General features: G+C 39.9%; 5 protein-coding genes and 1 non-coding gene across 9 annotated transcripts; 3 read left to right on the top strand and 3 right to left on the bottom strand.

Annotated features, from left to right (window-relative positions):
• The first annotated feature begins 242 nt into the window (after positions 1-242).
• On the top strand, positions 243-68424 carry col7a1l (collagen type VII alpha 1-like). Its single transcript, XM_086268621.1, has 108 exons — positions 243-482; positions 3900-4080; positions 4652-4811; positions 6098-6191; positions 7268-7441; positions 7713-7876; positions 8633-8762; positions 8848-8964; positions 9099-9254; positions 9548-9664; positions 9761-9907; positions 10001-10120; positions 10342-10500; positions 11817-11930; positions 12084-12233; positions 12736-12873; positions 13211-13357; positions 13900-14019; positions 14590-14736; positions 15264-15554; positions 15650-15789; positions 16212-16335; positions 16763-16906; positions 17011-17198; positions 18539-18619; positions 18716-18733; positions 18834-18857; positions 19027-19092; positions 19569-19649; positions 20026-20052; positions 20156-20200; positions 20325-20399; positions 20525-20620; positions 20823-20849; positions 21036-21089; positions 21222-21293; positions 21389-21448; positions 21567-21602; positions 21721-21765; positions 21952-21987; positions 22121-22165; positions 23700-23771; positions 23850-23882; positions 25643-25714; positions 25836-25895; positions 26001-26036; positions 27187-27267; positions 27535-27570; positions 27734-27778; positions 28015-28086; positions 28523-28558; positions 28880-28906; positions 29073-29108; positions 29193-29255; positions 30937-30975; positions 31072-31125; positions 31592-31624; positions 31985-32050; positions 32233-32277; positions 32404-32439; positions 32524-32550; positions 32637-32708; positions 32861-32923; positions 33168-33185; positions 33276-33311; positions 33396-33434; positions 33529-33564; positions 33649-33783; positions 33895-33993; positions 35182-35361; positions 35684-35791; positions 38025-38069; positions 38446-38517; positions 38903-38959; positions 39054-39098; positions 39192-39278; positions 40216-40269; positions 40392-40427; positions 43428-43499; positions 43584-43637; positions 43731-43769; positions 43858-44388; positions 44511-44546; positions 45262-45288; positions 45374-45433; positions 47199-47324; positions 47565-47636; positions 47811-47846; positions 47995-48054; positions 48202-48246; positions 48349-48384; positions 49457-49492; positions 50679-50735; positions 50941-51012; positions 51134-51205; positions 51287-51322; positions 51412-51492; positions 51592-51645; positions 51749-51802; positions 51912-51974; positions 52115-52177; positions 52336-52452; positions 53592-53669; positions 60860-60913; positions 61011-61059; positions 62891-63067; positions 65682-65753; positions 67781-68424. Exons 1-108 carry the CDS (start codon positions 407-409, stop codon positions 67987-67989), a joined length of 9075 nt encoding a protein of 3024 aa, XP_086124747.1. The 5' UTR covers positions 243-406; the 3' UTR covers positions 67990-68424.
• Positions 42732-42803, bottom strand: trnac-gca (transfer RNA cysteine (anticodon GCA)). Its single transcript has one exon. It is a non-coding gene; the product is annotated as a tRNA-Cys (tRNA).
• A 2611-nt stretch (positions 68425-71035) lies between the features above and the next one.
• On the top strand, positions 71036-72328 carry ucn3l (urocortin 3, like). The gene is made up of 2 exons (XM_086269044.1): positions 71036-71262; positions 71589-72328. Exon 2 carries the CDS (start codon positions 71599-71601, stop codon positions 72082-72084), a length of 486 nt encoding a protein of 161 aa, XP_086125170.1. The 5' UTR covers positions 71036-71262; positions 71589-71598; the 3' UTR covers positions 72085-72328.
• A 2945-nt stretch (positions 72329-75273) lies between these two features.
• copg2 (COPI coat complex subunit gamma 2) lies at positions 75274-86310 on the top strand. The gene is made up of 24 exons (XM_086268846.1): positions 75274-75487; positions 76058-76110; positions 76235-76315; positions 76413-76484; positions 76573-76652; positions 80034-80109; positions 80227-80319; positions 80469-80555; positions 80698-80855; positions 80957-81090; positions 81203-81270; positions 81457-81645; positions 82597-82692; positions 82844-83087; positions 83260-83335; positions 83458-83561; positions 83664-83789; positions 83885-83953; positions 84079-84260; positions 84358-84487; positions 84569-84666; positions 85015-85153; positions 85265-85363; positions 85950-86310. Exons 1-24 carry the CDS (start codon positions 75274-75276, stop codon positions 86078-86080), a joined length of 2799 nt encoding a protein of 932 aa, XP_086124972.1. The 3' UTR covers positions 86081-86310.
• On the bottom strand, positions 86309-90825 carry mest (mesoderm specific transcript). 2 transcript variants are annotated; one of them, XM_086268847.1, is made up of 12 exons: positions 90558-90820; positions 90154-90341; positions 89997-90076; positions 89814-89891; positions 89584-89720; positions 89432-89490; positions 88376-88416; positions 88158-88228; positions 87953-88054; positions 87800-87876; positions 87398-87461; positions 86309-86921 (listed from the first exon to the last, which is right to left on the bottom strand). In XM_086268847.1, the coding sequence occupies exons 2-12, from the start codon at positions 90305-90307 to the stop codon at positions 86804-86806; spliced, it is 981 nt and encodes a 326-aa protein (XP_086124973.1). In that variant the 5' UTR covers positions 90308-90341; positions 90558-90820; the 3' UTR covers positions 86309-86803. The 2 variants fall into 2 exon arrangements, with proteins under 2 accessions (XP_086124973.1, XP_086124974.1); XM_086268848.1 differs by lacking the exon at positions 87398-87461 and having other exon boundaries at positions 90558-90825.
• A 2531-nt stretch (positions 90826-93356) lies between these two features.
• On the bottom strand, positions 93357-133228 carry atp2b1a (ATPase plasma membrane Ca2+ transporting 1a). Of its 3 annotated transcripts, none has more exons than XM_086270382.1 (22): positions 133084-133228; positions 121483-121966; positions 113524-113721; positions 113049-113306; positions 112473-112598; positions 111071-111232; positions 110625-110663; positions 108491-108646; positions 108041-108255; positions 107508-107750; positions 107175-107416; positions 106288-106525; positions 104928-105107; positions 104755-104842; positions 104500-104606; positions 104102-104293; positions 103423-103636; positions 103113-103324; positions 102890-102997; positions 101108-101296; positions 100378-100467; positions 93357-96586 (listed from the first exon to the last, which is right to left on the bottom strand). In XM_086270382.1, exons 2-22 carry the CDS (start codon positions 121673-121675, stop codon positions 96194-96196), a joined length of 3843 nt encoding a protein of 1280 aa, XP_086126508.1. In that variant the 5' UTR covers positions 121676-121966; positions 133084-133228; the 3' UTR covers positions 93357-96193. The 3 variants fall into 3 exon arrangements, with proteins under 3 accessions (XP_086126508.1, XP_086126509.1, XP_086126510.1); XM_086270384.1 differs by having other exon boundaries at positions 96402-96586; positions 100287-100467; XM_086270383.1 differs by lacking the exon at positions 100378-100467.
• Between the last annotated feature and the right edge of the window lie 78383 nt (positions 133229-211611).

Below are 211611 nucleotides of genomic sequence, written 5' to 3'. Positions count from 1 at the left end.
TGACATGAAAGTTTCTAACCTGGACCTATTTATTTGATTAGTATGCCAGTCAGTCATTGTTACATGTCTACAAGTCTCTTGAGTACAGCAGAACTACGCTGTTAAACTCTTCTTTGTGTATTACTGTAATTAAAAAAAAATACTCTTAGCAAACACCAAAAGCTTGGCTTCTGCAGAAGAGTTCCAACTCCCTCACAAATGAAAAAAAAAGAAAAGCTGATTATGTTTTTATCTTTGAGGGCCTGTAATTACTTTTTTCTTCTTGTTGTTCTTTTGCATATTTTTCAGATAGGAGAAAAGAAAAGGTGGGATTGATGACTGTGAAGTGCAATTTAGGAACTGCATTTGTGAAGAGAGGAACTGGGGAGGAGGAGAAGGTGACTGAAGGAGGAAGACGAGGAAGAGTATGGGTCACTCTTCTGTGTGCATCTTTCTACTGTCCCTTTATCTGACTCATCAAAGTGTTGCAGCGCACGCTGAAGGTGAGTCGTGATATTTATAAACCTGTACTGCATGCTTACAGAATTAATTTGTGTGAAATTTCCCTTCTCCTATAGCACATCAACTTTCCTCCTTACTTTTTCCACCCCCTCAGTTACTTGATGATTGATTTATTTAACTCAGTGACTCATGTTTGCAGTCATTTTTCTCCATTTAATTTTCTGTCTGTGAAAAAAGAGTTAGGTACGTATTATTCTGAGTCACAGCCACGTGTCCAATTGTTAGCTTGGTGCACAGATCTATAAATTAGACAGGTTGGATGATCAGGCCAAGGAAAGGGCAGGTGCTCAATGAATAGAGTCTGTGCGAGTGCTCCATCATTAAATCTCCACACCTGGATTGGTACATGGGGCAGACACTAGCCCAGCTACAGTTTCTCTCCAGACTCTGTCTAGTCAGGGAATTTAAACATCTGCTGCCCTCATGTACAGTACAGCACTCTGTCAGCTACGCTGTCAAACCCATCCCCCTAGATACAGTACTCCAGCCTCAGGTGCTATTGGATGTCACCAAAAGGTCAACGAGCCAATCAAAAGTTAGATTTCCTCCACTTGGATTGTGATTGGCAGAAGGTGATTGGTAAAGTTGTTGGGCAGAATTATGGAAGGTTATAAATAGCCCAAGAATACATTAAAAGCTGTGCTTCCTATGCAGGTCCTCCTACTGTTGATTAATTATAGTTTTAATTGTTAACCCAACATTGTTCTTAAGGTCCTGTGTTTCATAAAACACAGGAAATAGGTTTGTATAATTGTCATTAAATAATCTCATCTCATACAAGCAACAAATAAGCAATAATGTATGGAAGCTGCTTATTGTGAGAAACAATCAGATAACTTTAACCCAACTTTTCAGCATCATTAGTGCTTTGTAGCCTCTTTTAACTCAGTGATTTAGATCCCACAAACTTACTGAGAGAAGCAGTTTCAGCCACTTTTGCCAGCTGTCTTTTCTGCAGCAGTAAGCAGCTGTTCTCATTAAATAAGCTATGACAAACTCACTGTGCATACCTGCCCAACACCAAACAGCATGCACTAAAAAATTAGCAACTGGCTCATTGGGAAAATGTAATATAAAAAAATCCCATTTTAATCTCAGTAGTTGGTGGAGACCAAGACAAAAATACTGCCGTGCTGCCACAATGACTGATAGCCCTAGAAAGCAAAGGGCCCTTAGGCTTATAATAGGCTTTATTGAGCAACTACTTCCTGTTCTCACCTATGTTCTTAACGATTATTTTGTAGCACAATACATGTTATTGTTAATTGCATTTTTATTGATGTGTGCTCTCTGATGGGTTACATCTTATGATCTCATGTCTTAATCTTGTCAGAGGCAATTGGAGTAATGCATCAATATTTCTGAGGCTTTTTCTTTCTTGGCAGAATTTTCTGCAGCATATGCTCAAGCCACTGGGCTACATCTAATGTGGAAATCAGTGGTGGTCCAACACCAAGGTGTATGCAACCTTTGAGATATCAACATAGATAACCTTCAAGAAAACCATTCCTAATCTCTCAGCATGTTTTGTGTCCTTATCCTGGGCATGTCGATCTCACCTGCAAGCCTAGACAGACGAACTTCTGGATAATTGATCTTGTTTTCCTGGGATGGAAAACAAGATCAATTATCCAGAAGTTCTGTGTCTGTCTGACAGACACCAACCTCCAGCTGCTTCTTCGCTCAGTCTTCACAACATTTTATGTGCGTTTACTAAAATCCTTCAAGTGTGAAATGCATCCAGTAAATGGAAAAGCCACATGTTTATTATAGGGTAGGTAGTTGCTTTTATGAGGCACAACTCGGACCGGAAAGTATGAACATTGTTTTATCTCTTCAAAGTGCATCAATGAGTATAAGTCCTCGCTAATAGATCTGCTGTTGCTGAATATATGATACTACAGCTTCCAAAGATAATAGCGCTTGAGAGGCCTCCAAAATGCTATTCCCGGTGATATTTTGTTTCCTTGGTGTATGGCCAGAAATGTATAGGTGTGTGAGGAGGAACATAATGTTAGGCCGCTATGGGCTGAAGACATATGTCACCCCCAGTGAATCCTGGGATTGCAGCCAAAGGAAGAAGGGTGAGATAATAGAGGAGAGAAAGCTTGATAATGAAATAGAAGACAGCAGAGAATCGCTTATCACTTACAGAACAATCAGTTGCGCCTATCTCCTATTCACTAGCCTAATCAATGCTGTTGTCACTTTGGTTTATTGCATATGCAATACCAGAATATTGACTTACAAGGTGTTTGCAGACACAGCAGTTTGTGCATGTGAATATGTGTCGGTGCACTTGCGTATTCAGTGCACCAGTTCACTCAAAAAAGCATCTAAATCCCATCAAACCCAGCAGATTCTTATTTTAAATGCGTTTGTTTGCTTGGGCAAGGGTACTGACCCTGATTTTGGGTGTGTTTACCTTATTATTCTAAGCGTTTCTCATCGCTGTACTAAAGTTTTATTGCTGGAGTGCTCAGAATATTGACAGTCTCTTTGGCTCACTTGTGTCTCATTAAAAATTCATAAGGATTTGTGTGAGGCTCTGGCTGCATGACAGAAGCAAATGAAAGGAATCCCCTCAGCAAGGTGGAACAAGACTGCTATCTGGTGGTCAGTGTAGGAATTAAAGATGTCTGAAGCAGCAGGAGGCTAAATTAGTGTTTTTGAGGTTTCAGAGGGAAACCCTTAAAGATAAATGCAATGGAGAATTACATTTTGATAAAATGTGTTATTCAAGTCTTGAAACCAGCAAAAAAAGAAAAAAAAACCCAAATTCAGTAGCTGAAAATGATAGATTGTATTTTTAACTAAAGGATAAAATATTCAAATATGGCTTGGGCAATTTATAATACTAAAAGTTATTAAAGTAGCACTGATAGTGTTAGATAATAGATTAAAACATTTAGTTAATGAGCTCAAATGAGGGCAATATTAGTTAAGTAAATTTAAAAAAAGTGAGTTCTGTTTAAAACCTCACTTGGTTTTCTCAGTCGGTTTTCAGAGAACCGATATTACCCTGGTAACCAAACGATATGTGTCAGTAAACCACGGTGTAAAGTGCCATTTAAGTGGTTGATAACAGTTTCTACCAATCTGTAGGCAGCATAGCTTTCAGGAACTGTTGGGTATTTATGTAGAATTAGAATTTGGAGAACTCACAATCCACGAGCCATAAAAATACAAAAAAGGATATAGAGAGTATAGAGATATATAGAAGTTTCACCTTTTTTGAAGTTACTGACGAGGTAATGGAATAATAGCTACGTATTAGTATTAGTGCATTTCTTTTTAATTCTTGAATCTTCTTAAAATATATCTTATTGTGTCTTTCTATGCTTCATGTATATGCTACCATTTTACACATATTAATTAATCTTTTCTTCTTTCCTCAGCATGCAGGACAGTGGTTCAGGCCGACATAGTGTTTCTGGTGGATGAGTCCTGGAGCGTGGGTCATAAAGACTTTTCCAGAATCAAAGACTTCATCTCAGCCATCATCTCCTCCTTTCAGGACAATGTGGTCGGAGCTGATGGGGTCCGTTTTGGAGTCACTGTCTTTGGGGATGTTCCAAGGTAGAAGTCAGTCCTGAGCTTGGCACATCGCATGAACCTTTGTGGCAGCTTGGCATTAATTATATTCAGCTGTCTTTTCTACATGATCACTTTCTATGACCACTGACAGGAGACGTAAATAACACTGATCATCTCTACATTATGGCTCCAGTATCTAGTGGGATATACTAGGGAGCACATGAACCTTTTGTCCTTGAAAGTTGATGTGTTTGATTTGTTACAAGAAGGAGAAATGGGCAAGGATAAGGATTTGAGCAAGTTTGTCAAGAAACAGATGTTGGTGGCTAGACAACTGGGTTGTCTGCAGCTCTTCTGGGCTATTTTTAGTCTGTAGTGGTTGGTATCTATCAAAGGTGGTCTGGGGAAGGAACACCAGTGAACCAGCAACAGGATCATTGATGCACTAGGGGAGCAAAGGCTAGCCTGTGTTGTCTGATCCAACAGATGAGCTACTATAGCTGAAGGAGTTATTGCTGGTTCTGATGGAAAGGTGACAGAATACACAGTTCTGTGGTCTAATGTGGAAAAATGTTTCTATCTGATCCAGTTTTGTGCTTCTATGTCCATGCAGGATGCGGATTGCTTTGACAGACTACAATTCCCTTGAGGAGGTACTCAGAGCCATCAAAGACCTTCCCTATGAAGGTGGATCCAGGAGGACTGGCATGGCACTCCAGTTTCTGGTCGACTCTGTTTTCAGCCCCGTCATCAGGCGGGATTCTGTCCCGAAGGTACGCTGCTTTACACAGCGAGGTGGATTGTTATACACTGAAAAAGAGAAATTTAAATCTTGGTAATTTTTGACAACATGTTGTTTCACAGGCTTTGGGGAAATTATTGATTTGAGATTACTACCCATGCTGCAAAAACATGCATGTACTGTCTGTTTCGGCCCTGTGTGAAAGGAAATGACTAGTCAGGAATCTATATTTCCACTCCACAGGACATGTGGAAAAAACAAATAAACAGGTTTACCATTCTCACACTGCTGTGAATCTGATTAAACCATCGTGTTATATGCTGAGAATACAAATTGATAATATTTGAAAGGTGCAACAGGGAACAGGATTTATTTTGCTTTCTCTGGTGCTTTGGAGGAAAAATAAAAGATAAAGAAAATACATTTTCCACCACAGATTTTCATCGATTATCAGATGGAGATAAGGCGTGACTGCTAAACATCCAACAGATGGTCATCCACAGTGACTCAACTTGGTTTATGCCAATGACCTTAAAAAAACAAGTGTTAAATTGGGCTTGGTGCATTTCTTGGATCCTAACAAAAATGCCACATTCACCAACTTGTCTCAGAAGTTCCTTGTCAAATATCCAGATACACTTTCTTTCCCACAACTCTCCTTTTCTATCAGACACATTTCCCTGACAGTCTAATACTGTAGTGTAGTCACAGTATAACACAGCTGGTTAGCATTCTAATCATTTCTCTATCTCTGTGTGCATGTGTGAATCATCTTGCTACAGCACACTGGATATGGGAAGGTGGAGAATTGAGGATTAGGCTGATATATTGAATTGTACAGCATGCAAAGCAGCAACTACATTCTCCTGTGGATGCTCTCCACCTCCCTTCCTCACTGACTGAGGGGTGAACTTTGAGTGAACTGAGAGAATTTTCCTTAATGGGGAAATTATTAGACTCAGCTGCAAGCCAGCATCCTTGAATTCCACTTTGAGTTTGGGTCTGATTTATTTAATTATGTTTTCAATTATGTGCTAAACTGCATCAAAAGGCTTTGGAGGCTTTCATGAGAATGGTACTGTTTGCATGGATGCTCTTTTAACACAAACAAATGTTGTTTGGAGGCTTGATTTAAGCCTCCAGTGATGCCAACAATAGTTGAAAACAGAGGTTGAAAGAGAGCAGCTGAAAATGACCCGTATGTGTTTAAATATAATACATTTTACTAGCTTTATATTATGCATTCATTTATCAAGAATTAGCAGATCTTCACATTATTGTCTTTTCTTTACATATGCCATTTTCTGTCCTGTGCAGATTGCTGTTTTGATCACAAATGGACAGTCGGACGACCAGGTCAGTGCTGCAGTCAGAGCAGTAGCAGACAATGGAATTACTGTCTTTGCAGTAGGTGAGTGTGGAAGTTGCTATTGTGAATTCTTTCAACATCCCCACTGCAGCAGCCCTTCAGATTTTATCCAAGCTCTGCCCGCTTATCTGCAGTGTTTGCAGTTAGAAATTCATGTCCTGTGCATTTGAATTCATTGGATTCAGTGTGGGTATTTGTGTGTAGGAGTCTTATTTCTGAGTACCTGAGCGCGCTCATGCTTCTGTATGTATACACACCAAGTTTACTTGCACATACAGTACCTTGCCCTTTTCCCCCTACTCACAGGCATAAGCACACAAGCCCACAACTTACTCCTCACAGCCTGCAGCGATGCAATAATTACTGCTCATTAGCCAATGGTGTGCTAATCGCAGTCATTTTTCATTAGGCAATTCTGTGCCTTCCCAACCCACCCACCCCCACCACTGACACCGAAACCTGCTCCTCTCGTTCATCACCACCGCGTGGCAGCTCGACATGAATCTTGACCGCTAATGCAAAGCCAATATTACCTGTAGAGCTAGAGCAGCCTGGAAAGCATAAATTAAATTATGTCAGCGCCTCCCTGCTCTATGCAGCCTTAGACCTCGTAAGAAATCAACATGCACATTCATGTTGTTTATGTGCAAATTTCATACTGTAGACAACTTATTCAGAGTTGCAAAATGCAAAAATCTCCCAGTGGTTTTCTTTTGTGCATTAGGAAAACTTAAATACTTCACGCCTTGGCATTTAGGGCCCACTTGCACAAACTGAGATTCGTTCCAGAAATTGAACGACTGTGGTTATTTATATGTAAAATATATGTGTATATGGGTACATATTGGAGCTTTTCATATTGAATCTGTCAAAATGCAACACCTCCCCCTGGTGGAGATCAGAAAAAATACAAACAAAACCATTTAATATCCACACAGTGTGCATTAATCGAGTAAACTTCCACATAATCAAAAATTTGTTAATAATACCTTTAAAAAAATCTTGTCATATGTTCACATTTTTTTTGTTTATCATCTTGAATTGGTTATGAAACATTTTTATGCACCTTGGCATAAAAGACTTTATTTCATTATCTTCTTATTTATACTGAAAACCAGGCCTCACGGGGGTTGATGAGGCAGAGCTTAGGAGGGTTGTGTCGGAGCCACATGCCGAGCATCTATTGCCGGTCACTGATTTCTCTACCATGGACACCATACTCCCCAAACTGTCCCGCAGAGTGTGCCTCACTGCCTCTGAACCCCCACGTCCTGTGAAAACTTCCCAGCCTAGTAAGTTCTTCGTAATATGCTGAAAAAGCTGCCTACTCACTGACAGCTGTCTGCATTTTCATATTGACGAATTGTATTGCACTCTCGCACTTGAAAGGTATAATAAAAATGAATAATAACGTTCTTTTATTTCACTGTACTCTGCAGCTTCTTTGCTAACATAATCTATCTTGTAGACATATTTTACATCAACTTGCATATTTTCTGCTCCATGTTCCGCTCCTCATCCCGTCTGTCTCATCACTCTTTCTACACTTACTTTTAATCATAGGCGAGGAACGTGTGGTGGGTCCCAGAGACCTTCAGGTTAGCGAACTGGCCCACAGTTCTCTTAGACTGACGTGGAGCCAGGCCACGGGTGATGTCACCGGATATCGCCTCCTGGTCACTCCACTGAGCTCGGAGGGACAACTCCTTCCTGTGCAGCAGAGGCAGGTGAGGAATTGTCCATAGATAAGGTCACTGTTGCATTATTGTTGAGCTAGAGCATGCAATATGTCATCATACTGACTTTCATAGACAGTAAAGCATTTAATTCATGAATTAGTTGGACATCTCAGTTTTTTTTTTACTGCTGATTAATCACCTCACTCTCCATGGAATTCCTCTTTAAAACACATCGATTACATGAACTTCTCATATTAAAAGTTAAAACAGCTGACAACAGCAGCTCACCCCTGTGATCAGTCTAAGTAGTGGACTCATTTCAGTGAGCTTTATCTCTCCTGCAGTCATTGTGTAGCACTCCAAACTCGGTGAAACATTTACAAAAGCAATCAACATGAGCAGTCGTCTCAATGATATCAGTGCTTCTTTGTTTCTGCCTAGATTCTGCATTATGTTATAAAACGCAACATAAAACCTAATTTAATTATCGTGGACAAAAGTCTAAACAAACTGTAAAGATGTCAGTGGTTTTTAGAGTTAGATATATAAATGAAATTGAAGCAATAAAGGCAAAACAGCAGGATATTTATGTAAGCGTACTTCCCAAAAATGTCTCTCTGTTCCATTGCAGAGCCTCCAGGTATGTTTATCTTCGGCTCTGACTTGAACATTCTTCCTCTTAATCAATCATCTTCTTCTAAACATCATTCTGTCTTCCACTTTATGTCTCAGGGAAACACAACATACACACTCAAACATACACACACTCAGATCCTTTTGTTCTGCTGTCTGTGTATGTAACAGATGGATCTGAAGGCAGATGTGAGCACAGCCATGGTGACAGAGCTGAGTCCCAAAACCGACTATTCCCTCACCGTCTATGCCATGTACCCAGGCCTCATAGGAGACTCTGCGACAATCAAAGTAAAGACAAGTGAGTGTCTGCTCATGCACCTAGTGTCTCTATTTTTAATTGTATGCTGTCATCTTTCCCTGAGCAACAGGTGTCTGTCTTTCAGCGCCTTTGCCCGAAGTTTCAAACTTCCGTGTTATTGAGGAGGGCCTGTTCTCCCTGCGCCTCGGCTGGACACCCCCCCAGGGGAAGCTAAACGGATTCAAGATCTTCATCCCGAGATGTATGCTGACATAAGTGCATGCTAGATGTTAACTTTGTTTCCAGAGGGGTTTGTTGAAAGAAAGCTGTAATGGGTTCTAATAAAGAGGTTTTTTTAAAAGTATTATTTCTTGTGCATTTATGATTGTTCTCCAGCCAACAGACCAGGATTCATTTATGAGCAGCTGCTTCCCAGAGACATTTCCTCTCATGTGATTGACAGTCTGGAGGAGGATAAGAAGTACACTGTCAGTATTTATGCTGTGTACCCTGAAGGACCAAGTAAACCGGTTTCAGTAGTGGGGAAGACATGTAAGTTTATTAGCTTGGCTCAAAACCCCATCATTATGTTCATTTACATAAACAGGAAAGCCAGAGAGCACGCTCCGGCACACTGGAAGCAGTTTATTAACTGCTTTAAATGTCTCTTCAAACAACACCTAAGAGCAAATATTAAAGTGCAGTACCACAATATTTCCACAGCAGGGTGGTATTGTTTTAGTAAAAAATATTAGCAAGCAGACTCTATTCTCTACTCTGTCATGTCACTGTGTATAATTTACCTAAATTTACCTTTGCATGTATGTGTGGGATGTGCTTAATAGTGAAGTTGGTGCCAGTTCATCAGTTTCTGGTCCAAAATGCCACCACAGACACCGTTCAAGCAAGGTGGGCATCAGTTAAAGGTGCTACAGGATACCGTTTGACATGGGCATCTACAGGTATCGTGGTTAAGTACCTTTCTTGCGAAACAGCTAAAATGCGAAATATTTAATTTAATACATCTCTTTGCTTAAATGTCACTTTATATCTTGTAGAAGGCCACATAGAAAACATAAACCTCGGGGACAATTTTAACTTCTACATGATACAGGGCCTCCACACAGGCTCTGAGTACACCATCACCATCAACCCCATCTTTGGAGACATTGAGGGGCCTATCACCACTGCGAAAATCAAGACATGTAATTAAAAATTTTCAAAATAAAATTGCACCAAAGCAGTAGATAAGATGCATAACAGTCCTCTTTGTCTTTCACTATCTCTCTTTCTGTCAGTGGAAAGTAGTTCAGTACAGACTCTGAAAGTATCTGCTGTGAGCACAAGTACTGCAGTCGTCTCATGGAACAGTGTCCCGGGGGCTACAGGATACAGACTGGCATGGAGACCCACCCCAGGTGATTTATTCAGTCACTATTGTCTGCCGCTGTTTACCCTTGTTTTTTGCAGATATTCTCAACTCGGTTATTTTCTCAATGGACACTTTAACCATAGCAACATGACAGTAGCTTGCGATGAAATACAGGGAAAGAAGGAGGATATTTGCCTCTGATACGAAGTGAAAGTTTGAAGTCACTGAGGAATAACAGACTAACTGTAATGTTAATATTATTTCTAGAGTTTGTTGGTCGGGATCGTCCCAGACAATTGGCTCTGAACACCAGCACTACACAGTACCAGCTGAAAAATGTAGCCCATGATACGGAGTATGTCCTGACGCTTTACGTGCTGTTTGGCGCTGCGGTTGGACCTGGCATCGCTGCCACCTTCAGAACTTGTAAGTAACCTTGTTCACCAGACATCATATTCAAATGTAGGAATAAGCCATTTTTTCATCTTTTTCAATAGACTTTTTTCCCCCAGAAAACTTTTGGGTGTAGCTTTAGTGTTTATTAGAAGGAAGTAAAGATGTAATAAATATTATTTTTAAAAATTGTGTTCCACACTTACCGGAGCAGCTTCCCAGGATGCTTACTGGCTGTTATCAATGAAATCTGACCTCTAGTTGTCTTGTTCCTCTGTGCGGCGTCATCTCAGTCATTCAGTAAGTATAATGGCGAGAGAAAGAGATCTGGTTTTGTTTGATTGGCATGTGGCCATGGTAACAGGAGTATATCTATGTTCTTATGGTGCTATGTTTCCTCAGTTCAATATTGCTTTACCATTCTATTGCAGACACACACATACAAAAACACTGGGTAACACTCTATAGAACTTTTTGACGCGTACCCACAATAGCCCATAAGTCATAAGTCACATTAGGTGCTTAGTTAGCTGGAAAATATGCATTTTTCCAGCTTCCCATTATGTGCCTTTTAGAGCTCAGGAACATAGGACCCTTGGGGCACAGGAATGACTCCATTTCAACCACAGTTCCTACTTCTGTCACTTCTCTTAAAGTCTAAAAGGGTTTTTTTCATGACTGAAACTAGAAAGCTAAATAGTTTTTCAAACTTCTCTGTATTACTGAAAGTACTCAGATATGCCAGCTTGCACAGTCTATAAGCAGTAGAGCTGTGGAGCTGTTCCCATTATTGGTTCTCTGTTTTGTCTGTTGTGGGTGCATGCACACAGGTGACGTAATAATGATATCACATCATTCCACTGATATCCAGGAGCACTTATATCAAGCTTTCACTATCAAGCTAACAATGCCTGGGACGAAAAATATTAAAAACTAAACATTAAACCTTATAAAGATGAATGCAAACAAACCTTGAAACCTTGATAAGAAATTTTGATATGTAAATGGTTCATGAGGAGAGAATTGAATTCAGTGGTGCAATGCACAACGAATTTTGGGGGCAACACTACATGCTAAACAGACTTTTTTGTTTGTATTAACCATGACCACACACATCGTCACTGACCTCTGTTACATGTGTAACCACACCCAACGAATTGGTGTCCTGACACTGAAGTGAGCAGTGCGTTTAGTGATCAGCAGACTTTCAGCAACTTCCAAAATGGGCTTTAAGAAAAAAAGTCACGATGAGGAAATCAAAAACGCCAAAGATTTGTGATTCATCTTTTTTACTTGAAACAGGGTATTTATAAGATCAGTCCTTGATGTTTTTTCTTTCATTTTTTCAGCTCCTTTGGGTTATGTCTCTAACTTCAAGGTGACATCCTACACAAGCACCACTATAGATGTGGCGTGGAGTCCCATCGTTGGAGCCACCGAGTACAAACTCTCATGGAAAACAGGTAATATATTTATACCTATTCCTTCCCATTACACCATTTTAAAGCATGCCAGCATGCCAGCCCGATTAAAGACCCTCTATTTACCATACATTATCTTTACAACAGATAGATGGATAATTTGTCTTTTGTTTTGTTTTCGTCTGATGCTTGCAGATAATAGCAAACCCCAAGTCCAGTACCTGGATCGTAGCATCCTCTTCCATCGTCTCAAAGACCTGAATCCACAGTCTACCTACACAGTCACCATCTGTGCAGTGTATGGCAACTCAGAGGGACCAGAAATCTCCTTATCTCAGCTCACAGGTACTAAACATATGTGAAGTCTCAGTGACTTTGAATTTATCATGAGCCATCTTTAGATCTAAAATGGCTCTGTGCAGCTGTGCCCCCATCGTAATTAAATGGGAAGGGTACGGCAAAGTTCCCCAATCTGTGCCACATAAACCCTCGTAAGTGTCGCCGTTTGACTGACATGTCATGTACTTTGGTCTTCCCGTTATAACCACAGTTCCTGCTGCTGTCACTTGTAGTATGTGTCACTGAGTCCAAGTCAGCAGGGCTGCTATCATTCTATCACTGTCACTGTCAGAGTGTTATTCCGAGCTTCAAGTGCTACGTTTATTACAGTGTAAAATAATAGGGAGGGGTAAGTAAAGTCACATCAGCAATTTTTTCAGATATTTTAATCACATATTTTATGATTTCTGGGTCCTTAATGCATTGTGATGTGAAAAAAAAATTGTCACAGCTTTATGGTATAAAACCTGGATTAACATCTCCTGTGGTCATGTTATGTTATGCTTAGCTGCAGTGTCAGAGTCAGATCCAATCCAGCCAGTGAGGGAGGTGAAGGTTGAGGACATTGGAGTAAATTCCTTCACACTATCTTGGAAAAAAGCATCAGGGGCTTCTGGATACAAAATCTCTTGGATCCCATTTCTTGGTAAGAAACCACATAAATAAACCACCCAAATGTGTATTCTAATGCCTCAGGCTATGAACAAGTAGACATAATATACAGTAGAATTACAACTGCATTTACATCTCTGGATCAGAGAAGCTGAGAAAATTTTTTTTCACTCGGGTCGATGAAAAATATTAAGCATGTCTTAAATTAAAATATTTGCAGTATTTTCCTATTACAGCATCTAGCAGCATAATGAGTTACCACTCCTCAGTTTAGACTCTTGTGACTCATTGTATAACAGTTTCATCCGTAAATGACTGCAAACACGGTTGTTTGACACTTTCATGCTGGATTTAATTATTCTGTGCACTAGGGGGTGATGAGAAGTCCCATGTGGTATCGGCTGATTTTGCCTCCCACACCATCCGCAACCTGCGAGAGAGCTCAGCTTACAAGATCCAGGTGTCCTCCATGGTGGGCAGCAGGGAAGGAAGCGCTGTCCTGGTCACAGCACGTACCTGTGAGTCCTGCCTGGCCCTGGTAGTAGGGAACAGTCTGAGTTTCAGGGAAATGTTCAGTAATATATGTTTCACCAGTTTCCTTAAACAGATTATGTGTAAATGCCACTACGGTGGCTTAAAATTTAGTAGATTTAAAAGTACCTCGTATTGAAAGTTCCAATGAGCAGCTACCAAAATGCAAGTTAAACACTTTGAGTCAACTCAAAATCTTTTATCAGAGGCTATGAAAAACTTCTCCAATTACTTTGAGCCTCATAAAATCACTACGTTTAAAATGGTTGTATTTCAGGAACAAGTCATTCAAAACTTTTGTCAAACCTCTTGAGTCAAAGCTGAAAGTTTGCACTTCAATCACATATTGATGGCCTAATTTAAAATCTAATGTGGTGGATGCAAAAAAAAACACTTTTATGTACATATATGCGCCTAATACTGGGAATGTTAAAGTTTATATTCATTAGGACGTATGATATAATAAATCCACCTAATGTCACTTGTTTCTTTATGTCATTATTCATCAGAGCTATTTTGTGTGTTTCAGTGGATCTTCCCAAAGTAGAAGGATTTGTTGCTTTGAATACAACAGATAACAGTACTGTTCTGAACTGGACACGCGTAGCTGGTGCCTCAGGATATCGCCTCTCCTGGAGGCACATCTCAGGTCAGTAAGCAACCACAACTTGATAAAGCACCTTCTTATAATTCATGCAACTTTCTTTTAGGCTCCAGAGATGAATTACATATTATGTAAATGATATTACACTGCATACAGAGACCTGCCATAAACATTCTTTTATTTAGCAGGTCTTGGTCTGAAAAGGCAATATTTGCCTGAATAAAACACAAGTATCCCAGCATGCCAGGAATAATTGTTTAGAGATTTCAAAGTGTTTTAACCATGATATGTCTTTTGTGAATAAAGTGGCAACATAAGCACCCTTTTGTTAATAAGGTGAAAAGTCTTATTAACAAAATTCCTAAAGTAATATTGTCATAATTGACAGAATCTCCGTACATGTAATTTGTCACCAGATGTTCAGATATATCATTTTTATTTGTAGATTTGACACATTATTTTACAGGTTATTAAAAAATACTGTTTGCTTTCCTTTTTATACACTCAAATCCATTTTAGTATAAAGATTTATTTTCCTATTTCTTATTTCTTGAAACCATACTGTCACAAGTGATCACTTTGCAACACCATGTTTTCTATGTATGTTTTTTTCAGTGTTTGACACAAAAACAGAAATCCTTGGCCCTGGATTCACCTACTATAAGATCAGTGATCTCTTGTATGGCAGAACATATCTTTTCACCATCAGACCTTTGTATGGAGAAGTGGAGGGGCCTATAAGCACCATGTATCAGAGAATATGTAAGACTCTCTCCAAGTTGTTTGACTGAATGACAGACATACACTTCAGATCCTTCTGTTTACTTTAATACATCCACTGATCAGGCTATAATACCTACAGTCACATCACACTATACTGTGTGTGTATTTTTATTTTTGTAAGCATTAAATTGACAAAGCTCAAATTAGCTTCCTGAAGAAAAGAAATGCTATCTTAGCTAAGTGTTAAGCTATTTAGCACTACATCTCTCATATGGCCATCTTATTCTAAACTTCATGAATGCTTTAAAATGTTGAACCTATTTGTCTGACTACCCATGCATCTTTCTTAGCTTTCTATTGTCAGCTGTTCTGTTTGTTGATATTCAGTGAACACCTACAGGAGCTTTTTCCTAAGACTGGTACAAGCTGAAAACCCAAACTGAAGAATGCTGCAGCAGTGTTTTATTGCTTCCTTTGCAATCCCATTTGTTGTTCCAGCAAAGACTCTGTTTGACTCCAGAGACTTCAAGCGTTTGATTTATTTGTTATGGTTCTGTGTATCACAGTGGGACCAGCTCGCCCAGCGTTAACAGTCCAGCCCGTGCCACCTACAGTGCCCCCCCATTCCCCACCTAACACTGGGGACTCCCAGACTGCCTCTATCATCAACACAACCACTGCTCAATCACCCATGAGGACCACCTGGCACCCTGATGTTGTGCTTCCAACTGAGTCCTTAACAACCAAGAAGCCCCACGTTCAGCCAAGTGTCACTGAGGGCAAGGCAGGAGCAGTCACGTCCTTTCGATTAACCACACTGAGTAGAGTGACAGAGAAAAAAACACCACCACAACCAGGTATTTTAGAGATTCTCTTATATTTTTTCCCTCATGCTAAATAATATGTAGCATATTTTTTAGTTAGAACTGTTTTCTGTCCTGTTTCTGTCCAGTGTGCGGTAAGACCAAAGCGGATATAGTGTTCTTGGTGGATGAGTCGTCGAGCATTGGCACTGACAACTTTAGGAAGATGAAAGACTTCATATTTCGAGTGGCTACATACTTCCCCGTAATTGGTTCACAGGGCACGCAGGTTAGTTGCTCAGTAAAAACTTTTCTTTGTACTGTGCTGAAGATAAAACTTTCAGGTGTTTAATTTTATCACTTTGGCTGTGAGTCTGTTTAGACAATTACAAATTGGACTCGATTGCAGTTTTTGAGTCATAATAGCTGCCCGCAAGGTGAGTCTCATGTGCAGGCTTAGACCATTAGCAGTAACATAATGTGCTCTTCTCCACCAAATGGGCTGAATCAGACTCAAACATTGGCAGAAAGGAGACACATGGCATAATGCCATTTTTTTGTCAGCCAAGGAGGCAAGCACAAGCAAATATATAGTTCTTATGATCTTTGTTTTGAAGAATGAAGTTTCATCACAGTCAGCTGTGATCTAAAAATCCTTTATATTGCTGTTATGATGATGTGCATTTTCTCACTCTCTCAATCTTCTTTCAGATAGCTGTGGTTCATTACAGCGATGAGCCTCGCATTGAATTCCGCCTTAATGACTTCAAAGACAGAAACTCTGTGCTCAGGGCTCTCAGAGCGCTGCGTTATGGAGGGGGCAACACCAAAACCGGTTGGTGATACTCACACAGATGTGCACCATGCTTTGTCTCATTTTGCCAGCTATCTTCAGTGGGCCAGGAGCCTCTTTTACTATTTCCTGTATTGAAAACCATAGCCTTTTTAACAGGTGTCACACTGTTCTGTTACCAAACACCTGCACACTGACTGCTGATGTAGTTAGTATCATATGAGATGATCTTTTATTGTGCATGGGCAAATTGAATTTTGTGTAAAAAAAAAGAAAGAAAGAAAAGTTGTTGAATCAGTGAGATGATACAAGAATTCATATGGTCCAGGACCACAAATAATAACATGGCTGAAGAATCTCATTACAGTGCTGGAAAACTAGCAAACATAATCCACCAGAATTTAACCAAAAGTCATATTACTTTCTCTTAAAACTTATTTTTTGTTGTTTTTGTTCTTTTGTTCCTCAGGAAAAGGCATCAGCTATGTTCTGCAAGAACTGTTCCAGGAGGCTCATGGGATGAGGCAGGATGTACCCCATGTTCTGGTTTTGTTTACAGATGGCAAGGCCCAAGACAATGTGGTGCCACCCTCCAGAATTGCCCGCGCCTTGGGTGAGTTATAATATAAACTGTTCAAAACACGTGAACGGATTTTTCACTCATTAAAAGTTTAAACTAAAATATTCAGTTATCATGTTACGATTGTGTCTCTGTAGGGGTCAGCGTCCTGGCAGTTGGAGTTTCGAATGCAGATCGTGAAGAACTGAATAAAATTGCAGCTCCCACCAGCTACAAAAACATCTTCTATTCACCAACTTTTGATGATTTTCCCTCCGTGGAGAGAGAATTTATCAGAAGCCTCTGTAGCGACGAACTCATCACAGAGTTCAAACTGCAAGATGAGGTGAGGTAAAAAAAATAAGGCAAAGGTATTGCTTGTCTGTCTGTAAGAAACTAAAACAAATAAATGACTGTAAATGTAGAAAATCTTTGTTCATAAGCGATACATACAAGTATGCGTTGTAGGAGATTTTGTTGTATTGGGACAGCTTTTATACTGTGCCTGTAAAGTGAACATACTTGCACGTGTAGGTGGATCTTCTAAAACACCTGTGGAGCCTATTATTTGTGTCTAATGACCATGTATTACACAGAGGTCCATCCAGTTAATTTTAAATTTGCACACAAAGGCTCTGCAGGTGAGAAAACGTCACCATTCTTTACTTGACGTCAGACCGGAGGACGTAACTGCAGACTCAGCCCATTTCTGATGATGTGTTTTGAGAGGCTGGTTTTTCATAAAAGACAATAGACCTGTCCACATAGATCCTCAGCAGTTGGCTCCACTGTCCCCCGTCTTCACACACCTTGATAATAAATAAAGCCTCTGTGAATGCTGCTGATTTGAGCTTCGCATTCAATAATGAAACTCAAAATTTCTTTTCTAAAAATGAGTAGGTGTGGTAGAAACGTCATAGATTTCCTGGTGCAATCAGTAGGAAAAAACGGAGCTCTGCAGTGTTCAAGCAGTTGATTTTTTTCCTTTTGTTGTTTGCTTGTTGTCGGGCCAGCACCTGCCCCTCTTTTGTTGTGGATGTACATGTATTTTTCTTGTTCATATCCTGAGGACATGAGCAATCTTGCGGTGTGGTAGCCAGAGAACAATCAACTGCACATTGTAAGGAAAAAATAAGCAGGTGATTTTTGATTTTAGAAGAAAGGAGGCAAAGACAGACACACCTGTTTTTTTTTGTTTGTTTTTTTTAGGTGCAGCAGATAAACAGCTTCAAATTTCTCTGAATCAATATCACAGATAGAACTTTCCAAGTCACTAAGTCACTTATAGCGACGAGCATAAAAAAGTGTCCTAACTGGGAAATTCAGCAACTGGTACTACATGTGGTGCCTCTGCTGCTTAACCAATTAACTTTGAAGTTTCTTTCTTCAGGCCACAAGACTACACGTGTGAAGCTCTGAGATCCCCCCCCCCCCCCCCCCCCCTTCACTGCAAACAGTAGCTTTACTTTTATGACTCAAATAGTGAATAATTCATTCAGAATTTTTGGTAGCACAAACAGACTACATCTCAAATTTGTTATACAACCTTGTGTTGCATAATAGGAATTCAAATTATTCTTGACGAGCAAATTCAAAGAAGCTTTGTAGTGAGCCTTCTCTGCTTCTGTAGTCTACTTAAAAGTCAGTTGAATAGTTTGTAATGCATTCATTTTTTTTCATTTTCAGGGTGCTCAGCTAGACACCCCCACTGATGACCCAGAGGAGATGCTTAAGCCCGAGGGTCCATGCCTAACTCAGTGCATGAAGGTTTGTTTGATTCTTTCTCCTGCAAAGTTATAATCGTGAGTTGTTAAACCTTGTTATTCTGCAGTGATTAATCATATGAATTTTCTGTTTTTTCAGGGCCAAAAAGGGGAAAAGGTGAGTTACTGTATTTGACTCAGGCAAAACTGATGCATTTTTTCCTGTAACATTTCATAAACTTATTTCTTTATTTTTTGATAATCTTTTATTCTTTCAGGGAGACAGTTTGGGTCTTGGTCTGGTATGTTTGTTCTTACTTTATGTCGCCTTTTAAATAATACGCTTAAACTTTATTCTCCCTTCTATTCAGTTTTTCACTGGCCCCGCTTCTGCCTTGTATATTCAGATACACTTTTTTACTTATCATCAACCAAACCTTTAAAAAATAACAATTATTAATGTTGTTGTAGAGATTCAGACAAAGCCCTGGAGAGTTTGATCCTTTCACATCTTCAAAAGGAGAAAAAGGAGAAAGGGTAAGCATCAGCACATACAGCATATGTTAATTGTATGTGCATGAATATATGTACATAAATAATAATAAGGTTGTTTGTGCACATTACACATAAATGCCTTAGTTATTATTTGTTGTCTTCAACATCTGCCCTTTATTACCTTATACTAGCACATGCAGTATGAGTGACAAAAAGCAAAATAGTTTTAGCAACAAGAGTTGCATGTAAACAAAACATGAATTAAGATGTTTGTAGAGCATTTCAGCTTCAAAAGTATGTGAAACCTCGTCTTTTAAACCATTTGCATTAAATTAGTTCCCGTGTACTGTCTTCTTTGAATTCAGTATATACAATTAGTGTTATGTTTAAATGCTGTATCGAAACCACTAACAGTGCAGTAGTATTTGTGTCCCTCTGCAATTTGTTATTTAATATATATATATGTTTTTATTAATATTTTTATTTTCAGGACTGACTCTAATGTCTTAATTTGACAGGGACTTCCTGGAACTGACGGTGTTCCTGGTTTGCCAGGTCGCCCAGGAAGAACTGGACCACCGGGTTCTGCTGGCCAACGGGTACCTAAAGTCATATGAAAATGATTTTACAGCAGTATAAGCAGTCCTGTGCAAAGAGTGTATGCACAGCTCTCTTGAGGTCCAAGCATTTCAGTCAGGTTGTGGTCTGAACTTCGACAGGACGTACGGAGATGGCCTCACATTTGATCTACTTATTGCAAGGAGCAAAGTTATCCCCCCTCCACCACCGTGCTTGACAGTTGGCATGAGGTGTTTGTGCTGATATGCTGTGTTTAATTTGTTGTGCAGTGCATCATAGGTCTGCATATAGTGCTACAAGAACGTTCCTTTTCTCACGCTTGTATATCCATATAGAACAGAATTTCACACTTATCTGATCTGAACCTGAAAATATGATTACTTTCTAAATTTCCAGGGCCCTACAGGTGTTCCAGGTGACATGGTGAGAACAAAATATCTGTAAAAAAAAAAATAGATTGATTAATTGTGTCATCTATATTCTTTGGAGACTGTAAAGGATTTTTGAAACAGTCTTTTCATGGTAGGGTCCACCTGGGCTCCCTGGTCCAAAGGGACAGAGAGGAGAGAGAGTAAGTGTAATCCATGCATTTAATTTTGCTTTCTATTCATGAGACAGATGTTTATGCACTTTTAAGATTTGTATGCTGCAACAACAATGAACAGAGTCTTTTTTTTTTTTTGCCTTCCTCTCAGGGAGAGCCGGGATACGTCATAGCTGGTACAGATCCAAATTTTGTGCCCGGACGAAAAGGAGAGCCAGGCTCCTCAGTGAGTTTTCGAGAAGGCAAAAAAAATAAAATAAAAAATTTCCCCAAAAAACAAACAAATAAACAAGTAGTTTTTGAAAGGTAATCTTTAAGGCATTTTAAGATACTTTTAACTGCATGTTACAGGGTCCCCCAGGACCTCCCAGTCTTCCAGGGGTCAATGGAGCTCCAGGTCTGCCTGGTCAGCCAGGATCACCGGGGCCACCAGGAATAGCTGTCAAGGTAACGTAAATTCAAGGGAAGCAAAGAAAAAAAAGGGCATTGTAATTACACCCCACCTTTTTTTAATTCATGATGTTTTATAATGCCTGTCACTGCACATCACATAATGTCAAGACAGCTTGGAGTATTTAGTATGAAGAGTCACAAAGATGTTTTGACAGCACAGTCCAACAAAGCTGCTTCTACTGTTTGCACTTCGCAGGGAGATCCCGGAGAGCCGGGTACAAAAGTAAGTATGAAGGCTGTCTTCTTGTCGTTTTATACATTTGCTCAAAAAAAACCCCCGAATCCCTACTTTTAATTTACTTTCATAAATGTTGTATATCAGCCTATTTTCAAACCGCTTGGTTATTTTGTTATATAATATGTCTTGTTGTGTTTGCATATCTTATAATATTTCATTTATTTTTGAAAGGGCTTACGTGGGAAGCAGGGCGTGAAAGGAGACAAAGGAGAGCCGGGAAAAGATGTAAGCACATAGCTGATAAAATGATAGTGTTCGGGCAGCTTAGTTAAGAAAAAAATAAAACAGAATTTGAGACGTTTCTGTGCCCGCTTTGTCTCTCACATCGCAAACTGACACATGTGCAAACTGCTGCAGGGCATTGCAGGTTTGCCTGGTCCCATTGGTGTTGATGGGGGACCAGGACTGCCAGGCCAGAAAGGAGAAAAGGTAATTTTGAATTACAGCTTTTGTGCTTATAAAGACCCTAAGTGCATAATTACTAAAAATACTTTATTGTTTGTAATATTTATTTTTTCTTGCAGGGTGAGGAGGGAGTTGGCATACAAGGTGTTCAAGGTCCTCATGGAGAGAAAGGAGAGAAGGTACCTTACAGCAGACATGAAGGACACAGAGTTTAGTCATCAGCTTGACTTTGGAGAATAGTCTGCACTGCATTAAAGACTGGATTATTTGTGTGTTTGTTTTACTTTTGTCATGCAGGGAGATATTGGATTAGCAGGACCAGTTGGCCCAAAGGTACCAAAATATACATTTTTAAACTCAGATTTTTGCTAATATTCTAAAGTAATCTAAACCCCCCTTATTGTTAAAACTTTATTGTGGGTTCACATGTTTCTTCACTTTGTCTTTTAAGGGTGAGCGTGGAGAGCAGGGCATCCAGGGAATCATTGGACCTCGGGTGTGCACTTTATCACCAACTGAATAGTCACATATGACTACCCTGCATGTTTTATACTTAAATGCATATAAATGAATTGCACTTCCTTCTAATAAAATGAAGCAGATTTATCACAGATAAAAGTGAAGACTGCATAACAATCATTGATGAATTAATTTAAAGCAAGTGATTTATTTATACCCGCAGGGGAAAAAAGGAATGAAAGGGGAGCCAGGAGACAAGGTGAGTTCATTCACATATAAATTCTTTCTGCTTTACAATTATCATGCATATGAATGTGAAGATTCATTTTAGATTAACAAGAATAAGGCTGCTTACAAAAAAAGTGTGCGTTAACATTTTCTTTCTTCTTTAGGGAGACCAAGGAGAGGTGGGACCAATAGGACCACAAGGACCCCCAGTGAGTGAGGATTGCATCTTATACAATGTGGCATCAGATTTATTAGTAATAATGATAATAATAATAATAAAAGTTTAATTATACAATGCTTTTCAAAACACAGTCACAGTTTAAAGATAAATAAATACAGTTCAACATACAGACACATAGTGACACATTCATTTCAACAGACACACTTTTATACACACAAAAAATATAAACTGTGGCCCATAATAATTGCGGAAAGCTAACTTATAGAAATGAGTTTTCGTCATTTTTTAAAAGCAAACCAATCATCCTGATAAGCTAAGAAAGGCTTTTCTGAAACCTCATTAGCGTGATTGGCTCTTGTTTTAAGGTAAGAGCATGGAACAATTAAGAGACCTCGATGAGATGATCTACGAAGTGATAAGTTGAGCAGACACATATATAGTTTATGTCAGAGATCTAAAAGTTTAAAGGTTTTAAGAGGTTTAAAAGAAAAGAGAAAATCTTTATTGTCAGACAAAGACTGAATTATCCTGCTACTACTTTTTGAGGAGTATGGATGAGACTTTCAAACCTAAGAACACTGCACCAACTTTCAAGCATGGTGGTAGCAGCATCATGCTCTGGGGTTGTTTTGTTGCCAGTGGTGCTGGTATATTGCACAAGTAATGGAATAATAAATAAGGACTGTCTCCAAACACAAACACTGTAATGTCCTTTCCAAAGTCCCGACCTCAACCCTTTTGAAAATTTGTAGACTATGCTTAGTCAGGAAATGCCAGAAAACCAACCAGTTTAAATGAATCCTACAAATTCTGCCAAGAGGACCCCAGCCAGAATTATCCTGGCGGGATTTGTGATCAGTTGTCGATGGCTACCTAAAGCATCCCGTCAAACTGCAACTTGCTGAGACACATTTAACCAAATATCAGTATATTAGAATATGCATATATTTGAACCTGTATGTACACCTTCGACTCTGTGGGGATTAGAGAAGATCGAAATAAATTGGAACAGATGTTAAAAGAATTTATCAAAAGCTATAAAGAAATCTAAAAAACAAGGGAGGGGCAAATGCAGTGTTTTTATTTTGCACCAGCTCTGAAAACTAAAAGACTAGCTTTAAACCTATTAATAACTTTTGCTAATGTCTCCAAGCAGACATTTAGATTGATGAATGAACAAATGAGGAAGTCATTTTGTTCTGGGTTTGGAAGATTACACTCTATCAGAGATGGTTATGATTGCATACATCCACGAGCCAAATTGTCAAACCTCAGTGGGTATGTTTTGCAAATGGGTCGTTTTTTTCTGCTTCAGTGATTTTTAATTTGAAGCAGCATAATCTTTTGGAAGAGATTGCTACCGGAAAAACTGTCATCATGAGGGCCATCTTCCTGTGTTTTGTAGTACGCTTTGTAGTCATTCAACAAGATTCGTTTTTATGATAAAAATAAGAAATTGGTTTTGATTTGTTGGGAACAAAAATAAACAGCTTTTATCAGAGAGGCTTGGAGTTAACGGTCACAACGGAAGTGGCACTGACAGTTCACCTTCACATTTCTAGGGGCCTGCAGGACCGATGGGATTAAAGGGAGATGAAGGTCCAAGAGGACCTGCTGGAGACCCGGCGAAGGGTGTAAGAAAACCATTTCATATATTTCAACCTAGTATATAGAGGTTTTGCTATTAAACTGTCTTTTCCCTGTCACAACAGGTAATTGGTCCAGCTGGGAAAAAGGGGGCCAGGGTAAGTTACCAGTATGTGAGCTTTTTCCAGAACTTTTGCTGATCTGTTTCTATTTTCACCACTGAATTTTCCAATCAGTGTATACTACATCAACATTCTTCCAAAACATTGTTTTCAGCTAAATTACAGACTTCAAATATGTCAAATAGCCTTAAATGTCCTTGAAGAAATGCTTAACCTGTTGGGTTCTGGGGAAGGAGGTGATGGATATTCCAGCTGTCATAGGACATCAAGGGTATGGTCTGGATAGTTCTCAAGTCAATCATCGGGCACTATATATTCTTAATTACATAAGGAAAAGTTAAGAAAGGTGCTTTTAAAGTCACAGCATCCATAATCTACACCTTTATCATATGAGATTCCCCCATAGTGTTACTAACCGGCCTTTCCAGGCGATTCCTTTTACAGTTTGACTGGCTGACATCTGAAAAGGGAAACTGGTGTCTTTCTCACCATCTACCATATGCTAACATCAGCCTACCTGATCAAAAGCTGTGGGATATAAAGCACACAAAAGAGAAAAAGCATGTCACCAGCAGTCGGTGCAGCTAGCTACCTGTATAATTCCATCTCAGCCTTCATTTTTGCCATCTTCTTATACATGTTTCACATTCAGGCAGGCACCTGACTGGTAATTGGATGAACCCTGTGTCTCATTGCACTTAAAGAAAACGTTACATGTTGGTGGAACTGCAGTCATCAAGGAGCAGACGCCAACATTTTGGGGGTTCATTCATTACCTACACTCAGCATCTTACTTTTAGTAAAATCAGACAGTTTTTGTCTGTTTGATTTGAAATACTCCTTCCTTCCTGAGACATTTTTGGACAGTCCAGGGGTTAGCTGGCTAGCAGGATTTTAACAATCCTTTATAGATTTAGAATTCTGAGTTTGAGCTAATAAATTCTGGACAGTGGTACAGGATCCCTTTTTGTAAGCCTAACCTCTATAAACTTTCATTTGTCCCTCTGTCAGTTTAACAGATACAGATCAGCAATAGGGAGGCTGTGATATAGATTAGCTTTCTTTTAATTAGATCTATGCTTACTAGTTACTAATGGTTGTGGTTTTTGATGTACCCATCATCTATTCCAGGGTTGCTTTTCTTTTATGGGAAACAATGAAGTAATCATACTAGTTGCTAACCACGTGTTTCAAACCTGTGAGATAATAACAGACAAGAACCTAATATAGAAGTCATGCTGTGGTAGTTGCAGTCAGCTGTGAAACCTGGATGATTTAATTTTGTTCTTTTTCAGCTGCGTACAAAGAGACGTTGCAAACTCTGTGTAAAGTGCAATTATAACAACTTTTTCTGTTGGTACGAGCTGCTCGTCTGCAGTTAAGGCATTTAAGATTAAAATAAGGAAATTACTATTAGTTCCAGGTAAAGGTTTTATCATTGAGTAAAAGGATTTAAACTACTGAAACTATGGGTGCTGTAACACCTTTTTTAATTTCTTCTCAACCAGACTAAGCTGTGTGCACGTATTTATCTTAAGTGAGTTAAAATAAATCAGCCAGAGGTGAGTAATTGAAAACATTGTTAATTAATTGGTGTATTTTTGCAGACTCAATCTCATGGACCCGCTTATCGAACACAATTAAAAATTTTCTCTCATTAGCTTTTTCAGGGAGACTGAATGCTCTGTTGGATGGCACATAATTAATGACAGTCCACAGGGTCCATTTAGAGTGGAGAGAGGTTTAGCCTTCTCTTATCAATTGATGTACATGTGCTCATGTATGTGTTCTCTCAGGGGGACATCGGTCCAGTTGGTTCTACAGGCCCTCAGGGAATAAAGGGAGAACAAGGAGACAAGGGAGAAAAGGTTGTTATGGAGAGATATTGTCCATCATGGTCATTTCAATTTTATTATTGCAGGATTAGAGCAAATAGAATAACTGAATATCATTTTATGGTACGGTTATGGTTTGTTTTGATATGTGCAGGGTAGTCCTGGTTTTGGGATTCCAGGACAGCAGGGGCAAAAGGGAGAAAATGGAGAAAGGGTGAGTCATTTGATTCTTTAACGCTGATGCCATCCTGGAATCATAAAGCAGGAAATTGCTGTGTGTTGTTGTTGTTAGATGTTTTATTAGTTTCATTGTTTACAGGGAAATGTTGGTTTATCAGGAAAACCAGGACAAAAGGTGAGTCATCACTGGTTACATTAAGTTCTTCTCATGAATTATTTTTTCTGTAAACAATGGGTCAAAATACTACATGCAAGGTGAAAACAAGCAGTAGTATTCAAGAACACATAGACTATAAACACATACATTAATTTTGTATTTTTGGATTGACACCTTTGCTTAATTTTAGTTTTTCTTCTATACTTTTTCACTAATTTCCAGTAATAGGAGGCAGATGTGAAAAAAAAATCCACACAATCATTCTATGCAGTCTGCTGCATTTGGGAAATTTGCACAGTACGTTGCTACAAGTGAAAACAGAGGTTTTGTTGGTGGGCTATTCAGTGTCATGTAGGGGTCTACCTGAAATTATGTATGATTTGTTGCGTTTGTCCACGATCTTTTTTTTGTGAGCACTTCGCAACACCTGGCTTTTCCACACAAGTGTTTGGCAAATCTTGCCAGATAAATCCATGCCTAGGCAAAACTTCATAGGAGCTAAGGGTAGACATAAACATAGACAAGGCATAGACATGTTAAAAATATTTTTTTATGGCCAAAAATTCTTTTTGGTTTTAGAAGTTTACTAAATGTTAATTTCAGTTAAAGTTTAAAACACTTAATTGAACCACTTGAATAACATTTGAATTACGCCATATTACTAAACAGGGCAAAACAGCGTGTGAGCACAATCCCCAAATAGTACTCATAGGGTGACTTTACAGGTGATTTACAAACATTGTGCTCCTTTTCTAAACACAGTCAGTTAATTTCATTATCAAGTACAAAAAATGGGCTAAATATAGTCTCAATATCGGTGCAATTCTCAGCAAATTGTGTGTTGCAAATCAATTTGTGTACTGATTTAAATATGCTTCTACTTATAATTTACGACTTGAGAAAGGAAGTCCCAGAAATGGAGCAGGATCACTTCCTAAAGTCAGCCCACCTCTTAGATGCAATCTTGCCACTGCACTCTTTGTAAATACAGACAATACCGTTTTTTGTTTGTTTTTTTTACATCAAAACCCAAATTGAGCTGGCCGTTAATATGTTGTACAATTCTACAACAGATTTGTATTAAACAATTAAAAACCCCAATTATTTATTTTTAAAGCATACTTTTTTTTTGCTGACATTGTAAATCAGAGGTCATGTCTTTGCTCAGGGGAAAGATGGCTCTAAAGGTGAAAAAGGGAGCATTGGATTACCTGGCAATCCTGGAGAACCGGGATTAAGAGGTAAAGATGTAAGTAAATCCTGAGTGGCCGTTACAGCAACTATGAGTTTTGTTTGTATGGTAGGTACAGTGGAGTTCAGATTTAGTTTGATAAACAGGTCTATTCAGAAACAATGGTGTCAGAAAAATGCTAACAGTGTGAAAAATTTAACCAATGGACCAGAAAAAATGTAATTATTTTATCTCTTCCCTTTTGTTCACACGTATATTGTGAATGTTAGCACATTTGGCTAAATATTTCCTACTGCTTAGATTTATTGTTTAATTTGTGTGTAGGGTGCACCTGGAGCTATAGTAGAACCGGGAATGAAGGTAAAGTCTATTTGTTTGTTACGTGACTGTTTTGTTGACCAGCGCTTGGACTTTTAAACATGTTGCTTTTGAAGATTGTTATTTTTAAAATGATTTAACATCCCTATAATCATACCCAGCGTCACATATTACCTCCACGGAGTCATTTAATTTGTTTTCGCAGGGTGAACAAGGACCAGCTGGAGAGCCTGGTGAAAGAGGAATCAGGGTATTTGTTCAACAGTTGTAAAGTTCAAATAAGAAAAAAGGAAAAACAATACTTCCCACAAAATTTAGAAAGTAACTTCAAAATGTATTTTGACAAAATCTGAAAATGCGACAAACCAGTATGTAGTATACCGAATGTGTAGTTACAATGCTGGCCAGGCTTTAAATCTGACACTTTTATTTGTGAAACATGAGTCAAGGGCTAAATTCTTCCATTTCTTTCTACTTGTTGATCAGGGTCCATTGGGATTACCAGGAAAACCAGGTGACACTGGAGAAAAAGGTGACCCTGGCAAGCCTGGCCCACCTGTAAGTTCTTTGCCATGATAATTAAACTTCAGTCAGCACAACTGTGGTCAAAAGAAGATTGTTGTTTGAAGCTGTCTTACATTACTCATTAAGTGAGAAACAGCATTAAAAGGAAGAGCTGCGGTAAAGGTGGGTTGCAAAGGGGCTTGGGGGTATGCAGCAGCTGTGCCCCTGCTGAAGCAGCTGAAACACTTCACTGTGTAGAAGGTGGCGAACTGAACCAGCTGATCTGGGCTTGACTTTGTGGCCTTCCTGAGTTAATGCTATGCTTTATTAAATGTACACTTTTAAGAAGATCCACTAATAGGATCCTCATCTTTCTGCTTAGTATGTGTGTACAGATCAGTAGCTTTATACTGTACTATAACTAACTGTAATAATTCAACTGAAATTGCAAAACTTTAACATTACCTGAGATTTCTTTTCTGTTTTGAAGGGTGCCGATGGCAGGAAAGGTGACAAAGGAGAGGCGGTAAGTTTGTATCCACCATCTCTCCCTCCCTCTCTCTCATCAGTGAACATGTTTGGTTTTTTTTCTCCTGGCTGCCTGCCTTCTGATTATTCTTCTGTGTCAGTCACTGTTTCATATCTTCTCAATCTGCTATCCTCCTGTGTCATTCCCTTTTGATAAGTTAAGTAATTAACTTTGTTTTTTGTGTGTTTACCATCCTTCATTGCACCAAACTATTTTTCCTTTGTCTTGCAAATATTGGATTTGTTTAGAACTATGACGTTGTAGATTTTAACTGTGTTTTGTCTGTCTTCTTTTCATTGTGCTGTCATCGTCATAAAGGGAAAGCCTGGACCTCCGGGAACACAAGTAAACAAATCTCTATAATTACTTGATCAGTTCAACCATGTTTGACAGAGGCGCTTGTTAAAGCACAGCTTGTAAAAAGCCTCATTCCTCCATGAGACCTTATGTCTGTTTCCAATCAACTGAAACTGTGTTTGTTAACAATTTAACTGTCATTTTATTCAATCAGACTGGTTCAGACAACATACTGACCAGAGTAATTAAGGTAATTTGAAGAATAGCACATTACAACTTTAAATTCATTCAGTTAAGGAAGAATTAAAGGTTTTTGCCCTTTCCTTCTTATCAGGGCGATCCTGGAGAGCCAGGTCAGCCAGGTTTGCGAGGAGAAATGGGCCCGCCTGGGCCACAAGTGAGTATTTTCACCATATGAAGTAACCAACAGGATGTGATACGCAGTGCAGTGAGAAAGTCTTTTCGACTTCCTGTTTTCTTAATGTTTGCATATTTGTCACATTAACATGTTACAAATCATCAAACCAATTTTAATATAAGATAACCTGAGTAAAAACAAGTCTGTTTTTAAAAGACGATTTTTTTTTTTATCAAGGGGAAAAAAAGCTATCCGAACATATATGAAAAAGTTAACTGCCCCCACATTTTTTGAACATTGAGTTCAGTTTCACTAGCCACACCCAGGAGCTCAAAAATCACGCCATGACAACAAACGAAGAGAAACAGGATATCTGATATCTATCGGTCGGGAAAGCCATTTCTAAGTGTTTGGTACTCAAGTGAACCACGACAAGAACCATTATCCACAAATGGAGAAAACTTGTAACAGTGGTGAACCTTCACATGAGAGGCTGGAAACTCAAAATGAAGCGAAGAGCCCATCAACAACTCATCCAGGAGATCACAACTGAACTCAGAACAACATCTAAAGAGCTGCAGCCTTTGCTTTTCTCAGTTAAAGTTCACGATTCAGTGCCAAAAAGAGGACAAAGTCTCGTCTCACATTTGCCAAAAATGTGAGATATTACATTTTTGTAAAATGTAAATATAAATGTAAATATTACCCGATGAGACTAAAGCAGAACCTTTTGGAAGGTTTGAGTACTTTTACATCTGTTGTAAAATCTCACATTAAAGCAACACAGCCGTTCATTAAAAACAACCAACCGACAAACACACCAACAACAAAAATGATGGTGGTAGTGATGGTTAACAGATGTTTTGCTACTTAAGGACCTGGACGCCTTGCTGTAACTGATGGAGCCGTGAATTCTGAGACCAGAAAACCCTAAAGGAGAATGTCCAACCATCAGTTCACACCCTGAAGCTCAAACACGAGGTTTTGCAGTGGCCAAGTCAAAATCTGGGAATAATCAGAACATTTTGGCATTATCCTTGAAATGCATTGTGCCTTTCCTGCTTGAAAATCCTAAAATCTAACTGAATTAAAACAACTGTGGAAAGAAGAGTGGACCAAACTTTCCTTCACAGCGATGTGAAACACTCATTGCCAGTTACGTCAAACTCTTGATCACAGTTCTTGCTTCTAATGTTGGCATAACCAACATTTCTTCATTGGTTTTAGAGGAAACAACTTTTTGACAAGGGGCCAGGTTAGTTTGGATAACTTTTTGGATCTGTTTTTAATCATCGTTTAATAACTGCATTATGTATTTACTCAGGTTATTTTTGTCTAATATTAACATTTGTTTGATGATCTGAAACATGAAAGTGTGGCAGATATGCAAAAAAGAAGAAACCAGGAAGAGGGCAGTATACAGCACTATATCATTCATGCTAATGACCGTTAATTCTGTTTTTTTTGTACTTATTATTATTTTTTAGAAGTACTAAGCAGCCATTAATTTATGGACAGCCAAAAATCAAGCCCATTAACTTTTACCTTTCAGGACACAAAACTGATCATTAATCTAACTTGGTTAATCTGTTTAAAGGGGCATCCACACAGGAAGTGATCCTAAATTCATTTACGCTATTCTTATCTATTTCTTTTTTTTAAAATCAAAAGTAATATATTTTTCTTGAATGTCTTGAAACATCGTAATGTGTCTGTCCAGGGTCCAGAGGGGAAACCTGGATTACCAGGACAGTCTCTGGTATGCATGTGCATAATTCTAAATTGCACTTACTGTGGTTCTGTTTCTTTTTGTTTAATTACAAAGGTGTGTTTAATGTAACTGTTTGCCTTGCAGGGTGATTCTGGAAGAGATGGATTAGATGGCTTACCAGGAAAACCAGGAATGAAGGTTATAAAAATGTTTTATTGAAATTGCACATTCAAATATTTTGAAAATTTCCATGTAAATGGCATCGCGTGCACTATATTGACAAAAAGTATTAGGCCACAGATCTTCATCTCTGAAATGAGATCTTTTCATTCCCACTGCCACCAAGCCATGCCATATGCCTTTACAAAACTCGGTGTTTTCCTGTAGCAGGGTCTCATTATTGCTGCAGGGCAGTTTTGGAAATTTCTTTAAATAGTATCATTGCAAACATCACATAGACCATGTAAAGTTACAGAGCAGGGGTCATGGAGTGCCAAGGCGCATAGTGCCTAAAGGTCACCAATACTTAATAAAAACTGCGCGCCAGGAGCTTCATGGCATGAGTTTCCATGGCTAGGTGTAATGTGTAAGTGGCCCAGTATATTTGTACATATAGGGTATGCATGTAAGAGTTTGCTCACAAGGTGTCTTATGGTAACCGTAGGGTGACCAGGGACAGAAAGGAGAGCCTGGTCCGGTGAGTGGATGAATTTTTATGGAACTTAAATTCTTGTCATTACCGTATATGGTTTACTGCCCTATTAATATTAGCATAAAACAAGTTATCACTGAGTTACAGTGTATTATCTCACTTAACAAAAAAGAATAATGAAAAGAAAAGCTAAGATGCAGTCATGATTTTCAGTCTTTATGTTCCGTATATCAACTTTATGTGTGCTTATAGACACCTAAGCTTTTAGCATGTCAGCAGCTATTTTGCATTGCTGTGGAGTGTTTTACTGCCTCAGTGATAATTTGTCCAGTTTGTAATAACATTTGTCATTTTAATTTGCTGATATTTGCAAAAGGAGACTTTTTTTTCTATGCTTGTAAACAGAAAGGAGAAAAAGGAGATCAAGGCCAGGTTGGGATTGCTGGGATGCCTGGCTTACCGGGGACTCCTGTGAGTTTCACTCCGGCAAAACCATTATCATCCATTTTTTATACACTTTTAATGGTGACAGTCTTTAGTCATTCAAGGCAATATAACAAAATATATTCTTGCGTCAGGTGTGTAATTAGTGGGAGCCACATGTTTATCCACGATAATGATCAATCTCCTTTTTCATTTCCTCTTCTCTACAGGGGAGACCTGGCATTGATGGGAAGAGGGGCCTGCCAGGAAAAGATGTGAGAAACATTTGACAATTATACCACTTTGCTATTAGATATCACCTGGATTACTGTTTTATCCAATTTGCACATTTGTTTGCCGTTTTCTAGCTCTTTTTAGATGAAATTACTTTTTTTTCACAGGGAGAAAGAGGACTCAAAGGAGATGACGGCAAGAAGGTTCTTAGATTTGCTGCAGCAATCAAAACATTTATGAAGCTTTTATTCTCCATTTACTTGTGTTAACTTCACTCTTCATTCCAGGGGGACAAGGGAGATGCGGGTGCTGATGTAAGTATATTCACATTTATGAAGGAAAACACAACTTAGTGATGAAGTTGAGGCTGTAACTGGATGATGCTGTTTGTTTCCTGCAGGGTAAAGATGGTAGTAAGGGTGAACCAGGGCTTCCAGGTTTGCCTGGGAGGCAGGTGCTTGTCACTCCTGAGGTAAACATGATGCAAAATGACTTCATTTTTGGTGACTTGTTTATGACTACACCTGTAATCACCATTGGTTTGACTAATTCCTCATTTATGCTGGATGTTGATTCAGAAAAACATCACACAGTTTGACTTAATATCCATTTATCCCTTCTCAGGGTGCTACCATTGATGAAATCCGACAAGCATTCCCAATGCCAATGGGTCCTCCAGGACCTACTGTGAGTTTGATGCTTGTGCACATGTTTCTGCATATGTATAGCTTTCTTAAAAAATGGCACATCATCTCTGCTGTTGCATGGCATAATTCACTTGTCGCCTGCATGAAATCTAAGTCATCATGCAGTGATGACTACAGTGCTTATTTTTATTGTGGGCTACAATGAGAACAGATATGGTGAGCTTGATGTCATGCATTGTAGATGCATGTTCAAATGTCCTGCTCCTCTGTTTCTGTGTGTTTAGGGTTCTCCAGGATTGAAGGTAAGGTGGTAATGGTGCTTATATTGAGGCTGAGTTCTTAAAAAAAACCCTGAAATATAGCCTTGGTTGCTGATTTGTCTTGTTTTGCAGGGTGATAAAGGAGAAAAAGGCCTGAAAGGAGAAAAGGTAATGCTCATTTGACTTATACATCAGAAACATGGGAATGGAAATTACATTATGCTGACTGCATTTATTTTCATGTTTCTGCAGGGTGACGCTGGAGCTCCAGGAAAATCTCTTGAGATGAAGGTTGAATAAAGGATATAATAATTTCTTCTGTGGCATACATGTTCTCATTTTACATTATTAAGTATCTGAACAACGTATTTTCACTCGACTTTAGGACATTGAGACAATGTTTGAAGCCTACGGTATAAAGGTGAGCTCTTTGCACCACATTGTATAAATATGCAATAGTGTAATAAAATAAGAGTTCAGCTGTCTAAATAAAAGCTTTTTTCAGCTTCCTTTGCTGAAGGCTTTGATTGACAGGTTGCTGCAGGATGGCATAGAGGAGCTGCTTCATGTGCTCAGCAACTCCAAGAAAACAAAAGAAAACACAGAAAGGCACAACTCCAACGTCATCACTGACTACAAAGTACGTAGACTATTTTTAGACTGTATACTGTATGTTTACATTTCTTGTTTCCAATACCTCAAACTTTTCAAAACGACTACTACTGCTATTCATTTTATATTTTCTCGATAGAGTTCGGAGAAATTTGACATCACCAGCAGACCTTTGTCAAAAGCGGACACTTTTGAGGACACTGATGTAGACGGCCAGCCTCCTGAATCTTTCTTTGTTGTACGTAACCTCAGCCTAATCTAAAGAGAATGCTTGGGAACAATAATGAATCTATTAACCTACCACATATTTTAGTGGGTACACCTGTTCGACTTCTCATTAACGCAAATATCTAATCAGCCAATCGTATGGCAACGAAACACTGCATGTTCAAGATGATCTACTGAATTCAACATGAGCTTGATTTTGAATGTGTTATGGCTGTTGATGCCAGACGGGCTGGTCTGAGTATTTCAGAAACTGATAATCTGCTGGGAATTTCCTACACAACCATCGACTTACAGAGAAGGGTAAAAAAAAAGGGAAAATATCTAGCGAGCAGCACTTCTGTGAATGAAAAATGGCTTGTCGATGCCAGAGATCCAAGGAGAATGGTCACGCTTTGAGTTGATAGGAAGGCAACAGTAACCCAAATAACCACTTGTTTCAACCAAAGTATGCAGACTAGCATCTCTGAATGCACATCGAAACAGGTACCACTCCTGTCAGCTAAGTATAGGAAACTGTAGGCTACAATTCTCATGGACTCACCACAATTGGAGAAGTGGAGGTTTGAAAAACACTGCCTGAGTCTTTCCTGTGATGTTTCTACTTTGACATTCGGATGATAGGGTCAAAATTTGATGTAAACTGCGTAAAAGCATGGATCCATCCTGTAATCCTGTAATGGTGTGGGGAATATCTTGTAGGCACACTTTAAGGCCCTTAGTACCAACTCAGCATTGTTTAAATGCACAGCCCAACTCAACATTGCTGCTGACCCTTTATGACCATAATGTACCCATCTTCTGATGGCTGATTCAAGAAAGATAACACATCATGCAACAAAGCTCAAATCATCTCACTGTAGCCTACAAATTTGCAGTAATTATGTGTTGTTATCATGTCAGTGTGGTCCAAAATCTCTGAGAACTGTTTGCAGCAGCTTGGCGAGTCCATGCTTCATCGAACAATGTACAGCTCATGTTCTGAATATTTATTGTTCTACTAACAGTCCTTGATATTTATTGTTTAAGGTTCTGTGTAATCTTGAGTTTTTCAGCCGTCTCATACCTTTGTGCATTTTATTTGAGCTTGTGTGGCTTTAAATGTTTTCACCATGATCCTGGAGAAATGAAACTGTGTTTGATATAGTTTATCACCAGTTGTCACTAATATGTATTTTTTTTTTTACTTCTCTCACTGAAGGACCCTTTAAATGAAACTGCAGAGGATCCAACTTTATGGACCGTCAACACGCTGAATGGAGAACTGGAGCATGACACGATTGAGACCAATTTAAAGGAGACAGTAGACAGTACTGGAACTTCCTTTAAAGTTAATCTGACTGTAGTCAATTCTACTTCCAATTATACAATGACCAATGAGGTAAGGCTGTCACATTTCATATTTAGGCACTTTTAGATGGAAGAAAGACAGAGTGTAAACTTTCAGTGCCATTTTTCTTTTTTATATTTTCTATTATTCCCTTTATTTAAAGAAATAAAATGCAAATAAACTTCATAATAATTCCTAAAAAAGTCATAAAAGTAATTAATATATATCTAACATTCACATAATATTTCATAAAATGCTTTGTAAACTCTAATGATGTACATGTCATACTTTAAAAATCTAAACAATCCTACATTACAAAATATTGGTGTTATTTATATTCGGATTGCATTTAAAGTTAAAATTTGTCTGTAAGATGTTTTCAGGGTTACCTCAATCTGTAATGGAGACTGTTCTCCTCACTCAGGAGGACTCACTGAAGAAGAATTCAGGACAAAAGAAGAAGAACAGGGAACGTGGGAAAGTAAAGCTACCATAACTGTCATATTGAGGGTTGGGTTTTAGATAGAGGATGGAAAATGGGATACTTCTCCATCAGTTTACAATGAATGCATATTACCAAAGGACCATACAGGTGTTTGATGTTTTAGCTTATCTCTTCTACTTAGCATACACATCAGCTTTTACTAAATGGATGCTTCTGTTTTGATGTTTATGCTAATTTTAAGTGATTTGGACTCTCAGTTGTGATATTACTGCACAGTAATGTAGATTTGGGAAAGTGCACTTGTAGCACCAGTGAAACAGGGAATCTAAATATGGAAAATTCTTTAACGTTTACATTTTATTGAGAATGATGTGAGTTTTATTCTTTAATTTTAAGGGCTGCTCTAAGTTATGGTAACAAAGTTAAAGGCATGAAAGAAGTTAATATGAGTCACGTCTAGGGTGCCACAAAAATACCTGAAAGCTGATATTTGTGTCTCTGTTATCAACTGATAATGTGTTCTTTAAATATGCATTGATTATAGTTTGAAGAATCCCTTAAAATATATTTGTCACTAGTGGTTAGTATACACTGCCCAGCCAAAATAAAGTTGCAAAGTCTAATATTTTGTTGGATCCACGTTTATCTTTGATGACAGCATTGCCAAGATATTGTTTCGATAAGCTTATGCAGCATTATGTGTTGTCGTTCAGCGTTGCATTAATTTTTCTCTAAGATCTTGGATTCAGTCTTCCCCAGCACATCCCAGAAATTCTCAGTGGGGTTAAGTTCTTGACTCTGTGGTGGTCAGTTCATGTGTAAAATAATGTCTCATGTGCCCTGAGCCGCTCTTTAACAATCTGAGCCCGATGATTCCTGACACTGATATCTTAGAGCAGCGGTTCCCAATCGTTTTTGTACCATCGACCAGTTTAACGCTGGACAATTTTTCAGTCACTGTATATTATACCAAGCGAATGTGGAGGGTGTGAATCTCGCGATGAACCTCTTAATTTAAGTATGATTCTTAATCTCTTTCTTTCTTTTGTTTGGCATTCTGAGATCCCTCTGGTGACTCATCTTTGGCTCTTTCTTCCTGTTCAAAGAAGTTCTCCAGTGACATTTGTTTTTGGGTCACTGGGTTTTCAGACTTTGTGATGCATGGAAAAAGATTTAAGTGCAAGAGTAAGGTTTGGGTGAAAGTGTCATTTTTTGGAAAAATAAAATACCCGAAACTCTATCTATCCATCCATCCATCCATCCATCCATTCATTCTCTGCCGCTTATAACTTTCAGGGTCACGAAGGGGGGGAGGAAGCCAGAGTACTGGAGAGAACAAATTTATTCTTTCTTTGGAGCCCAGTGCAAAATAGTCCTCGGCCTGGTGATCTGGACCTCAGTTTTGGAATATCCCTGGGATAAGTTCATTCTTTCGGCACATAATGGTGGTCAACCATGATCTGACCAAGTGAAGCAACCCAAGGTCAAAAGGAAATGTTCTTACTTTGACTATGATTTGATTTCACCAATCGATCTCCAATTCTCTCACTGATCGCATTACGTCCTCGAAGATGATGGCACACCACTATCCTTTTAATAATGTGTTAGTTAAGTTATTTTTAAAAGTTTCACCTGTCTCCTTAGTTGTTTTCTTTCTCGACGCAGGTCTTTTCCCCGACTGTGGGAAATCATCACGTCTTCTGCTTTGACAAGCTACTCACTGCATCAGTTAGGGTTAAATAAACTCTTGCCATTCATCATATGAGCCTTAGTTTAATCCATGTTTTGCGGGGGATGCAGTGTATATGTGTCTATATATATTTAAATCACATGCGTAGTGTATCATATTTTAAAATGCCAGATCTAGCAAATATGATTCAAATTAAAACTCATATTTGCAAATTACTATTTCATTAAATTTTATAAAAATTGTCACAAGGTTAAAAAAAACACAAATTTTGAGTTTTCTAGTAATTATCTCATGGTTCAGTCTTTAAAGGGATATACACATAAATCGGATGGGCTGAAATATGTAAAACATCAGGTATGGTCCTATAAATACCATAAACAGCTCTAAACTGTTTGGTAAAACTAGATTTCATGTTTTTTAATCATCCTAATTTAACGGGATTTTTATTCATTTTTGATAAACATTAATTACTCATTTCCCTAAACTTATCAGCTGCAGTTTAGAACTTGATCATCAACAACTTCTGAAATATGGGAAACCTTCATCTTTTCTCTCTCTGATTGTGAACTTCTCAACCAGGGCAAAGGAAATAAAGGACGACATAGGAGGCAGAGACAACGCTTGGTAAATGTCCTTGAACAACAGATCAGAATAAACCCAGAAACGTTACTTCACTTCAGCCCCAACTAAATTAAAATGTCTAACCTTGCAAAATACAAACATAACTTTATAAAAAAAAGATTTAATGAAACATAATCCTAAATTAAAAGATTGTGAATATAAACACACTGAATGAACCACGTTTTGCACCCACAATATGCCTCATTTAACTAAAAGCATGCATTGATCCTGATGTCCATCTGCTTCTCACTGTAATATTAACAGATTACATTTGCTTGCTCGTTGATGTGTTCCAGTTATTCCAGTTATTCACACGTGATAAATAATGCTGTGCCACAATTCCTTCCTGTTATAATTGCTATTTCCTTTTTATCCTAAGACAAGTGAAGAGGCCAGGCAAGACGAAGAAGACGAGTTTTATAACGGCGAGGATTACAGTTATGAATACGAGGTAGGCAGCTGCAATAATAAATCAGTAATTGATGCACCGTTGGAAGCTTAATTTTAATGTGATGCTGATGATGTGGGGTTGTTCCTCATTTAGAGAATTGTGAGCGCCTTCTTGTTAACAGCCCTGCCAAACTCATCATCCAGTCACCTGCATTTTTTTTTTTCTTTTTTTCTTCGTAGCAGTATCTCTGGAGACTGAATTATATCTGCGCCCACACAAATGCTGCAGAGATCTGATTAATGACACACCCACTACCTAATCTTAATTATTACGAATAAATTAGTTTGTCATTACAGCCCACTTCATCCGCTCTCCACATCATCTACCGTGGGCTTGAGTGTTTAAAAGTTATGACGAGATTTTTTATTTTATTTTTTCAAAATAGGAAGAACTCACCACAATTGACCCCTTAATCCCTCGGGACTTCGGGGAAAACAGACAGGTAAATATTCTCTCATCTGTTTCAGCTGGACTGGGTACAAATGTTATGATTCATTTTTAATGTGACATGTGTTCAATTTCTTTAACATGCGCAGCTTGAAGTCCAAACAGATGAATTTCCCCATCCAGTGGATGATAAGGTGATCATTTGTAGCCCAATAGCTAACTAAAAGTAATAAACATTTCTGTTTTACCTGAACAATAATACATTTGTGTTGCTTTTGATTTGTAAGGAACAATTGCCCACACCCAGTCCTGCCCAGGTCGAGACCTTAAGTCAACCTATAACAGTCTTCTCAGACAGAGAAACGGATGCACAGGTGAAACAAATGTTGTGCTATCTTTGGTATTTATCTTTTGATCATTTTTATTCATTCAAGCACAAAACAAGTCAGGGACCTCTGCCAGGTTCCACTAAGAGTGAAATTACAGAGGGAAGTGTTTTAATTGTATGGACACGCAGTTCTTTATTATAAAGCAGAAAGAGAAGAAATCACCCACTGAGTGCCAACATAAAGTCAGTGCACAGCTACCTGCTGTGCTTCACCTTGCACATTCTTCACCATTTCTCCAGCTTTGCACCTACTATATGGGAGAAAGAAGGATCAGCAGACTAGGTGTTTTTCTCCACCTAGTTGGTGTCGCTACCCTCAACCATCCTGCCCCACCTCTCCCTCCTACAACTGATCCAACATACCAAACCCTCCCACCACACTGTCATTATCCACATATGTCGTATGATAATGAAAAAAGCCTAAAGTCCAGATAACTGGTGCTCACATGACATAAGAATGCCCTGGACAAACAATAAACCCAGGTAGTTCAGTCAGTATAGGCAAAAGAGCCTGAGCCGCATGTTGCATGGACATTTTAGGGATGACTGAGGCTCTTCTGGTAAAAGGGTTTGTGTTCAGCTCCTCTGCAGTTTGCATATTAAAGTGTTGTTATATTCTGAGTGTACTCTGGATGTGTGATAGTGTGAAAAAAGTCCCAATTTTTAGCATTGAGTTTAACAGTAGCTATCCAATCTTCTTTCAATAAACAGAAACTGACATCACAGAGCAACTTTCAGTACTTTTACCTATAATAAAACAAAACATTGAAACCTGCTAGCTTCATATTTTAATGGCAGATACTGTAGGTGCAAGCTTTCAGAGTAATGACAAAAAAACTCACTTTTTTAAAAAACGTTGTAAAATTTACCAATATGCTGGGGGGTTTGCATTCAGACTTGTGTACTTATTTGTCCCCTCCTAGGTTATCTTGCCAACCACAGAGTCACCCTCTCGACCCTCTGATGATATAGAGAAGGTATTCCTGGGCAGCTCGGTTCTCATGAGAAATATAGGGCATTGTTTACTTTTTCTTTCTTTGTATTTTGCTTGACTTTCCAAGTGACATTTTAACTTTAAAATTCTGATGTGTCTTTTCAGTCTACACCTCCTTCGGCAACAGAAGAACCAGATCAGGTGGAGTTTTCATTTTAAGTTCTACAGGCTTCCGTCTTAAAGATCTTTGCATGCCTTGGACTGAAAAACTTTATTTGCACTTATGCACAAGGGTCCTGAAATTGATCTGCAAGTGCTTGAATAAAACAGCGAATGGGCTTAACTGCAGTTGTCAATAAATAAACCATAAGCAGCACTTTCATCATTTTCAAGACCCCTTTCTTTCTTCTGCTTTTGATGAAAATTTCACCAGTGCAAAATAATGCAAGTGTTTGTTTAAGGCTGATGTGAATACATGACCAAACATGACCAAAGCATGAGCGGCATACTTTTAGCATGATTTCTCTAAAGCTTGTCTGAATGCAAATGAGCAGAAAATATAGTCCAGCTGTTCATGAATGATTTACTGAGAAAAGAAATCCAGAGAGTTACTTTTAATACTTTCTCTCTCTCGTTTTTTTAAACAGGAAATCTCTTAATTCCCGAGAGACTGAGACTATAGAGTCTTAATCATTCATAAGAAAGCACTACACGGAGAGTGCGAATAAACTGTGAACCGTTTTCTCTGGTGATGAACCCTGAACAACGTCGTTTCATGAGGGGGGACTTCTTTCCGCACAGAGACAATGTCACTCACCAAAAAATACCGTATACATTACCAGAGTGTTTTTCTCTTGTTGTGGCTCATAGAAAATTAGGCACCTGAAAACTGTCCTCGTATGTAGGTTGTGTTTTTTTAAGCTTGGTCAGTGTAAAAACCAGTGTAGCTTTACTTACCTGCCAGAAACTCCTAATTTATTTATGACAAGTATTTTTCAGTAAATAAAATAGAAGTAAGCTTTCTTCAACATGACAACAATTTGCATACATACTTCAGGAAATACAGACATTTTATTTATTAAAACATGGAAATACTAAGGGTTTCTTACTTTACCATACCCTGTGAATACCATAGATAATATTTAGAATCTAGTTTTACTATAAACACATATGTAGCCAGATCAAACACTTGTTACGCTGGTGAAATTTATCTTTATAATTATATTGTCTGTGTTTAACCTCTCTGTGCATGTGTGCTTAAGTAAAAGTGACTTTCTAAACAACTCTGTGTCTTCCTCCTTTTTTCTCATCGTACAGTACTCCACAAAAGTCTTGAGCCACCCCTGATTTCTTTATATTTTGCTTCCAAGGAGCCAGACTTTCTTCTCATATTTAAAAGTCCTCTTGAGCAATAGTTCTCATGGCTTTCTGAAGTTTCTTGTGAAGGTTTTCTTTGGACATTGACTGCTTTTTCACTCATTTTTAGTGTAGTCTTGTACCTTAATATGCATTTTTGTTTGTTAAGCTACTTCACGCTGAACTGTTAATTATCCAAGCATAAAATAGCACCGAACTCAAGAGGTGAGCCAGCGTTGTATCTTGAATTTGACAAAATTTGAATATACATAAAATGATAATTCCCGAAGATGTTTTAGTTAAAAACCTGCATATCTTTGCAGTGCAGGGTGTTCTGAAAGAATCTGAGAAACCAGACAAGAAACACACACACGCACACACACACACACACACACACACACACACACAAACTATGCAGTAGATGTCTGTATCTGAAAGTCGTGTCCTTAAGAATCAGGAAAAATCCAGCAAAGACACCTGGTCGTTCAGTTGATCCATCTGTTGAACTTAGAACTTTTTATTGTCATTGTACAGTTGCTTGCACAATGAAATTATGTAACAAGACCACAAGGTGTCAAAGTAAAAGACAATATGCAGATATATAAGACAAACTACAGGAACACTATCCATCCATCTGCTTATCCTTTTTTCAGGGTCGCGGGAGCCTATCCCAGCTGTCTTAGGGCACCCTGGACAGGTCGCCACACTGTCACAGAGCTAACGTATAGAAACAGACAACCATTTGCCCTCACATTCACACCAATGGGAATTTAGAGTTTTCAATTAACCTAATCCCACGTCTTTGGACTGTGGGAGGAAGCCAGAGGATCGGGGGAGAACTTGCAAACTCTACACAGAAAGACTGCAGACCGATGGAGAAATTGAATTCAGGACCTTCTTGCTGTGAGGCCACGGTGCTAACCACTGTGCTGCCCTACTATGTACACTAGAGTGCAATAAATAATAAGTAAGGGTGGAAGGGCTATGGAAATTGCAGATCTGCCAAAATATTGCACAAGGGGAAAAAAAGACACATTAACATAATAAATACAGAAAAGCAGCAACAGAATGCTAGTATGATTAAAGAATTGGTTCCGTGGAAGTAAATAAGTAGTTCAGAATAACAAAGAAAGCAGTGAGTATATCTGAAGGGGGCACCCAGATTTGAACTGGGGACCTCTTGATCTGCAGTCAAATGCTCTACCACTGAGCTATACCCCCACCGATACCTGAAGCCTCATCAGAAAGAAGCCATTCTTAAGGGAGGATGGCAAAGAACTGGACTGAAAACCAGTGACAACAGGTCTGATTAAGAGATGAAACAAACTTTAGAATTTTTGGTAAGTAATCATCATTATCTGTGGAGGAGGTCAGGAAAGCAGTACAACAGTGAATATCTACAGCCATCTGTAAAACATGGTGGAGGCTCTGTCATGGTTTAGGGTTGCATTTCAGCCACTGGTGACCTTGTCCGATTTTGATCCACTATGCAATAACATCAGAAGGAAAGTTTCTGATTGGCAAACAGTCATGATTGTCCTTCCCAGAGCCCAGACCTGTTGAAGACAGTAAATATTCAAAGAAGAGCTTTGAATGCTCTTCCAGAAGCCTGGACAATTTCTGGCTGTGTTAAAAAATAAAGATGATAATAGCAAATGGACTTTCACCCTTTTAAGAATTGTACAAACTGAAAACACAATGTCAGATGCTGTGTTTTTGTGTATGCCTGCACATGTTTGTTTCCCATTTTCCTCAAACAATATAAAGAAATTAGAGGTGGCTCAGCACTTACAAAGTATATAAACATCAATCATCATAAATGATTTGCTAAATTTGCTTATGAAGGCTCTGTGGGAGATGGAAGTGCCTCAACCTGAAATCAGGGTGAAAAGAGGAACATTTTGGCCTGACTCCATGGTAAGCATCACCTGTTTTTGTAGAAGACTAATGAATGATTTTTTTTTTTTTTTTAAATCATGAAGTAAAATCTGTATGTTTCAGGCGTTCATGCCAGGTGCCCCAGGAGGACGAAATCGGTTTAAGAAGGCACAGCAAGTACTAATTTTCATCTGATAGTTCCATGTTTTAAAAAATTTAAATCAATTTGCATCTAAAAAAAGTGTTGCTTTGTACTCATTTAAATTACAGCACATCTCCTCTGGAGCTCAGGGTTACAAAATCTGGAGCGTAAGTCTGTTTTCAACAGTAGAGGTCAAGTGTTTATCCAAATCCAGATGGATAGATGACTTACAAATACGCTGATTTGTGTTTTTAGAAGGATGAAAAAGAAAATCCAGGCCTTCAGACACACAGCCGGAGTGAGAGACAAGAAGCACGAGAGAGATGGAGATACATCGATACAGAGACAGAGGTTCCTACAGAAACAATAGGTGGAGGAGAGGAAGAGACAAAAGCGGAAGTGGAAGATTGGGGAATGGAAAAAGAGAAAGAGTTAATGCCTGATTTAAAACCAGTCCCTGATCCAGTCTATGAGGAGGAGGAGAGAAGTGGAGACAATGACTGGGAGACAGAGGAAGGTGTAGATCAAGAGAAGGAAGAAGAGAAGGAGGACTTGGAGATGGAGAGAGAGAGGGATAGGCTGGAGATGGAGAGAGAAAGACAGGAACTGGAGAAAGAGAGGGAGGCCGAGCAGGAGAGGGAAAAAATGGAAAGCGAAAGAGAACTGGAGCGGCAGAGGGAGGAATGGGAGAGGATGAGGGAGGAGATAGAGAGGAGGAGAGAGGGAAATTACGATGAAGAAGCTGGACTGCCGTACCCATATCCCCCGGGGTATTATTTACTGAAGGTAAGGGCAAAAGAGTAAAATGTAAACATGTTACACTTTTCTTGAAATGTTCGATGACTGTTTTACAAATGAGCTGTTTATAGACATGATGATGATCACTGACTGTCTTTTTTGTGCAACAGGGACAGCCAGGTGAAAATGGAAAACCAGGACAAAAGGTGACAAGATTTTGAATGTTATGATAAAACTTTATTGAAAAGATTAAAAAGGGGATAAAGCCATCAAAATTTGCAACAGGTGGCTCAAGCCTTGCAAGAAAAAAAATAGTATTATTTAGCTGTTAAGAGTCATTGATCCATCACGTTTGCCGCAGTTGCTAGCTAGTTTATGCCTCTAAAATTTGTTAGCTGTGTGTGACTGATATTCTTCCATCCTAGTGATAAATATTGCCCAACATCAACCTTGAACCAACCCTTTGAAATAAAAGATATCTATGCTGAAATGACCGAGTCGCTGATACTTTCCCACTGATTTCAAGCATTATTTTTATTATCATCTTAAGATCACAAAGCAAGAATGACACATGTCCCCACATGAAATGTTCCACCAGTTCATAAAAATATCATGGATGCTCCCCCTCCTCCCAACACTGCATCTGTAAATGACATCAGAGCTCAGGGAGAGCTTCCCTCCCGTCTCGCCTGTCACTGAATCTGGTTGAGTCCAGGGCTTTGATGTCCCTCCTGCTCTATTTCTGTATGACTTTGAGACAGTAGATTAAAGCAGACATTAATAATTCCCCTTGTTAAACATGCTGACAAATCCTGTTTTTTTTTTTATTTCAAATTCCTCCGAGTTAGTTTATTTTGGCACATGAAAAGGATGTGTCACGGTGCACTCCGTTATTGTAACTCATTTCTATGCACTCTTCAGGGCGAAATTGGTGAAAAGGGACAGAAGGTAAATATATAAAGATTTAACTTTGCTTTTTAAATTTTAATGATGGTGACTGCGCAGATGTGTTCATCTGTTTTGTTATTTTTAGGGGGAGCCGGGCATCGGTCACAGAGGGCCAGAGGGTCAGGCTGGTCCTCCTGGACAGAAGGTAAAATTTCTATTTCTCTGCTCATCCCTTATGGGGACTTTAAAGACTGATTTTAATGTTATTAGACTGACTGTCAGAACTGTTTCAAGTGTGCTAACGTAATAAATAACATAAGTGTTTAATCAACTAGCCTTTTAACCTTTTAATATCATAAACTGCATTAGCTGATAGCTGTCATCCAGATATGGGGGGGGGGGGGGGGGGGGTTACTGATGGTTACTGGTCTGTACACCAGTTGAACTAAAAATCTTAATACATTTATTTGACCACCTGTCATAAAAACATAAAAATACTAATCTTTTAGAAATTTATTTAAAAAATGTTATTACATTATTAGATTATTATATCGTTATTTATTTTTTTAAACATAACTTAAAAAACTAATATTTTATATGGCCTCCATTAGTCTTGATAACAGCTTGCATTCTTGATGCCATTGTTTTTATGTACTTGTCCCTTTTTTCGTTGAGTTCCAAATAGTTTCCAGGTGTTAATACGGACTTTGAATGTCTTTGTCTTTGAATCCGCTAGATTATGTCTCGTCTTATGTGTCTAAGAGACCACATCTAGCATCATGAAGTACTTTAATGTGGACTCATTCCCTTTCAGTGAGCATTTTACCAGTTTAAACTGAAGTAAAGAATTTCAAAATGAATTGTTTTAATGAATGAAATGAAATGTTTTAATATCCAAATTTGAGCCGGCATGCTGGACATTCAAGCACTAAATGATTTTTCTGTTTAGAAATGGTAAATGGCCTGCATTTGTATAGCGCTTTACTCAGTCCTTAAGGACCCCAAAGCGCTTCACACTACATTCAGTCATTCACCCATTCACACACACATTCACACACTGGTGATGGCAAGCTACACTGTAACTACAGCTGCCCTGGGGCGCACTGACAGAGGCGAGGCTGCCAGACACTGGCGCCACCGGGCCCTCTGACCACCACCAGTAGGCAAACATGGGGTCAGTATCTTGCCCAAGGATATTTGGCATGCAGCCAGGAGGCAGCCTGGGATCGAACCACCGACCTTCTGATTAGTGCAACTAATGAACTGCAATTTGTCATCTTAATCAGAAAAATAATGATGTTCTTTACTATTTTTCATGTTTTTTTGTAAAACAGTACATTTGAAAATTGGACAACAACAATAATTATATTTTAGCATTCAAAATATCATTTTGATTAAAGAGTTTGTGAATAATGGTGGATTAAGCATTACAAAAACATAACAAGTGGATTTAGTAATTGCCAATAGTTTTAATTTAGGTTAGCATAGACCTTATAATGGTGGGCTGTGAAATACATTTAAGAGCTCTCTCTCCATATGTATATATATATATATATATATATATATATATATATATATATATATATATATATATATATATATATATATATATATATATATATATATATATATACACATACATATACACACACACACACACACATGTCCTAGTAAATTAATTAGCCCCCACAGACTTCCATAGCATTCACTTTGAATGACTTCAATTCACATCACACTTTTAATTTGGAGCATTTAATTGACTCAGTGACTCATTCAAAATTATGTTTGAGCTTTTAATTTGATAAAGGCAAGAAGGACCTTACTTCAAAGCAATTATTCAAAAGTAATAGAAAAGCTGAATAACAACATTACAAGAGACAAGTGACCTCTGATGATGTGCTCATCTTCAAACACTGAATTTTTTCTCTTTTTTTCCTGTATCCTTATTTTCTGCCATGGTGTTGCCTCAGGGTGAGCCCGGCGAGCCAGGTCCTCCAGGTGCTCAGGGCATTCAGGGAATCCCTGGCAATCCAAGCATCCAGGGCCCCACAGGTCTTAGGGGTCTTCCAGGGGACCCAGGAGAGGCAGGTAGAGAGGTATGTCACCATACATTATCTTACAATGACCCTTAAACTCTTTTGAATGCCAATACAATATAATAAATGAAATGATCTAACAAATGAAATAATCTTCGAGAGAAGATTCATTCTCACAAAGATTCGAGAGAATCTTCGTGAGAATGAATTAATAAGAAGAGGTATAGACAGAGAAGGTTATAAGTATTACCTCACTGCTTAAATAATAATGATGAGGTATGATGTTTGTGTTGATATTAGGGCAGCCGAGGTAAAAGAGGGAAGAATGGCTCCCCAGGATCTCCTGGACCTCGAGGACCGCCAGGACCTCATGTATAGAAAACTTAACATATCATTTCTGTCTTTTAGGTTGTTTATTTCTATGCCAACCTTCTACGCTAAAAATCACTGCTTGTTACAATTTTGTTTTTCATTTTATACTTTTGTTTCTCTCTGTTTTATTGCTGGCTGAAAATGAGTCCAATTTCTTTTCGTACCACCTGATAGGGTATTCCTGGCATACCCGGAGAAAAAGGAGAAAAGGTAAGTACTAATATTATGCACAGTTGTGTAAGCCAAACTTAAAGGATGGTGTTATTGTTATTTTAACATAAATCTATTTGCCTCATACTACAATTAAGCAGTTTTTGCCACTTCAGAAATGATCATTTTCCCTTCTTCATTTTACCAGGGTGACAGTATACCAGGTAAACCTGGTGAGAGAGGCGTAGTTGGCCTCCCAGGTAAAAGGGTAAGTTCCTTTTTACATATTTGACATTTGGTGACTATGTTGTTGGTGATGTTTAGACCAGACAGGAACTGTAGTTTTTAATCTTTTTATAATAACAAAAAATCAGCGTTGCCATGTTTGCTTATGCAGGAAAATGTTTCTTTTCAGGGTGACAAGGGCTCTCCAGGTGTTAAAGGAGCTCCTGGGCCCATAGTAAGCAACTTTTCAAAACCACACAATTGAGCATGAAGTTTTATATAAAACCCTTAGTGACATAGAAAAATACGCTATCTTTCACCCTTCTTATAAAAACAGGGTCTTAAAGGACTGAGTGGGAGCAAAGGTGAAAAGGTGAGCTGTTGCCATGACTGATGAATCAGTGACGTTTCTTGTTTTCATCTTTTTTAAATCAATTTTCTGAATTTTTTTTTATTAGACGTCTTAGATTACAGCTAATGAGACTTTAATATAGAAAATTACATATATTTTATATTTAAAGGACTATACCACCAAGTGCAAACTGAAAACTCTGTGTTGCACTTCATGCAAACGGCACTCAGGCTATGCTGTGTCCAGCTTACCAGGCTCTGAAATACAGTGAACTGAAATTGCTGTCGTGTTGCTTGAAGCGCCTCAAAACTATGTGACACAGTAGAGTCAAAAAATATTATTTAAGTTGATGTGCATCTTTGTTTCTTATCGGCACTAACACTGTTAACAATGTATAATTACAGCAAGAGACACACAGTGTGCATATTAGGACAATGTTTCCATTCATGCATCCATCACTGTTGACTGCAGGGAGGATAGATGGACTCAGTTTATCTGCGACATAAGCATGTTGTAATAGAACAAGATAGCGAGCATATATATTTGCATAAGTACTAGCTGCTTTTATCTGTGCAACCAAAGCAGTGAAATGAGTGACTGGATGTTTTTCTATTTACCCTGAGGATTTCTGTTAAACGAGTGCATGAAGCATGAAGCTGCTATAATTCTCAGGTGCCCGAACATCAATAAACAGCTGCTTGCGATTTATTTTTACTTGCACATGACTCACTGACATTAAGATGTGAATATTCTGCTCTATTACAGGCACATTTATGTTGCAATTGTAATTTCCCGTTTGTTTTTAAGTATCAGTGGGTACAGGCTGTGTTAAAAGTGGTGTCACTTGTTGGTCAGCCTGCATTCATATTTGTTTGTCTTCTCAGACAGTGTCGTAACTAAAGTTTTGCTGGATGATTTTATTATCTATGATGGTCATGTCAAAAACCAATAAAATCTCATCATGTTGTGCAGAACTAGCGTTCAACATATTTTATACTAGAACTACTACAATGTGCGTGCATTTTTCTTGTATTGAAATTGAAATCATCTTTTTTGAAAGTGGATTTAAAAATCAAGTTTTGTTTTCTTTTAGGGAGATCGTGGATCACCTGGAGTCAAAGGAGAAAGGGTATAATGAGTTTGTCTTGCTCTGTGGTTAAACACATTGAAAAAATGTGTGTCAAACAAGACATATGTAAGATTTACAGCTTTATACAAAGGTTAAAGTTCCAGTAATACTCATAATATAGATTTTTTCTTGTGCCTTTAAATCATAAATCATTTGTTTGCGGAATGCAAACAAATAATCAAAGAATAAAGTTGTTCTTTAAATTACAGCTGTTGTTGGAACTTAATCCTTATTCCTTGTGAGAGTAACCTCTTCTGACTTTACAGCTTTGTATTTACTGTATCTGTGGATATACTGTCATATTAAAATTAAAGTACACCCTCTTTCAGTTCAAAGGTTTTATGTATACATAGATAGGCTTTATGTGTGTGGCTCCATACTGTAGTCGTTTACACATTTGTTAAACAATGCAAAAGATCCTCAGTACAGGACCAGGAGGAAACACAAATCCCATGGGGGCTGCATCGGGATGCCCATTGGGTGTAAAAATGTGCCAAATCATAATACACAGAGCCATCTCCTGCAGCATTCCCTGTGAATAAAAGAGCAGACAAAGAAACTTAGAAACTTAAAAATAATTAGTTCCTCAGCAGCTCTTAATATTATGTAAATACAATTTCAGATGAACAGCAACACTTGAAATGTTACACTGTACCATTATTTATTTAACATATATTAACACATACTAAGCCAGACTGCAAAAGTAGTATGGGAAAAACCAACTATATTTGTTGAAGAACAGCTCTATTAATGTGCTGGCACAGCATTTGAGTCATGGTGAGGTCTGGACTTTTACTGAGCCATTGCAACACCTTGATTCTTTTCTTTTTCAGCACTTCTGTTGTAGATTTGCTGCTGTGCTTGGGATCATTGGCCTGGTGTATGACCCAGTTTTGGCCAACTGGGTAGCTGTTGGACAGATGGCCTCACAGTTGAATCTAGCCTATTTCTAGTCTATCTCTATTTGGTATACAACAGAGTTCATGGTTGACTCAATGACTGCAAGATACCTAGGTCCTGTAACTGTAAAACAATCCCAAATCCTTACCCCACCACCACCGTGCTTGACATGAATATGATGTTTTTGTGCTGAAGGCTGAAACTAAAAGAGGGTGTTCTTTATTTTTGAATGAGCTGTATTTACATTAGTTTCATACTGAGTGTACAACTGAATTCCTTTCTGCAGGGCAGTGTGCTTCAAATCCAAGGACCTCGTGGCTATAAGGGTTCCAAAGGACAGCCAGTGAGATCCCACTGACTTTTTTTCTATTACTCATTCCACTAAAATGAGTTTCAGTACAAAACATATTGAAACAACTCAAGCCATCTAACACATACACAATAAAAAGAGCTGAAAATATAAACTGTAAGCTTAAAAAAATGTGTGAAATTACACAAAAAAGCTTAATAAATTAGCATTGAAGAAGTGTGCGGGCATTTTGTTTCAGGGTGAGCGAGGTTCACCTGGTTTTGACGGGGATAAAGGAGAAAAAGGCGAGGACGGTCCTCCTGGGGTCAAGGTAATGAATTCAGATACAACGTTGTTTAGAGTTTGGAAAAGTTTGCAGGTTACAGAGTGTAGTACCAATCATGTCTTGCTTAAAAACATCTAAAATCTAACTAATTAAATGTTTTTAAAAGGGTGTAAAAGGTAATGCGGGTATAAAAGGTGCAATGGGAAGATTTGGAGCACGGGGCCCGGTAGGACAAAAAGTAAGTAAGTTAGGCATCAACATTAGTTCAAACATTCATTTCTGGCAGCTCTGTGTGTGAAATTGTCACGATTGTCTGCAGGGAGATCCAGGAGATCCTGGAGTCAATGGAGTGATGGTACTGACGTCTACGACATTTAAAGCCAATATTCAGTATTAATTTAAGATGTGATCAAGTGAGATAATAACAATTTAATTTGATTGAAGGGTCGCAATGGGGCTGATGGGCTGGATGGAGCCAAAGGGGATAAAGGAGACAATGGACTCCAAGGACAACAGGGTAATCAGGTACTCTAATGAGCAGTTTATAACTACTGACAGCACCTTTGATTTCTAAACATTCAAATACAGGTAATTTAGTTTGTCATTCTTTTATTTTTTCCATAGGGTGATCCAGGAGAACCTGGCTTACCAGGAGAAAAAGGGGAGAAAGGGGAGAAGGTGAAGAATTTCCATTTTCACATTGATTACTTTTTCCTAATTTGTCACCTGCTTGTGTATCTGTGTTTTAATGAATTAAGTGATGTGTTTCATGCTTTTACAGGGTTTCAGAGGTTTTCCTGGGCGCACTGGGAGCCTTGGCCTGAATGGAGAAAAGGTTATCCCTTAATTTGATTCTTATTAGATTAGTGAGCTGTGTTAGGTTATGTAGCGGTGCTATGTGAAAAACTTTCTATGCATACTCCATATATGTCCCTGCAAAACAGGGAGATATGGGGCTACCTGGCACCCCGGGCATACCTGGACTGAATGGGGTCACGGGACGCAAGGTAAGCGTTTAAGTGTGCCTTTATTTCCCCTACTAATTTCCCAAGCACGCACGCACACACACACACACACACACACACACACACACACACACACACACACACACAAATCAGTTACTGTTTCTCATTTTGTGAAATGTTAGGGGGACAAGGGAGAAGGGGGGATCAATGGTGTTGATGGTGATCCTGGAGTAAAAGGGGAAAAGGTTTGTCAATTCAAAGCCATATGACCTGTGATTTTTTTATCCTAGAGTTTATTTTCATATCTTATTAAAAGATTGTGATATCTGTTTATATTTATATAATGATGTAACTTTACAGTGGTTTAGTCACTGTGATCAAAATTTTCTTTTAATGAATTCAGGGTGCAGCAGGTTTCCCAGGTTTCCCAGGTTTCAAGGGGTCAGCAGGAAGTCCAGGAAGGGACGGTGATATGGGACCACCGGGACCGCCAGGGCCTCAAGGAGACAAAGGGCCTAAGGTACACTATACCCAACTCTTTAGGTACTTGTACTTGCTGATGAAACACAGGCTCATTATCAATAACACAGTCTAATTATCTCCAAGATACCTGCTGTTCCCCTGATCACGACTTCATTATCTCATGATAACAAGTTAAAAGCAGTCTAGCGCTGTCTTTACTTTTCCAAGCACCTATTCACAAGTTACGTGTGTCATCAGTACCGTCATACAGAATCGTCACTTTTGTCTTTTAGAAATGTGATATTCATGAGATGCCCTCTACAAGCTGTCATCACACAATATCGGGGCCAAAAGTTAGAACTTATCAACAGATATTAACTTTTTATTTCAAGACTGGCACGCATTAGTGGAGTAGTTGATCACTACTTTAATGGGGTATGTTTTTACTCAACACTGAACATGAAGGCTACAGTCTTTAACTAAATGATGCAGTCACAATATAGTCACGTAACAAAAACTTGTCTTGGCAGCACTAAAAATGGGGCTAAATTAGAGGCTCCAGACATAAAGGCACAAATACGCAATGAAGTATGCAGTTGAGGGAAACATATTTCTATAAGTATATGCCCTATCAGAGTCTTATAATGTATATGTTTTTTAATTTAGCAGGTTCACTAAATTGGTAGTCCATTTATAGAAAAGAACGGGCACCTGTGCTTCGTACATAGCTTATATCACTTACTCACAAATACATTTTTGAACTTTAAAGCCCAACAAGAGAAGACTAAATATGTGACAGAACACAATGAGCAGGAGCTGAATTGATTACAGTCATCACCGTGTCTTTGTAAGAGAGTGGCACCAGCAGTGGATACAGCAGAGACATGTCCTCAATTAAAACACACACACACACACACTGAGAGGTCTATTTCTGTCTGCAGCTTTCAAGTAATATCTTACTCAATTAGCTCCTTTCAGCTACAATTACTGGACTCTCAGTGTTGACAGAGAGTGGCTGGAAACCTCTAATGAGGATATTCCAAGGATGTGCCTAATTGGTCTGTCTTTCATATTGTTTAGAAGTGAGTGATGAGGTGTGCTGCTATGGACATATTTTCTTGTTGTTGATGATTTAGAGGTGTTGTATTTAAAAATATATATTTTCCCTGTGTGCACTTGCATTTTTTGGTCAAACAGGGGGACAGGGGTAAAAGAGGCAGATCAAAGAAGTGTCAGAGTGGAGCACCAGGGACACCAGGACACAGAGGAGAAAATGTGAGACACACAGCACTCGCATCTCTACACAGCTTTCTTCGAGCACACTTGTAATTCAGAAACATCCCTTCATCTATACTATTTCCTGTAACTTTCACAGAGCTAAAGTATATAATTTTGCTTTATATTCATAATAAACAACATAAATATTCATTTAAAAGTACCATCCACATCCACATTGCTGGTGGTACAGGGTCCGTGTGTTTCTCCTGCCAGAATCTGTGTTTAGTACTTTTGGCTAAACTTGGGAGGCAAAAATAAAACACAATGCTGAAGTACTAGTAAGGAAAACAGGTTGCTTAGAAGACGGGGACGAGGTCTGCGATGGTTGTTGTCCTCAAAGATATTTCGGTGCATAAAGATGGCAATTAAACAGCAATAAGACAGAGTCGGTCTGCTATCAGTTTGCAGTTGAATGCGTCAAGCATCTGTTTCTGATAATATGCCGATTAAGTGTGATAAATTGGGGAAAATGGCAAATCTGTTGCCATCTGTTGCAAATCTGTTGCTGTCTACATCCACAGAAATTCACATTAAACAGAAATTCACATTTACTTCTTCCATTCAGAGTCGAATAAAAACCTCAGATCTGAAACAGAAATTCCTCCACAAATAGTGACGTAGCTGTTGCAGTACGGTAATTTAACTGCAAAATTGTCACGGTCTGGCTGGCAGACCATGGGGATGTGGGGAAAAGGAGGACCCAGGCGCGGTACTCTGTGTATAAACAGTGCGTTTATTTACAGTGATGGAAAGTAACAATAAACCCCAGTGTATTCCCCAGACTCCCGTGTCGTGTCTCCCTCGTGCTCTCTGCTCCCGTGTCAGCACCCCCCGGTGCTCGCTGCTCTCCCAAGCCTTCCACGCTCCACCTGGGGGAAACAATAGCGGCAGCTGTCAGGACACTTAGGAATGGCAGGCATACACTTTAAGACAAAACCTAGACGGGGTGACTAACGTGGAGTCTCATGCAATGATCCCGCGTCGGTGGGAGCTCCAAGACTCTCCTAAGTAGCTCCCCCGACGAGCCCTGATCAGCGGCAGGTGTGTGGCTTCGGGTGTGGCCAGTCCCTCTGCAGGGCCACACCCCTCAGGCCTGCAGGTGGCCGAGCTCCATCCTCCAGGCACACCCGCAGACATACACACCCATACCTCGCCTAAACATATGAGTGGGATACAGACTAACACAGCACAGAGAAACACACATATGTACACGCACAGAGAAGGGGAAACGACACCAAAAATACATAATAATACACAGGTCCATGACTGCCCAGGGATCCTGGGTCGCCCAGTCCCAGGACCCTGACAAAAATGACATAGGCACTCAGCAAAATCGCTGAAAAGTTACGTTCACCGATGCAGACTGACTCTGATTACTGTCAATCTGATTATGTTTTTAAATTACATGATAGATACAGTCCCGATCAGAAGTTTAAGACCACTTGAAAAATGGCAAAAAAATATCATATTTTGCATGGTTGGATCTTAACAAGAAGAAATGGGAGTGAGACAAAATATTTTTTGGGCATACAGTTTATTGCAAGCAACGCTTAAATTGAAACAGGCTGTTTTACAGCTGATCAAAAGTTTAGGACCACATGCCTTTAAAAGGCCAAATCTGTGCAAAAATGTGGATTCATTGTCATTTTTTGTCAGGTAGTCACACAGTCATGACGTTCTGATGGCATTTCCTTTTTGAATGTGGTCGGGTTGTTGAACTGCATAAGCAGGGTCTCTCACAGCGCACCATCACTGCTGAGGTGGGACGCAGTAAGACAGTCATTTGGAATTTCTTAAATGATCCTGGGAGTTATGGAACAAAAAAGTAAAGTGGAAAACCTGAAAATAATTTCACCAGCAATGAGCTGGAGAATCTAACTGGCTGTCCGTCAAGACACTGGACAATCCTCGAACCAAATTAAGGCTGTTACTGGTGCTGACTGCAGCCCCATAACCATCAGACGGCATCTGAGACTGAAGGGCTTCTTGGCTGTCTTGAAAGGCCTCGTCTCCTTGAACGCAACAGAAATGATCCTTTGGACTTTGCAAGAGAGCACCAAACATGGGACACTGAAAGGGGGAAGAAAGTTTTATTCTCTAATGAGAAAGAATTTAACATTGATGATACAAGCAGATCCCACCTGAGATATTGTCTACGCGCCACAGTGGAGGGGGGCGCCATAATGGTCTGAGGTGCTTTTTCCTTCAGTGGAACAATGAGGTGTCAGGAGGTGCAGGGGCATCAAACACTATAGTTGCTGGCTATGTCCAGATGTTGCAGAGAGCATCCGTCATGACTGAGGGCCCTCGTCTGCGTGGTAATGACTGGGTTTTTCAACAGGACAACACTACAGTACACAATGCCTGCAGGACAAGGGACTTCTTCCAGGAGAATAACATCACTCTTTTGGACCATCCTGCATGTTTCCCTGATCTAAATCCAAATAAGAACCTTTGGGGATGGATGACAAGATGAATGAACACCAGCTCCATCGAGTAGATGCCCCTCATGCAGCCGTCTTCACTGCTTGCAGTTTCCACTCACCTCATGGAAACACTTGCATCAAGCATGCCACAACAAATTTTTGAAGTGATCAACAATAATGGTGGAACTACTCATTACTGAGTTCATGTTTTGAACTTTGATTTCTGTTTTGGGGGGGTGTTACAGGTTGTTTTTGGAGGTGTGGTCCTAAACTTTTGACCAGCTGTAAAACAGCCTATTTCAGTTTAAGCATTGTTTTCGATAAATTGCATGCTCAAAAAAATGTTTTGTCTCACTCCCGTTTCTTCTTGTTGCATGTTGAAGCTCTACTTGGAACCTTGTTAAGATCCAACCATGCAAAATGTGATATTTTTTTTGCCATTTTTTTAAGTGGTCTTAAACTTCTGATCAGGACTGTATTTGCAACCCTTCAACAATCTGTTTGAGAATGATTGAGTTAATAGAATAGAATTCAACTTTATTGTCATTGCACATGCACAGGTACAGGGCAACGAAATGCAGTTTGCATCCATCCAGAAGTGCTTTAGTGATATAGATATATTACAATATATATTAGCAATAATATAGATATGTGAGTATATTACAGAAATGGGTCTATTATGGTATGTTATAATGTACACGGTATGAAGTATGTTGTGAATATTCTATAACTATAAGTATGTACAGGCTGTAGTGAGTACAAGCTATGTACAGGATATGAACAGGATATAAATATGAAAAACTATACAGAATATGAAATAAATAACTTTACAGAATCTGGGATATACAGCTATACAGAAATGGGAACTATGTAAGTTGTAAACAGTTGTAGGATTAAAGATTATCGAATGTACAGAATGATTATTTACACAGAGCTATACAGTAGTGCAGTTAAGATAAGTGAGGGTGTAGATAGTTTCTACAGAGGCTATATAAAGTGCTAGTGGTTGTGAGTGGTGGTTCAGTCCATGTTATTATTGTGTTTGAGGGTACAGTTGTCCATTGTGGGTGTGTGTATGTTCAGTCCATGAGTTTAACGTGGGTCAGATGTCAGGAGGCAGAGTTCAGGAGTCTGACAGCTGTGGGGAAGAAGCTGTTCCGGTACCTGGTGGTCTTAGTCCGGAGGCTCCTGTGGCGCCTCCCAGAGGGCAGGAGGGTGAAGAGTCCATGTGATGGGTGACTGGGGTCTTTGATGATTTTCCCAGCCCTTTTCAGACACCGCTTCCTGTAGATGTCTTTTATGGCAGGAAGTGGTGCTCCGGCGATGCGCTGGGCAGTTTTCACGACCCTCTGCAACGCCTTCCGGTCCGAGGCAGAGCAGTTCCCGTACCAGACTGTTATACAGTTGGTCAGGATGCTCTCGATGGTGCAGCGATAGAAGTTCACCAGGATGTCTGAGGACAGGTGGTTCTTCCTCAGAGTCCTCAAGAAGAAGAGGCGCTGGTGAGCCTTCTTGACCAGCTTGGAGCAGTTGGTCGTCCAGGTGAGATCCTCGGAGATGTGGACTCCCAGGAACTTGAAGCTGCTCACACGCTCCACAGCCGTCCCCTTAATGTGGATGGGCGGATGTGGGTCAGCATTCCTCCTGTAGTCCACGATGAGCTCCTTGGTCTTCTCGGTGTTAAGCAGCAGGTTGTTTCTGTCGCACCACTCAGCCAGACGATCCACCTCCTCCCTGTAGGCGGCCTCATCGTTGTCACTGATGAGGCCAATCACCGTGGTGTCATCTGCAAACTTAATGATGGTGTTGGAACCATCAGCAGGTCTGCAGTCGTGGGTGAAGAGGGAGTAGAGGAAAGGGCTCATCACACAGCCTTGTGGTACACCGGTGTTCATTGTGATGGTAGATGAGCAGCGGTTATCCAGCCGGACATGTTGGGGGCGGTTGGTCAGGAAGTCCAGTAACCATTTGCAGATGAGGGAACTGATACCCAGGTCTGTCAGTTTCCTGATGAGTTGTGAGGGGTGGATTGTATTGAATGCTGAACTGAAGTCTATAAACAGCATTCTGGCGTAGGTGTTGTTGTTGTCCAGGTGTGAGAGGACAGAGTGCAGTGCGATGGAGACTGCATCCTCTGTGCTCCTGTTCCGGCGGTATGCGAATTGGTGGGGGTCCAGGGTGGGGGGGAGACAGGATTTGAAGTGTGCTAGGACCAGTCGCTCTAAGCACTTAGTGATGATGGGGGTGAGTGCTACTGGGCGGTAATCATTGAGGCAAGATGGGTTGGAGTTTTTGGGTATCGGGACGATGGAGGTGGATTTGAAGCAGGCCGGTACCACAGCGTGGGCCAAGGACAGATTGAATATGTCTGTGAGCACTCCTGCAAGCTCCCCAGAACACGCTCTGAGAACACGCCCGGGGATGCCATCAGGGCCTGCAGCCTTGTGGACATTGATCCTGCTCAGCACCGCTCCTACATCGGTGGGGGAGAGAGTCATAGGTTGGTGGTCTGGCGTCATGTCTGCTTTGGTTGTGGTTGTGGGGTTCCCTCGCTCAAAACGAGCATAAAAGTTGTTGAGCTCGTTGAGGAAGGAGACATCAGAGGATGCGGGGGAGGGTTTGGTGGTCCTGTAGTCTGTGATGGTCTGGAGTCCTTGCCACATGCGTCGGGGGTTGGAGTTGGAGAAGTGTTCCTCTACCTTCTTTTTGTAATGGTGTTTGGCTTTTTTGATGCCCTTCTTTAGATTAGCCCTGGCTGTACTGTAGGCGTGTGCATCTCCTGACCTAAAGGCAGTGTTGCGGGCCTTCAGGAGGAGACGAACATCCCGGTTCATCCAAGGCTTCTGGTTGGGGTACATGGTGATCCGTTTCTGGGTGGTGACACTGTCTGTGGTTTTGGAGATGTAATCCAGTACAGATGAGGCGTACTGGTCCAGGTCTGTGTGGGTGAACATATTCCAGTCTGTGTTTTTAAATCTGTCCTGGAGCACTGTGTCTGTCCCCTCTGGCCACACTTTAATTGTCCTCACAGCAGGTTTCACACGTTGGATGAGTGGTGAATACCGAGGTGTGAGGAACAGGGAGAGATGGTCCGATTGTCCAATGTGGGGGAGGGGTGTGGCTTTGTAGGCTCCAGCCAGGTTGGAATACACATGGTCTAAAGTCTTGTCTCCTCTGGTGTGGCAGGAGACATGTTGGTGGAATCTGGGGAGGACTGTCTTTAAGTTGGTGTGGTTGAAGTCGCCAGCAACAATAATGCAAGTCAGACTGGGATTGTTTGGAGACAGGTTACCTCCCTCAATGTGTGCAATCACCTTGAACATGGACAACCAGTTGGTTGCTGCAACTACTTGTAGTTGGTTACAGTTTGTCTTTCTATTTTTACTCTAGTGTGACAGAGTCATTAGAAATGTTTAATTTAAATGAAATTATTTAAAATGCATTACACACATTATTGGCTGCCTGAAGATATTTTTCTGGTCACCAAGAAAATATTATCTCTTCTTTAAGATATTTTCTTGTTTGGTCTCCAAAACAGATCCAGCCCACATTAGAGATTAAAAGATGCTCAAGGCTCTGTTTAGATGTGGTGGATTGAAGAGTTGTCTGTTTGCCACTGAGTAAACAGACAACTCTTCAATGTTGCACATTGTTTTTTGATACATTGATAATGTAAAAGTGTGGCTAATTATTTAGTTTTAGTTTAGTTCTGTTGCGCCTTTATTTTGCACAGCATTAAAAGTATTGCAGGTCTGTCTGCAAGAGACTTTTGATAGTCATACTCAGTAGCTAAATAAACACATCCCGTCCAACAGTGTTCTTTTAAAAGCTCTGTCCCAAAGGCACTAATATCTTGGCTATCTTACTAAACTTCGTTTTGAAGGTATTGTGTCTATGTAGTCCTTCGCAAATACCATGATACCATTACATAGAGCAATTAATGACACACCAAATCAGCTGAATAACATTAGCTGTGTTAGCAAACTGCAACATGCAGATTTCAGACTTCAAAAATCACCAGTAGTAACAGACCTTTTTGCCTAATCATACCTCTACTTTTTTTTTAAAATGGTCACAGTTAAAACACTCTTGTTCCAGTGTTTGAACTCTCATGTATTCTGTGCACAAGCTCAAATAAATGGTTTAGCATTGACAGTAAATGTCACTTTTTGTTTATATTTAAAGAACTAGAGCCCTGTGCAAACTGGTTTTTTTAACACATGCAAAACACACAGCAATAGAACAATCAAGAGATTTAAGTATTTTGATTTGATTTTAAAAATTGGCTTGTGACCTCATATTTAAGGGCACTATATTCTCTCTCACGTATGTTTTCAGTTCTCAGCCTTGTAGTCTCCAGATCTGTATTTTTGTATTTCATGTGTTCACCAAAATAAAACACATGATTGCTGCGATGTTCACTTCTGTAAGTGGACATTGTGTTAACACACACCTGAATGCTTTCAGTCTGGCACACCACTAAAAACCTTTTAATAGAGGTGGTCACACTTGCTGTGAAAACTTTCCTTTTCACACGACTTTTAGTCCTTGTTAGATCTAAAAGGTGTAATAAGCCAAAATAAGTGAAATTACCTGCATGGCTGCCTTCTCCTTAACTGAATATTGTGTACATGTTAACTTGAGAGAAGTGTGGGTCCAAATATGTTGTTGTGCCTCATCACTTTTCAGTGCAAATGTCAGTAAACTGTCTGAATCTGTCATCCAATATAAATATAACATGTTAATATCTTTTCCTTTTAGGGTAAAGTTGGTATTGAAGGAGCAAAAGGGGAGAAAGGAGAGCCTGGACTCTCAGTACGTCTTAGCACGCTTGCACACTCACACGTGACAAAAGGCTAAAAACTGACTTGTCATTTAAATTATTCACATTCTTGCATTTCTTCGTTTCAAGGCTGAAGAAGTGAAGGAGCTAGTCAACCAGGAGGTGGTAGAAAAGTGCGGTAAGAGTGTGCTTGTGCGCACGTGTTATTCGTTTGTACATTTTCAACCTCCTACAGTACGTGCACTTGTACTTCATCCATGAGTGAATAAACGTGTGCCTCTAGATAGGCCTGCATATTGCGAACGCGTGCTTGTTTGTTGTAGAGCTCCCGTGGCAGCAGCATGGCACCCGTGTGTGTTCAGCCATCTGTTATGTTCTCTCAGAGGAACACGCATCATGGTGCCAGCAACAGCAGAGCCATTCACAAACACAAGACAGCCATTAAGTAGAACGCCTCACCCAGATTCCACGGCACATTCACGATATTTGGAGGCTGATTGTCTGCAACACACCTTTTTCACTGAAGACATTTTGGCATGCCGTATGTGTTAATGGAAAGATAGAATGAAAGCTCTGTGACTCAAACCACAATTTGAGATGATCTTAAATTAAACTCAATTTATGTCACGGCTGATGGAAGGTATGGACTCAAGCGCGGAGCTCTGGGTTGAAGCAGACAGTGCGTTTATTTACAGTGCGTGAAAGATAGTCCTTAAACATCAATATATCCAACAATTGTCCTTTTTCTCAGTTCCCAGAAGTGGTGAAGGTGAGTTTTCCCGTGAGGTCTGTGTGCGCTCCTTCCGTGTGAGCTCCTCCTCCCGAAAACACCAGTGAATCCTTTACTCCACTCCTCCGTCCCGTACTTCTCCAATCTGAAAGTCGAGCAAACACAACAACGGATGAGAAGGCTTGCCTGGCCACGCGGGTGACAAGATCACGCGCACACTTAGCTACCGAGCTCCGAGTACAATCCAGCGTCGACTGCCGTCTGGACACATCGTTAAATACCTCCGTCTAGTGAGGAAAGATTAGCGGCAGCTGGAGCCGAAGATTACACTTCCGGGTCAGAGATTGGCCTTTCTCACTCTCTCGGAGACGCCGTTCCTCGGCAGCCAGACCCGCAGCGTAGGGAGGGAGAGAGAAAGAGAGGAGGGCATACACACACATCACAAACAAGCAGGTCGTCCGGGAAGACCGTCCGACCGTGACAATTTAACTGAATTTATTGTATAATATCTAGACTACATTTTGCATCCTTGACAAGGATTGGATTTTCCTGCTGCCTATTAGTAACGGTAACACAGGTTTGCCTCTCAGACATGCTAATTACCCACAAGTGGTTGATGCTTAAATATTATTTAATTTTTGTATGCGATAACAGAAAAGGAACAGTCTATTGATTTATGAAGTGTTCCGAGTATAATCTGTGAATAGATAGTGTGTTTTTTTTATGTGTTTGTTTTCTTGTTTCCTGCTGTTTGTCTTTATTAAACAATAGCACTCCCACATATTCATAGGAACACTTTACAGGGAAATAAAGTATAAACTAATAAATAAAGTGAGCTGAAGGGAATAAAAGAATGCAAGAAAATATTTTAAATACTTAGAATTCTAGTTAAATTATGGTATTATGGCTAATTTAATTACTTAAATTTGATGCATGACAAATATATACAGTACTGTGCAAAAACCTTGTGCCAGCCCTCATTTCTTTATACTTTGCTTCCAAGGAGCCAGACTTGCTTGTAATTGTTTCAGTCCTTGTGAGCGATAGTTCTCCAGGCTGTCCATTTGCTGCTTCATCACTCATTTTCAGTTCAGTCCTTGTACATGACCATTTTGAAAGAAATTCTTTTTCTAAGTCAGCTACTTCACAGTGAACTGTGAATTATCCAAACATAAGAAAGATAAAAGTATTTCTGCCCCAACAAGATGATTCCCAAAGAGGTGTTAGCCATTTCCCATTTTCCTAGCAAAAAAAAGTCATGCTGTTTTTATCACTGCAGGATTGGAATACAAGTTCATGGTAAAATCTGTTGACCCAGATGCAACAACTGCAGTGACTAAGAATGAAAATGACCAAAAAGACGTTGTGAAATCTATCACCCATGACCTGCATGAACAAAGTATGGAAGAAAACATGGCAGACAACATGGGAGAAGGGCACCCACAAAACCAGACTGGTAAGAAACACAAGTAGCTGTTTGCAGGGTCAGCGCCTCTGGCCAAACACACAGATGCCTTAGATAGCGTGTGACCAAGTGTCTAGCTAAATAGCTGCATATATCAACCTTATGTGTAGCAGCTGTGATGCAGGCAATTAAAATGTGCTGTGTCCTGACAAGGACAAAGAAAACAAGCCTGCCTACATGTCTCTGATACTGTATCCATTCTTTAGTTAAACATTAAGGTAAAAGCACCAATGAACATGCTGAACATGTCTGATTAAAGGTGATGTGATTAGGTAATATTTCTTTATGTGCCAGGTCTGTGCCTTTTTTTTTTTTTTACCTTTTAGGACATCTACAAGTGATGCAAATATCCCAGAACTGCAACATACTCAGTTCAGACACATCTAGAGATCTGTGTTGTGATGCCATACCAGCTTACTTTTTCCATTTTTTCTTGTCAGTCTCACCACTGTGAGTGCTCTCCCAAAAAAGGCTAAGCAATGGACAGAAAAGGAAACCAAAATGTAGTAATTATTAAATAGAGTGCTATTACAGGGAAGCCACAAAGTTAAACCAAAGGTCAGCTTGTACCAGCAATCTCACATGCCGTGATGCTTATTAGCTAATACAGCCACGGGCAGAAATTGCTTTCTGCATCCCAAATTATTGTAATTCTTGCTTCAGGTACATAAACCAGACAGCTGATCAAAGTACAAGGCTGTCATTGCCCTGTGTCAATGTCAACTGGTTTATTTATTCATTTAAATCATTAAATATAGTACTCATCTGTTCCCCAAATAATGATTGTACAAGTACAGCTCAGCATTCACACCTAAATAAATATGGTGTTTATGTTCACTTGTTTTGTTGCACGAAATCTGATGTTTTACAACAAATAATTAAGATGGACAATATTCCTCTAGCGGATACTTACATAAACTTATAAACCTCACGTGAATAGCTCTTCTTATCTGTCCTGAAATGCTAGATTGTGAGCACTCAATGGATAAAATTCTTCACAAGGAATGAAGCATCTTTTTGTAAAAAAAAACAAAACCCAAGAATGAAGGATTTTCTTCACATGTGGGCTAAATATTTTATTACTTTTGTAGTACAAACATTTAAAACTTTCGACTGCATACCTGTGGATGTATGCAGATGTCTAGGAGAGTGGGTAGTGGATTTTTTTGTGTTAAAACCAGATTGTTTTCATGAGAGGATGCCCAAGGAGTGAAAACGTGTAAGGACAGCAAGACAGTGGCGAGGTGTGCAGTTGGAGTGACAGATGGGTTCAAGGTAGGGATGGGATTACATCAGGGATCGGCTCTGAGCCACTTCTTGTTTGCAGCGGTGATGGAAAGCTTAACAGATGAGGTCAGGCAGGAGTCTCCGTGGACTATGATGTTCAATGACGACATTGTGATCTGTAATGAGAGTGGGGAGTAGGTGGAAGAGAGCCTGGAGAGGTGGAGGTATGCTCTTAAGAGAAGAGTGATGAACGTCACTTGAAGCGAGACAGAATACAAGTGTGTGAATGAGAGGAAGACAGATATAACAGTGAAGTGATAGTGAAGATTGGTGAGTTTAAAATAACTGGGGTCAGCCATCCAAACTCAGTAGAAGTGCACAAGAGAGGTGAAGAAGAAAGTGCAGACAAAGTGGAGTGGGTGGAGATGAGTGCCAGGGGTGATTTGTGGCAGCAAGACTGAAAGGGAAGGTTTACAAGACGGTAGTGAGACCTGCTGTAAGCTGGAGGTGACAGAGTTGAAGATGTTAAGATTTTTTAGGGAGGGACCAGGATGGACAAGATTAGAGACGGGTACATCAGAGCGACAGCTCAGGCTGAGCAGTTCGAAGACAAAGTTGGCAGGCTGAGATGGTTTTGGACATGCGCAGAGGAGGGATAGAGCACATACCAGACAAAAGATACTGAAGAAAGAGGAACAGAGGAAGTCCATAGACGAGGTTCATGGAGTGTAGTGAAGGAGAACATGCAGAAGATTGGTGTCACACAAAAAGTTGCTTGGGATAGGGTGAAATGGAGGCAGATGCTCCACTGGTATTTTTGTATTTTGGTATTATTGAGTTTACTTGTGATTTAAATTTCATTGTGTATTTATAATCAGGGGGTCAGCTTGTGCTTGATTTCTTTAAAAGCCTCCTTTTTATGAAATCCACGTGCAAAAATCATTTGTTGTGATGAAGAATTCCTTTATGTAAGCGTCTCTCTCAGAACTGAGTGTTTATTGTTCACTTTCTGAATATAGTAAAACCCTACATTAGTGATGTTGTTTGATAAATCCAGATGAAGGGAAAGCAATACAGCAGGCCTTGTAGAACAAAAAGCTGAAGTGCTTCAAAGTTCGTTCCAGCTCTATCAATAATTTTTTAATGATACTTTTGGATTTCCCCTTTTATCGTTTAGCTTTAATGATAGCAGGATATGAATTCCCTCAAAAGTTTGTACTTTATAGCTGGCACGAAAAACAGAAAGTTGATGATCGGAAGGCCCAGAACTGTTTCTCGCTAATTTGCTGGATGAGCTAAAATGTCACTGGCACTCGTAATGTCCAGTGAAGGTGGTTCTTTATTGTGTATCAGTAATTGCTTTTGTTTCTGGCTTCAGATACTCATGATGGAGGGACTGTGGAGTGGGGACAAAGGAAGAAGAGAAGGGTATATGGAAGAAACACAGCAAGTGAGTTACCAAGAAAACTGATGTTGTTTGTGTCTATTTCCCTCCTCTCTTGTTCCCTTTATTTGCTTTGTGTATCAAAACAAAATTATAAATTTGATGTCACTCAACACCCTTTTCATAGTAAAGACACTCGAGCTTTTTGAATGTTTTCACATAGACCTGGGAGAACCTGGGAGAAATATTAGCTTCCACAACAAGTTTTCAGTCATTTCAAAATACCCTTTTATCTGTTTTATTTCCCAGGGGTTGGATCGGTTACAGAAGGAAAATAAAGTTTAAGTTACAGCTAGGGTTGTCGCAACAGACACTGTATGATTAATATGGCTACAATTTGCACTAATAATCAGTTATAACAATAAATTTAAAAAGAAATAGTAATCATTATCAGTTACACTGTCCTTTATCGTCAGCACTAGTAGCTAAATAAACTGTATCCGGTCTTTAAGTGATGACGTGATGAATCCTGCTTCTGGGCCCAAACTACCCTGCGTTTAACAAGGCTGTTGTGTATTTAACATGTTTTAATGCTTTGTATCTTGTTCTATTTAACCTCAAAAAGCCCCTAAAAACAGTCAGTGATCACTATCGGCCTCTCTTGGTTTTTATTACCGCTATTCATTTTAAAGCTCAGTTTTTAAAACCTTACATGTAACTACAGCCCAGCCCATGCAGCAGTATATTAATGACTAACCTCGTATTGTGGATGGATGATCTCAGTTGCTCTCCCGAGTCCCGACTGAAGTTTGGTCCGTTTACAGCATCCTGCCATGCGATTGCGATTGCATTTGTCTCTGACCATCGAGAATCCTCATGTTAACTTTTGAGTGGAAAAGAGTTAGAGTTCCTCCTCAAGCTTCACTGTTTATATTATGCTAACATAGCTGTGTCGCTAGCAATCACGTAGCACATCATTATATACCAGCTAGCCAAACTTCAGTAACCCTAAAAACATCACTGCTGTTTAGTTTTCTGTCTCCATTTATGTTGGAAGTGATAGCAGAGCTGTGCATCTTAATTTGTTTCCAAAACCCTGCAGTCAGGACATGCTGTATTATGTTTAGATGGAAACTAGCGAGCTAACTCCCTGCTAACGTCTAACTCCGTTAAATGTCATAAATTCTGTTTTCATGGATGCCTGGATGTTAAACTCAATTGTTACACCTGGTAGAGCAGAACGCTGATCATTTTATTACAGATGAAAGAATTTAGACAGTTTTTCAGCTCTTAGTGAGGCTGCAGTGATCGTTTGACTTATGGACCTGCAGCAGAGTTTGGGCCCGGATATAAAAGATGGATGTTTTAGGCAATCTTGGAATCTGCAGTTGTTTACAAATGGCTCCAAGAGATTCTCCTTATTAGATCTTCATTGAGTTCCTTGGACTTTCCCATTGTTAGTATTGATCAGTTCAATCAGTAGTGTCAAACAAATCCTTTTTTAAGCAGGGAAAACTACCAGTTGTAGTCAATCGTGATGACAACAGAGAATTTAACTGGCCTTGGCTTTGTCAAGTTAAGACATTGTAGAACTTATCACTTATTTAAAGATTTAAGTGAGTATATGTATATATTTGATCCTGCGTGTATACTTTGATCCCTGCCTGGATCACAGAAAAATCCAAGCTAAATTCAAATGTGTGTGTGAACTTCTGACCATAACTGTAGTTAAAGTGAGTATACACTCAACAAAACATATTCTGTGCACTTTGTTGAGAATCTAACACTTGTGAAAATAGAGTCCAGGCCACGAGTGCCGGTGTCTTGCAGGTTTTAGATGTGTCTTTGATCCAACACAGCTGATTTAAATGGCTAAAGTATCTCCTCAACATGTCTTGAAGTTCACCAGAGGTTTGGAAATGAACTAGACACTTGATTCAGATCTGCTGACCCTGGGTGATATCTAAAACCTGCAGGACACCGGCCCTTGAGGCCTGGAGTTCCCCCACCCCTGAAGTAGAGTGACTCCACAGCATGTCAGTTTGAAGGGCAGCTTTACGCTTTTCCTCATCTACCTGTTCTTTCATTAACAGACCGCTGCCTGGAGCCGATGTCAGAAGGAGCCTGTTCAGACTATTCTCTGGTCTGGTACTTCCACGCCCGATCGGGGGAATGCAGACCGTTTGTTTACGGGGGCTGTGGTGGCAACCAAAACAGATTCTCCTCCAGACATGAGTGCGAGGAATGGTGTGAGGCGGAGAGTCGAGTTATGGGGGGACCAATCAGATCGCGCAGGGAATAATCCTTCAAACAGTTAATCCAGTGACTGAAAAAAAATCCTGCTTTGAAGAGATTTTTGGTTATACAATATGAATGTGCGGATACTATAGATGCTATAAAAAAAAATGTACACCTCCACAGCCGCAGAACCTTGGAGACTGAGCCAGCAACCCCCAAACAAGATGCTTAATTTTGTACATAACTGTGTAAAATGTTATTGTTTTTGCATTTTGCATTGCTCTTATTTATATATTTTAACAGATGTTTTTCAATTTGTTATATATGGATAATGGGATGCGATGTAGTCTAAATGTGAATGATTTTTTTCTTAATTTCACATAACATCTGCACATGTAAGTATGTTTTCTTGCAGCTGTGTTACTAAAATAGACTGACATTGACAAAGATTTTGAATGTAAACGTGCCAAAAATAAACATTACTAAAAAAAAAAATCTTAAATCCACCTCACGATTTGTCTTTTTCATGCCAGCCTCTTTCATTTTCCAGCTCGCTAGAGCGTATCTCTTTATATAACTGTCACCTTTCTTATGTTTTGTCAATCGCCCTACATCCTGTGTGGTGCAGAAATGAGAAGCTGATAGCTGACTGCCTGCTGACTCCTCCACCACTACATATGTTTCTTTGGCAGGGGGTGTTATGGGTCAGGCTGGGAGCCAGATGAGGGGCCAACAGGGGCCCAGTGTGGGAGCTCACGCAGGGGCTGTTTTAGAGGACTCTCCATCAGACCGACTCAGCAGTAGCTGGGGATTCCTGTGTGGGTGTTGATGAGGGGGCAGCACGCATTGAAGTTTTTTGGTTGTTGTTTTTTTCTCTTCTGGCAGTGTGACAGATGAAAATGCACGACACATTTTAGGCTCTCAAGTTGCCAGGTTGTTGCTCCTGAGTTCTTTCATATCTCTAATCTGTTTTTCAGGTTGGTTTGTAAAAATAGTGTTTTTCAAGTTGACAGAGGAGACAAGCCCCAAGAGGCTTCCTTCATATTAGTCACGATTCTGTACTCTGATGTACACCCACACGCAAAGATGCTTGATATGTCTACTTGATATTTTTAGACATAAAGAAATCTCATTATAAAATTAAAAATGTTTAATTTAAGCACAAGGCAAAAGAAATATTAAAACGTTCTTAAAGCATAAGCTTAATTTCATATTTAATAGTTTCAAGTTGCCATTTTTTTTCTTGTAGATTTTGCTAAACTCTTATGTAGACATTTACACTTTTTGAACCAATCCAGTTATAAAGGGACAAATAGAGATGAGGAAAAATAAACAACTTGCTTTGCGAAGACACATGCAGATGCAGGACAGCCTCACTACTTAAGGTTTTCTTAGGCCTTGTGAGCTCAGTGACAACTTAGCTGTTTTTTAATCTTTTCAACCTTTAACCTATAAGTATAAACAGTAGCAAGAAAGTGCTTTGTGGTCAATAGGCCTTCACTCCTAAGCAGAGCAACACAAACCAGCGTCAATGTAATAAATGTAGGATTTTTGTCCCCCTTGATGTTGAAGGGGGCATGTAATTCCATTTCAGAGATCACTTGCGGAGGAAGCTGGAGTGGGAGGAGGATATCTCATTGCCTCGTGTGTCACGGAACGCAATTACTCCAGCTGTGAAGACTTACATTCATATTAATGAAGGTGAGTGAAGTTGCTCATTAGACCCTGACCCAGCGCCCTTTGATGCCGTCTCCCCCTGTATGCTCTTTTTCATTCTGACATTGTAATGTACATCAACTCTGCTGCGTGTCATGTGTACACTCAACGGTAATTAAAACACAGTGCTCTCTAGAAAATCTCAGATATCTCTCGTCTCTTTTGAAGAAACATTTGTGAATCGCGCACAGAAGTTTTTATATGTGGTGTCACTCAACTTATTAAAACTTCAAATGGAACAAATGCTCATCTCTTTATTAATAGATGTGAAACTGATGTCGATGGAGACATCTGAAAGAGCAGGGAAACTTTTAAACTCTGCACCTTTATTCTTCATTCAGTTCTTCGTCTTGTTGAAATTAATATATAAAATGAGCTAAAGAGACAATATTGTATTTGAAGGACTTTAATTTGCTTTGATAAAGTGAAGAGTTATATTTATGACCTGTTCTAGAATCTACAGGTTTACATTTCGCTATAATGAACATACAATGATATATTCATTATAGAAAGATATTGTCTAAAACAGTGCATGTAATGTGAGCGCTTTCTACCTTTATATAATAAGGTTTAATACGCTTTAACTAATGACATTCATAGTTGAATATAACCAGATCAATCACCTTCTATGTCACTTTCTCTCTGGACCCGGGCTGCAGAGCATCTCAAAGAAAATCCAACTTTTCCAGTCCTCTTTCAGCTGACGGTGTGACAGCCCCACCTATGGTTTTTACGCTTGCAGGTTTAGATGTTTGGTTTTCTGTACCTGTGCTGGCTCCTCGTTCTTTCTATCGCCATCCTCTACCCAATTTGGTCTGATTGTTTTTTTTTATCCTCTCTGTTTTACCTTAACATCCTTTCATCACTGCAACCATTACTTTTTAATTACTTTAAATCATAAATGGATCCGCTCTTTGTGCAGCTTTAACAGCGGTAATTGGGAAACCTCTGAAGACACGCCTAATATTATAATGTGAGACAATTTCATTTAACTATTGATCCACAACCCAAACATATCCTGCCAAGTGCGCCTGAGATAAGCGTCAAATGCGCTCAGCTGAGAACAAACGTGTCAATGGGAGCTGTCCGTGGTGCTGATCAACCGCAAACCTGTCAGTTTCACGCAAATGCTACTGAATGACTTAAAGATGTTGGGACTCTTACAGGCTACCGTGGAGCAGCTGCACATGAAACACTTTTTTTAAAGTCTGATGCGAGGCAGAAAAAAAAGTTTCAATAGTCGTGACGCCTTCGGTCCACCAACAGGAGGCCACAACTTTCTTCTTTTTTTTTTCTTCATTCATCTACCTCATTGCTTCACAGCCAATGGGATGGCTCACTGCGAACCAAAATGTCAACGGGATGACGTTGTTGCTGGCGTAGGGCTGCGTTTTGATGGCTCTACTAAAAGAATACAGTGGGAATGGACGAGCAGGAGACGCTGCTGGTCAGACTGTGCGCACTGTTGACCTCCGCAAACAGTGTTGGTTCATCGGGATTTCTCATAATAACCTCACTTGAGGATTTCGCCTTCTTTGCGCTTTCTTTGAGGGGATAAGTGCTGCTTAACCTCTCCAACTATATTTAATACAAGTATTATTATAACTAAAGGATACGAGTGGTAAGTTGCACGAACATTATTGCTCACACGTTTGTGACCTTTATTAAATATTGTTTTTAGTTTTATGCGCTAAACTTCACATTAAAAACATCCCGGCTTTTTGTGATCCATCGGACTTTAAACTAAATCCTGTACTCTTAGAGTAGATTTTAACAAGATTTGTTAGGGTACTTGTTAATATTTACTATTAATATGCAGAATGGGCATATTAGTAAGGTTTATTTTTGCATCTCAGTGAAGATGAAATTCACTGACATGCGTTGCTGAAGATTAGATGCGAGAAAAACTTCATATTCTCTGGCTTTCTTCACCTGTTTTGGTCCCAGAGGACACAGCATGCTGTCGTCCCTAAAGACCCTGCTGCTGTTCTCGGTCCTGTGCACACCGACCTCCAGCCTGTGCCTCCGTCTCTACCAGACGCGCCCCGACCTCCTCTGCGACGACCAGCTGGCACTCGGGGTCCGGAATGACCAAACTGAGCCTGGTTACTCCACTGGGGACGGCTGGGGGTCCCTCATGCAGTCCGCGGAGTATCTCTCCTCCTCATCCTCCACGTCGTCGTCCTCTTTCTCCTCTGCTGAATCCAGTCGGGAAAAAAGGACTTCAAGTCCCGCAAACTACCGCTTCTTGAGCCGGACCAAGCTCAGGGGCCAGATGCTCCGCAACAGCAACAAAGGGGACCGGAGGAGCAGACTGACCCTGTCCCTGGACGTCCCGACCAACATCATGAACGTGCTCTTTGATGTGGCCAAGGCCAAAAACCTGCGAGCCAAGGCGGCGGAGAACGCGCGTCTGCTGGCGCAAATTGGACGGAGGAAATGAAACATGGACAACTTTCATTTAACAGACAGCCATGACCAGTGTTGGCCTCTCAAAGTCTAATAAATTAGCATCTCTTATCATCCAAGTAAACATCCATTTGTTTCTCCGGGGGAACGATGCCGTGTTTAATAATACACAGGCTTTAAATTCAGCTGTTCGCCTGTAAAAGGAAATAATCTCACGCCTTCTTTTCTCCAGATCAAATCACTGAGACCATTTCCAACAGCAAAGGCACGTTTACTATATATATATATATATATATATATATATATATATATATATATATATATATATATATATATATATATATATATATATATATATATATATATATGTATATATTCGTAGGAAAGGGAACTTGTGAAAAAGTAGATAACTACTGAAAAATGTTTTAAAACCAAGGTTAAATGTTACAGAAGATATGAGCGGATAAATTAGCTGTTGCTGCCTTCTTTTGAAAGTAATTGATTGATTTATTTTTAGTTCATTAAATATGTTTATTTATGCATTTATTGTACGTGCGAATAATCCACCTATATTAAATTACAAACTTTCTCAAGTACTTTGTTATAGCAGACAAACAAAATGACTAAAACACGTCCTCGGTTTTTCGGTTAAATTAATGTTTAATGTGATTGTTTTGCCCAGACTCAATAAATTCAAATAACTGGACGCGATGAGCAAAGCAGCTGGTTTTGCTTACAGCAATAAATAAATAAATATTAAAAAATGCAGCACTGTTGCATAATCTAATAATAATTTGATGTCCTGAGAAATGTTTTTTTTAATTCCAGGATATGTGGGGTTTTTTCTTTTTCATTCTTCATTTATTTATTTAAGAAGCTTTGTGTTTAAAAAAAAGTATGAATTCAGATTCAAGTTTTGAACTTTGAATGTGGCCGAAAAACAACACTGAGAAAAAAAAATACTGTACAAATCATCTGCAAGGTCATGAAATACAGTAAAATGCAATTGCATGGGAATGTATGTGTTCATCAGATGTCTCTTATTTTTATACTCAAAATAAAGGATTATTTTTCCTCAAATAAAGCAGGTGTAACGACATACATTTGCCTCTTTATATGCAATATCTATATCACTGAGATTCATTATATATTCTTAGAAAAGATCTTTTCACCACTTCATTGTTCACAAAGTTAAAGCCCGACTCACACACCTTCATGAAAACACTTTATCACCCAAATTTGTCTCATCATAGATATATTCATATTTCACTTCATATTGTCAGCAAGTAATACATTACAGTGCAAACATATGCTTAAGGGACAGACTTTCAAGGTATAAACTTTAATTAGTGTTGCTATTGCTTGGCTTTACCACAAGAGGGCACCCTACCTTTCTATTCTTTTATGTCTTCTATTTATAAATAGATAGGATTTTGAAGTTGGGAGATTGCAATAAGCAGTGATGGATAATAATAATGTGGCTGGGCAATACGTGTGTCAAAAAACAAACAAGAAATTGGCATATCTGGATTTTGAATTCACCTGCCCCAGAAAACCATTCTTTACAAAGAATAATGTCGCCCTCTTGTGGTCATTTATGAAAGCTACATTCTAGTTTGTGACGGTCGGTAGCCTAAAGAGAGAGAAAAAAAAAACAGGACACGTGTGTGAATGAGAAGGAGACAGGTGTGACAGTGAAGATGCAAAGCGTACAAGTAGTGATGCCACGGAGACCGCAGAGAAGAAGATGTAGTAAAGGTGAACAAATGAGAAGGAAAGGTACATGATCTGCCGTGGCGACCCCTATTGGTCTGTCAACACTACAGTTAAGGAGGGTCAGTGGTGCCTTCATTTCCCGAGCTCGCTGAAGAAGAACTGTATAGATTAGAAAGTGGTGGTGACCTTCTATCGCTATCACTATAGAAGCATCCTGGTGTACTGTGGAACAGTGTGGTATGCATGATGCTCTGCAGCAGTTATAACGGCTGTCCAGATGCTAATAAACAGCACAAAATATAACTGACCGTGCATAGAAAACGTAAGATACCACCCAAGAACCTGAAAAATCAGTAAAAAAAACAGTTCTCACCCTGGAAACTTGCTCTTTGACCTGTTGCCCTCTGGTAGACATACCTGTAAATTAAAACAAGGACAAACACATTAAAAAACACCTTTTTATCCAAGTGCAATTACCCTCCTAAATCAAATATGACTACTGTGATGTACCTCAGCACCTTCTTCTAAATTCTTGACTACTTCATACTAAAATTAGAATTTGGTTTACCACGTTAATGACTTTTTTGTTGTTGTTTTTTTTTATACTGTGACACTTGAGATACCCGCAGAAGTAGCACCTCATCGTCACATTCTGATTATGATATATGCTGTTTGTAGCTGCTTAGCTTGAGATTGATCTTCAAGGAGCTTGTGTTTGCTGTGTTTATTCAGTTCAGGCAACAAAGGTAAACTTTTCATGACATATTTTAGTTGTTCTGTGCTGTAGCTGGTTCAGCCCTGTTACCAATACTCTAGTAGCTAAAAATACTGTTAAATAAATTAGTCACCTTCATACTTAATATATATCAATTCAAGCAACTTTTGAAAACTACTTTGCCTGACGTTTCAATAGTCAATTTTTTTAAATAAATCTATTTATTTTTGTTGGGTTTTTTTGTAATATTAGTATTATATTTATTTTTCAAATCTTTGCCCAAATACACTATTTATATAATAATCAAACTATTATGAAGGCAGGAGATCAAACCCTTGTGAAAGTTCATGGTAGATGTAGTTGTGTAAATAGGGGACGGCAATTTTGAAATGAATTTCTTTTCTTTAGGTAATATAGCTATAGGGTTGCATTGGTTAGAGTAACTCACTCAATCTACTTAGAAAAGACTGTGGAAATACAAAATGTGAAAAAGGACTGAAAAAGGGCCTTTGGTCTACAAGTTGTGTCAGCTAAATAGGTTTTCCACAAATGTCATGGCACAAAGCCTGCAGTGAATAATTACTGTTTTTTAACGGTGATGTTTAATAAATTGGTTTATAATCACTTAAGAGACAAGAGACAAATGTGTTAACAAAATCAAAACAAAAATTGGATTTACTTGTTTATACCTTATTTTTATTATTATACATTAAATGCAATTTGGTTGGGACAAGGATTATTATGCATGGATTGTTGTTTTCGTGGGACTTTTTAATTCGAGTAACCGTCAGGATGTGTCAGAAGCGCCCCCTGCCGCTCCTTACGCGGAAATATTCTGACGTGTCTTCCGTCGACGTGGACGTTGCCACCGGACGTCAGTTTTCACTTCGGCTACGTGGAAGTAGCTTCTCATCTGTTGCGAGATTGAGAGCTGCTTTTGGCCTCATCTGTCAGCTTCGCGCTTTCAAAATGATTAAAAAATTTGATAAGAAAGACGAGGAGTCTGGTAAGACTGCAGAATTGTAATTTTAAACGGTTGTTACCGTTGAATAGTCTTGATTGGACTTTATGTTGTGGAAGCTAAAGCGGTGCTAGCCTGTTAGCTCACTAGCTAGGTAAACCTACGCTACCTGTCAGCTACCTTGAGCGATAAATGTGGTTTGCAAACAAACGTATGATTAAGATAATGGTTTAAAGAGAGTGTCAAAAACTGAGTTGACGTTGCATTTAAATCCACAGCTACTAAAACATCGGTTTTCTGTAGTTCAGCGTTAGCCGACCGTATTAGCATCGTCAGCTGGATGTTGTCATTTCTCTCCCAAGTCCAATTTATATGAGTGGAAGTTGTACCAGTTTCTGTTGACGTTAAGGAAGACTGTTTGGATATTTGCAGATATCCACAAGCTAACATACGCTAATAAGAAGATCAAATTAATATAAAGCAGGATTGATTCTATCTTATTGGTTTCTCATTGCCCATTTCTTCTCTACCCCTTCATATATGTGTTTGCTTTGAATAAGGTTCAGTAAAGTTTTAATGGATTATTTTTCTAACACAACTATTTCAACTCATTAGGAAGTGGCTCAAACCCTTTCCAGCACCTGGAGAAGAGTGCGGTCTTGCAGGAGGTAAAGCCTAAGATCAGTGCTGTTGAAAACGTGTTCCTCGCTCACAATAAACAAAGAAAAAAAAACGGACCAAAGAAAAGAATATTCAGTGTACTGAAATAAAAAGTGTGTTTTTTGTTTACAGGCTCGCATCTTCAATGAGACTCCCATTAATCCAAGAAGATGCCTCCACATTCTCACCAAGATTATCTATCTCCTCAACCAGGTAAAAAAAAAAAAAAAAGGTAGACAAACTATGCTGTCTGTATGGCTTTGAGTTCATGACACCATCTTCTCTCATTCTCATATCTTTGTTCACACAGGGGGAGCATTTTGGGACCACAGAGGCCACTGAGGCTTTCTTTGCAATGACCAGGCTCTTTCAGTCCAATGATGTAAGAGGTCCCCTATTCATTTGATCTCTAATTAACTGGCTAAGCATTTCTTTTTAATTAATTCAGGTTTATGCTATTTCTCTTCTAGCAAACTTTGAGGAGGATGTGCTATCTAACTATCAAAGAGATGGCCAACATCTCTGAGGATGTCATCATCGTCACTAGCAGGTTTGTTCATTAAATGGCTTTTATTAGGGGTGCAACGATATTCGTATCGATATTGAACCGTTCGATACAGTGCTTTCGGTTCGGTACGCATATGTATCGAACAATACAACATTTGTAATTTATTTTATCAACTTTCCTTCTGACGATGCTGTCTGTGTTGAGCGCTCAGTGAATCTGCGTTCGACTACTCCGCCTAGGCTGCACTGTCGAGCGCAGATCCACTGAGCGCTCAACACAGACAGCATAGTCAGGAGGAAGAGCGCAGGGCACCTCCCCCACCCTCATTCAGATGTGGTGTTTGGAATTATTTTGGTTTTCATGTGACGTATGACCCTGAAGGTAAGCGAGTCATGGACTAAAGTAAAACAGTATGTTGGATGTGCCATGCAATGCTTAATTACATTGGTGTGAACTAGTGTGTTAGCGCAGTTAGCTCGTTAACGTGTTGGCCGTCTAGCCCCACGCACGGGGCGATCGGCGGTAGCTCGTTAACGGAGATTTGCCGTGTTGTGGCGTTAAGGTCATTTCAACGAGATTAACCTGAAAGCACTAGTGGGAACACAACGAATATGACTGCACATTTACGCCGACATCATCCTAGTGCAAAGACAAAAACAACAAGCATGCTACTAACTTTAGCCGAGTCATTTAGACAGCTGTTAGCACATGATTCTCCTTATGCTGCTGAGAATATAGCCCAGAAGAAGCGGATAGTATAGCTTTTATTTTGGAAAGAGCCATTTCTCTGTAATAAACTCTCTTTTCCAAAGATGAGTGATTCCTCAATCAGATACAGGGCTCGCAATATCGCTAGCCCGACGTCCTGGGGCTAGCGATTTTTTCAGTCGGGCTACCAAAATCTATCTCTGCCCTGCCCGTCGGGCTATTGTAGGAAGAAAAAATATGTGTCAATGCTTTTGCATTCTTTCAGAAATGTAGCTGGGTAATTATGTCATTGGCATCGGTGAGCCACTGTCAATATGTGAAATATTGAAATCGCGTTTGAATTTGCGCTTGTTTTTTTGCTTTCACTTTGCAATCGTGCGAACTGTGTATAGAGAGCGACAGCACTGATCTGTGAGTGATGATAATTTGCGCACCAATTCCTCTGACATCGTCTTATTAATCGTTAGCTTACTATGCAAACATGACAAGTAGGGCTGCTCAATTAATCGAATTTTAATCACGATTACGATCTGGGCTTTCAACGATCATTAAAAATGACTGAGCCGATTATTAGCCCCTCCCTCATGCTTTACTCTCGCGCTGCTCCGTGTGGCAAATCAAGCGCACTGCTCTGCATTTCGAACACGCGTCACAACAATTAAGAGGACCCGAGGGAAGCTCGGAAAGCTAAGCAGAAGTTATTTGGAGAGGAGTGGACTGCCGTTGGTTGAAAAGAGAGGTAAAGAAAAAAAACTTCAGTGGTGTGGAAACATTATGGGTTCGCGGAGTCAGACGTGGATCAAGTAGACACAGTGTGTAAACTTTGCTATGGTGTCGTAGCTGCACCACAGAGCAACACTGCAAAGTTCACATTTTTCATTTATTTCTTATATTGCAAACATTTGCACTGTTATCAGTATTTGCACACTATTTTATATTATTTTTTAAAGTCATTATTCAATACATTGTTATTGTTAAACCTTTAAAGCCGGTCAGAGCAGCATCCTCGTTTTGTATAACTATTTTTAAATCCCTGTAGAACCTGAACCGCTAAGCTAGCACAATAATTTTTTTCCATATGAAACCAGAGGAGTTGTACTTACATCTTATGCCATCAGCTTGTCCTAGGTCACGGTTTCCTTCCACATATAGCTTTGCAAAAATTGCATAAAAAGCGCTTGCAGGAACAAAAACATAATATTCCAGAAACAGCTTTGCCGATCCGATCAGCTGTTCTTAACACTTCCCACATTGAAAAAGACGTCAACGCGAACTATCGCAAGTGACGTCATTTTCGCGGAAAATGTAGTTTTTTACTTGTAGGCCTTAGAACTCGAATTGCACTGCTGGAAATAGTTTATTTTGATGCACATGCACATTCTTTGCAAATTTGCATCATAGGATTGTTTTTTTGTTTTTCCTGCAGTATATAAAAATTGCTGTATCTCCAAAAAAAAAACTATGAAGACACTCAAAATAAATTTCCTGTTGTTGTAAACTATTTTTTGCAACTTTTTTGTATTTAAAGCTTTGAGGGATAAACCTCTTAAATTTCTCCAAGTAGAAATATATGTAAAAAAACAAAACAAAAACGATTTTCAATTTTTTTTGTAGTTTATTGCACTTTTTTGCAATTAATGTAGTTACTATGGACTTAATACATACACATTTTTAAAATATGGGCTATAACAGTTGTATTGATGTATAGCAACGTGAAATGCTCCCACAAATGGCACTACAGCATGTAAAAAAAAAAAAAAAAAAAAAAAAAGCTCTGGCGGACGAAATAAATATCGTCAAATAATCATGATCTCAATTTCAGTGAAAATAATCGTGATTATCATTTTTGCCATAATCGAGCAGCCCTAATGACAAGTGAAATCTCCTGCAGCAAGCTTAAACATGTGAGAGGTTGATCGCGCAGAGAATCGCTGAGCTTATGTGAGTGCGTGTGTAAAAGCAGCAGGATTTATATTTGACTATGATGACCTGGATGACTGAGAACCTTCACAGACAGATATATATTTTAGTTCTGCTGAGCCAAATAAGACAGGTCAGGGTGAAGAAGTGACAGCCAAAGAAAAGCTTACCACAAAACGGAAAAGTTATGACAAATCAGACTATAAGGCAAAAAGAAAGTGCAGCTTTATGGTTTCATGGACAAAAGAATTTCTGTGGCTGCAATATGACGAGCTAAATAACCAGGGCTGCACATAAGTGGTCCGCAGGTGCGCATTCGCTGTCAAAATAAGAAACACGCACAAGGGTTAGGGTTAAATTTAAAAACTGTACTTTTGAGTTAAAATATATATTTATAATTTTAATAAATGACAAATTAAGAAGGCATGAACATTTTTTTTGTATCGAAAAAATATCGAACCGTGACACCAAAGTATTGAACCGAACCGTGAATTTTGTGTATCGTTGCACCCCTAGCTTTTATGTATACATTTATGTACATACTGATGTCTTATTTCTCAAATAAAACAGAAGAGTAAAAATAAGCAAAAAGTATTTGCACACCAGTTTTATAGTTGTACTAGCAGTGCACCTCTTAACCATTATTACTAGCAAAATGGAATATTTGATGGTATAAAGTCTGATGAGAACAATATCTTAAAGTTGTTTGCAAAGAAAATTATGATTTTTGCAATAGTGTGCTTTTTCTTTTGGCATTCTAGTGTCTTTATTTATTTCTTGCCTGGTATTTTATAGCTTGACCAAAGACATGACTGGGAAGGAGGATGTATACAGAGGACCTGCCATTAGAGCTCTCTGCAGGATTACAGATGTGAGTGCTGCTTAATTTCTGTTCAGAAGAGGAAATTGCTTTTGTCTTTTCTTATTAATGTCATGTTTTTAAGGTAAGAAACTGAAGCATCTTTTAATTTTTCGGTCTTTCCCACAGACGACCATGCTGCAGGCTATTGAGAGATACATGAAGCAGGCTATTGTTGACAAGGTTCCCAGTGTGTCCAGTTCAGCTTTGGTCTCCTCGCTGGTATGAATTGGGCTCATTTTTTTTTCTTTCAGTGTTATTCTCAGAAAAAATCTCTTTTGAGATTTTTCTGACATTTCTACACAATTAAAAGTTTGTTATTCACTTCCTTCATGGTGGACTATAATGTTCTTTCCACTTCAATTCTTCAGCACATGGTGAAGATGAGCTATGATGTGGTGAAGCGCTGGGTGAATGAAGCCCAGGAGGCTGCTTCCAGTGACAACATCATGGTTCAGGTGGGTAGGAACAGAAGAAAAACTACAGAATTAATGTTTTCTAGTGCGGTTTGCTTCATTTGGTTAATATTGAGAATAGTGAATATTATTCCTGAATAGAAATTAGTTTAAAGTGGCTGCTTATTTGTGTCCTGTTCTCTAGTACCACGCCCTGGGCCTGTTGTATCACCTCAGGAAGAATGACCGCCTCGCTGTGACCAAGATGCTCAACAAGTTCACCAAGTCTGGTCTTAAGTCTCCCTTTGCCTACTGCATGCTCATCCGGATTGCAAGTAAACTGCTGGACGAGACAGAGGGAGGGTGAGTAGACCAGCAGCAGTTTGATACACAAAAGATATGTGGGCATACTAAATTTCAGTCTTGATGTCATGTTGACATGGGTTTTATCCTCGTATTTACAGTCATGACAGCCCCTTGTTTGACTTCATCGAGAGCTGCCTGAGGAACAAGAATGAGATGGTGGTGTATGAGGCTGCTTCTGCTATTGTCCATATGCCCAACTGCACTGCCAGGGAGCTGGCCCCTGCTGTGTCAGGTTACTAGTTTACTCACATATTATTCATAAATGTGCTAAAAAGTTTATATTGTAAATGAGCAAGTTTTGTCTTACTGCATCAATCTCATTTTAAATGTACGTCTTCCTGCAGTGTTGCAGCTCTTCTGCAGCTCTCCTAAAGCTGCATTAAGATACGCTGCTGTCAGGACCCTCAATAAGGTACAGCTGCACACTCCCTTCCTGCAAAATATGGCTTGTTTTTTAAGGAAGGTTTAAGTACCAAACACTGATGCATAAACAGCCATGAGTTGTTTAATCACAGCAACATAAAAATAACCTATTACAATTAAAAACATAACTCTGGATGTAGTATAACTACATTAATATTTCCTTTGTGTCCACTAGGTGGCCATGAAGCATCCATCAGCTGTGACTGCGTGCAACCTGGACCTTGAGAACCTGATCACCGATTCTAACCGCAGCATTGCCACGCTAGCCATCACCACTCTTCTGAAGACTGGCAGTGAGAGCAGCGTGGATCGGCTCATGAAGCAGATCTCCTCTTTTGTCTCAGAGATCTCAGATGAGTTCAAGGTCAGGCGCTTTTGTTTTAAATAATGCACATAAATATTCTCAGGCACAAAGTTCTACAATATTTTCTCAATGGCTTAATCACTATACAATATTATTGCAATTTTAAACAACTGCAATATGCTGAGTATATATAAGTTATATTGGGATATATTGTTTCTGCTAGCCATTCCTTGCTAATGTTGTCGCAGGATGGTGGCAGATGAGACGACCTCTTAAATTTCTCTAATTAGAAATATATGTTAAAAAAACAAAAACGATTTTCAATTTTTTTGTAGTTTATTGCACTTTTTGCAATTTATGTAATTACTATGCACTTAATGCATGCATATTATTAAAATTTAGGCTGTAATGGTTGTATTGATGTATAGCAACTTGAAATGCTCCCAAAAATGGCTCTGCAACATGTAAACATATAATATAAGCTCTGGCGGACTTGGTTCTATGGTAGGTCTTAAAGGGTTAAATGCCATCAGTGCCCTTTGTCCTGTCCTGGTTAGGAAATCTAAAATAAGCTCATACCTTTGGGTTAAATTTTCGCTGTGCTTTGTTGATTTCTTTTTCCAATATCGCTGTCTTTATCAACTTCTTCCTCTACGCTGAAGGTCACTAGAAAAAACCTGAACAGCACCATCTGGTGGAGTAAATAACCAGTTGATTTTATAGTACTGAATTTGCGTTTGCGTTTTCTAAAATAACACATCGATATTTGGTGTCCCTGTATCGATATAATATTGCCACACAAAAAATCGCAATATTATGGAAACCAGCCATGAAAACATGCAGGTTGTAGATGAAAAGTGTCATTGTGGTATTACAACTGGATATTAGCTTCTTTTGGGAGAAAAAAGATCAATTTTTAAAATGAGTTTTAGTGCTTTGCTCCTACTTAAAAACAAATCCCATTACCTTTGTTCTGATTTCTGATGTCCTAAATGTGTGTTTTTATTTCAGGTGGTTGTGGTGCAGGCCATCAGTGCTCTCTGCCAGAAGTATCCCAGGAAGCACAGCGTCATGATGAACTTCTTGTCCAACATGCTCAGAGATGATGTAAGTCATATAAAAGTGTATTGTCTACATTGGGCATTTGACTTTTTGAGTTTTCTTGTGTGTTTGTTTTTTTTATAACAGATATAGAATCTGCATACTACAATGAGTCACTGTAATAATATTTTTTTGTAAACCTCTTCTCTCCCTGCAGGGTGGATTTGAGTACAAGCGGGCCATCGTGGACTGCATCATCAGCATCATCGAGGAGAACCCTGAGAGCAAAGAGACGGGCTTGGCCCATCTGTGCGAGTTTATCGAGGACTGCGAGCACACTGTGCTTGCCACAAAGATCCTGCACCTGATGGGTAAAGAGGGTCCACGCACCCCGCAGCCCTCCAAGTACATTCGCTTTATTTTCAACCGAGTGGTGCTGGAGAGCGAGGCTGTCCGTGCAGGTGAGACGAGTAGGAGAGCATGCACCCCAGAAGTTTGACCTTAAATCTGTAACATCCATAGGCAGAGGCTGATACTTCTTATTTTGGCAGCTTTAGTTAATTTTCTTCCAATTTTTTTTAGGCTATTTACTAACGAGATAAAACATTTGTTTGTGTCATGCTCCACTTTTAGCTGCTGTCAGCGCTTTGGCTAAATTTGGAGCTCAGAATGATGATCTGCTGCCAAGTGTCCTGGTTCTTTTGCAGAGGTATTCATTGGTTTTGTTTGAGTGTATGTGTGTGCGCATGTGTGCACTTTTGAAAGTACACAGTGGATAAACTCTTTGTGTGTCAGTGCGGTATAATTTTTAACACAGCTCTGTTTGCACAGGTGTATGATGGACAGTGATGATGAGGTGCGCGACAGAGCTACTTTCTACATGAACGTGCTTCAGCAGAAGCAGAAGGCTCTGAATGCTGCCTACATCTTTAATGGTAAATTGCAGTTGGTTTTCAAAATAAAAGAGCCGTCAAGGCAGTTTGTTTGTCAAGCACTCAGCAGGTGATGTGCTGAGTCTCCTTGTATGTGTGTTTCAGGACTTTCTGTTTCCATTCCTGGTTTGGAGAAGTCCCTCCACCAGTACACCTTGGAGCCCTCAGAGAAACCTTTTGATATGAAGACAGTCCCTCTGGCCACTGCTCCAATCACAGAGCAGAAAACGGGTACGACCACAGGGATTTGTTTATTTTTTTAGTAACCGAGAAACTGTCACGTTCAGGAATCAGATCTTTAAGAACAATTTTATTTGTCCGCTCAGAAATCGCCCCAGTCGCTACAAGCAAGCTTCCAGAAAAGCTGGCCCCATCACGCCAGGACATTTATCAGGGTAAATGAACAGCATCTGTTGTTTTGCGATGATCGGAGATGTGCGTTCACCTTTGTGGTCATTTCGATGTAGCTGATAAAATCCCTGCTTCGTCTTACATCTGTTTTTGTTCACATCATTGCCAGAACAACTTGCGGCCATCCCAGAATTCCAGGGTCTCGGCCCGCTGTTCAAGTCTTCGGAGCCGGTGCAGCTGACGGAGGCTGAGACTGAATACGTGGTGCGCTGCATCAAACACACGTTCGCCGGACACATGGTGTTCCAGTTCGACTGCACGAACACTCTAAACGACCAGCTGCTGCAGAAGGTACCGCAGTTTTGTTTCACAATTACCTGAAGTTTAATAATATTTTTAAACATATCAGCATATGAAACGTGTGAATATGTTTGATTCTTTCTTCTAGGTGGTGGTGCAGATGGAGCCCTCGGAGGCCTATGAGGTCGTACACTGTGTCCCTGCCCCAAGCCTCCCATACAGTCAGCCTGGTTCTTGTTACACTTTGATCCGGCTTCCCGATGACGACCCCACAGCTGGTACGAACATTCAGACATCACCAGTGTTTAAGCTGCTTAAATGCCAAGTTTGGGTGATTTATGCTTCCTGTCTGTTCGCAGTGTCTTGTACGTTCAGCTGTACTATGAAGTACCTGGTGAGGGACTGCGACCCCAACACAGGAGAGCCTGACGATGACGGTTATGATGATGAATATGTGGTATGTAATAGAAAATGTGTGACTTTATTTATATTTGCCCTTCAGCTGTAAAAAGGCAGGAGTATTTTTATTATCCTGCTGCCTGACGTGTGAATGCATTAACGCAAAAATGAGGCAGCTTCAAATCGATACCACAGGTGTATCTACTAAAAATCATGGACAAGTTTAAATCTCAGTGACCTCGATCTCAAGGTGAAGGTAAGGGGTCAGGTTTTCTGAAAATCGTGAACGAGGGTTTTGAAATTGATACCATAGGTGTGTACGAGGAGGCGGACGGGTAGCGTTGGCGGTTAACATGTTTTAGCATCAAACTAAACCTCTTCCTTTGTTTTGGGCGACTTTCTTTAGTTGGAGGATCTAGAGGTAACGGTTGCAGACCACATCCAGAAGGTTCTGAAACCAAATTTCGGAGCAGCGTGGGAAGAAGTAGGAGACGAATTTGAGAAGGAAGAAACTTTTGCCCTGGCATCTGTACGAACTCTGGATGGTACGGACAATTAGAAGTTAATTTTGTAATATAACCTTTATTTAGTTAGCATGTATAGGATAAACTGACCTAAACCACTGTCGTGAAACTTTTTTGTGTTTTTGTGTGCAGAGGCGGTGGGTAACATTATCAACTTCCTGGGAATGCAGCCATGTGAGCGCTCCGACAAAGTTCCTGAAAATAAGAACTCACACGTCCTCTTCCTTGCTGGTGAGTGTCTGATATCAGGATATTGATAACTGTATTCAAGTTTAACTTCAACTTGATCTATAAAATATTAATACTGTAAATTTCTTTGAGTTGCTTGAAGACGTTTCACCTCTCATCTGAGAAGCTTCTTCAGCTTCTTCATCTATAATCCAGTTTTGAGATCCCTTCCTAGACGCCTTAACACCCACTCACATCCTGGGCCATCTGACCTCAGGAAATCACATATAAGGTGGGGGCCAGGTTTCACAATGAGCTCACCCGAAACCCTGGCTGATTGGGACCCACACCCGCTTTCACACCTTGGCTCATGTGATTAGGTAGAGGATCATCAGGGGGTCCTTTTGTCCCTCTTTGGGGGGGAAACTCCCACTGGGTTTAAATCTGGGACTCTCCACCATTTGACCTTAGAACTGAAGAAGCTTCTCGGATGAGAGGTGAAACATCTTCAAGCAACCTAAAGAAGTCCAGACGCTTTTCTTTCCAAGCTCCTTTGACTACGATGACCTGGATGACTGAGAACCTTCACAGAAATACTGTAAATATGTGTATATGTTGTGAGTAAAAACTTTCCCACTCTCACTCTAAGGTGTGTTTCGCGGCGGTCACGACGTGCTGGTTCGGGCTCGGCTCGCGCTGGCCGACGGCGTCACCATGCAGGTGACGGTTCGTAGCGGAGACGAGAACGTCGTCGATGTCATCTTGGCTTCGGTGGGTTAAAATGGTCGTCATACAGCTTTGTGCCAACGCGACTAGAAGACCTTTCATCCCTGTTCAACCACCTGAAACGTCACTTAGTTCTTCACAGATCTGAAATTCTATTTCATGAATGTTTTATTACTTCTAGTGTATAAACTAAAAAGTGTTCTCTCGCTGTTTCTTTATATTTTCTGCTGGTCCTCATGTTTTGTTATCTGTCAAAACTACAATAAATCATGACTGTCCAAGTTCTGGCTACTTAATTTATTCCAGTTGGAAATCAAGAAAATTTTTTTTTTTTTTTAGAAAACTAGTTTTATTTGAAGAAAAATTGACATTTACTTGCTGACATCGAGAGAAATATAGAAAATTATATAAAAATTCATCACAGCTGATAGCAGGACAGACAACACAAACTGGAAGGAATCAAGAGGGTCCCGCAAATAAACTCAATGATGACACACCCCAACACCAGTTCAAATTACTTGACATTACCGTGCTCCCTCAGTCACCTCCACCTATTTAAATACAATCATTTTTAGCCTGCATTTCCCATTTTCCATGGTAGTAATGAACATTTCAGGGATTGGTGCTGGTAAATTAGCTTTGCTTAAATCGCAAGGCCGATGCAGCATTTCATCTGGGTACAATCGTCACGATCGCTCGTTGCACCACGTGTGCGTCTTTCAATTTGGTACGACACATAATCCGATAGTTCTACAATCAGTTGCATTTGGTTTCCTTTCAGAAAGAGTGAATAAAATTGAAATATGCATTTAAGAAGCCAGTGGGATCTTCCAGCTGAGGGTAGTGACTGATGTGCTCGTCCAAAATTGTGACTGTTGACTTCTGGACCAGCTTCCTGAGGAAATGGAAAAAACATGGGACTGTTTCAATAAAACATGCCACAAAGGACACAAAGACAGAGCTTTAAAGCTAGTCATTTGTGACTGATCCTCAGCTCTGATGAGGGAATAAATCTAGCACATTTTTCTAACTTTTGGGTGAGAAACTAAAACATTAATAGAGCCATTCTCAGCCTCAGCCTTCAAGGCAACCGAAGCTACTCCCTAATCTGCTGTGCTGCCTAAATGTCACCAGCACATGGTTTTCTTCCTTCTTTAACATAATGTCCTGCAAACTTTCGCAGCCCCAACTGCAAGGTGCACTGAGGTAAATGACATTCCCAGATGGATCACCTGCTAGGTGCTCTGCTTTTTATCTGTCAAAGCAGTTTGGAAACTCAGCACATTTAAGGTTACCCCAGTTTAGGGGGCATTATGGATAATCTGGATTGTCGGGTGTGGGGGTTAAAGAAACAGATGAAGGAGCACTCACTGGTAAAGACGGATGAACTGGGGGTGGGGGTTGACGGGGTCCAGGGGTCCGTAGATCATGTGCACTGAAACACACAAGGAAGACGGTGAGCGAGGGGAAAAAAATGGAAAGAGGAACACTGAGAAATGGAGGAGCGGTACAGGACGAGTGGGATTAAATTAAAAGGCATATACTGGAATTATTTCTCCCAAGATGTTGCATTTCTCATGAGCTCTATGCCACACACACGCACTGAGCTTCCAATCACAGATGGACTAAGCAGCTTAGCATCAGCAGCTCTCTGCCTGAGGCTGCTGACACCGTAAGAAATTGTTTGGCCCATACAAAAGCTGCCCTCTGATTTATTAACACACACACACACACACACACACATTGGGATATGTGACGCAACAGTGAACTTACGTGGGACATACGTGGAAGTGAGCACTCCCACCCAGCGCTCTCTGTGTTTCAGTCTCTGGTTGATGTATTGCAGAATACTGCGGAGACAGAGCGGCAAAGTTAGAAGCGAGCGAGCAGGTTACAAAGGCCAAAAGACCAAACAGGCACACGCACCTGTCCAAAACTAAGTTGCCATCATTGTAGCGTAACCCCGTCCACATGTCCCAAAACTCAGCGTCCGTGGGCTGCGTGTATGGGCCGAACACCTCTCCTATCCTGCCGGTGAGGAAACGAATCAAAGTCCATTATCCAATTATGTAATGTCCTAATGCAGGGCTCCAGCTTTAACTCTGGTGCTAAAGGGCTCAGGCTCTCTTACCCTTTTTGAAAGATCACAAAGTTAGTGAGGCGCGTCAGAATCGGAGCCAGAAAACTCGAGTCCTTCAGAAGCTTTTGGAGGACAGAAACAAGGACAGAAATGTCTCTAGGATAAGTTTACCACTCAAACAGCTCCCCTTAAATTTCACTCCATCCTCCTCAGCTTATTTAGTAACATGGGCTGGAAAAAGCAGGATGAAGCAAACAATCGTGACTCACCATCTGCAGCAGCCGTGGGTGGTGCGTTTCTGGGAACAATCCTGTCAGGAAGAAAAGTGTCAGCAGCGCTTGTGACTTTCACGTCGGAACAACATCTGGAATGACGTGCATTATTAACGCTCAAATATCAGGAGCTACATCAACTGGCGATCAATCTGGCAGCTCTCGCTTTCGTCTGCCCTCGTAACCACCCAAGACAGTGTCTAGCAAAACAATCTGTAAGGGTGGAAGCTCCCCTCATAAATGCTGCCCAAGACTGGAAGACGCAGATTGAAGGCTGAAATGCACAGATATGGAAACCAAGGGAGAACAACTCGGCTGGTCTACCTAAAAGCTCCCTGCAGAGGATTTGTGGCCACTGCAACAACCAGGCTCCTGTCACCAATGAAAAAGGGACCAAAACAAGACACCAGTGTCAATTATGTAAGGACCAGGTTCTCTGTGGGCATCTGTGTGGTGTACTGCAGCAGTAAGGGGTTCTGAGCCCACTGCTACGGGCCATCAGGTCCTTGTATAACCAAAGTGAGGGCCGTGTCCATGTCCTTGTGGGTGTTGGACCGTCTATCTCTGATGGTCCAAGGCTGAGTAATGACCAAAAGAGTAAGGTCGTGAATACAAATAGCTTAGTTTCCTCCTGCAGACAGTTTGAGGAGCTCAGATACCCAGACGGATCTTGGAGTAGAGCCGCTGCTCTTGCGTGGCAAAATGAGCCCGCTGAGGTGGTTTGGGCATCTGGTATGGATGCCTCCTGGCAACCTCCCTTTGGAGGTTTTCCAGGCACAGACAACTGTGAGGACACCCGGGGTAAATCTAGAAGATTAGAGAGATTATATATGTCATCTGGTCTGGGAACACCTCGAAATCCTCCAGAAGTAACTGGAAAGTATGGTTCAGGAGTCTGCTGCCACCACGACCCGACTTCAGAAAAACAAAGAGCATTGAATGGATAGATTTTGTAAAAAGCTTAACATATTCAGTTTAAATGTAAAACAAACAGAAAATCTGAGCTGCAGCTTCTGTTTATACTAAAGCCAAGGATAACAGAGCGCACTGTACCTCCATTGGAAAGACACAAGCTGTTTAAAGTCAGATGACCTGTGCGATTTTGGTCACTCCTAGTTTGGAAGAAGGACAGAGGAAAAACCACAGCAGGTTAGCAGTTTATCAGTTTACACTGTTTTGGCAGCCTGCATGAAAACACCACCAACCTGTACAGCAGCTCCAGGGCCACGGTGTCTCCATAGTCGTGGGACACCAGATTCACTCGCTGGTTGCTCAGACCCAAGTGGGCCACCAGGGCTTCAACCACACTGGCCTGCTCGAAGATGGAGTACTTATGGGGCCGCTGGTACATTACAGCACAGTAAAAACACATGTTAGACACGTTTTAATCAGTCGATGTATAATGATGGATTTTCTGTATCTAGCTTTCACCCACCGGTTTATCACTGAAGCCAAAACCGAGGAAGTCCAGCGCAATCACACGATGGAATCGTTGTGTGAGCGGATCCCAGATCTGTATGAGAGGAGGGGGAAAAAGAAAGGATAGGTGGGGGTCCCAAACACACCCTTACAGTTCTCCATTTGTTTATCCACTGGGCATGTGCAGAGAGATGGGCACCTTGCTCCAGTCATAGCTGGAAGTGGGGAAGCCATGGAGTAGGATGATGACATCTGAGCTCCCCAAAGCACCGAGAGAGTCTGAGAAGAGACCACAGATCAAAGACATATTTGTGCTTGACTGGCATGTTATGGTAGCACTAAGACTGACGTGTTACCTCTGTAGAAGATTTTCCAGCCTCTGAAGTGGAAGACCTTCCCAGCACTGTGCCACTTCTGCAGCGCAGTGGACAGCTGAGGGGGCGGGATGTGCAGGTACACGGCCACCAAAGGGATGCAGATCAAACCCACATGAATCCACCACTCTCTCATCTTGAACTCAGCCGTGAGGGAGTCGCATTCCTGCCTGTGAGAGATGGACGCATGAGCGACAACACGTTAGATAAGAAACCTGCAAGATTCGCATCGATGCACAAGTTGTCGCAGATGCAAGGGGGGAGGAAAGGCCATGTCTTCCTGCTGCCTGCACTGCAACAGTAATTTATCACTGTGCAACTCATTAAAGGAGACAAACCCGCTGTCAGTTATCTATAAATGATCGATAAGTCATTACAACTCCAACCTTCCACCAGACCGGTTTACTTCTACGAGACCGACGCTGCTGCAGGTTGCTGTACTCTCATAAACACTGTGACCCGTCTTCAGCAGACCTTCGCCCCGTGTTTGGGATCCATTACTGCGGAGGAATTTCCTGCCGAGCGGAATAAGGCGACACTTTTCAAAGATTAAAATAAATTCACTGAGGTCTCACTCTGCCGCTACGTACACGAGGAAAGAGACTGAAGCGAGTAGCTTAGTTGGTTGTGGTTATTGTCAGTCAACACTTAAGTAAGCCATCATCATCTTAGCCGTTATTATACACGATCTTCGATGGGCTGACTGCAGGAGAGAAGCACAGTGCCACCTGCCGGTCTGGATGTGCAACAGCATTTTATCGTTTCTGACTACATTCATTGACTGGAAAACATCTTAAAAATGTGAAATTTGATCCAGCAAGACTGTTTTCTTTTTGTCTTTTACATTGATTTTATATATAAAATAAAGTAAAATTATTTTATTATTATATTGAGGATTTAGTCAGTTCCATAATAATAATAATGAGTGTCTGGCAGCCAGTGTCCGGCAGCCTCGCCTCTGTCAGTGCGCCCCAGGGTGGCTGTGGCTACGCTGTAGCTTGCCATCACCAGTGTGTGAATGTGTGTGTGAATGGGTGGATGATTGTGTGCAGTGTAAAGCGCTTTGGGGTCCTTAGGACCAAGTAAAGCGCTATACAAATACAGACCATTTACCATTATCATTGTTGTTGTTTTTATTTAATTTTTAAATAAAAAACGTTTTATTTTGACATATTTAGGTATTTTAATCTCTTAATAATTTTATTTTTCACTTCTTCTTCTTCTTTATGTTTTTATCATATTGAAATATTTGCTTCAGCATATTGTGTATTTTAATATAATATTTTACATATAAAATGTATGTATGTCAAACATTTTTTAAGTGCATGTCATGTTCTGTGTACTGGATGTGGATATATGCATGAAAGGGTCCCTTTGGTACATCTTTTAAACCTTTTTTTAAGAGAAACGCATCTCCTAAAAATCAGTATAGATTTACAATCATTCTATCAGTCAGTCATTCATTGGCAAAAGTAAAAGTAGTTTTTTTAAAGGAGAGGGGAAGACAAAAACCTCTTCGGGCACCCATATTTTTATATTTTAATTTCAGAGGACCGTGTTTTCTCTCCTAACAGCAAAGATGCACTGTAGCAGATTTAACTATTAGCTCATTTGCAGTCCCTATATATCTATATCTATCTATCTATCTATCTATCTATCTATATATATATATCTATCTATATCTATCTATATCTATATCTATATCTCTATATCTATCTCTATATCTATATATATATATACACATACACAACTAAACCATAGTCTTTAGTTCTTTACTTCAGCAAAGAAAGGTCAGGCCTGGCATTGTTGGAGCAGAGAGAGCTATCTCCAAACATTTTTTCACAAAGCTGCCATTGTACACTGCTCACATTACTCACAATACACTTCATCTCTGAATTTGCCAGATAAACAAACCGACTGTCAAACAGGACTCGATTACCGCAACTAATTTAAATAATATAGTCTCCAACTGTTGCGAAAATTCCACTCATCACAGCCCGTTATTGTCATTGTCCACAAACACAACAGTTATTTGAAGAAAACACTCAAAATAAGCCACACAGCTCTTACCAAGTTAAGCCAGAGTGACTTTTCAATTATGAACACTTGTAGTCTGAAAATCTGTCCAAAAACAAAACAAAGCAACGGAATTTATTTATTAAGACAATGGTGGCCAAGGCAAAGCATTCAATGGTCACTTTGTTAGGTACAGATGTTCAGTTGCTCATTAAAACAACCTTGTAGGATTTACAGATTGATGTGAAAAAGAGAAAATATCCAGTGAGTGGCAATTCACTAGCTGATAGGAAGGCAACAGCAAGTCAAATAATTACTTGTTAAACCAAAGTATGCAGAAGAGCATCTCTGAATGCCCAACATGTTGAACCTTGAAGTAGATGGGCTACAGCAGCAGATGACCACACCGGAAAAGCTTTGAATGATTTTGGCATAAACATGAAAGCATGGATCCACCCTGCCTTTCCAGTTCAGGCTTGTGGTGGTTGTGACGTAATGCTGCAGTGGACGTTTTATTGGCAAACTCCTCGCCTCTTTAGTATCAACTGAGCATCATTTAAGGGCACCTTAAACACCTTACCTGAGTAGTGTTGCCGGGCATGTCTATCCCTTTATGACCACAATGTTCCCATCTTCCGATGGCTGATTGGAACAGGATAACACACCAAGCTTAAAATAATCTCAAACTGGTTTCTTGAACATGAAAATGAGTACACTGTACTGACATGGCCTCAACAATCACCACATCTCAGTGTAGCAGAGCACCTTTGGGATGTGCTGGAAGAGGAGATTGGAGTCATTGATGTGGAGCAACTTTGAGATGCTGTCATGTCATTATGGAGGAAATCTCAGAGGAAATTTCCTGCAGTTAAGTATTTAGGCAGCTCCAGAGGAAAAAAGGTGGTCCCAGTCAGTACTAGGAAGACATAACTGGTGAGGCGCAGAGTGTGTTTATTGCCAGTATTGGCCACTCTGACATTTGGCAATGGTGCAGGAATAAAAAATACAGTCTTATTATGAGGAAAATCAAGTAGATGAAAACCAGACCTTCTACAAAGTGTTTTCCTTCCATCCTGTAGGGATGATGATTTTCAATACAGCGCAGTCCACATTTGAGAACTGCAAAACGGTGAAACACTGCATGATAAATGACAAACATGGCCCTGCAGTTAGGCTAAATACATTTTTTATTTTTAAAAACCATACACATTACTCGACAAGTTTCAAATGTAAATCCAATCACGATATCCATTTAAAATGCTCAAGATAAAACAGACATGAAGTACTTTTATTTCCAAATGTTAAAAGATAAAAAAATAATAATCCATAAAACAGATGGAAAAAAACATTCATTCCCATTACAGGAAGAAGCTACAGAACAAACTCCTCACATGGATTCCTCTCGCTTTTTTCCAATTTCTCACTCTCAATCCTAGCTGCTATTTTGTCGTCTGTAAAACAAGGAAAACAAACCATTTATGACTTTACATTTCCACCTTCCACTTCCCTGTCCACGGCCCTTCAGGTGAAGCCGGCCAGACGGCTGCAGGAAAAATCTGCAGCCCGCTGCCCGAGTTTATCCCTTGTGTGTGGTTGGCAAGCACCATCCCAAACATTTAAGCGTGTTCTAAAATGCAAACTAAAGAGAGGCCTGTTCTCTTTCACATCATTTGCACCCTGAGATGAATCTTCCAGAACAAAAAAAAATAAATAAATAAAAAAATCCCAAAACATTTTAGTGGCCAAAACCCCCGTTCCCCATAGAACACGATTGGTGTCAAATCATCCAAAATTTGTTAGGTATGATGAAAGGTATCATCAGCATTGCCATAAAAATACAAAGGTACAATTTTATTACGATTTGTATCAAAATTCTTTTTCCCCAAAGGAACGTTATGAAATAAGTACCCTGTGCAGATAGATACCAGTGTATGCCTCGGCTTTTATTCTTGAAAAATGCACAAATGTCGAATTCTTTAGCGCTTCCAGTACATCAGGTGTCAAAAATAGTTTTACAAACAAACCAAATGCAGCAACGTTTGTTATTAATAATGGTTTAAAGGAGTCTTCTGAATAGGGTGGTGGTTGTTGGTGGATTGAAATTTTTTAAAATGCCAACAATAGTCAGAGGAATAAAATTAATATTTACCTAAAGCGTAAAGAGAATGAAATATGAAAAATGGTTCACTTTGTTTTTGACCAAAGATGAAGATGTTTTTGCTATCTAAATACACAAGCTCTGAAGCAAAAAGGGGTTTTCCCCTCTCATTTAAATTAAATACTTTTTCTATGCCTGAGTAAACAAATGTCAGTATTCTACATTGGCGGGGAGTGGGAGGGGGGCTGAGAAAATTCAAAAATATAAATAAAATGCACCATTTAGGGGAAAAAAAGAAAGAAAAAGACCAGTGTCCGTATTTATCAAGCATCCAGAGGGAGGAAATCAGTCTCTGCTGTCCCCACATGTTAGATGGAGGATGACTTTGGTCCTGCTTTTAGCTGTGGAGGTCTTTTTTTTCTCTCCCCCCATAAGGAGTCTCCTAAAGGCGATAAATGATGGGACCAAGATTGTCTAAATTATTACTGAAGCCAAGGCACACTGACGTTTAGCCTATGTGAAGGTCTTACTGAGAAATAGACACACTCGTTCAGTAGATAATACAGCGCTAGTTTGAACTGCAGCGGTCATAAAAAAAAAAAAAAGAGAACAAAAAAGTTGATTAAAGTCATTTTGGTGCTTTTGGCAGAACATGTTTTAACGTTAACGCACCCACAAGGCCTTCGTCAAATTAATCTATGCTTGTGAGTGCAACATACCAGCTAAAAGAAGAGATTTTCATTTTATGGTTCCAAATCGGAAAGAAGAACTCCTACTTTACGCTTAAGCGGCTTCATAAAGGACCTTGTATCTGACTCTGAGGTAAGACTTTGTTTCCTCCTCCCAGCTTTCGGCAAGATAAATAAGAGCCTGGGATTATTTTCTAAACTCCCTTTAAATAACTGAACCTTTCAACATGTGGAAATTCCTGAACACAACATAATGACTGAAAAAGAGAATCCAGAACTCCAGAAGGTTTTGTGCACATGAAAACTAGCGAAGAAATGGAAGAAGTTAAATATTTATAGCGATGTTAGTGGACTAGAGGCCTTAATTATCTTTCCCGTCCCGTCTCCTGTGAAAACACCTCGTCAGATGGACCTCTTTTTTTCTATACAAGCCTTAGTGTTTATCGGTTTGGCTAGAAGGTTCTATATTTATCTACAAATATATAACAAATAAAACTTGCAGGCAAAAATAGTTAAGTTTCAATAGAAACACCCCTTTTTTTTTCCTGAAAATACAGCAGTATCTGAAATAATCCTCTCATTCGTTTCTTAATCTGTCCCAGTTTTCTGCATCATACATCAGGAAGCTCTTTGCCTACAAACAGAAAAAAAGTATCTACAAACTTTGTAAACAGACCTGCTTTTTTTCCCTCCAAAAACATAAATAACTCAAAATATTAACAGCCGATGGAGCAGAAATAAGTTTCAAAATGAGCAAGGGCCAAAGAGATAAATATACAACACCATTCAGATAAAAGAGAAGCTAAAGGTTCGTTCATAACTCTTACAGACGATCTTCAAGCCAGGAGGAGCACCTCCCTTTCTCAATTAAAATATAATATAATAATAAAAACAGGTCACTTTCAATCTTAGTTTATAGTCACCCCTTGTTACCGAGAAAAACAAGTGTTACCAAGGAGGGAGGGGTGAAGACAGAGTCCTTGTGTTGCAGTGGGATAATAATAACCAAAAATAAAAGAAGACCAAAGAATCCACACCAAGCCGTACATTCCTCTGAATGTTTGCTGTTCTTTAAGTCCAACCCAAGCCAAGCTCACACAAGACGCCGCTCTCCGTCTAACCCTTCGTCTCGACGCTCCTAGTGTCCGTTCGATTTGTCTGAGTTGAGCTCCTTGGTGGCGGGTAGAAAAGAGGTGGTGACGTGTGGAGCTGGGTCAGATCAAAGCGAGGTCTCCAGGCTGTGTAGTGGGCTCCCTGGGGCTGAGGGGGTTCCTGACTTGAGGCCCTCGGGGAGGAGGTGGTTACTGCTCTCCACAGCGTTATTGTTCTGGTTCGGGGAAGGAGAGACTGGCGTGGTGGGGGCAACGGTGGTGGCAGGCGAAGGTGTGGGTGAGGGCGGTGTGGGGGTAGCGTTGCGCGGGCTGGCCGAATTGCGCTTGGTGGGAGCATCGTCCTCCGCGTCTGTGTCATCAATGAGGGGGATATGGGGCTCAGAGTCCTCTATCCGAAATTCGGGGTGGGTCATAAAGTTGTGGATGGATGATCGCGACTCTGGCTTCTCCAACCCCTCATAGAGGGAGATGGAGCTGCGGAATGCCTTCACCACTCGGATCTGGAGGGAAGGAGAAGGGACAGGGAGCAGGAAAGGTGTATTTAGTCACATTCGGTAATGATAAGAGTGCGCCGCTCTATTTTAAAACCTGGAAAACACCACAGATAAAAACCACGGATTTAGGTTTTACTGGGCCAGAATAGGTGAGTTTTTAGGTGCTTCAAAACCAGAAATCTGTGAGGGGGGGAGGGGGACGGACTCCCAGAGAAACGTGCAGGTGTGCTGTTATTTCTAGTAGTAAAGTTTTATACTAATCTGGTGATGAATAGTTGTCTCCAACCATCATCTACGGTTCTAGTTGTATTTTAATGTATAAACAGGAGCAGCCCATATTCTTTCATTTCTGTCTCTCAGTGAATATAAAAATACCCAAAGACTAAAAATGAAAATGTATACTAAATAAAAATCTAAGTGAACACTAAAGATTAATATCGCCAATAAAAAAAAAAAAATGGTCTCAACTTTCTACGCTGCAAGAAAAGTGGGGGTTTTAATGTAAGCAGCACTGTGAATTGCTGCAGAAGTGCAGATTAATGACAGTTTATAGGAAAATCTTCCAGGTGGTGTACTGTATCCAAGTGCAATTTGGATTGTTGTTCACCCTCTAGAAGCCCAGGAGGGACAGTGACATGTAAACAGCAATGCTGTAAGCTATACAACTCACCGCTCCAGAACTTAGACCTGTTATTATTGGTATTGCAGACATTTCAATTTGAAGCGTTCCAGAGATATTGCTTTAAATCCCAAAAGACAGATGTATGCACAGACTGTACATAAGGAGTACTGTTTCAGAGTTTCCATCAGGAAAGTTGTTATATCCGGTGGCTGCTGTGGCCTGTGTGGGTGCCTGTGTTTAATGTTGCACTCCACTATCCTCCTGCTACAATGCTAATTGCCTGGTGACTCAGAACCCTTGAGTCCCATATGTGCAGCACTGCACAAAGGAGGAAAGATAAGGGAACCCAGGGAATACATTTCCCACTTCCAGCAACATGTATTGTGTAAATACTGTGTGTACGTCTGTATGCACTTTATACACACACACTTATTGACCATAGTAGCTGTACCATAGTAAAAGGTACAATGGAATTAAGCTAATGAATTAGGACAGCTGTATGCACTTGATGGGAGCTGCATTTTGGAGCTTTGTTTGGGATCAAATCTTGTTTTGGGAAGTCAGAAGTAAGGAAAGGAGGAGTGGGTGAAGTAGCACGGTATAAGCTAAACAACCCAGCTACATCAGCACCATCTATAGACTGTGTGGATGCATTGCACAGATCAGATGCCTGTTAATTGGTGCTAATAAATTCCACTCACATAAAGACTTTTTTGAGATAACTGCACAAACGCAGATTTTGGTGTCAGCGAAGCCAATAACTTTGATATTGTCTGGGTAATGCATAAAGTCCACTCAAACCAGCCTAACAATAGTAAACAGCCTCGTACAGTTACTGTGACAGGGAGAACAGTTCAAATCTGATCTGGTCTTTGTACCAGCTTATTAACATGTTTATTTCTTCCCTAAAATTGGGGATTGTTCATAAACTATGTGCTTTTTTGAGCCAGCCTCCAAGCTGCCATATGAAGTACTGCATTTGCATTTTGCAATTGCACAGTAATTTAATCTTTATGCCGTATTTGGTACAGAAGGAGCGAATGAAAATATAACGCTTCAAGCCATCACTGTTCCATAAAAGGCTTTCAATTGCAATCTGATGGGCTGGACTGATCAGATGTGCGAAGTGTGCAAATCGAATGCTGGTTGAATATTAAAGACTTTCTGAGAGACAGAAAACCTAAATCTGTTGGAGACAAAACCTGAAACTAGTCTTAAGAGTAATTAAAAAGCAACTTCAGGAAATCGGTCAATATCTCAGGGAGAGTACAAACCAGTGTCAAACTCGATGCAATGTGTTTTTTGTATTAGTATTTCACAAAACACTTAGTAGAGTCCTGTGTCTGATTAATTAAAATGCAAAAGGGAACCAAAAATAAATAAATGAAATGAGGGGAATGGCGTTCTTTCTACAAGAACACACCAAAAGAGAAAATAAGGGATAGAAGCTGGACACAAGAAATTACTGTTGTTGGGCATGCTGATCAAAAAGTAAGGACAGCTGGAGAAAAGGACAGATGGAGACAAAGAGAGTGAGAAAAGAAAGGAGTGGAAGAGAGACAGAAAGAGAGAGTGAGACAAAGTAAAGACTGAGGGTGAGAGGCAGAAAGAGGAGAGAGACAGAAAGACAAAAAGAGGGGTGGTCAGTTATAGCTTATGCTTGTGGAGTTAAAAAAAAAAAAAAAAAAAAAAAAAAAAGAAAGAAAGCTGCAGCAGCCAAGCATGTCTACAAGCTGGTATACATGTCAAAAACAGCACAAAGAGAGAGAACTCACAAACGAGACCAGAGACTTTGAACCCATGCAGAGCGCGGCGCTACCTTGTGTTCAATGGTAGTAAACCTTTGAGTATAGCCCATGACACATTTCACAGAATCTAAAGAAGAATACGTGGGGAGTCAGTGGTATTCATTGTTTTTAGGTCATTTTGGCAGCAACCTGCCCTTTGGACACATTTTGCCAACAAACAAGCTTTCACACACAGAAAATTGTCCAAATATTTTAAGGAAACCTGAAAGGAAAATATTAGGTTAATAATGAAGAATCCATGCCCACAAGCACCCATAAGTGTCAGGTCCAGAGATCTGAAGAAGTCGCACCTAAAAATAGAACTAAATGTTGCTGCAGCACTGCACGATTTGTCAATATTGCAGAGGCAAAAACAACATCGGCTCTGCTGTTGATGTGCCTGAGAAAAATCCCACAAGTTTACATTCAAGAGCACAGTCATTTATTCCATTTTACTCTTTTTGTGACATCTGTAAAACATTTAAAATTCCCTGCTCGTCAGGTGGTCTGTCTTTAAACTCTGAAAGAGAAAAACAAAAAGTGTCACTGTCAGCAGGCACAGGGTCGAAAGGAAGGAGTTTGGAAACACCACCATCAAATGACCAAATCCAGTCTCGGCACAGTGACCTTCCTATGTGAGCGGATGAATAGCGTGATGTTAAAAGGCCGTGCATCCAAAGACACCAGTAAATTACAGCTTATTACCACTTGATGCTATTGCGGCAAACCATTTCTTCTGGAAAAGCCAAGGTCTTATTTTCACCACTGACATTCAGTTCGTGTCTACTCTTTTAGACCGTGATCATGGGCATATACTCAAAACATTTACCTAGCTAGGGACTAGAGAGCTGCGACAAAGACCCATGAGTGCTACAGAGGCACAAGGCAGACTGAGGCAGCTGCAGACAAACCTGGAGACTGTCAACTCAGAATATAACTTGTTTTTTGTTTTGTTTTTTTAAAAATCATAGTAAATACACATCACCCCCCCGAAATAACAGTAAACCTTGTTCATTTCTGAGACCAAAGCAGAAGCAGAACAGAAAACATGATGACACAGAGATAACACCTCGACAGTAGAAGCGACCTGGTTACAAGGTACATATATATAGAGCAGTGTTATCGAAGCAATATGGAAGATGTGGTTTTGAGGTCTTTTTTAAAGAATACAGGGGAGAACATTAGGAGAAGCATGAGAGAGGAAAAGTGCCAACGTTAGGTGAGAAGAAGAGTGGAGAAGGAAGATGTTAGAAGAAGAAATAAAAGTCTCATGCACTAGAGGAGAACACGCACTCACACCCCACAGTGGCAGAAGCGGTGTTGGCGGCAGTGGCAGAAGTGGTAGTAGTAGAAAAGGCTACATGTGTAGGGCTAGAAACATTGGTTACATCGTGCTGTTGTTGGCTGGAGTTGGAGGCCTGCCGCCTTAGAGCCCCCTGAAAGGAAGTTCCACTCTGGAACGCACTCACTACATCCATCTGCAAAGAATCAGACAGCGTGACAGGAGAAAAAGCCCAGAGGAAATAAAAACACAACACAGCCAGAGGAGAGAGAGAAAAGAGAGAAAAATAAAGAAAAGGCACCAGTAACCATAAGAAAAAAATGGCACTTTGAAATTGGATTTAGACATTATAATTAAAAGAGAGAGGAAAAAGGGGGACGGTTGGGTTTAAAGGCACTGATCGGAGGGAGCTCTTACTCCAAAAATCTGACCTCACTTTCACTCTTTTCTCTGCAGATTCCTTCCATACTTCCAGCTATAGCCATGCCAATACTCTAAACATTCAGCTGTTCTATCGTGCTGTCCATCCAATCCAATTGCTTCTCATCAGTACCTTCAAACTAGATTTAGCAGATAGAGTCAGACTGAGTCAAATAAAAAACAAAAACATAGGCAGAGGACCCTGCTTTAGCTCAGAAGCAGAACAGAAAAATTAGAGAAAGGCTTTTTTTTTTTTTTTAAGGGCACAAGCCATTCTTTAGGAATGCCAAGAGAAAGAACAAAATAGATTTTAAGCTGGAAGAGCAGTAGAGAGTTAAAGGGTTTATGGCTTTTGATTCCCTTGGTGTTGGGGTGTGGTGGTGAGTGCTGCACGTGAAACTGCTGAGACTTGTCACCTGAGTTTGGATGCGATTGAGGCCTCGGAACCACAAGATCTGGCCTCGACGAAGCTCCCGTTCAGCATGGTCGATCTCATCCATGTCCTCCAGCTCCTCCAACTCTTCGTCTGGGATCTCCTCTTTTTGGGTGCCATGGCCTGCTGTTTTCAAGAATTTTAAGCGGCTGGTGGGTATTGAAGAGATAACCTGGAAGACAATGAGGATACAAGTGAGCAACCGTGACTCCTGATGAAGTTTTAGCCCCCCGTGCAGTTTAATCATGGCTTGTTCTGCCGTGATTAAGTTCATCGCCGACATTAAGCGGACAGTGACCATGAAAATTTGATGGCCAGTTCAATAACATGCGGTTTGCTCTTGGGCTCCAAGCCCCTCCCACTGCTGATGAACAGGAGGATCCTTGCACATGATCACATGCAGATGCTGTTCAGTCAATTTAACAAGAAGGCAAAAACTTTACTCCTCAAGCACTAGCCACAAAGATCACAAAGTGGAATGCAGATGAGTCAGACACATGTCTGGTGATTTTAAATCACACAATGTCATAATTAGAAGTTATCAGATAACACCCCCCCCCCACCAAAAAAAAAAACCCCAAACCAAACAACAACAACAAAAAAACAAAACAAAAACAAAACCCCCGACATTGCTCTGGACATTAACCATTGCTCTGGTCTGTGGGAATACAATCCACTACGAGGGTTCCACACTGTTTGGCTAATATACAAAATACAAAAATCCATCTGGTGTAAAAATGGATCCATCCAGTATGGCAACCCCTTATTAAAAAGACAGCAGCCAAAACAAGCTTACGGTAATGTTACCCATATTAACTGTAACTGTACAGCCTGGTAACACTAAGGGTTTCTCCTAAATATGTATTTTCAAAAATATGTAATTCTCTGAGTCTTCAGATTTTAAGATACTGAGGGTGCATTAAGAATCTACCGATGTGCCAAAAGATCCCAGTCGACTGTGTCACGCGGCCTAGAATTGAAGACTGCTGAACTCCATGCACCAACAGGTGTGTGAACACATGTTGTCAGCGTCTATTTAGGGGACCGACCGGCCTTTAAGGAAAAGAACAGAGCAATCGCTGCTTTGGAACCAACAATCTTGGTACTTATTCAATTCAGTTCCTCAACTCTCAGCTATGTGCTTTTATAGGACTTGGTGTAGTCCCATTTATGTAAAGCTGGTGACGCCAGCTGGCAAAACTGATATTAATATAAGTGCTGATCAGGATAGATGTGAAACAGAACAACATTAAACATTCGTTATGAACCTCCAGTCATTACTATAAACTGCAGTGAGCGATCTCACCCTTCAATCCTTAGAAAAAAAACCAAACTATATTTTTCAACTCATGTATAAAAGGTAAAGAACTCAAAAAGTATAATATTTAAATTTTAAAACATGTACCATTAAACTACTAATATTTTACTACATTTAAATAACTTTTCAAAATTGAAACAACTGCAAAAGAAATAACTTTAATAATCCCCTTAAAGGTCAAATTAAAATAATAAAACTGAATAACTTTGATGACCACATGTGTTTGTGGTAGCTACCCCCCCCCCAAAAAAAAAAAAATAAAAATAAAAAAATCAATCAATCAACTACTAATTACTAATCTCTTCACAGCAGCGGGACATAATGTACTGTTACACGTCTCTGACAACACCCTGTACCTACTAGATTAGAGCTGACACATGGGGGCAGTGTAATACCGCATTTCTGTACCTTGCCAACAAAAGGTAAAGCTCAGCTGTACTTTCATACCTGTCCCCACAGAAGAGAGCCGAAGCCTAAGAAAGTACACCACAGCCACTGGTCAGTCGTCAGAGCCACGCAGCTGAATGGCTTCCCTCCAAACTGCACAATAACAATCTATGAAAAAAATAAAATAAAAAAAGGAGCAAGAGAGGGAGACTTAATCAAAGTGTAAAACCTCAGATTTCACCTGTGCAGACTGATGCTTCAGATAAGTCTTAGTCTACTGTACCTGAATAATAAAGGTACCCAAGACAATACTACAGAAGATTGGGTTGTTGAAGATGCCTTCAAAGACATTCCTTTCACCGTGGATCTTACGGGCATTGATCTCATTGAAAAGCTGCATCATTACAAAGGTATTGAAGACAATGGTGTAGTGTTCTGAGGGTGGGGCATGGAGGGGTGCATTCCTGCCACTGTCAATGTCCAACAATTTCTCTCCTACAGAGGGGGGAAAAAAAAATATCCCAGTCAAGAAAAAGAAAATCTTGGATAACAGTGCAGGGTACAGAGAACATCTTCAGACACAAAACCCTTACCAGCAAAGAGCAATGTAAAAATGATGACTAGCTGATAAACTCCATGACCCAGGATGTTCTTCATCATGGTGCGGGAGATAAGAGGTTTGTTGCGGCCGTATGGCTTCCTTAGCAGCAGGGCTTCTGTAGGGGGCTCTGTGGCCAGAGCTAGTGAAGCAAAAGTGTCCATGATCAAGTTGACCCACAACATCTGTACAGCTTTCAGTGGAGAGTCCTAGTGCAAGAGAGCGAGTCGCCAAATCAGGTTATGGAAATTCAGATCATCTATTAAACACATTTCGATCCCCACGAGCCAAATTACACGTTTATGAGCTGGAGCAGTGGCTGCACTGAGGAGTACATATTTTGTTATGAGGTGTAAGATTGATGGCAGGTAGGAAACAAACAAATCTTTTTCGTAATGAACGAAGACATGAGAGCCAGGTAAGCTGCTCTTGGATACTGTTGCATTTCCACAAGGACAAATTTCCAAATTTCCAAACATTATACATAAAAGCCTTTATTTCTCCTCAGTTTATTGCTGGATCTTCATTCCCTCTGCTTCAGCTCTTTCAATGTGTTGCCCGTGGTACCAAGTTAATTTCCATTCAGAGCATAACAGTGAAATAACTCTTCAGACACGCAATAAAGAAAAAAAAAAATCAAAAACAAAATAACCCTACAATATCTAGGTGCTAACCTGTGTGATGCATGCTCCTGTAAATGCTACAATGACAGCCACCACATTGACCGTTAGCTGAAACTGAAGGAACTTGGAGATGCTGTCATAGACGTTTCGACCCCACATGACAGCTTTAACGATGCTGGAAAAGTTGTCATCAGTCAGAATGATGTCAGATGCCTCCTTGGCAACATCTGTCCCAGCAATGCCCTGGAGACAACAAGATGATCATTAAGAATCTGTTCCAGCTATCCACCAAATATTTAACAAGATGATTAAGTGGCCTAAATTCTGACTTCTTTCTAGTTGACTGCCAGAGTTACCATGGGATACTGAGCAAGATGTTGATGTTAAGAATGACCCAATTTATATTTATGATTAAACCTTATTTAAGAAATTATACACAAGTAACTTACCATGGCGAAACCAACATCTGCTTTTTTCAAGGCAGGACCATCATTCGTACCATCTCCTGTCACTGCTACTACTTGTCTCTGTTCTACCACTGTGCTATCAATAATACCTAGAACAGAAAAATGTCAAACTTTAAAATAAAACCGTTACAGCCTGAAAAAAAGAAAAGAAAAAAAGGCTAGCAGCAAAAGAAGAAAACAAACAAACACATTAGTTCACTTTTTCCATTTTTACCCATGTCAGAGAAACATAACTACCTTTGACTAAGGTGTGTTTGTCTGTGGGGGAAGAGCGAGCCAATACTCGAAGTTTGGGCCAGATCTTGTCAATGCGTTCTTGTTCAATCTAGAAACATGAGACAAAACCCTAATAGAATCCAAACAGCACATCTGCAACAGTCTCTGAGGTACACTATTTTGCTGTGGCCCACCTCTCCCTTTTCATTGCGTATCCTGCGATTGAACTCTTTTCCCTCCACGCAGAGGAAGTCATCTCCAGGCTGTAGGATGCCACACTTGGTGGCGATGGCTCGAGCTGTGTTGATGTTGTCCCCAGTCACCATCCGCACGGTGATGCCAGCACGCTGGCATTTCCTGATAGCATCTGGAACCTGAAGGGAAGCACAAAAGCACAGGAAAAAGAAAAAAGAAATATCACTAGGGATCATCAATCTAAGTGTTCAACTAAAAAGGATGAGATTTGGAAATAATGGGCCCCTTCGTTAAAAAAAATATGAACCAAGCCCAGCACACCTGTCCAGTACATAAAATGGCAGAAAGCCAACTAAATGAGCGACAGTGAAGCATCTAGCAAGAAAATGACCTAACTTTTTCAGGCAAGGATTGTGCTTTCTTGTCTACTTGTAGGATGCAATGTACAGATGGCGCCTTTGAGGTGTAGAAGTTGCCTGGATACGTTTGCATGCAAACTAGAGAATACTCTGACATCTGCACCGAGTCTCAGGTACACCCTGATGACAAACATTTATGTCACTCAGATCCTAGAAAACCCTTGTGTACATACAGATATGGAAATTATAAAATTGATATAACAAATGGGTCCTCCTGGAGTAAGCGCTCCCTTTAAAGAAATAATTTTTTTTGCTTTGCTTAAAAAGTGTGTGTGCCCAACAGTCCAGTAGATGAATAAAGCTGACAACTGACAAATAAAGCTCTTTTACATGTGCTTGTTAAATGCTCAAAAAACTTAAACCAACAGCTTGAATCACTTTATTTTTGGAAACTAGATTCACCTCAGCTAGTATAGACTGCTAAATTAGGTCTATTGTTTTTACTGTTTACATTCACCCATCATTTATTTTGTGTTGCTTCCAAACCACCTGAAATGGAGTCATTGATGTGGCTGAGTTTAGTTAAAATGGTTGGTCCACAAATTGAGTGCAAACTCTGCAAACAGCAGTTTCCATAGAACTGTCAGCCAACTAGAATTGACGTATTCTAATGTTTGATCTAATTATGGTTTCTTAATGATAGACACATCATAGTGTCACCAATTCCAGCAATCTGCCAGTATCAGCAGTGTGGCCGTTTCTCCTTCATACACGTTTGGACAACAATCATTCTAAATACTTCTTTTTGAGTGCAACTTTGCAACTAGTGAAGTTGTTCAATGTGCCACATCAAGCAATGGGTTCTGACTCAAAGCCAAAAGACGGACCTTCAAATGAAGTGCAGATAAATACTCTACCTTTGTAGACAGCTTCCTTACTAGCAATCAAACAAGTGAAACTGTTTGTGCATAAACTCACTAACATTAGTGTAGCCACTAACCTCTGGTCTAACAGGATCTTCAATGCCAACCACACAGACGCAGGTTAGTCCACTGAGGATATCATTTTCATTGTCCCAGTCAGGCTCCCCATCAGAAGCAGGAAAATCTCTGTATCCAAGGCAGATTGTTCTCAAGCCCTCTGAGGCCATGGGCTCGATCACTTTCTTAACCAAGTCATCTCTGTCCCGTGGGCGGAACACCTTTGGCTCACCATTAGCTGTCAAGATTTTATAGCACCTGAAATGTGTAAAGACGACACATTAAATCATAAATGTAAAGGAAAAGAAAGAAAAAGAACGTGTAGGAGGGCGAAACATCCAAAGATGAAAGCCATTAATGGCTTGGAGTTAAGAAACATGGATAAAGACAGAGATAGGTACAGACGCATAAATGTAAAAAATGTCATTTAGACTTAATAAAAGGGTAAGAGAAGAGGAGAAGACAAAGCATTTGAATGGTGAGCTGCAGCAGTAAGAAGTCACACTAAGCCCTCTATGGGTTAAAAAGAAGCCTGCTTGGTTAAGAGGCTTACAGAGCTGTTACCGGCTCATTTTCTCAGTGCCTGTTTTTAAGTCACAACGTAAGGGGCTTGGGTGGGATGCACTTGAACTTCTTAGCTGCTTAAGCCATTACACATATCATTTACAGCAAAGTCTGGCCAGCCGAATGAGTACAAAAAAAAAAAAAAGAGCTATGGAACAACCTTTCATTTAGCTGATCAGACATCCATGATTTCATGCTTCTTCAGTAAAGAAATCATAGAGGAATTATTATCTAAGAGGATAATATTAAACCATACAATCCCCCAGCCAAAAAAACAACAACAAAACAAATCATAGAAAAGCAGAACATGTGAACGAACATGAAAAGTGAAAATGTCTCTTACTTTTTTAGGAGAATTTCTGAGGCTCCTTTGCTGAACATACGGTAGCTGCCGTCAGCCATCTTTAACACAGTGCTCATAGACTTGCGAACTGAGTTGAAGGTGTAGACCTTGTAGAGTTTCTCTTCAGGAATCTCGTTGCGGATAGCCTGGTAGTCGCGTTTTAACTCAGTAGAAAAGCCGAGCAAGGCACATTCGGTCTTGTTACCCACCTGTCGTGGCAGACCCCCTTCTTTCTCTGGAGGCTAAAAGAAAAAAAAAAAAAGAAAAATGTGAAGACAAAGTTAATGTGCTACACAGTCAATTTTAGAGGTACGCTGCTTTTTACAAGCATACCATGATTTTAGTAGTGTAGGCGCAGTTGACTGCCATGCCCAGAATCAGGATGTCTAAAGTGGAGGAGGGGATGTTCTCTGGTTCAGGGACCTTCTTGTAGTGCTTTTCAGCTATGTAGGCCTGCACCACAGTCATGCGATTCATGGTGAGTGTACCAGTCTTGTCAGAACAGATGGCAGTAGCATTTCCCATAGTCTCACAGGCATCCAAGTGACGCACCAGATTGTTATCCTTCATCATTTTCTGTAGGAAGATAAAAAAAATAAAGTCTGACAACACTGAAAGCTATATTTTCTATAATGAAAACATTTTATTTTTGTTTCATGAAATAAATGTGGTGAGATTTTACAACTGAATGACTAACTCCTTGATTAACTAAAGCCCTATGTTGGCTAAATAATACCCTAAAGCCAAGTAATGATCCCCTTTCCTCAAGTTGTTAACCAGATTTTAGCAGCTTGATCTTCTAGTTTTAATAGGCTAAAGTGTAAGGTGGTTAGTTCGTGCACAGGTCACTTGGCTAGGAGTCTCACCTTAACAGAATACGCTAAGGAGATTGTTACAGCAAGTGGCAGGCCTTCGGGAACAGCGACCACAAGAACAGTGACACCAATGATGAAGAACTTCACAAAAAATTGAATGTAAACAGGTGTGCACTCCTTAACCCAGGATAGATTCTGGATCCAGAAGGTATCCACTACAAACAGCACCACCAGGATGATAACAGTGATGGCTGACATAACCAGACCTAGAGGCAAAACATGAGAGAAAAGAAAGATGTTAAGTTATATTCCTATCAGGACACATTTAGCAGTATGTTGCTTATAGTGGGTGTAATTGTGATTATACAATATAAACAGTTGGAGACGTACAACCCAAAAAAAGTTGGAGTGAACACAAGGGCATGAGAGTACAAGCACATAAAATGTTTTACAATCTACAGCACTCAGCTGTGCCAGAACGAGTGATTTTGACTGACTCACCTGCTTTTCCAATCTGTACTGCTAGTTTGGTCAGTTTTCCCTGGAGAACAGACTTTTCTTTCTTTGGCAGGTTGGCTTTCTTCTTCTCCTCTGCATCTGCTCCTTCGTCACTGTTCAGAGGCTGCATTTCCATTGCAGCACCATCCTGGGCTTTAGCTGCAGCAGAGAAAACAAGACAAGGTTGTTAAAAAGGGCCTGGCTATTCCAAATCTGCACTGGCCATTACTGGTGCTGAGTGTTTTAAATAATTATATAAAGGAATACTGTGTTAAATTCATTTAAGAAAGACTCTAGGATTTATGGAAAAAGCAACGACTGAAATGAAAGTATGCTGATTTGTCAGTTATGATTTGTCAGTTATGAACACAGAGTATTCATTCACGATCAGGTGCCACGTCAAGCCTACATTTGAATATTTGCTTCCAATTTGCAAGACCAGAAATAAAAACTGCATTCTACAGCTGTGGGTGAATAAGGTTGATACAGGTCAAATAAACGTATTCATCTCTCTGGTAATATTAGAAAACTCGAGAACAGTTTTTATATTTCGTGTCTATAGCATATAATCTAGCTCAACAACAGGCCTGGACTAGATTTCCTCTGCCCCTCATAAAATATCTGTTTATCTGACTTTACAGGTAACAAGTCAGAACAAGTTGATTGAAACGGGATCACAAAAATTGCTGTATGATGAGAATATTTAGAATATGTAGAGCACTGTATCACAAGTTAACTGATTAAATAAAATCACTCAAAATTATAGCATGCTTTGTTGCTTCCCTGTTATCCCAGGAACTGTGGAAATGTCACTGTAATTATGTTTGTCAGCTGACGGCACAGAAGTTAGTTGAAAGATTTTGAATTATTTACCATACTTCCGCCAAGAGGTTTAAAGAACAGGTTACCTAGCTAGTGACAGATCTATTTGAGGCATCTCCTACTCTTCCTCCTTCTGCAGGTAAATTCCCATAAACCTCCCTTCTCAATCTCCCTCAGGGCCACTTTCTGTTCCTGCAGAACTAATGGGAATACCATACCCACATCTAACTAGGTAACCTTGGACACACAAAGCCTCTAATGCCAAAAGGAGGAGAAGAGGCAGCTGGCAGGCCAGCAGGGGCTGGTCTCTGTCATGTCACGCACCATGATAAAATCATTAGCTTTCCTGGGCACTGACGCTATGGCACTTCCTGCAGGACAACTGAAATATTCTCTTAACATTTTGAAGTCTTAAACAAAGTACACAATTCTTTTAAAGCATGGGGAGCCCTTGTCCAATTTGGGGATACTAAAGGCTCTATTTATGGTACAATGGTATGGACAATAGCACGGTATTGTGTGCGAATGCATGCAGCAGGAAGCAAGAGCACTGGGCTACTGCAGCTGCTGTGGACTGTGGCTTGCTCTGCACTTACATGGTCGGTGTAATCTCAGTCTAAAGGATTACTGCTGATTCCTGGCAGGCAGAGGGAATCTGTGCACAAGGGACCAGCGCCAGGGTTGTGGTCACAGACCCAAGCACTACTGATCATAGTGTCCCAGCAGAACAAGGCTGGCTCGCTGGCTGAGTTACCACTAAAGAGTCTCATTATCATTGTTATCGGTCTGAAATTGCACCAGTGCAAGTCTCAGAGTTTGACTCTGAATAGTTCAGTCTGGGACATCAATAGAAATTAAAATTGAGGGGGGCCTGAGGGAGAGTCAGAGAGAGATGGGTGGGAAAGCAGATGTTCTGGCCCCAGAATTGTTGCATGGCTTTAATCTCCTCATCACTAATCGCTATAACTGGATTCAGTAGCACCTGCTGCTCGAAGTGCAATGTGCCAGGGAAGGACGAGAAAAGAAGAGAGAGAGACAGACAGGAGGACCAGACAGTACAATGGAGAGCCAAGAACAGCCCGTACTAAGTATATGCTGACATAGGGTCATGCAAAAATATGTAATTCCTCATTACTTGCATGAAATTATGGTGGCCAATTATTAACAGACTGGGGCTGTAACCTACCCTCAGGACTGTTAAATGGGGAGGGACCCACTGATGAAGCTAAAGGCTAATACCTAAATGTAGGCACTAAGCTGTATGGCAATTACATGTGGTTAAGCATGTCAGTCTGTGTGTGGGCAAGTTACTCACCTTTCTTTCGATTTTCTACAGAACCATCCTGCTTCTTATCTGTAGAAGAATGCAACACAGAGTTAGGAACATAAGGATTTTTAAGGATTAAATAAACTAATTAATCGTATAAGAAAATACTGATAAATGTCTCTTTATACAGTAATTAGACCAATCATTCTTCAAATTACTGATTTAAATGAGGAGAACTCTACCATCATACATAAGATGAGCTACAAATAGCCGATTTGGTTGGCAGAAAATAAGTCGTCTACGGTGACCCTCTGACAACTTCTAAAAGTTGTTTTATATAAACAAAGGTCAAATCAGTGCTTTTTGCATTCATATAAACCCTGCTATAACTACATTTTTCTGCAGATTATAAAACTAATGGTAAAGACAATGCTCTTTGTGTGTCTGTGTTTGTGCTGAGTTTATAAGGGCAACAAGCAGAGGAGCATACTGACTTTTTTTCTGTTTCTTCTTCTCTTCCTTCTCCTTTTTCTTTTCCTCTTCGTCGTCATCATCATCTTCCCCGCCTCCGAGTAAAGTGAAGATAATTCCAGTTTGAGAGTTGACACCCACAGCAGTGACCAACATTTTCCCTGAGCCTTCCATTACATGGGTGCCTTTGAACAGAAGAAGGAAAACAAAGTGTCAGTAAATGACATCGGGAAACAGTACCTAGGATAAATGCCCTGGTCTTTGTTTCCATATGACTTCTTTCAGGTTTCTGTTTAGACAATGGTGGCAGCTTTGTCCCTGCCGATCTTTATTTGTTCCTTTGAATGTTTCATTTTGGTTCAGTGAAAATTTTACGCTAGATTCCTTTGTTGAGAAGGTGGTTTAGCCAGGCTTTCAAGCAGTATGATGATATACACACGAGAAACTAAATGCAGGTTTTCAATTGCAGGCAATAAATACAAATGAATAGTGCACTTGAAAGTACAGAAAGAATAAGTCACTACTGCAGATACACTCCAAACCTTTAATCAACAGCCTTTAATCAAAAGCCAATTGTTAGTCTGTGTGAAATAATGGAATTCTGAGAGGCTGTAACAGTGTTGCATCTCTGGCTCTCCATTCCTCTTAAGACACGATTTAAAAAAAAAAAAAAAAAAAAAAAAAAAAAAAAAAAAAAACCCACACAGAAACATCAAATATCAAAAAAAACACGACAAGCTAAAGTCGGAGTAAAGGAGCGAGACCCACGAGGCTCTGACAGCCGAGGAGTGGAAAGCATTTAAAGGTTCCTGTGTTAATTAGAAGATGCTTTTCTTTCATTCGTGAGAAGGGATACGGGCCGTGCTAAGGGAAATCAAAGAGCAGTAGCGAGGCAGCGCATAAAAACACAAACACACATGACTCCTGTGCCTTGGAGGTGTGCCAGGAGAGAGCCAGATGAACTAAACAAAAGTGTTTCTCCCTATACACGTTTTTCGTGACAAAGCCATGAACTGTAATTAAAAGGGCGTTGGGGACATAGGATGGACAGAGAAAAAAAAAAAATGCTGGAAATGTTGAATGGCTGATAACTTCCGGCACTGAGAGGCAAGATCAGGAACCAATTCAGTTTCAAACATGTTTTCAACAGAACACAAGTTTCATGCTGAGCTGAATGCTAACAAATATCTGATGGTCAATTATTTTCAATTTCTGGATTATAACAGTTTATTTATGAAGATCCAGATGATCACCTGTTCTTACTGATTTCAATAAAATTTTGGATCATTTATTCAGTGCAATGAGTATTCCAGAAAATTTCTTTTAAAAGCAGTTCAATATATTGGACAACATAATCTATAAAACCTCTGAAAATTCGGTCCTTCCCAGTACGAACCAGTAAAAGGAGAAGGAGGTTCATGTTACCTGATAACAGCATTGGATCTTTTTCTGGTGTTTTCTTGACGTGGTCAGACTCCCCTGTGAGTGAGCTTTCATCGATCTTCAGATCATTGCCTTGGATGAAGACTCCGTCAGCAGGCAAGAGGTCACCTGAAACATTACAAAGCCAAACAAGCCTTTAATTTGGAGAAACAACATCTTAGTAACAGTTTAAATTGATGCCTTAATCACAGGCTCTCAAAGATTCTATGACTAAGCGAGTCATGTGAAACATTTTAGTGCTCGTCTCTTCAGAGGTTAGTGGTTATGTCAGTAATGTTCTTTTTACTGGTTTATGGATTTAAATCATTAGTGAGCTGGCTGTTGCGTTCCTCCCACGACCAGGAAAGTTAAACTTGAAGAGAAATCCTCATCTTAATCTGTGATGAACTAAAACTAAAACCTTGAACCAAGGATGACCTAAATGTGCAGTACTGTTTTCTTAATGGCCCATATAATAAACATCTTAATAAAACATAGGTTCCACAATATATCGACATTCTTAACAGATTGACTTTTTTTAACCATCAAATAAAGGCTTATGTTTAACTGAGCTCTTACCGTATTTTACTTGTGCAATGTCCCCAACCACAATCTCCGCCACAGGAATTTGAATAACTTGTCCTCCACGGACAACAGTAAATTTCTGTTCCTGCTCAATGCGGCTCTGGAGGCCTCTAAATTGCTTTTCTTTACTCCAGTCATTGAATGCTGTTACCAGCACCACACAGATAACTGACAGAAGAATGGCGGCACCCTCGATCCACCCCGCCTCTGCCTCATTTTCATCCCCACCACCACCAGCAGCTTTTCCACAGTCTGAAGGAGGATGGGGAAAAAAAAAAAAACATTAACATACAAAGCATAAACTTAACACATCACCTCATGGCTCTGAGAAAAATAAATGCCATCACATCATTACATGTCACTGCAAGTATCACTAAATATATTTAACAAGAGACATAATTAAGACTTCAAACATAAGTAATATCTAGAAAAAGAAGATAAAACATAAATGTAATGAATGGTTTCTTACTTTCTCTCTCTGCATCTGGAGGTTTATAAAAAGAAAGGCCTAGTGAAACTATGGCTGCCACTTCAAGAATAATCAGCGTGACATCCTGTAGTGCCTCCCACACTAACTGCAAGAACGTTTTGGGCTTTTTGGGAGGTATAAGATTTTCCCCAAACACTGTTTTCCGCTTCTCAATATCTGCAGGCTGTCCGCTTAGACCTAGGTAGGCAAAGACAGATAAACAAAAGAAAAAAAACCTGTTAATTCATAAAATGTTAGTTTTAAACCCATCAGGGAATTTCACACAAAACAAGAAATATTTATTCACATCAGAAAAAAAGAAAAGAAAGAGAAGGCCTTAATTATGTGTCACAAAATTGGAGCGCAGATGGGTGAGTTGCTGCAGTTCACAGGGGGGGAGCGTGTCTCACTGAAGTAAGAGTCAGTGAGCTGTGCTCTCATCAGCAGGCCTCCAAAAGCATAATTTCCAAAAGGATTCAGCATTTCTGACAGGACACTGTGGAGGACACAATGCCTGCAAACAATGACACATTCTGTGGGTATGTCAAACATTTTCACCTCTTTCAGACACGCCAGGGAATGTGAAAACTATGGTCAAATCTAATCCCCCAAAACTGCTGTTTTCAACACAATGACCAACTGACTAGGGGTTGAATCAGCTATGGACTCACAGGTGCCTATACTCACACACTACTGTCACGTTATGGAGTCATCTCTCTGATACATTACACGTCTGGCTGCCCTGAGACCCAGTCATCCATGTGTACAGAGAAGGAGCTTTCTGCAGCAACCCATTCAAATGCCTCAACATTCAAGGCAGAGTCAAATATTCAAAAGGGCCTTCGCACATTTGATGATGCATGACAGTTTTTCAGTTCTATTCATGCTAGCTGTGTGTGGGTGGGGGTGCAGACTGGATGGAGAGAGAGAGTGTGTGTGTTTATGGGAAAGAGATGGAGCAGGCCTGAGGGCTGGGGAGGAGTGACTGTGTGAAACTGCTACTGACAGGCAGATGGGGGTGGGCGGGGGTGGTCGGGGGTGAGGGTGTAAAGGACCGAGACTATTAAAGAGTAGAGATGCTGATGGCTAAACGGAAGCTGTCCTGGCAGTATCAGCGTATTAACAGGGAAAAGGATCAGCAGGGCATGGAGAGAAAGAGGAAACGACAGAAAAACAGACAAGCAGACCAGAGGCATAATAAAAACCATGACACCGCCTTGGAAACTGAGCACAGTGACAAGAGCACAGACAATAAGATACATTGTTCTTCTGATCTCATGCTGTAGGCACAGACAGTTCAAACTGCTGATTCTGATGGGGTTTCCTTTTTTATTAATATTGGAGAAGTCAAAACTCCAGCAACACTTATTGTGTTTAGAACGTCATTGTCAGGCCAACACTTTGTGTGTGAACACCGAGACTAACTACTGTTTCAACAATAATGTTCTATACACTCATGTGTTCCTGGAATTCTCCATTTAGATTTTACCCCCTCCCTATTTTGTTTTGCTTATCCAATTCAGGGGTGTAAGGCAGCTGGAGCGTAACCCAGCTCTCATAAGGTGAGGGGCAGAGTAAACACTGGGCAAGTGGCAGTCTGTTGCAGGGCTAACACAGAGAGAAAGACAACTTTTTACACTTACATTCACACCTACCAATTAACCTAACTCCATACATGTGTTTGGACCACGAAAGGAAACTGAATACCTGGAGAGCAGTGCAAACTCCAGGCCCTTGTTGGGCCCTGGGTGAAAGAACAGTGAATGGACGTGTCATTTGTGGTCATTTCATAACCAAATATCTGTTGAATTAAGAATTTAATCTCTGTAGACTCTTCTCTGGAAGAGTTTGGAAATACTTTGGATTCATTGCAAGTGATGTTGTGAGTGTTTTACGCACATCCATCATGCAGGTACAAAGACCTGACTGAAAGACCTTAAATTTTGCTTCTAGGAAATGTACTCTGATCAGGGAATAAACACCTTATTTAAATGAAGACGTTTTAAATAACAGATATGTATCATGATATAAAAGTGATACATCGTGTTGATTTCATTTTCCATCAAGTTATGGTAGTCCCACCAATTCTAGATTTCACTAATAATCTAAAATAGGTCTAATGCCAATAAAGTAGCATATAAAATATCAGAAAACTGAGTTAACATTAACACCAAATCCCAAAGTAAATGCTTTTTCCTGTTAAAATATAAACCTTGATATTTGTTTTGTGTGTGTCAGTTTGCTAACTGATGACATAATTGGGCTCTAAAAACATTTTTTTTAAAAAGGCTTGAATTAAATACATTTACAGTTGCTTTGTGTTTTATCCTTGCCAATTCATTATAATCAGTGAATATAGTAGGATAATGGTTGGGCTAAACTTTACTCCTGAATAAATTACTTAAATAAATAACTACAATAAAAAATGCTGACTTCAGTGAACTGCTTCATAAAATTCCAAATTGTTTCCATTGATTTCAGATGCGAGTTAATTAAAAGAGGGTATTGCCGTTTTTTTCCCTCATTCCTACTCACCAAGCAGGTCAATAAAAACTTGTGTAAAGAAGAAAATAATCCTGTATTACTAGTTAAATGGTTAATTGACATTACAACCTAACACATACTTTTCTAAAAGAGGTGAGAAGAATGACTCACCACCAGCACAACACATTAAAAAAAAAAAATAGTGACTGGGTTTATCCAGCAAAGCTGACTGTTGCTGCTCCGTGGCTGTCTCTCACCATCTCCTTTAATTCTCTGTGCCTCTAATTAAAACACGCTGACAGCTAATACCCCACTCAACTTTACACCACATTTTCCCTTTGTATTATAGCAATAAATACAAGTGACAGAAGCCGATCAAGGTGTCATCTCTCCATTTGATTCACAAACAGAAAATAGGTTGGCCTTGGCCTCTTGCATCATTTTAGCCCCAGTGTCAAGCAGCTAATCATTAACCATTTAATTTGGATGCTTGTGCAAGCTGACCCATCTGAGTACTGTCATTTTCAGTCATCAGTAAGAGGTCAAGGTAAACCTTTACCCTGGGTCTGTCACAATTAAATGAGATGGGAACCACAACTAAGCATCATTGACTCAACAAACTAAGCCTGAGAAATAATTCCAAACTTGCGTTTTTATGCACACAATAAAGAAAAGAGGACTTGTGATTGTTCACTGTACAACCTTTTGTAGATTAATTTGCTAAGGAGGCGAATCAAACCTGGTGAACTGTTTTACTGTGAGTAAAATGTATAAAAAGATTCTTTATGTTGCTAAAAGGTTAACCATCAACCTATTTACATTAATATAATATGAAGCACATCTGAGTCCAATTAGGATAACTGGATTATGGGATTTCCATCACCTCTGCTTAAGTTAAGCCCCGTCCACATTTAACGTGCTTCATCATGATGATTAGTTGGTGGTTGACATTCCCGACTAGTTGAGCAGGTAACCACCTTATCAAATTAATTAGCAGTTTTATGGATTCTCAAGGATGAGAAAAGTAATCGAGACCTTAAATGGTATTTTACCTGTTAATATAATATAATAATATTGTATGTATAATAGTTAATATAACCTACTATGGTAAGATCACTTTAGAGTTTAGTTGACGGTGACAGGTAGTTTGCAATTGAAACAAGAGGAGTAATCAAAATAGTTGAGATTACAATACTGATGAATAGTCATGTTAAAAACCATATACTGATTGATTTTTTTTAATGTCTTTTTTTTTTTAACCAATGATTCCTTCAAGTTTAAATAAAAACACAAAAATAAAAATAATTATAAATGATAAATAAAGAGTCAGGCCCTAAATAGGGGATGTTTTTTTTTTTTCTTTAATGTCAAGCCTTTCTCACAAGAGAAGCCATTCATCCCTGCCAGCCTGCTTCCACTTTGGGATGTCTACGGGTGCAAGGGAGCCCCAGGCGGCAGCAAGTTTGTGTGCCTCAGGAGCCATAGGGAGAGCAACAAGCAGCCAGAGCTGACAGCCAGCTGTCGCACGCCGTGGAAAGATGAGCGGGTGAGAGAACCAGAGTCATCTGGACATAAAGGTCCTGCCTTTTTCTCCAAATTAGATTAATCTAAGGAAACCTTGCGAGTTTTACTTCCTGTAGATAGAGCTTGTTGACCGAAGGCCTACTTTTAGCCATGGGGCTTACGGGGGCAATAAAGAAAAGGAGTGCATTTCAGCTATACTATATGCTGACAGACTAAACCTCATCAATCTTCAAACTTTAATCTCAGTTTCTTGACTGCATGCCCTCTACCATTACACTGACGCAATCTAGCAACAGAAAGAGCTAAACATCTGTTAAACCACCATCTATATGGCAGCTCTTACAACAGCAGGTGTCTCCAGGACCGCAGTTCTCTGTGACAGCAAGTAACACCAATTCCAGGTACAGTGTAAATTTGCAGAGATAATCTTTTGTGTGAATCTAAAGTCCACTTCACACTCTTCAACAGACAAAAACCTATTTCCACTTCTTGTAATTTTACACGCCTCTTTCTCTTATAAAAAACACTAAAATAGGGTTGTTTATAACAGCCCTCATAACTATCATTTTAACAATTTCTTCCAAAAGCCTTTTCAGAGAAAATCATGAGAGGATTTTAGGTGTTGCTGCATGTAGGAATTTATCTGCTCTAAGACAGCGTTGATTAATAAACTGAGCATTGAGACTCTCAAATGATATCATCATCCAATTTCTGCCCTAAAAAATAGAAATCTGTGGTACTACATGTTGATCAAAGTACCATCATCACATCACTCAGGAAATTTTGAGACTACAAATAACAAAAGGCACAGTGTCTAACTAGAAAATCAATATCTCCATAGTTTTACAGAATTAGGTTGAAATGAAACAGAACTCCTCTGCACACCTTTAGTAACTAAAGCAAAACAGGAAAATAATTGTGCTCATGTATCAGTTTTCAAGCCAGAAATGACTACATGTGTATCAGCACACTTCCTAATTTCTCGCTGAACTGAACCAAACCAAGCCTGAGAGCTGTTATAACCACTCCCAGGCAAAACGCTTCAGCATATCACTTTGAATTTAGACATGAAGACAAGATATGCAGGCTTCCTGAATTACAAAGAGAAAGACTACGACTTAACAGTCCGAACCTTGACACTGAATAAGGGGGTTTCCTGTTCAAAATGACAGATACAAATAGGCTGTCAGATTTTATAAATTAGATCAACTGGATGCATACCCTGGGACCCAAGTATCAGACAATGTGAAAATAGCAATGAACAAGGGATAACTGTGAGGATTACTGCCAATAATACTAATTTAAAAGTGGCCATGACAATTTGATGAGTCTCAATATGCAAAGAAAATAAGCTACTTGGTTTGAAGAAAAAAAAATGCTGTGGTTTTAGCAACTGTTATATACTGTGGCATGATATCACCTACACCCATTACTGCAGCTCAACACCTTCTTGCCCCAACTGTAATAACTTCCATCTCTAAGCGAAGATGACATCACTATATGTTTTTTTTAGGCTTGACTAAGTCCCCACAAATACCAAAGAGAACAATAGCACCATTTTCACAAGCTGAAGGGCTGCTGTGAGCATTTAGTATATTTTAAAGCATATACAAGACAGAGTTTCCTTTGAAACGTTATTGCTGACTATGATATCTAATTATGCTATCGGTGTGGGGAAAAAAGAAACAGAAGCAAAAATGAAACGGGGGGGGGAAGTAAAAAATGATGTACAAGTGAAACCAGGTCAGACAGCTACGTGTATTAGCGAGATCGCTCCCTTCAACTCTCTCAGTAAGAAAATATTTTAGCACACACACTAAAACACTTGCCATCTAAAAAGACATCAACCCTTTCTAGCTTAAATGCCTCCACCTCTTTTTTTAGTACACTACAGTACAGTGACAAATGGGTTAAGGGTTAAAATTTGTCAAAAACCATTTTTCGTGCATTGTCTGAATAAGCTTTTGGCAGTTCTCACTGTCACAATTGAGAAAGCATAATTACATCTTTTTAAACTCACAGCACTGGCATGTTAATTATCAAAATCAATCTGAATCAGTGAATTGAAATCCAACTGAATAGGGAGCTCTCTGGTGGTCTATTAAGACTTATGTACAGACATGAAAAATAGCAGTCGTACTGCCACGATAAATTACATTTAGCCTCATGCAAATGGAGCTGGCTTTAAAGTCTTAGATTATGCAAACTAGTTAAAGCAGAGCAAGACATTAGTGCACATTCCTAACAGCTACATTTACTCAAACTTCTTTGGATGAAAAGAGCTTGGGAAGTGGAGGATTAGCAGAGGATTGGCTTCAGAGGTTCAAATAATGCCCACCCAACTAATTAGAAATCCCTTTTCAATTGTCAGGATCCTGTAATCTTAAATGATGGCTCAATTTCCCAAGCCAGGGACAAATGTGCTGATTGAAACAGTGGGTGTATACCAAGTGGAATGGGGATGTAGTCAAGCTCATCAGTACAGTCTTGTTTAAAAAAAAAATAAACCAAAAAAACCCTGCCACTTTAGCCCAATTTATTTCAATAAAATGACTGTTCCCTTTGAAACCTTCAAGTAACTTGCTTTCAGTCTCATCGTTTTGGACAAGCTGAAAATCTTAAAAGCATTTTAAAAACAAGACCGTTGATATGCTGGACACCAATGAAGGCAAAACAAAAGAAAAAAAAAGATCTGAAATGAAGGCTTAACAATGTAAACATGTCCCTAATATTCAGCTAACTTATCTTTTCATTTATTAAAATACAAATCAATACAGTAATAGGACTTCTTTGTGATTTATAAGGAAAAATGCAAAGCTAAGGGGCCTCAACTAACCACATTCTCTCTTTTTTTACAGCATACACTCAGCTGAGCAGAGGGGGAGGACAATTTACACAACAACCAATGTCACTCATGCTGAAAATATGACAGGACTCCATATTCACCAACATTACACAGCCACATGCATGTTTAGACAACTTGTGCTCCCTCAGCAGCTAAATTCCTATTCAGCAATTTTTCATTATAGTTTAGACAATGGCCCATTGCCTTTAGTAAATCTAAAGGGAGTTAGACAAACTGCACCGTGCACAAATGGCATGCGCAGTATTATCCAAGAGAGAAAAAAAAAAAAAAGAACGTTTAAGGATTAAAGTAAGTTAATGGTACTTGCTCAAATAACAGTTGCTTTGCAGTTTTGTAAACGCTTGTATTTACCATTATTTGGTTTACTGAAGCTCAGGAGACTTTTACCTTGCACCGAGTGACTGCATACAAAGGACTGTTACAGTGAATATGTGGTGACATTTTAATCTGGGATCAAAATGAAAATCCCCACAAATAAAGAGTTCAGTCAAGGTCATACTAGTGATTAGGCAGACTGTCTATAAAGGGAAACAGACAGAAGTAGCAGGGGAAAAAAAGAAAGAAAAGATAGGCACCATCAAAAGCAACCTACTTGGGTTTCACTATACCCTAAATGGAATTTTCCCCCCAATTCTTCTAATTATTAGCTTATGAATTTAATATTGAAGAAGACAGTCACAAAAGAGAAAGTCACTGCTTTACTACCAAGCCTTACAGAGTCCTGTTTTGTCCTCCACATGTGGGACATTTACCTGCCTGCAGACTGGTACTGTGCCCAAGCAAACAGCTGGTCTGTCTGAAACCTGCACACATAGTCAGAGAGGTGAAAAGGGAGAAAAGGAGGGTGTGTGGGACATATCCACACAGGCCTTGAAATAGAGCAGGACTGGCCCAGGTCAGAGCCAGTCTGCCTGGCCACCTGTCTGGTTTGTGAAAGCTTCCAAGGAAGTCATGTCAAGGCAATCAATAATGTGGATGACACACCTCCTAAACTATGTGTGCACCACATTGTCATTCCCAAAACTAAAACTGTCATGCTGTAAATGATCAAACTCAAATCATGTTGAGTAAAAGTGTTACTATACCATCTATTGGTGATGTTTTTAACCGGTTGCAGAGTCCTTGAATATCCCCATAATATTCCGCAATTTTGGTTACTGCCTCAGCGCTCCTCAGTTCCATTAACCCACGCAGTTCTTTTAGTGTGCAGCCAAACTCTCCATCATGGTTGGCCTCCACTATGGAGTTCTTCACCCCACTGTACGAGTTGTTCGCCATCTTCTTACTGCCTCCCCAGTCTATTGCAAAGTGTTGCTGCTTTGACTTGACAGCAGGGGTTTAAAAACACCCAAAAAAAAGGGCTGTCCTGGAAATTCTTAAATCCTCAAGAGTGTGAACACAGTGACAGTTCCCATAAACAGCCAACAGGCCCTTCACAGGCAGCTGGAGTCATATGCCAGGTAGAAGGGATATTATGAAACAAGCCATTTCCCTGGGAGAGCTGAGTTCCTATTCTTTCATGGTGACTGAGGATCACCCACAGAGCCAGAGATCACCATGCATCCAGATCTGGAAGAGAAGAGCAAACATAAAAAGAAATTTGTCAATATTCACACCAAAATGGGCCATTACATGAAGAGGGGGGTTAAAATTCATTTACTGACATAGCGCTTATGCTAACTAATATCTGGCCAGGAAAACATTTCATTTTCAGTATATAACCTACCAAGCTGGAGGCAGCTGAGACAAGTAGCTGCGTTATTAGCAGAACTGCCTCTAATCAATTGGCAAGAGATTCTGATTAGTTTTACTTAAGTTGCAATAAAATAATTTTGCCATCAAGATAAAACTCTTGACTAGTAATGAGCACTCTTTTTCTTGGTTAAAGCTTCTTGAGCATTATGTACTGGTTATCTACTGTTAACAGAGCTTCAACAACACTTTTACACATTTTTCTTGCCTCTTGCATGAGTTGGACTTGAATGAGGCATAAAGTGATTAAAAACAGAACATATTCAAACAATAACAAAATAATAACCATGTTAAACAATGTTGAAGCCAAAGCATGACAGTTCAACCAACTAACAGACCTCATGGACAAGCACAATAAACCACAAGACCATTTTCTATCTGCTTTTTAGTTACAATTCAAATTCATGTTTCTGTTTTTCCTATTAATATAAACTGTTCCTCATCTGATAAATAAGGATGTTGCCTGCTGTACAGATTGTGAAAGGCAATTTTTTGAATTGTGATAAATAATAGGCTTTGTTGTTGGTCTTCTACCTTATCTGTATTAATAAATAAACAAACAGCAGACCCTGATACAACATAAAGTCACTGTTTCAAATACAAATGTTGTTGAAAAGACATTACAAAGTGCATATCAAATCTTGAAGCCAGCACGGCAGAAGATCTCTCTATAATGACCATAGCTACAAGGTGGAGCAAAAAAGATTAGTGCAATTAAACCAGGTGTTTACCTTAAGTTTATTGCTTTGCACTTGAAGGTATGCTCTGCGTAGTCAGCCCATTCTCCCCTGTCATTTTATACAGAAACGCTTGTTGGCAAGCTTTTACTGCACTTACAGTAAATTATTGGGTTACGTTTGACTTCAGTAATGTTATCTTAACTTCTTTACAGAGAGCAGAGGACACAGTGAACACATACACACATACTCTAAAACCAGGGACAGATGAGAGAAAATAAGCTGACCATAAAGGATAGAAAAACAGTACAAACTCTTACACCCTGCTGTAATAAATAAGTGCACAAAAATCAGGTAACACTTTTCACTTCTTGGGATAGGAGCATAAAGCCCCTTGTCTTTAAAGTCATTCCAGCCAAATTTGTAAAATTAAGATTTCACAGAGACCTGTTGTAAACAAAATGGGATTACTTCAATATTTTATCAAAATCAACAGAACCTTTGATCATCACATTCTAATCAGTCTATACTTGAGTCCAAGTGAACATTTAAGGAAGAATTCCTGGGCTCATAGAATCATACATGAGGACAAAGTGAATACATAATAACATCTTGCTTGCAATACCAGAAATCCTGCTACTGTGTTGTAAGCCTGAACATAAACACCACTTTAACATGATGCGAGGGATGTGAAACAGGCCTTCTGATCCATATGAGTAAGAAGTCTCATGGACCTGATAAATCTTTTTTTAAAAATAGGTTTTTACAGGCACAGCATGGACCTAATGTATGATGATGTTTTAGTCCCCGTTTTCTAAATCTACTTTTCCCAATTAATGATGAAAATCTTAAAACAAACAAACCCACATGAAAATCGATATTTTAAGGTAAACTGGGCATGTCCTTGACCCTATGCAGTTTGCTTACAGGCCACAGATAGGAGCAGTATATGTCACAATAACCTTGTTCAACCTGCATGTTAAACACTTCCTTGTGCTAGTTTTCAGCTTTCAGCCCAATCCTCATGTTTTAATCAGAAGAGAGCAATTTGACCTGAATAAAAAGTCTTCTGGGCTGGATTCTTGACTTTTTAAACTAACACGATTCAAAAAGTCTGGAGAAATGGGATCAAATCCAATCAAGTCTGCTCCTCAACTGGCTACCCACAGGGATGCACACTCTTGCGCTCATTATTTATCCTGCACACAAATATGTGTTAGAGCAGGTATGAAAACAGGACCATTTTAAAGTATGTGAATAACTCTGTTACTGTTAGTCAGCTCCAGGATAATGGGATCAGCTACGGCCCAGTACTTGATGATTTTGTTAAAAAGGTATAATGAGTCTTCAATTAAATGTAACTAAGACAAAATATATGATCACCGATTTTAGAAAGTGCACTCATACACAAGAGATCACGTCCATTATGAGTGAGGGAATGTGCTTAATCATAGAAATATCTCAGAACAATTATTGATTCAAAGCGAAACTTTGAAGCAAACTGTGAAGCTGTGTGCAAAAAACTAAACTCCACAATGATACAACCATGATGATTTCATTTAATCCTATTCTCACTGAATCCATTTTCTCCTTGCCCTTGGTGTCAGGTCTAATACATTTATCTGTAAAGAACAGAAACTCATTCAAACAAATTGCCAGACCACCTGACAAACTAACTTATGAGCCACTGTTTGAGAGAAAGATTTCTAGCCCCAAACTGTTGAACAACACAGTTTAAAAACTGCTTCACTGCAGCAGCTTTCACTTAGATGAACAAATCCATAGCTTTACAATCCTATGCCAGGTGAATTCATTATTATGTTTTTATTAATTTCTTTAGTGTTTTGTATTACGCTTATCTGTTGTCTCTGTTTGTATTGAATATGTGCGTGCAAGGATGGATGACTCACTACTGCAGACCAAATCAACCTACGGGTATAAATAAAGTAACTTGAACCTGAACCTGCTACCCTTGAATATGACTACTACACTAAAATAAGTATAATTTAAATAACTTCAAGTTTAGTCTGCCTGATGAAGAGCTTCTAATACAACATTACAGTCAAATCTTTTCGACTAAACACCCCTATTTATTCTAGACTACATCAGTCCCTTTGCCATTTCAACAGAAAGTCTCTCACAATTAAATTTAAAAACAAATCACAGTCATAAAGCCCCTGGCTTCCCTGCTGTGTGACTCCTGGGGTGCCGTAGTGAACAAGGGCCAACTGACTGATTACCCTAGGAAAAGCCTTTTGTTTAATCTAATTAAGACTATCTGTCGCATGAGGGACCTCCATGGTGCTCTACATGGGAGAGTCCATTCCAATGAGAGGCTGCTGTCCATTCAGTGTTAATCAGACTAACACAATGTGGCTCATTCACGTCAACCAGGTTGATACAAATATGTCTTGGAGAAGCTCGGATGAGAAAGCAACCTCCTAATAAAACTACAGAGGCTGAAGCATAGCAAGTGTACATCTGTTTTAGGAAAGGTTTGATTTTATTGATTTCTTCATTTCAGAAGGAACAAAACTGGATTTATGGCTGAGATCTAACAAGATGGGCCCAGTTTCTATATGAAATCACTACTATACTAAAAGTCATGTCAAACTAATCTTGCATTGCACAAGGAATCTGGACCCAGCCATCTGATCCATTAGGAAAGGCACCAGTGGGGGTACACGGGAACATTAAGCCATGTCTGGAAATAACACTGGGGATACTTTACTTGCTTTTTCTCACTTTCTACATTTCAAACAGTAACACAAATGCACCTTTGCATGATTTGTGCTGCCCAGAGATTTAGGCTCTTCATTCCTGATGTGGCATTTTCATTTTTATTCTTGAGTATAATCACAATCTACTCTGGCAAAATACACAGACATGAATACACACCCCAAACTCAAAGCGCAAGACTTTATAGTGTTGTCAAACAATATATAAATTTATATATTAAAAAAGGTGACATTGTATTTCAGCAATAGCCATTCCAAGCAAATGACACATATTTTAATCCCAGGAATTTCTGTCAAGAAACTGGGTTCCTTATGGCTGCTGGCTGTCTGTGTTTCCACTGTCGTCTAAACACTGATGGCTCTTTTTACAGGCCATTAATAAAATAAAACTTCACAACAAACTGATTCACTCCCTTCCTGTATGTGGTACTAATTAGGGGTGGGGGGGAAAAAAAATCGATACTGTGTAGTATCGTGATATTTTGTTTGCTAATAATGTATCGATACAGGGACAGCAGAAATCGATATTTTGTTACAAAAAACGTTTTTGTGGACTGGAACATGCTGATCAACATGCTCTGACTTCAGAGCATGTTGATCAGCTCCTTTTTCTGAGCAAGAACCCTGACATTCCTTCACTGTCCAAATGTGTTTAACTTTTTTTTGGCAGCAATAAACATGACAGTTTACTTATTTTAATTTAAGACATGTTTTATTTTAATTAAGTTTAAAACTTTTTTATTTAATGTAAAATTATATTTTGTTTTAATTTACTTTCAAATTCTTCAGTTGCTGAATGGGCTGCATAGTTTTCATAAATTGCATAGTTCAGAATAGCTATAATTGTACCAGATGGTTGCATTCAGTTAAGTTGGACTAGACTGTAATACAAACCGTTCAGTTTGTCAACAATATAACTGACTGAAATGAGAGAAAGACTGAGTGCGAGACTTTGATATTAGATAAAATGAATATTGATAAAGTTTACTTTTATGTACAGAATCTGAATATTGCAAAATGTTTTAAAAAATTGCAATAATATCGTATCGTGCGTTAAGTATTGTGATAATATCGTATCGTGGGATGTATGGCAATTCCCACCTCTAGTACTAATTGAGATCAGTAGAAATGTTAGAAAAGCAGCATTCCCACCCGTTAGTTTCCTTCACCTCTGAAAAATACTAGCCAAGAGCGAGAAGCAAGTCATTTGTTGTTGTTTTATTGCAGGGATGAAATTATTTCCTATGTAGTAAATGCAGCTGTAGTCAGGATAGTTTTGGAATTCTTTGTACCAGATCAAGTCCACAAATCCCACCAACCTGACACAGGTGAATTTCAGGGTAGACCATCTTGTACCCTAAAGAAAGCATGTGACTTTCTAAATTTGTTAATGGCCTCAAAAGTACTTGCATCAAGTGGCAGGACTTTAACTTGCTTCGAGCACCATATGGACTATTCAAGACAAGCCTATAATTTTCAGTGTAATTCACTGCACCTCCCACCCCATGTCTTACTATAACATTCACACCCCCTAACCCAACATGCAGCAACAATGCCAAGATGAAAGAAGTGCCAACATTTGCTGCCCTGGGTCAGTTTCGGGTTGCAGTGCAGCTCAAATGTTACAACAGTGGAAAATGATTGTGATTGGATCTCCAAGCCAACAGCTGGCATGGTATGGCTGAATGACAGAGGCCAGAGTTAACCCTTTCCAAGCCTCAGTAGCAGACCGATAACTCAGGGTGGATGTGTGCTGGTTTAACCCAAGAATTACAGACATGCACATCACAAGGCTATTCAAAACTACAGTCACAATGAATCCCCTACAAAGAAGATTGCAGCAATTGGGAACAAGTAGACAGGACAATAGTGATGGATGTGTCATAAATATACTTATGTCTTTGTTTCCATGTTAAGGAAACCCTCTGGCAATTTGAATACCTTTATGTGCCAACAACTTGATGCAAGTCAAGGATAGCAATTCTAGGGATCCCTCTGCAATGGAGCTGCCTAATGCGAGAGGTGATATTTTTAGCTTCCCCTAGACTGTCCCCTCCCCCCACTGCTAGCCATTGCCGAACTGGGTCAGGCCATGTAAATGTGGAGGGTACAAAGCAGAGACACCCAGCCATCCTTGTGCTGTGTGGCTTGCAGCTGAGAGTGCTACTTCATCCCACCGACTGGAACCTCTACGTAGCTCTCAAACGCTGTCAGGCTGCCAGTTCATGAGAACGCACAGTCAGTGGTGTCACCGTCAACACGCTTTTCCTCTCCAGCTCCTTTTACTGCATGTATGGAAGGACACGTAACAGCATTTGAAATGAAAGTAAACAATCATCTTTTCCTCCAAAAACTAAGGCTGCTGGATAAATAGAAATAACATTTTATATATGCATTTCACTGTCTATCATATTATATTTATAGATCAATTTATGGACACTTTAAGACTACCGCGTTATTTTAAAAACATTTATTTGTGCTCTAATATTATTAAATATAGTCTTCGTACATTTTTTTTTCTTTGTGTGTTCTGTCTTGTAGGTAAGCAGATGTAAATTGTTTTTTGGAACAACATGATTTCCAAAAAAAAAAAAAAAAAAAAAAAATTCTGGTGCAGTATGTAAAACTTTGTACTGATAACAAGCCAGCTATACACATTTTTTTTAACCCCCACCTGGTAGAGTTTCAATAAACATTTGTGGATTCATTCCTAGTTGTGAATTTCCCTGACCTGTGTACAATTATAAGGCACTACTGCCCGAGGGCACAAATTTGACCACCATTCAGTGCTTTATAGTATTATGCTTCATAAATGATGAAATTCTTTTTTGCAAGTGAATGTTGAAAAATATTAATTTTAAATTAATTAATTAATTAAATTTAAGTTATCATTATAACTATTTGCCAATGCAATTTTACAAGGATGTTAATGCCTGTCTGTGTTACTTCTAAAAGCCTCTCTCTGTTTTTATACCCAATCATTTTACCAACCTGTTTGCAACAGATCTGATTAGTGTTGAGACTTTCGACCACTTTAAGCAATTAAAAATTTAGCATTTACTTTTCAAACCTTTTAAGGAACAGGTTGTACTTTTCTTTTTGAACCTTTGTGCCAACAAAAAGAATTTGCTATACAACAAGCAGTACGAATTTGAAAAGCATAAGCAGTAATATCTTAAATTTACCAACAAATAGTTTGACGCTGTCTTACAAAAGCAATGCAGGTGAAACACATTCTTATAGACCGGTTTTTAACCTCTTACATAACAACAGAACAGACAAGTTATAAAATTTAGTACATAGTGGCCATCTAGGCACATGAAGACTGACCGGTTTCTCAAAACTGTTTATATTAACATTTATAGAGCATGTCAAAAATAATTGTTGCTACATACATAAATGAGGGGAAAGCTGGGCATTTAAATAAGTAAAACTGAGAAACTGACCACATGAGTATTTTTGAGTGCTGGAAGACTGTCCTGTTGTTAAAGTTGTATTCTTACCCTCCACCCCCCACTGTTAAAAATAAATAAATAAATAATTTTTTGGACAAATTCAGAATTAAAATTTCAACATTTACCTACAGAATTTGTTATCATCAAATCAAACATGCCCCTTTTCTTTCATAGTACTGGCCACAGAAATACTATACATGAATATAAAAATTTTACTGCTTTCTACTAATTTCCTCCTGTCAAAGATGTAAATGCACAGCAAGAGGTATGGTTTTATTGAGCTTTTGCATAGCATTTCATGTGCATAGGATTGAAAATGTTCCAAAATGAGGCATCTTTCATTGAGGCACTTTGAAGATCAGAGGCTTTCTGTGTTCTTGCTTATGTGCGATACCACAGACCAGATCGGTGGCCTGGGGTCCTGCTGCCCCATCATTATCTGCTGCAGTCTGAAATTGCTGTTGCCATCGTTTCAGTTTTAGGATGCACAATTGTTGACTTGTGCATTATATATTTCACAAAAAAACTGTGGTACAGAATGCATTGCTATGGTTTAACACATGTCATGCATGTGTTCTGCATTCATTGTGACGAAACCACTTGCTGTAACTGTTAATAAATAGCCTAAGTGAAAATGTATACTAGAAAGAAAGTTTTGAAGCTTTAAGGAACAGACAAATGATTTCATGATCCACATGATTGCATTTGATTCAAATAAAAATTCAAGTGGTATTTCAGGGAGTGATTGTTTCCCACAAATACACTGCTCTGACTTGATTAGGCAGGAATTGCTCTCTCATTGGCTCCACCGTATGATATTACTTGCCCAAGATTTTCAGAGCATGCTACAATGGCAGTTTAAATGTGTAGAGAAGATTACACCAGAGCAGGACTGTATACTGTATGCCACAAGTGATAACATCCAAGACAACCAGCAATGCTTTATGATGAGAGAAGTTGAGGTCTGGAAGTATGCTTCTATTATATAAGCTCAATGACGCTGAAGTTCAAATGAACAAATAATAATAATAATAATAATAATACAGTTAAATCATCTAGCCCACTTTAAAAATGTCCCTTTAATCATTGCCACGTCAAACCATGGAGCCCACCATGTTGCAGAGATGCCAAAACTAACATAAATGTCCGTCAGACTGACTGGTAGCATATTTAGACCTTCTGACAGTCTTCAGGGCTATTTTGCAGCACGTGCTTTGCAATTATTTTAATTAGGCACAATCCCAGTATATAATAACTTTTGCCAATCTTCAATTATAGTACATTTGATCTCCTGAAATTAAAAACTGAAGCATATAACTGGTAGTCACACCTGTGTAATTTGTTTCTCGTGCCAAGTTAAACAAGATTTAAATGAACAAGTAGTAATGAATGACTAAAAGACCCTGTAACCTAAAACCCCTGCTTGAAATAATCTTGACCTTACAATCCACACACAGTAAGAAAGATAAGTAAAATGCCATCATTGGTAAATGTTACCATGAATACATGACACTGGTTCAAAACCACACTATATTTAGCTTTCCATGCTGGTTTACATGAGGCTTAACGCCACCTTAGATTAATGACCTGCGGTGGTCACCTCAGTGAAATAATGCTTTAAACTAGCAATTATAAACATTAAACTTGAAGAATTACAGAGTACACTAAGGACAAATGTTAGTAATTTGTCTTAATGTTGGGCTTATAGTTGTCTGCAGTGCAGAGCATGACAATGAAATAAGTGAACATGTGAACCAGCAGCTGTAAGAGGAACTCATCCATGATGAGTTAGGAACAGACTTGGCAGGCGACAACTGCCCGGAAGAAAGTATACCAGATATGCGGCATTACTTCACAGTGGCTATAGCAGTTATCTCAGCAGCAAGGAGCATGTAAGATTGGTGAGAACAACATTCTTCAGCACAGAAAGAAAGAAAAAACATGCACCGCTGAAAAGGACGTAGAGGTGTGGTCTTGAAAGGTTGATTTTCTACAAACGAACTAATGAGCCACAAAGGTCAGGTGATCTTCCCTCTGAAATATAACAATTTTTTGAAAAAATTTAAAAAAAAAGTATTCAAATATCTACTGACTCATATTAGTCACTCAAGGAGAGGGGTAATGTCTATAATCAGCCATTAGGGAAAAAAAAGGTGGCACAGCGAAGAATAAGAAAAGATATTTTTGTCATTCTTGAGTGACAGCAACAGTCTGAGTTCAAAGGGCTCAGACAAGGCAACAGATTGTGTTACTGATGATCTAAGTGAATCATTAAACAAACTCAATTTCTATATGCTGCGCTAGACAGCTACAATGAAGCATTACTCACAGCTAAACCTGAAAAAAAAATTGACTTCTAACGCAGTATTAGCTAGAAAATTCAAACATATCTCCAAACTGAATCACAGCAACTGTCATTGCAGCTAATACAATATTGTGCAGCAAGATATTGTGATTATAAAATCCGTGTAATTGCTTATCTGTCATTATATTATTTAACAAGACCAGAGTACAGATGACTACTACAGGTGACTAGCACGCTCTGTGTCACCGAGTTTTATGTTCAGCGTCTTTTCATACAACTACAATAATAGAATGTAGAATCACAAGTCATTATACAAACACTGAAAGACATTGCTGGCGCTGCAGCAAGCTGGGTGCTATTTAATTGGATAAGGAGTGATCCCTTCAACTAGACACCAAAAGGTGCTCTGTGGCTGCACTCCACATCGACCTGGATACTGCAGGTAATGTCTGAGTGCACCAATCTATATTACGTCGTCAATCAAGATTAAGAGTGTAACGTTAACGTACGTAATCATCTTGCAGTACCTGGAAGCCCTAAGAAATACGAGATACATTACGGGCAAGTGGAAGGTAATTTAAAGAGACGAGCTGCAGTCAGTGTGTGAGTTTCTATTGCCGTGTAAGTATGAAATAAGCGTTGTTCTTTCAGTAGCGTTACGGACGACAAGTGGCAGTTTTTTTCCCCTTAGTTCGGAAATAACCTGACAGTTCAGTTTTGCCATACCAGGACATTTAAGAGTGGTAAACAGCCATACTTGCTCAAATGGGTTTCTCGTAATTGTTTCGAGGAGGTTAGGAGATTGGGACTTGAGATTAAAACCTACTAGTTGCGGTCAAATTATTGTCTTCAGAATACGGTACAAATTAAAGTGTTGGACAACAGAATGCGACACCAGCAAATGACAACCCCAGAAAATGATGTTAGTCAATAAACGAAGGTTCAAAACACGCTTACTGTGGTGACAGAGAGCAGAAATGACTAACGCGGTTTTATGGGTTCCCCGAGTTGCCCGTATTGAGTGTGTTGAGCAACCGCAGCGCGTGGACTCCCAGCGCTTGCGGAATATAGTTCCAGGCCGTTTAGCAGTATTACTCCACTAACGTTAGGTATCTGCATATAAAACGGGAACTGCGAGGCGTTAGACAAGCTGAATGACATATCACCATGTAACATGCAATGCAGGCAACTTTCTATTAAAGATATTAAGGTCCATAGTTGAAGTGTTATTTAACAGCGGGACCCCGCGAGGAGCAACCAAGTCGAAACGTTAATGTGCAGCCCAACAGATATGTTATTAAAAAAATAACAGCGGTCCTGACTAGCGTACACGGTTAGCAAACTAGCACTAATGCGTTAGCTTATGCTGACTGCAAAGAGGGGAAATTCACAAAAGATACTTCCAACAGACTGACAAGTCTAAAAACTTAGCCATGAGCCATGCAGAAGTCCCAAGCAAACTATGCACAAGCGAATGAAATCTGGCAGCATCCCGGGCTGATTAGCTACCTGTGTTGGAAAACGAACCGCCCCATGTCAGTATCCCTCCAAGATAGCTAACATTAGCTTGGTATACCGCTAACTACCCAAGGCAAGCTACCCACAGTGGTTGGCCCTCGTTGATCAGTGCACACACAAAAAAGAAGACCTTAACCGGTTATGGGGTTACATGCAACATCCAAAATCACTTGGAAAGATCAATTATTGTGTGGCATTTTGCCGCGCTAATAGAGAAAAATATAAGTAAAATAATACTTACTCCGTCCTCTGAAGAGCACCCCAGCTCCCTTTCTCTCTTTAACTCCCCCTCAGTCTCACCAAAGACTAGACTCTCTCCCCTGATCTGAGGTATAATCCCGCCCACTGCGCTGTCACAACCAAAGCCTGCAAACCTCACACTGCCAAGATAGTTCCTATCTCCCTCGAGCTCATGAAAACCCATGTCACTTTGACCGGAAATCATATGAGACATGCGTGCGGTGGAAAAGCGGGATGATGTTGCCGCAACTCACGTGGCTGACTGCTGAGATAATAATCTCTTTATGTTTAATTACAGAACAGATGCAGACCAAGACCACCTATTTGTTTTTTAATGCAACACGATGAAGGGTGCGTGTCTCACAGCGGTATTGTTGCATCTCTATGATTTAAAAATGCTAAAATCAAGCTGAAGCGATATCGGGGATATCGTGAGAGACAACCGACCAAAAAATAACGTTGTAAAAGTGGAACTCGACGATGGCGGAAGTACACCAAGGTGAACCATTTCGCCTCGCCTTTTTCATTTCTGTCACAACACCGCCAGGGACATGTGATGCACGTCAAAAGGAGGATGGGTATGGACCGCTGGTGTGGATTCCCATTGGCTTAGCCAGCATATCAGTCGCCTATGGAAACGGTTACGTCATGATCCCCTAGTACTCCTTCTTTGCTCCCGTGTAGCTTTATAATAACAGGATTATTCAACAGTCCCCCCCAATCATATGATGCAGTCTGCAGACAGTAGGTAACGAAAACGCATCGGTTTTGCTGTCCGGGCGACTCAACCCCACCTAGGCTGCACGAGGCTCTTCCCCTCACGCCTAATCAAACCTGACGTTATTCTTTCCATGACGTAGTGCGTTTTTTCTCTCTTCACCAGATTCAATGCGTGTATTCTTTGCGATTCCTTCAGTCCTCTCGGGGAGTCACACACTCTGCACAATCAGCCTCCTTATTACTTGGGGCAGCTGTCAATGAAATGCAAACAGCAATGTGAGCCATTAAACCGATGTGACAGAAATTTAACAGCGTTTTGGTACTGCAATAAATTGCAGCACAAGTCCCCTGTAATTGCCTAATATGTTTTTTTTTTATGTAACAGAGAGTGCAAGGTGTTAATTGGAATTAGAAAGTCTGTGATCCAGAATTCAGACAAGGTGGTTATTGCAAAACCCATCTGAACTTTGCACAAACCAAGTCAGGTATAGAAACTGCTATTTGACAAGCATACAATACTTTAAAAAATAAAAAAAAGAAAGATTAGTTGTGGTAGATCATAAACAGAAAATAACCATGGCCAGGGTCAAAACTCAGTGTAATACACTTGCTGTCTGGACATAATGGGATTTATCATTAACATGAGTGCCTTGAGTGCACGGCAGCAGCTGCCTCTTCAGAAAGGTCCAACGTGTTTAGGCTTGTGTGCAAATTAAAAGTTGGAAAATATCATTTCAGAATTTCCGAGTCAGACAGACGTCAAGCGGAGAAAAGAGATTTGGAAAGAAAGAGGAAGAGAAGAAGCCGGGGGAAAAAAAACCCCAACTTGATTTATGTAAGATGACTTGTGCAATCATTTGGCCTTATGTCTTTGTGATTTGACTTTAATGGCTCAGTCTAAAGCAGAATGAGGAACAATCAGTCAAAATGCATAGATAGGCAAAAAAAAAAAAAAACCCAAAAAATGTTGTTCGCAGAAGCTGCTAAATGATGGCTGTGCCTCACATGTGCTCCCACACTCCCTTCGCACATTGTGAGCTGTCAGTTTTCTGCTCTAAAACTTTAGAGCTGTAGCTGCAGCTGCAGCAGTGCTTAGATGCTGATGTTTTTTCCCCTGTACGCCCAGCAGTAACACGGGCCTCATGTGTTACTGTATAGCTCTGTGTAAATAATCATTCTGTACATTCAATAATCTTTAATCCTACAACTGTTTACAACTTGCATAGTTCCCATTTCTGTATAGCTGTATATCTCAGATTTCTGTAAAGTTATTTATTTCATATTCTGTATAGTTTTTCATATTTATATCCTGTTCATAGCCTGTACATAGCTTGTACTCACTACAGCCTTTACATACTTAGTTATAGAATATTCACAACATACTTCATACCGTGTACATTATAACATACCATAATAGACCCATTTCTGTAGTATACTTACATATCTATACTATTGCTAATATATATTGTAATATATCTATATCACTAAAGCACTTCTGGATGGATGCAAACTGCATTTCGTTGCCCTGTGCATGTGCAATGACAATAAAGTTGAATTCTATTCTATTCTATTCTATTCTATGTGAACAAGCTTTGGCACACAGACTTTGCTCCACAGGCCTTTAAACCCTATAGTGCCAAAGAAGCGACAAGATCTATTTTTATGTCTGCCATTTTTGCAGTTCACTGTCAGTGGTTTTGGTGGCTTCCTAAGTTGCAGCCTGCAGTGCTTTGTGTTGGCCAACCCAGAGCAAATGTTAGGTCATTCACTGACCCCCGAGGGCATCTCTTTCTCTCTTCTTCAGTCCATCAGTCTGTGCATCAGCCCTTCTTCTTTATCTCAACCAGAGGACACACTTTAGGTAATGGTAGGAATGCAAATATAGATTCATAATGGATCTTTACAATCCATATCAAACATATATGAGGACTGTAGATCAGCTGGCCTGCTCTGGAGGAAAGTTGAAGATTTTCGGGGATATCTTTATTCATGTTGTTCAGTCTGGCTCATTTCAGGGGTAGCAAATGAATCTGAAAGATCATAAATTAAGATATTGTTCAGTTTGTACAAAAATGCATGAAAGAATCTTTAGAGGGGACAGCTCTTTACTTCCTGCTTCCTGTTTTTGTGCTAATCAACTGTAAACCTTTCATTTCACCGTTAACCTTAATGTGTATAAGCAGAGCACATAGAGTGTAGTGGTTTACATATTCACTTCACAAGAAAGATCTCAGGTTTGATCCTGGGAGGAAACACAAATCCTTTTGGAAGGGCACCCGGCATTAAAAAAGCCAACTAAAACACACGGAGCTTACATGCTGCGGCAACCCTTTGTGAATAATGGAACATAAAGCATGCATGCATATTTTAACTGTAAACCATTAGAATTCATTACAAAACGTCAGTAAAAAACAAAGCTTTTCCATGATAACGTTTTCTTTCTAGGCTGTGAATGATGTTTGCAATGTCTTTTCTAAAACTGACAGAAAATAAATTGGAATTCTGCCTCGTACCATCACTCCGTGCTTGTTCACTTGAAACCACTTAATCTTTCAATCCATTTAAACACTTATGGACCACAGAAGCGAGCAATATGATGAAGACTCGCACCAAGGGCCTTTTAGTTGTATGGGAAACAATCTAGATGCAGGTTGTTAATGGCAAAAGTGAATTGTTTAGCCCTGAAAGTTGAGTGGAAATGACCACGTGTGTGTCTACGAACGCCAGAAACCAAACCATTGCAGAAATCCTCCTGGTTTTTAATTCTTGAGGAAATTGCATCTATGCAAATAGCGGGACTCTCTGAGAGCCATGTTGAGTTTTCAAATTGAGGAGACCAATCATTTTCCCCACAGCTGTTGCTGAATCTCTCTGTTGACTCAGTTTCTTGATGGAAATTTGCCATATGCTCTGGAGCATCTTGTGAACTACAGTAAATGTCAAGTGTCATTAGCTTGTGTGCATGCTAATGTCTTGTTCATGCTGTTTGAGTAAGCATTAATGATGAAGCATGCCAAAATGCACTCAAAAAGGGGACGTTGCCTTCAGGGTAACTTTTGCATGTATTGCAAAAATGCTCAAAACAGAACCTCATTTAATAATTTAGGTTAAAGGTAAACACATGGTCGCATTGAGGCGGATAGTCAGGGGAGGCAAAAAAGTTAAGCAACACAGCTTTGGTAAGCGTGATTATTCGTTCATCCCAACATAGAGCTTTAATTACTGGGGTACTGTTCTACACACCATGAGACAACATAGCTTGACAAATAATTGCAGGTTCGGTTTGAAAAGCGTCTAGCAACCGGCACTGTATGAATGTGTCTGCTGTTGTGTGAGGAACATTGTTGCCGACTCTGCAGCTTATCACATTTTCAGACAACACGCGGCTCTGAACTGATTAAGACATTTGCACAAAGAAAAAAGCCAAAGGGAATGGAAAACAGAAGCCACAGAAAGATTATCAGTTAATTCCTAAACACTTTTCTAAATAAACACATGACTGCGGTGGAAATGCCTGTGTTGCACCAGCAGATCATGTGCCTCTTGAGGTGAGGCAAGTGGAAAATGTGAACATGAAGATGTCTCATTAGCAGACTTACATAGCCGGGTCCCTATCAGTCAGGACATGCTGTATGAATATTGCTTCCTTTGGTCAGCGATCTATCTACACCACTTTGTTTCTTCAGCGGACATCTCATTTTCCACTGGCTCAGCACATTGGCAAAGCGTTAGACATAGAGGTGTGGGGAGTGACTTCCTCCTTTTGAAGAGGAAGAGGAAAAACAGTGTTCCATACTTGAGAGAAAGACTGTTGATCACGGATGTTGATGTGTAAGAATTTTCCAATTGCAAATTAATCAGAAGTCCACTTTCTAAGTATTTATACATAAATCTCACTTTATGTGATGTTAATATGTCAAATAAAGTTGGTTTTAGTGTTATAAGGTTTGACTGTAACAGACTGCTTAGACCCATTATTGAAAAAGGACAAGAGCTATATTAATCAGACAAAGTTGATATTAGGGATGGCTGTTGCACCGGGTAATAACAAACCTTTCTTATCTAACACATCATTAGTCTGCCATAATCACTGTAATCACATTTTTCCTGAAATCCTGAGTCCAAACATTGGTTAATGTCTGCTAAAGGGACCCCAATTATAAGATTAACATCAAACTCTGCTGACTGGCAAAACAGCCGAGACACAGACACATGAATTATACCTATGGTGCAGACAAATGCTGAAGAGAAGATCTCAAGAGAGACCTTGTGGAGCAGTCTTACTGACAAAGACCCCTTGTGCGAAGGAAAACTGAGAAAGGAGAGGTGGTGGTGGTGGTAGGTGAAGGGGGCTGTCTTGATTGAGCTGCTTGCCTTAGGTTTGTGCATGTTTGTGTTTCCAGCTACCCCAGGAATTTACTGCACGGCACTGGCAAGGACGGCCACAGCGAGGTGAATGGCCTGTGGGATAAAGGCCAGAGTTTTCTGGGAAAAAGGGTAGCGGAGAGAGAGAGAGCAGGAGGAGAAGCAGAGGTCATAGAAAAGGAAGAGAAAGATGGAGCAAAAGTACATAGACAAGGAGTTATTGTAAAAGGCGAAGAGTCAGCAAATAAGTGTGAACTGGAAATAGAGATGGTAAAACAAAAGCTGTGTGTGCCTCGTGTGTGCGTAGGGAAGGAGACAGTGGTCTTACTCAGCCCTGAGCCAGCAGCACTGAGATTATCTGGCCAAGTTTCCACTCGCAAACAATAATTCACCTCAAGTGCCCATTGAGGCCAGACTTTGTAAGGACAGCGACCCACCCAGTGCAAAATTAGGTTGTGTGAGTGGAAGAGTCTGTGTATGGTTATAGTATGCCATCACCATATAAACTTGAACGTGTGATGGCGAGCCATAGAAGGGTGTGTTGGTGTGGTTGCGGGAGGGGGAGCATGCTTTCCATGCTCTGATTTCTGTTGATATCTTCTGTATTTACATTTGGCCCAGCTAGTGGTCAAGCTAGAAAGCGTGTTTCATTCAGGCTAGTGAACATTTTACATGTCATAAAATGCAGGGCATATAAATAGTGTTTATTCAATTACCGCCAAGGCACACAAACTACCTGAGAGCCCACATTTAGAGTTTTCCAGTGCTCATGGAAAACACTGGAACGAAAGTGGAAAACAAAACATACAGGACAAAAATATTGCAGAATTAAACACTGGCTGCGTGCGTTTCAGTCTCAAAATAAGAAACAAATTAAACAAAAAAGGGAACAAACTTGAGTATTTAAGCACAGCTAGAGAGCAAGGGCTAGTTAACATGCTGGCAGAGGTGACTTTGGGTAAATTAGTGGCAACAGGCGGTAATTAAGAATCGTTTTTACTGCGCTCAGTTGTTCAGCTAGGCGTGGAGCTCATCAGCAAATCTGCTTTTCTCTTCCCCTAAAGTCTGAGCAGTGCCACCAGGGACCCAACAAAACAATTAATGGCAACTTAATTACAGGGCCACATCAGATTTTTTGCTTAACCCACAGAATGTGCAGAGAGCAAGAGAGGGGCATGTTGAAAGAGCTTGTTTCCTTAAGATGACACACAGCTTTTTGCAATGTCCAAATCAGAGTGGCACTGACTGGGCACAGATGGGGCACAGAGGAGGAGATCCAATGGGAACTTGGTGCCCTTTACACCCTATTTCTTCCCTTTCACATGGGGGCTTTTCCTCTGGGAAAGGCACAAGGACCAGGACAGGGAGGGTTATAGACTAAGTCCTAAATTTCTTGGTGCAAAGTAATCCTATGGCATTTGTGCACACAAACTCAAGATGGACACACAAATGCACACCTTGTCCTAGGTTAGGCTATAGCTTTGACTTTCAAAGGAAAGAGAAGCAGTACACATACAGTATGTGTGTCTGAGACAGAGAGAGTTAAATGGTTTCAAAGGGAAGCAGTAGGCAAAGTGAGACAGACTACAGGTGGCTTTATTGACAATGAAACAGGTCACATCTGTTCAATAATGCAGAATAATTGTTTATTATATAATATAAAACACTTTCCAAGGACTCGAGTGAATTTTTCATAATTTTTAAGCAACAGTTTGACTTATTGTTAATAGGCTTACAAAACCTTTTGCCAAAAAGGGTTGGACAACTTCGATACAACTCACTTTTGTGAAGGAGGTTAGCAGCTCATTGGCTTAGCAAAACCATTAAAGGCAGGGGCAAACAGGTAACCTGGTAGGATGTGACATAAAATAAAACGAGTGGTGCCAGTCCTTGAGATCACTAATGATAATTTTTCATCTAGTTTCATTAATTAAAAAAAAGTCAGGCCAGTGAAGTGCCTCTATTTTTAGTGATTGTGAAGAAAACTATAAAAATCAATACATAGCAGTAGTTTCTAGAACGGCGCAGTGTCATATTTAGCAGCTCTTACATTGGTCTCTATTAGAAAAATCAAAGCCTGCTCCTGCGTTAGTTTTCTCAAACTAGCAACTTTTGCGACACGCATGCGTGATATATATATATATATATTTTAACAGCTATTCAAATACAACTATTCTTTTGCTTGCCCTACGTAAAAAAAAGAAGCACTTTACACTACAAATACATTAAGCTGTAGTGGAATGAATTAAAGTAATTTCAGTGGTAGCGCCACTGCTTGAAACTCTTATGCACTGCATAGCCCTTTAAAGCCAAGCGTATCATATTTGATGTGTTTTTGTGAGTTTATAGTACATAACCAAAGTTCTTTTCATGATTACACTGATCAGGGCACTTCAAGAGACGCAAGCTGAAATGGAGTATGAAAAATGAAAAGAACTCCTACAGCATCAACTTATTTAAACAAGACAGGAAGAAAACCAATTCTAATGGGCACACAAAATAAAACTATGAACATTAAATAACAAATAAGCACATGAAGTGAGTCAAACAACAGAATATGGTCAAAGCTGCATTTGTGAATGTGAGTGGAATTTAAATGACATTTTCCTGCTTGTAGAACAAACCCCAGACTTTGTGGTTTCCCCGTGGCAAATTTTTTTTTTATATCGTTTGAAATGTGTCTGTGAGACTGAGTATCAACAACTGTTAAGAACACAAAATTGGCATTTACTTTATCTTGAGTTAAAGTTGCATTTTGCCCAACTGAGAACACGCAAAGCAATGCAAAAGAGAATCATTGCTTTAAAAAAATTGTGATTTAAATAAATAGAGATAGCCAGAAAAATAGGCAACATCAGAAATATAAAGACAACAACATACACAATTCATAAAGAACCAGTCATTGTTACAGGAGTTTTAGGAGTGTCCACTTTTTTCATTTTGTTGCACAAAACCGGAGCAAATATGACCTGTTGCTCCAGAAGAGATGCAAATGGGGGTAAAATCACAACCCTGCTTCGTTACCAAACTGTGACCAACCCCATGATTACATGTCATATCCCCATCATCGTTACAACTGGCAAACCCCCTACCCCTGATTTAGAGAGACACAGAGAGAGAAAGACAGATCCAGCATGATCCTACCATAGCAGATGGATATGTCAGATATGCCTGCTTGGGCTTATGGAGATGCTTAGTGGTAAATGTAATGACCTGTGTCTGTGTGAGTGTGTGTGTGTGTGCCTACCCCCTCCATCCACTGTTCCAATTGCCCTGGATCTGTCTGGGGAAAACTCAGTCACTTTGCTGTGACTGAAAGACAGGGCAGAGCCAGTTATAACTTAAATTCTCCATTTCGGACTGAGACCAGGGAGTTGGAACTTCAGGAAGTCTGAGGCAGAAATAAACAAATAAGAACTGTGTTTACTTTTATGGTTAAAATGACAAATTACCAACTACAATGGCAAGGCAACATGATCGGGCGGAGAAATTGCTTTACACTGTTTTTTAAATAATGTTTAGAGTTAAAGCAGCTCTGCCCATCTCCTGGAGCATCATCAGTAGCATGACTAATAAAACAGTATGTATAAGATTTTAAGGCTTCAGCTTTGTGGTTTAGGAAAGGATTACTCATCAAACAGTCCCACAGAAATGGTGCATGGTGATGGTGTGACATGCATCACTTCAATTTGAGGAGTCTATTTAGGTTTTAAAAGAATGCAATGTGCCCTAAAATGAAGTTACTGAACACAGTGACAAGTTCAGCAAGGCTGTGGTTTAATTTCTTTAAGTCTTAACAATTCTTTTTTTTGGCTTTATTTAGGCTCAGATGACTGTCATCTCTAAATGGTGATCTGTTTGGTGTAAAGGGTTCTTTCATGCATGCTTTTCAATTCCATAATTATCGTTAACACATATTCAGTAACTCTCACTCAGAGTTACTCACTCAGTCTTAAGCCATCTCTCCTCTCTTAACTTTAAAAAGCTGTACAATGGTTAATGGAAACTTTCCTCTGTGTTAGTTTGTCATGTGAAGGGCATTGTTGGAGTTTTCCAGTGCTCTCTCTATAGAAAAACACCCATCCCTAGCATGATGTATCAGAAGTTTGGAGACAGGAGCATATGTTTGTCAAAGCTCTTTTGGCAGGCTTCCTGTTTTGACCTACAGGAGGATGAGAGAGTGTACGTGCGCGTGTACACATTGTTTGGGGAGGAGGTATTCCAGCATCAAAGCATGTTCTCGGAAGGCTCTTTTTTCCATCCTACTGGTGATAAAACGGCTACACTTCATTTCACTAATGAGCAGCACAATGACACAAGCCATAACTAAAATTGTTATCTGCGGAATGGCTGACATTTAGTCTCGGAGCATTGAAGTTGAACTCTCTATCATCATACTGCTTATTGGTATTTGTTCAATGTCAGTGGGTGCAGTCTATTTATTATAGCCTTGACTATGTAAAATTCCACTCAGATCTCCAGTATGTGAGAAACCATAGAAACAGACTGGCCTTTGTTTCTTGTACTCGGGAAAGTGTCCTGTGAGCTGAACTGAGTAATACTGCTGTGGCAGATGACTGGCCCACTCACACACATTCAGTGTTGAAGGAAAAAAAATGGGTGAAAAACTACAATTAATAAAAGGTGTGATATTTGGAAAGGCTGAAGATGATTTTCCATCGACTCTTCTTTTTTTTTTTTTTTGGATAAACTCTCTTTTCAGGCACAGACTCATATCAGTCTAAATCATGCTAGAATCATGAAAGTATGATATGTGCTAACCACTTAGTGTTGGTGCACTCCATTTACTTCTTTCACAAAAATGCGCAAACAGTTCCTAAGCTTAGCGAGCTAGTTTAACATCTCTGGAAATCTGCTTATTTGCTTTCTTGCTGGATATTAGATAAGAGGTTGGTACTCTTTCCATGAATGTCCTACACTTCAGTGTATCTACAGGAGGAAAAGAGTTCGACTTAGCAACTCTTTTTGCAACTCTTTTTTCAGTTGCCCTACTCCTCTTCTGCTGTGATAACCTTACATGCCACAACTAAACTGCACATAAGCACTCGAGAGTATTATTTCACTAACTTATTTAGCATATCTTTTTAATTTTATATTATGTTTTTATAAAATCATCCTCAGTAAAAGTGCAGAGGTTTACAAAAACAGCTTCACGAGACACAAAGGGTTAAGAAAACAGTCTCATGTTCATGTAGTCTTATCAAGTTCTTAAACCCTTTCTGGTAGAAATGAAATATTTCCCATAATATTATACTTTTAAGTCTTTAAAACCCAAGTGTGACAAGTTGGTAGTTTAAATAACTTTACAGAAATGTACTTTATAGCCTCATTAGAGTAGCCAGACAACACGAAGCCTAGTTGGAGTACTATATAACCTAGTTAAGGGCTACCCTACTTTTAGCTCCAATAGCCCAGTTACAAAAACACCCAGAAGAGTCAGATTCTCCATGAGAACAGGGTCCAAATAAGTAATGGCAACTCTGAGCTTATACTGGAGCTATCCTCGCCCTAAAATAAAGAGGGAAGATTGGGCAGAGTTGTCAGCGGGAGCCAGAACTGGGATGGGATATATTACATTCATATTTCAGGCATCTCTCTGACAAGGTTGTCCTCAGTGACTTACATGATCTTGCTCAAGGACACTTTGGCAGGACACATGGTTATTAATGAGCACTACATGCACTTGCAGGGATAAAAACTGCGAATAAGAAGTTACTGGTTGTCATTGCATAACAATGTTGAGGCTGGCTCCGGATACTTTTCCCATAAACTAAAACAGCTTGGTTAACCTCAAGCTAAAATATGATCATAAAACAGTTTCTCAAAGCCCCGTGTGTTTGTCAGACTCATTTGCAAGTTTACAAACTTAATTGAATAACAATGAACCTCTTAACTTTTAGCAAATGTTTACCACTGTTGGTGAAATACATTCTGTGAAATGTATTATAGACCTGTACACTCTCCTTTAATAAACACATCTAGCTGTTTTCAAGGTCCAGTTGGCAAACATTAGCCAAGACAGTGATGTGCTCCAGGCTGTAACAAAACATGGGTTCTTTCCAGTTTACCTCCCAGTGTCAAACAAGTGTCTCTTGACTGTCAATGACTTAAATACATTCCCCAGAGCAGCAGAATCGAGGAAGTTCTTGCTATAAAAGGGAAAGAAGGACAGCGAGGAGTCGTGGTGGCGACTTGGGTTAGAGGCTGCAAGTCATCATTAGCGCTATTATCTGGAACTCTGTGCTTGGATGTGCTGCAACCAGGCACAGTGCCAGTTTAGCAGATGCTAATTGCTATCATTATAGATAGACTGTGTGCTTAAGCTATAAACTGTTGTGAGCTGATGATAAATGGAGTCAAGTGACAGGAACACCAAGTAAGATAAAATAAATGCAAAGTCTTGTTTTTAGGGTTTTAAATTATCATCATCATTTTCATTCCCCCGTACTTTCCCCCTTCTTTTCTTATCTACTTCCCATTGAATCACTGCTCTGATTCACTTTAATCGTCCACACTTCCTTTCTGTTATTTCTCTGCCTCCCCGAGACGTTGTCCCTGCTCCCCATTTATGTAGGTCATAGCCCAGAGAGATGACAGAAAAGCTCCCTGGCGGTGGAGGTTTCTGGCAGGATGGCAGCGGCGGTGGTGTTAGTGGTGGGAGGGGAGGGCAATGGGAGCATCGGTTCCGGAGCCATGTGGCATTGTACCTGCTCATCCATAATGGATCAGGGCCAGAAATAATGGATGAGGCTGGTGAGTAACCTGAGGAAGCAGTGGGACATGGAGACTTGATTCGGCCTTAGCCTCGTTTTCCTCCTCCGCCTCCTCCATCTCCCGTTGTCAGCCAGCAAGCCTTTCTCAGAAAACATGGAACACGATGCTCACCCAGACACGGACCCATTGAAAACAAACATGAGACACTTCAATAAATCTATATTAGTGGTTCAGAGCTCCATGATATAAGGCTCTGTTTTTTATTACTTTTTATTACTTTCTCAATAAAATAATTTACTTTATTATTATTCTATGACATAAGACAAGCTTCCTCAGTTTCAGGTTCAACTTTTAGTTTAGCCCTAATGAATTTAAAACTTTTAACAGAGAGAATATATTGTAGGAGGTGTGGGCTTTGAAACAAGTAGGCACTTTAGCATTTTAAAACTTGTGATATACATTATTGCACAACAAGTATGAATATATTAACTGCTATTGTTTTATTATATTAACACATCACTTAAAACCCCCAGATATTAAAGTGCTAACATCAATTTGCTATCGTTTACATTTAAGCTGGTGCAAACTTTGAATTAGGTGGGATAAATGAGCCTTTGATCCAGCACGGCTAACTATTTACTATCCATGATGGGATCTTTCAGGTAGCTGGGCCCTTCAAAAGGAGCACTGTACCCAAACAGCTGCCACTGCCCACACCAGCATCATAGCTTACCGGAGTCATTCGAAATTCAATACTACAAAGCCCATCCCACCTTACAGTAGCAATCAATGACCAGCACTTTTGACAGGCGACACTGCTGTCTGCTGAGTGGAGGGTGACAGATGGGAAACAGGGATGGCTCTGTCTGTGTGTGTGCCTTTATGTGTGTATGTGCGTGTGTGTATGTAGGAGGGTGGGCGGTGGAAGGACTGGTGAACTAGTGAGGCTCATCCTCAGTCACACTGACAATGGCATGCTTAGTCACACATCTGATGGACTGTGAGAAAGAGAGTGCGCGTATGTGTGCAGGCAGGAGTCAGGGTGTTTCAGAGGGTGACTAACTTGTGGCTTCACTGAGGGTGGGCTGTTAAAACGACAGATTGTTTGGACCTCCATGCTCTACCCCCTGTCACCATTCTCCTCTTGTCAGCCCCCCCTCCCCAAACTCCAGCAATGATGTGCTCCATTTATTTAATTAAAGTCCCCTCACTTCTAAGTGGCGGACGATTGATTTCTCCAGGAGCACAAAAGCGGAGGTAATGTCATTGGTGAGTGGGCCAAGAGCTGATGAACCTTTAGGTGTGAAAGTAAAAAGGATTTCCAACATACTTTGTGTGATTACATAGCAAAGCTTTAGGCTGTGGGTGTGTGGGCACAAATCTGCCAGAAAATCAATCAGTCACTAGCAGCACAGTACCGTGAGAGCATATGAATCATGAGTCAGGATGGGGGGGTGTTGTTACAGCGTGAGCGCGAGTATCAGTAAAAATGAGAGTGAGATGTGAACAAGCAGATACATTCATGGCTCGGTAGATAAAAAAAACAATCCACAACAATGGGACAGTCATTCACAGAAGCCTGTGATGTTCAGCTGAGGAAGCTGGAGGAGGACTGCGACATCTCAGCATGTAACTGACACTTATCCAAACTAAAAGCTTCACTGCCGCTTCATTTGCTCGGCAACATAAACAAAGCATACAAGCGAATGTACAACGCTCCACATGTTTTGCAAATGTGGGTAGACGTGCTTTTCTAAGTGCACATGATTTGTGTGTAGCCTAGGCGTCGCCACGCTTCTCTAATCAAGTCAGATATATGCACAAATGTAAAAATAGAGGGCTGATTACTTCGTTGACAAATATTCACTGCAGGCACCTCAATTATCAGCATGTATCGTTAAGTGCAAAATAAAGGGCATTTGGTAGAGTTGGCATTAATATGCAACAAACCAAGACACATGATTGACCCTGATTTCCGTCTCCCACTGCTTTACTTTTTCATATAATTGCAATCAAAACAGAAATCATATAAAGTAACCATTTCATAGAATTCAGCTGGTACCCCATAAACCAGTGTGCTATGGTATGACTATTATAAAGTGCTGCTTGCTTTCTGCATTTAAACGTGTATGACTGCTTATTTGCTGTATGTGGTTCTTGTACACATGGGATGCACAGAAAGTTAAAGGAAGGTCAACAAACCATAAACTGTAATATGAAAAAAAAAGAACTGGAAGCAACGACTTTGCAAAAACATGGAAGATCATGTTGGTAAAATGATTTCTGTGAATCCATTTTCCATGTCTGGAATGACATTGATTGTCCACACTCCAACAGATATCCCTTGTGGAGCATTTATTTAGTGTTTTCCACTGAATCATAACAAAACGTTTATTACTGTGTGCAGGTACCTGAATGCATCATACAGTTTGCAACTTATGTAAATTTCTCCTACTGAGACACCTTCTGACTCAATCCCTGACTTGACTAAGGCATCTTTTGTTTGTAGTTCGTGTGACAATATTGTGGTTGCATTCAGCAGCTGAGATGTGCGGTTATTGCATGGCATGCTAAATGCTCTCCGGAGAGAGTGGCACGAACAAGTAAAAGTGAAAACAGTACGAGGATCAGGTGCTGCACTCTTTTATGTCTTGCATCGTCACTATGACTGCACTCGAGAGCTACAGCAAATATAACTAATCTTTTTATTTTCTGACTGCTTTGCTTATGAGCCCATGCGTTTAGTTTAGTTTAGTTTATTAGGATTCCTATTAGCTGCAGCAGCTGCATCACCTATTCTTCCTGCCATCATAAATCTTTACACTTTGACAGTACACTGCAAAACATAGACAACATAACATCATCACAAAACACACATGCAAAGATCCAAAAATATCTCCTTACATTACAAATTATGCCCCATATCAGGGTAAACACTGAGAAAATAACATTTACATAAAATTTTTGGCATTACTACTGATGATGTCTTTGATTTTCTAGTATTGATATAATTGAGCCATTATACATGAAAAAAACAAAACAAAAAAACAAAACAAAGAACAATCAGCTAAGTCTTATTTGAAAAGCTAAAATCTTCATTCCTTTTGTTACTGTGTGAAAACAATTCTGTTTACCCCCTCTATTAGTATCGTTAATACTGCATCCTAATAAGCTTGGTTGAAAATATCATCACATATTTCAAACTATTCTGGTGGAGTTTGACCCTGAAAAATTAAATGCTTTACTAGGAGAGATTTTTGATATCTTCATTCTGATTACGCTGCTGGTTGAAAAATCCTCCCATCAATTCGGCTGAACGTGACACAGGCAAGGTCCCTCTGATTAGAAGTTTAACTGCTGACAGTGACTGATGTGTCACTATAGGCCAAGACACCCGCTGGCGGTGGCACCCTTGGATTAATACCAGCTCACTCGTGAGCAGACATGGATGAGACATTATGTTTGGGAACTAATGAACCTATTTTGTTTAAATCTAAATCTCTCTAAAAAAAATACTACAGCATTCATTGCTGTGAATGAGCATGCAGCCCCACTCTGCTGAACACATGCACTCAAATCCATGGACATGCTGCTGCTTTCCTCTACAGATCATTTCATTTCAGTAGTAAGGGACAGCTTAACATCCCTGAGCTTAACTGCTCCCTGCACAGCCACCTCAGTGCAGCCAGTTTAAAGACTCACCCTCCCCCATGTACATGGATTTGACAGAGTAGCAGTGGAGTACAGTATAAATATTTCAAATAAAAGAGGTATGTGTGGGTATGGCTCATCTTTGCTCCCCTGGACACTTTTAAAGCCTCTGCTTGGGCAAATATTTGGAGGTATTAAGGCCCCCTCACATTTAGAGAAAATCTGGGATTTTAAGTGGTTGTCTCTCCGTGTTAACGTGGCGGGATGAGTGACAATTTGAAGCACAGCAATGAATTAATTTTTTTCTGTGTGAAACGCTTGATCTTGTTTGTGCCATCTCTCACGTTCACCACAAGACTGAAAGTTTCGACAAACGAGCGAAACAGATTGCCTGTGAATTCTAGCTCCCAAAAGTCTCACGTTTTCTGTCTTCAAACCGATCAAAAACCCCCCCCCCCAAAAACTACAGCGGCGTTCATGCAGTCGTACCATCCTGCATGAAGCATTGCAGCAGTGTCAGGCCTGGACACAGCAGACGCATCAGGAGAAATGTTTTTATTGTTACCAAATCCTCCGGTTAATTTTCAATATCTAATGTCCTGATGGGCTCTGGCTGCATCTGGTAATCCACAGTGATGTGATTGGTGAATATCTCAATATAGTGACCTATTTTCTAGTAAGGTAACTGGCATGCCAGCCTGTTTTAACTCATCATATAAAATGGTAACTGGATGCTCTCTTGTGTTGCAATAATGCCATTTGCATTGCTGTTTTGGTGTACATGAGCATTTATAACTGAGAAGAAGCAAATGTGTGTGTTTATGCCGTTTAGTCCTTCCAAGTGTGTGTGTGTGTGTGTGTGTGTGTGCGTGCGTGCGTGTTTATGTGGAGCTGGGTGTGCATGTGTGTCTCTGTTTGTTTGTTTTCGTGTGGCGAGAAGGAAGAAGACAAACAGAGCGTATGGCTTCAAGGAGGAAAGTAGCTTGTCCTTTTATTGTATGCAGTGTCGCTATGGCAACACAACACAGGAAGAAGCGCACATGTAGAGAGGATGTGGCCCTTGTGATAAAATCAAAGGTAGCATCACTCACTCACAGCACCGCAACTCAGCAACTCTGACTCTTACACAGACACTTAAAAGAAATTTAAAATAATAAAAAAAGCTCTTTTTGAGAAAACAACAGATGCAATGTTTATACTGTACATTAAAAAACAGGTCTTCTGACAGCTGCAGGACAGCCCTGGAAAGCAACAGGAGTGTATGCTGCGTCCTCACTGCGGCATGAATGTAACAGGAGAGCGAGGGAGCTGTGCGTACCCTTGAGCACAAAACACTTTATAAATAACTAAGAGACACATGCTCGAGGCTCATTAACATTATCATTCCAACACACAAATATGCACACACACACACACAAACACAGACATGCACACACAAACACACACACACAGAGGACATTGAAGATATTAATAACTGTCAACATGTATAATTAGCAGAAGCAGTTACCACAAGCAAAAGCTGGTGGACTTGGAATACTCCACATACATTTGAGCTGTGCGTGGGGGTAAATGTCCTTCCATACACATGAAGACTTACAGTGCACACTTTTAAGCACTAAATGGAATCGATAATATGAAGTAGAGCTGGGCGATATAAGATTTTTTCATATCACGATATGTTTTTTTCATTTCAGGCGATAACGATATCTATCACGATATAAGCCAAATAACTATATTTGTAAGATTGAAATGTGCCGTTGCTCACAAGTAAAATGTGAAATAATCAGCAGCTTGTTTTTATTTAAATATTTATTTCCCATAATAAGTTCAACAGGGTAGATGTACTTAAGGAACATGAGACTTCAGATAAATAAAGGCAAATATTGCAAAATACATAAAAGGCAGCCGCTAAAGCGTTTAAGTTTCAAAATAGAACAAACGAAACAGACTAAATTGTCAATTCCACTTAGAAACAAAATATTAATTCTAAAAATAAATCTTAGTTTGTTTTACAGAAGAACAGACAAAACTGACTAACTTTTGTCAATATCAAATAAACTGAGAACTAAAAGGAAATTCTCAATCTCTCCTTGTTGTATAGCTTAGCTTTTCAAACAGTTTTAACAGTTACTTTAATCTGACAAAAGCCGAATGACGAATTAGCGCTTCCAGTCAGAGACTGAGGCTACGTCCACACGTACACGGGTATTTTTGAAAACGGAGATTTTCCGTTTTCGTTTTAAAAAATAATCCCGTCCACACATAAAGGCAGAAATGAAGGAAAACGCTGCTATGAACATGCCAAAGCAGCAGGTGGCGCTAGATTCCTAACCGTGCAGAAATGTTGGCCAATCAGAAGTCTAGAAGCCTCGGTGGGAAAAAGTAAACAAAGCTGGGGCATAGAAGCAGAACAGAGTTGTATGTGTGGAGGGACAGTAACTGTGTGTGTGTATGTAAGCATTTAAACACTGCAGAGAGTAGAATTAACAGTAACAGTATTGTAGAAATTCATTTCACCGAAACAATAACGTGGCGCACAGTGTGACGTCAAAAAATGCTTGACTTGAATGACTTGAAATAGCCGAAATACCTTCACACTACGGAACTTCTATGGCTCTTCCGTTCGACAATCTCTCCGGCATTGGAACCATCATCTGTTTTCTCTTCGGTAACCTTCGGTCACGCTCGGTTGATTTTTCTAGTCGGCACACTCATTTCCTCCATTACCCGGGCGGTACGGTGGCTGGCTGCTTCCCAAACAAATACACATGTGCGGCTTGGCACTTGTGCTGTACGTAACAAGTCACGTGATGTGACGCTGCGGCTGTGATTGGTTCGGCTCTGCGCTACTTAATTTGGATTGGCTGTTTTTTTTGTTGTTGTTTTTTAAGAGGACAAGAGTGGCGAGGTCTATCGTGATAGGTTAATTTTTCTATCGAGAAAAAGTTATATCGCGATACATATCGTTATCGTTCTATCGCCCAGCTCTAATATGAAGTAAATGTAGAGAAGCTTATGCGGTAAGTTAGTCGGATCAAGACCTCAAATGGACTTATAGTTCATTTTAGGTGACTTGAAAATCACAGCTTTCCCTCTACTTATACACTAAGTGAGGTGCCAATTAAAGAGGACTTCACATGTGTTGCTGTCATTATGATTAAAAACAAAGAGTGGTAAGAAGAAAAAAGGAGTCCTGAGTCCTGAGATCAAAGAATGAGATGAACACAAACGCACATACAGGCTGGGCCATCGCCCAGTCACGTTGTCTGTGGTAATGTCAGTACAAATTTTTACATAATATGAAAGTGTAATATCATTGCTATAGCAATGCCAAGTGTTTATGTTCAAGCCCAGGTATATCTGAGAGCAAGAGCCACGTGTCACAGCTTCAGATAATGATTCAGTACCTAAAAACAACAACAATAATAATAATTCATCATCAAATATTTCACCAATCTCCAACAATGTTTGCAAAATAGGCAAAACCCCCCACTAAAGATGAAAGCAACAAAGTTGTTTCACCACATCAGGTAAACATACCGTTGAGCCCAACCAAGCTACGAAGGAGGTGTGTGACCTACGTGTTGTGTGAACCAGAAGTAAACAAACAAACAACAACAAAAAAAGCATTGAAGGAGTACTTGCTGGTTTTATTCATAATAATAATAATAATGGATTGGATTTATATAGCGCTTTTCAAGGCACCCAAAGCGCTTTACAATACCACTATTCATTCACTCTCACATTCATACACTGGTGGAGGCAAGCTGCAGTTGTAGCCACAGCTGCCCTGGGGCAGACTGACAGAAGCGAGGCTGCCATATCGCGCCATCGGCCCCTCTGGCCAATACCAGTAGGCAAGTAGGGTAAAGTGTCTTGCTCAGGGACACAACGACCAGGACAGAGAGCCCAGGGATCGAACCGGCGACCTTCCGGTTACAGATGCGATTCCCAACCCCCTGAGCCACGATCGCCCATTAGCTGCTCCATATGACAAGAACACCAAATTGTTGATGCGGTTAGACAGCAGATAAGCCGGCCATAAGTAGGCTGGTTATAAAGCTCAACCCAATAAAAAACTGTGCAGCTCCTGTAGAGTTAAAATATTAGTTTAATTTAGTTATTGTTAAAATAAAGTCTGAAGGAGTTATTTTATCTTTTGTGCTAAGCACGTTGAGTTTACATGTTATGTGCTAAATAAATAAGGTTTCCATCACCATTGTGTCATTGGGTATTTGAATGTGTCATTACTATTCCATTATAATGCTGTTGCTGCTGCTGCTACTGGCACCTTGTGGCAATAGATTCACACTTGAAATTAGGAAATGTGCCATCAAGGACAGTAGCTCACTTCTCTTAATTTATTTGCACTTATAAATGCTGCTGCCTGCAAGCATCAATAAAAAGCTTTGCTTTATATGTCATTTTGACACTAATTTAGACAAATGGCCTAAATAAATGATAAAAGTAAAAATGCACTCATTTCTGTCTGAACACATTCACTTTTGCTACCTTGAAAAGACACATTTCAATTAGTATGTGAATTTTAAAAAAGCATCCTAAAATATGTTACGTGCAACTTCGGCACTCGCATTAAACTCAGTTTCACGTAACAAATATTTTTGAGAAATATCTTTTTTGCTCACACTGCAATAAAACAACAAAAGGAATTAGAAAAAAAAATTCTAACTGCTGTCCAGTGAGTATTTATTTCAAGTTGTTTCTGTTGATGTTACTTTAATCTTATATGGGTAAGATAAAATTAAACGAAATATGGCTAAACAGCCCAGCCCATTTGCCAATATCAAATGTGAAGCCCTAAAGAACTGCCAAATAAAAGTTTATTTATAAGTAACTTTATAAGTAATAAAGACATACTGGCAATCTAATTCTACTTCTACCTCTTTTGCATACACAGGTATGAAACAAACTGCATTCATAACAGTCTTGAAAAGGTCTGTAAATTATAGCCTTCTGAAACCTGCAGAAATTCAGCCATAGGCAATCTTAATAAGCTTCAATTACAGTCTGCAGGTTTTGAGCATAGCTTGTATATAAAAGATGGACGTAGCTGAGTTTCATTGCCGTTGCCATCTTAGTGTTTTTAAATCAGACAACAGACATGAGGAACTACATGGTCACACGTAAATTACACAACATGGGTTATGTTTTAAAGTTGTATGCCAACTTTAAAACACACCCTGCTTCAAGAGACCATAATTTATAAAATGCATACCGTGCTGAATTCAACAAAATCTGAGACAAGACACTGAAACCGTAAACACACCAGGAAGTGTTAATTGATGTCATGGAGCTATACAATCGGGCTTCTTTTTGCAGTCTTAGAGATTGCCCCTGCTGGCCATTTGAAAGAATGCTGGATTACAGCATTTCTGCATTGGCTTCATTTTTCAGACCTGGAAGCTGCCTCCATTTTTATATACAGTTTATAGTTTTAAATTAAAAGTAACAACGACAATGCAAACTTTGCATACACCAAAGTAGTGATGCTTATGAAACATCACAGTGACACCACAGTTTTTACGGTTCCTCCTCAGGTCCACACAAAGGTATGTAACAAATTTCAGAGAGACTGTTCATCTTAACTTCTTCCTCATACCACGAATGTCAAGCTTTTATGGGAAAGTCAATAGAATTCATACTCTGGACATGGTGAAATTTGCAATATAACACTGTAAAAATACACACTGTTGAAGCAATTCTCTTAAACTTAACATACACTAACTTGCCGTCTTCAAAAACAAATAGTTTAATACTACTATGAGAAAGGAAAGGACAAAGAAAGGAAGAGAAGGAACATGAATACAAACTGGTCTTAGAGCAATCTTGCTGAAGCAGGGACCATTTAGTGTAACTCGACCACGGTGACTGGAAGAATGGCCACTTAGAGAAAAAGGGAATGTAGCAATGTGAAATAAAAGAAATAAGGACTGGTGTGGGGATCATTTTGCTGCAGTGTAATCCAAAATGAATACCCCTAAGAGAAGCAAATAAACACCAGTTTACATTCCAAATTAAGTGGATCAAATATGATGTGCATATAAGCACAACAAGCAAATATGTGAGTCTCTGCTGTCTTGAAATGAGATATGAGAAGTGGGGTGCAGCTGCAGAATGGGTGGGGGGAGTGTAGTGGAGAATGGAACAGAGAGGCAGCTGCAGGATAGGGGGGTAGCGAAGAATGGAGAGCCCACTGGCAGACAGTGGAGGTAGAGGAGCACCATGTGCAGCTGTGGCTACAATGTAGCTTGCCATTGCCAGTGTGTGAATGTGTGTATGGGTGAATGACTGAATGTAGTGTGAAGCGCTTTGGGGTCCTTAGGGACTAGAAAAGCGCTATACAAATGCAGGCCATTTACCATTTACCATTTACCATGCGTAAACAAGGTTCCACTTACACAGGCTGTCTGGACAAAAAAAGATGTCCAGAGAAACAAAAAAATGTTTTTGACCCGAGTTGAGAAATTTTCCAACACATTTTTAAGATATTGTCTGACAGTGCAAATTCAATGTATTGCAGATGTATGCAGATATATGCATAGAGGCATCCAGTGACATCAGTGATTGTAAACTGTACAAATAAGCAAATAATCGAAAAGAAGAGTTGCAAATTAAATGATTTACCCTGTTTGATTCAATACTTTGTAAAATAGTCTTTCAGCTGCTTAATTGATCAATAGATCTCTAGCATCAAGCATATTAAAATTTTTCTAGACGTAATCTTTGCAAAGGCTCCAATGTGTACAATTACCAATCAGATGATTAAGTTATATGGGCAAGAAATCAGCCAATCAAACACTGTTCCTGCTTCTGGTGTTGATTTCAGTCACAGTTTCTGGTGTTTGGTAGCAGGGGCAGGATAACAGCCATCTTTAGTGTTTACATGCATTAATCCATAGATTTTAGTTTTATTTTTTCAAAACTCAATGTATTTTAAACATGTACATTCATAAGTTCAAACCAAGCATTAGAAAGGCGATTTAAGTCACTTTGAATGTGGCATGGTGGTTAGTACCAGATGGGCTGGTCTGAGTATTTCAGAAACTGCTGATCTACTGGGGTTTACTCACACAACCATCTCTGGGGATTACATGATCCAAAAAAGAGAAAATCCCCAGTGAGCGGCAGCTATCTGAGATAAAATGCCTTTTTGATGCTAGAGGTCAGAGAATGCTCAGATTGTCTCTGAAACAGCAGCAGGAGACCAAACTGGGCGCCACTCCTGTCAGCTAAGAACAAGAAACTAAGGCTACAATTTAAGCAGGCTCACCAAATCAGCAGCAAAGTTGATCTCAATTTCTGCTGGGACATTGGATGTTTGGGTGAGAATGTTGTGTAAACAACATGAACGCATGAATCCAACCTGCCTTGTATGAGTGGTTCGAGCTGTTAGTAGTGTAATGTTCTCTGATATTTTCTTGGTATACCTTGGATGTGAATTTCGTTGTTGGCCATGTTGATCCCTGACCCCTTTATGACCACAATGTTCTGATGGCTGTTTCCAGTGGGATAATGCACCATGTCACAAAGCTCAAATCATCTCAAAATGGTTTCTCTAACATGACAATGAGTTCACTGTTCCCCACAGTCTCCGCAGTTAACAGATCTCAGTCCAGCGGAGCTCCTTTGGGATGTGGTGGAATGGTAGTTTTCACCACGTATGTGTGGCTAATAAATCTTCTACTGTGTGAGTGTCTGTCATGTCGATATGGACCAAAACCTCTGGGGAATGAGTTGAATCTGTACCAAAACGGTTCCAGGTACTTGCAAAGTATACTTACTAAAGTATCCATTTTCACTGAATGCAATTTACACACAAACCTTCTGACATAAATGGCATGTATTGTATCTCCACGAAGTAACATAGATTTTCTCAGTGTAAGTTAATTTTCAGAGTGACCTAAACTTAAAGTAAATGTGCAGCCCATGACCAAATATCAAAACACAAAACCCACATATATTGTGTGTTTTGGGGGCATTTATTTCACACCTTGTATAAAGAAATGAAAACACATTAATTTTTGTTCTGTACAGAACAATACTTTGCAGGAGAGCTGCTGTTGTCACGTGAATTATGAAAAAGTACTATAAGTACCATATGCCTTTGGATCAGATTAGTGAGATTCCCTAACCTTATTCACTGCATCTACACCCTGTCACTTACAACATGCTGCTTGGAGCGCAGGAAGAATTCAGCCATCTGTTAAAGTAAAATGCAGGAGACAGGCGGACATATGCGTTTCAGTGTGTATGTACAGTAGGTGTGTGGGGGTCTGTCCTGAACTGAACCCATTTGGGAGATAACATCATTACTCTGTGGAGCTGCCACCCCCACCGGCTAGCCTGCCGTTTCCAAGGCAATGAACAGGCCCATTCACATTCCACCTCAAATGCATTACAAGATGTGTGAGGGTTTGCTGCTGTTGCATATACCTATAGTACATGTGAGTGGTAGTGTGTGTATATATGAACAGTGTCCTCATCAGTTTGTGCTGTCCATGAGCTCCAGCGGTGAATAAGTCAATATTTCGTATCTTCTCTGTAATGTAACATAGGTAAATACATATTTGTGTGCATCAGTGTGACAGCCAACAGGTTCACAGAGCCTCAGGGTAAAAGAAAAAACCCACAAACATACGTAAACACACAAACAAATGCAATCACAGTATGATTGCTGGAATAAACAGGATAGCATGTAATACATTTCTGCAACTGCCCTCTGTGCACGTCTGCGAGCTGCTGATACAGTAATCTAGAGGACATTTTACAAGCTGCCGTGCTGACACCGAGCATTTTCCACTCAAAAACATTTCAACCAGGTCTCAAATTAGCGAGAAGCCAGTCATGAGCATATTTATTCACGTTTGTGTGCTTATGTGTGTGTGTATGCACACGTGCAGAGCTGGCAACTCCTGCAAGGACTCCAGGTAATGAGAACCAGGCCAACTCGGTTTGGGTAATGACTGCTGAAATATTGTGCTCCTATTATACACTTGCTTTGGAATCTTTATGATGGATTTAATTGGACAGAATGAGCAGGGGGAACATGTGTTTATGTGAATGTGTGCGTATGAGAGTGCGCACTTCTTTTTACAGCTGTTTGGGTGGCTATTGATTACTAATTAACAGAGTAAATTGACAGAAACGGCCTGTGGAGCCCCGCAAGGCACATTTATGCTCAGATGGGAGGGGAAAAGAAGCAAATACGATTTGAATAAAGTCCTTGTTAATATAATAAACATTGCATGAAAAGGTTCATAAAATTCATATGGTTTTAAAATTGCTGATTCACAGAAATAAGATGTGGAAATATGAAGAGGAATGCTAAACATTTACTGGTTACTGTTTCTCAATTGTGTGAGGCTGACGCGTTTCTTTAACGTATGTAAGAGTAAACCAAACATCTTAGGGGTTCAGACCTTTTAAGATGTCAACCTGGACGATGTCAAGCCAATTTATGCTTTTTTCCCCGCTCTCCAAATCTCACTGTTAAATATGACCTATCACAATAAAAAGAGAAGCAGGAAGGAACAGATGGAAATAAAGGATTGGAGCGAAGGTTTGTCTTTGAGTGACAAATAAACCCAATGGCTGCATATGGCACAGGTCATCTTTCATTGAGCAATGGAAACATGATGTAAGGGGTGAAGGCCAGGCAGTGCATGAGTGTGTCCGTGTGTGTGTATGCGTACTGCAGAGGGAAATTTTCCAAAAATGTGCACACAGGAAGGGTGACAGGACATAATGCAACTAAATAACAATAAAAAGAGAGGGAGAAAAAAATGAATCAAAATATGAGCTGGACATCCAAAGGGAAAACAGTAATCATTTAGGTCATGGCGTAGACCTGAGCAAATCTTTGACTTCGTGGCTCCATGCTTCATGGTGGGATGATAAACTTTCAATGTCCTCAACACAAAAACGTGAAAATAAAAGCCGCTGTGTTTAAAAAGAACTAGGCAGAGTGCCTGCAAAGTGATCGACCACACTAACAGGTGCAGGCCTGCTATGGGTTTGTAATTGGAATAGCCTCTTGGGTGCAGCTGTTTCTCGAGAGAGCACATAACAAAACTATAATAATAATAATATCCTGCATTCTCTGAGATTTTTCCAGAAAGTTGACACTGAAGAGTGGTTAACAGCAATGAAAAAAATGTAACTGTAAACCTGTATCCCCATGTAATGTCTGTGTTGTGTGTGTAAGGTCGGGGGGGGGGGGGGGTTTCCATTTCACTGCAGGGCAACCTGCATGTGGCGAATAAAGCTTTGATTGATTGATTATATTCCATAAAGATAACTCAAAAAAAGGCATTGAGTTTGTTCTGCACTCAATGTCTGTGCCAGTACACTGCCTGCATGTTCACACCACGTGAGGCAAAAACACACTATCACCTCAGCTTCCTGCAACAGCAAACATTACTCATTCATTTGTCCTTGTAGATAACACTCCTCTGTTTAGGTATATGTCTGCATACACACACACAGAGGTCTTTCAAAGTATTGTTGAATATGCATTTCCTATTCACGAAATCCTTGATTTGTGTGCATATATGTGGAGTCCTCAGGAAAAGACTGAAAGCTTAGTGAGTCGATGCGAACAATATGCTATATCTGTATTTGAATGCGGTTGTGTGTCATCGCGCTCGAAATGCATGTTTGTCTTTGCATCAACTCCATCTACTCGTACATCCTCTCGATAAATGCTGTAAAATGAGAAAGTGATGACTGTTCAGCAAAAGATCAGACAGCAGGTAGAAAACAAAACAAACAAAAAAAAAACACACATAGCCAAGGTTGGGCAACAGCCAGGCATGCTGGGATTGATGACTCCGTGGGCAAACAGATGTCCTTCCAGAAGAACTGAGGCGAGGAATATAGTGCTTAGAGAAGAGAAATGTGTGAAAGAAAGTGAGAAAAGGAGGGAGGAAGTGATAAAAAATACACACGGGAGTTTGCGATAGCAATGTGTTTAACACTGAAAATTTCTTTCTGTGGAATGAGGGAGGGAGGAGGCATTCGGCTCATCTTTGTTATGTGTTTTGGTATTATGTTTTACACATAGACCAACATATAACCCCCAGTAAAATGACCAGCTGTCATTTGTACGGATATATAAAGATGAAACAAGACAATGTTTTGATTATGTGCCTCATATTTTCTGTCATACTTACTCTTCCACAGTGGTAGATACTCATTTTAAATATGGTCTAAGTTTAAATAATGAGGTCAGTGTATATGGAAGTAATCCCTGTCAGGGAAAAATGCAGGCTTCAGATTGCACTCACTGCAGTATTTCAGACACTTGTTTGATCTGTATGATATCACTGAGAAGGGATGCACTTAATATGGTCATCTTTGGTGCCCAGCCCTGAGTGTGAGCAGGGGGGTAAAATGGCTTTCAGACAGCCCATATGGAAAAGAAATAGTAAAAACTTATATGATTTACTCATGAAAGTGGCCACTTTCTCATTACTTTCATATATTGTTTTAGTAAGTATCCAAAACATACAAGTTTCATTATATAATTTCTCAAGGGATCTTATATCTGTTTTCACCCTTGTTTGCTTTTCATACAAGTTTCACACAAGACAGATACAAACTTTATAAGATTTATATATATCTTTTCCATATGGGAGTGTATGAACTAAGAACCTGTACCAGAGCTCCGTATTATTTTAAACTGCAGCTCTAACAGAATCCAAAAATGGTTGCTTGATGATTGAGGGGCATTTTTGCCGAAGATATTGTCATATTGACAACAGCCAACCATATTTTTCCAAACACACAAGGCAAGCTAAAGGAGCCTCAATAAGCAGTTAGCATGAAATTAGCTAGCCATGACTAAAGCCTTAGCCGCACATACCTAGAGACCGGTCAGTGGTCCCATCACAACTTCCAGTTGCTAGGGAAAATTGTGTATTCCCTGACTGGATAGTGAGTGGTTGCTGGAGGTTGTTGGCTGTTGCTAGGTGAAATTGATCACACAGAATGAGCTGCACCAAAAATCTATTTATGATTGCTTTGGTTACTAGCAGGTAGTGTGAAGTTTTTCAATGAAAACTTGGTTGATTACCCACTGCAATGACCACTTTTCATTTCAGCGTTAGGCTACATCTGCATCTTCCTGCCTATCTGCATAATGGGATTTGATTGGTGCTTGGAACAGCTAACTTTACTCCACCTTTAACTGCAAGTAATACCCACATTTTGTGAGAGGTAATAGCTTTTAAGCCTGGAATGCAAACATGTAAGTGGTGCCCAAGTGTACCTTTGAAATATATAAATGTGAGAAAGCTGCAAGACATTGCAAAATGTTCAGATGCTTGTTTGCTCAATTTTCAATTGAAATCCCAAGAGAGATTAACTTTTAAATGAAAAAAAACAAAAACTGTCTACTAATTTTCTGTTCTCCTTTAAGAGCAGTAATGCATTTATTGCTTTAATTGTCACCTATTGTACTTTCACCATTTCATTTGGTAAGTCAATTTTCTCTCGTGTCGACTCTAACAAAGGCCTCACAAGTTGGATTTCAGTTATGCAGTTTTTGTTGTTTGCTCCCTGGAACTTTTACTGATTTAGTTTGAAAAGTTCAAGCGTAGCAGTCTCTGCAGGGACCCGATTTACACAAACAGAGGAGAAAAAAAAGTGGATAAGGAAAAACTGCAGAGGATTTTAGATTCAATTTGGGTGGCAGATCTGTGTAGATGAAGCCCATGGCTATGTCCTGTGGGCCTCCCACACAGCCAGAAGCCAACTTGCTGTGTAGGAGTGAGACAGACTGATTGAAATTCGCCTCAAAGCGTCACTCTGCCCTCTGTCTGACATGCTGAGGGTAGATTCGTCCAGTTACTTTATTAGGTGAAAGAGAACAGGCTGCGCAGACTTTAATTGGACTGTTATGTACTGTTTTTCTTTCTTTTGTTTTTTTACTTAATGCATCTGCCTTTATATGTGGGATGCAGTGCAAGTTTGTGTGGTAGGAAGGTGAGAAACATGCAGGAACACACAGGAAAAAAGGATATTAAAGTGCATATTTACCAATCCTAAAAAAAAAATTTTGCTGGTAAATTTTGCAGCTGGGCTTGACTTCACATTTTGAAATTTAAAACAGTCCATCTTTAGCTGCTAATTGTCAAGACAGTGATTCATGCTTACTCACAGAAAGGATTTTGCAACAGTTTTGTTGTAGGAAATAGTGACAGACGCTATTGTATTTTTGCAAAAAGTACCCTCAGTTATGGTGGTCATATTGCTGTACATTGGAGCAAAGCAGAAAACCTTTTATGACTTAAAAAACAAAACTTCTGGAGCGTTTCCCCCTACAATTAGGAAGTGTAAAAAAGCAAAAATGACCCCGAGGACCTCATTTACTGTGTACCTGCTCATGCAGTGACTGGATGAAAGGCACAGTTCCTATGCCACATTCAGTCTGGTCCTTCATTTCAACAGTTGGGAATAATCTACTTTCATCCGTCCAGTTTATTTATTTTCCCTGAAATGGAGAGCATAAACACCTTTTATTGAGTCGAGGGAGTTCATAGACGGCTCCTCATAAAAGTATGGTTTATATTAGAGGAGTGAGTGTGAATATAAGAGAGAAAGAGAGAGAACCATGGTGCAGACAGGGGTGCCACAGCTGATTCTGTCATAGGGTCTACTTCCTCTCCACAGGATTTCTGCTTCCTGTTGTGTTGCCATGGTGCTGCACACAAAAGAGGACAAGCTACTCTTCTCCAGGAAGCCATAAATAATTGATTGGCAAGTGGCTTAATCAGCCCTGCGGCTGCCTGGCAATTCCACAGCTAATTCCACAGCTGGCTATAAATAACTCATTACGCTAATTATGGTATGTGAGCACACAGCTAGCCTGCGAGCACAAACACAGTCAAGCGTGAGCACTGTGGGTTCAAACATGGTGTCCGTATGGCAAGTTATAAACCTCCGTCGGCAGCCGCTGCTGCTCTCGTACTGAGATGGAGGAGGAGTTGCATGGAAACTTTTTTGTCTTCCTTATGATCCCATATGAGTGAATCCTGGTCGATTGTGTTTTCTAAAGATAAACCACTCAGATCCCCCTATGCTTGACAAGGACAGTGAGTGTGATTACCTGTGACGTTGGCCTATGAGAACTCTGTAGCTCTGACAGGCATCTCCTGCTGTGACTTTGACATATCTCAATACAACTCTTATTTTGATGGAGCCTGTCTCTCAGACAGCTAGCACTGACAAGACGATTTTGATGAGGGTAAAATAGAACAGGCGCTTAAGAGACCCGGAGAGAGGTCTCGTTCCTCTGGGCAAAGCATTAATGATCCTACTGTCTCTGTCTATGTCAATAGTTCTCCAGTGTCCATCTGTTTCAGTCACATACAGACTTCCCGCTAATGACAGGAAGTGTTGATACTGCACAGGAACGAACCAGTCACTGTGGTATTAAGGGCGTCATTTGAGGAAAGACTCCCAACTTCGGATGCTATTTTCCACTGAAAACTTGAGGGGAGACGCAGGACAAAAACACGCTGGGACCAACAACCATGGCGATAGGTGGATAAGGCTGAGGAGATCAAATCAAAGGGCAGCACATGCAAACACACATGCACAACCTTTTAGTACAGTTAGCTCCTGGGGACAAAGTTGTTCTTCTTGGGGAGAGATTAAATGTTTGAAGACCCTCTATTATAACGTGCAACCACTAATGCACTAGTGTTCTTCAACTGAGTAATGAGTTCACCTACTCTCCACTATTCATCCTGCCTCTTTCTGTTCACTTACAAACTTGCAAAGTTCCAAAACTGGTACAATTTCAGGATCTCGAGGCGGAATCAGGCAGACAGTGTGCTGTGTATTTTAATGGTCTCATTAGGTTAAAGCTTTGCATTTGGCCCTGAAACACGAATGGATTCACTGAGAATGTAGAAAAGATTACATTAAAGTGGAGACTCGGCCACTAGATGACTTAACTGCTCAGTTAACACACTGATACTGTGACATTATTGCCTGTCTGCTGACCCACTACTTTGATTCAAACTGAAACCGCTATATTACTTGTACAAACATTTGTAGTGCCAAGTGGAAGAATCCTGATAAATGCATGATGTAACAGTTTATGATTATAAGCTGGTAATTATGGTTAACATTTTACTAAAAAAAAGCCTTTATAAAAGTTTCTGTGCCAGCAAGTATCTGTTTTAATACAGTACTATACAAAAGTCTTGAGCCACCCCTTGTTTCCTTATATTTTTCAAGGAAAATAGGAAATAGGTGCAGTTATCTGTTAAAAGATATGCAAACAGGAAAATAGAGTATACAAGGGGAAACATTTCTTGCAATTCTAACATGCTTGAAAGCATGACCAACTTTGTTCTTCAACACAGCCTGAACTCTCTTAGGCAAGCTTTGTTGTAATTTCTTTAAGAAGACTTCAGGATTAGTTCTCCAGGCTTCTTGGACATTTGATACTCAGTTGTGGATGCTGGTTGCCTTTTGCTCTATTCTCTGCCAAGATGATCCTCCACTGGCTTCAGAAATGTTGAGGTCCAGGCTCAGAGGAGGCCAATCCACGACTGATTGTGTGCTTTTAATTTTTCTTCAGTGTCATGCTAAAAAATTATGTTGTTGCCAATCAGTGTTGACCTCCTCTGTACACATTGAAAATAATTTGCAACAACAATTAAAAATTTGGTTTGCCACTGTCTTTCAGTCCAGTTCTTGTGTAATTTGGCATATTCATTCTATCTATCTGTCTATGAATACATGCAAAACATATTTTTATGCCTCTTGCACATAACTATAGTAATATTTTGTGGTCTCTGGGGACTATTGTATGACATGCAGCTCACTACCCAGTCTGAGTGTGCCCTGTGTCCTCTGCTAAACAGTCAGCTGGGGGTTCAGCTTCCACTGCAGACCCAACTTTGGCAACCATTACCGTAGTTTCAAACTGAAAATCAATTTGCAGTAAGTACACCTCAACAGGTCAATAGGCCCTCTGTTGTACTAATTTAAATTGCAAAGTATCCCAAAGCTGGGGCCATCACCAGAGTTGCTGATACCGTGACCAGAATCAGGATTGCTTTTATCTGAAGCGTGTTAATGATATGTGAGAAACGACAGCCCTGTGCCCATCATTTAATGCAAGAAAGAAAAATGACCCTGAATATTTTCAAAAACATCTATCGCAAGGCCTCTTTTTAAATGATCAAACTATTCTGCTATTGTCAGTCCTTATAAATGACACCAGGAGTATTGAGACAGTACAAATAAATCAGGGTGACACATAATGTGCGTCAGGAAATATAAATGTGTTCTATAAATAGACTTGTGCTCAATATGCGGTGCATGCAAATAATTATGCAAGACTTAATTTTGTTAGAACCCCAAGGAGAAACATGCCCCTGATGTAACATGTGAGTAAAAATAAACTATCGAGGCACGAGCCAGCCTAAAGGGTTAACCACTGGGGATACATTAATGTACATGACTGCACTCATCTCAGAAGTCTCTCCTGCTTGGACTCTTCGGACCATAAAAGTCATTTTGTAAGGAGTTTTTTTTTCTTTTAAAAAGGCCATTTGATGTTTATCAAAAGGAGTACAAAAGAGCTTGAGGGTTAAGGGAGCTGTAAGGGGGATGGTCAAAAATAACCAGCAAAGAAGGGAGGGTGACATGGGTAGCATTATTTCCTTTTCCTGAGGTCAGTGCCAAATATGGTCATGGAGCTAGAAATAGGCATCTTCCAGCTCTTTGGAGAGACTGTACCATCAGTCATTTGGGTTGAGGTGCATTAGAAACATACTGTATTCCAGTCCAGGAGAGAGTCATTTCAACCCTGGGCAAATTGCTGCAAGAGAGAGGGGTCCAAACTGCGGCTCAAAACATGAGGCTGTGCATCTTCACCTGGCATCACTGAGTCCTTCCCCTGGGTGCATATCAGCAGAGAAGAAGAAGAAGGAGAAGACGAAGAAGAAGAAAAAGTAGTAGTAGAAGAAGAAGGGTTCACTGAAGGTAGGGGATGGTTCAGAAGCAAAACCTCAATATTTACTAATATCAGGTAGTAAAAACAATAAGGCAGGGAACAAGAAACTGCTCACACAGCATGTACACACACACGTGCATTAACCCTCCTGACCTTTCTCCCAAGTAACAGTTGTGTTCCTTCAGGACTCACGACAGGCTACGTGTGCATTTGTGTGCTTTTCTGCATGTGTGTGCGTGGGTTTGTATGACGTAACATAAGCCCTCGCTATGCCCAGATTCTGCACAGCTCGGCTTCTCGGTATTCCAGATTACAATACGTCACTACTTTGCTCTGAGCCCTCCCCTCCTGCCCAGCGCACGCTCCAGTACACTCACATCTACTTTCAACACATGCATGCTGACACAAACCAACTCCAATGATGTCAGTGAATTCGCTCCTCTTTTTGCCTCTCACTCTCTCTCTTCCTCCATCTGCCTCCCCATCTCAGCCTCCCTATCATGCATACAAATTTGTTTACCCTTACTCTTGTTAGTTAGGCTCTGCATATTTACCCAATTTCCCCTTTTCCCTTTTTATTTCATCTCAGATCTTTTTTAAATATTTTTTTTTAAACAGGCCCTCTGTGTCTTTTTCACTCACCCACACAGACTGCATCAAGGCTTGCCAGGAGGCAGCAAAACCACTGACCAGATGTGCAAGTTATTTACAACAAAGCACATCTTGGGAAGGAAAAATACTTAAAATCCAATTAAATTCTTTATTTTAGGAAAAAGAAAGAAATAAAAATAAAAAAATCCCCACACGTTTTCCTCTCAGGAATTTTCCAAAATAAATCAGTGAGCAACCTTGATTTTTCCATCAACATCGAAGACTGTATTTACATTCAGTATGAGACATATTGATGAGCATGAAGCCCAAAATAGCCCTTATCATTCTCTAAATGCATGAGACTAGAGATCATAAGAATTGCAAGGTCTTGAAGAATTTTAGAGATAATTGCGCATTGTGTGCATGACCTACACTCATAAAGATATTGCTCTGTAGTGGCTCAGTATTTATTGTTTTCAGTTTTTGCCAGTGCAGTAATTGCTATGATTTCTTCAGAAAGTGAGTGGTTATCTCAACATCAACATCAATGTCAATATCAACTTCAGTCAATGGGAAATTGGCAAATTTAGAGCTCTGTGTGTAACATGTATGGTGGTTAACTGTGCTGGTTTTATTAGCCCATTTTCAGTTTTTATTGGCAAAAAAGTCAAATTTGAAATACATTAGATACTCGTTTTTAATCTATAAAGCATAATATTTGCAGACATATATTTTTCATAGGATTAAATTGCATTTGCAACAATTAGTAATAAAAGCATTGAAATACAGTGTGTCTTATGTGCACCCTGTATTCTGCAGGTGTAGCTGCTGCAGCCTGCAGCAAAGTTTACAACAAGTTGCCAAATTTGAAGAGCAAACTATGTCAGCAGTAAATGTGCACACAAAAAGCTTTGGTTTGTCCTTAATTATAGTGCGCTGTTGCTGTGTGAAACAAACTAGAATGGGGGTGCAGGTGAACAGATCAGTTTTCTTCTTGTGTAACCTTTTTATAACAGGTGGTTTGAGGATAAACAGGGATAGACACCAGTAAGACCACCATTTGCTAGTGAAAAATGTGTATTCCCTGGCCAGCTGGTGAGTGGATGCTGGAGGTTGCCTGCTGTTGCTGGGTGAAACTGGCCACAAAAAGGTATAGGGTGCTGCACTCTAATACATCCTTGCAATTGTTTGGTTGCTAGCAAACAATCTAGCCATGCTAGTTATGGTTGTCCACATACACACTCATAAACTACTTTCTAAACCATAGTGAAACCGAGAAAAGTGTGACATAAACCAAAAAGAGAGACTGTTCACCAGTTGTGAATAGCTGCACCACTTTCAAAATGTGTTAGCACAGCATTTACTTTGAAGGCAAGCGTTCTCTATCTCTGGTTTGTGTTACACTATTTCCAAGTTTCAACTAATCCTGCTCAGTGGTTAGTTAGCAAACATTTGCAGATAAGTCAGCATCTTGAACGCAAACTGTGGCAGTTTGACTGTCTTTTCCTAACAACCTAACATCCTAAGAGAGTTGCTTTCTGGTCTCCAGGCCTGTGTAACTGAGGCCTTAAGCACAGAGCGTTGGTCATGTCTAGGAAAATCTTTCACTGCGTCTAAGTTTACTGTCATGTGTGTTATCACCATTTTTGTTCAGAAAAATCGAGGATGACTGGATTGAAACTTACAACTGATTTTATTCACACAAGCTGCTAATTGATTTTAACTCTTCACTCAGTTAAATAAGTGAAATGCCTGCACTGTCGAGCCCTGCCCTGCCATCACTGCCTTCCTGCATTGTTTTCCCTGTCACTAAGAACTTTAAGAATGCCCTTCTTTCTGTTAGAAACCTCATACTTTCCAGTTTCCTGTAAGAACGGGGCCGAAGCTGGAAATTCCACATGCCTAGCAGAGTTTTTTTTATTGCCCCCATGACACCAACTAACTTTACTTTCATTGACACTTTGGGCTAAGTTCATTTTCACCTGGATCCTCTCCTATTACATGCATCCACCTTTTAGAGTTGTGTTACTGTCACGGTCTGGCGAGGGCAGACTGTATGAATTGAAAAAGGACCCAAAATGCAGACTCCAAGGAACAGGGAACAAAACTTGAATGTTAACAAAAGGTGAGCCGTTTAATAAGGCTGGTAGAAAAGGTACAAACAAAGGGCAAGGCAAACTGAAGCAAAATTAACACAAACCTAAACTGGGGAATCTAAACAAACAATAAGAAAAACCTAGACAAGAAACTTGGAAGCATGGCTTACATAAACTAAAACATCAAAAATGAACTAAAACTCAAAACACTGGGTCATAAGACCCAGGATCGTGACAGTTACAAGGCATAATTAGCTATTAAACCTGGATTTTAGTAGCTTTGTAAAAAAACAAAAAACTACAAAGATAAAAAATAAAACCTGAACCTCCTCCCATTATGAACCCAAACTGTTACTCTGGTACCACCAAGAAAAGGACTTAAATGAATGACTTGAGGCTCAAAATGCAGAAAAACAAGTTCAATTGTTTCATGTTCTTTTTCTTTCTCCCGTTTGGTCCACGTTAGAGTTGGAATCAGATTTAAAGTTTGATTGATTTAGAAACAAAAACCCATCTTTGTGATGAAGATTGAAGGTTTACTGATTTCACTTTACTGTCTACACACCTTGATCTCACACTATTTGGCCCTATGCTAGCTACGCTAACTCAAATGCACTGTGATATATTTACAACCGCAGCCTGAAGGGAAAATTTTTTGACACATTTAGTGTTACAATAACTAGCCTTATCACCCCACTGATGTGTACACAATCATCCACTCAACCAAGGAGCTTTTAGAAATGATGATGTGGCTGAAGGGTTCTGCTTCTCAGATGGTTCATGTTTTTTGAGTTTGCTTTTCATTTTCACATGAATCATCACCTGAGAGCAACAATTATGTTGCCAAATATAAAAAACAAGACCACAAAAAACACATTTACTGGCCTTCAAATGGCCCAAACTGCTTTTCTTTTGCACTGCAACATAAATAACAGCATTTAATCACAATTATGTTATTTCTTTCACACTTTCTTTCCCTCAACTAAATCCTGTGAGATTAGACCAGGGAGGGGAGAAAAGTGGAACAAAACAAAAAGGAAGGTGATGAAAGAAAAGGTGGGGTGAGCAACATGTGAGAAGCACTCATATTAAAAAAAAGGACACTGACAGGAACATACCCACAAACATAAACACAAGCGGACTTGTTGGCTAAGCTGTGCAGCAAGCCAGGGAATGGGATGATAGTGGACTGCAGAGGGTTTGATAGAGGCATTTGTGGGAGTCGCACACAGATGAGGACATGCATCTGTGAGTATTGCACTCAGTCATGGTATGGAATGCTACAGACTGGCAGAAAAACACACAAGTGCAACCCCCCCCCCACACACACACACAGAAAGATCCTACACCATCAGACACAGCAGGATTAGACCCTCCCCTCTCTCTCTTTCACAAACACACACAGACACAGTGCAATGCTCTACAAGCTTCTAACAGTTTTCAATGCATCATGAGATTCAAGAGCATCAGAGCATGATGTCATCTTTTTTTAATACCACAGTACATAAAGCAAGAAGGCACGCATACACACAGACTAAGACTATTAATAACGCACCACGTTTAATCTGGACTTGATTTAAACAAGTGAGGCAGTAATCAAAACCAAATAATTCTTCACATTTGTGATCAAAAGCAAGCCAATCAACATTTTTAATCTTATAACACCTCCATATTTTAACACCAAAGCCAAACTATTTTTTTAAATTAACTAATTTGAAACCTTTTCTTTCAACTACATCTCAAACTATCATGAATATCACCGCTCAATTGGCACCACATCATTCACACTCCACATAATGAACCTTATTACTCCAAAATTATATTGTGGAAAAAATGTAAAAGTAAATAAAGGAGCAGAAAGTAAATGACATTAGACATACAGTGGGGCAAAATAGTATTTAGTCAGCCACCGATTGTGCAAGTTCCCCCACCTAAAATGATGACAGAGGTCAGTAATTTGCACCAGAGGTACACTTCAACTGTGAGAGACAGAATGTGAAAAAAAAATCCATGAATCCACATGGTAGGATTTGTAAAGAATTTATTCGTAAATCAGGGTGGAAAATAAGTATTTGGTCAATAACAAAAATACAACTCAATACTTTGTAACATAACCTTTGTTGGCAATAACAGAGGTCAAACGTTTACTATAGGTCTTTACCAGGTTTGCACACACAGTAGCTGGTATTTTGGCCCATTCCTCCATGCAGATCTTCTCGAGAGCAGTGATGTTTTGGGGCTGTCGCCGAGCAAAACGGACTTTCAACTCCCGCCACAGATTTTCTATGGGGTTGAGGTCTGGAGACTGGCTAGGCCACTCCAGGACTTTCAAATGCTTCTTACGGAGCCACTCCTTTGTTGCCCGGGCGGTGTGTTTTGGATCATTGTCATGTTGGAAGACCCAGCCGTGTTTCCTCTTCAAAGTTCTCACTGATGGAAGGAGGTTTTGGCTCAAAATCTCACGATACATGGCCCCATTCATTCTGTCCTTAACACGGATCAGTCGTCCTGTCCCCTTGGCAGAAAAACAGCCCCATAGCATGATGTTTCCACCCCCATGCTTCACAGTAGGTATGGTGTTCTTGGGATGCAACTCAGTATTCTTCGTCCTCCAAACACGACGAGTTGAGTTTATACCAAAAAGTTCTACTTTGGTTTCATCTGACCACATGACATTCTCCCAATCCTCTGCTGTATCATCCATGTGCTCTCTGGCAAACTTCAGACGGGCCTGGACATGCACTGGCTTCAGCAGCGGAACACGTCTGGCACTGCGGGATTTGATTCCCTGCCGTTGTAGTGTGTTACTGATGGTGACCTTTGTTACTTTGGTCCCAGCTCTCAGCAGGTCATTCACCAGGTCCCCCCGTGTGGTTCTGGGATCTTTGCTCACCGTTCTCATGATCATTTTGACCCCACGGGATGAGATCTTGCGTGGAGCCCCAGATCGTGGGAGATTATCAGTGGTCTTTTATGTCTTCCATTTTCTGATGATTGCTCCCACAGTTGATTTTTTCACACCAAGCTGCTTGCCTATTGTAGATTCACTCTTCCCAGTCTGGTGCGGGTCTACAATACTTTTCCTGGTGTCCTTCGAGAGCTCTTTGGTCTTGGCCATGGCGGAGTTTGGAGTCTGACTGTTTGAGGCTGTGGACAGGTGTCTTTTATACAGATGATGAGTTCAAACAGGTGCCATTCATACAGGTAACGAGTGGGGGACAGAAAAGCTTCTTACAGAAGACGTTACAGGTCTGTGAGAGCCAGAGATTTTCCATGTTTGAGGTGACCAAATACTTATTTTCCACCCTGATTTACGGATAAATTCTTTACAAATCCTACCATGTGAATTCATGGATTTTTTTTTCACATTCTGTCTCTCACAGTTGAAGTGTACCTCTGGTGCAAATTACTGACCTCTGTCATCATTTTAAGTGGGGGAACTTGCACAATCGGTGGCTGACTAAATACTTTTTTGCCCCACTGTATGCTCATTACTCTGCTGCGAAAAGGCATTCTGGGGAATTTTCCACATGATCCATTGGAAAATGGTAAAATGAAATCATGAAAGATGTTCGTTGTTGAAGTTTTCTACCTTTGGACTGGTACTTATTTAACTTTTCTACTCTAGCACTCAAATCCTTATTCATCCATTCACATGCTAATGCTTTAGTCTATGCTTTTAAACACTTTCTATCTTTCACACACACTCATGGTGCTATTGGGGTCAATTTTGAGTTCAGCGTCTTGCCAAACGACACTTTGACCATTGTTAAACTGTCTGACCGTGTGTTACCTCCTAAATGATGGACAGCCAGTCTACCTTTTGAGCCAAACTAAGGCTTTAAAACATTTCTTGGGAATTACATTGCTCATGATCAAAAATATGTGTTGCAGTCTAACACAGCGGACCTTCATGTGATTCTGTGCTGTTAACAGTGAGCTCCTGTTTTAATTTAACCCCACTTTTATGCTATATCCTGTACACTGGAATTTTTATTGGAAGGGTGGTCTTGCATTTGGTATACAGACCACTTAACAGTTTATGTGCAAAAGTCCATGTAAGATACTGACAGGCATAGATCTGGAACCTCAGTTTTCATCCACTGCTGTTTGTCACGTTCACAGGCACCAAAAACTGTTGTTCCTCCAATGGCCACTTGAGGCTGTCTCCATAATTAAGTCAATCCCCATAATAGTGTTAAAATGTTTAATTTTCGAGGAAAAATAAATATGTTTACAGTCTAGTACATGGTCGCTATAGCTAATTTTGACTTTTTGTGGATGATTTTGTAAAACTATGCTTTTCAAATTGTATAAGGGACTTAAAGTTGGACTTTGCAAGCCATGCTGTGAATTTTGCCCCAGTGGGTGTGTCTCTCTCTGCCCTGCCTTGAGTAGACCAGGAGTACTTAAGTGCAGAAGAGCTCCAGGGACTGAAAGCTTTTGCTTTACAGCTTGTGACCTCTGTTTAAGCGCTTACCTCTGCTCTGTGGAGAGGAAGGTGCTTTGATTATTTAGCATTTCTAATGTACTCTTTATGTTTAGTGACCAACATCTAGGTTTTGTTGTTGTTTCTTTTAGATGGAGACAGCAGATAAAAATCTTTACTCTTTTTTCAACCTCGACACTTTTAGTTTCCTACATCCTCTGTACTCTAATGGGGACATAACAAAGTTTTACATAACTAAGAACACTTTAGCACAGATTTCAGTTGTACCAAGAGTGCTAGGTTCAATTTCTCCTGGAAGTAAAGAAATTTGGATGCCATTTAATCTCATTGTGCAGCATGGATGAACTTGACACACTACACTAGGGTGTTAACATGTTCTTGTCCTATTTAAAGAAAAAAATCAAGATGGGCAAAATGTCAAACACTTGGTTTCAAAACAGTAGTCCACAAACCAGTGGGTGTAGTCTCAGTCGATCATTTGTCTAAAGTCCGTTATCCACGCCTAAGTACTGCCAAGAACCTGAAGCACCCTGAGCAGGGCTGCGTGTCCACAGCCATTTTTCCACCAGCGGCTTTTATTTCCTCCACAAATCCTGCACTTACTTTTAGTTGAAAACAGTTCAAACTAGTTTTTAACATTGCTATGCTCATTAATGCCATTTCTTACCAACTAATCCAAATCAAAGAGAGGCAGGACGTATGACAACTACTTTCAACCCCTGTGACAAAGAAACGATCATCGCTGTAATTGAGAAGCCAGTTATTTATGATCTAACAATGAAGAAGGATGTTTGTACCTAGGAGTGATTGAGAGAAGCCTTTCAAGTGGCAGTTGTGACCTGTCAGGATTAACTATTTTAAATTGGAGTAAAACATTTTAATAATTTTAATGATGTACGCTGCACAAGAGAACAGCACATTACTTTTTATAATGAGACTTTAGAGCTGTGATATTTGGGTAGAGTCAGAGAAACTGTAAATATATTAAACTCAGTGAACTGTTGCTAGAGCAATACTGCCTCATACACTTTTCCTTAAAATTAGAACCAAATTTTATTTTGAGTTAAATACCTAACGAAAAATACCAATAGAGCAGGGCGATATGGCCAAAAATATTTATCACGATATATATTTGAAAATTTGCGATAACGATATAACTGACGATATAATTGATGCGAGACAAAATACAACTCCACAACATTACTAGCGCAAAAAGACAACCTTCCATTTATTTTCACGTAAACAAGAAGCTGGTTTTTATGTACATTAAAGCTTTATAAAAATGTAACACTGCAAATGCAAATTCCTTGCTGAAAGTTTAACCCAAAGGCATTTCCAGTAGAAATGGGCTGACATATCCTGAGCATAACCATGTATAATATCCACTGAAGTTAAAAAGAGGTGCTTTGCAACATTAAACTGCAGTGTGCAGTACGCATTTTTCGGACCATAAGGTACACGGGATTATAAGGCACATTAAGCGAAACAAAGCAGTCAGATAAATCAAACTTTATTAAACTCATTCTTCTTGCTTCCTCCACTTCTGTACCATTGATTCATTAATGTTGAATTCTCTGGCAGCTGAGCTATTCCCATGTTGTTGCAGTATATTAATGACTAACCTCGTATTGTGGATGGATTATCTCAGTTGTTCTCCTGACTGAAGTTTGGTCCGTTTACAGCATCCTGCCATGCGATTGCATTTGTCTCTAACCATGAGGAACCTTCACGTTAACTTTTATAAGTGGAAAAGTGTTAGTGTTCGTCCTCCAGCTTCACTGTTTATGTTATGCTAACATAGCTGTGTCGCTAGCGATCACGTAGCACATCATTATATAGCAGCTAGCCCAACTTCAGTAACCCTACAAACGTCACTGCTGTTTAGTTTCCTGTCTTCATTTATGTTGGAAGTGATAGCAGAGCTGTACGTTTGAATTTTTTCAGAAATCTCTCAGTCAGAACATGCTATATCATGCTTAGGTAACTAGCGAAACTAGCGAGCTAACTTCCGCTAGCTTCCTGCTAACTTCTAACTCCGTTAAATGTAATAACTTTTGTTTTCATGGATGCCTGGAAGTTAAACTTTATAGTTACACCTGGTAAAGCAGCAATGCTGATCGTTTTATTAAAGATCAAAGAATTTAGACAGTTTTCAACTCTCAGTGATGCTGCAGTGTTGTTTGACCTGAAGTCAAATATACGGAGTTTGGGACCCAGATTACTCCCAGATTTAAGAGCATCTTAGTCCGACAAATACGACAATAACAACGGCCGCTTGCATGTTCTGCAAAAAAATGTGCTTTGTTGTGTATCTGACGGACAAACACCAAACCAGTTCCACATCACGGAAATTGCACCATTTTTACAAACCAACAATCGGCCATGTGCGTATGAAAACAAAGGCACTGCGCATGCGCGTTTTACTCCCATTCTATCGCGATATTTCATTTTCCTATCGTTGCCTAACATTATACCGGTATTACCGTGAACGGTATAATATGGCCCAGCCCTAAATACCAACATGGAAAATTATATCAAAACAAGCTGTGGCTGGAACGACCGCAAGAAGGCTTGCATCATTACCTGTCTCAGTGCCATGGCTCATTGTGCTGTGCTTGTAGGAGCAGCAAAGGTGTTAATGTGTTGCCATGAAGCGGTGTCGCTGTCTGGACATAGGGGGTGGTGAGCCTGTCATGCCCTGACACAGGCGAGCAGCTAAACTTAAAGTGTAGAGTGAGAGGAATGCCAAGGTCCAGTAAGCCCCTCGGGGCAATTAGGAAGGGAAGAGGAGATCCGACTGGGGAACAAGTGTGTGTTTTCATGTGTGTGTGTGTGAGAGAGAGACAGAGATAGAGTTGAGAGACTCAGTTGGAGTTCATGAGCTCATTTTCAGCCAGAGAAGTAACCAGTGAGCAAAGGAGTTCATGTGCAGTCAAGAGAACGAGAAGGGTAAGACAGCAAAGTTTAATCTGCCTTCCTCTTACAATATCACCACTACATTCACACACACTCAGTTACTGCACCAACCAACACACATGTGTGCCTAACCCTATCCTCAGGGACAAAGCTGGACATAACAGATCTGAATCACCCAAACAGAAAGCAGCTTTTTAAATCTCTTTATCTGTTTAAGTTGTCTGATGGTCAGTGACTTTTAAAAATTTCATCCAGACTGAAATGTCTGAACTGAGGAAAGAACTGGTACAAAAGTCTGTGCATTCTTAGTCACTTAGTCATTATGAAAGATTTCACCAAAAATTATTGCTCTGATGCATATGACATTTTGGATCCTTTTAGTGTCAAACAGTTATCCAGTGAAATAGCTTAACACCTGCAACACAGACTACTACACAGATGAATCCTCACTGGCTTTTCCTTCAGTGCCTCAAGACATCTGTGGCTTAAAAACATTACAACAGAATGCCCTGAAACATCTTTTTCCTGTTACTCCGAGGACATGAACCTATATGTACGAATTTAGGTGATTTTCAACTTTCAGTTTAAAGCCATGATTAGGTAGAATTTTATCAGTGCGTTAGTAAATGTAAACTAACTACTATTGGCCGCTTTGTGTTTGGTGCTGCAAGGCAAGGCCCCAGTCATACAGTTCTAGAAACTAGTCCATGACCATCTGGCAACCACCGGTCATAAGGAAAAAATTTAGTATTCCCCAACTGGTTGTGAGTGGTTGCTGGAGGTTGATGGCACTGACTAGGAAATGATGAAGTCCCAGTCACACAGACCTACAGACCAGTCAGAAACCCACTTGCAACCACATGTCGCTAAGGAAAAACGTTGCCAAGGAAAATATATATTCCCCAACTATTTGGGAAATGCCTCCTTGTGATTGATTGATCGCTATCATATTGTTGGGTCAGCGTTTGAAGTTACAGACCTGTCTGCAAACACTGTCTATGTACGCTCGTAATTATAATGAAACTGTGAAAAATGCAACAGAAATGGAAAATACAGAAAGCAAGAATTTGAATTATGAAACATGTTGGCTGCAGGATTGAGTCACAGCTTTTAAGATGAAGGTGAAGATTCTTCATTTCTGGTTTGCATTACAGTTTTTCAAGTTGCATTACCACTTGGCTAGTAATTAACAAATACTTGTAAGCTAACATAAAAAACTACAGGCAACTGTGAAAATCTGCTAGCAACCAAAGCAGTCACTGGGAGGCCTTTGGTGCAGCACCTTCTTTGTAACCGATTTCACCCATCGACAGCTAGCAATGTCAAAGAATCAGTCAGGTAATACACACATTTCCCTAGCAACTGGTGGTTTCCAGATGGTTGTGGACTGGTCTCCAATGCGGCGGACAACTCGTGAGCCATGTGCACATGATGTCACATGAGAAACCTTAACAGCCAGCACTGCATTTTTAATCCAAAGCAAAAATGTTACATTCCTATGTTTAACATCAAAGTTCTTAGGTAAGTTTCAAAGTAAAGCATCCCAAAAAATAGCTTTTCACTTTCATGAAACTTGTCTCTCCTCCAAAGTTAAATGAGGTTTGGGATGTTAAATAGCTTCACGGTGTTCAGTCACAGCTTCTCGCTGGCCTCACATACAGGAGACACCGTCATCCTGCTATGAGTCAACAGCAATTGGAGCAGAGGGATATTATGCACATGTTAACTAGGTCAGCCTAGGACATACTGTGGCTGTCTAGTCAATTCAACATAGAATTATTTCCATACTGATTGGGTTTAACCTTTTGCAGACTCCAGCACACCCACTCACTGATTAAAACTTAACTAACACTTACTTGCTGCAGCAGACAAATCTTTTGCTTATTGTAGATTTTTAATGCTTCGTAAGTTATGAAGATTAGCGTTTGAGCTTTTAAAGGCTTATCGGCATACTGTATTAGCACAACAAGGTTATTTAGCTCTCTTAGGCTTAGAGCTGGACTTGCATCCCATCCCCCCCAGTATGCTCAAAGTTCAAAAGACTCATACCGGCTATCTTCAATAAACCACCTCCAGATAGATTTTTCACCCATAACTAAAGATTTGAGAGGTGCAGTCAACTTTCAGAAGCAGACATGCTCAAACAGACTATTTGAAATGAGATTGTGAGGTTTAAAGAAGCTGCATTTAATATATATTTAACTAAAAGTAAAAAAAAAAATAAATAATAATAATAAAAAATACATATACATACACACATATATATTATATATAAAAATCTTCAGCACAGACAAGAAAAACATGTTAGCAAAGGCCAGCCTTGCTCTACCTGAAGCTAAAGAAACTTTGATCAAAGCCACAGTCACTGCACTGCAACCTTTGGTCTTTCAAGCTGTATATCCACAGACAAGTTGGAACAGCATCATGCTTAGTTGGCAATTTAGCAGTCCTTTGATTAAAACCTGATGGTGCAATTTGGAAACATAATGACCTGTTTATTACAAAGAAAGGAACTAATTGAATAAGTGGAAACTGAGTAAAGAGGATTAGAGATAGTGGAGCCTATTTCTCTTTTGGCTGAGGCCCAGGAATTCTTTACTTTGGCATTGTTGTGCAATAAAAAGAAGCTGTATTGTTTAGGAAACCAACTGAGAAACCAGGAAATGCTGTCGTGAGTCTGCTCATTGAGGGCTCCTGTCTTTTGGACATGAGGAACTAAAATATGGACGCGTCTCTTTCCGAGTTCTCTTTCTGCTAAAAGATTTGCCTGAAGTGTAACACAGAAGTTGTCACCTACTGAAAACTAAATCAACACGGAAGGCTGTTCAAATGAACAATTTCAAATTAATGGTTTTCAGAACAATATATATATTGTTCTAGTGTTTTTCGACCTCACACCACTATTGACAGCACAAAGCTTTTCATTGGCATTATGGAAAAATCATGCTATGGCCTAAAAAACGTCAAAATTGGTTTTCCTCCAACGATTATTTGAACGTCACACTAGAAGCAAGTGACCAGTGGTCGTGAGGGGAAAGATATGTATTCCCTGACTGGTTGGAAAAAAACCTCTTTACAATTTCTTTGGCTACTAGCATCTTGCTGTAGTTGACCATAGTTAGAATGTTAAATGCCAATTTTTTAACAAACACTCGCTGAGCATGAGTGAAACTGTGAAAAGTGTGAGAAAACCAGAAAAACAGGGAATACTTGCCTTCAAACTAAAGGCTTTGCCTTCTGAAATGCCTTCAGTTTCCATTTTGCATTTCATATTTTCAAGTTTTACTGCAGCTTGTTGAGTAGTTGGCAGTGTTTGCAGACAAGCTGACAACTGCCGAGCAAACAGCCGTGGGACTCTGCTGGCAATCAAAGCAACTGCAAGGAAACATTTGGAGCAGCATTGTTTTTGCGATTAATATAATATAATATATTTAATATGTTCACAAGTTGGGGTTCGGGTTCATTGCTTCTTGTTTGATGGTTTTAATCTGTACTCCCATACATCATTCCTCTTTAACCCACCCCACACTTCAAAATACTGTTTAGTAAAGCTATTGTGGTAATGATTACATTTATTAAACAAATTCATATTAAACTGCTAACTGTAAATTAATTAATTTGTTATCCATTCATCCATTTGTATTGCTCTTCTATAACAATGTCACATCAACTACCTTTGCCCCCAGGTGCAAGAGGCCTTATTATGCTGCTTAAATGACAGATGTGCTTGCTTTTTTAGGACATTTGCCAACAAACAGTACATAGCAATGTCCAATCCTGAGTTAATATTCATCACATCAGCATCTTTGCTAATGATCTTCACATTAATGTTTGAACTGCTGCCCTGAACTGTTTCCATTTTAGGATCAAGCTTGGAGCATCAAACAAGTTATGCCCTGTTTTGTGATTAACCCTGGCAGCCATACACTACAGCTGGAAACGCAACACAACATCCAGCACTGTGAAGCTCCAAGGCTGTAGACATGACAAGGACAGAGCAGGTAATCAATTATGCCCTCTATGGTATCCTTTCTGTCAGACTGAAGGGAACACAAATTATGAAATGGCTATTGAGAGCAGAATCTTTCGCCAGCTACAGTTTGGACAGGTTTGCAGCCAGACCTTGAAATCAATCATCATGGTCGAGCGAGGAAGGGAGGTTAATTCCAGTTGAGGCACAAGTGGTAAAGCCTGCTGAAGGATTCACAGTGAGCTGCAAATTGTTCACCGAGGTTTGTCAGAACCTTGGATTCTGCTACTGTAAGGACATTTTTTTAGAGTCAGTCCCAAAAGCTCAGGAGCATTTCTGTCTGACAAAGCTCTTTTTGCCTTTCAGTGTGGTTGTTGGTTGAATTAAGTGAAAAGAGAAAAAAACAAACAAAAACAAACAACAACTGCAAATAGCTTTTTTATTCAGATAGACATCTGGTCGCAGAGGCTTTATTACCAATCTGCAAGGTCCCTCCAGATTTATCTTTCTGTTCTCTCCCCGCTGTGCCTTCATTCCCCCTCTCTTCCCATTCTCTCTTTCTGCCTGCCATCCTATATCAGACCCACAGCTTCTGCAGTGCCCTCAAGCACATTCACAAATTGACATGCTGAATTCTCAGCTGGGACATTAAACCCTGGGGATCAAGCATACAGAGAAAGCTCAAGGGAGATTGTTTATGTTCATCACAAGGTGTACTAGCTGGATTTCCTTGCGAAAGGACCACAGTCCCTCATCTCTAATCTGCAGCTAGGCTTTGAGTGAGAAAAAAAGCTGCAAATAATCTTTTTATAAGTTAAAACCAATCACACAACATTAAAACCACAGGCTGAACTGATGCAATGTCCTGCTAGGAATTCTTGCATTAAGGTTAATATTGGTTTGACACATAACACACTTAAACAGTGCTGCAGGCCAAGTACACACCACCATCCCATGGTAACACTTTCTGATGGCAGTTCAGCACACTGCAAAACAGCTCAAACTCCTCAGATCACAATCAAATAGAGCATCGGTGGAACACGTTGGAACAAGCCAGCTAGGCCTATACCACGACACACCACCCACAGGACCCAAAGCGCTCTGTTGCCAATGTCCTTGTGCCAGTAATCACAGGACACCTCCAGAGCTCCCATGCTCGTGTCCTGCCAGGTCAGAGCTGTTTTGGTGGCAAGAAAGCTACCAACGCATTATTTGCAAGGTGTATTTTAATGCTGTGGATGAGCCACGTACATCCTTTTAAGGGTGATGATTTATCTAAGTGGAGTAATGGACAGATGGAATAAAAGAAAATGTCTCCTCAATTATGAAAAATTGTATCACTTTGATGCTTTCATTTGTTAGTGGATGATGCTTGCAGGAATGTACTGGGATTGCGCTGCTTCAGTAGAATGATTGCTCTTATTCTTGCAAATGAGGACATATGATTAAATTTACAGTGCCACACACATTAGCGTTTGTTCTACACACTTCCACGCGGAGTTGCGCATGAGTATGAGCACACTGGGTTCGAAAAGGTACCACATTAATACTATATGTGAATTTTCTCGAACCCGCGCCTACGCACACACTTCTTGTCTTTTCAGGTCAGCTCAGTAGAGAGCACTCTGTGGTAATGAGCTGCTCCACTTTCATGACAGATGGAAAATGTGCAGCATGCCGCGCTCTTCTCCTCCCTTCCCGTCTCCACTCCACTTCGCCCAGTTCGCCTGACCATCCATCCACCCAATGGCGCCAGCACTTTAATGTATCAAATGAACGCGACGTGGAGGAGGAGGAGGAGCCACTTGGAGTTGAGGCAGTGGAAAGAACGCCTCACCCTGTTCATCAATATTGCAGCTTTACCTGGTGAAAGCTAACACTGCCTAACATATTCCACCGTGTCATTGGAAGAAAGGATCAGATACCTTGGCTTGACATGCCAACATTGTTACCTGTACAAATGATGACGCAAAGCTTACTTAATTTTTCATGGTCTCTTTGAAGGAGGAGGAGAAGTTTGGAGGCACTGGAAAACAGAACGTGTTCACGAGTGCTATTATCAACAAGGAGGTCATGTTTGTTCTCAGGTGACAAGGTGAGAAGCGAAAGAAGCCTGAAGAACACGAGCTCCTCCTGGTGCAACCGGCTCATAAGAGAAGCCTGATCTTCAGGTGTACCTAAAAAGGATATGCATCATTTTATTCTCAGCTAAAATGGGAATATTAGGAAGCCACAAAAATAAAGAGCAAACCTGCAGCTTCTCAATGTCAATAATACATATGCACAACATTCTTCTACTGTCTACATTTACCTGTCTACCTCTCGAAACAATTACAAGAATGATCTGAAAAAAAAAAAAAATGCAATATTTACTCCACAAATAGGTGGCTAATTAGTTTAGTGGGTTATCCATTGGGTTGGTAAGCTGGAAGGTTGGTGGTTCAAGGGGGACACAGGGGACACAAACCCCCTATGAGTTGGGTCAGGAAGGGCATCCAACATAAAACCCAGCTAAAGGCAAACACCAAAGCAAACATGTGAAGCTAACTGCTGTGACAAGGGACAGCTTTTTTTTAAAAATCTACAAATCAAACATAAGAAACTTTGCTAAGGGCTTGTCTTTATGCCCTCTTTATCTTTCCCTCTATAATAGCACTTGTCTGTACAAGAAACCTGAACCAGCTGGCTTAACAAGTACATCAAGCGTTGCAGATTTATTTTGGTCTCTATTAATAATCCAGCACACTACAGCATAGATGTTTTAGGATTTGCTTCTAATTTAATTTAGTAAAGGTGAAAAAATGGAATGAAGGCAGTGCAATTATAAATAAAAGAGCAGCTACAGATTTGTGATAAATAAATAAAGCTTATACTAGTTCGTATAGTTGCTAGCAAACAGACGACTCCTCACTAATGAACCACCTGCAGCAGCTCAGCTCCTGCGTGAATGAACGTAACTTGAGTGAAGCGTAAAAGTGACTCAAATTCATATTCTGTCATGATGCCGCTCGTCTGAGCTGTGGTAACTGCTGCATATCTCATTGGTCAGAGGGAGAGTGCTGTCATGATAGCAGACTGCGTGCGTGGGATTGTGTGTGCCTGATCGTGTGTGGGTGTGTAACACGGTCTGGCTGAGGTCAGGGTTGGTGCACATTTAATCTGCTCTCTGGTTCCAGGCCACTCCAAGGACTTTGACACATCACTTCTGTATCTATTATTCATAACTGTGGTATTAGACTGTGTGTCTGTGTGCGCAGGTGCATGTGCGTGCATGTGTGGGCACAACACACCGTCCTTCTGAAGCACAATGTGGCTCAAAATTCGCCAGAATTTTTTTTGCAGCTATAATATCAACCTTGTTGCATAATCACAAAATTTCTACCACATACAAACTTACACTCACGCACGGGCACACTGTGCTCCCACTCCAGTTGCACAACCCCTGAGTTTTAGGGATAGAATGGCCTTGTTTCATAAGCAGTCTGCTGCCTACTGGCAGCTGTGCTGTCAGATGAGGTCATTACTTGGGGCGGGTCACAAGCACAGTCTGGGCATAATGCTGGACACCATTGTGAAAACCCACCGTGTGTGAATGAGAATGACAGCCAAGGGCGACCCTAGAGCTGTGACAATCCTGTTGTGGGGAGGCTGCAGGGCATTTGTATTGTTTCTGTTTTGAGTCGTGTTACCTCGCTGGTTTGTGCAGCGATGCATCGAGGAAAACAGGGAACAGAGGAGTTGAATGATGCCTGTGTGTGTTGGTGTGTGAGTGCAGGCTGGTATTATTATCAGCTCAATGCCAGGGTGGGGTGAATGGCCTCAGTGTTATCTCTGGAGCACAGCTTGTTTACGCTAATAAACACAACTCTAACTCCACTCCAGCCAATTGTAAAGCGTGCATTTGCCTATTGATGCCACTCCAAAGCAAGAAATCATCCGGGATATGAATATACACGAGAACAATGTTGGTGCCTCACATTGTTGTACGCTGAACAATTTCTCTGGATGCTCACATGCCAGCAATAATCAGACACTGACGCCTCTTTTGAATTCAGTGATCCCCATTGTTGAGTTTGTGTGGACAGATTTTTCTGCCTTTCAGAAAACTTCTTCGTGCTGCAGATCAGGCCGCAAAGACACGCAAAGTTCAGATGAACCACTTATTTGGGCATCTGTACCAGGAAATTGTTTCAGCTCTTTCCATGAAAGTAAAGACCTCATTTAATGTCAATAGCCAACATGTTCCTGAAGAAGACTTGTGCTAATACTGCATGGGGGAGTGGAGCACTCAAATCATTTCATCCAGTAGCTAAAGCTTCTTTAAATCCCTCCAAACATGAATTTTTTGACCAATAGGAAAATAGTTAATATGATGGGAGTAAAACACCATTCCATCCAATAGTCAAGCACCTCAGTTGTTTACCCAAATCTCTGCAATCCCTCCGTGAATATTTATTCAGCCAATGCGAGTGCAGTAGCCCCAGTGCACAAGGACAAATGTCTGATGATTTCCTGCTGGCATCTAGCGTGAGTGTGTCTTAATCCCTCTGTGCAGTAGGCTATTTTGAAGAAGTGACTACAGAGTGTGATGGATATGTGCACATGCTTCACTGCCTGTGCTCACGTATGTTAATGTGGCTGTCTACATATGACTGTCTTCATCTTTCTTCATGTAGCGGCTTGTTTTCTGTTTCACCTCTTTAACCTCTAGCTTCCCCATGCCCACCCCCCACCGCCCCCTCTGCACCCCACCAAAGCCGCTTTGAGCTCTTTGCTCTGACATCACGGTAGTCATCATCAGTAGGCATGGAACAGACCATTAGGTGAGAAAGCGGGGGGAGATTACTTGCGAATCAGAACACTTTAGCTTTGGCGCTAAACAGAGAGTCTGAAAATCCACCTCGGGATGCAACAATGAGAAATTCTTGGCTTTCTTTTTTTTTGTTGTTGTTGTTGTTGTTTTTTTGTTAGAGCATCTTTGATTACAACATAAATCTGATGCTCTAACAAACAAAAAAGTATGCTATAGCATCCCTTCGGCACAGAAGGAATGCTCCAAATATCTCTGCATCAGCAGAATAAAACTACCAGTCTCTCTCCAGTTCACTCTTCGCATTGTTGTTTTAAACATTATTAGTGAGAGGTCATGACTTATGGATATGTGCTGAATAAGAGATTAAAAAGGAGTCAAGAACAAACGAGAGACGATGTCTGCAAGCTAAACTGTTTGCCTCTAGGAGAGTGCAGTGACGTGTCAGTCCGGCAGGTCTTAGGCAGTCCTAGTCCGTGCTTCATGACACTGTGGGGAAAAGTCAGACATCAGAAGTTTCCATGAGCTCTACAAGCCAATCCTCTGTAAGGCTGCTAGCATGATTAAGGTGTCACAGCGACCTCCTGGACGTCTGTTTCAAGTTCACTGATGTGATGTAACACAGGCATCTCTTGACTCCATTAGTGGATCCGCCAGGCTAATGAGATGTTATTTTAAGAACAAACTGCACAATAAACTGAGGTATTCTGTGATCTGAATTTGTTTTAAATTATATTTGGGGAATTCTTTATTAAATCTGCCTAATGTACAAGTTCTGAAAGCAACATGTGAGCAGAGATTTTAAGCAGAAGGCCTCGAAGGGGACAGTTCAACTAAAATCAAGTGTTATTTTTGTTTATTACATGCAGATTTTATCCCACCTTGCCACTGTTTTGGATTACATGACAGTCAGTTCTGAACTGTCAACTTAGCGCACTGAAAGGGCAACAGGAAAATGTAAAATCCAGAAGTGGAAAATGGAAAGAAGTTCAACTTTAACAGCTGAAGTGAAACCTCAAAGGCAAAGGTTAAACTGATGAGAAAATGAAAAGCATATATAAGGAAATGGAAAATGATTTACTTGCACATGAACTTGGACTGTTCATTACCCTCAGATGCCTTATGTTTTCTAGCTGCTGCATGGAAAGCCAAACTCATCTGACATCTTATCAAGACACAACCTGTGGTTGACCAAAATATTTCCAAATCCTACTTTACCATCTAGTGGTATAACAGTACAAATATTACTTGAAATAAATGTCACGGATGCAGGTGTTGATGAATCATGTACACAACAGCTGTCAAGGACACAAACAAGACAAGATGTTTCACTTCCTTTTTCAGTCTTGGCCACAAGAGATAGGAACCGATAAACAAAAAAACTCAAAGTTTCCACTGGGGCAGGCACTTTCTCACACTAAGCATATAATAAATATCAGACTAACACGCTGGAGAATAATATCTGAGCTAATGATGTCACATTGGTTTCCAAAAAGCGTGTATTCTGGAAACCCATGATGCACAGAAACTATTTACTTACTCTGAACTAAGAGCACTCAATGAAAACAACGCATAAACTTCTGCAAACAGGCACTCACAAACATATACACACTCTCCACAATCCAAATTCAGGTTTTGCCCCTGCAGTCCTGCAGCAGACGGATCCGGTAACACTGTAGCCTTAATATTAACACAGGCTTTAAAAAAAGAAATGGAACCACATCCACAAGCTAAACCAACTGGACACCGGGAGCATTTTTAGCTATCTGAAATCCCCCATCTCCAGTTGTTCGGCCTACTTGCTGAAGGACTTTCCAGGTTCCAGTAGTATTTAATGTTGGCTGGCATAATGTTGTATTAACAGCTCATGTGGATGGATGACTCAAATTCCTGCTAGGACACCCTTAGCATAATATCACTACAGCTGGGAAGTCCCACTCTGGAAGCCCCTAAATGTTCCCAGAACCTCCCCCAACAGCTTGACTTTAGCCCCCATTTCAGCCCAGTAAGCTGGCTGCAGCCGTGCGGTTAAAAATAAACCGCCAAGATGCCACGTTGGTCCTGAGGACATGTGTCCCCATAGCAACCTGAGATGACAGGTTACTGGAGGTCAAAGGTCGGATCTTAAGAGAATCATGTGACCTTGGGGACATGGAGGGGTGTAAAGACGAGAGTGGTCAGTCAGTCAGAAAAGTAGCAGCTGCAGCAACCACAAAGAAAATCCCTTCAGTGAGAGGAAGAGCGCATGGCATTTCTGCCCTCCACTGTCGCTCAGTGGAAAATATAAACATGCCCTTTGCAACTGAACGAAAGTCATTATGTAATTTAGCCAACAACAGTTTTCAGCAGCACATTTTCAATTATCTACAATACAAAACGAAGGCCATTTACGATTTTTCTCAGGGGAAAAATGCAAGAGATTTTTCTTGTGGAAAATTAACCAGAAAGTAACTATGCAAAATCAATACAGCAACAGAGTGCTAGAGATTTCACTCCCTTGCTGTTGGACGTTATCATTGTTCAATTTTAACTTTTAATTTTAGGACTATTGTCCATAGGTCTGCGCTGCTGATGCTTAACAGAAAGGTTTCTGGTTTTTTTGTTGTTGTTTTTTAATCTATTATGGAAATTACTGGGTGATGTTTTAAAATAGGCAATAAATAAAATAAATAAATAAAAAGCTTTCACTTTTATAATTACAGGCCAGTCTGGGCAACAAGCTACCAGAACATTTTGTGTAATATTACACATTTATTTCTCACAATTAAGCTGACGAGTTTCTATCATGTACAAAAACAACGTGCTGATATAACTACACTTCTTTTTATTATATTAACATATCTCAAGCATTAAATGTGCAAATAAACTTCTTTACACTAACATAAAGGGGAATTTTACTGGTCTGGTCCACTTAAGTGGTCCGTTTTTATTTTAAGAGGCTAAAAACATCCTTTAAACAATAAATAGAACATCACATGAGATTTAAGAAAATAAGAACAAACACATAATGAGCTGGTTTATGTTACTGGACTTCATAAATGTCAGCGTCACTCTGAGTCTCCCTACTTGTGAGGCACATCCTGGGAAATCCCCCGTCTTACTTTTCGTGATCAGAAGCTGGGGAAAAACCCCATGCAGAAGAGGTGAAGACCATCTAATGACCGTGTGATGGAAAAAAAACTAAAAGGAGAAGAGGAGAAGGTAAGAAGGAGAAATTACACTGCATGTAAGGCTGGCTGCAAGCGTGACCCAAGGGGAAGCCCTAGCAATAAATGTCTTTTAGTTGTAACTCCACCAGCCTCTCATATCTCATTCCTCTCATGCCGTCATTCACCAGCCGGTGGATATTTTGAACTTGTGTGGGTGACCCCAACACTGCTGTAAAAAGAAAAAGGCATCACATGGCCAAGTTGTGTAACACTTTCAACCTTGTGGGTGCAGCCAAAATCTCCAACTTATTACTTCCACAGTTTTTGCCACGTATGCATACAGACTGATTCCATTCTTTGGAATGTTGATAAATGGATGTGATAGCTGTTAAACTATCAATTGTAGCACTTAGTTGGCTTTGCAGTGCACTACATCAATATTTCTCCCTATTTTACTTTCTCGCTACTAAAAAGAAGGAAATATTTGTAGGTATTTATGGTGGGATTTTTTTCTGTGTGTATTCTAAGAGTTAGAGAAGAGAAGAGGGCAAAGGCAGAGGGAGAAAGAGAAAGCATATAATAAGCTTGTATTAATACCCCATTTAAATGACTTTGTTGGTCACATTGAAACTATACAGCTTTTATGCACATGCACACATATGTACATAAATATGAGAATTTTTTTCACTCATTACCTATTGGTCTACCCAAAAGGTTGCATCTATTTTCCTTGGATTTAACAGCCTTGTGTTTTTTCTAATAAAACAGCCACCTTGCCAGAGCTCAGTTTGTATTATGTGAAAATTATGAAAACTAAAAAAAACATATTAAAAAATGATGGACCCTTGGGACATATAGTAAGAAACAGTATGATACTGCCACTACTGGTTAAAATGAAACACATTCTTCTAAGATATGCTATATGGGTTAAAATAAATGCCTCTTCATCCGCTTCATCTCACAAATCCAGCACAAGCTCAACCCTCCCACCCCCCTGTCCTCATCAGTACTCCTAAACTCTTAATAACCACCGGCCTGCATTTTTGAAGTCATGCAAGAGGAGGACAGAAGCTCAAACTGGGTCACGCTGTGAGCAATGTTACTCCTCAGTAAAAAAATAACAGCCAGGTTGCAGTACTTCAGCAGGACTCATGTTAATACTTTAAAGAAGATGGCAGTAAATAGAAAGAAGGAATCTTTGGGGTGCAAGTGGCCAGAGGTGCGAATGGCTGTGGAGGTCACGGGCCCTTTAACACAGCTCAGTGCCCACAGATGCAGACACGCTTTAGCTTTTCCACTATTGTGCAAATACATTTCTGTGTGGCGCTTGCTAAATGGAAGCTTGCCAAAATGCATAAATATGCAAATTCGAGTCACTATAAATATCTACACACAGGATCACAGAAACAGCACAGAGAATTAATATACACAATGCACGCAAAGGTAAGCGTGCCTTATATTTATTCATGCGATCATTAGGAACCAACATATCCTATAAATCATATAAAAGAATGATTTAGATAGTATAGGAGAGTCCCTCAGAAGGCAATTTCCCCTATCCAATTCACAGCCCATAACAGCTCAAGTGAAAGCTGGGTAGGTAATTTCTTGCTGTTGTCAGTGCCACAGGCAATTATCTCCCAGGCTATAGGATAAGATTGCATAGGCCTGCAGAATGTAATGCGCACAGACTCCTGTATCTAGAGCCAGCTTGATGAAATTTAGAGCCACCTGAAGATAATTTTCTAATAATTAAAAATAAAACATTTTTTTTTAGTTCAAAGACGTAAACAGATTCTCTGAATTTGTTTGACCAAACTGCTGATTTATTGCCTCTGAAAGACAAATGTGAGGAATTTTTTTGAACAATTTATAGAGATGAGCACAATAAAATAAGAGTGAATATTGCACATTGTACACTTTAGGACCAGTCACATAGGTCTAGAGATTATTGGTGACTACTTAGCAAACAGTGGTTGCTAAGAAAAATGTATATTCCCAGAAGGGTTGACAAGCCATTGCTGGAGAGTTGCTAGGTGAAGTTGATGACAAATAAGGTATACGTTGCTGCACTTAAAACCTCCTTGTGATTCGGTCATTATCAGACTGGCACCACTTGCTTGTAGTTTCTTTCTAATATTCCAACTTCTCTGCAAAGGCTTGCCAAGTACTTGCTAAGTAGTAAAGAAACTTTTAAAAGGGAGAGCTCCTTTTAAAATGTCTTGGCTTCAGGTTAAGGCACAGCTTTTGATATTCCAGATTTCGCTGAATTTATGAATTTTCACCTGTCATGTCATAATTATGAAATAGTGACGTTCCCTTGTGTGCACAACAATGAGACATGTCAGAGAGCAACATGTCAGCCCTCTATGGTGATTTAGTACCGAATAATGAAGCTAATTCAAAACAAACAGGCACAATACTTGCAAAATAAACAAGAAAACTGTTTTTGCTAAAGGTGGAAACAACAACCAAGTGAAGCAAAAACACACTGTCAAGTTCAGCCAAGCTATGAAGGCAGACGAGGAGGAGATACGAGGAGTTCATGATGTGCGACCCAAAAGTAAACAACTGAGTATCGCTGGAGCACTTGTTAGTTTCACTCTATATGACAGGAAGCACAAAGAGGGTGGAAATTACTGAATGGGTTACGTGGTGGTAAAGGGCATGGTGGAAGAACTGAAGCAACTAGTTAAAATATTTTTCGGTTTCAGCTTTATTAGGTGACAGTATTGGTGACAACAGGGTACGGAAGACTTACAAGTCATTTTATTTATAATAATGTTAAAGAGTTATTTAAATTTGCTTACATTAGAGTTGCTATGATGCTATTATTGCATAATAATACTGCTGGCACCTTGTAAACAGATTCACAGTTCGAATTCTGTAGAAAGTTATCAATGACAGCTGCTCACTGGAAAAAAAAAGGATGAAAAATGCACTTCATTTTGTTTGCATTACTAAACTTTGCTGCCTGCAAGCTGCAATCACTGAAATGTTATTACATTATAGTTTTTGGATCAACAATATCAATGCTGGAAATTTCCTAACATAATTTGGAGGCTGTATTGCCCACTCCTTGTTGCCAACTAGTCTCCCACCAGTATTTGTGACTGAGGCATTACAAAACTTGAGCAAACTCGGGTGTGATAAAGAAATCACTCAGTACTGTCAGTCTAAAGATGTCCATCCCTGGTTGCAGTGCTGTTGGACAAAAAGGTTTTCTCCACAGATCATAATTGTCATGTTTACTGCAGGTAACTTTGTTTTAGGAAATACTTTAAAAACAACCTTTTTGAACTGCTTAGTCCAGGTCAATGACGTAGGAGCTAAACATAGATTCTTTTTCGACCTTTAATTGAATTGAGAATCCTTTATGGACTTAACAATAAATTCTGAATCAAATTAAAAAATTACTAACGACCACAAGGATGTGTTGTGTTTCCTTAATGAGACCTGAAATCTAATGATGTGTCATGTTCAGAAAAAGTAATTGTGTGCATTCCTACAGCAGAGACGCTAATAGAATAGAATAGAATAGAATTCAACTTTATTGTCATTGCACATGCACAGGTACAGGGCAACGAAATGCAGTTTGCATCCATCCAGAAGTGCTTTAGTGATATAGATATATTACAATATATATTAGCAATAATATAGATATGTGAGTATATTACAGAAATGGGTCTATTATGGTATGTTATAATGTACACGGTAATATCCGTCTCCTTATGCTTAATACCTCACGCAAGCAGATCAAGATTGCTAAAAAAAAGCACCACCCAAGTCACCTAAAACCAAACAGACTTAAGTGATGGGGGTATATATTTAATAAACAGGGATTCCAGGAGGTAAAGGTTTAACAGGAGATAAACCATTGCCCCCTACACTCCTTTTCTGACCTACAACCTGAGCCTGAGGTTGGGAAGAGTCCCACAGCTCTGGAAAACCTCCTGTGTTGTACCAGTGCCAAAGACTTCACGCCCCAAGGACCTCAACAGCTACAGGCCGGTGGCTCTGACATCCCACCTGATGAAGACCCTGGAGCGGTTGGTCCTGGCTCAGCTTCGGCGCCTAACAAGCTCATCACTGGACCCACTTCAGTTTGCCTACCAGCCTGGCATTGGCGCGGATGATGCCGTCATTCACCTCCTACATCGTTCCCTCGCTCACCTGGAGACCGCTGGAAGCACTGTGAGAATCATGTTCTTTGATTTCTCCAGTGCCTTCAACACTATTCTTCCCTCGGTTCTGAAGGACAAGCTGGAGAACTCTGGAGTGGACCATCACCTCACTACCTGGATTTTGGACTACCTCACCGACCAACCACAGTATGTGAGGACTCAGGGCTGTGTGTCGGACAGGGTCGTCTGCAGTACGGGGGCCCCACAGGGAACGGTTCTGGCTCCGTTCCTCTTCACCATCTACACTGCAGACTTCTCCCACAATTCCACCCAGTGCTTCCTGCAGAAGTTCTCTGATGACTCTGCAATAGTCGGCCTCATCACTGATGGGGACGACAAGGAGTACAGAGGACTGACTCAAGACTTTGTGGACTGGTGCCAGCTGAACTACCTCCAGATCAACGCCAGTAAAACCAAGGAGCTGGTGGTAGACTTCCGCAGGCACAAGCATTCTCCACTGCAACCACTGAACATCCAAGGTATGGACATTGAGGCTGTGGACAGCTACAGGTACCTTGGTGTTCATCTGAACAACAGACTGGACTGGACTCATAACTCAGACGCCCTCTACAGGAAAGGGCAGAGCAGGCTGTACCTGCTGCGGAGACTCAGGTCGTTTGGGGTGGAGGGCCCACTCCTGAAGACCTTCTATGACTCTGTGGTGGCTTCTGCTATCTTTTATGGTGTGGTCTGCTGGGGCGGCAGCATCTCTGCTGGGGACAGGAAGAGACTGAACAGGGTGATCCGAAGGGCCAGCTCTGTTCTAGGATGCCCTCTGGACCCAGTGGAGGTGGTGAGTGACAGGAGAACGGCGGCTAAGCTGTCATCCCTGTTGGACAACGTCTCCCACCCCATGCAGCAGACTGTAACAGCACTGAGCAGCTCCTTCAGTGGGAGACTGCGGCACCCACGGTGTGGGACGGAGAGATTTCGCAGGTCTTTCCTCCCCACTGCTGTCAGACTCCACAACAAAGACTTTAACTGAACAAGCACACACATCCACACATGTGCAATAACACTAAGTGCAATAATCTTTTCTGGCATCGTTGTATTTTTACTCAGTTGTATATAGCATTCGTATTCTATTTTTATCTTATTGTATATTTTTATTCTATTTTATTCTACTGTATATAGTATATTATTTTATTCTATTCTGTACAGCTGTGTACTGTATTTATTCTTATTGTATTCTAATTTTTGCGTCATAACTTTTGCACTGTCCACTTCCTGCTGTGACAAAACAAATTTCCCACGTGTGGGACTAATAAAGGTTATCTTATCTTATCTTACCTTACATTAAGGATCTGAGGTTCCTTATCTCTCAGTGTCACAATAGTTAGACTTGAGGATGTGCAGACCTTCACATTTCAGTGTTTAGAAAGTGAAAAACACAGTCAGCAGAAATCAATCAAAAGCATGATAGACCTGTTAATGATTTCATGAAGTACAAAGTGCAATTGTAGGTGGCAGCCTCCTAGATTCTGTTGTGGGGCAGGATTTTTCTGTAAAGTACAATCCAATACCCGGATGCCAGATGCATAATTTCTATGTTTTTTAAAATGACGTTGTCGATAAAAGAAAGACAAAGAAGCACACGGGGACAAAAGACCAAGCGTCATCACTGTCTGCTCACATGGACTTGGTAAATCACTGTTTTCTGGAATTGGCACAGTGACCTTTTAGGATGGCTGGATGCCATGTCCACAAGCTTTATATGAAAAGGTTCATGTCAGTATATCAAAAGGAGGTATTACAATGTTTGGTAGCTGATAAATGATAATGACATGGGAGTGTAGCAATTTTTAGAGCTCTTCTTAGTATTGCCAAAGGATGTCTGCCATATCACTAACAACTTTGCCATAGTATTTCAATAACTGAATGACTTGCAATGAACATACTGATTGAAGCCTGGTGACTAAAACGGTGCAAGCTATTATTGAGACCCAAGGGTGTATTTTAAAGTGAAAAGTAAAATTTGTGTGTCTCACCTTAATGCTCGAGTCAGTGGGAAAACAGTGGTTGGTAACCATGAAATAGACAAAATAGCTGTGACTGTGTGCGATGAACCTCCAAACTTGTTGCCTCTGAAATTGCTGCTTTAAAGACAGTCAGTTGCTATTCAAATTGAATTTGGTACATCAAGACAGAAAGACAGTGTTGGTCTGCTATCAGTTTGCAATTGAATGAGGTCAAGTTGGCAGTTGCACGCAATGTGTTTGTGATAATACTGAGATTAACTGTGATAAATACGAAAAACATTGCAAATCTGTTGCTGTCTAAATAAAAAGAAAATCACATTGACAACTTCCATTCAGAGTTGTGAAGAGAGGTAGGATGGAAAGAGACTGAAGACGAGCCCCACCCGCGGCTCATCTCTTATTAGATCTGAGAAACGGTAAAAGGTCTTAACGTCCAGCCTAATCATCCAGCAAAGGGCAATTAGTTGGTTGCCACAACTGCTGGCAGCAGCAACAGTTGCTGAATGAAAATACAATCAACATCCTCAATACAATCAATAAAATCCCCAGCCAAGCACTTATATCTTCACAAAGAGGTTTCTGTCCTACTTTTAAGTTAGTGTGACCGAGCCATTAGGAGGTGAATTCGACACCGGTATCTCACCATGGAAAAAGTAGGTTAGAAAAACCTAGTTTTAAAACAAATCATGATCATTTCCCAAACGTAACCTAACTAAGCAGCTTTGGGCGTTAACCAAATCAAATAGAAAATGAAAGTGAAAGAAAACAGGAAATGAAAGCAAAAGTTAATAGCTGTCTTTGAGCAAAGATGAAGTTCAGTCCCCTGGTCTGATGTTGGGTATGCTTTTACGATTGTGCAAGATGCTTCTTGCACCTGAAGAACATCTATCACCTGTTTTATTTATGCTACAATGCTGCAGAGAACTGACAGGAACTAGAAAGACAGACCGTGTTTCTTCCACAGTAGCCTCTCTTCAGTGACTGCTTGTCAAATTCAAAGGCCTTCTAATCACAAGATCTTAAATAACCATATCTTAAAGATCTCATAGTATCTCATAGCTCTATTTCCCAATAGAGCCCTTCACGCTCATACTACTTACTTGGGGTTCCGCCGAAGGTTTCTTCCTGTTAAAATTGAGTTTTTGCTTCCCACTGTCGCCAAGTGCTTGCGCTCAAAGGAAGGTACAGCTCATGAGATGGAGCAGATGTGGAACATTGCCACATCCGCTCCTTAATTTAATGTGGCTGCCATCCAACATTTTGCTCTCTTGGTTCCATTTTAGCCATAAGCCATGTATTTAGTTTTGCCAGCGTGTGGCCTGCTTCCTTCAGTGCACATTTGCTTTACTGCTGCTGCTTTTAATTTCCACAATATTTAATAATAATATGCCTTAAATTTTGTTTTGTTTTTTCTTTACATGAATATTTAGCCCACATTCATTTCATACCTTACTGTGGACTCTGGTTCCCTCCAAATCTATATTTTCCTACTTCTTTTAAAAATGGTGGTGACAAGAGGCAAAAAGTCAGACTCAGCAGAAGCAGAGACTGTCTCACAGTATCTCAGTGTCAAACTTTGTTCTTTAGCTAGTTCTTGGCACAGCAAAAACACAAAGTTGCTTATTCCTTGCTGGATTGCACTTATTCTGGGGCTACACTGTGCCATTTTTGCAACTCCAATGACATTAACTAAACTGTATTATTTGGGCTGGTATTTTTGAAACCCTGGGAACACCTTCTGTCTTTTGTTGAACTTTAAACTTCCCTGAAAAGAGCATTTTCTTTGGTTTCATTGGTTTTACACTGTATTTGCAATATAACGTCTGTGCTTTAGGCCCCTTCCATTTTAGGTTTAGTGGTTTTAAATATATGTTTTCATGGTAATGTGAACTTCAAGACATGTAACCATGTGGGTGACTGACACTATAAAATAAGTTTAATGCTGGTGGAAATTAACTCCAGCTGGCAAAGAAGCAGAGAAACATATGGGCAAGCTGCTGTTATTTCAAGTTCAAGGAATTCCACTGGTGCAAAGAGAAGTCTCTCCTTTTTTTAAAGTTCACAAAATGCATGACATCTCCAAACTCAATTTGTAATCATATTAAATAATTGTGATCTCAGATTTTACAAAACTTACTGTTATTAATGTTTGCCAGTGCTTTATGCACGTGAGTGTCAAGGTAGGGAGAATAAATCATCCGGGTTTAAGGGAGATTAAACTGCATTAGGAGACAATGGGATAGAAAAGGACACATGCACAGGCACATTTACTGTCACACACACAGAGCCTAGTGAGGTAGCTCCTCTCTCACTTCATACTCAGAGACTATTAAATTCACATACAGTGCACGCACACACACACACACACACACACACACACACACACACACACACACACACACACACACGTCCATTTCCTAGACTGAAACCATTTCTCTGCTGGCGACAGCACAACACCGGCCTTTTGGTCATTGTGGCATCTCTCGCTGATTGGTCGGTCCTGCACCAGCCTCTGGGGACCTGCGGGGTTGTGAAGATGAGGTGGCTGCTAAGAGACTGAGTCACAACATGCAATGCTGTGTGCTCGAAAACATCTCCCATGCTCACCAGTGACAGTTACATAAAGACAGGAAGACAGACTCAAGACAAACGCTGCACTCAGAGCTACACTTTAAAGTTGCTTTTTGGTTTACTGTTTCATGCTTTAGGAAAATGTACTTCATGTCAATTATTACAGTCTTTTTAAAATATGCACTTACACAGTGTAACTGGACTGTGTGACAAAGAACACATTTATGATCAACAATAGTTGACAACATGGCCTCATTTGACACAAAAACCTACAACAGTCTAACTTATACGGTAGGTCAAAGTTAATTTATACTTTTCTGCTCAATCTGTGTAGAGCCTTCAATGTGACGTATGCAAGTGCCTGACACTATTGCCAGAATTTATACCTCTGCAGGGTTTGCTCTGGAATTTTGCAGGCAAAACACTAGTTGACTGTGTATCTTGATTAAAATAAATGGTTGCAGAGGAAACAGTACTGAAAGACCCAACTTTTTTTTGTGAGCTGCAACAACATGATGAGTACTTACATTTCTGGAGATGTACTCTAGGTTACAGCGGAAGGCACATAATAAGTTTTCAGAAGGGTTTGCAGTTACAACATATCTATGCCATAGGTTTAACAAAGCTAAATCATGAAATAATTACCAGAAAATTTTAATTCTTTGAAAATGAAGCATTCATTGAACCTTTGGACAAATGTAAAGAAAATGATTAAATATTAATTTGCATCTATGAGATTTTTTTGTATAACCCAAAAAATATATATATTTAAATATATATTTTTGCAATTTATTGCTTTTAGAAGTCTAAAAACTCCATAAAAAAATTGTTATGGGGTTAACATCCGCTGGTACCACCCATCCATAACATGGAGCCAATACCAAAACACATACTCGTAAAAAAATACAGCAATGTTTTAGGTTCTTACAGGAAATAAGAAATAATTTAATTGTATATAATTTTAAGTATTTCAGTAGAAAAATAAATCTAATTGAAACTAAACGGATAATTAATTAGTTTTAGAAATTCCAAAATTCTGTCAGAGTTAAAAATATCACACAGTTACCATAGGCAGTTTGCAATATCTGTGAAAAAACTAATATTGTTTTATTATTGCATTGTTAAATAAAAATTCAGTTTTATAAAATAAATCGAGAGAAACCACAGGTTTAACACCAGCTCCACACATCACCGCCTGCAGGATCCGCATCGTCGCCGTCAGGTTCTGCAGCCGCCACGCTGACGTCAGGTCCAGCCTCTGTGTCTTCATCCACGTCGGCTTCATCCACATCTGGTCCTGCCTCGTCTGGTCCTGCGGTTTCCACACGTCATCGGATCCAGCTTGGCCTGTTCCACCACGCCTCTGCCGGCCGCTTTCCAGGCCTCTAGTTGGGCGTTATGGCCGTCGAGGCCGGCCCCCAGAGAGAGTTCGTCACCGTCGCTGGCTTCGCGGCCGGCCTCCTGAGACAGTTTGTTGCCACCGCTGGCTTCGCAGTCCGCCTCTGGACCTGCTTTGTCACCGCCATTGCATTTCACGTGGCCGGCCCCCGGATTTGCTTCATCATTTCTTTGCTTCGGTCCCCTGAACTGTTTTGGCCCTTGTGCTGTCGACCTCCGGGTGGACCCCCTGAACTTTTCATGGACTCCGGTTGAGCTCTAGTTTGGTTTTGATCTATTTTCCTGTGTTCTTGGACTCTTGTGCTCCTTGTTTTTTGTGAAGGTCTGTTTCTCATGTGAGTGTGTTCAGTTCTACTGCTCCCCTGTCTCGTTAGTCCAATTTCTCCCAGCTGTGTCTCCCTCCTGTTTCCCATTCCCTGATAAGATAAGATAAGATAAGATAAGATAGAACTTTATTAATCCCTCGGGTGGGTTCCTCTGGGAAATTCGATTTCCAAAAAAGCACAGCACCGACAGAAGTTACAGAGTTATACACACACACACATATATATAAATACAGAGACAATATAAATAAAATATACGAAGGGGATAAATAGAATAAATAGGAATAAAAATAAAAATACAAGTGAATTGCACATTTCAAGTATTGAGTCTATTGCACCGTTGACTATTTACAAAAGTATTGCACAAGGTATTGTACAGTGAGGTGAAGAGGCACTACAGCTTAGTTGTTCCCTCCTTTGTCCTCCTGTTTCCCCTCCCTCTCCCCTCCAGAGAGGAGTTAAACAGTCTGATGGCGTGTGGGACAAAGGAGTTTTTAAGTCTGTTAGTTCTTGTCTTTGGGAGAAGCAACCTGTCACTGAACAGACTCTTCTGGTTGTTAATGGCCGTGTGCAGAGGATGCCTGGCATTGTCCATAATGTCCATCAGTTTCTTTAATGTCCTTTTCTCTGCCACTGTCACCAGAGTGTCCAGCTTCATGCCGACCACAGAGCTAGCCCTCCTGATCAGTTTCTCCAGCCTGGATGAGTCCTTCTTTGCTGTGCTGCTCCCCCAGCACACCACAGCATAGAAAAGTACTCCAGCAACCACCGACTGGTAAAACATCCTCAGGAGCTTCCTGCAGATGTTAAAAGACCTCAGCCTCCTGAGGAAGTACAGTCGGCTTTGGGCTTTTTTATACAGGTGCTCTGTGTTGCATGACCAGTCCAGTTTATTGTCCACCCACAGCCCGAGGTACTTGTACTTGTTGACCACCTCCACCTCCTCCCCCTCTATCTGAACCGGCACCCTGTGTATATTAGCCCTGTGTTTTCCTGTGCTCAGTGTCGCGTCGTACCATCAGATTATGCCTGTGTGTTTCTGTTCTCAGTATTCAGTGTTCACTTCATGTTTTGTCTTCATGCCAGCAATAAAGCTGAGGTTTTGAGTTGTATTCAGTGTCCGGGTCTCGCATTTGGATCCTCCTCTCCATCCGCCTGCACACAGAGCCCTGACATTTTCCAAAGCAGAAAATCTGCATGTATACAAGTTGTTTAAAGTAAGTAGGACAGAACCAATGCATCAACCCGAGTTTTCACTGAATACATTTTTTAAACTTAGCTTATAACACACAAAAAATGTATATTAGTCAGTGTGCATATTCTTGACTGTTTTATCGAAGGAGACTGTCGTACATGGGATTCTGTCAGACTTCAGCAATCTCTACCGATCTCCTTGATTGTGTTGTAATGAGAAAGAGTCAAATGAGGATATAAACATACACTCAGACACACACAAATTGGACAGACACACAACCACAGAGAGAAGACGGCACACTCTTTCTTTCTCTCTATGGCATTTCCTATTCCTCCCTCCATCCAAACAAGCCTGTTGGAGCTGCAATTATGGGAAGGAAACCATGTATTTATAGCCAGCCGAGGATCAACGGCAGAACAACTAGTTGTGTGTGGCACGGGAGGCGGTTATATTTAACATGCGTTGATGTCAACATGCGGCTGGTACGTTTCCATGGTTTCTCCTCCGAGACAGGGCGGGAACCTTCTTATCAGTCCAGCACAGAGACAGATGAGGCAGTAAGGGAGAGACAGACGAGACACAGACAGCCAGGCTGAAAGGCCAAGAGCGGACGAAAATAAAGATAGTGGTGTGAGGGTTTGAAACAGGAAACACAGCATTTGAACGTCATGGACAGGGTGTATAAAGAGGCTTTCACCACACACTATAGGCTATTCACTGACTTTGTACCAACTACCTATTTAACCCTTTATGCTTTATTGTCAAGCACTTCATGACCTCTTATCTAGGAAGTCGTTTTATAAATAAACTTTTCATCACCTTTGGAGGAAACAACTAACTGTATACTACTTCTTTTCTTTCCTTATTCTCCTTTCAAAGTCCTCACTTCATGCCTCCCACTCACTCACTCTCCTTCCCTCCTTCTGTCTTTTAAGGTTATCTCAGATGCTATCTGTAGTCTGATAAAGGTAAAAGATTCTAGTTGGCAGCACCTTACAGCTTGCTCAGAACCTCAGCCTCCCCAGAATTTAGTCCCTTACCTCATCACAGCAGAAGTAGAAGCTAAGAGATAAAAAGAAAACAAATAGTTCTTAATATGGAAGTTCTACAAATTCAGGGGATTGATGCAGTATGATGCACCATTTGAGAATTATAAGAGAAATTAAAACTTCAAAAGCGTATGCCGGCTGCTCATAAATAAAACAAAACTATGATGAAAACAAACTCCCCATGGGTGTTAAGTCATGGAAATGCAGAAAAACTTGATGATGTCTGCCGCTTCTTTTATTTACTATGTTCAAAAGGCTTAAACACACACCAATTCTGCAGAGTAAATAGTGGTGATGAGAGTGGACAGTGTTGATATGAGTCTACTCAAAGCCTGACTACGGTAATGAACCCAAGCTATTATGTGCCTTTAGCCAAATTCAGCTAACAACCCGTATAATATATTTGCCCCACAAGAAATGACTGTACCTCACACTCCACATTAAATAGGCCTACAGTAGGTGTCAAGGCTCATGTCATGGTTGCACATTCTGTAGTCGGTAATGCCGCAATGACAGATCCCCGAAACTCCAAGCCAAGGCTGTGTTATCTACAATAGTACAGAGCTCTGTATGGATTTAGCCGAAATGGGCAATAAACCGAGTATAGAGAATCAGAGTGAAAGTGAAGGAGAGAGGGATTCAGGAAGTCAGAGAGGGGAATAAAACCTAGAAAAATGCAGTGATTAGCTAAAGCTCCTTAAACTAACCGATTTCATTAACAATATACTACAGAGGATGTGAAGTGTCATAGCGGAAGATGCTCAGGGTAAAAGTCATGCTACAGTAGCCGGCAGACAAGACGCAACAGTTTAGGAATAACTGGAAGCCACGAGTAAGAGAAAAACAGGATAGCAGTTTATGCTGAAACTCCCACATGGTTTCTTACTGCTATATGACATGAGACCTTTTATTATCAGCTTTAATAATATGTCAAAGGTACAGATTTGTGAAAACATTCTGTGAGCTATTTATTGCTCAACCTTTGTCCTCTGTGTATTATACCCAGTATGTTTTGATCCAGTCATTAAGTACGTATGTGACTTTGTACAAACTAAAATAGTTTCTAGCTGTGGCTTTCTATTTAGAATGCAACCAAAAGTCTGGTATTAATCCTAACACAGACCTGGAGACCAGTTGGCAACCATCTGCATATGTGTTCTCTGACTGGTTGGGGAGTGGTTATTGGAGGTTGCCGTCAGTTGCAAGGTGAAATTGGTTGCAGATATGTATACAGTGCCTGGTGGTTTGTTAGCAAACTTTTAAAGATGTTGATGTCTTCCATACAATCTTTAGGTGCAACAATCTAGTACCGAACAAAGCAATCACAAGAAGGTTTTTGGAGCAGCACTATCACTCTTGCCCAGTGACTGCCAACAACCTCTAGAAGCCAACTTTAACAACACAGACATGAAAAAACAAGCATAAAGATAGCTGATGAATCCCTAGTAACCTCTTATTGCTAGGAAAAAATGTGAAAATGTGTACTGGCTATTGTTTTATATAGACTGCTGGGAGTCACTAGGTGAAATTTGTCACAAAGCAGTATACAGTGCTACACTGAAAATGTCCTTGTAACTCACTAGCATGTTTCCGAGGTCGCCCACAGTCTGCATGGGAGTCTTCAAACACTTGCTATTGGCTATGGAGTAGTGAAACTATGTTAGCAAGTGGCACCAGCCAGCAACCACTCTCCAATCGTTTGGGGAATACATATTTTTCAACAGCGACTGGAGGTTGCCAGTGGTTCCCAGCTGCTCTGAGGTCTTTTATGGGAGTCCAGCAATAAAGTCTAAATAAATATAAATAATTTTGAAAGATTACAGAAAGGGGATGACAAGAAGTTCTAAAAACACTGCAGTGACAAACCATTACCCAGACCCTTTCCTGTGACATGACTACCCTGAATTCCTGTCTCTAATCTCTTGCTAAGTCTCAGTGATATGACTGTGACTGACAATACCATCACAACAAGGAGAAACTCAGCGTGGTCAGGAGGTTAGCTTAGCAAACTATGCACAAAGCTAAATACCCCAAGAACATCTTATAGACTAAATGGGACAAAACCACAAAGGCATGTCAGAGGCTCAAAGCCCCCCTGATCAATGGTCATGAACAAGTATGTTCACTTAAACTCATTTGAAACTACATTTGATTACTAGCTTATTAGTTAGTCTTATTGCTTACCATTCAACAGCCATGGTCTCAAACCTTTATTCTTAACTTTTGGATAACTATTTTAATATTTATCTAATTTTCTTGGTTTTGACTCTCTTTACTGACTCTCATGTTTATTTGACCACTTTCCAACTGTAATCCATTCTGTTTAGTTTTTGTATAAACATACTTTGTCAGCTATTTCGAATGAGAACAATTTAAAGTGCTACCAATAAGTTTTGTTTTTAATCTCTACTACAACAGAACATTTCCCTGGGAATTATTGGACCAGTCTATGGCACAGATATGTTTGTGTTTTTGATGCCGGAGTACGGAGAAAAAGGGCAACATTTGACAGAGATGAAAGGGTAAAATTAGGACATGAGAACAGAAAGCAAAGGAGGCAAAACGTCAGAGTGACAGTAAATCATGACAGAAGAATGGCACACAAAGGGAGTGAATGGATGCTGGAGAGCCGCCATAGTGAATGATTCACATCTATTTTGCACCAGCAGGCAAATGAATCGCACAGTCAAAGAAAAAAAAAAAAAAAAAAAAAAGAATCTCAAAATAGTCCCCCCCACCATTATGTATGCATGTGCGGCTTTTTCTCCCTCTGTGAGACAAAGGGCACACATCAAGGGCGTTATATTACCATGCACGTGAGTCCCATGTGCTATTGCACAGAAATAGATCATAAGTCTTCTGCGGTGAAGCGTTGCCTTATCAAAGTGAATCTTTTCTCCATAAATGCTGATCCAGAAATAAAATCCTATGCTCACTGGAGAAATGGAAATAAAATGAGTGGGGTGGAAATGTGAATGAAAATAGATGAGTGACAGGACCATGATGGATCTATATAAGGAAGTTCACAAATAAGCCAATTATGTATTCAAGCAATGACTCAGTTACTCAACTCAGTTACGACCTTTGGACTGACAGGGAGACAGCAACTTAAGCAAACAGGCTACAGATTTGCTTTATAGCAAGAATCTAAAGATTCCTCAAGATGCACTAGAAGTATTATATATGAGTAAAATGTATGTAATTAATAAAATACAGTCAATTAAAATGGCTCAGCTTGCAGGTGAGAAAACATACAAACAACAATTTGGGTGCTGCAACAGCAGTGGTAGTTTGCCATCTCGAGGCTCTCAGACATCAGAGAACAGAATAGGTTATGTAAGGATGTTGTTTAAGACGGTGGATAATTGAGCTGATGAGGCTGACATTTGGAGCCTGGAGATGAGGGCGTGGTGTGTTCAAGGGACCGGCAGTGTAGTGGAAAGAGATGTAATTACTTTATGTTACAGAGGAAGAGAAGCCAGGGTGAGTAAGTTAGGTCCTAGTGTTAACACTGGCGTCATCTCACATGGACTTATTATAGGAGAGCACAAACAATAAGGCAGAGAAAAAAATAGACCTAATTTTATAGACGTTCCAAATAGTATATTATGAATGTGTTTGAACTTTCTCTGGCTACCAAGTGCTTTCAAATAGTTATGAGCAAGACTGCAATTTAAAAATCTTTCTATTATCATCTATGACTTTTTTATCCACCAAATGTGAAGGAGCTTTTTAATAGCAGTCATGGCTACAGTCCATCCATTTTCATAACCCTCCAAAGTCCAAGTCAACATAGATGATAATCCTACTCAAACCTATAATTTGAAAAATTTTCAAAGTGACTTTCAAACTGTAATGGAAATATTTGTTGTGTGTCAGAAACATTATTATTAAGTTTTGAATGAATTCTGCTAAAACCCTGCTGAGGTGTAGAGTCGGGTCATGCTGAGAATCCATTAAAATTTGTCTGAAATGAAATGAACAAAAACCCTTTACATCTTGGAAACTGATTCCAATAAGTGTGGTGGTATTGTCAGTGTGTAGACATATTTGATCTCTGACCTCTCCTTTAAGGTCAACAGATTGATCTGAAGGTCAAAGTGATAATAATGCCACATAGTGCCACTTTCAGACTGACAAAAACATGTTAGCACGGTATACTTTCTAAATATAGTTGATTCATTTTATTATGACTGTCTTATTTATATTACAATATCAAGTTATAATTGTTTGAATACATAACAATTTGAAGCATTTTCTTTTTGGAAAACAAAATAAACTTGTGATCAAAAACTTCTTTCACTTGATATTTACTCCAAAACATTGAAACAAATTTACTGAATTATGAAGAAGAATGTTTCACGTGTACTAAAGCCACATACATAAAAATAATAACGAATAATTACACTCAAATTATGTAAGTTTTTACCATGATGCAAACTTCTCAAAGTACATTTAAATAGAACAACAAAACAGAATGAATATATACAAAACTTCCTTTTCTTTGTTCCCTGAATTCCAAGACTTGGGAGAACTTGGGTTAGAGGTGAGGTTGTCAGTATTTATGACGTAGACCTGAGATGGTTAGCTGAATACGATGAGTTGTGATATCTGCCATGGACATCACATGACAGACAACCACACACCATCACACTGACCCAACTCTAACTGTATGCAATCAAAATTCTCCTAAGGCTTTGCAATCGATCAGCAATAAAACTAATAATCAAAGATTTATAACATTTTTCCCTAAAACTCTGACTTTATGTTACTTTTACTTTTGGACTGATTAACTGGCTGCCATTTAAAGATCAGCTGAGACATTTCCAATATATTATTCCATGACAATTGTGTATCAGTGACCCAAGGTTACTTTGAATATTTGATTATCTGCATTAGAAGTCAAAAGTAAATGTTAAACGATCATTCATACATACTTAGTTGCATTAAAAATCGTCTTGTATAACGATTAGGGATGGATATTTACAAGATTACATTAATACAAATGCCATTACCAACTGTGCTTATAAAGCTTAGTCCTCTATGAGTTCACTTACAAAATTGTGATTAACTATTTTTTATGTGGCAGAAAAGTAGGGCTGCACAGATTCTGTCAGTGAAAGTGTTTTATAATCCCCGTGTCTGAACACAGTGTACAAAGAGAGTAGAAAAAGGCTTGTGTTTGGTGTTCAGAAGCCGCGCTGACGTGAGTCTGACATCAGCGTTTTACAATGCCAACATTAAAAGGAATTCATTCACAACTGGAGGGTGATGATTCCAACTGATTGGACAATTTGGGACCTGCTCTCAACTGGAACTGGTTCGTTACACTCACCCCTGATTATGAGTATGCTTAAGTGCCCTCTAAATCCTAACGAGCACTTTTGTAATGAACTGCAGCCTGTTTATTATTTACTGACACTCTACTATCTCTACTCCTTTATTATTCTCTTAAACTCTAACTATTAATCATCTAGAGTTGATTTAATATCAGGTTTTGGAAACCACTGTGTTTAAAATTAGAACCCAACATGCAAATCAGGGAAACAAATGACGTCTTGACTTCAAGTGCTATCTCAACTCTTGCTGTGCAACTTAAACAACTGAACAGCATTGTAATGACAAAGGAGCTTGCAAAGAAAAGCGTCTGGACTTCTTTAAGTTGCTTGAAGACGTTTCACCTCTCATCCGAGAAGCTTCTTCAGTTCTCAGGTCAAATGGTGGGGAGTCCCAGATTTAAACCTAGTGGGAGTTTCCCCCCAAAGAGGGACAAAAGGACCCCCTAATGATCCTCTAATCGCCTGAGCCAAGGTGTGACAATGGGTGTGGGTCCCAATAAGCTCAACTGACCATGCACGCGATGCAACACGAAGGATGCGGCACATCTGATATGCATGGAGCCAGAGAGATGTGCAATATGCAAAATAATCTACATGTGCACAAAATGTTTGCACATATGATTATTATTATTATTATACACCACCACCGGGGCGTGTGAATATGCTCGTACATCTCTGTTTGTATAACCTCCACAAGCACACAAACTCGAAAACCTACATTTCTTTTTCTCATCAACCCTCGAATGAGGTTTATCTGATTGATGTTCTGTCAAGTGTGAGCTCAATCAGACCAATACAGCTGTCAACCACACACAGTCTCACACTCAAACACATGTATGGTTGTACGAATGAACCCCATCTTAGAGAAATTTTAGAGTAACATGTCTAGCTTTTGCTCATCTTCTTCAGCTAATACCCCATATAACCAACTGCAAAGTAAGACAGAATGAGCCAAGAGTTAAAAATGAATTTATCCAAAAAAAAAAAAAAAAATGCATGCCATAGATGGCAACTTCAACAGCCATAAGTATCCTAAAAAAAACAGCATTATTCACCAGTCAGTATTAATTCCATGTTGGAGCTGATGTAACTTTTCTTGTTTATTGTTTCCAAAGGCTGTGCTCTTAAGAAAAAGCACTTAGTATACACAAAAATTGTTTTCTAAATGTGAGTAGGAGTAACAGAGGTAAAACTGTTTGCATTTGGAATTTGCATTCAAATGAGGAATGATTGTTGTATTAAGCTGACTGTACAGTATGAACATAGGCAGGTGTATATAAAGGCATCTTTGGTAGTTACACCTTACTACAGTACCACTGGAGGCTATTTCAGTGAACTTATTGTCATGTTCAAGAAACCAATTTTATCTGAGCTTTGTCACATGGTGTGATATCCTGCTGGTCATAAAGGAAATTGACATGGTCAGCAATAATACTCAGGAGGGAAGGTATACAGCGGTTAAAGGGTACGTTTGGGTGACCGGCCAAGAAAGTATCCTTCACCCATTATACCATTCTGTCTTGTATCAGCAGACAAGACAGACCGGTTCCATGCTTTCCTGTCAAATTCTGACTGTGTGATCTGAATGCATCAAAAATCTAAACTAATCAGAACGGGAAATATTTTTCTATTTTTGAATTTTGGTGCCTCAGTTTTCTGTTCTTAGCCAACAGAATGGGCACTCAGTGCGGTCTTTGGCTTTTGTAGCTCATCTGCTTCAAGGTATGACTTGTTGTGTGTTCAGAGGGGCTCTTCTGCATACCTTGGTTATTTGAGTTGCTGTCACCTTCATATCAGTAGTCTGGTTATTCTCCTCTGACCTCTGGCATCAGCAAGGCATTTTTATCCAGAGAACTGCTGATTACTGGATGTTTTCTCTTTTCTGGAGCATTCTCTATAAACCTCAGAGATGGTTGTGTGCAAGAATCCCAGCAGATCAGCAGTTCAAGAGCCACAGTACATTTAAAATCACTTGAAACACATTTGTTCCTCATACTGATGCTGAGTTTGAACCTTTGTAGGCTGTCTTTAATGAAGAAGCTGGTCACAGTATTTATTTATTTGTTATATTCACACCATTTATACAATTTGTATTTATCGGTATCACACACATACACATATTTTCTGTCAATATTAAGTAATATATTGTATCTGTTATATTAAATGTTAATTATAACAATGGGAGTCTTTAATATGATATCTCATAAAAAAAATATTTTGTTAAGTAAGAATGAAGAATCCTCCACCACAAATAGTGGTGCCAAAATAAAACGAGACACCATCAATCACTTGTTTCACATGTTTTTGAAACAATCTAAAATCAACAAAGACGAGCATGTCACAAGAATTCAAACTGTAAAATATTTCATTGATGCATAAATCATCATAGCAAAGATGCACAAACAAACAGCAGCATCAGGAGCCTTTGAAACTCTTGCAGCAGCTGTCAGTTACAACTCTCTCTGTTGTCTAAAACACAGAAAGATTAGATGCTTCTATCTGTCAGAAACCACACTGCCTACATGCCCAGAATCCCTCCACTATCACCCGAGAAGCTGAAGATAAAAGGTCAAAAAAAGACTTCAGACAGTTACCAGATGTTTGCAATCAAGAGAGATTCACACCCTTTTTGCTCATTTGTTTCCCGTTTTGTTTCTAACTTTATTTTCTTATGTACCTGCTTTTTACTAATAAGAGTTCCCATGTTTTATTATACTTTGTCTTACTGCATGAGTACACTATATTGAACTATATCGCTTAATGAACTTACACTACATCTGCATGTTTGCACATGTGTGAGCGTGTGTGCGTGTCACAGAGAGTGCAAAGTATTATCCCCAAAGACGCAGTGTGATGTGACTGTAATCAAATGTGAAAACCATATTAAGTCACACACCGCCCACTATCTTTGCAAACTCGCATTAACATCATGAGAGTGAACCACACAAACACAACACAAGGGCATATATGCATGAGCAAGCCCACAGATCCATTCAGACAAGCTTTACTTTACACATAGCAGCATTTCAGAACTGTGCGTGCCCGCTGAAATTAATGGTGAAATGTTGGTAACAAAATGTCTTGCTGTAACAAAAGTCTGAAAAACAACATTACAGTTTCTTCTGTGTGCTGTCTCATGCACTGCTTATAGCTGGAGGATATGCATAAACACATGTATACGCTTAATTTGCCTCTATTGTTGTGTGTAGTGTCAAGCTGGGAGGTAGTGTGGCTTCATTTTCATGATCTCCACAGAGTCTTTTCATTGTTACAGACAGTAATAAGTTGATACAACACTGTTTGTGTTAGTTCCATTATGTTTAATGCCATGGTGCCTTTGAAAAAAAACATGGTTGAGGCAAAAGTCCTTATACTTCGCTCAAAGAAAGCTGATGGACGAAACACTGCAACTTCCCCGAAAGAACTGATTGTATTCAACTCAACTGTAAGCATGAGAAATAATCACAGTGGTAAATAATAAGTAATTCAGTAGGGTCTGCTTTTGTTCTCCTCCGCTTGGTGCAATGCTGGATTTGGGAAGTTACTAAAATCTGCAGAAAGAATTGGAGAGTTTCAGACAAATGTGTCTGAAAGTCAGTGTTCTGAATGCACGCTACTGCCTAAAAATATCTCACAACTTGGAATTATCTGTGAGGAAAAAGTGTGAAAATCCCTAAATCAAGAACAGAGAGACACTGAGCTGGCAACAAAGAAGTGTTTACAAGCTGTGATATATGACAAAGGGGGTTATACATATTATGCCTGTTTCTGCTTACTGCAAGGGTGGTAGAAAATATTTATATATTATATTTCTTTGCATTAACTTGTAAATAGATGTATGAGGCTTTTATTGCAGTACTGTGCAAAAGTCTCATTAATTAATTAATTATATTTTGATCCCAAGGAGCCACACTTTCTTGTCATTTTAATGTTTTAAAGTATTTAACACTGACCTATTAACCATTTAAGCATTAAAAAGGGCCCTAGCTCAAGGGAGGAACCAGTGTTGTGTCTATACATAACAGACAACTTAGTAAAGAACCAATTTTAAATTGTATCTTTAGGCACTTTGTTACTAGCAGACTTTTGCTAGTAACAAAAAAACAAACAAATATTGATCCCACTTTTTTGTTGAATGTGTGAAAAATATAAAAGATGACAACTGCCATTTAAAAAAAAATTGAAAAAACTGGAAAACTAGGGAACAACAGAAGAATTGACAGGCCTAAAAAACTATCTACAGCAGATAAATAGCATGTGAAAGTCAAGTCCTTAAGAAATAGGAAAGAAATGAGCAAAGACCTGACACAGAACATGAGAGACGCAGCTGATCCCTTCAGTTGATCCATCTACTGTTCACTGAAGCCTCATCAGAAATATTCAGTGGAAGGATGGCTGTGGAGAAGCCATTCTTCAGAAGGGGAAACAGTGAGAAAAGGCTTAGGTATATTTTGCTCCACCATGCAGTACCATACTGCTAAAGAGATAAAAGCATACCTGGATAGAAAAATACACAATGGAACATCAGTGATGGACTGGCCTTCCCAGATCCTTGACTTTAACATTACTGAAGCAGTGTGGGATCATATCGACAGAGAAGAAGAAACAAAATGCAGCCAGTATTCAAAGAAGAGCTCTAAAGGTCCTTCAGGAAACCTGGAGAGCTATTTCTGAAGATGTCCTAAAGAAATCACAAGAACAATGTAAACAATAAAGGTGTCTATTTGGACACAATAGGTTAACTGAAGTGATTTCCATAGATCACTACACCAATATCCCACTTTCCTATCAAGATATAGAGAAATGAGGGGGGCTCAAGACTTTGCACAGCACTGCATATATCCAGTTTAACTTTGCCAATAAATACGACCTAACTTTCAGAAAACGAGGTCTCCATATTTACAAGTAATCCCCGTGAGTCAAAGGCTTAGATGACGGAGAGCTTTTTCTACTCTTGGCTTTGTATGATGTCACTGAGAGTTTATGTCCTAATATGGTAATCACATAACTCTAGCTATGTTCAAACGTTCTGTTTGGGAGGGGCAACCTATCAGAAGACATTTGGGATCAAGGATGGGCATTCTTAAAAATACAGGAGTTAAACATATTGTGGATTACCTGAGGGACTACACAAAGGCTGAGAATACAATAAATAAGCATTGTGTGATTCAGAGAACTATGAATCATGCAAAGCCACTCTTGCAGAGATCAGAAATACAAATATCGAGTGGGAAATGAGCATAATGGGTCCCCTTTAAGCTCAAATTTTGGCAGCCAGTTAACTGATATTTACAATACATAATATAAAACCTAAAAGAACAAGTAATTTGGATAATTGTGATGTTTTAGCTGCATTTAGGCAATATTTAGCCACATTAATTGCGGCTAATTAAAAAAATAACTGGTAATGTTAATAACTGATTTTCATCACAAATCAAATTAACCGTTTGACAGCTGCTCAGCCTCGTAAGGGAAAGGATTGCTTTTTGACACACTACAAAATATGATTCAACAAATGTAAACGAAGATTAAATTAATATGAAAACCATCACTAAATGTCTGCAAACAGGTCTGTGCATTGCATATATCCTTCCCTATCTTCTTCTGACTCATGATTTTTCTTTCTAACACTCCGGTTGCTCCCCCATTGCTCACTCTGTGCTGTTCCCGCTGCGTCCTACCTGTACACTCATAATGGTCAAGTAGATGCAGACGCTGGGTGGGAGGTGGATGTGAGAACTGAGCACGGTCAGAACCAATTTTTATCATCTTCTCCTGCAGCTCTACTGACAGCCCTCTCATTTCCAAAACTGTTTCCAATCTCCACCACACGTCCATCCACGCGTGGTGCAGGCTTCTTTTAAAATGTAATCTGTTACGGATTACTGGGCACCCGCTTGAGATATGACCCAGCAATATAATCCTTTGTGTTGAGCTAACATAATTTGATTTCTTTCAATTACTTTGTCTCCAAAATACATGAAATATAATACTAAATGAACAATGTACTCGTCTTATACACTCATTTACATCACACTTGTA

This window comes from Aulonocara sp. 'chitande type north' Nkhata Bay, linkage group LG17 (genome assembly GCF_057382095.1).
Source record: "Aulonocara sp. 'chitande type north' Nkhata Bay isolate Kocher_YH1m ecotype deep benthic linkage group LG17, A_spYH_male_GT1.1, whole genome shotgun sequence".
Lineage (NCBI taxonomy): Eukaryota > Metazoa > Chordata > Actinopteri > Cichliformes > Cichlidae > Aulonocara > Aulonocara sp. 'chitande type north' Nkhata Bay.
This window is presented reverse-complemented; position numbering and strand designations above follow the sequence as displayed.

Coding starts and splice junctions, on each gene's coding strand:
- col7a1l (XM_086268621.1), top strand. CDS start 407: ATGGGTCACTCTTCTGTGTGCATCTTTCTACTGTCCCTTTATCTGACT. Junction 11,931..12,083: donor CAAACTCTCATGGAAAACAG/GTAATATATTTA, acceptor TGATGCTTGCAG/ATAATAGCAAACCCCAAGTC. Junction 32,051..32,232: donor CTGGCTTACCGGGGACTCCT/GTGAGTTTCACT, acceptor TCTTCTCTACAG/GGGAGACCTGGCATTGATGG.
- ucn3l (XM_086269044.1), top strand. CDS start 71,599: ATGCTGTCGTCCCTAAAGACCCTGCTGCTGTTCTCGGTCCTGTGCACA.
- copg2 (XM_086268846.1), top strand. CDS start 75,274: ATGTGTCAGAAGCGCCCCCTGCCGCTCCTTACGCGGAAATATTCTGAC. Junction 76,653..80,033: donor GTCATCATCGTCACTAGCAG/GTTTGTTCATTA, acceptor GGTATTTTATAG/CTTGACCAAAGACATGACTG. Junction 80,556..80,697: donor GTGACAACATCATGGTTCAG/GTGGGTAGGAAC, acceptor CCTGTTCTCTAG/TACCACGCCCTGGGCCTGTT.
- mest (XM_086268847.1), bottom strand. CDS start 90,307: ATGAGAGAGTGGTGGATTCATGTGGGTTTGATCTGCATCCCTTTGGTG. Junction 88,055..88,157: donor TTTGTGATCTTTCAAAAAGG/GTAAGAGAGCCT, acceptor CCTCACCGGCAG/GATAGGAGAGGTGTTCGGCC. Junction 87,462..87,799: donor CACTTCCACGTATGTCCCAC/GTAAGTTCACTG, acceptor TGTGTGTTTCAG/TGCACATGATCTACGGACCC.
- atp2b1a (XM_086270382.1), bottom strand. CDS start 121,675: ATGGCGAACAACTCGTACAGTGGGGTGAAGAACTCCATAGTGGAGGCC. Junction 110,664..111,070: donor GAAGAAGAAACAGAAAAAAA/GTCAGTATGCTC, acceptor ATTCTTCTACAG/ATAAGAAGCAGGATGGTTCT. Junction 103,325..103,422: donor TTTTACATTGCTCTTTGCTG/GTAAGGGTTTTG, acceptor CCCCCTCTGTAG/GAGAGAAATTGTTGGACATT.